Source organism: Phocoena sinus, chromosome 6 (assembly GCF_008692025.1).
Source record: "Phocoena sinus isolate mPhoSin1 chromosome 6, mPhoSin1.pri, whole genome shotgun sequence".
In the NCBI taxonomy this organism is placed as follows: Eukaryota; Metazoa; Chordata; class Mammalia; order Artiodactyla; family Phocoenidae; genus Phocoena; species Phocoena sinus.
Genome location: NC_045768.1, coordinates 93,628,436 through 93,914,999, shown reverse-complemented (window position 1 = coordinate 93,914,999; position 286,564 = coordinate 93,628,436). Strand labels below are relative to the sequence as shown.

The following is a 286,564-nucleotide window of genomic DNA, read 5'->3' as shown; positions in this document are numbered from 1 at the left end:
CTACCAACTGCATGGACCCTGGAAGGCGGTACAGTGCCCAGCACATCTCCATGTGGCCATGGGCAAACCAGACCTGCTCACAGGGAGACCTCAGGCCGCCCACATGCACACACAGGATCCAGTGTCAAATGAGAGTGAGGGGGGCTTCCCTGGTGGCACAGTGGTTAAGAATACTCCTGCCAATGCAGGGGACACGGGTTCAAGCCCTGGTCTGGGAAGATGTCACATGCCACGGAGCAACTAAGCCCGTGTGCCACAACTACTGAGCCTGCGCTCTAGAACCCGTGAACCACAACTACTGAGCCTGCACTCTGGAGCTCACGAGCCACAACTACTGAGCCTGCGCTCTAGAACCCACGTGCCACAACTACTGAGCCCATGTGCCACAACTCCTGAAGCCCACGCACCTAGAGCCTGTGCTCCACAACAAGAGAAGCCACCGCAATGAGAAGCCGCGCACCACAACAAAGAGTAGCCCCCGCTCGACGCAACTAAAGAAAGCCCACACGCAGCAACAAAGACCCAATGCAGCCAATAATTAATTAATTAATTTTTTTTTTTTTTAAATGAGAGTAAGGGGCCCTGCTCAAGGATGTTCAGAACTGCAGGGCAATGATGACAGAGCATCAAGCCAAGCACAGGGTCAGAGTGACTGCATAGGTTGCAGGCTGGTCTTGGACCTCAGTTTCTCCCCATCTTCCTCACTTTCAGTTCTTCACTCTAAAGAATCTGAATTTAGAAAAGAAAAAGAAATCTGTCCCCTGATTTAAGCTGCCCTGTATGTGGCACTGAGATGAATTGTGATGGACCTAAAAAGAAACTTTCAGAAGCACGGAACTGGCTGGCCTTGCAGCTATATTTACTTCACTGAGCTTGTTAACAGCACCACGGCTCAGCAGGGGCACAGCCAGAGAGCCTGGCGGTGGGCGACGCTTATGACTTATGACGGAGAAAATGTGGTGGCAAAGGGCAGCCCAGTGGCCCCTGCTTGGAGGTATGGGGCCACACACAGCATGTCGTCAGCTGGGTCCCTCACACTGAGCTGAGCTGCAGCCGAACAGTTAAGAGGCGCATACTAGCAAAAAGCCTTGTACTGCCTAACGGTGAGTAAGAAAACCTGTGCTGAGCCAAAGGAGTAGACAGAAAAGTTAATGCTTTGTTTTAAGCTAAAACAATGCTAATTATTGACAACCCTTAAAAAGGTCAATTTATTATCCCATTGCTATGTGCCACATTTCAACAACACCGAAAATGCCCAGTGAAGGGACAAAACCACCTAAAATGCATGGTGCTCAGGGTTCCACTGACTGGCAAGGCCAGCATCATCCCAGGAAGCACTGAGTCAACCCAGGCACAAGGGTGGAGGCCCCGTCTCCCTGACGCCCCTCAGTCCAGCTCCCACAGCCTGGACAACCCATGGCCACCTCATGCACAGGGCTCCTTTACCTGCAGACTTGGCTGCTGTCATGATCACTTGGCCTTCTCAGAGCAATGACCAAGGTGTTGATTATGAAGTAAGCTATCGCTGTCTGATTTGAACGGGCCCATCTCTGCACACCTGGATGTCTGGTGGAGGTGGCCACCTGCCTGCTGATCCTGCAGCATCCACAGTGCTGTTCCCAGCTGGTCCGAGATCATCCCCTCCCCCGCAAACCACAGCTGCTGGTGGACAAGACAGACCCTCAGCTCCCCGAGGGTAGGAAGTAGCTGACAACCTCAGAGCCCCACACTGCCCAGCCCAGTCTGTCGCCTAGAAGGAGAGCTCCCAAAACATCTGCAGGGTGACCACACCCACCTCTGCCCCTGTCAGGGATCCCCAGGAGAGAAGTCTGTGTTGTCCTTGAGAGAAAACAAGCCCCAAGGAGAGCTGCAGCGAAGCCAGGGAGCCTCATCTCTTCACTCCAAAACATTCCACGGGAGCTAAGGGGAAACAAGCTCTCCATGCAGGGGCTTTGACCTAACCACTGTAAACGTGCGCACTGGCCCAGCAGAACCTCCGGGAAACAGGTCCCATCCATGCCATCTCTCCCTTTCGTAGCCCTCCTTCCAACTCCTCTTAAATTCTTCCATCAAATATACCGGGTGGGGGGTGGCCTCAGATTCATCCCTTTTCAGCCTGTGAAACATCCCAGAATGGTCCATGAAACAAAAAGATAGAATGAGATTTCTGCACTGTCTACTTGGGTTTTGTCATAGTTAGTAGTTTGTCTCCAGAACTACCTGAGGTCAGCTCATCCGTGCTGGGCTCTGCATGAACCGACACAGAGAACGCACAGCTCCTGTCCATGGGGTTCACGACCCTGGTCAAAGACATGCTGAGGGGGGCCATCTAGAACCACATTATAACACCCACTAGCGGGTGTGGGGCTCACTCTCTCTTTAAGGACCTGTGGAAATGATGGAAAATCAGAGATGAGCCGCAGAGGCGCTGGAGACGTGGATCCTAGGCTGGTAGAGATTAGGACTAAGGGAGCTCTGAGCTTCCCTCCAAATCCCAAATCCCGCTTCCCAGGAGCCCCGCCCCTGGAGCTGCCCCCTCTCACCTGTTGTGCGTTGAGCTTCAGTTCTCTTGAGCGAGGCACCCAGGGACAAACTGAGCCCCACAGCTTTTCTTCACGCTGCTGAGCTGGCCTCCAAGGCAGGTCAAAAGGAGGCCCTCTGAGCATCCCCCCGGCACGTCAGCTTCTCCCATTGGCCCTCCCGAACAAGCAAATGCCCTCTGGTAACTCATGGCCCTGGCAGGGTGGTGGCCACAAGACCAAGCAGCCAGCCAAGGAACCACCACCTGCTGGGGGCGCCCTCTCCCCCGTCTTTGGAGGGTGGCAGGGTGCTGGTTGGCAGGGCTGCCCTTAAAGCTGCCACAGGCTGCAAGTCACACTTTGTTCAGAAGTAATAACAGCTCTTAGGCTGCATAATTGACCCAAAGAGGCAAGTCTTCGCTGCGAGAAACAAAGGACGCTCAGTACTGCCTGGCTGCAAACCAGCTGGCCGTGGGGTGTCGAGGGCCTCTCACATGGGCAGCAGTTTCCCTGGCCCACGAGGTGGGGGGTGGTTGTTTCTGATCCTTTCCTCCTGGACGGCCTGTGCATGGAACACGCTCATATGACCCAGGACTGAGCAAACTAACCAGGCAGGGCCCTGGCGAGCCACTCTGAAGGGACATAGCCTGACAGCGGCCGGGAGCCTACAGGACCCACCTGCTTTTCCTGCACTTTCTCAGCACAGCCCACTGCTGGAGGGGGATCCTGCTGGCAACCTCCTGCCCTCCTGTTGCTACCCCAGGCCTGCCAGAAAGATTGGAAAAGCAGGCAGGTGTGTGTCTTCAGTGCCAAGAAAGAAGGCAGGAAGGGAAGATGGCAAGCTGTGTTGATGGGGAACCAGAATAATAAAGGTAAAGTACCACTTAACACAAAGATAAAGATATCAGCAGTACACGAGGTCCTGCCAGCAGAAGGCTACAGGGCAGTGTGAGGACAAGGGCAGGTCATCCCAAGTCACCGAGAGAGTTGGCTCCGGTTCCCCCCTCCTTCTCACTCAGATTATTTCCCTCCCTCTCATCTGGCTCCTTGATTTCAGCAGATATCCAAGAAGTCCAGTTGTGATACACAATTCCTGGACCAGCTTGAGAAGGGCCACAAAGCTGAGCCCCGGGAACCTTGCTTCGATGATCTTTCAACAACAGCAAATGTGGACATATGTGTAATTTCAGTTGCTCTCTGGCTTATGACACAGTAGCTCTGCAAGGCCGCTGGGGACTGCAGAGCCATTCCATCCCCATGTCTGGTGGCCTTCACTCTCTGCCAGAAAGATGGTGTGACACACCAAGGCTACCGGGAAACCCTCTCTCCTTTCGTTTTCCAATAAAACAGAAATGCCACCTCACCATGTACCACAAGTACTTTAATCCCTTTCATGTTCAGCTGGGCTGCCCGTGGCCCAGCTTCCTCACCCTCCAGAGTACGTGTTTCTCCTGGTGGCTTCTCTGTCTCCTGAGTTCATTTGCTGTTGTCCCCAGCAACCCCAGTAGATCCTCCTTCCACGAAACCTCCCATGGTGGCCGTGTTGAGAAATACACATTTCCCTGATGGTGAATGATGAGACACAGACAGTCCTACTGAACAGCTTCCCAGAGCCCCCATGCGTTCCCTGAGAAGTGAGCCCTGGGGTGGTCAGGATGCTTTAATGGGAAAGGTTGACCAAGGCGAGGCTGCCCCCGGGGGTCAGCCTGATGGTCATGCAGACATAATTACCCCAGGGTCAGGTTGTGGGGTGGGGAGTCCCTAGGTGAAGCTGCAGCCTCACATTCAACATGCGGTAGAAAAGCAGCATTGCTCACGTTCCAGGTAGGAGAGAGGGATCCAACCTTTACAGGGCGTCCACTATGGACAGGGTCACACGGGGCACCTTCACGTCTTTACTCAGTCGGCTTCAGCAGTGGCCCCACGAGAGACGTCTGAGTGGGCTCAATGGGCGGAAGAGGAGACGGAGCGGCTGGGGGCCAGGATCAGATAGTGGGGCCAGCCCTGGGCAGGGGCAGCTTCACTTGCTAGGAATCTGCCTTCCCACAGGTTTGACCTGGAGCAGACCCCAGCCCGAGAGTTTTCTTCCTGCCCTGCCCACCAGAAAGCTTTATCTGGGGAGTCTCTGCTCCCTGAAGATATGCAAACGGCAGCTTCCCTCTTGCTGAGGTGAGTTTGTCAGCCAGGCACACAAGCAGCACAAGCAGTGCAGGCAGGGCCGGCTCTGGAATCCACTCTCTGCGCCAGAACCTGGCCCGGGGCAAAGGAGACAGGCTCCCAGGGAACCCTGAGAGCTCAAGTTCTCCTCACTGACTGCTAACCTGTGCAAGGCCAAGCATGAGAATGAAAGCCACCAACTTGCAGCTCAGAACAGAACATTCTGTGCACCGGCTGTCTATCTATCACCTTACCCTGGTATTCCAGAAGTCGCAATGTTCCCATAGTTTAATCATTTAGTGGAAACCAAGCGTTCCAGCCATTACTTTTTACGTACTAGCTTGTTTATTTGAAGTAATTTGCAGCCCTGAGAAAAACAATAATAAGGCAAGTGCTGTGGACAGAGAATGCTTGTAGGAAAGAGTTGCGATGAATAGTTACCCTGTGGGAAAGGCAGAGACCTTTTGGATCCGTCAGCTCTGAAATAGGGTTGCCTCCCTGCATTTTTTGAGACAGATGTCAGCCTCCACGGATAGGAGCAAAAGCAAGGAAAAAGGGCTGAAAGCACTGAGATTTTGTGCAGCTCGTGGCTTGGTGACAGTCAGAGGAAGACAAGGGTGAGAGAGTACATCTCAGAAAGTGCAGCCTGGGAGAGTGAGATAAAATCCAGAGAAGCACCGTCTGTTGTTTTCCAGCGCTCACAATTTTAAAAACAAACTGCCAGGCATGTTTGAAAGGCTCTCGCAGGACACGGCCATGCCATTGAGCCTGGGGTTCTTGTCTTTCTCAGGGCGCCTTCACCCTCTGAAAGGGAGCTTCCCTTTTATTCATGCATCCTTGGCCGTCTGAAGTCGGTAAAGCAAAGCCTGCTGACTTCATTTCATAGCTGCAGGTCCAGCAAGGTTGAGAGATTGGGCCTCACAACAGAGGACTATGGAGATGTGTGTGTGTGTGTGTGTGTGTGTGTGTGTGTGTGTGTGTGTGTGTGTTTGAGTGAGTGTGTGGATGTGTTGGAGGAAGCTGCTAATAGAACAGATTTTTGTGGGACCGTAGAAAGTTGGAATCTTATAACTGTGAGACTTGAAGAGCTCATGGACTTCAATGCTTTGTTTAAGAGCAAAAAGGCCTCTAGCTTGTTCCTAGAGGCACTGAGTGACTGAGGCAGGGACTGACAACAACCCAACCAGACCTCAGGTCCGGAATCAATAGGTGCATTAGGTACCTCTGAGCCCACAGGTACTGTGCGAGGTCAGAGTTCTTGAAAATATGGACATCAACACTCAGAGAGGTTCCAAGAATCCTGAGGTCACAGCTGGAAAGTGGTCCATGGTCAGGAATTCAAATGCAGGCCCCCAACTCCCCCACTCTCCAGGCTCCTAACACAGAGCCTGGCCTCATGCCTAATAGGGGCAGGGGCCTGGAACCAGCTCCTGCCTCATCAGGTGGCTGGCACCTCTCTTCTTCTCCATGGCTACCTCTACAGGGTCCAATCCACAGGGTGGGGCAGACCCCTTTCCTGCCAGGGGTCAGCCAGAACTAGTGCGCTGTGGGCCGTAGTGTGTTAAATGAAAGCAGAAACTCCCATTCAGGGTAACTTTAGGGTTAGCCCCCCCGAACCTAAGGGGTGCAGGGGAGAGCCTCTGTGCCCTCAGAGCTCACAGCATGATCCAGGGACCTGCAGCTGCAGCACTGCCCGGGACTTGATGGGAAGGAGAAGTCTCCAGGGCCCCAGATGCTGTACAAAACCCCAGGAGATGGGCAGACGCTTGTGGGCTGCTCTCCCCAGGGCCAAGAAGAGCCACCAGACAGAATCTGGTGGAAGCCGGCAAGAGTGACCCCTGGAACCCTGCTCGGGGTCCCTGGCCTTCCTCTCAGGCACATTTCTCCCCAGCCCCCAAAGGCAGCCCTGGAAGATCCCCTGCCCCCTCTGCCTCACTGGCCACGGCCTGTCCCTCGCCACACGTGAGCAAAGAGGCCTGTGCCACAGTGGACAGCAGGACCTGGAGCCACGCCTGCAGGTGGCCTGAGCCTTGGGGCTGAGCGACTTTTTGAGCTTGTCATTTAGTGCCCAACTGTCCTCCTGTCAGCAGAGAAAAGTGCATAGGAGGGATGCACAATGTCTCCAGTTCTGTTGCTTTGTAAAAATGGGGGACCTCCCTAGTCTTTAAAACCACCAAACAAGCTGAGGTGGCTCTAGCCATGTCCTCTGCAGGCCTCGTCCTGCAGGCTTGCTTCCAGGCCCTTTGCATGCATTTGCCCCTCTGCATCCTCACACCACCTGTGAGGTGGTCCTGCCTTTCAGATGACCCAGCCAGTAAGCAGGGGCATTCCTCCCCAGACCCTAGAGGCCTCAGTTCAAGTGACTGACGGGGTGCTTTTGGGAGAGGGGTCATGAGGAGGCTGGAGAGCATTGGGGGGCCTCTGCCTGACTCCCTCCTGAGAGCACCACGTGAGTCCCACATGGATGCCATGGAGTGGCCTTTCGCACCTCCTTTGTCTGAGGTCTTCCGCTGAGTCTGAGGAGAGGCAGCCTGCCCTGGCTGAAGGCACCCTGTGGCCAAGGGCGATTCTGCAGAGCAAGAGTGGCTGGTGCACCTGCTGGCAAAGGGGGTCCGAGTGGATGCCACCGATAGTTAGGTCTCAGCGTTGGCCCTTCCATGCAGGTACGTGTCGGGTGTGCGGCTTTCTGATTTAGGCACAGTCGCAGACCTTGCTTTGGCCAATGACAGGGGAGAGGAGGGTCAGGTATGCTGGGCTCAAGGCCAGGTGTTCTCAGGGAGGGTGGTCAGCCCAGAGCACATGGGGAGGAGCTTCTGACATAGGTGCGATGCAGGGGGCGGGGCACTGCCAGGGACAGGGCTCCAAAGCAGGAGGGAGAGGGAAGAAACACCGACCTCTCCCCCCGACCCTCCGGTTAGCCAAGTCCAAGGAGAAGCCCTGGGGCAGAGCCTGGGCAATGCCCTCTTCCAGGCACCGACCAGAGGGGGCCCAGGGATCCTGTGCTGGAGAGTACCAAGCACAATTGCACCTCGACTCGATTCCAGATTTTAGCATATCGTACTAGTTGATAGTTTTAGTACTCAAACCTAAATCATTGTATGAAATTACCTTATTTTTTCCCACCAAAAAGGGAAGAACAGTGAGTTAACAGAGGTCTGGATTAGAACTGAAACCCCTTCCTCACTGCACCCGGAGGCGCACGTCCAGCCCCGGCTGACTCCCAGTGCGTGAGGGTCTCTCGGCCCCTGCTGAACGGCTCCTCTTTGCACAATCTGATGGCCTCCCCATCACTGAACCCACTCACTGTCTAACAGATGCTCAGACCACCCAGATGTTTCAGATAAAGGATCCATCTTTCAGAAATGTGAAGCCATACTCTACATGGGGGAACATCTGAGGGGACCTGGGTCAGGGTGGAGGTGCAGGGAAGCCAAGTCCTGGGGCTTTGCTTGGGGGGGGCGGGGTGGCAGGGTCTGGCCGGGGAAGGCTATGGGGAGGTGGGGTGGGGCTGATACCACATCTGCAAGGCTGGAGGGCGCAAAGCCTGGCACCCTCAGTCAGGTACCAGTAAATTGTCCATGTGGACCACAACACACCCTCATGCCAACTTGCTGAATAACCATGCACTGAGCTGAGGAGGGGATGTGTCTTCTGTGGAATTTACCTAAGAATTTTTAGTGTTTGTAAACATCCTTTAAAGAAGACTTTTCTTAGCAAAGAGCAGCAGCGCACACCAACTAAAAGTTTACGGATGATTACATTCTGTACTTTGATGTTGTTCTTCCCTCAGAGTGGGTTATATCATTTAAATACACCTCCGAGGGACTCACTAGCTCAAACCTGACTCAGAAACAGGACTCCAAGCTACTCTCCAAGAGGGCACTCCGGGACCACCATCCCAGGAATCACACTCCCGTACTTAAGGCAGGCCTGTGGCTCCAGTGAACCAACAGAATCCAGCAGGGATGGCACCACGCCTATGTAGGATGCTCAGGGGGAGGCCGCATGGGGAGGGAGAGCCGCTCAGACATCCTGGCACCTTGGCCAAGTCCAGTCTTCCACCAGGCCCTCCAGGTACCATCTCAGGCAGCTCCAGGTGGAGCAAAAGGATTGCAGAGCCCAAGCGAGCCAATCATGAGAGACAGTTTGGGGATGGTTTGTTCTGCAGGGAAACTGAGACAATTGCCAAAGTCCTCAAGCTGCTGAGGGACCCCTGGGCCTACCTTCACTTCAACACTTGCTGGTGCCAGGTCTCCCCAGGCCCTAGGAGTATCAGACACACTGGAACCTTCAGAAGCCATCCTGTCCCCCCAGGAACACCCCACACCCAGGTCAGTCCTCAGTGGCTGACTGCTGTTCCCATCCCCATGAGGCCCCATCCTGCTTCTAAGCAGGATGCGCTACGGTTTCCTGCTTTCTGCAGAAGAGAGCCAAGACCCTCCCACTGTGTAGTCCGTGTTCACAATTTCACTGCCTGCTCCCTGCTCTTCCTCTTTCATCCTTCTTGAAGTGAGTGCTTCTCACTGTTTGTCTTCCTATTGATTTTTTAAAAATTGGTGTTGCTTCTTGTAAAGTTTAACATCCTCAAATTGTCTAGGATCTATATTCCGATACCAGATGGGCACTCGGCAAATGTGCTTGGTGATGATGGTGACCATGGTGATCAAATGATGACGATGATGATGAAAGATTAAATCCTACCCCAGCTCCTACGACAGACACCAAACCAACGTTCCTGCTTACATGGTTCTACTTCTCCCTCTCTCATTAAGCATTCAAAGTGCAGTTGTTATAGACTACATGGCAGGATGTAAGGATGATGTGCGTCCATCCTCCAAAGAACACAGCTTCCTTCCACCCAGTGAGACCGTAGAGTGAGCCTGTCCCAAGTACCATGATGGAGTCAAGGTATTTCAGGTGAAACCCTCTCCCTCTCTGTGAGGAACACTCAGGCTTGTAAACAGATCTCCACCATATATAAGAGGAGACTTCAGAGGGTAGAGGAGGAGGCCCGTGTAGAAGTGGGAGGAGATGCGCCTGATGTTTGGAGCAGGGCAGGGCAGTGAAGCAACAGGGATCTGTTGGTCCCAATAGTCTCCAGGGAAAGGGGGTAACACGATGACACCGGTGTCATGAGAAGGTAATTGACTGCCAGCAATGTGGGAGGTGGGGATGACAACAGGGGGGCAGACAGGCAGCTCAAGACCAGCACAGAGGGGCTGGAGAGTCTAGATCTGAGAAGAGGAGACCCTGCACCAAAGGTGTGGAGGAGAGAGACAGGTATGGAGGAGAGGAAACGGTGGGGAGGGAGGGACAGGTGGGGAGGGAGGCACAGGTAGGGAGATAAAGAGATGTTTCTGCAGCAGGAAGGGCAGGTCCAACTACAGGGGCACTGCTGGCGGCTGGTGACCAGAGAGGGAGCGAACAAGGTCTAGCCCAGGCCTTGGCCCATCGACCAGGCTGTCATGGGAGCTGAGAGGTGCAATAGTCCCCTTATCCTGGAATAGGCTGCCGGAATTGGGTGGACAGCTTCTTCTCCAACAGCATAATCAGGATTGGTGCAGGACAAGGGCTTCTGCTTGGGCAGAGGAGTCCCTGACGGCCAAGGCTGGGTGGCCCAGCAAAGGCACAGGGCTTCACCCCCGGCCCACATTTCCCTCTGGCTTCCTCAGCTGCACCTGGGTGGGTAGTGGTTTCTCCGCAGTGTTCTCTGTGCTTTTGGAGAACCTGGGGGCCCAGGGGCCTGGAGACCACATGGAGGGAGACTGCCTGGTAGTCCTGGCCCTGACTGCACGGGGAATGGGAGCATGGGCTCTGAGGCTGCCCAGTAGGACCCCAATCCCCCGGCTAGCCAAGCTGAGCATGTGATGACTATGGGCCAACCAACCCATCTGTGGGCTTTATCTCATCATTGTTTTGGGCCCACAGAATCAGAACTTGAGTGATTTGCAGAAATCCAAGGACAGAAAATGAATGCACAATGGTTTTTAATGGGTCTCCCGATAGCTGTGCCTAATCCACCATCAGTGTCCTCCTTCCTGGAATTTTAGCATCGAATTCCTCTCCATGCAAAGAGTTCCAGGAATCACTTTGCTGCTGTGAATCACTCTACAGAACTTTGATCTTGCTGAGAAAGAGGATGCTTTCTCCAGTCTGTTTCTTTTCTTTCCATTTTGCTATTTATTGCTATAATAATGTTGCTGCTTACAATTCTATTCACCTGTACTTTATCATAATAAAAATCCAACAAATTTGAAATCATCCTCCAGAATTACTCCTACTCAGGAAAGACATGATGTAAGTGAATGTCACCTAGGCCACCATCACAAAGTTGGGGGATAACTGCAGAGACCACAAAAAAAGCTGAATCACTTCAACCACCAACCTGCATAACCAAAGAGCTTGCAAACTTCAACCCAAAGCAAACCCCAAACACTGAAGAAAAAGAATCATGAAAACCGGCAGCAGATCCCACCTCCCCTTGAGGTGAGAAAGTAAAACCACATCAGTCACTTGGTATGAGATACAGAAATGCTCAGCGGTTATAGGATTAGAGCCCATTTGGAGGGAAAAAAGCTTCTAGGTCTTTTGAACAATGTTCCCATGACTGATTTTACTGTCTCCACTGAGGTTTTCAGACCACAAGAAACATGCCTGCTTTCCTGTATTTCACTGATCTGCAGTCCCCACATCCAGAAGCTGGAGAGAGACAAATGCATCTATTCTGTGCAACAGGAAGCCACAGCAGCAATAAGAAAGAGAACTTGGCTTTGACCAAAATATTACATTACCAGACAATTAGGCCAGGTTCCAAACGTCACGGGCAGGTAGACCCCACGTTCTGATCACATACTCCCAGCCGCCCTGGAAGCAGCCCCAAGGTGCCAGACAGCCCTTGGCCAGCCTTGAAAACAAGGATCCAATGGGTGTGGGACACAGCTGGACGCCCCCCGCCCCTACCCAAACACTTACCTGCAACAAGCCACTCGGGTCCACAAGAACCCGTCAGGAGTCCACACCTAGAACTGTGCTCCAAACAGTAATTGCCAACTGAACGAATGAAGGAACCAATGGACGAATGAATGAGGGAATGAATGAATGAGTAGCCCATCTCCCACCCCCAAACCCAGTAGCCAAGGGCCGTGCCCACCTCCCCACCATGAGGTGGAGAAGCAGCAGCCCCTCCCAGGCCCAGCTCACAGAGGCTCTAAAGGTCTTTGCTGCCTCTTGGGCTGGAATCTTGCAGCCCTGGGGGTGTTTCCAGCAGCTTCCAGCAGGAAATCCACCTCCTGGAATCCAGACTCTTACAAGCAGCCCTCACCCCTCACAGATGACTGCTGGCCACACCCTCCTCGCCGCCTGGAAGAGAGAACATAAATCAGGAGCTCTTCATGTGCACACCTTATTTGCCAAGAGAAGAGAAATATCTCCTGGAAGATAAAGAATGAAAGTTTGAGCTAGATTTAAAAACAAGGCTGCTTCCAAAGACCAAGTATAACTTTGCCCTACAACAGAAATCGAAGGCTCCTCAAGGGTCCAGGCATACCCCCGTCCCCAGCTGGTCTCTCCACACAGGATCACACCTCACTGCCCCAGTTAGGCTGTCAAGTGTCTTCTCAGTGGCTGGGGAAGGACAGTTTCCTTTTGACCTCTGGGGGGACACACCCCATGAGGAGTGTACGGGCTGATAGCTTGGAGAAGCCTACAGAAAAGCTCAAGAACTCTGAAAAGAAGGGAAAATAAATATCTGCTCCCTGAACTGACCTCACAGCCTTGCTTTGTTTGCCGACATCCTTGCTTTGCTTCCAAAAAACTCTATCGCTGTTTTTAAATGGCTCTCTGTGAGCCTCGAGAGCGATACCCATCGTGCCACTGAGGCTAATGTTTTCATTAAATGTATAATACCTAGAATGACAGCCTTTAAAATTAAAACAAATCTTGGCAATCATTTTGTCCTCTTGTCTTACCAAAGAGAGAATGGAAGCCCCAGCTCCTTGTGTGTATGAGGGTTGCCTGACCCCCAGAGCTACTCCCTCTTTCATTTCTGTATTCGTTTCATCTTTACAACAGCGTTTCTGCCAGTGCAATTTTTTATAGCCATGATCAGATGCAAACAATTTTGTCTGAACTAAAAGATGAGCGTGATTGACACTCATTGCCCTGGGGTGGGCACAGCCTTGCTTCGGGCCTACAAACAGCTGGCATCTGTCTTGCTTGGTGAAGCCTGTGGGGTAAATAGGGCTCCCTAACCAGTGTGCACTGTCACTCCTGTGCTGGAGCCTGCTGCAGCGCTGAAGACCCTGACCCCCAAGGTCACTGAGTGACATGGGGGCATGCAACAGAATGTCAAGGAAAAGAAGCAGGAGACAACCAAATGCAGGGGAAGATGAGCTTCTTAAAAAATGTTGCATGTGGTTTTGTATATTGCATGGTATGTACGCCTCAGAGATGTAGAAAATGCAAGAAGGAAATACACCAAAATGTGGAGACGGCCCATTACAGCACTTTTTTCTTTCCTGTTTTTGTGTTTTACAAGTTTTCTGCAATGAATACATAAAACTTTTATAAACATGTAAAGTTATGAAAGTAAGTCTTCCTTCCCAGATGTGTGGCACAGCAAGTAGTGTTGGGCCCTGGAACCAGACATCCTGGTCCAAGTCCACCAGTCCACTTGATTTCTATGATCTTTAACAGACTCTTTCATCATAAATACAGTATTACTGTCATTAACATTCATCCAGTGTTTTCTAGATGCAGGGCATCGTGCTAAACAGTCTGCATGGATCACCTCACTGTGCATGCGATAATTAGTTTATCTAAGCATTACCACTTAGAGTTGTTGGAAGTATGAATACGATAATGTGTTTATAAGCACCGTGCATTTTATTACCTATCCTATGGAGTATTTCATTTTAATAGCATTAAATGCTTGTTCACACCTCCCACAAAAAAGTTAAGCACAAGCTTTGGGGCTGGCACTATGTCCAAGCATGCATTTTTTTTTCCCTGTAAATTTTCCTAGCCCCTGGGGTTCCAACAGGTGCCCCTACTGTAAATTCTAGTCCAAGAAAGCCAAGTTTCTTAAGGTCTGCCAAGTGACTATTCTACAAGGTTCAGTGGGCCAGCAGGAGGGTCTGCCGCCTGCTCTATGCAATGCTCTGCTACATTTACTCATTGAAGGGTACATTTTAAAGTAATTATGCCCCATTTGTGTTTACTATAGCATGCTGTGGCAAATGGTCATTAGGCCAGAATGCAGACTGCTGTAGAGACCCACCCTGCAAGGCTCCACTTCAACCAGGAAAACTCAAGGTTTTGAGCAGCCGCAGGTGAAATAGGAATGAAACTTGGGCACAAACACAGCTGAATTATTTCACTGGGCCTCTGTCAAGGGGGATTTTAAGAGCTGATGAATGTGAAACGAGACGTTTTCCTTACAGTAGAAATAATTAAGTTTGTACAGTCCTGTTCTGTTAATTCTTTCACGATTTGGAGAGAACTTAAAAAGTGGCACCCAATCAGCTACCTGGGACTGCTGAAAAATCGGTAGAATTTTCTTCTTAGAAAAATAGCACACTACCCCTCCTTTGCCTAGAAGGCTCAATGGACCCCTGGGCAGCTTGCTAACAGCAATCTAGCCCCGTGTATATTTCCCCTGCCAAAAGCAGTGTAGTCAGGCACCAGCGTGAAATCAAAACATTGGTCTAATAAAAAAGATTGATTTGCTCAGTACATTCCCCCCTAGATCCTCCTTAAGGAAAGTCTTTGCCAAAACAGATTTCAATTATTTTTCTCCTATAAGTCTTTCAAAGCTGCTGTGAATAGCAGCAGTCCTCATAACTCTGATGTGGGCAGAGAACACTCAAAATAGTAGATAGCAGATGCCGGCCCCACTCAGAATTGCTCACACCTATTTGTGTAGATGCTGCCTTCCCATTTTTGCTCAGATCTTCTGAGTTCTATCACAGCCATGACAAAATGATGACTCACACTTAAATGCAGTCATCATGTCATATGCGATATTAATACCTTGGTGACATTGCTGTAAAGTGCCATTCCTTTAAGAGGAAAAGGTTCCTGAGAGAAGTCTGCCACCATCCTCAGGGACTACAAAGGGCAGCGCCTGCAGAAGGCAAAGCTCATTGTGCAGGAAGGCGCTGGCTGCATCCTGCAAGCTGTTCTGATAAGCAGCTGTTGGAAAGGAGGGGTCAGAGGAGAGAGAGGGGCAGGGGAGGGAAAGGCCTCTGTTATCAGGTTGGATGGCCAGCTGCTGCACTGATGTCTTATCCCAAGTATGCTCCTGTCTTGAGAGTTTAAAATTTTTCCTAAAGGGAGAGAAATAGGAGCAGGGCTCAAGTTCTGCCCTAACACCCAGCTGGCGTCCCCTCCCCCACTTCCAGCACCCCAGGAGCCTGTAATTCAGCCCCAACAGGAAGATGGAAAAAGTGCCATCGAGTTCGTGAATTTCAGAAGTCAACAGCCCTGCAAGCCACCTCCCCGCAGACAAAGATCCCCTGCCTTCAATAAAGAGAATAAGTTTGTTTCAGTACGTTTATTGTAAAACTCAAAGCTGCAGCAGCATAATCCTTCAGAAAATGAAGCATCACCCGTGTCCGTTTTGAAACCGCACTGCATACTGCTAAATCCGTCAGAGCTCCTGTAACTGTTGTACAAGTCCAGGCCGCCTGGCCTTGCCTTTCTCCTCCTTTCTGCCGGGAGTACAGGCTGCTGAGTCACTCCTGCCCGGCCAGTCCGTCCTTCTCGGCCGCGCGGCCAAGGTCCCGCCTCCGGCCTTCCTGGGCGAGCAGCCGCTCCCCACACTTGTAGAGTCCTGGGCTGGGGCCAGCCTGCCCCTGCCGCCGCCGGGTCCCTCCTCGGGAGGGAGCCGCACCTCCTCGCCGCTCTCCACGCGTCCCCGCCTGCCAGTCTCCACGCCGCACTCCGGCGCCCTCGGAGGGCGCATCCACAGAGCCAGCCCCGCGCTAGGCGCCCCGGGGCGTCACCACGTCGATCAGACCAAGGATACCCGCGGGGCTGTCACTCGGGGAGGGTGATATTGGGCACCCAGTCGTTGACGCTGCGACTCTCCTCGCAGAACAGGCTGAGTTTCTCCAAAGCGGGGTCCTTCCATGCATCCTCGTTGGGGTTCTGCGGGGAGAGCGCAGAGGTCAGCCTGGCTGGCCACTGGCCGATGACGGGGGCGGGGACGACATCGAGACGAAGGCGACACTCACCGAAATGAGGATGCAGTGCAGGTCCCCCGGCGCACCCGCCTCGTCGCCGGTACCCACGATCGCCGCCAGCCTCTGCACGTCGCCCACGCGCACGATGTCTATGTCGTTCTCACAGCAAAACGCCTGGATCAAAGTGAAGTGGATCTGCAGCGCGATGTCACCCTCGTCCTCCTCGTCGGCGGCCAGCACGCAGAAAGTCACGTTGTCGGGGTCCCTGCGCGGGCGAGCAGGAGGTGGTGAGGTCGGGTCGGGGAACCCGGGGTGACCCTCGCCGCCATCTCCCCGGTCTCCCTGCCGCTCCTCCCGCCCCGCTCGCCTTGCCCGGGCCGCGTCTATACTCACACGTTCAGAACTTTGGCTGACTCGTAGACGCCGGCGGTGAGGCAACCCTGGCGTTGCGCAGACAGCAGCAGCTCGTGCAGCGCTTTCCCGGCGCCCTGCATCCTGCGGACGAGCCAGCGCCGTGAGCGGGGACTAGCAGGAGGGTGCACCGGGATCCTCAGGCCCGGGGACGCACCCCCAGCGCCCAAGTCCGGCGCGCCAGTTCAGTGCCGTACCCCCGGCCCAGCCGGCACACTCGCGCCCGGCTCCCACCCAGCGGGGTCCCACCCCAGCGGGCCCGAAGACTGACGCCCAACCAGCCACGGCCAGGGCAGGATCAGGATCCCCGAGCCCAAAGACGTCCGACGCTCGGCGCCGAGCTACCTGGCAGTGCTTTCGGGAACCGTGTCCTGGCCGCGAACTTCTTCCAGAGTCATGTTGCGATTGGCGAGCAGCAAATTATCCACAAGAGGAGAGGGCGGAGCGGACGCGAGCGAAGACAAGAAGGTCTACTGCCCAAACCGGCGCGCCTACCACCAGCTAGTTAGACTCGGCGCCGCCGCGCGCCCTTATATAGGCTGGGCCCTTGGCACAGCCAGCTGGCGCGAGCCTGCGCGCCCATTGGCCCGCGCCCGCTTTCTGATGCAAATGAGGCGGCGGCCGGAGGCTCGTGCCAGAAGGCCACGTGGGGAGGGGTGCGGGGGATGACAATGCCTCAAATCTGCCGCTTTTGTCGGGGTGTTACCAGGCAGACTGGAGCCTGCAGATTTCATCTCGCCTTTTTGTTTTTCTTAAGTCCTTAAAAGGAAAAAGTTTTAAAAAAAGAAAGGAAAAAAAAAACCTTGCTGACTAATAGTACGCTGCAATTTGTGAAACGCACCTTTGGGAAATCTAATGAATTTTTTTTTGCATTTATTTTTGTTGCTACCTTTCTATTTTTTTCTTTCCTTTAAATTTGGAGTCTATGAGACCATTGCTTTTAAACCGGAACCTAAAGTAAAAACACGCAGCGCTGGCTTTAAGCTTGCAAAAGGCCTGAGTGCAGCCCCCTCCAGCTGACACTACGGCCCAGAGCGCGAGGTTCTCCTAGCACAAACAAGGCCCCTACCCCGGCGAGCTGAAAGGTCCTAGCCAACCTCCCCGCCCGCTGCAGAGCGCTGCGGGGCGCCCGGGCGCGCGAGCAGATTGCGGCCGGCGCACGCGGCTCGTTTGCATTTCTATGGAGGGTGCATAATAGCGGAGATCTGGCGTGTGGCGGTTTGTAGGAGGGACAATCGAGGCTTTCTCTTCATAGCGACACTGTCCACCTGCCGCTGGGTGGGGTAGGAAGGGCCCGCCGCGCGTGGAGGTCGCCAGGCTGCTCGGCGCGTGGGGGTCGCGGCCGCGTGCCGCTCCTGTGCCCCTCGATGCGCGCCCCCTACACGGGCCCTGCTGAACGTTTGCATGTAATGCCGCCCACCCAGTTCTAGCACAAGTGCGGAGCAGCAGTGGGAGTTGGAAGGGACACCTGGCTGCTGCACCGTCTTCACAGACGGGTGCGTTCCGCCCGGACCTCTAGGCTCCAGGCCCCAAGAGCTTGGGGAACGCGGCTCGGAATCCCTTTCCCGGGGCGCCATCTACAGGCCGGCCGGAAAGACCCTGACCATCTCCCTCCTCCACACTTTCATTGACCTCTAGGGACTTGGCCTCCGGCCCTCTGGTTGAGAAACGGCCCTGGTAGGGTCGGCTGAGCCCGGTCCAAGCTGCACATTAATGAAGGCAGAGTAAGGACTGTAAAACCCACCCAGGGAGGAGGTGGGGACGAAAGGAGACCCCAACCCTGTCCTGACAGAGGAAGCGCCCATAATTCTTAGTCTATTTCGAAATGTTTTATTGACTTAAGTATGCATATATTAAAAGCTCGTATTCCAGTAATAGAAGAATAAAACTAAACGAGAGCTTGAGAGCGTTTAATAGACATTGCTTGGCTGTGACCATTAAGGACCTATAAGCCTGCACCTTCAGACGGTTCACTCACTGAGCTTATCACTTTTGGTGTCTGCATCTCTCTGCGCTACACTGAAATGCGCGGTGGGGTGCATTCCATTGCACCTCCCCCCTTTTCTAGATGAGGCCTTTGAGACTGGACAGGACAGTTGGAGGACGGAGCGGGTTGATTCGCTGGGAGCCCAGACTGCTTCAAGACAGAGGAAATAACAGGTAAGGAGAACAACCGAGTGTGCTGTCATCTTGCGCCCTCCGGTGACCAGCTGGCACAGGACAACCGCAAAAGCAGGCCTCTTCCTAGATGCCAAGAATTGGGTGTTTGCTCACCTAACATCCCTGAAATCCGAGGTGTCTTTTTTTTGGGGGGGGGAATATAGCTGATTTACAATGTTGTGTTACTTTCTGCTGTACAGCACAGTGAATCAGTTATACATATACATACATCCACTATTTTTTAGGCTCTTTTCCCATACAGGTCATTACAGAGTATTGAGTTCCCTGTGCTATATCTACAGTAGGTCCTTATTAGTTATCTATTTTATAAATATATAGTAGTGTGTATATGTCCATCCCTATCTCCAGTTTATCCCTCCCCCCCTTTCCCCTGGTAACCATAAGACTGTTTTCTAATCACAGGAGCCAGGCAGCACCATGTGGCATTTATTTGCTACCGTTTCCTTTCTTTCTTTGTTGGTGGTATATAAAATAATGGTGTGCCTTGATTGGATAAAATGTATTTATTTTTAAATGATTGAGACATAGGTATTGCTCTTTTTAAAGTATTAAACATTTCTTAAAACGCGTTACTTCCAGGTCCGTGGGAAATGTTGCAAAAATGAGACTTATCTGACATCTTAGTGCTTACCCTCCCCGCCCCCCATTTAAACACCAGAAATCTCTCCACACACCAGCCTCAGCCCCTTCTCCCAGAGGAAGGCCACTGAGGAGCGGGGACAGGAGACAGCATTTCCAGTTGGCACTGAGCCAACCTGGAAGAAGAGGGCTGATTGACAACCCCCTGAGGCTATTCAACTTCACTCACATTTTTAAGGTATTCAGTTTCAGGAAAACTGCCTTTCTGACACAGGATATGGCTTCACATGGGTTTATCAGGTCAGTCTGAATGGCCTGAAAGCCCTCATCTCAATTAGGAAGGAAACATTTTGTCTGAAGACTAAGTTGGTGCTCCACCAGACCCCCACCCCACCCCACTCCTGCAGTTTAGACAAGTACAGAGGCTGTTGGGTCTGGGACAGCCCATATCCAGTTTGCTGGTCAGACTATAGGAGAGGGGTGGGCAAAGCTGGCACCCCAGTCCAGGTACCTTCAGACGCCCTCCTGGCCCACCCTGAGATAGAAGACAATTGATAGCAAATGCCCACCTGTCTCCCTCTGTTGCCACCATGCCCCCAAACTGCATTCAACGCATGTGTCAGCCTGCTGCAGATCCCAACCCTAGGAGCCGGTGATGTCACCCAAGCACCCCTAAATCTTCCTCTGAACCTTAATCGTGAAGGGGATGGTGACTTCATTAACAGGACATCCTCAGAGATGCTCTGTTTTAAAAGCCCTTTGGAAATGTTTAGATTTAGCTGTTTTTATGAACACTTCTCAGTCACTCTCATGGCCTGACTAAAATGTTGGTGGAGATCACCGTTCATTTGGGTATGGAAAGTAGTAGGTTTTAAGTAAGCAGTAAACTTATGAGACAGTCCCTCTTGCAATTTCTGAAATTATTTGCTTTTGGAACATGCACAAGCCCTGTCATTAAACTGCAGGTTCGTTCCCTTCATGAGGACCGGCCCCACAGAGGCTGCAGGGCACAGACGGGTTGCTCAGAGCTCTGTGCTGCCTGCAGGTAAGGTTCCTTTAGCCTATAGGATGTCTTAGGAAATGTCCAAGTCATTGCCCCCTTTCAAAAACCAGCAACTCTCATGTAAAATCTGGATATATCCAGCTTCTCTTGGAAAAGATGAAGATTTGGCCACCGTGTGCCTGCAGCCAACACCCCCACCCCCACCACCCCGGTAACCACAAGGTGGAGGGGGCACTGAGACCCCCAGACTGAGCACTGCTGTTCAGTTCAGCAGAGGCCCCCCCATGCCCCTGCAAAGACACCCAGATGTTTTGTTCATGTATGTTACCTGCTTGTCCCCTTTGCATTTGCAATCTCTGAGAAGAAACTGAAGTTTGAACAGCAAAATATAGGGGCCAGGCTCTTAAAAGATGAGCTCAAATGGAGTGTGCACTGTTTGTGTCCCCAATTCTGCAGGCCGTGTCTCTGATGTTGGCCCAGGGCCGTTGGAGCGATCTGCGTTGGCCCCTTTCCACGTGGTCCAGACCTTGCTCTCACTCCCCCGACCCCCACCCCATCCAACCCCTTCTCTAGGCCTTCTTGAGTTTTAAGAAGAGTGTTAGGTTTTTTTTCCCCAAAACTCATGGGTGGTGGGGTGAACAGCAATAACTCAGTGACAATACTACATTAACTCAGTGAAGAAAGCAAATCTTGGTGCAAGACACAAACCTATTGCTTAAAACCCAACAGCGTCATGGCAAATGCATCCCAAAATCTAACAGGAAAGGTACGGTGCCGCCACCCCTGCGCCCACCCACTGCCACGCCCTGGTAGCGGTGCAGGCCCCCCCAACCCCAGGTGAAATTTGAGGGCTGTAGATGTGGAGGCTTCAGATGACAGCTGGGACAGCAAGCAGGAAACGGAAAAAAGGGAAATCCCCACATAGCACAAGCCGCACATCTGTGGTCAGTCCCCATGTGGAGAGGGCTTTCTGGAAGGAGCAGTTATTCTTGAGTGAGCAATTGCATAGCGTGTGCGAGAGTCACATTAGCCCACTGAAATCCTTGAAATAACTGGGAGAGGGGCGATCATTCATAGATTTGGTACTTTGTCTATCATGAGTAGGAAATGATCTGTGATACATGTCACAGCCATAGTCAGTGACACTAGCTGAGAACCCTGACAAGCCACGTATGTGCTGTCCTTCCAGGATTAGCCATGTGCCCAAGTCTTCTGAACCACAGTTTCGCCCCCTATGAAATGAAGATCTGCCCTTTGCCCTTCGTGAACCTCAAAGGGTGTTTCTAAAGGTCACAACTGGTCACCATTTGGCTCACATTTGGGTTTTGTTTGGTGGGCAGTGTTCTAAAACGACTCACAAATTCAGGTCTGACTTGTTTGTTTGTGTAGGTGGGAGTGGATGGCATGCACTTTCCATATCACTGTAGACATCTCCCAAATATCACATTAGGCCTGCTGACACATTTAGTCCCTGCCTGGCTCCAGTAGGCATTTGAGTTTGGGGTAAACTTTCACCAATATACAGATAGCTGGAATGCTGTGGTCATCTTTCTGAAAACATTAACATATAGCATATTATAGATTACTAGAGCCACCGAACTTCCTAACTGAAAGCCCTCCTTTATGTTCTGAAAGACAATTTAAAGTGCCTAAATACCCAGAAAGGACAGTAAGATGTTGGAGGCTGCAGTTAGCAGAACAGAACTCAAAGCCAGTTTTTGCTGCTTACTTTACTTTACTTTGACCTTAAGCAAAAAGTTAGTGAATGGTTTAAAGTGTTCATGCTTGTCAACTCATTACATCTACTTTTCTTAAGTTCTCCTAAAGAATTGCATTCAAAAGTGTATATTAGGGACTTCCCTGGTGGTCCAGTGGTAAAGAATCCGCCTTCCGATGCAAGGGACGTGGGTCCAATCCCTAGTCAGAGAACTAAGATCCCACATGACGAGGGGCAACTAGCCCCTTGTGCCACAACTACCGAGCTTGCACGCCTCAACTAGAGAGCCCACGAGTGGCAAACTACAGAGCCCACATGCTCTGGAGCCCACGCGCCACAACTAGAGAAGAGAAAACCCGCACGCCACAATTAGAGAGAAACCCAAGTGCCACAATGAAGAGCCCGTGTGCTACAATGAAAAGATTCTGCATGCCTCAGTGAAGATCCCGTGTGCCTGCAACTAAGACCCGACACAACCAAAATAAATAAATAAATAAATAATTTTTTTAGAAAGTGTTTATGACAAGGAAATGTTTATTGCAGTATTTCTTTTAATGGTGCAACTCAGGAGCCACAATAGAGGCTGAGTGTTAATTCATGGTGTAGGCGTAGAGGAAACATTACAAGACCATAAATAAATTTTTTTGTTTGTTTCTTTTTGTGGTACGCAGGCCTCTCACTGTTGTGGCCTCTCCCGTTGCGGAGCACAGGCTCCGGACGAGCAGGCTCAGCGGCCATGGCTCACGGGCCCAGCCGCTCCACGGCATGTGGGATCTTCCCGGACCGGGGCATGAACCCGGGTCCCCTGCATCGACAGGCGGACTCTCAACCACTGCGCCACCAGGGAAGCCCTAAATAAATGTTTTGAAGAGTATTTCATGACATGATAAAGCCTCAGATGGAACTGGGAAAAGCAAGATTCAGATTTGTGTGTTTCTGATTGTGCAAAAACATTTAGTGCACATGACTATCATTGTACAAAGAAATCAAAATAGAAATGGTGGTTATATCTCAAAGTAGTGATATTATAGATCATTTTTTTTTCCCTCATGATGGTATTCTGCAATTCAGTTTTATGTAATACAAATTGAAACTTCTCACGGATAATAACCTCATCAACCCAACTCCTGCTTCGGGCATTATTCCGAGCGATTTTTGACCATATGGTAACAGATCAAGAAGCCAGCCGTCTGCGGGGCTGTGCTTCTAGGGAGGGAGAGGCAAGAGCAAGACATTTGACTCCTGAGCTACTCATCTTGCCGTTTGATGCAGGTCTGTTCCCAGCTGAGGGAAAATGGTGATATTGCACTCAGAGGTTAACTCTGGAATGACTGGGATGGAGTTTCAGGCCACACACCGGAGGCACGCAGGAGCGCCCAGCAGGCAAATACCTGGGCAGGTGCCTTTCTGCAGACAAGCTGTTCACCAAGGTGTGCATCTTAGCAAGTAGCAATGGATAAAGTTCTTTCACTCCTTCTTTGGCAAAAAAATTCTACTTTCCAGAAAGGAATTACAGCAATAAATTAGGAAAATATTGTTTACATAATATATCAGGAATTCCAGAAGTTCAAAATATTTAAGTATCCTCAACCTATTTTGGACTCTTGTAGGTACAATTTGATTATTAGGTGTTAAATGTCATTTATTTGAAAAGAGTGGGGCAACTCTTGAGTGTGTTCTTAGTAGTACTATTGGTATTAAGGTTTTATTTACCAGACCTTTATAGGACTTGCTATGTGCCAGGCACTATTCCAAGCACTTTGAAAACATCATTTAAAACTCACTGTGACCCTCTTAGGGAGGTACTTTTGTCAATATTGTTGGATGAAGAATACAGTGAGGTTAAGCCAGGAAGTGACAAAGACGGACTGTGAACCCAGAGGGGCTGGCTATGGAGTTCCTGCCCGTCACCAAGAGGGGTGAGACAAAATTCTCTGTAAAACCTTTTCTAGAGCCTTTGGGGAAAACCACTTGGTCCACGAAGGATAAGGATATCATCTAATGAAAAGATTTCAAAAAAATATTTGGTTCACCTTAGGCGCCCCTATGTGACGGTGCCTGTGGTGGATTTCATGATTGCAGGGTGCCATCTTGTGGTCAAGGAGAATATAGCTGGATGCCCTGAAAAGTAGCCTCTTTACACCTTGACCTAAAGCCTTTGTTTCTAGGGAGCCTGCAGACTCTGGTCACACACTTCTGTTAATTTGCAGAAGCAGCGGCCTCATCAATGTGCAGCCTCTGAGAAGTCAGGCAGGTCTAGAGGACGCTCCTGTAGGTTTTTCTACCAGTAGAGATGCAGGGCGTGAACATACAGAGACACACCAACAAATGGGAAATCAGAGCCAACCACTGGGAACATGGTGTCAGCTGTAATACTCCTGCCCACTTTACAGATGGTAAAACTGAGTTTCAGGGAGACTAATGGCATGCCCAAGATCATACAGCTAATCACAGAGCTGGGATTCTGACTGCCCGCTGCCAGACCTCATGCAAACCTCCTGTTTATGCCACTGCACTGTGGGTAGAACCTGGGCTCACCGCTAGACAGCTACTCTGAGACACAGCCCATATAGCACTTAGCCATGCAGGGGGGGGAAGCCCAGTGACTCATATACCTGTTTTCCATTCGAATTAAAAATGCTCTGAATCTCCCCAGGTCCTTTGGTGTTCTGAACTCCCCTCATCAGCCACATGAAGTGAAATATATGGATTACTTTTTTTTTCTTACCAACTCATAGGCAAATTTAAACTTGAAGGGACCTACAAGGTACCTTTCTCCAAAATAGTGCCAATTTTGAGCACAGACAGAACCCCACAAGATGTCCACCTCAGAAAAGGGTAGCTCCATGGGCTGGTGTGCTCCTGACTCATCCACCTCCATCTGTGATCATACTCTTGGCAGTAATAGCAGTGCCAGCTCCTTCATCTCCAAAGGACTCAGCTCCAACCCAGACCTGCAGCATCAGCTTCCCCCAAGGAGCTTGTCAGCAGTGCAGAGCCTCAGGCTGTGCCCAGCCCTCCAAACTGAGAATCCTCATCTTAGTAAGATCAGGGTGATGCCTGTGGCATGCAGGTGTGTGATGCGCTGCTGGAGACACTGGCCAAGGGTGATGGACGTGAACCAGGCCAAGAGACGGGGTAGGAGAGGGGACTTACCTGCCTTCCAGGTGGCAGGAACACCAGGAGGGCACTGTAAGGTGGACAGTGCAGCACAGGCTGAGGACAGAAAGGACAGCTAAAATCAAGGAGCCATTCCGGACTGTAATAGGTTTGGGATATTTGAGGCACCCAGCAGAGGCCACAGTGGAGCAGTGGTGGACGTGGGACATCTGAACTGGATTCACAGCCTCGAGACTCATCAAAGCCATGGCCATTTGCCAAATGACCTCTGAATTGGAGAAAGGGGAAGGTGGCGAGCAGCTAGTCCCCCCTCCCAAGTCCACTCCCCCTTATTCCACGGAATAAAGTTCCGCCTTTGCAGGGGGTCTCCCGGGTGGACGTTGCATTCCCGATCTCCGTTGTCACCAGACCCTGCTCTGGCCAACGGAGTATGAACTTGCATGTCACTTGCTCAAACAGGAATTGCTTTCTATCAACATCAGTTTTTTCCTCCCTGGGGTTGTGGTGCAAGAGGGGAGAGGGCAGCATAGGGACAGTCCTGGGTCCCCACCTGACCATGTAGACCCAGACTGTCATTGTGGAGAGAGACATAAGCTGTGTTCGGTCACTGTGTTTTGGAGATCTTTTTAAACTTTTTAAATGTTGATGAAACTTCAGACACAGAAAAGTTGCAAGCATAGCACGACAAAGCATTCCTGTGTATCCTTCAGCCAGTTCTCCCATGTCACTACATTTGTTTCATCCTTTTCTCTCTTCCTCAAATATACATATTTTTCTGAACCACTTGAGGGTAAGCCTCGGGCACGCTGCCTCTTCACCACTGTATATGTCAATATTTCCTACAAACAAGGATATTCTCCTGATTCCATAAACCATAGCAAAATAATCAAAACCAGAAAACTAACGTTGGCAGAGTTGAAGCTACCATCTACTATACAGACCACAGTGCGATTTTGTCGATTGTCCCAGTGATGTCCTTTACAGCAAAGGAAGCCCAGGATCACAGCACCGTCCATTGTCATGTCTCTTCAGTCTCGTTTAATCTGAAATAGCTCCTTAGTCTGTTTCGTGACATGGATCTTATTTGACATCAAGGTCTTAAGAGTTCAGCCCCTGATGTTGCAGACTGTCCCAGGACTTGGGTTTGTCTGCTGTTCCCTCATGATTTGATTCAGGGGATGCAGGTGGCAATGTCTTGTCCTCCTCCAGACAAGTATCATTACGTGCTTTCATAGGTCTGTTCTTATTCATGGTCCCATATTGGTGGTCGTTTGATCAAGGTGGAGTCTTCCATGTTTTCCCAGCATAAAGTCACCATTTTACCCTTTCCAATTCATGAGTGCTCTGCAGGGAGATGGAGGGGGTCATTTAGCAGTTTAGACAGCACAGTAACTACTGCAAATGCAGAGACTGCTGACTCAGCAACAAATCCAGGCTCCTTGGCCTGAGGAGAGTTGTTCGGAATCTTATACATTCACATCCCTCCCTTGATATTTTGGATAGGCAGGAAATTTTTCCTAGTTTCCCTGGACTCCCATTAAACTTTAATATTAATTTTTTAATAGCCCAGAAGGGAGCCTGGGTGGTATATTTCCATTTTGCCAGAGAAGTCCACAGCAGGACAGGCATAGTTTCTGGACAAGAGGACTGACAGCCGCTCTATCCCTTAGGATGCTTTCAGCCTCCACAACAGGTGATGCAACCCCGAGGGACTGAACGGGGCTGCCCCGCCCAGCTGCTCCCTTTGTCCTGAAACCCCATAGGGACTGACCCCTCTTTTCCAACAGTCCCACCTGGAGACTCAGCCCCAGTGGGAGCAACGTTCATGATGGCCCAGGAAGCGAGGACAAACGAGGAAGAGGCCAGCAATGTTATCGTATCAGGTGGCTAAAGACCAAACGCTGGCTCAGGGCCCAGGCTTCAGCCCCTGCTCCCCCACCATCCCCTCCCCACTCAGCTCCAGCAGCCCCTGCTGTTCCCCAACTCTCAGCACATTTTGAGGTCACCTTTGCTCCTGCTGTCCCCACCTCCCCCGTCCCACACCTCTCAGTGAGGCCTGGCACAGGCCAAGTCAGGACACTCTGCCCCAGGGGGAGGGGGTGTCCTGGCCTCTCTCCTTCCCTGATGGTAATGCCTCTATCATGATGATGATGTGCTTGGCCTTTGACTTTCACATGTCCCTGGATCACACCCCACACCTAGGCATCTCCTCCTGCAAAGCCATCCAGCCCAAGTCCTGGCTAGAAGGGAAAATCTAGTGTCCTGATCACCCTGGGGCACCCACACACACATGCCTTCCAGGGCACACCACCAGCCTGCGTGACCATGTGTGCCCGACATGGCTGTGTGTGTGTGTGTGTGTGTGTGTGCGTGTGTGTGAGAGAGAGAGAGAGAGACAGAGACAGAGACAGAGAGACAGAGATGATGCTTGCAACACAAAGCACATCAGCCCACCAGGAGGCTAGGCCACCCGCACTCAGTGCTCTGCCAAGCAGTCTGCAGGACACTGTTATCTTCTGAAGTGCAGCCCCATTTGCGACCCCCAATAACCCAGAAACCCTGGGGGTGGGTGCAGAGAAGGCCCCGTCCAGCAGCTGGGTGAGAGCAAGCCTCTGAGAAAGTTCGACTGTCCACCACATGGCTGCCGCCCTCCCCAGCACTCAGAAGCCAGTGTGGTCCAGGGCGCTGGTCAGTTCAGAGCCCGGAGGCCCTCCCTGTTTCTAGGGTGGGGGAGCACGGGCCCACAGAGTCTCCACGGGCTGAACTCTGCAGGGTCAGAAAGCATTTCCTAAGGAAGATCCATGTGTCCCAGAACAATCCTCACTGGTCCTCCCCAGAGGCCAGCTCTGCTTTAACCCAGAGGACAGGAGCAGGCAGGCAGTCCTGCCCACCTTGGCCATAATCATTAGTTGAGCACATACTACGCTCAAGGCAGTGAGCTGGGGCTGAGGTTGGGCAGGACACAGGCTCTGACTGCAGGAAGTCCACGCCCAGCACCCTGATCCCTGCTGATCATCACCGCTTCCCTCTTCTTGCAACCCCTGACAGAAGCTACCCAAAGCCAAGGAGGCAGGCATGGAAGGGGGTAAGGAAGAGGCTGAAAGAGGCCTTTCAGCCTCTTTGACAATCTCTAGGTCCATCTATGTTGCTGCAAATGGCATTATTTCATTCTTTTTATATTTATTATCTTACAGTTCTGTGGAGTAGAAGTCTGACACAGATCTCACTGGGCTGAAATCAAGGTGTGGGCAGGGCTGGCTCCTTCTGGAAACTCTTGGGGAGAATCATTTCCTTGCCTTTTCCAGCTTCTAGAAGCTGCCCACATTCCTCAGCTCACCGCCCCTTCCTCCATCTTCAAAGCCAGCAACTGTGGCCCAGTCCCTCTCACCCCATCACTCTGACCTCCTCCTTGCCAATTTCTTCCCTTATCAGGACGCTTGTGGTTACACTGGGTCCACCTGTGTAATCCAGAGTAATCTCTTGAAGTCACTGGTTAGCAACCTCAATTCCATCCACAAACTTAATTGCCCTAGGTCATGTCAGCTAATTCATTCACAGATTTAAGGATTAGAACATGGACATTCTAATGCCATGATTCTGCCTACCACAGAGGTCCTTGAGAGAAAACTAAATAAAAGACATATAGATTGGAAAGGAAAAAATAAAACCAGCTTTATCCACAAAGACATGAGACTCTATGTAGAGAAATCTAAGGAATCTACAAAAAAGCTGCTAAAATTAACACGTGAGTGTAATGAGGTTGTAGGATACAAGGTCAATATACAAAAATCCATTGTATTCATATATACTAGAAGTACAATGTATTGGAAATTTTTGTATGCTAGAAATACAGTGAAAAATTGGAAAATTAAAAAATTTTAAATCCCATTTACGATGATATCAAAGAATATGAAATACTTATTTCATATAAGTGTTTATATGAATTTATATAAGTTTATTATTAAATTAAAAGATGCACAAACTATAAAACAAACCTGAGAAAAATTAAAGAAAATTCAAATAAATGGAGAGATATAGCATGCTCATGACTTGCTATTGTTATGCTGTCAAGTCTCCCCAAATTGATGGGTAGATTTGGTGCAATCCCAGGCAAAATCTCAGGAGTCTTTTTTGTAGAAATTGAGCTAATTATAAAATGTATGTGAAAATGAGAAGGACCTAGAATGGCCAACCCAATTTTGAAAAAGAAAAGCAGGGTTTAGGACTCACACTCTTGATTTTAAGATGTACTAGAAATGAACAATTACCCAGACAACATGGTGATAAGGTCTACGGGAAATAAACATATAGATCAATAGAAAAAAAAAAATAGTTCAGAAATGGACCCACTCATACAAGGTCAATTAATTTTTGGCAAAGGTGCCAAGGCAATTCAATGGAAAAACTATAATCTTTTCAACAAAAGGTGCTAAAACAATTGGTTATCCCCGTGTAAAAACAAAACAAAACGATTAAACTCAACCCCTACTTCACACTATATAGAAAGACTAATTTGAAATGACTCATAGATCTAAATGTAAAAGCTAAAACTATGAAACTTTTAGAAGAAAACAGAAGAAAATCTTGGTCTCCTGGGGTTAGGCAAAGATTTCTTAAATTGGACCCCTGAAGCATGAACCATATATTTTAAAACTTAGTAAAATAGACTTCAAAATTGAGAATGTTTGCTCTTCAAAAGATACCATTAAGCTAAATAAAAAGGCAAACCATAGACTATGAGAAAATATTTACAAAACATATAAAAGATTTCTAGATTTCAGAATATATGAAAAACTGTTACAATTCAATAATAAGGAGATAACCCACTTTTTTAAAAGGGCCCAAACAATTTGGACAGTTCACCAAAGAGTATCAGATGGCCAAGAAGCCCATGAAAAGATGATCAACAACCTTAGACATTCGGGAAATGTGATGTAAAACCACAATGAAATATAACTATATACCCACCAGAATTTTAAAAACTGATGATGCCAAGTGTTGGTGAAGATGTGGAGAGAGAGACTGGAACTCTCATGCACTGCTGGGGGGAATGTAAAATGGTACAGCCACTTTGGAAAAACCATTTGGAAGCAGCATCTTACCAAATTAAACATATATGAATTATCTGACTCAGCAATTCCTCTGCTATGTATTCATTAGAGAAAGGTGAAAGTATATGTCAACACAAAGACTTGTACGTGAAAGTTTATAGCCGTTTTATTCATAATATCCAAAAGCTAGAAACAACCCAAACGTTCATCAAATGGTGAATGGATAAATAAATTGTCGTATATCCGTACAATGAAATGCTATTCTCCAATATAAAGGAACAAATTACAGAATCACGTGACAACATGAATGAACCCTAAAAGCACGATGCTACAGAAAAGAGGCCAGACACAACAGATCACACATTGTGTGCGTGAAACTACAGAAAAGGCAACCACTGATAAAAGCAGATCAGTGGTTTCCAGGGGCTGGTCAGGGAAGAGGGCTGTCTCCAAAAACATATGAGGGAACTTATCAGGGTAATGGAAATGTTCTAAATATCAACTGTGGGGTGGTTACAAGACTCTATGTATTTGTTAGGACTCTGGATTGTGGACTGGATTGTATGTAAATTATACCCCCCATAAAACTGACCAAATAAAGGGGGGGAAAGGTTTAAAAAATATTCTTAATTTAGGGTCAGTTTGGAGAAAGTTGAAAGGACACTCATTTGAGGATCACATTAAATTCAAAGGTTTAAACTTTAACAACAAATCAGTAATGTTAGAGCATCAGAAAAATTGGGGGCACAGCACCATCTAATGGTAGAACTGCGCATTTAAAATATAATCTGTTGAAAGATGTTAATGTTATACGTTGACATGAAAAGGTTCTAATTTAAAATGTTTCACTTAATGCCCCAAAGTAAATTTTATACCATTTAACATCTACTAGTAGTAAAAAGTTGAGAAATCTAAAAATCTAATTTTGAGCGGCAACCGGTATCATACTTCAAAGAAATTCTCATTTTAGTTAGAAGCAAAACAAAATTGCCTGTTATCACTATTATTTAACATTTTTCTGGAAGTTTCAGCCGATGCAGAAGATTAAAAAATAAAACAGGAAGAAGACATACAATTATTTAAAAGGAGAAAATAAAAGTATTACAATTAGAAGATAATGGAGTAACGTACTGAAAACTAAGAGAATCATCTTGAAATTCTTATAATGTATGAAGTGATAATATATAAGAATAAAGAATAAAAAATTAATATCTTTTCTATAACACAACAATCACAGGATATAATTTATAATGGAGAAAGATTCCATTAATAGTAGCAGAAGTAACAGCAACAAAAATAGAGAAAATACCTATAGATAATCCTAAAAGAAGTGTATAGTGCCTAAGGAAGAAAACTATCAATATTTACAGAATAGAATACAAAAAAGGTTTGTATGGTGAGACATATATTATTTCTTGATGGAGAAACTTAGTAGAATATATATGTCCCTTCTCTTCAATTTATCTTATATGTTTTATAGGACTTCAGTCAAAATCATCACCATATTGTTTTTGGAACTTGTTCACATAGTTAAAGTTAATCCAAATACTACATATATACATATCCACAAACAACGGACCACAGTGTATTGCATGTTTTTTTTCTTTGTATATTTGGCATCATATGGAATGCAACTTTTTGCAACTTGCTGTCCTGAGCACGTAATTACCACTTTGAGATACATTTATGTCATTGTATGTGGTGTTCTATCACAGGCATGTACCCCAGTTTATTCATGCTCCTGTGGGTGGACATTTACATTTACATGCACATGTACACACATCTGAGAGCAGACTTGCCAGGTCACAGGCATGTGCCCATTTAGCCTCAGAGAGATGAGGAACTGCTCTCCAAAGGGGTAGTGTCCTGCCACCCCCAGCCATAGAATTATCTCCTCTTTAAAGTCTAGATATGCTCTATGGACTGAATTGTGTCTCCCAAAATTCATATGTTTGAAGTCCAATGGGATGGTTCTGTAGGTGGAGCCTTTTGGAGGTGATTAGGCTTAGGTGATGTAATGAGGATGGAGTCCCATGATGGGATTAGTGTCCTTATAAGAAGAAACACCAGACAGCTTGCTTCCTCTCTCCTTTCCATGTGAGGACACAGGAAGAAGGCAGCCATCTGCAGCCTGGGAGAGGGCTCTCACCAAGAACTGAATCTGCCAACACCTTGATCTCAGACTTCCAGCATCCAGGACTGTAAGACAGTTAGTTTCTGTTGTTTAAACCACTCAGTATTTCTTTATGGCAGACTGAGAAGACTAATACAATATATCTCAGCTATGTAACTATGCATTTTGTTGGTAATGACTAAAATATTACTGCTTTAATTAATAAATTTTCCCAAAAATTGTTTTCTTATTTCAGTCAGATACATAGTTTGCAAAATGTTGATTCCATAAATTTTAGATTGCAATGACATACCCATATCAATATTATTATTTTTTAAATTCCATTAACTATATCATGTCTGAAAATGTTCAATTATTTTTAACTATGCAGTCAAAACTATTGCAGATTTTTAGGACAGGAATAAAGACGCAGACGTAGAGAATGGACTTGAGGACACGAGGAGGGAGAGGGGTAAGCTGGGACGAAGTGAGAGAGTGGCATGGACATATATACACTACCAAATGTAAAATAGATAGCTAGTGGGAAACAGCTGCATAGCACAGGGAGATCAGCTCGGTGCTTTGTGACCGCCTACAGGGGTGGGATAGGGAGGGTGGGAGGGAGACGCAAGAGGGAGGAGATATGGGGATATATGTATATGTATAGCTGACTTACTTTGTTATAAAGCAGAAACTAACACACCATTGTAAAGCAATTATACTCCACTAAAGATGCTAAAAGAAATATTGCAGATTTTTTATAATATTTACTAAATATTTTTCATTTGCATTATCAATATCCTTCCATAATTTTTGTCCTCGAGTATATGTCAAATGTTTTATTGTGTGTAACCAATTCATAATGTGCCTTTATGTTTTTGCATTGATGACTACAAATTTTCTTTCTTTGAACCATGAACGTACGTTACCAGTACGTTACTGCCAATTCTGATAAAAATGTGTTTGATCATTTCAACTTTGGTGACTTTCAAGCAACAGATGCAGCCAACATTTATGACATTAAAAACAAAAATAAGCCACTCATTTTTTTTAAATTAGCAAGCATTTCATGCCACAAAAAGATATTGTTTGTTTCACTGTAAGGTATTGCAGGCTATTACATTTTTTGTACCAATTACAAATTTATTCCAAAATCCTTCACCAGAAATATGAATCTCTTCTCAATGCATCCAGAAACATCAAGTATTCCACCAGCTGCATTTTTTTTTCTTGGAAGGAGTCTTTCTAGAACCTTCCTCCTGCTGCTGCTCCCTCAGGGTGCTCACTCTGCAGCCTTGGTCCACAAGACCCTCAGGGCACCTCAGGTAACAGGTCATTGTGAACATTCCTTTACCTCTCTCTTACTTGCTAGACCTCCTGTTTTTCTCTTTCTTGACTTGTTCCCTCATTTTGCTGGAGCATATTCTCTAGTAGCTTCCTGAGAAAGGGTATCTGCAGAGCAAGTTTCCTCAAGAACTTGCAGGACTGAAATGTCATTTTTCCGTCCTCCTCCTGACTGCTTGCCCTTCTGGGTCTAGGGTCTCTGCTGGCCATCATTTCCCTGCAATCTCTGGAAGGCACTCCTTCACTGCCTGTGAGCCCCTGCCATATTGTTGGGCTTGGGTCCCATTCCTCCCCCTCACTGTAAGGTGTTAGGATTGTTCTGGATCTCAGTGTTTGCGTTTTGACATTCCAAGTTTTGTGCTTTGAGGAGAGTCTTTTTTCTTCCATTTTGCAGGGCACTCAGTGGATCCTTTCAAACTGGAAACCCAAGTCCTTCTGTTCTAGGAACTTTAAGTGATTTCTTTGATAAATTCCTCTCTCTTTTCTCTCACCTCCACTAGTGGGGTTCCTTTGTTCAGATGTCAGATCTCCTGGAGTACTCTTCTAATATTCTTCATTTTTCTCTCCCGTCTTCTTCCTAATTTTCTTTTCAAGTCTATTTTCTTGGAGATATCCCCTAGTCTCCTTCCATCACCTCCACTAAAACTCTTCGTTTCTATGTTTATATCTTTTTAGTTTCCAAGACCTGTTTTCATGCTATGAACATTCCTTTTTGGTTTTTAACCTGCTTTGATTTCTTAGGAGCAATATCTTCCTTTATTTCTTTAAGAATACAAATCATAGTTCTCAGGAAATTTTATTTTTACATTGTTTGTCTTTTCTCCCAATTTTTCCAGCCCCCACCAACACCACCCTGTGCTCTTTCTATTTACTTTGGTTTCTGTTTCTTTTGTTGGAAACTTTCTGTCTTCAAATGTCTGACTCATGGCCCTCTGACCTTAGAACAAGGTACAAAAACACTCACTGCAAAGTCAGGAGTAGGTGCAGGGACACTTACTCAGCTGGTGGGCTTTTTGTGACTTTCAATCACCTGGGCTATTTCATCATCTTTTTTCTTGGGCTGGTGGATTTTTCTGGAGAAGGTCATGGGGTCTCCTGCCTGAAGGGTATACCTCTGGCTGCCAATGTTCTTGTACTCTTGTGGAGAAAGGGGGCAGGTGAGATGACATTTCAGTATCAACCCCCCTCAGCGATGCTTGCGTCTGAGTCCAGCCTCCCTCACCTGGTCCTCTGCAGGGAGCAAACTTTCAGACATTTTCAGAGCCAGGGAGGGCGATCAAGGAGCAGCAGGGCAGGAGGACAGGACTAGAGGATTTAAATGGCTCCCCATGCAAACTTTCTAACAACCCTGCTTCCCACTGCACCCACTTCCCCACGTCAGCGGGGTCTGATGCCTCTGATTCCTAGTCCTTTCTGCATTCCAGTGTATGAATTAGACCCGCTTCTCAGCTGGCTCCACATTGCTGAGCAAGAATTCAGCTTTCTCTGCACTTCAGTTACCCCTTGTCCATCTTATCACCAGCATCCAAGATGCAGTAACTGCCATTTGCCTGCTTGTCTCTGTGTTCCTCAGGGTGATGCCTTCTGTCTAACCCTTTACAGTCTTTTCTTTTGGTCACGCCGTGCAGCTGTGGGATCCTAGTTCCCTGACCAGGGATTGAACCCATGCCCTCAGCAGTGAAAGCGCAGAGTCCTAACCGCTGGACTGCCAGGGAATTCCCCTTTACAGTCTTTCTTAATTCTGGGGAGAAAACAGAGGTAAAAGTAAGTCCATCATCTTGTTTTCATACTTTGGATAACTTGCAGTACCTTGTCATGAAATACTTTGTTTTTCCTGAAATGGAAAGATATAGCTTGCTAATTTCAAGAAAAACAAGTGGCTTACTTTTGTTGTTGTGATACAGTTGTTGGATGAAATGTTACTCAAAAGTTATATGGCTAAAGGTGGAAAGTGTTAAACATTTACTTTATCAGAATGGGCAGTGAGAAATCTCCCAGTTCAGAGAGACAATTTGTAACCATCGATGAGAAAACATGTAATAACATTATAAGTTACATATAATAAAGCATTTGGGGAAAAGCTAATCAAATAATATTCATAACTCATATTAACCTTTAACAACCACCATCACAATTTAAAAGTTTTGCTGTGTAGTTAAAAAATAATTTGGCACTTTTAGACACAATACATTTAATAAGACAAAAGATCATATTGATATGGGCATATCACTGCAATCTAAATTTATGGAATCAATTTGCTGCAGAATATATATCTGACTGAAAAAAGAAAACAATTTGGGGGAAAATATATAAATCAAAACTGTAAAATTTCAATTATAACCAATAAAACTTCAACCTTTTGGCAAAAAATAGTCATTTTAATAATTTACTTAAAGTGTAAAATCTAAGATTTTCATGGTAAATAAATGGTTTTGTGACACTGTAAGATATCTGAAACAATATATCAAACTTTATTGTCAGTGCTCATAAAATATGGTCTCAGAGTGAAGTATTTACATCCATGTCTATTTGATCCTGTCTAGGCGGTGGAGTGCAGTATTGCAGGAAAAATATGGAGTTCCAACCAGCAGATAGAAAATACTAGGATAGTTTGATCTGACATCAGCCATAATGCTGCATTCATCTCTGAAAAATAAAATTTAAAAATACTATAAATCAACTAATTGTCTTTAACTTTTCTCAATAAGCTTTATATTTACTACCATATAGCAAGGAAACCTTGCTACATGAGGATTAAATAACATATGTAGAAAAAGGGAGTTAAAATAATGGGAAATGGAAAACAATGTTGGGGTCTCCAGACTGACACTGCAAAGATAGTTTGGTGGCCCTCTCCAGCCTTTTGGATTCCCTCCTACAGGAATTGTGAAGTTGCAGTCATTAACCATCAGAACAGGAAATCTTCTCTAGAGATGTGGCTGTACTGGAAGAAGTTCCAGTTGTTAGAACAAATGGATCAACCTGAGGAATGCTCAATATGATCAAACATACAAAGCAAAATATATTCGTGAAAACACAGCACAATCTATCAGAGCACTGAAGGACCATGATATTCCAATCAAAACAAAGCAAAATGAAATATTATTTCAAAGAGAAAAACCATCTGGTGGTCTGAATACATTACACAAAAATGTATGTATTGTGTTATAACAGAAGTGAAAAGTACGCTGAATCAAAAGTTCTTCCAAGTTATTGAGTCATAAGAGGTGACCAAATGACAGACTGTGGGCTGAGGGTGAAGGAAAATTGATAAAATTAAGCCAACTAAATAAACCTTTCATTCCAATAAGCAATTCTCACTGATGTATTTGGTCGTTTCTAAAGAGCAGTATTAGAGCTAAGCCTTATTGAATGTCACCGCAGTTAATTCAGCAGAATTTGAGCAAAGTCCTATCCCAGGATCAATGCTGTGATGTCAGAAGATTCTCGGTGAGTGTGCCCTCGGGTACCCAAATGACTGTGAAGGTAGGTGACGGTCCTTAGAAGACTGTGCAGCTAATCAATCCAACAAGGCGCAGACGTAGGACAGGTAGTGACAGCCAGGGAAAACCAAAGACGGCACCAGTCATTTCAAAACTTCATTGGATTATGTGAACATAATTAGAATCTTTTGCTAAATGCTTTGCACTACTGATTTTATCACTCCATAAACAATATATATATTGCTTAACCTTTATAGAGTTCAGTTTATTTAAAAGGGTAAAGACAGAATATTTTTAATTTTGAGTGTCTACCTTGATTTATCCATCCTTCTGCATTGCAGTGTCAGACATCGTGAACACCTGACTTCTCCAGCCCTGAGTCCGCCAGCTCCCTTTGCAGGTTGTTCCGGCCACCTGGACTTGTCTCCTCTCTTCACAACATGCGCTCTCCCTGGCCCTTGGACTCTGCGGTGCTGATTTCTCTCTCCGGCACACTTTACTGATTCTCACTCAACCTCCAGGTGTGATTTAGAAATCCGTCCCCTGCTGAGTCTTCCCTGACCCCGGGTCTGGGGCAGACTGAGAGTTCACACCATGCTCTTCTATCAGAGCTCAGTTGTGCTGGGTTTTCTTTCATATTGTCCATCTCTCCATCTGTTTGTCCTGGTTATGAATGAGTCACCTGGATGGCCAGGTGGGAACTCAATAAAGATTAACCAGTGTCTGTAGGTCTGTGCTGCTCAGTCAAGACACTGCCAGCCTGGGCATGGGACTAGCTGTGGAGGGACCCCTCTCCCTCCGCCAGGTCCCTGAGGTCTTTCTGAACAAGCTCCATCCCATCCAGAATCCCGGAAATGGTGCCAACTCTACCTCCAAGGACTGCTTCCTTCATCCTTCCAACTCAGGAATACTGGCCCTCTCATATCCCTTTGTTCCCTCTAGATACCCAAGCCTGACTTAGGGGTTCTTCTAGAAACTCCCATCTTCCTCACTGACCAGCTATGTTTGACTACCCAAGTCCAGTATGTGTCACTGCCCACATCTCTCCTGTCCCTCTGTCTTAATCTGCTCAGGCTGTTCTAACAACATATCATAGACTGGGTGGCTTAAACAACAGAAATATATTTCTCACCATCCTGGAGTTTGTAAGTTTGAGATCAGGGGGAAGAGGGGGTGAGAAAACTCCCTGGGGTCTCTTTTCTAAGGGCACTAATCCCATTCATGAGGGCTCCATCCTCATGACCTAATCACCTCCCAAAGGCCCCACCTCCTAATACCATTACACTGGGCATTAAGTTTCAACATATGAATTTGGGGGGACACAAAGTTTGAGACCATAACACCCTCCCTTTCTGCTATCCTTCCTCACTTCTCGGGGATGTGTGTAATTCCCATGGGCACCTTCTGCCTCTCCCAACTTGCTGCAGGATTCACTCTGGTGCTGAGTTACCTCCAAATGCTACAAATCTGGTCAGGTCATGTGCTTGATTGTACTCTAGCTGACTAGGTCAGGCTGAGAGTGGTGTCCCCAGCATTCCCTTCCTTGTGGTTGCAGGCTAGTGTTCTTCACTGACTCCCTGAAAATCTGTGTGATCAGATAAGGTAATGAAGAGACTTGGAAGTACCAGAAAGTTCCAGCTTGCCCTCCCTCTCCTCTGTTGCTGCTGATCACCAGACGCTTCACGGCAAACCCACGTAGGAGCCACAGAGAGAAAGTGGCATTGCATCTTCCTCTGTGGGGTCCTCTTCAAGGTCCCACTTTGGAATTGCCTGCAAGCTCCAACTTGTCTACCCATGCACACCCTCCAACAACCCCAGACTGTGTAAGGGCTCATTCCCTGTTCCATAACTTGCATAGTGGGTTTGCATTCCTGACTCATTCTTGGCTAACACAGGTCATTCTCCTAACCACATGACAGCCAGTCCAGAATATTTGAGGTTCCCTGAAGCACTTGTGCTTATAAGTATGCTTTCCTTGCTAACTGGAATTCTCAACCCCACCCCCTTGTAACTGACTAACTCCTGCTTACCTCCAAAACCCATCTTGAGAGCCATTGTCTCCTTGATATTTCCTCTGGGAGAAAATACTGTTGACCAAGAAGAGAATATCAATATGGCCCGTTGGTTGCAAGCAACAGCAATTGAATCCAACGTACTTAAAACAAACCAAAACTATTGGAAGACCATTTGGCAGATCATAGTCATGGAAAAGCTGGGCAGCCAGGACTTGGGAAGCCTGGGGTGGTCAGTAGAAGCCACATAAGCCAGCTCTTTGGGACATTCTACAGGACGACTCAGCTCTAACGCTTCCCCACTGTGTGTTAGCTCAAGATGCAAACTTCTGAGAGGCAGTCTGACTGGCTATCTTGGGTCCTGTGTTCACCCTGTAATTAGGAGGATCAGTGTGTCTGCCCCTGTGGAGGGGACAGGGTGCTTCCCCGGCCCAAGGAAGGGTGGAAGAGATCATCAAATGTTTACCATAAAGAGAATGGCTTTGGAGGAGCTTCCTGAATTGATATTCCAACTCTGCCACATCTACCCCAAGAGAGCTTAGGTGAGCCCTTTTGCATTTCTGAGTTTCCTTTTCTGTTTAATACGTGTGCAATGCCTGCCATGTGGAGTTAATGAGAGAAGCAGAGGACGGTGTTACTTCTGCTTCTTGTGGTGGCCAGTGTGGTGCTCCATGGGCTGCAGCTCAAGCTTGCCTTCCCATCAGCAGAGGGATGACTAATTAAGACAGCACTGCAGATGGGACTTCCCAGGTGGCCCAGTGGTAAAGAATCCGCCTTCCAATGCAGGGGACGCGGGTTTGATCCCTGGTCGGGGAACAAAGATCTCACATGCCACAGGGAAATTAAGCCCACACGCGCCACAACTATTGAGCTCTTGCGACACAACTACAGAGCCCACACAACCTGGAGCCCCTGCACCACAACTAGAGAGAGAAAACCCACACGCCGGAACAACAACAACAACAAAAGATCCCACATGCCTCAACGAAGATCCTGCAGTGCCGCAAATAAGACCCGATGCAGCCAAAAAACAACAATTTTTTTTTAAAGAAAAAAATGACAGCACTGCAGAAAACTCAACCAGTAAAGAGAAGACCTGAGATTCATTTCCATATGCAAGAGAAGAGCTGGGGAAACATGAGAAAATGGGTGGATATGAAAATAATGGTTTCTATGTCAACCATTAATTAATTATAATTTGCTTAGCAATGTTATATGGTGTAAGAGATTTGATTTTATTGTATTGAATGGCTTGTCTCAGAATTATTTAGTAATCTGTTCTCACCACTCCTATGCAATGTCTCTTGTTCCATCAGAGATGTTTTTAGCCACGTGTAACAGAAAACCAGAGCCAATGGGCCTAAACTAAGAGCAAGAACACACTGCTTCTCTGCACACAAAAGCCCAGGGCAGAGAGGCTTCAGGCCCGTGTGACGGGAGCTCTGCCCCACCTCCCTGGGACATCGTGGCCCTGCCTCTCTCCATGGGTTACCTTCCTTCTCTAGATGCTGCCTCATTGGAGCAAAAAATATGGCAGTTCTGTTACCAGAGTCACAACCTCACATCAACCATCCAGAAGAAACAGGTCTGTGTCACAGAATTTCCAAAACTCCCTGAGCTCCACGCAGGGAACAGGGACCATGTCCACTTGTGAACAGTCACTGTGGTCCCTGGCACAAGATGAAATATTGACCTTGCCAAGAAGCAAGATGATAGTGGAATTAGCTTCCCCAGAATCACATGGATTGATGGTGGAAGGAGGGAGGGATGAATAGATGCTAAGGAAACAAGAAGTAGATGTTCACAAACACTCGGCTTCTCAGGTGAAATCTTGGAACCAGTAGCCATGACCTCACCTGGGAGCTTGTTAAAATGTACCCCAGACCTGCTGACTCATAATCTGCATTTGACAGGATGCCCAGACAGTGAGAGTGCAGCCCGGCCCTGGAGGGGACAGGAAGGTGCAGAGGTAGACCAGTTGATTGACATGAGAGTAGAAAGTCAGTCTTAACAGTACTAATTTGTAACAGGGGTGAAGGCAAGGTCATCAACCAAGAAAGATGTAAAGAAAAAAGAGTAGGACCCTGGAGGAAAGTAGAATGGCTTAGAAAGCACTGCAGGAGCAGGACAGACAGCTGGCCAGGGCCACAGACGTGGAGGACTCATCTGTACTAAGGACACATGGCAGTGAGGACTGTGATTTTGTCCCCAATCCATGAAGCTGGAGATTTCATCAAGCAACGCACACCATCTTAATTCCAGAAGTAGAAGCGGGGTTATTGGATGCAAGTTTGGGAAGGTTGCAGAGGAAAGGCAACACAGGCCTTAATTATGCTGGCAAACCATGGTTAAAATTATGCATCAATTCTGCAGGGAAAGAACTCACCAAGAACTCACAAACTAGAAGGGCCATTAGACCAAAGGGCTCAGCTATGTCGAGTGAGGATCTTCCAGTTCCAAGGAAATGAGAGTGCTAGAAGAGCAGGGGTGACACAAGACATGGTGCATTGGATCTCACAGCTCAGAGAGGAAGCAGCTGTAGGCAATGAGGTTCAGCAGTTCAAGGGTATTGTTGGGGTGAATAAAGGTTTTCAGAATTAGGGAAGCCAAGGAACATTGAGGCCTGGGACTGGTCCTCAGCATCAGAGATGCAAAAACATCAGAGGAGATGCACTTTCAGGGATGGGCCTCCATTGACCAAGACTGAATGTTTCAGATGCTGGATGCAAAGTGGTGACCATGACAGCCCAGGTCCCTGACTTTGAGCAAGTCATTCAGCTTATGACTAGTAGCCTGGGTGGTACAGATAGTGACCTGATCTAGGGTTTATCTTTCACGGTGGAAAAGCTGTCCCCTTCCGAGTTCTCACATCATGGGACAATGCCACGAGAACGGCCCATTCAGGGCTCACACTTTGCACAGGTGTGTGTGTGTGTTTTGTGTGTGTTGTGTGTGTTGTGTGTGCGTGTGTGCTAGCCCACACACTTAAGCATGTGTGTGTATAAAAGAAAGAGAATGAGTGGGCACGGTGTGTTATGGGTGGGTAGGGGACGAGGTACTGCTACTGGGATAGGCCATCCCACCTGCTGTCTTCAAAGCTTGCTCCTAACTTCGCCTTCTGCATCGAGATGTAATATGGCATACATTAAATCAGGGCTGAACAATATCAAAAGAAAACAAGTTCACTAGTGGAAAACAAGAAAGCGCACTGGTTGGGGGAGATGATGCCAGCCTGGGCATCGGTGCCCCTGGGGCCCACCCGCCTCCCTCCCTTCCCACGGTTTAGCTCTGTGGACCGCAAATCTGTCTTGTGCCTACACTCATGCCTGTGGAGTTCCAACACTCCCAACCAAATGGGCATGGCTTCTACACAAGTTACAAGAACAATAAACTGTCCCCTGCCTTATTTCAACATTGGGTAACATTGTGTCAGCCATGGATCTGGTGTTAAATAGAATCTGATGTTAAATAAGGGAGCTCTCTGTACACTGACTGTTTTGGTTTTGGTTTTGGGTTTTGCTGCTAAATGTTGTTTCTCATTTAATGGTATGCCTTTCCAGAATCATGCTGTGTTATCTATGCCAATTTTGATATAGTATTTGTAAGAGGTTAATATAAATACAATCACACACACAAAACTCAACAGAAAATGTTTCAGACTCAGGCTAACTTGAAAACTGTGGTCAGTGTGAAGGTATCCAAGAGAAATAACTGCCCCCAAATTAAATGACAATGTTGTTTACTATCATTTTCCTGAATTCTATGTATTGTAAGAGACAGCTAAGTATTCTTAAAATTAAGTTTATCAAAGAAAAACTTAAACTGCCCATATTCCCATCTTGGCACCAATGGTGTTTTCCTTAGGTTTTATACATCAGTTTTTCATGCGTGTAATCACGGTGTGCTTATCATTTCACTGGAGCTATGAGGGCATTTTGCCATGTTTGCCATGTTTTCATGGCCTTTGAAACTACCCTCTTTACTGTTCTCCAATACACTTGGGCTGCCCCCATTGTTGACCTTGCCAGCCAATTGAAATTGTTTCCCTGTCATAGAGAACGCCACAAAGAGCGTCTTCCTGCAGTTATTTTTTTCTTTCAGTTGTTTCTTTGGGATAACTTCCCAGGCACCACACTACTGGGTCAAACACTGTGAATGATTTCCATGGTCTAGATAAGAGGCTTTCAAGCTGCCATGCCAACCATGGCCCGGCCAAGCGTGAGAATGAGAAATTGGAGGTGAATCAAGTGCCCACAATGGAGAAGCAGCCAGATGAAATCTGGCAGAGCCACACCCAGACCCCAGTGAAACTCCTGAAAGAACACTGGAGTGGACTCTCTCATTAAGTGCAGGTGTGCCCACTAGCAAGTCAAGGTTCTTATTTTGTTTTGTCTTTTTTTAAGAGCATCAAATGGGACTCCTACACCTGATTACAACTGAGTGAGTGAGGATGATGGTGTGTAAGCCCATTGACAGCACTGAATAGGAATCCAGGGAATAGAAAGAAAGTTTGGATTTTACAAGGCACTTTTTTTTTTTTTTTTTGTGGTACACGGGTCTCTCACTGCTGTGGCCTCTCCCGTTGCGGAGCACAGGCTCTGGATGTGCAGGCTCAGCGGCCATGGCTCACAGGCACAGCCACTCCGTGGCATGTGGGATCTTCCCGGACCGGGGAACGAACCCGTGTGCCCTGCATCGGCAGGCGGACTCTCAACCACTGCGCCACCAGGGAAGCCCCAAGGCACTTTTGTTTTTTATGTTCAGGTTGTCTTTCTACACTGATGCATCTGAGCCTCCTTTTCAGTTTCCTAGAAATTTCGGTAGCCTGAGCCTTTCCTTGGAACCCCACAGCTGCATACCTGGGCAGCCCCACTCTGCAAGGGGACAGAGATTTCCCCCACCTCATCCTCCTGAGGTCAGCAGCCTAAAAGGAGCTGCTTAGCCAGCGGGCCATGTCTCCCCTAATTCCCAAATATTCTTAAATCCATCCATTTCTCTCCAACTGCACTGCACACCCCAGGTCAGGAAACCATTATTTATCCCCTGGATAACTGGGGCAACATGTCTACTGGTGTTTACATGCTCACATTGGAGCCAGAGTGACAAATAACAAATAACAGACACAGATCTGATTGTGGCATCTGCCTGCTCTAAATTCTTGATCAGCTATGCAGGGTGATCAGATATAAGGGATGGGGGGACTCTCTCTAAACTTACTTAGCAGGGTTCTTGCTAAAATTGGGCTAGAAAGGTCAAGGACAGAGCAGGGTAAGGCCCAGAGGAGCCTATCTAAAGTTTACTCAAGGAGACAATCTGTCACAGATCAGCCAGAAGTCCCCTGAAGGTTCTGAGAAAGACAGGGCTGCGGGAGGTGGAGGGTCCCTGGCCCCCGGCTACTTGCCATCCTCTCTGGGTCCCATGGTCTCCGGTGTCCACGGGCCTGAGAAGCTATCTGATGTTCTGCCCTAGCTCTGAAAGTCAGACCCAGATCCAAGACATTTCAGCAGGAAGTTGTTTCTCCAGTCTCCTTCAGCATCAACTCCAGGATGTGGGCGTCTGTTTGGCAAACTGGGTTTTGTTCAGTAAGTGTGTCACGGGGGAGAATTGGTTTCCCAAGGCACGTGGACCCCTTCAGGAAGAATTCAGGGGCATTTGGGTGGACCCGCTTGCTCCCCTTTCTCCAAGCTCCTCCCATAGACACAATACCTCTCCTATGAGAAACGTCCCAAGTCCAGGTTCTTCAAAAAAAAAAAAAAAAAAAAAACTGCCTGTTTACCACACTTTGTCCCTTCTCAGGGCATTTAAAATAGCAACTCCCCGTGCCTGCACCTCTTCTGTTGCTATTTTTCTCCTTGACCCTCGTTGCCTTCTATCGCTTTCCATAACATCATTACAACTATGATTTTTAAAGTGTAGCTTGTAAAATTCCCTGACACACTGTAACATGTTGTGAGGCCAGGCCAGAGTTACTGGGTCCTCCCCTGAAGTTAGATGTATGATGTCACCTAGGTCCCACTTATAAATGGCAGGAGCAGTCAGTGAGTCCATTCTCCTGCTGCTACTACAACCCAGAGTATAGCCTGAATCCTGTCCTCACTAGAAGACAAAGGGCTGGGTGAGAGCTTGCGTGATGCATGGCGACCTCAACTAGTGGCTGAGCTGGGCTGAAACACAGCCCTCTGCAGGGTCAGAACACCAGCACCAGGCCAGCCGCCCCTTCCTGCATCCGGATGACAACCCCGCCTCCACCTGCCTTTCTGCTCACCAACCAGTGGGCTAAAAGCCACTGAACTTCCTTGGGGCTGGGGTGCAGACTGTGAGCCCTGGACTGCCCTTAGTCCCATATGTAAATCCATCCATCCTTCCAGAACCACCCCCTCCAGAAAGTAGACCCCAGGCCATCTCTTGTGTGACTGGTCCACACAGCATACAAGCTCCCTCTGAATAGCACCCATCCTGCAGGTTGCTTGTTTCCTTGGTCCTGTTTTCCAAAGTAACATTAACTGAGTTCTTCTTATGTCCCAGACTCTAACGAAACATATCAAGTGTACTTTCTTGTTTAATCTTCTCATACCTATGATACAGGCACTAGGGTCCTTACCTTACAGATGGGGAAACTGAGGCCTGGAGAGGAGAGAGATATGCCCCATCCTCTCACTGTTTAGTCAAGATTCAAACCCAAATCAGGACAGGAGGAGGAGAAGGAATCTCGAGAATAGGGGCGAGTGTTATGGGTCAGTGCTCAACACACAAAGAGATGGCTATGGGCACACCTGGAGGTGTGAATCTATACAACAAAACAAAAAACAGCGTTAAGAAATTTAAATAAGGCCTAAGTAAATGGAGGGATATCCCATGTTTATGGACTGAAATTTTCAATATTGTAAAGATGTCAATTCTTTTAAAATTGATCTATAAATTCAATGTGATTCCAATCACATTTCCAACATTTGCGCGTGTATGAAACTTGACAAGCTGATTCTAAAATTCATGGCAACGGAGCAGCCATGAAACTTGAAGGTGGAAAGACTTGTTCTACTGGACCTTGTTCTACTGAGATTTATTATAAAGGCTTGGGAATTAAGCCAGTGTGATATTAGCACAAGGATTAAAAGAAAACAGGCTGATGGAACAGACTAGAAATCTCAGAATGACATCATACAAGAATGACCCTTGATTTCTGAGGACAGTGGTACTGCAGCTCAGTGGAATCTTTCCAGTGAGTCGTATGGAGGCATTGGGATCAAATGTGAGCCCTGGTCTCTGCCTCACACGGTTGGGGGCGGATGGCTGAGAAGCTCTGTGTAAAAGGTCAAACAATGGAGCTTTACGAAGTAATACGGGCGGCCTTCAAGACCTCTGGTCAGCAGAGCCTTCTTAAACTGGACATAAAAAGCACTGGCCATCAAAGAAAATACTGAACAACCTGGACTGTGTTGAAATTTAGAACTTTTGTTCATCAAAAAAGACCATTAAACAAACAAAACAGGCAAGACTAAACGATAGTGTTTGAAGATGGTGCTGAGAGGGTAAGGAAGTAATTATTATGAACATCTGAGCAGCCTGCAGGGTGAATAAGGAGATGGTGGTGGGCAGGGAGCCGGGGTGGGGAAGTGGGGGGCCCTCAGAGGCAGGCCACGTGCAGTTTCTTGAACTGGGTGATGTTCATGGGGTTTGGTTTTTCATAATTAATGACCGCATGGCTCATAAGTTTTCTGAACTTTTCTGAACGTGTATCATTTCACAATAGAAATATACAAAAACACATATGTAATATCTCGCTGTTTTAAAAATTCCACTAGCATAGATGAAGTGGTTTATTTTTTGAAATACATGGTAATGGTATGTGAGCTGTATTTTTAAAAGGAGAACGTTCTTCATAGTCTATAAAATTCTTCCCCAAAGTATCCCAATGTCCCCCGCAGGAAGCTCTGGAAGGAAGGTGCTGTCACAGGCACAATCCTCAGAGAAATGCTGAGTGCAGGGCAATTGGGTTGGAGCACCCATGGTGAAACACCTCTTGCCCCATTTACATCCATCTGCCTGGTCTCCACAAGGACTTTGCAGAAATGAAGATCCGCTGATGAAATTAATCATGCCCGTTCATGACTGCTCCACCCTGCACTCTGCAAGACTGCAGTGAGACAACTAAGAGTCCTGGAGACGCCACTCAGCAAGAAACAGTGACCAAGGGACAGTCACCCATGCAGGGGATTCTTCAGCCTTGTGCCTAATTCTTCTGGTCAGCTGGCACATAGTCTGTGGAGGAGGAACAACACAGAACAAAAAGTTCTAGTCCACACTGGAGAAACCCAGTGTTTTCAAGGACACTGTGACCGAGCACAGGCAAGGCATGCCCAGCAGGTGCAAAGAGCCGGCTGCAAGCTGGGTACACCCAGCTCAGCAGGCAGGCAGGGCGTCCCGGATCTCTGCATGGACACAGGCCTTCCAGGTCCTGTTCGAACAGCCCACAGTTTTCTGGGGGCAGCGCCAAACCTGGGGTAAAGATCACAGAGCAAAGTACTGAATGAAGAACCCCTCCACACACCCCAACTGATTAACAAGGAGAAAAGCCTTGCTCTGGCCCCAATGTCCAAAAGGACTTTAAGACTAGGAAACTTTCATGGTGTTTTCATCATCTCCAAAGCCCAAAGAAGTAAGCTCAAAGCCAAAATTTACTTGGCTCTGAATTCAAAATTTGCTTAGGAGTTGGAGAGGGGATGAGAAATAATTTATATATATATATATACATATATATATATATATATATATATAGTTTAGGGGAATTGAACTTTCGTGGGTGTTACTATGACCTGAGATAAGAATGTATTAAGTAGGGAAGCGGCAGTCTGCATTCCCCTCACTATGGAAGGAAATTAAAACATAGTTACTCTTAAAGCATAACCTGAAAAAGACTGACAACTATACCAATTTAAAATAGAAAAAACAAACAAATATAAATGTTTTAAAAGGCATGCAGGAACAAGTGCTGATAGGGATGTAGAGCATCTGGGACCCTCATATACCACTGACGGGAAAGTAAAATGGCACAGACACTTTGGAAAACAGCTTGGCAGTTTCTTTAAGAAGTTAAACATCAACTTACCATATGACCCAGTAAGTTCACTCCTAAGAACCTACCCCAGAGATATGAAAACGTTCGTCCACACAAAGATTTGTATGTCGATGGTCAGAGCAGCTAAATTCACGATAGCCAAAAGGTAGAAACAGCCCAAATGTCCATCAACTGATGAATGGACAAATAAAATCTGATATGTTCACACCATGGAGTATTATGCCATGACTAAAAGGAACAAACTAATGATTCATGCTACAATACAGATGAACCTAAAAACCATCATGCTACATGAAAGAAGCCAGGTGCAAAAGACTACACAGTGTATGATAGCACTAATATGAAATGTCAGATCCCTAGAAACAGATGGTAGATCCACGGTTGACTAGGGGAGCAGTGGCAGTGAGGTCTGACTGCAAATGGGCACAAGGGATGTTTTGGGAGTGTTGGAGATGTTCCATTATGGGGATGACGGCATAACTCTACAGAACACTAAAATGTATTGAATCATACACTTAAAGTGGGTGAATTTTATGGTATATAAATTATGCCTCAATCAAGCTATCTTTCTGAGAAAAGAAGTAAAGTATACCAATGAAAATGGAATGGATTATTCAACAAATACTGAGGGGATATTGGTTAAGTAGTTAAGGAAAAGAAAACAACTTACATTTTGACTTGTATTGCACGCACCAAAAGACACCTAGTTTTATATTAGCCAAACCATAAAAGCAATTAGGTGAAAAAAAATGATTAATAGGTAACAAATTTCAATGTGAGAAAAAGCTCACTAGGTAGAAAGGCAATGGAAAAATCCATGAAGGACGAGAAATACTGTAGTTGACTGTGGAAAAGGTTTATGCTTTTATGTAGACAAAAATATATCAAATGAAGTTGGGAGACAAATGACAAACCAAAAAGATATTTTTGCTACAAATATGACAGACTTCATTTCTCTAACATTTAAAAATAGGAATCAGTAAGAAAAATACTGACCATTCCAAGAAGAAAGTACCCCATCGTCAGCACACCTCCTCCACCCAGCATGTCCTGTGCTTCCGGCACAAACATTTGTTCAAAACCAGCCTCAGAAGAACATGGAGCTCCTGGTCACTGAGGGCTCTGACCACACCAAAGGCTGGGAGTGGGGACAGCGGGGTGACCTGTGTCACCGAGCTCTGAGTCAGCCATGATGCCCCATGCTCTCCCCGAAGACCCCCCTGGCCCTGGGTATTAAGGGCTCTGTACCACGAACATACAGGAACCACCTCGTGGTAAGGAGGCACGTACCAAAAAGTGTAAGGTTTCAGGGCTTCCCTGGTGGCGCAGTAGTTGAGAGTCCACCTGCCGATGCAGGGGACACGGGTTCATGCCCCGGTCCGGGAAGATCCCACATGCCGCCCAGCAGCTGGGCCCGTGAGCCATGACCACTAAGCCTGCGCATCTGGAGCCTGTGCTCCGCAATGGGAGAGGCCACAACAGTGAGAGGCCCGCATACCAAAAAAAAAAAAAATAAGTGTAAGGTTTCAAGCCTTATTGGTGTTTTCGCTTTAGCTTAAGTTGTATAATATTCTGTCTAAAGACAGAGAAACAGATGGGAGGGACAGATTCAACGTGCTGGGTATTCATCTGGGATAATACATTTGGGGAAAGAAGCGAGGATTAGAACATGCAGCGGAGGAAGGCAAGGACCCTGGGAAACTAACCGAAGCTGGTATGAAAGTCTTCACCACACTTTCAACTGTGTGCAAGAAAGCTCACGTTTCTTTATTTTCTCCAGACCCACTCAAATCTGGCTGTGAGCTATCATTCCATGGGCGATAAAAAATTCAGTCTCCCTCCCCTCAGCCACTCTCCCTCCCTCCCCCTACACTGGGTGTGCCAAGGTCTCAGGGACTTACAGGCATGGATGTCCCTTCCCAGCATGCACGCAGCCTGGGATGCAGGCCAGCATCACCCTTTGGTGAAGATGGAAGCCATGTCTGCCTGGGCCACCATACCATTTTCCTCAGAGACTTTGTCACTCTGCAGGGTGCCGTTAGGACCTGGGGCATGGGTCTACACTAAATCATGGCCCCAAAACCCTCCCTGCCCTCTTTCTTCTCCTGGACTCTCCCTCCTCCCATCAGTCCACCCAGCATCAGCTGTTCAATGAGGGAAGGATTTAAAACACATATGCATATACACTGCCCCACTCAACACACACACATGCTCTAAGCCACTAACTCTAAGTAGTGCCCAGTTTCCCCCTTGCAAAAGGTGATAAGGCAACATTAGGACTTGATGTTTTGCTTAGAACAGGGGCAAGGAAAATGGAAAGGGAAAAAGTAAAAATCAGTACCTGATGGACGATCCTAGCATTGGCACTGCCTGAACTCCATGGCAGATTTCAATCCCAGAACCCCTATCCCCAAACCTAGGAAGGAAACAGCTATTATTTGGTCTTCATCCTGCACTTTATAAAAGGAAAAAATGTGTGAGGCTCAGAGGAGAACCAAGGGTTTGATGAGAAAAGCTCCAGTAAGAGCATAGATAGACTCCTTAATGTCCAAGAGGCTTAGTGTTGAGAGAAATGTCCGCTACCTTTGGTGTTTTATCTAATATACAATTTACTTTCCTTAAGGGGTTAACAATCCCTGTAGAGCAATGGTTCTCAAACATGAGCATGCATCGGGACCCCTTGGGGGGTTCATTAAAACACACTTGCTGCCCACCCTCAGAGTTCCTGAGAATTTGGAGACCAGACTTTGAGAACAACTTCTCTAAACAAGCACGACTCTCACAGCTGGTAAACAACACGTTCTAAGTTAAATCAGATGTCCTAAAATTTGATTGCAAACTCAAACTCTCCTAAACATTTAATTAAAATCACAAGGCGACAGTATCAGTTGCTCTTGAATGTTTTAAACAAACAGCAGGTGAAACATTTCCACACGCATGACGATGATTACAAATATAATCAGCACATGTAAATATTTACAGAAGTGGCAAATCCGTGGATCTCAATTGGCCTTTTCATGCTCTCTATTCCAATTCTGATTTCCATTTCTATTATTTCTATTCTCACTTCCTCCCAGGGGCACAATTTGACTCTGCCCACTGGAGAGATGGGCTGCAGTTTCAGAGCCTGAAGCTGCAGTTGCCTCCTGAAATTCAGTGACTCAGGACAAGAGAGGTAAGCGCTGGATGCATCTTCCCAAACAGTCCTCACTGAGCTGTTCATTACCTGGCTAGACAGGCCCCTTGGTGTAGTTATAGTTAGTGTGCTACAGCAGAAACACCCCTGACCAGTTGGATTGGCATTGAATTGTGTGCCCTGGTCTTTCCTCCTGTATCAGTTTCTTCCCAGCGTCTTAAGCAGCAGGGTGCTGAAGCCAGCTCCTACAGATCCCATGAGCCAGTGGCTGGATTTGCAGCTGTCTCATGAGCTGGTTGTTAAATACAGCCATCGTGAAGAATGAGGTTATATAAACTTATAATTGAATTATATTAAAAACAAAGGTAATGGGACTTCCCTGGTGGCACAGTAGTTAAGCATCCACCTGCCAGTGCAGGGGACATGGGTTTGAGCCCTGGTCCGGGAAGATCCCACATGACACAGAGGAACTAAGCCCGTGTGCCACAGCTACTGAGCCTGCACTCTAGAGCCTGCGAGCCACAACTGCTGAAGCCTGAGTGCCTAGAGCCCGTGCTCCGCAACAAGAGAAGCCACTGCAGTGAGAAGCCCACGTACAGCAAGGAAGAGTAGCCCCAGCTCGCTGCAACTAGAGAAAGCCCACACTCAGCAACGAAGACTCAACACAGCCATTAATTAATTGATTAATTTGAGAAAAACAAAGGTAATAAACACTCAAAACCCACCACTTCTATGTTTTCTAGTACCTATGCTCCTGAGGACACATGTCTATTGTGTCTGTGTGATAGAGATAATATACAATAGTAAGCTACTCTCCCCAACTCTGCCTCAGTGATACCATGTTGGTAGCTTGAAATCAGCCACAGAGGAGCTATTTACATGACAGAAATCCACGTGCTCTGTAAGTCAGCTGGCACCTCCACCTGCCCAAGAAATTATTAAACATTTATCAGTACAACACTGATCCTACGGTCACAGAAGACTATGACAATAAGTCTACTTTAAAACTCTATGTTCTGAGAGTCTTCTTTACAAAGTATAGACAAGTATCAAGCCTTTTTTTCAAATGCTGGCTCTGGGGGGATCAATTTGTTTCCCTGAAATGTTTCTTCCTCATCAACCATAAAAACCCATGGGGTCCAAAGACTCAGCCCTCCATCCTCCTTCCCGACCTAGCAGGCAGGAAGCCCTGAGATCAGTCCCTTCATATTTAGAAACTTCAGTTCTCTCATCTGTAAAATTAAGATCGTGACACTTATCTCACAGTGTGTATGTCAAGTCCAAGTGAGAGAAGGAATAAACGAAGTATAGGATGCTATTTTAAGAGATTGTTGTCTATTAAAATCTATCTTCCAACAAAGATACAGATATGGAAAAGGAAACTGATTAGAAATGAAATGATGCTGAAGAAGGAGGTGCTACCTAAGTGCGAATAGCAAAATCATACTTGGGAATACTGAAATCTGATTTATAAAACCAGATAGGAAATACAATGGAGTTAAATCAAATAAGCACCAATTCACCTGGGGGAAAACAGTCTGAAAGCCAATATTCTGTGTAAATACCTGGAAACCTGCCTGGCCAGTGAAGTTCTTGAGATGCAGCAGCTGTGGTAACATTATGGCTGAGACGACCATGGAGGAAAGAAGAGTAAGACTGAAATATGAAGAAGAAAAAGATGAGAGAGAAAGAAAGGAAAGGAAAAAAAGAAAATGCCTCAGTCAGCTCAGGCTGCTATAACAATGTCTCACAGATGGGCAGCTTAAATAACAGACATCCGTTTCTCACAGTCCTGGAGGCTGGAAGTTCAAGATCAGGGTGCCAACATGGTTGGGTTTTGGTGAGGACCCTCTTCTTGGCTTGCAGATGGCTGTCTTCTGGCTGTGTCCTCACATGACAAAGAGAGAGAGCTCTGGTATCTCTTCTTATAAAGGCACTGAACCCATTATAGGGGCTCCACCCTCAGGACCTCATCTAACCCTAATCACCTCCCAAAGGCCCCACCTCCAAATACCATCTCATTGGGGATTAGGGCTTCAACATGTAGATTTGGTGGGGGGACATAAACATTCAGTCCACAACAGAAAGAAAGAAAGAAAGAAAGAGAGAGAGAAAGAAAGAAAGAAAGAAAGAAAGAAAGAAAGAAAGGAAGGAAGAAAGAAAGAAAGAAAGAGAAAGAAAGAAAGAGAGGAGAAATAGAAAGGGAAAGAGAAAAAGGAAAATTAAATAAACCCTTTGCAGAAGCCTTCAACTTTTGGTAGAAATAAAACACATGGTTGCAGTAGCACAAGAGAGAGCAGGGTCAATGGAATTACTCTCAGTTAAGTTTCTTGCATCTTGTGTGAAGCGACACACTGCTCATCGTATGGAGACTGTCTCCAGGCTGCCCTGTCCAGGTGGAAAAAGGCCTGGACTGAAGTTAAGGATGCATTTTCTAATCAAATTCTAATCTCTGGATCCCCTGTGGGGCTATTGTTTGTTCTTTTTGCTTATTCTTATTAATCGTGTCTCCTATCACTTCGGGCTAAATTTGATGGTTTACTAGACACTGTATTTGAAAATTACTTCTAGAAATAGTTTGAGACCCACAGGATTTTCATTACTCCCTTGAGGCTCCTGGCTGACTAGCAATCTGGCATTACATAACTGTCTTCAAAAATTGAGACTCTCTAAGCCCCTAGATGTCTCAGCCTGAGACTACAGCCTGGTGAATGCTGTCTTTTGCCTTTCTTTTCTTTTCTTTTTCACTTTCCCTGTGATTCAGTGTTACTCCCAGAGTGCAGACTTTAGAGCTCCAACCTAAGTATAGGAGGTGACCACGGGCATCCTGACGCCCCAGCATTGCTCCACCCACACCTCCCTCCAGCATGGCAAATGCACTGCTAAGCTCTTCAACCACCTCAGGGCAAAAGTGACCAGATCCAGGCCCACGTCTCTGAACTGCTGTCTTCTCCTGAACCTCAGTCTTGTTGTTCTTTATTCCTGGCTAGTTCTCTGATGCCCCAGTCAAAAACTTAAAAATTATTTGGCCAGCTTTTCTGCTTGTCTTCAACCCAAGGATTGGCTTGGATGACCAAGTCTAACATGGCCAGAAATTCCCCAAATCAAATCTTACTATTCTGAACATTGGGGAGCTCTCGGTGATGTCGCAGGAACTGACGGAAGCTCAGATGCCAGGTGGTCCCATCAAGGTGCTGTTCTGAGGGTTTTTAGGGGCACAGCTATTGCCCTTAACAGTGACCCTTGACTTTTCTCGTCCTGAAGATGTCTTCCAGTGTTAACAGACTATAGCGGTTTCTTCTGGTCATCTCTGCAGATGAGAGCAAAGGTCATGTGATTGCCAAGGAGTCGGGAAGAAGGGTTCCCAGTCCATGGGGAATTCTAGGGGCCAGTTGACTGACCTAGATGTTCCTTCACACCCCAGAGCCCAGCTAGGAGCGTATCCTCCTGTGAACCCAGCAGGCCCACAGCCCACACCTTGCCCAGGGCTGCAGCACATGCCCTCTCCTCCAGGGAGCCTCCCCACCCCTGCCCCTGCTGTGCCTGTGTGCTGACAAATATTCTCTCTGAAAACCCTCTCATTCATAGACACACCCAGAGGCTGAGGACAATACCACCTTCCTGCAGCGAGGATGTCTGTGCTTCCCTGGCCTCAGTTCAGTGTCAAGGATGTTCTGGGGATGAACTGGAAGCTGGGCTGCAGGTATGCACGGGCTACTTGACTTCCCAGGGTGCAACCCTTTGGGGTCCTAACCTGAAGTATGGGCCATGCCATCCCCCACCCACCTTTGCCCGCCCTGTGTAGGCTGACTCAGGAAGTTGCACAGCCCGGTGGCGGAAAAGCAAAACCCAGCACTGCGTGCAGCCTCCTGGGTCCCAAGCCTCTTCCAGGGCCTCACCGACTTGTTGGCTTCCTGCTGCCCCCAGCACCGCCTTTTACATCGTGTCAGCTTTTCTGGTTGTTCTTGTAAGACAGATGATCAAAAGTACCCGGTCCACCAATATCAGAGGCAAAAGCTATCTTCTTTATGGAGAAGTTTTCAAATCATATGAAGTGTACACAGTTAAAGTGAAAATTGACCCTTCAAAGTCACAGCTGCTGCCACCAAGCCCATTTCTGCAGGTGACGGCTGTTGGCAATTTGACGGACATTGTTTCACAACCTGTTTGTGCGTGTACATACATAAGTAGGCTTTTATTCATCAACTACACCTACTACTCTGCAACCTGACTTTTTTTCTCGTAATATTAAAACACAGGGGTATTTCCACATCAGCTGTAAAGCCTTCTTTCAGCTGCACACTGCTCATAATGTACACGTTTCATAATTCATTTAACTAGTCCTCTGTGGGGGGCAGCTAATTCCTCTTGTTTTTTTGCTTTATGAAAGATGAACACTGTATGTACGTTACTGGCAAATGTGCTGGTATTTCTTTTGAAAGTTATTCTAGAAATAAAATTCCTAGATGGATGTGTATATGCATTTCGAAGTTTGAAAGATACTTAGCGCCTAAAAGTGGTACCAATTACGTTGCCTTCAGCAGAATATGGAGTTCCATTTCCCCACATCTTCACTATCTCTATTAAACAACATCTTTCAAATTTGGTTAATCTGATGGATTAAACACTAAATAGTCTTGCGCTGGTTTGCTTTTCATGGCTCTAGTGAAGTTGTGCTCCTTTTATAGAATGTCTATTGGCCATTTGGATTTGCTGTTGTTGGTTTTAGTTGTTGCTCATATCCTCTGCCCATTTTTTAACGGGCGTTTCAGGCTTTATTGATTTTAAGTGCTCTGGGTGTCTTATGGCTGCTCACTTCTGTAACGTAAAGTTAGTCTCACTGACTGCTTCTCAAGGAGGTTGATTCAACGACGGGATGACAAAAACTATCAGCTGCTGAATTGATAGATATTTCCCCTTACGTTTTTGCCCATCCAGAGATCCCAAATTTTATTTCTGGGATAGTTTCCAGCGCCAGAAGATGAAGCAAGATTGGTTGAAGCTGGGCTTCCCTGGTGGCGCAGTGGTTAAGAATCCGCCTGCCAATGCAGGGGACACGGTTCAAGCCCTGGTCCAGGAACATCCCACATGTCACAGAGCAACTAAGCCCGTGAGCCACAGCTACTGAGCCCGTGTTCCACAACTATTCAAGCCCACAACTACAAGAGAAGCCACCGCAATGAGAAGCCCGTGCACCACAACACAGAGTAGACCCCGCACCACAACACAGAGTAGACCCCGCTCGCCGCAACTAGAGAAAAGCCCTTGTGCAGCAATGAAGACCCAAAGCAGCCATAAATAAATAAAAAAATTTTTTTAAAAATCAGTAGCCTCGAAAAAGGTATTAAAAGAAAAGAAAAAAAAAAAGATTGGTTAAAGCCCATGAGGTCACATCAATGCCTTACAAATGTGGAGAAGGAGTGGGGGACCGGGGTCCTGTTTCTGGCCCATGAGTTGGGAGGTGGGAGGCCTTGGAGAAGACCTCCTTCACCAGCCTCCTTTCCATTCAGGAGGGGATTCCATGTGCAACTCAGAGGGAAACTGGGTGTGGGGAAAGTGATGGGCTAGAAAGAGCAGTGTCCTTGATCACCACCGAGCACAGCACCAAGCCCTGGGATCACCATCTTCAGGGCTTCTTCTGGCAGAAACTGAGTCAATTCCCTGAAGTGGAGATTGTTGTCACATTGTAGATGGAAGGGTGAAGGATTTGGGGGCCTGGGGATCCAGGAGCTGGGGCAGGGGAAGGAGGCAGACACAGCAGGGAGAAGGACAGGGAAGGAGGAACTGTGTACTGGGTGGGATGTTGCAAGTTGAGAGCTGGGTGCATGCAGCATGGGCTGGGAACCCCCAGTCTGTTTCTGGATGTGTGCCCAGAAAACCCACATTGCTCACACAGGCAAGTGGCCCCCAAGGGCACTGGGGCTGGAGGACCCTGTGGGTGTGCACAGGGGTGCAGACATCTGTGTTAGTGCACAGTGAAAAACAGAAGCCTCTCAGGGACACACAGCCTGGTTGGAAGAGGCAGTGGTCTTTCTCCCTGTGAGAAGTGTCTGACACCTCCCAGCCCAGGTCCTTTCCTCCAAGACATGTGGGGAAGACACACAGCTGCAATAGGAAGACATCCTTCTCTTTTGCTCAGATCACTTAATAAATGCAGCTGATAAGCACTTGCCGTGGAGAAAACACACAGGTTGGGGAGTGTAGTCCAGCAGGCTTGCTATTGGGGTACTGAATGCTCACACTAAAATGGAATTGTCGTTTCACTTAGGGTGGGTTTGTGCCCATTTCTTCCTCATCATCAAATGAGCTGGGAGCACACACATCAGACCAGACCAGTCAAGTCTTCTGTTACATTTTAACCGTATTATTATTATTACTATTACTAAACACAAGTTCAGGTACTCAACACACAATGAGGCCAAACAAACCAAGACGCTGGAGTTTGGAGCAGAAAAAGGTTTATTGCAGGGTTGAGTAAAGCAAATGGGGGTGAGGTGGGGGGGGATGGCTTGTGCTCAGAATACCCCAAGTTCCCTGAAGGTTTTCTTGTCTTATTTATTTATTTATTTACTTTTGGCTGCACCGGGTCTTTGTTGCAGCATGCGGGATCTTTAGCTGTGGGATGCAGTCTTCTTAGTTGTGGCATGCGGGCTTCTTAGTTGCAGCATTCATGCGGGATCTAGTTCCCCGACCAGGTATCAATCCTGGGTCCCCGGCATTGGGAGCATGGAGTCTTACCCATTGGACCACCAGGGAAACCCCTCCCTGAAGGTTTTCAGCATAGCATGTTTTAAAATTTTCATTTTATATTGGAGTTTAGTTGATTTACAATGTTGTGTTAGTTTCAGGTACAGCAAAGTGATTCAATTATATATAAATGTATATCTATTATTTTTCAGATTCTCAGCAAAACATTTTTAAAGGCCAGGTGAGGGAAGGGAGGTGACAGAGTATGCGATCAGCTCATGCGCAGTTCTCTGACCGGTTGATGGTAAGGTAACAGAGCAGTGTCACAGGGGTTAACATGATCAATCCTTAGGCACCAGAAGGTCTGGGGGCTACGTGATCATGGTCATCAAGTAGTTAATTTCTTCCATTTGGTGGTGGTTTTTAGCATCTGAAAAACTCGGGAAATATGCATCAGATACTACTATCTAGGTACTTCAGAGAGGAGCTAAAGCAGAGGATATGGGAGAGGGGTCTGTCCCCAGGAAGGCCCCATGGGGTCCTGCTCGGTAACATCACCACCATCATCATTATTATTATTCAGCACAGTCACACACATACATCCACACATCTTTACAGATGCTGGGGAAGCAATAGTCATATGTAGCTATAATTTGGGAGAAGGACACCAAAACACGAGTCCAAGGTTTTCTTCATATCACATCATGACATATTATATGTTACATATACTTCGTGAACTCCCTGAATCCTTCCTGGAAAGAAGGAGGTATCATAGTCTGTGTTCCTCCGAAAGCAGGGCCTGAGACCTAGCCTTGAATGCATGCAGTCTTTTTGGAATGTGAGTCCAGGAAGCCCAGGGGGGAAATGAGCCTGGGAAGGGAGAACAGCCACCAAAGACCCATTCATGGGCAGATCACCATCGTGGGTTATGGTGCTCGGTCCCACTGGGGACCCTCTGAGAAACTGTGTGGAGAGCACCCAGGATTGTCCTGTGTGTGTGATGAAGTGGATTGTTCCAGGGTCACTAACGTCCCTGCACTTCCGCATCCCACCTGCCTTCAGGGGACATTCCCCCGGATGCTGGGAATGCTCTCATCCAAGGAGGAGAGGGACATGTGCTGGAGACAGGACACTGCCCACCTGCTGTGGCTGCAGAACTCAGGTGGACCATGGGGATTCGGGGTGAGGCACCGACAGCATCAGCACTGGGTTATATAAAAACCAACGAGGCACCAAATCAGTGGTCCTTGGAAACGGGCTGTTTTAAGGATGTAAATAATCAATCCCAGCCTTCTCTCATTGCCACAGTAAGCCATTCCAGAACTATCTGCTCACATTAATCTACCTGGTAGGAAGCGGGCAAAGCTTGTCTCAGGCAGCGTCTGCTGCACAAGCAGGGCGTCTTCAGGCTGTCTGGGGAGATGAACTCCAAAGGCAAAGTTAGCAGCAATCCTCTGCAGAGTGAAAAATAGAAAAGTTGACCTTCTCCAAGAGAAAAAAGGCAACAACAAAAACAAAAAAGTTGCAGGCTCTCCCACCTACTGTCTCAAGGTTGAGAGATGTGAAGCATAGTTTCACAGTCTTAGAGAGTTAAGACAGACTTCAGTTAAACAGGGTAGGATCATAATCAGCTACCTCCCTGGACACCCCTAAAATGACCAATAAGGTCAGGAAGATATAAACCTACATACACCGAACCAAGGACTTGTGTCCACATATACAAAGGATTCTGATAAGCCAATAAGAAAAGAGCAGACAGGGCTTCCCTGGTGGTGCAGTGGTTGAGAGTCCGCCTGCCAATGCAGGGGACACGGGTTCGTGCCCCGGTCCAGAAGGATCCCACATGCCGCAGAGCGGCTGGGCCTGTGAGCCATGGCTGCTGAGCCTGCGCGTCCGGAGCAGACAACACAACAGAAAAAAGGGGAAAAAATTTGCGTAGGCTCATAAAACAGGATAACTCAATGACCAGTAAGCAGTGAGGATTTAGAGCAACTAGAATGGTCTTGTGTTCCTGATGGGAATGTAAATTGGTTCGACCACTTTGGAAACCCCCGGGCATATCTACTGAAGATGAACATATGCACACTTTATGACACGTCCATTCCACTCTGGTGAATACTCAGAGACGTGATCATAGTCACCCAAAGACTTGTCCAGCGCAACACTATTCATAATAGCTAAAATAATCCTGTGTTTTATATTTGAAAGTTCCTAAGAGAGTAGAGCTTAAAAGTCCTCATCACAAGGAAAAAAAACCTTGTAACTATGTGTGGTGATGAGTGTTTAAACTTACGTGGTAATCATTTCACAATATATCCATACATCAAATTATGACGTTGCACACCTAAAACTGACACAATGCTTTATGTCAATTGTATCTCGATAAAAACAATAACTAAAAACTGAAACAATTCAAGTGTGAATCAACAGTAGAATGGCATATATATAATTCAGTATGATAATACACTAGATCAATTATGTCATAAATTATTTATAAACCATAAATAAGATTTATGCACAATAAATAATATAAATTATATATCACATGGTATATATAGTATATTCATTTATTATATAGCTGATATCATATTATGTAATCATACACACAAATATATTTTATACAATATATAATTTTTGTACAAGTATATTATACTTATTTATATATTTAAGTGATATTTGCATTATGCATCCAGCACAGTCACACAACGGAATGCTTTGCAGCGATAAGAATGGGTAGACCCAGCTGTTCGTATAACCACCTGGGGGAATCACACATGATGTTGAGTGAGAGGATCCAGACCCAGGGACACACTGGGATTCCAGGGACAGGCCACACTAAGCTCTGTGACCACGTTCTCTTGCTGGGGGTGACGTAAGGCTCCTTCTCAGGAGAAATGAAACCAGAGAAATGAGGCAGAGGATTCTGGTCCTCCTTCCAAGTCTGTGGCTCTTAAAACTCTGTGCATCTCTCACCTTGGTAAAAATAAACATTAACTTTTAAAACACTGTGAACAAATCAGCTCAGGCAGTCAGCAACGACTGTGGGATGCCAAAAGCAGGCGGCCTGAGTGGCCAGCAAGACCCAGGAGAACTCCGGCGGTCCCTGCACCACAGGAGGCCAAGGCGAAGGCAGCCCTGGTGGCCGGACGCTGGGGTAGGACATTCTCCCAGCATGATGCTGCAGCGCTTGCGGCTCGGATGCTGCTCACCACCCGCATGGGGGGAGTGTTTCTGTCCTGTCCACTCAACCTCATTTCAAAGACCATGTGTAAACATCTGACCAAGACATACAGAGAGATGCACTTGTGAGCAAAGGTGGCACCTTAGGGTTTGAGGACACAAGGTGTATGTATACACAAGAGAAGGAGGAGCATCTAGCTCTCCCCAACGCACACGTTCACATAATGCATGCACAAGTACATGCGCACACAGGCATTCACCCACATACACACAGGCACACACTCACACATAAACAACGCACACATATATATGCACACGCACACACACAGAGGCATGCACACACATGCGTGCAAACACATAACACATGTAGCTGCACACAGACACACGTGCACACACACATGCACGTTTGCATGCATACACAAGCACATGTTCACACATAACACACATGTGCATGTACACACAACAGCACGCACGTGACACAGGTATGCAGGCACATACACATATACACACTCCCCAGCTGCACCGTGCATGTGGTCTAGTAAGGGTTTACAGTCACACATGGCAGACCTAGGAGCAGGGCTGACACACAGGTAGACCCCAGAACCCACGCTGTAGCACTGACCTTTTTTCAAAGACATCATCCTCCCCAGTTCACTGAGGGACTAGCCAAGGCTCCTGGAAGTGACACGCTCAGATCTAACAGCTGTGAGGGGCAAGGGACCAGTATAGCTTTGTCCTTGGCCTTCTCTCCTCCCGCTGTCTCCCTGGCCTCAGGTTCCAAGTCAAAGCCAGCCCTGTGGCCCATGCAAGGGGAGTGGGGAGCCAGCGAAGCCTCAGCAGGAGGCGAAGGTAATGAGGGCAAGCAGCCTGCGGGCATCACACCGTCCGGCCTCTCACTCCCTGGGGGTGTGCGTCTCCCTCGAGCGCACCAGCTTCCCTGAAAATCAGAAAGGCTGACCCTGCCTGTGAGAGGAGCTTGTCACTACCAAGTCCCTCCCTCTGCTGATGAGCTGCAGACAGCAGATCCTTACACCTTCCCGGCTCACCCCTCCCACACCCAGGGCCCACCTCTAAACATCTCGGCACACCTGTGAACATGCAGATGTTCGTGGAACCAAAGCCAAAATGGTCTCCTGCCCAGTCCCTCAGCTATCTCTCGCTGACCTGCAGCAACCCTGCCCCTGCAGGGTCTCAGCTCTGCTCTCTGTGGAAGGTTGAAGGAGAGTCTGTACCACACACCCACTGGCCGTCCCTTTTGGAAGGGACCTCACTGCCCAGCCCGACCGCCTTGCAGCAAATACAGCATCATGGCTATCTCCTGGAAAATGGTAGAGGTTCAGAAATTTGCCAAAAGACTGAAAAGGAGAGTGGTGCCCAACTCTGCCTGCTAAGCCCACAGTTAATCCCCGGGGACAGGGAAAGGGGCACAACAGGCTGTGACAGCATCTAGAGGTCTTGGCTGGGCTTCTTGTAAAGGATATGGCTTTGCCTCAATTTAGAGATGAACCTCTGCTCCCTACATTAATACAACATAAATGCTTTGTAAGAGTATTAAGCTAGGAGAGAGCCCTGTGCCTGCAGCCTGGGCCCACCCAAGAGTGTGCACCTCTACATGGAGCGGGCATGGTTTTGCAGTTCTAAAAGAGCAGGCGCACAGAGTGAGCAGCGAAAGCTGCGCATTGTCAACAGTGGCAAAGACTACTTCTGTGTACCTACTATGTTCAAGAAAGTGCTGGGCCCTGTGGGTGAGACAGGAAAACACGATCCCTGCTCCTGTGAGCTCAAAGTCTGGGAGAGAAAAGGCAGTTCCCTGAAGTGTAAGACCACAGTGGAAGCACGTGACTAATGGCCCAAATCATGCAGTCACAGTTATTTGACGTGTCTTGCCTCCTTGGGGCTCCCACCAGCTGCAGGACAGGAGGTCAGTCCTGTCGGGGTCCCTGCAGCTACTTGCACAAGAGCCCTGTGTATTAATGCCTGCTGTTGTCTGAATTTAATAAGAAAGGCTTATTTTCTTCCAATTGGCCCCATCTCTTTTAATGACCACTCTTCAGAGGGCTCTGAGACTTTACTATGAACTATGGAATTTATAGTTGAAGGGAAAAAAATAGGTGTCCATGTGGAACACTCAGCCTGTGGCTTATGAGTCAGTTTTTGTCTTGGACACAACCCACTGCTATTCTAGGTAACAGGCAAAATTGTGTGTCTGAACTTCCTGTCCTCTTGTGGGTTATAAATGGCATGAGGGCACTGAAACACACTTGTGTATTTTTGGAAGAGCGGGAATTGCATTTTATTTTCCTCAATATGATGAACGCCGTAACAAAGAGGAAACGGCCCAGAGTACCAGCCAGGGGAATTCTGTCATCGCGCATAACCCAACACCACTGTCTTTCCCATCGTGATCACAAATGGTATCTGTTTATAACAAAAAGACCTGGGCTTTCCTTTTGCTTTGAAGACAGGAAGCAAGAGGAACATCTGGATTATAGATGAACACCCCACAGAGGTTTGTCTGCCATCTGCAAAGGGAGGTCTTTTCCAAGGCTTTTTCCTGGTTTGGGGTCCCACTGTGGACAGTCACTGAATGTCCCTCTAACAGTCCAGACAGAGGGCCTGGCGCCATTCTCAGGGTGAAGCCTGAGCTCTGTGTCAAGAACCTCAGCTCTCTCTGCACAGAAAGCCTACCCGGCTCGGCCTGATTGTCTCTTCAGATTGTCTCTTGGGAAGCCCGAATGGGCAGGCACAGCCTGCAGGGTACTAGGCTTCCAGACAAGCCAGGACATATGGCAGTCAGAGCTCAGAAATGACCACAAAACTGAGATGAGCTCTCCCTGCCCTGAAGGCTACAGAGGCCAGTATGCCAGGCCAGGGGCCCAGCACTGATTAGCTAGCTGTCCTGAGACGCCTGCACCCACCCACCGATGAGAAGAGGTACAGATATTTCAGGGGGTTGTTACATGAGAAAACAGAGACAGCCCTAGGACTGGGCCTGGCCTAAGTCAGAGTGCAGTAGGTGTCTCCCAAACTCCTTTTCTTAAATTGCTTTACTTATTTAAAACATAGAGAAACATATGTAGAGAGGTGTTACATACATATATATATATATAATATATATATATATGTTCATTTTTTAAAAAGAAAAGCTAAAGTTAAATACAGATAAGCTGACATTAAAAAATAAAAAAGAAAGACAAGAGAAAAAGAAAAATGTGAAAGAAGAGAGAAAAAGAAAATTCTTGTGTTTTCACCTCCCACATCTATTATTTCTAGCAATTTTGTCTACTTTCTTCCTGTCTTTACATGTAGACACACCTATATGTGTGAGGGGTGTGTGTGTGTGTGTTTGTTTCTGTGTGTGTGTTTTACCTTCTGTATTTTCACATAAGGTCATGGATATCTTTTGATGCCATTACATTATATTCTTCAATGTTACTTTAAATGCCTATGTAACCCCACCTAATATGGATGTGTCATAATTTATCCAACTAAGCCCAATTCTGGTATTCCCTCTTCTTTTCCTATTGGTCCACTTTGAAACCATCTTTTCTATAAACTTTTATTTTATATTGGGGTATGATTGATTAACAATGTTGTATTAATTTCAGGTGTACAGCAAAGTGATTCAGTCATACATATACAAGTATCTATTCTTTTTCAAATTCTTTTCCCATTTAGGTTATTACAGAGTATTGAACAGAGTTCCCTGTGCTCTACAGTAGGTCCTTGTTGGTTATCTATTTTAAATATAGCAGTGTGTACATGACAATCACAAACTCCCAGTCGATCCCTTCCCCCACCCTTCCCACTGGTAACCATAAATTCATTCTCTAAGTCTGTGAGTCTGTTTCTATTTTGTAAATAAGTTCATTTGTATCATTTTTTTAGATTCCACATATAAGCAATATCATACGATGTCTGTCTTTGTCTGACTTACTTCACTTAGTATGATAAGAAACCATGTTTTTAAATCATCCTTTATCTGATGAAATCAAAGTCTTCCCTTATGCTTTTATCCAGAGTTCCTTGCTTTGTTTGCTTAGGACTTTTTGTTCATTCTACTATAATACCAAGTGAGCTAAGTAATCATCTACAAATCCCTCCATAAAGGGTGATGCGGGCCGGCATCCCTCTACTTACTGCACACTCACCAAGGCCTGTTTCGTAGGCACTTGGTGCATTTCTTAGAGCTCCTCACTCACCATCCTCTCCTCTCTGCCCCACACTTGCCTGGACTTCTCTCCACCGCAGGTGTTCCCCGCCCCCTCGGGTCTCAGACCTCCTCAAAAGCCTACATTTGAGTTCTTTGAAGTCACTTTATGACATCCTGGCAGCCACTGTCAGGACTTCCTTCCTGATGTGCTGAGGGACACCTGGTGTCTCTTCCGATTCGCTAGTCATTTGAGGCCATCCTTGGCATTAAGCGTGGGCATCCACGGGGCTGCTTTCACTTTTCCCTCTGCAGACTCAGAATTTGGGGTCCCCGGGGGCTCAGGGGCTGCTGCCTGGAACAGGAGCTCCTGGCTGCCATGAGGCACCGAGAATACATCTTCTGCCCACAAGCCTCACCTGAGCGCAACTTTCCAGGAACAAAAATGTGCCTGTTAGAAATGGAACAACTGTCAATAACGTGTCGAGATCACAGTGTGAAGACTGTAATTTTTATCTAAAATGAAAATTAAAACTATCACCCTCTTGGGACTTCCCTGGTCGTGTAGTGGTTGAGAGTCCGCCTGCCGATGCAGGGGACATGGGTTCGTGCCCCCGTCCGGGAAGATCCCACATGCCGCGGAGCGGCTAGGCCCGTGAGCCATGGCCGCTGAGCCTGCGCGTCCAGAGCCTGTGCTCCGCAATGGGAGAGGCCACAACGGTGAGAGGCCCGCATAACGCAAAAAAAAAAACAAACTATCACCCTCTTGATTAACTATTCTGCATTTATTTCCACCCTGAAACCCAATAAAACTCAGACATATACAGAGTCCTATATACAAACACACACACACACACACACACACACACACACACACCCCTACACACACAGACGCACACACCCATTGTGCTCATTCCAGGCCCTGCAGGAATGCACCTCACACGGTGTGAGCAATAGTGTAGACAGCACTATCTCGGCAACAGCCCTGACTCTCAGGAAATGGGGCTCCTCGGGCCCAACAAGCTGGAGGCTTCCTGGAGGAGGGGACGGGGCTGGCCTTGAGGGGGTAGGGAGAGAGTCACCATGTGCCACCCAGAGAGGAGGGCAGTGGACACCAGGAACAGCATGAGACACTGGCCTGACAGAGGGGCGGCTCCCGGTGAGATCTGGGCAAAACGGAGCCCTAGATATGTTTAAGCAGGAGTGTGCCGGGCAGATGGCAATGTTTTCAATTTCCAATATTGTTTTTGGTATTGTCCATTTTAACTATCATAAATCATAAACCGAGCAAACATGTGCAAAATTAAGTTAACATATGTCCATGTATGTCATTTGAGAACTGGAAACACACACACACACACACACACACACACACACACACGCACAGTGCTCACTGTCTACATGAGCAGGGCTTTGCTCTCACACCATTTTCATTAGCATCCCTTCCCTATTCCAAGCAAATAGCTTAATTATTCATGACAGGAACTTCCCAAAAGACCCATCTTTGATAGAGAACATCCACAGACAGTTTGCACACTGAGATTCTGGGAATCCTTCACCTTGCTGCCCCATGAATCCCAGACCCAATCCTAATGGAGCCTACCGTAAATCAGGCGTCCAATTCTCATTAGATCCCTCCCTTGCCACCCCTGGGCAATGCCCATGAAGCTCTGGGAGTGTGGACCTCCTTCCCCTCAGCAAGAAATCCAACTCTTCTCACCCACAGCTGGTGGCGGGGCCATGTGGGGGGGTCTGACATCCAACCCCTGCATGGAGATCGTGACTGGGATTATTTCTTTACAAATTGCTAGTTAATAAACATTACTTTTCAAATAATAACATAGATTAAACATTATTTTATTAATCATCAAACGTCCCCAAATGAGAATAAGGCAAGAAAAAGAGGAGATTGGGTTCTAGAAACCGTTAAAGAACAGAGCTAAAAATGAAAACCAATATAGCAAAGTCACCAAAAATAAGGAAAAAGGAGACCCAGTTAACTGGTAGAAAGCATTTCTTATCATTATCTCCCAAGGTATAAAGTGCAAGTGAGCTGGAGACTGCTGTTAAGAATCCCTGGATTGAATCATTTCAAAGTCCTCGCTCTGCCTAAGTCTATTTCTCAATTTCCTATCCATTGTCAGCTGTGTGGATTTTTCATTAAAACAATAGCTTCTGTTCATGGATGACCTGTTCTGTGCCATAATAACATCAACATGCAATTGCAGAGGTGGAGCTGTCACCTGGGCCATGGAATCCTTTCCACCCCCCACCCTTCCAGGTACGAAACTATAGACACTCACCACATTAGAACCCAGTCTTGAGCATGCTGTATCCATGACAGCACCAGATGCCACGTCTTGTCAACCATCTGAGGTATTGCCACTATTTTTTCTGTCACTATGGCAACAGGAGAGCCCTGGAAGCAGCCTTGAGGTATCTCCCTATATGAACACTCAATCTCCCAAGCAGCAGAGGTGCCTCAGGCTACCTAGGCCAGCCAAGGGTTTGCAGGGCTTGGGATGCCACCGGCAGGCTGTGGAGCCATGGGTGAGTTCCCTGGCCTGGCCGGACCCCCGGTAATGAAGATGAGACAGTGTCACTTACATCTTGAGCAAGGAAAGTGCCTGACTGGGGCCAACTTCAGTAGACGTCAGTGTCACCATCCAGGACTGCTGGGCATGGAGCTTCTTGGGGCCGACATAAAGGGGACCCATCTCCACCCTCGTGCAGTGCACTGAGGAAGGGGGCCACCGAGGTGATGGAGCAGCTCTGATGTGGTAACTTTTGACTGACACTCTCAGGCCCTTTCACATCAGGTGGCCAATGGTGGCGCTGATAAAGGGAACATACCCAGCACTAAGAGGGGGCCTGTTGTGTGCTGCACAGAAGATCCCGGTCAGGAATTCTGATTGTAAATGGCCACCTTTGTTACCAGTATTAAGGCAAGCCATCCAGCACCATCTCACTTCTTCTCCCTGACCACTGAGATGGGTTACTGCCCCAGATAGCCCAGCACTCAGCTAGAAGGCTCTCACACACGTCAGAGGGGAGGTGTTGTCATTTGCATTTTACAGACTACAGAACTGAATCTCAGGGAGGTCAGACAGCTCTCAGTCGAGCTGTGTGTGCCGGCACCTCAGGCTGTCTGCACCCCCGGGGAGGACAGGTCAAAGCTCCAGGCAGAGGCCGTGAGCCAGCCAGAAAACGGCCACCAGATACTGGCGTCCCTGTGCACAATGGCTACGAGCATCCCAGATCTGGGAGTGAAGCAGGCTGACTCCTGACAGAGGGGAGGGTGCTATCCCCAGAGCTAATTAGAAAATGATTCCTCTGACTAGAGATGGTCCAGGCACATCAGACACCTAGGCCTGCCTCATTCGGCTGGAAGCACAGCCCCCAAAGACGAGCTGGACTGAACGCCTGGCATTGCGTGCATCCATTCTTACCTTTCTAACCCTGACCATAGAAGCCAGGACGCATGGGGCAAGGATAGCTCCTGTCCAGGAACTTGCAGAGAGGCCAGAGGCTCCAGGAGTAGCTTTCCTGTGCATGAATTCCTGACAGTTCCATTCCTAGCAAGAGAAAGTTCCTCATTGTCAGCGAACCCAGTCTAGGATGACCCCTGGTCACCCCATTCCCACAGAGACACCGCAACCAGAGATGAGCAGATTAAAGTCAGATGCTCCACGGGCAACCTATTCAGTGCAGAAAAGAGCCGGGACCTGGCTTGCAGGTCCCAGTGTCGGAAAGTGGCCTCACTGGCTGAGCTTTAGCCCCCTGGGAGCCTGGCGACCCTCTACATATGTTCTGGAGGTGATGAAGGGTAGCTGCCTTGAGGGCAGTGATCTGACTAGTCATCCAACCTAACACTTGGAGACGGAATATTCACCCTGATAGAGCATCTCCAGTGAGGACCTGCAGACCACAGACAGGGTGCTGCTTTGGATTTAGGGTGCAGGGAGATGTAAGAGAGCTCCCTATTTATAGTAACAATGGACAGAGGCTGGGACTGGAGCTCATGTGGGGACACTGGACATTTTCTGCCCATCCTCAGAATCTGACACTGAAATGCCTGGCAAGTCATCATACAAGGCTCCAAACAGTTCTGCCTGCCCCAGGTGGGGGTGAGAAGGACTGGTGATAGGATGGGCTGGAGGGCTAGTGTCAGCTGACCTCAGGCCACCAGCCACCCTGAAGGCCAACAGAACCCCTGCTGCAACTTTCACCCTGAGCCCCATCCTGCCAGGCTGGAGGAAGTCAGGACAGTGTCACAGGGATGAGGGGCTAGCTAGAGGTGTTGGGCCTCAGTGTCTGCCGTTTGGATGCGCTCCTGGAGATCCACCAAATGATTTGACCAACTTAGAACAAGATGGGATACAGGGGAAAGAATGGTCCTCGCAGATGGTGATGGGGTGCAGAGGACACCAGGGGTGAGCCTGAGGTTGATGGGGGTGCCCCAGGAGCAGAGCAAGTCCCACAGACAGGGTGGCATTAACAGCAAGCAGGGGTGCTGCCTGGGGCTCACAGAGCTGTGCAGGCAGTGATGCTCTTCAACGTGGTGCAGCCGTGGGCCAGACCCAGACAAGGGCTTCTTCCCTCCTCGTCTCCCAACCTGGGCCTGAGCCTGGCCTCCTCACGCTGCTGACTGGGTCAGAGCCCTACAATTGCCCAACCTCAGAAGCAGGACTTGCATGGGGAGGGGATGACCAGAGAATCAGCCCAAGACAGAGTGGGTTCCCTGTCTGCCAAGGGTGGTGGCCGAGTGGGACACCCTAGGGTGGAAGGCTGGCCCTGCCTGCTGGGGGTGGAGAGTAGAGGTGGGAGGAGACAGGAAGAATGGTCCCCACATTTTCTGATCATTCAGCACTGTCAGTGAAAGGATGAGAGCATAGATATGTGTGTATATTATTACATGTAACTGCTGTATTTGTGTTTTACATACATTACAACACACACAAAGCCCTTTAATGGATGAAACAAAGCTGAAAAAATATTTTTGAATGTTCTGCTAAAAATGTTGGTCTTAACCACACTGGTTAGTACTCAGTTGACAATACACCTGTAGGGTAGTGTTTGCAGTAGTGACTCCAGGTTTAAATCCCTCTTTTACATAATTCTTGCTACTGTGATTTTGGGAGAGGCGTCCTGTGAGATCTAACATGGATGTTTTCACGCTGTCAGCTGCCTTCTCTTACCCTGAAAAATCCTTAGTATAATTTTCACTCTGCAGTTTGGAGCCATCTGTCCCTTAGTAGGGGTGGGTGCAGTTGGATGAGATGATGAAGTCCTGGATCCCACTTAACTGGGCACCAGCGCCAGGGTGGGCACACACTCCCAGCGTCTGCACCAGGCAAGATTTTTAGTCTGTAGATAAAAAATGGAAATGGAAGCGGAAAGTTTTCCGTGTGAACCTCCCACTTTGGAGAACCTGGACACAGCAGAAAGCAGCCACCCCTACATCTCCTGGGCCTGGGGGGTGGAGGCAGCAGATGTGGAGTACAAATTGCTTGCAGCCTCCTTCTCACTTCATGGGAACGCTGGACAGTGAGCCCCCAAGGACTCCCACTGCAGACACGCCCCGATTTCAGCTCCAGCTCCCATGAGATGAAGAGAGCATCAGTTCCCAAATCACTCAGCGGGCTGAGGGCTGATGTCTGCATGGTCGTCTGTGCCCAGGCTTCTGCTTCTGCAAAGCCATCTCTGTCTTCACTGAGCCCTCGGAGCTCACCACATGGTGTGTCCCCCTACCCACCCCGCAGGGTGCTGCCCTCTGCTTGCACCCGCCCCCCATTCATGCTCTTCTCCCTGTGCCCCTGCTCTCATCAGGAACAGCTTAGCCTTTCCATTTATTGTATTGGTTTGTGTATTTTGTTTAAACTCCTCAGGCTTCCATGCCCTGCCCCAAGGATCTCATCAAGGTATTCTCTTTTGGTTCCTCCCATGGTTAGCTATTCCCCAGGATGGTCCCACTGGTTCTCATCTCCTGGTCCTCATGCTCTGTGCAGCACTGACCTGTGTCACCAGTAAGACACTGCAGATGTGACTGTGTGTGACCTCCAAAGCTAGGTCATGAAAGACATTGTCTCTGCCTGGTAGCCTTTGGGATCCCTTGCTCTAGGGGAAGCCAGGCACAAACCATGAATATGTTCAAACAGCCCTATGGAGAGGCCCATGCAGAGAGAAACGGATGCCTCCAGAAAGCAGCCAGCACCCACAGCCCAGCCATGTAGGGATCCACTTTGGAAGTGGGTCCTCCAGCCACAGTCATACCTTCAGATGAGACCACAGCCTGAACCACCCAGCTAACTACTCCCAAATTCCTGACCCACAGAAACCAGAAGAGATTAAAAATGTTTATTGTTTTATGATTCAATGTCTTGGAGTAGTTTGTTTTACAGCAATAGACCAGCTGGGGGATTCTACCTACCTGATTAAGAGAAGGAAAATTACATATTGTTACATACATACATATCTACATACATGCATATAGAGGTTTTTTTAATGGGATCATATTTCACCATATGTATTACTTAAGGTCTTAAATAAGTCTTGAAATCTGCACAGTTAAACAAGATAAAAATGTATTTCATGGGCACATCACCATCCATATGGGTGCTATTGTTTGGGGATTCTCCTCCGAACACAGGTTCATGGACTCAAGCCCTCGCCCTTGGTGACTCCATGTCTTCAACACAACTCCAACTCAATGGGCAGATGAGGAGAGAGAAAACAGGGGAGGTCACATCCATTTCTTAACCCTGTGGACCAGAAGTGATACGTGTTGCATCCACTCACGTTCCATTGGTGAGAACTAGCCACTTGGCTAGATAGAAGTGGGTGCTGAGGAATGATGTCTTGGCTGGAAGCCCCTTCCCAGCAATAGCTCGATTCCATAGAATCTTTGTGGTCAGCTATCTGTCTCTGCTGTGTTCCTTTTCTCTTGTTTGTGGCAGACAGACTTTGAGATGACCTCCAGTGATCCCTGCCCACCTCCTAATATTCACATGCAATCCCTTCCTCTGGAATGTGGGGAGGATCTATGACTTGCTTCTAACCAACAAAATATGGCAAAAGTGATGAAATGTACATGATTATGTCACATTAGGTTATAACATCAGTTTTACCAGGAAACACTCCCTAGCTGGCTTCAAGGAAGCAAGTGGCCATGTGGGGAAGATGGAGAATGGGAGCCCCTCAGTCTGACAATACAGAAGGAACTGAATGTTGCCAACAACCATGTGAGTGAGGCGGGAGGTCCTTCCTCAATGGAGCCTCAGATGAGACGGCAGCCCCAGCTGACACCTTGATTTCAGAGCACCAGCTAAACTGTGCCCAGACTCCTGACCCATAGAAGCTGTGAAATAATAAATGTGTCTTGTTTCAAGCTACTAAGTTTGCAGTATATTGCTATGTAGCAATAGATTGCTAATGTAGGCATCTTCCTGTGTCTGGGCATATTTACACCCTTTTAAAGTTGTGTGTAACCCAGGGCAGTGGTGCTATACTGCATTTAACTTGTCCCTGCACATAGAGATGAGCTCCATTATTTTCTGCCCTTGCACACAACATGCAGGGAATATTCTCCTGTGGATCCTTGCAGCCCTGTGTGTGTGTGTTTGTGTGTTTGTGTGTGTGTCTGTGTGTGCGTGTGTGAATGACTCTTAGAAAGCTTCAATAATGGGTCTTCTTGGACAATTTTGGTTCATAAATGGCCAAATTGCCTCCGCAAAGGGGCATGATGGTGATGGAAAGAGTTTCAAAAATGAAGCTGCCAAGGAGAATGTTTCAGTTGGAGGGACTTGGCGAGGCCAGGGGGCACATGGGGAGAGCCAGCATACCTCTAGAGAAATAACACTACCTCTGAGAGAATGAAGGAGAGGGGCCCAAAACTGCAGGTGCAGCCAAGTTTGATTCCGCAGCTCTTGAGCACAGACTAAGAAATTGGAAAATAAGACTGGAGGCTGTGAGGGATTCATGAAAGATTTCATCAAAGTTGGAAAATTAAAAGTTGACGGTTTTCCCTCTGTATCATCCTGCGTTCAGATCCACATTCCTGGAGTATTTTTTCCTCCTCAGGGGAAAAACCAATGAACAGAACTTTTGACTTGATTTACCTTCATGTTCTCTTTGGAGGGATAATCTGGATGGATGAAAAGAAAATTATTGGGTGAAAATTCACAAAAGATTTAAGTAGGACATCCATACAGATGCATACGGGAATTTCATGGAAGCCTTTTGGAACAGCAAAATTCCAGTCTTCTCTTCTTGGTTAAATCTTTCAGATGTTACGTGAGTGAAGTCAGCCCGTCCTGAGTCAAGGATTTCGAAACCCAAGACAGACTGGTCAACTCAGCTTTGCCCCTGTCCCTGGCAGGTGAGCTCCTGGAGGTTTGCAGGCCTGTGCTGGTGGGATGTCTCCCTATTACTGTTCCACGTGCTGCCCCCCGACAGGCTCTAAACCGTTATCCCTTCTCTTCCTCCACCTCCCCTCCCTCCTCCTATTAGTCGTGAAAGCTGAGAAATGGAAGAAATGGTTAAACCTTTGGAACCAATCGCTTCCACTTACGTCTTCAGCTTCATTGGAAATTACAAATAATAAATCATTAATGATAATGTGTGGGTCAAAGGAAACACCCGATGAAAGACTACACAGGCTGTTGGTATGAATCATCAATAATAATCACAGTGTCTGGAGTTTCAGGGCCTGGAGCTGGGTCCTCTGAAACCAATGTGTTTAATGGCCCCACTCTCCATAAATGTTCACTCCCAAGCTTAGAAGGCACCACTCCATCAGGACAGATGGTGAGAACCCCTCTCCCATCCCATGTGCAGCCTGCAGAGGAGACCAGGCTGCAAAGAGAATCAGCTGAGGAGAGACAGGTTCCAAAACCACAGGGGGTCCAACTTGTGCTCCGGCAGCGTTTCTACTCTCATGGAATGACACCCACTATCCCGCCGTCTTTTTTATTTCTCACTGTCTCTCATTCCTCTCTCTCTGTCTTTCTTTCTCTCTGTCCTTAACCTTCTTTTGAGTATTCCTACAGCAGTAAAACTTGAGCCAGCAGTTCAGGCTGAGATAAAGTGGATGGGATACAGCACACTCACTGAATTTCAGGAGATTCGGGCTTTTTCTCCTCGATGCAAAATGATTATCTAGCTCCCTGGATTCATCCTGACTTTTTGCTGACATTAAGTGGACTGTTTAAATCTTTATTATTTTAAAATGACAAGTGTTGGAGAGGATACGTAGAAAAGGGAACCCTCGTTCGCTGTTGATGAGAATGTAAACTGGTGCAGACACTGTGGAAAATAGCATGAATGTTCCTTAAAAAACTAAAAAATAGAGTACCATATGATCCCGCAATTCCACTTCTGAGTATTTATCCAAAGGAAGTGAAATCAGTACCTAGAAGAGATATCGGCACCTGCATGTTCATTTCCCATTATTCATAATGACCTAGACATGGAAACAACCTGAGTCTCCATCAAATATGTGATGTAAACACATACACAATGGAATGTTACTCAGCCGTAATAAAGAAGGAGATCCTGCCATTTGCAACCACATGGATGGACCTGGAGGACTTTATGCTAAGTAAAATAAGCCAGACACAGGGGAAAAAACAAAACAAAACAAAAAAAACTGCAGGAACTCATATGTGGAATCTAAAAAAGTTAAGTAAACAGCAGCAAAGAGTAGAATGGTGGTTACCAGGGGCTGGAGGCGGGGGAGGCGGGGTGGGGGGAGATGTGGTCAAAGGGTATGAAGCTGCAGTTATATAGGATAAGTCTGGAGATCTAACGTGCAACATGATGACCACAGTTAATAATAGCATTTGAACACTGGAACTTTGCTACGAGAGTGGGTTTTGCACCCAAAACAGTAACTGTGTGAGATGTGTTAATTAGCTTGACTGTACTACTCATTCCACAGTGTATATGTACATCAAATCATCTTAAATATATACAATTTTTGTTGGTATACACCTTAAATATATAGTTTTATTACAACTTTTGTTTAATTTTTTGTTGTTGTTGTTGTTGTACACGGGCCTCTCACTGTTGTGGCCTCTCCCGTTGCAGAGCACAGGCTCCGGACACGCAGGCTCAGCGGCCATGGCTCACGGCCCAGCCGCTCCGTGGCATGTGGGATCTTCCCAGACCGGGGCATGAACCCATGTCCCCTGCATCAGCAGGCAGACTCTCAGCCACTGCGCCACCAGGGAAGCCCTTTTCTTTAATTTTAAAAGTAAAATAAAATGTCTTTAGTTCATGTGGAGATTTCAGGGGCATAATGCAAAGCCCAAATGTAAGGTATGTGAGAATTGTGTCACTAACATACACGTCTATACATAAAACAGCCTAGAGATTAAATCTCGTACAAAACAGTGTTCCTGTCTGCCCTCCAGGGGCTCCAGGTAACCAGGATGGTGTCGGTAAGCAGAAGAGGTAGGCTCTTCACCTCCCAGGATGAATCCCACAGTGCCCGAGCCTCTGCCCCGCCGGGCTGGGGGTAGGGCATAAGGAAGTGGCAGGATGACTCAAGTCCGTCTGTCCTGGAGACCCCTCCTGCAGTGGATCAAGTGCGGCCATGTCCCCATCCTGATGTGTGCTGCTCTCACCACTCATCTCCACTCATATGAGGCGGCCAGGATGATGCTCCGTGAGAAGTCTGCTTCCCGGGACCACCACTGCGTTGGGAAGGTTGGGAACAGACCCCAAGGAGAGAGGGCCTAGGGGACTTCCTGACTCATGGGGGAGCCCCTGGGACACCCACGCAGTGCCTGCCTGAGCCCAGGGGAATATCAGGAGGGTACCCACCCAGCCACACACAGAATCAAGAAAAATAAGAAATGACTGCTGTGTTCATCCAGGTATTTAGGTTTGTTTGTGACACAGCAATGAATGACACAAAGTCCAGTCCAGCGACTTAAGTTTGTCTGGCTTGAAAGTACAGATCCTTCCAAGAGTTTCTCTGCCAGCCCTGCCCTCTCCAAAGTGTCTTCTAGATGCTGGAAGGGCGGGCTGTGGGACGAGGGGCCGGGTGCTCTGGCATCTGGAGATGGTTCTGTTTGCCCAGCTCGGTGAGGCTCAGGGTTACCCCACCCCCTACCCCTGACAGCCCGAGGTATCTTCTCTGCCCCGCAGCAGCCCCAGTGAGCCCCCTGCTTCACCCCCGCTACGTCCTGTCCCTGTGAGATGGCCTGAGAACGCTGGCTGGGGCCGGCTCTCATCCCTTCCGGTTGTCTGGTGCACACAGCAAACCTCCCAGTTGCCTAGGTCAGCAGGGTCGTCCCTGTTACTCAGCTGGTGTCCCAGCCCAGGGCCTCTCCTGTGGGGCAGCCAAGACCACGACTGGAGCGGTGCCTCTCACTTACACACTGGGCCCTGGCTGGGCGTGTGGACATCCTCTCTCTCTATTTCTGTTTCTCTGTGTCTCTCTGACTCCCTGTCTTTGTCTATCTCTCTCTGTCGCTCTGCCTGTCTCTCTTTTTCCTCTCTCTAGGTGTCTCTGTCTTTGTCAATCTCTTTCTCTCTCTCTGTTTCTCTCTGTCTATCTCTCCGTGTGGTTTCTCGGCTTGGCGCCCTCAAAACCCATACTTCTGACTTGGAGGCTCCCAGAGCGAGGGTTCCGAGAGAAGCAGGCACAGCTGCCTGACCTCTTCCATCAGAGCCTCAGAAGTCACCCGAGGCCACAGATGCTCATGCAGCATCAAGGGGAAGGAGCATAGACCCCACTTCTTGGCTGGAGGATTGTCAAAGAATTTGCAGGCATGTTTTAAAACCACCAGGCTGCCACCCTTCCAGACGCCCCAGGGAGTCATGGTGGCCCCCAGGAAGAGGAATCTCCATGAGACCCAAGATGCTGATGGTCCAAAAGCCCCACACATCTCCCACCCTTGGCCAGTGCAGCAGGATCCTCACCCCAGGACGGAGCTGGACCTGAGAGGGCAAAACAAGTTTCAACAGATCCTCTCCTGCCTGCACACGGCCTCCATGATCTGCGGGGCAGCTTCCAACCTCCTCTTCTGTTGGGAGGTGACATCCTCCAGCTCCCCTCCCCACCCCACTCTGCTGACAAACAAGATTTGCAGAGAGAGAAGTGAAAGCCACCTCAGTTTAAGTTAGTTGAAAAGGAACAAACATGTCTGTGTAAAGTAACACTTACTCAGGCTGAAATTTTGTAAAAATATTTCCCAAAAAGTGTTTTTTGCTACAAATATGAGAAAGGTCCATCTCAGAGAGGCTGAAACAATAGTGGCATTTAGTGGTGTCACAGAAGAAAAAGCCAGAGCTGGTGCCCTAGCTCAATGACACCATCCGAGCCAGACACGTCCTGTCCTTCCATTTCATTCCCAGCACAATGGCTTTTAATCCTCATGCTGGTCACCTAGTTACAAAGTAGCTCTCAGAGCTCCAGGCATTGCACCAGCATCCCAAACTAGAAGGAAGGGACAGGAGAAAACCCCTAATGAGACTCCAACTGATTTCTTTTTACCTCTCATCATGCAGAACATGTTCCTGTGCACCCCTTAGAACAATCAGTGGCAAAGGAAACAGGTATTGCTGTGACTAGTTTAGACCAAAGGGGCGTGGGAAACCTAGCTTCTCTGAGATCAAGGTCTCTCTGTCTGCTACATAGATAAAAGTTTGGGTTCTTCTGGTGGGAAAGGAAATGAGGAAGAGACACTGAGAAGGAAAAGTGTCTTCTATGGGGGTTCCCAGATATTTCAATGCTTCCTATTTCAGGCAGGGTATATGTTTGGAGTTCTCAAATAAGGTCAAATCTCGATTGTCTTTGGAATTAGAGAAGGAAGAACACGAGTAGGTAAGAGTAGCCCAACATTTGAATCCCTCAACTAACATATTCTTTTTGAGATCTAACAACATGAAGAAAGATGAGGCAATGAGTTCCTACCCAGTCACCACACCACAGAACCGTGCTGATGCATTGCTATCTTCCCAGCCCCTCTCCAGCAGGTAAGATGAGTGCCAGGTGAATGGAGACAGGGCCACAGCAGGAGGAGAAGGAGGAGAAATGGCCCGGGGGACCGACCAGCTGCAAGAAGATATGCAACAGTTGAGAGCGTGTGGAATTACTGGTCTCTAAAGCTGGTCAAAGCTATCACTCACTGAGTCCTTGAGTTTCATAGCATTGGATTCCGTTTGACCTTGAGGAGAGTTTCACATCACATGGAGGTCATAAGTCCCTCCAGGATCTCTCCTCCTTCTTCAGAACCCAGTCTCACTCGACTGCCCGGCAAAGCCTGGCTGGTCTCCCCTTGGGCCCCATAGCCTGTTGTTGGTACCTCCCTTCTGGTACTGAGCCCCTGAGAAAGGGCCTCTATCTCATCAGCAAGATCACCCACCAGGCACTTGGGAATGTGGTCACCTCTCTAAAGATTCACAGTGCACTGGCCCAAAGTGTCCAGGCCTTGCCCTGGAGCCACTGGGTTTACCCCAGTTCAAGGTATCTGGACAGGGCAGACGTTCTCACAGCACCTGCTCTTCTGCCAGGAGAAAGCATCTACGCAAGGCAAAGCCAAACCACCTCCTGCAGGCAGATTCTCATCCTCCATGGTGCAGCCACAAATGGGGTGCCAAGTCACCCACAAACTTGCCAAGTCCAAAAGCCCTCCTGCTCCCGTCCTGTTAATGCCCCACCATTCCTGCTCCTCTGCTCTCTGACCCTCCACCCTTGGGGAGTGGTCAGCCAACACAGACAACACTGAGCGCCTCATGTGTGCAGGCACCAACTCAGCACAATGCAGGACACAAACGCAGGTTAGTGACACCGGCTTCTTCTCCCAGCTCATCTTACTGAGGATGGAGGTATCACCTGGGGATAGTCCTCAGCCACCTGTTCTCTGAAAATGTGGGGGGTTTTCCCTCAGATCTTGCTTTGATCTGTTCATTCCCAGCAGCCACAATCATGGTACATCTTTCAGCTAGAATATTGGACATCTTAGCAGCATATCCAGAATCTCTACTTTTCTTTTTTATAATTTTTCTCTCTTTATTGATATTCTTTATTTGGTGAGACATCCTTCTCATACTCCCCTTTCAGTCTTTAGACATAGCTTCCTTTAGTTCCTTAAGCATATTTTAAATAGCCAGCTTAAAATATCTGTCTAATAAGTTCAATGTCTGGGCTTCCTAACGAATAATTTCTATTGTTGGCCTTGTGTATGAGCCTTCTTTTCTTGTTTCTTTGCATGCTTCCTGTTTTGTTGTTGTTGTAGTTGTTGCTGTTGAAAAAGCATTTTAAATAATCTAATGTGGCAACTCTGGAACTCTGATTCTCCTCCCCTCCCTAGGGCTCATGTTGCCATTTGTTTGGTGACTTTTCTGAATTTTCTGTAAAAACTGTATTCTTTGTCATATGTGGCCACAAGGTCTCTGTTCCATTAGTTTCTCTTAGTCAGCTGATGACAGGACAGAGATTTCTTTAAACACCTAGAATCAATAAGCCCCCCAGTCTTTGCCAAGGGGCTACACACTTGAGGGCCAGCCTTCAACCCTCAGCTGGGCAACTTACAACTTTGCCTTAGCCTTCACTTCCTGCTGGCACAGGGCCTCAGAGTCAGCCATAGGTGAGAGCTGAGGGCCTCTCAGGTCATTTCTGAGCATGCACGCAGCCCCAGGCATGTGCAACAACCTTGCGTATGCATAACAAACTACCCAATCTAGTTTAAAACAATACCAGTTTGTCTACTGTATTTCACAATTTCCTGGGTCAGGAATTTGGGAGGACTCAGCTGGTAAGTATCAGATGGGGTGTTTCCTGAGGTTATAGGAAGATGTCAGCTGGGGCTGGAGTCATCTGCAGGTTCGACTGGGCCAGATGTCCCCATGACTCCTCCACCTGGCTGGCTGTTGATGCTGGCTGCCAGCTGGGCGCTCAGCAGGGCTGCTGAGTCAAGCTCCTCCGTGTGGCCTCTCCCTGTGGCTTGGGTCTCCAGAGCATGGACACCTCAGAGGGCCCTGACTTCTTATTTGGGAGCTCGGAGCCCAAGAATGAGGGCTTCCACAAAAGTGGAATGAACGCTTGGCTTTTTATGACTAGCCTGGGAAGTCACAGAGCACCGCTACAGCCAATCTCTATCCATTAAAGTAGGCAGGAACCTGCCCGGATCCAAGGGGAGGGGACAGAGACACCCACCCTCCATGATGGGAGGCCTGCCAACAACTTGGTGCTATGTCTTCAAACTGCCCTGCATGGCAGACGCCTCCCATCCTCGAGTTTCTGTGTTAGTGTTACCTGCCCAGAAAGGTCATCTCTGGATAGATTCCAGTCTATTATTCTCTGTCTCCTTCCTGGTTTATTTCCATACTGAAGCATGGCATCACTACATTCTCTTGCTTGCATCTGTTCACTTCTAGTTTTCTCCCTTATCATTTTTTCGTGGGGAGGAAGAGGTAGGACAGGGATCTTGTCTGCTTGTTCAGCCTTGTCCTCCCAGCCAGGAGCACGGTCGTTGCTCAGTTAAAATACGCAGAAGGCACGGAGGCCTATGTCCCCACATATTGTGGTGTGGTATGATAATCCATTGAGGACACTTCTGAACTCAAGTCTGGCCCACTTGTAGCCCCCCCTGAGGATTTCCCTGTCCATATGTGGAATCACTAAAGGTAATTGTGCAAATCCCAGCATAGGGATTGAGGCAGGCCAGATATGCCTCACCCCTTATTATGCAGGCTCTTCACTCAGTGTAGGCTTGAATAGCAGGATTTGTCTTATGTTTTACACAGAAAATAACCTAGTATCCTGTTTTTACCCTCCTGCCAATCCCATCCTCTCTGTCCCATTTTAGACCTCATATATGATGTCCCTGCTTTGGGAAAGGTATTTCCCCAGGTCTAGGGCCATCTGTTCCATCACATCCCCTGCTTCCAGGGCAAGAGTCCCTCCCAGTTGGTCTGAAAACTTCCTCCCCCTTCTCACACAGTCCAGGGAGCTCTCCTGGGAAGCATATGGGTGCATGAGGACTGGAGCTGTGACCATCCACTGGTGAAGAAATGAGATTCACACCCAGAGGACAGGGATCTTCTAGAGGCAGGACATAGAAAATAATTTTCTTCCAGACCAGCTGCAGACCACAGAGCCAAGATGACCTAGTTCTGGCAAAGGGGATAAAATCCATCCCTTTCCAATTTCCTGTTCAGCACCATGCTTCCCTGCTTCCCTGCTCCCCTGAGTTCAATGTTTCCGAGAAGACCAATTGCTTCCGAAACTGAGCCCAAGACCAGTTTTCACCCCCAAGTGGATTCAATTATTTCTGAACATCTGATGATCTTGGGGACCCCTCCCCTACCCCCACCCAGATGGAACTTGGGTTAAGCTTCACTGAGACTCAACAAAGCACAAAAAGGAGGTGATTTCTCCACGAAAGGGTTCACTCCATGCCCAGGTCATGCCATCCAAGCCTAACGTTGTGTACGGCCAGTTTGAGGTACAGCCACACCTCCCCCTGGAGACAGATGTGCCAGAGTCTTTTTCCATATGGTCACTGTTTTCCTTTGTGGTATCCTCCATCTGAGACTCACAGTCTCTTTCAAGAGGCCAACATTTTGTCACCACAAAGATCAAAGATCCATCACCATCTGGTCAGGAACAGGCAGCATTTTAGTGCTGTCAAGGGAAGGAAGACGTGTCCACAATTAGACAGTCATCAATGCCAACTCCCGAGGGCTGGCATCTCCACAGAGAAAGTGCATCCATCCTTCTAATCTCCAGAGTTTCAAAATTGCCCATGATGGATGGTGTCTTTGAGGCTAAACCTGTGAGCAAGCTGACAAAGAGAAGCCCCGGTTTGCACAGTCATGCACAGTGACATCCAAAAGCCACCGATGATGGTGCAGAGATCAGGTTCTTGGGGGTGGGGCTGAGCTGCATGGGAGCCTGGGGGTCATGGGCTTGGAGTGACGGCTCCCTCTGAGGGCCTGGGAGGTAGGTTCTCAGCAGCCAGCCAGCCCTTAGTTTTCTTCCTAAAGATGCTTCAGCCTTCCAGTGACACAGCTAAGGCCCAGGGGAGGGTGTGAGGGGAAGTGTCTGTCTCTCCAAGGGGCTAGACAGGGCTTTACAACAAGTTATTCTTCCATCTGAGATGATTCTCAACTTTGGGAAGATCTGCTGGAGATGCTACTGGAGAAGCGTTTGATGGCCAAGTCATGGGCGGACATGGGTGAGGATGGGGGAGATTCTCTCTGGGTCGGATATGCCTTGGGTCCAGGCCACGTGGGGAAGCTTAGGTGATTTGCTATGCAGCCAAGCCCTTTCCTTGGGGGCAATCCCCCAACAAGGGGAGGATGGGCTGTGACTACAGCGACCTGCCTGCAGCCCATGCCCCGAGGCCGGCAGAGAACAACCCTCATGGTGGCAGTCCCTGCATGCAGACACTCCTGCCCATGAGAAGGGTCAGCCTCTCTGGGACCTCCCTCAAACAGGGCAGCAGCCTGCACACAAGACTTCTGGCAAGTCTTGATCAGAACCCTGTACCAGAGCACCTCAGATTCAGCTCCACCCTTCAGCAGGGTTTCCCAGGCTGGCATGGTTCCTCCGCTGGAATTATGAGATCTCCTGTAGCCAAATGTGTTTGGGAAATGCTGGGAGTATCCCATTAGGCTTCACGCCCCAGAATGGTTGAAACTGGAGCAGCTGACAGCATGAGCACTGGCCAGGGCGGGGCAACGGAAACCGTGTATTGATGTGAAAGTGGTCTGGCCTCCCTGGAAAGCATCTGGCAGATTCTTAAGAAAGGAAGCACTCACTTCACCTGTGAACAACAACCCCCCTGCCCCACCCCCCACCCCCAAGGAATTCAACCAGGATAAATGAAAATACAGGTAGCATGGGATGAATTCATATTGAAGATGAAATCCCCTGCAGAGCCCACTTTCTTCCTCTCATTCCACAAGTGAGAGGAAAGATGCCAAAATTGCAAAAAGGTTGTAAAGAGATGGTTCCCCGCATCTCTGGCCAGAGCTCCCCCTTCTCCTGGTGCTCCTAGGATGCCCATCATCCCAGAGCCTTCTCAGACCTGGATGAAACCTGCTGTCAGAGAGAGGTGGTAAGATTCCAGCACACAGGCTCTTAGCCCTGAGGACATGAGCTCCTCATGGTGGGTGCTGGCACCATCCCAGGGAGGAGGCCTTCTTGCCTCCCTAAAGCTCACTCCTGAGAAGCTGGAGTCCTCAGTGAGACGGAGGGCCATTCCCTGGGCCCCTGGGCTCAGGCTATCTGGGCAGAATGGCCCCCAGCAGGCCCAGTCTTTCTCAGCATTGATGAAAGGAGGACAAGGAAGAATGTTCCAGTGAAGGGAATCTTGCTTCAGGAACGAGAAGAAGCAAGTCACAAGTAGCAGGAGCAGCAAACCCTCTGAAAGGCAGCACCTGGTGGGATTGCCATTCATTCCCTCATTTCACAAACAGGACGTTCCCTTGGATATAAAAATGGGGCAGGGCAGGAAGAAAAGAGGGAACCTGATTCCAACTCGGGCTAGCTGCAGTTTCACACAATTAAATGAAAGCAAGAGTTGGTAATTGTGCAATGAATATAAACATGTAAAACATCTATGCCCCAAAAGTGTGCTTTTCACAGACCACAGGATGAATATTTTCTGCTCTGAACGAAGAATACATCACTACAAGTTGACATTTATAAAGGGGAACAACACTGCATGTGGTCCCATCGTGGGGATCCTCTTGGCTTCCAGGACTATTTGGGGGTGGGGACCAACAGGGACTGCTCTCCAAAAGAGAATGGGCATCCTAGGGGTGGGGCAGGTACCTGAGCCCTACATCTCTCCTGGAAAATACATTTAGACTGATTGCTTCCTCCTCTCTGCACTGGATTTGTTCCAGAGCAAACTTTTGCTTCGCTCCTAATCTGTACAATGAACAGAGATGCTGCTTTCCGCATCCGCACTAAAAATCGTTGTGACTCTGGCCCTCTCAGCCCTCAGTCCATTAACACATCCACAGGGCGGCTTTGCAAACCACTTTACTTAATGAGAAAGGAAAACAGTTTTCTGCCTCATAGGAGTAGCTCCACACCGGAATGAGCCCACTCACTGCCCATTTCTCATGAAATACATCCAAGAACAGGGATTCTTCCTTCAAATCCAGGTGTGTGGCATTTATAGCCTGTGAAAGGTAATATAAGTACTTCAATGTTCTGTCTGAACTAAGAATATTTGTGGTTGAAGAGGAAAAGGCTACAGATGGGAAGGTTCTTTATTAAATATTATTGTATTAGAGGGGAAGAATATTTTGAGGATGCTGCAATTTAATCCTGCTTGAGTCTCACTCACCACTTTCGTGTTACTCACTACAGGCATTGGAGGAAATAGCAATTTTTCTGAACTCGACATTATATACCAAGAACCCCAATACAGTATTGTATACCGAAACCCAGTCCATGATGTCTGGCGGAAGCAAATTCATTTCAGAAAACTCTTGGAATGTGACAGTTTGAACAGATTGTGGTAACAGATGGAAGAAATCACCATCTGATTTTGACTTGATGTGGGGAAATAGAATTTGATGAACAATAATTAGAGAAGCCACATACAGCCAGAGAAGACTAGGTTTAAACAGTGAGTTCACTGTAAGTCTGAAAAGGCTTAAGCATGGAATGGGGGAGAAACCTCTGAGAGGGCAGGGAAATGAATTCTGAAATAGAAAAGAACTATTGCAAAGGCTCACTGTCTTTCTAGAAGACTGTGTGCTAACGTGCAACATTTCACACCTGGTATCTTCTAAGGTTCTCAGAATCCCCGAGCTCGACACATGAACTGTTTCTCTAAAGTTTAAAAGTCACCAAAGGATGCACAGTGTGCCTCGGGGTACATAGCTGAAGGGGATACAGAAGGGGGCGTCTCCATATTGGTAGCCTTTTTGTCCTTCAGGTGGGTGTTCTTTTTCAGTGCTTTCTGTATGCTTGAAATATGTCGTGGTAAAATTTAAATATTCGAATATGGAGTTCATCCCAGTGCATGGCCCACACATGTGCTCAGTTGAAACAATGCCATTAGTCATTATTAGGTTTGTACATTTGTTTTGGCCATGCAGCTTGTGAGATCTTAGTTCCCTGACCAGGGATTGATCCAAGGCCCTCGGCAGTGAGACCGCAGAGACCTAATCACTGGACTGCCAGGGAATTCCCTAGGTTTGTACATTTAGGTGATTGTCCTGGTAACACAACTGAACTCTTGCAGACTCTCAGGAAAATCCTTTGTTTGGGTGTTTGTGGCTCCAGAATCTGTACAGAGCCCAGAGGAGGAGGAAAGGAGCAAAGATGCACCCAGTGCAGCGTGGAAGCACATGAGTGAGGCATGACGGGAGGTGATGCTTCTCTGGACTAGTAGGAGCTCGGAGCCTGAGATTTCTGAAAGTATGATGGAGGGTTGCAGCTAAATAAACAAAGCCCCAGTTTCACCTGGCAGGCAAATGCCTTGAGTCATTAAGTAGTATTAGGTACATTTAATTTATTTAATTACAAACACATGCGGCATGAGACCATCCATATTATACCTAAAGAGCACATGGAAACCAAAAACATAAATACGAGTATCCTTGTAAACATGAGTTTAAATTTTCTAGGTGATCAAATTGCTGGGGGGGTGCACATGGGGGCGGGTGTAGGGATTCCGTCAGGAACACAGAACCATGGGGGTGACGTGTGCCACGATTTCACCTTTCGCTGTGCAAGCTGAGAGTCTGAGGAAGGCCACTGTCTCAGAAGCCCAGGGAGGGGCAGGCCCTGGGAAGGACAGATGGATGTGAAGGGGAAGAGTGCAGACAAGCTGGAACCCAGATCCCAGTATTGATCCACATGCTGCCCTTTCTGTCTCCAAGATGCCAGACTCACCAATGTGGGTCATCTCAGAGCAAATCATGCACCCAGCCCAGGGGATGGAGAAGCCGAGGGAGGATCTGGCTGTTGCTGGAGCAGCTGCAGGCCTGACCACTCCCCACCGCCACCCCATCCCAGCAGCCACACTAGCATCTGGTTGGCCCTGCCCCACTCCCCTTCAAGCATACGATGTCTCCATGATTTACTTTCTACTTCCAAACAGTGTGGCCCACGCTAACCCTGCCCAATGTGGGGAAGCTTAGCTAAGGGGACTCCATAGCTGTCCATCACGTCACCCTATCCCACAGCCCGGTGGAGCCCAGCCTAAGAGCCATGTCCCAGGCTCATGCCACACCCACAGCTCTTGACCCACACGATGCTCCCACACACAATTAGCTCCAGGAATCTTTCCCTGTGGGTAAAACAGACCTGCACCTTCAAAGGCAGAGGAAGGCCAAGCCAGCCGCCTAAATCAGTCAGTCCAGTCCTCATTCTTACAGATGAACAGACAACCAAGAATTACTGGGCACCTGGGAAAACCCACAGTAATGAGAGACAGGAACTGACTGACTGTGGAGAAACCCTGATAACTCAAGAACGGAAGAGAGTGTCACAGAAATTCTAAGTAGATTCCTCAGACGTTGGAGAATCTACTGAAATCATAAAAAGGAACAAACTGCTATTGAAATAATTAGGTATTTAGGAGAAGTGTAGTGGTGTCTGCAATTAGAAATGCATGTTTCAAAATGAGACGGATTAATGGCTGGATACCCAGATGAATGGATGTGTGGACACAGAGTGGTCACATGTCAGTGGTGGAATTTGTGGTAGGTATTCATGTGTTCACCATCCAGTTCTTGAAACTTCTCTGTCTGTTTGGTAGTTTTCATATGAAAGTGTTGGGGAAGAAATGAGCAACCAGGAGCCTGGGAGAAGAGGTAATAATAGTTGAAAGGTGTCAGTAATTTTGGAACCTTGAAAATGGATGGATGAGTAGTGGTACCAACTTAACAGAGAGAGTAGGTCAAGACAGTTTTGGCATAGAACCCAGGAAAGTCTTGGGAATCAGAGACCTCTGAACGTGGAAGTGACCAATAACTGGAGAATCGGGTGAAAATCTAAGAAGCAGTGAGACTCCCACATCCACTCCCCATTCTGTTACCTTCTGTCCTCTGCGATGCCAGGGACAGGGGAAGGCAGGGTCACAGAAGTAGAAATCTACTGTGGGGGACAAGAAAACCCTCCGGCCCTTCTCTGCCCCAGCCTGAGGACGGGGAGCGGGCTTATCCCCACCCTGTCCAGGCAGGAGATCAGAGGGTTCTTTCCCAAGGAAGTGAACAGCCAGAGAGAAACAATTTCTTGGCACAGAAAACCAGGGTCCCAGAGAAGTGAGTGGTGCCTGCCCAAGTACTCTGCAGTGAAGTTCTCAAAGGGCAGTCAGGAATCCCTGGGCTGAAAGAAAGAAATAAACCAACACATGTAGGAAAAGGAACTTGGAGGAAATAGAGACAATCACGTAGCATTCAAAAGTTCCCCCCCCAAAACTAAAATTAAGACCTTCAGAGAAAAGATGATAGTGTATCCATGAAATAAAAACAAGATACTATAAAAAAAAGGAAACTTCAACAGTAAGAATGACTTCTTGGAAATTAAAATTCACATAGCCAAAATGAAAAAGGTAACAGAAGGGTTTGAAGAAAAAGTGGAGGGAATCTAAAAGTAAAACAAAAGGCAGAAGGATGGATAGTAGAAGGAAGAAGTTAAGAAAATTAGAGAATCAATTCATGAAGATTAATATCTGAATAATGGGAGTTATAGAAAGAGGAAAATCAGAGGAAAAGAAATTAGTTAAGAATTAATTCATAGAGTTTTTCCGGAGTGACAAAACATGAAAAACACCCACATCTAGGCATGTCATGAAATTTCAGAGAACCAGGGACAGAGAGCAGATTGTATCCAGTTCCAGAGAGAAACAGGCCATGACAGAGTTCTGAGAATCAGGATGGCCATCATCCATGGTACCAGGAGCTGCCATAGAAGAAAGAAAGGCCTTTCAAATGTCCAACCTAGAATTCTGCTCTGACCACGCATCTCACTAAGGCCACTGGTGGGTAGGGGGATGCTCCAGCAAAAGGAAGGAGCCAGCTAAGAAAGCAAGATGTGGGCCAACTGAATAGGGGAGCCAATCTGGGGGAGAGGCAGTCTGGACCAGCGACAGGAGGACCCGGGCCTGCTTCATGCCAAGATTGGGACAGACGGCAGCCGGCTCTGAGAAGCACATCTCCGGGAAGAAACGGGGTCACAAGAAATGAGCAGCATCTACTGGAACAGAAAATCTCTGTTATGCTGGAGGCAGGTGCTCAGAAGGAAAAAGCATCAGAAATTCTGAGAAAACAGCAAGCTGAACAGTGGCATGAATTGGAGGAACAAGTAAAGGGCAAGGACAGGGTCTGCGCCTCCTGGCCTCGGGGACAGGTCCCTTCGAGGTCAAGCCAGTGGCCCAGGACATTTCCCTCCCCGGAATGGTTCTGTCCATCACTCATTCTTCGGGGAATAACAGCTACAGACTTGTGATACATGTTTCTTCTGGTTATTCTGTTTTTTCAATCAACCTATATAGATCCCAATACAGAAAATTCAAAATGTAAAAAATAACCCCATGACAAGTGGTTGGGGAAAAGAGAAGGTGGAATAGTGGGAGGAGTGGGATGGGCATTTATTTCTTATTTCAATCAAATGAAACAGCTTAAAATGAGTGAGAAAAATAAACACTCAAGCCCAGCATTTGACAATAAACAGAAAACTGATAGAAGACCTCAAATAGCACACATATTTTTTAAATTTAGGGGGCAACAAGAGACATGGGGGTAAGTGGGTGCAAAGTCATCTCTCATCCCAAGAAGCCATTAGCTACTGTCTAACACTGATAAATCAGGAAACAGAAACGTAGCACCTTCCGTTAGAGTTCACAGAGGTAATTAAGAGAATCCAAAAATGGTTTCTCTGGGACTTGAAATAGGAGGCAGGGTGAGAATTTTCTTTAAAATGTACTTCTATGTGGTTGGATTAAACTGTTTTTACCCTGTCCATGTGTTACTTTGACAGCGGTTTACAATGAGTTTTAAAAGAATGAAGTAGGGCTGTATGTGTGCACATTGAAGGGTGTCCATGAGTGAATTGCAGAATGAAATTTAATTGTACAGTCCCATTTACAAATAAATAGCAGAAAGCAAGAGAGATAAATTCATACCAGAACTTTTAAAAGAATATGTGCATATTTACATGTTTGTTTGAGGGGGAACAAGGCCTGGAAGAAAAAGCACCAAAATGCTAAAACGATTGTGCTACAAAATGGGGGAAAAGGAGGGTTGTCATCTCTTGTTTTGTTTACTTCTATTTAATTTGACTCCTTTTGAGATGTTTGCATAATAACTTTAAAGGATAAATGATGCAGTTCTACACTGTAGAGGGCTTTCTGTTGAAACTAGGTTTCACTAGCATCTCCTTCTAAATGTCTCATTTACTCTTGCATTTTGCCTCAATAATAGAGAATTTCGCCTTGATTTTGGTTAAAACTCAATCTTTGCAAACATACTCTCTTTCAAGATGATTTTGTTTCTGTCAAATAAAACACCACTGAGCACTTTGCAAGCAGGCATGAAATGCTGGCGTTGGGGAGGACTGTCCTGTCTCTGGAGGGGAGCATGTGGACAGCCGGATGGCGGGGGCCAGGACGGTGGAGGGTTTGATGCTCTCATAATGCTTAGACAACGGCCTGATTTGAAAACAGTTTTTATGTCTGTAATAAAAATGAAAATTCTTTTGATTTCTGCTAGCAATTCCGGAGTTCTTAGAGAAGGATCTTTCAGTTCAGCTTCTTCATATAATCTTTCAAAACTGGATCATAGCAGGTAGGTTATTGTCATTTGTGGGCATGTGGTATTTTCATTCAGAGTGGACTATTTCCTCTAACCTGCTGGGGAAATAAACAACACAGTATGCTCAGCGTTCAGTGAGTGCCTCCAACAGATACGATGAAAGTGAAGCTTGGAGATGCTGTGAGAGGAATGCTGTCAATCTCCAGAAGGCCTAAGTAAACAGTCGTAGACAGAGAAACCACGGGGATAGAACAATGGCAATGAAGTCCTCGACTTTTCTCTTCGTAGACTAATTCTTTGTACCTTCTAAATCCCTGATTAATCAGAGGGGAGTCTGGATCACAGAGTTCCCTGCCCCCAGGGTAGTCAAGGTGGGCATGAGATTGAGGGGCTGCCTGCAGTTCTCGGGGCAGGCGGCTTACCCATCATGTGGTCTGATCAGTGCCTGGTTTCGCACAAAACCTTCTGACACATCTGTGTGTAGAGAGGCACCACCAGGAAGTCCCAACACCAGGGTCCAAATCCTGCCTTAGAAGAACATAACCAGTGAAGAACGAATGAAACCGACCTGACCCGGTTTCCTGTCTGACAAACGAGGCCAGCATACCCTGCCTGCACATTTGTATTGGGAAGCCCGAGCCCTGGGGTATCAGGAACACAACTCCACCTGCCGGTGCCTCTGCCCATCAGGAATGCTCCAGTGGGGGTGGGACGCTCGCCCAACCCTCTAGCAAGAGCTGAGTGCACCACCATTTTTAACTACATAACACTTTTCTTCCTTTTTCGTATTTTGTATTTTTGATTGAAGTATAACTTATGAACATAAAAGTACAGAAGTCCTCAGGGCAGAACTCAATGAATTTTGGCATATGTATATACTTGGCTGACCACCACCCTGGTCCAGATAGCGAATAGGGATGGGCAGGAGACCCAACAAAGCCAACCAAAGTCCTTCCATGGGACGCGTAGTCTGGTGAGAAAGAATCTTTGTCATCATTTTGAACTGAGGCTGCCAGTGGCCTTGTGGCAGGAGAGTGAAACCAATACCCAAGCAGAACCAGAGTCCATCAGAGAGAAGAAGGAAAGGAGTCAGTGAAAGGACGAAGGCCACCAATGGTATCTCAGCCCCTGGATCTAAGTGTACCTGCAGTACATTTAAATGTAAGTGAGCCTAGAGTTTGAGCTGAACTTGTGTCACTTGCAACCAAGAGTCCTGTCTCCTTCATTAATGCAATAAACATGTTTGAGGGCAATTTCATAGAAGCATTGTGCTAGATGCAGGGGCTCCAAAAATCCCTTCCCTTTAAAATGGTAATTCTTAATCTGGATAGACTTTGGAGGGTCCACACGGATGGAATCCACGGGAAAAAAAGAACTACGTTGCCTCCCCACCCCACTAATCTCTAACTGACATTAACCAATTGTATTCAAATATCAATGCAGGCAACAGAATGCAGTCATGTTAGCTAAATGTGCAACCTGCGCCCAGCAGAAATCACAGATATTTTCACGTCACATCTCAAAATACTGGGCAGCTTTGTCACGACTTCAGAATTACTAGTTATCAGGCTTGCTGCTAGAGTGTGCTACTCAGTGGGTAACTAATGAAGCAAATGGATCACATTTTGAGATATTTTGATAACCGGATTTCAGTATAATAGGTTTCCCTTCTAATCCTGTATTTTACTTTATGCATTTCAAAGCATATTCCGAAAAGAGGTCAAGAGTTCACTAAGCTCTAGGAGCTCAAAATGAAGACCAGACTAAAAGAGAAACACAGCAAGAAACAATTGTAGCGAAGCCTGGTGCAGGTGGTGATTGAGAGCCATGCAAGGTGACATCACAGCAGGAGGGGAGGCTCTGCTCTGCCCAGGGTGTGGGTTGGGAGGGTGGGGCTGGAGAAATGATGTTCCAGCTGTAATGCCTGATGGGCCTCTGCCAGAGGCCGGATGTCACAGGGAAGTGCTGTGGCTTGAGCAGCTGGTGGCATAGGTGGCCCTTGGGGGTCGGGAAGGCGTTGCTGTTGCAGGTCAACTGAGGACACCAGCTCTGGTTAAAGTTAATGGTCAGCCAGGGCAGCAGGCCAGCATCCTGTTCTGCGTCCCCGATTTCCACTCTCCCTTGTTCCAACTGGGGTAGCACTCAGCGGCTTTCACCAGCCCTGCTCTCAGGAATATTTACACTCCATGAATAAGGCAAAGGAAGCCTTGATAAACCATGCTTTCCATTTAGCAACAGGGAAAGTGCTGGGGAAGAGTGTGCATGAGGCCTAGATTACACCCCTTAACCAGACCGAGTTAGTACTTAGTGATCTGACAGCTAAAATACTGCTCGAGGCACACAGAACAATGAGGACAGCTCCAAGCCTTCATTTATATGCTGCTGCTGGAATGCAGCTTTCAAGAGACGAATGCTCCATGTTCCGTGGGGGTCCCAGGACAGCAATGGCACCGGAGAGTACTGGGGGCCCTGACCATTCCCTCTCCAGCTGAAGAAGGTGCTCTGATAATGAGGTGCCCAGTGGGGACCCGTGAGGACCCTTCATCTTACAGAGGCTGCCAGGAAATGGGCCTTCTCTGGAGTGGGGGAAGGAACGGTGAGGGGTGGGGTGACAGCCATGCCATCAGCTGCCACACACGCTAACAGCGGAGGCCTGGTCCCATGCATCCCAGGAGCACTTTTCGGTCACATTCAAAAGGTGGGAATGTAAGTTGGTGCAGCCATTATGGAAAACAGTATGGAGGGTCCTCAGAAAACTAAAAATAGAGTTACCGTAGGATCCAGCAATCCCACTCCTGGGCATTTATCCAGACGAAACTCTAATTCAAAAAGATACACATACCCCTATGTTCATAGCAGCACTATTTACAATAGCCAAGACATGGAAACAACCTAAATATCCATCAGCAAAAGAATGAATAAAGAAGATGTAGTATATATACGATAGAATACTACTCAGCCATAAAAAAGGATGAAATAATGCCATTTGCAGCATCATGGATGCAACTAGAGGTTATCATACTAAGTGAAGTAAGTCAGAAAGAGAAAGACAAATACTGTATGATATCACTTATATGCAGAATCTAAAATATGGCACAAATGAACCTATCTCTGAAACAGAAACACACTCATGGACATAGAGAACAGACCTATGGTTGCCAAGGGGGAGGAGGGTGGGGGGGATGGAGTGGGAGGTTGGGATTAGCAGATGTAAGCTCTTTATATATAGGATGGATAAGCAACAGGGTCCTACTGTACAGCACAGGGAAATATATTCAATATCCTGTGATAAACCATAATGGAAAAGAATATAAAAAGGAACGTTTGTATATATATATATATATATATATATATATATATATATACTATAAAACTGAATCACTTTGTGGTACAGCAGAAATTAACCCTACATTGTAAATCAACTACACCTCAATAAAAAAAAAATAGTTCAGATATGCGAAGGGATAAAAGGACATAAATGTTTAAGAGAGATTACTCCTTGGTGGTAAAACTGAAAAAGTAAATAAGTAAATAACTTTTGGTTTTTAAAAAAAAACAAAACAAAAGACATTTCCCTGGACCTGGAAGCAAGTGGGCAGAGGTTACCCAGACATCACCTCAACCCCCAGGGCCCGTTTCTCCCGGGGCCACAGCCCTTTGCTTTGGCAGCCCACGTGCTAAGCCCTTGTTCACAGGCTTGGGCTCTGGGGCTGTACCCTTAGCTGCAGGTGAAATGCATAGGGCCAGCTCTTCTAGAAAACATTTCCTCCTTTGCTCAAATACTCACCGTGTTGGCGGTCTTTAAAACTGCTCCCAACCAACCACACACAAGTTCCACTGCCCACGGAGGAGCAGAGGTGGAGAAATGGGTGTTTCTCCTCATGTCCCTTGGGCCATGGTGGAAGCCCAGTGTAGTGGTGCCCTGTAAACTGACACAGAGTTTCTTCTCATGTGGGATTTAAATATCATCTAGGCAGTCACTGTGCTCATCCACACAGAGATGCATCAAGGTTCTGACAGGAAATGTAGAGAGACTTCACAGAACATGACCTAAGTATCCAAACATTTGGCATTTCTGGGGAAGCTGGAAGACAAATTGGTGGAGAGGATGTCTTTGATGTGTTTCAGTTTAGTGTTGGAGGGGGGCAGGGAGTGGGTCAAAAGTGACACAAGATTACCATCCCTGTCCACAGGGTTCCTTTGGTTATTCTTCTGAAGGAGTTTAAAATGTCCCATAATAGAATGTAAAATATCAACAAGAACGAAAAGACAAACTGGGTCAGTTTGTGTGATCTGGATGAGTCCCTCCCAGGTGCTGGGTGGTGGGAAAGTGCTGTCATCTCATTGAATCCACCCCTATCTCCTTTATCCAAATGAGGAAACAGGCCAAAAGAGGTTTATTTTGATTGTCGAAGGTGCTGAAGCCGGAAGCATGGGCTCCGTGTCAGGCGTGCTCAGTCTCTTCTTTGCCTGGCCAACCTTTGCTTTGTCTGCAGAGGGAGCAGGCAGGGGTGCAGCTGCCTTATTAAAGACAGCGTGGCATGGTCTAACAGCTGGGAGAGGTTCCAGGGGTCAGCCCTTCTGCAGGTCCCCTCCAGCAGTTTACCGTGGTGGTCCCAGAACCTGTCTAGACGCTGGCCCTGCAGGACATGCTCCTCTGGCAGGCAGATCTGCCAGGAAGCACTCACAAGTGGGAGGAAATCGACTCTCTAATCTAATTTCCACCCATCTGTCCTCGTTCTGCCCTTCATAACCCCGCAGGGTAATCCTTCTTCCCGGACAGCTTTGCAAATATTTGGATTCTACCATCTTGTGCTCCACACATGGATCTTCCAGACTGAAGGCTCCCCATGTGTCAACTAATTCCATCTGTATTACCAACAACTCCTACAGCCTGCTGGCGGCCGTCCTTAGACCCCAAGCAAGGGCACCGTGTTCTGGATGAGTCACACTAGTGAAGAGCACAGGAGAGTACCCCCACCCCGCCCCAGCTCTGCAATACTGGCTTTTACCGATCCAAAGAACGGGTCCCTTCTTGGGGCCTAGGATGCTGTTAAAACAGCCCTGCCCTAATCTCTTCCCATCAAGTTTTACTCCAAATTAGATGGTGAACACAGATTCACAGACTTCTCCCACTGGAAGACAGCTTGGAAGGGACATCTCCCCCATGTCTTTCTCATAAGAGTAGCCAACGATGAATGTGGGCCACGTGCTCCTGGAGGCTTTACCCAAGATTCCCTCCTCTGTGCTCAGCAACCCTTGGAGAAATCCTCACCTTGGGAAGGGCGGGACAGGGCTCACAGGGTCACCCTGGAAGCATCAGAGCCAGGACTCAAACCGGAGTCTATCAGATTCCAGATTCCAGTTCATGATCTCTACCTACAGAGGGTAAGGGTGTGAGCTCCTGGCAACCCCTACCTGCACCCTTGGCACTAGCTTCACCATCTTAGTTTTGCTGGCCCTGCGTCAGTGTACTGGCCCTAAGGCCTGCCTCTTGGACTGTCAGCATGGAAAGGCAACTGGCCCCTGAAGGGAGTGAGGCTCTCGGGCCTACTACTGATCATTTAGGAATGGCTTCATTTTAAAACTCCCACCCTGGCTCTCAGTGGCTTGTAGGTATCAGGAAAGCGGCCTCAGGTGCCCTGGGAGTAGGCCTGCAGCCTGGAGATCTATGGCCAGGCCTTGCGACAGAGCTCCCTGACTCCTACTCATGGGGAAGTCCTGGCTCGTTCATTGGGAACTGTACCCCCTTCTCTGGACAGCATCCCTCAGCAGGCCTCCTGGCCAGGCCAGCCACAGTCCAGGCCTGTCACTTCTTTCTCCAGGGCAGAAAGGTTTGGAGCAGTCTTCGGAGGGTACCTAGGTCCTCAGACCTGTGGGTTAGTATAAATGTGTGTCACCAGGGTGTATAGCAAATGTTGAACACGAAACAAACAGTTGGCATGGGGGCAAACAGAAGGGTTGCAGCAAATCCTAGATTGGTACCAGCCTGCTTCACCCTGGAAAAATAGCAGGAGATTTGGTTTGGAGTATTCTTATACAAATCAGATTTGCTTGGAAGCAAAGGAGCAAGTGCCCTGGGAGCCCACGTGCTTTGTCCACACAGTGTGCAGGTCCCCAACACAGCTGCACCAGGCCCTGCGGGAGAAACCTTGGAGATTTGGCAGGGCCTGGAAAGGGTGGGGTCAGGTCAGGCTCCCAGATGGGGCAAGCTGCTCCATTAGCAGGTGGTGAGGAGGGGGTAACTGGGCACTTCACCATAACCTGTGTTGGACCCAGCAGCGAACTGGCCAAGGCAGGGGTTAGCCTCTGGGAGCCTGGGGGATAGGAGACGAAGGTGGGAGATGGGGAGGGAAGAGGACAGAGGGAAAGTGTGGAGGTGGGAGGTGGTACGGGCCAGCGGGGGAGGAGGGCGGGGAGGAGTAGAGGAAGGTGAAGAAAGGGGAGGGAAAAGGGGAGGGACGGAGAGGCTAGGGTAGAGAGGAAGAGGGAGGAGAGCCGGGCGGGGAGTAGGAGGAGGCAGGGGAGAGGGGGAGGGACGAGAGAGGAGGCGGGAAGGGGAGGAGGGGAGCAGAGGAGGGGCCTGCGCACCACCCCATGCCCTCCCTCCCGCGCCGGCCTCCGCGCCCTCGCGCGCCGCAGCATCCCCGCGCAGCCTGGCCGCGCCGCCCCTACGCGCCGGGCGTGAGAGCCGGCCGCCTCCGCCGCCGCCGCCGCCGCCGCCGCCATTCCTACGCCCGCGCTCTCTGGGCCGGGCACCTCTGGTCCGCGCGGCCAGGACGCACCGCGCCAGGTAAGGGCCGGCGGGCAGAGGGAGGGCGCGGGCCGGGCAGGTGCGTGGGGGCGGCGAGACCCTCCCCGGGCCGGTCCCCAGAGCCCTCCCGGAGCCCCCGACCCGAAGCCCCGTGACTCCTCCCCGGACCCCCGGACCCTCACGGAGTCCCGTTCCCGGAGCTCCCTGACTCCTCCCCGGACCCTTCCCTGAGTCTCCACCCTGGACCCCCAGGACCCCTCCCCTGCTCGGCTCCCTCCCTGCCCCGGCGCGCAGGTGGCTCGGCGGCTTTGGGGCGGCGCTGGGGGCTCGGGGCGCGTGGCCAACCCTGCCCAGGGGCGGGGGCGGTGCGTTCGGCCAGGCCCGCCGATCCTGTCCACCGGCCCCCGCCCCACTCTGGCCATTCGGGCCTGGCCAGGCCCCGCGGCTTCTATTTCTGTCTCCGAGGCCGCGGATCCCGGGCGCTGGACCCGGAGCCGCGCACTCAGACAGGTGGGGCAGGTCGGGGCCCTGGTGATGAATGCTGCAGGCCTCGGCTTCCTTTAGGGTTTTGGCTGCGTGATTCTAGAACAGCCAAGGAGAATCATCAGCCTTAGCTCAGGGCTGCACCTGTTGCAGCCGCTTGGTGAGCTGCAGGAGGCTGAATCCACTGGGGTTTTGCCAATACAAACATGGAAAGGAGAGTTGGGTCGTGGTGATCCTCTTCGTTTATTTGATTTAGTATTGGAGGTGGGGTGCATGGGAGTCTGGAGGTGAGCAGTTCACCGAAAATGAGGCCTAGGCCTCATTGTCAAGGGCAGGGACCTGCTTTCTGGAGCGTTTGCCATGCGAAGTTGTTCTGCTTTTGATTTGAAAACCTCCCTTTATGTTAAGCACATCTAGGACTTGGTGACTGTGGCCAAGTGCCTGGCTCGCCTGTTCTGAGTCTATTCAAATCCACTAGGCGCCACTGAGCGGAAGTTTCCTTTCCAAGGGGTAAAGTGACATCGGTGACCTGTCACCTCATATCTGCCCCAGGCCTGCGGCCTGCCTTCTGGCTGCCTGGGGGCCGTTATTTGGGAATGTTTACTGTGTCCCAGAAACAGACTGCCTCGGCCAGTGCTGAGGCCAGGATTCTGGTAGAGATAATGCCCCGATTGTCACTTGAACCGTTGCTGTCTGTGCATAACGTCTGCAAGAATAAAGAAGAATAAAGCAGGCCTGCTCTGAGTACTCCAGGCACCAGGGATAAAACCTACAAGAATGAGGGGATGGTGAGGGACACGCTGGGGTATTTCTGTGGACAAGGACTGTCCCCCCCAAGAGGCTGGACCTTCAGATTGAACAAAAAAGTGTTTGTAATACAACCAGCAGGTAAACCAAATAAAGAAATAAAAACTAATTGCTGGCACTGAGAGGCAGCCCTGCCCAGTTCCACTCTTTCACCGTGTTACAGGACCCCGAGCTGACATGGGAACTGGCTCCCTTTGATTGTTGGAAAATGCAACCTTTCAGAGACCCTCCACTGGTCACCGGGGTGCTCTGGCAGGCTTGCTCAGGGTCCCGGCAGATGGTGCATCCACCCCGGCTCAGGAGTAGGGGGCAACGCCACACCACACAGCTGTCCAGTGGGTCTGGGGGCAGGGAGATGACCTTAATGACTCCTTAATGATTCACTCGTGGTCTGTTCCCTGTGGGTCAGCCAAGGCGGGTTTCATCTCAAGTGCCTTCCCCACACCAGGCAGGGATGTCTAGGCCAGTGCTTGGGAGTGCACACTAATGGCTGGCTCTGTGTGAGGGGGGAGGACCATCCACTGGTGCCAGCACATAGCAAAATCAATAATGTGTTGCAGAGATCAATGGTTTTCTTGCTGGTCCTCTGTGCTTCTAGAGGGAGCCTGCCTCTCCCACACCGAGCATGGACAGGCCCAGGCTTCCCTCCCCTCCCTCTGGGTTCCATTTCTGGTCTGGGGAGGGGGGGTTCGGCCGGGATGGTGGCCAGGAGCCTCTTCCTAACCCCTTGTTCTGTCTGATGAGCCTGGGGCCAGAGCTCTTGGGTTGGCAGTTTGGACCCATGTTCCCTCCCCACCAGCAGGAGTCCCCAGTGTCCCTGGGTTAGGCCCCTGCTGCTGTGTAAATGAATTGGCTTTCTGATTGTTCCATAATTAACAGCAACCTTCCCCTCATGCTAAGAATTTGTTTGATCAAAAGAACTCCTAGGAAGGTGATGTGGCAGGTAGTGCTTCCCAGTGCCCCCAGTCCCCCATCCCCAGGCTCTTCTGAGAGTGATAGCAGCGGCCAGTTAACTGTCCAGGCCTGCAGGGTGCTGTGGGGTGAAGCTGGCCATGTAAAAATATACAAATGAACTTGCCATCAGTTGACTGTTGAGGGTGGTTGCTGGAAGAAAGACTACCGTCCTTCCTGGGGCTTGGCAGGTGCAGCTTCCCCAGCTCCACCCATGCCACTGGGGCCCGTGGCCACTTGAGGATGTGTCGGGGCATCACCCAAGAGCAGGCTGGTTGGGCAGGCTCCTCTGCACTGGAGACTCACTCAGCACAACTCATGGCCATTTCAGTCTGCCTGCTGTCAAGAGGTGATGTGGGGAAGTGGAGGTTTATTAAGAGGAAATAACTTGATTCAGTCAAGTGGAGACAGTGTGTAAGTGGGCCTCGCCTGGAGCTGGGATGGTGTTTTTCGGTACGTCAACTAAGGTGACCACCTTTGGGATAGGGAAATTGGCTCATCCCAATTCCTTGGAGTGGCTCACTTTCCAGCTGCCTGACCCTTCCCGAGTGCATGAACGTTTACCTGGCAGGGTAGTAGTACCTGGGCCAGGCATCACAGCAGCCCAGGTGTCGTTCCCCCATAACTGCCTTCCAGCGTGCCCTGTGATCCTCCAGTGGGACAGGGTCCCTTATTTGCTGTGATAGTCTCAAGATGCTGTCTATGAAAGTAGAGACTGCGTGAAAGTGATTCTTGACCCAAGAATCACTCCTTTCAAAAATTATGGTATTTATGAGACAGTTGGACATTTGTTGAGTGAATGATGATTTTAAAGGATAATTATATTCCTTAGAAACAGCATTGAGGTTACGTTGAAGCAATCTTTAGCCTTTAATGATAGATACTGGAGTTATTTTCAGAGGAAATGATACAGCATTTGAGATCTGTTTCAGATCTCAGCACAGGTGGGGGTGGGGTGGGGTGGTGGAGGGGCAGGATTGTCCATGGTTGGATGGTTGTTGGCTCTGGGTGACCATACCTGAGAGTTCATTATTCTGTTCAGGCCACTTCTGTGTAGTTTTGAAATTCTTTACCATAAAAAAGTTAATAATCTAAGAATCCCATTCCCCCCCCCCCACAGAATGCCATAGGATCCTTCACTTCATGAAATAGTTGAGGGTTACTTTAAAAGAAGTGCCTGTGTATTAAGTGAAAACACTGCTCCTTAGTGTAGACTGTATGGAATGACTTCTTTTATGCATGTGTAGGTAATGAGGTGTAGAAGCATCTGGAAGGACAGACGCTGTGTATTGAACAGATGATGATGGAGTGCCACTGTGGATGAGTGGGACAGGCACTGCTCCAGGCTCTAAGGACATAGCTCCAAGCAAGAGTGACTGTCCAGCTAGCAACAGGGGTGGGAGGGGAGGATGTGTGTGTGCATGTGAGTGTGTGTGCTTGTGTGTTGAGGGAGGGCTGAGAAGGGGGAGGGTGGGAGGAGCAAGGGGAGCCTGTCCTTTCAACCCCATGTACTTCTGTGTGGTTTGTTTCTTTTACAGAGAGATTATTTTTGTAATGATAAAATGTATTTTTAAGAAGGGGTCTCCATTAAGGAATAGAATAGCCTATTTTAAATATTAAATTTCTAAATCTAAATTCTAAATGGATTTGACTTGTAGGAATTCATGTTCCTACACAACTTAATAACGGATGATGTGGCTTAAATGAGGCATTCAATGAATCGATAGTCACTGATGCTCTGAGTATGTGATCTGTGGGCCATGAAAAAGAGACATTGATACCCTGACCTCAGCAATAGCGGAGACAAGACCCAAACCCTGAAAATTAAACAGCAACTTCATCTCTCAATGGGGGCAGTAAGCTGAGGGACCATCTTGGTCCTGGGCCGTGGGATGGGGAAAGCCCTCAGCTCAGACCCACGATAGTCCTGTTTTAAATGGAGAACCACCTTCCCTTCCATGGGACTTGGCCCAGAAACAAAAGCAAAGATGGTCCAGGGCCTTCGTGGGTGGATTTCCACTGCTAGTTGGATGACCTGCCACTGTGGGGCTGTCCCACACATTTTTAGCAGTTGCTGTTTTTTCTTTTAGTAGAGGGTATGTTAAGTCACTTTAATCTTATACCAACAAAAAAGCATAAAAATCGTATATCCACAAAGTAAAAAAGTACAAGTTTTCTGGGATCCTAAGTTGTTTTTTTTTTTTCTATTTTCCTGTCCTAGTGCAAGAAATTTGAGTTGCTTAAGCACCAGAATATAATCTGCTTTGATCTAGCATTTGGGTGTTGTTTGGCTCTAATGCGTGTTTTGATTTTGTTTGCAAGGACACTACGTTCCCGGGGGCCTGCCCTGAATAAGGGCCTCAGCTGGACCCCACTTTGTTCTCACCGTGTGTTTGGGAGTTTTGTTTGTTGTTGTTGTTTACTAGTATTTTCCGTGGCTGTGGGAGGGCACAGCCAGGCCTGCAGCAGGGTGGCTCTGCTCTGAGCCTGGGGTCTTGTCTGTGTGGCCGTGAGCCGCCTGCCATCAGAACGGGCTGTAAATACACAGCCCATTTTCCCATTGAGATCAGATGTGTTCCTTGCATCTTAGTGCTTCCCAGAGGCCTTAGGGATCCTGCCCAAGTAGAGCTGTGCTGTCTGGGCATTCAGGGCACACAGGAGGTCTGTGTCCTTTGTAGGTGAGGTCCCATCATTCATCTTTCTTGAGGTGAAGGAATTAGATACCTTTAAGCCCCCTTTCAACTCGCAGATTTGTCCACTTCATGGAGTCTCACCATTTCCCCCAGCAAATGTTTATTGAGCTCCAATTGCAGCAAGAAACCAAGAGACAGAAGGCTCTGCCAACTTGGCACTTATGGTCAAGTAGCGGGTGATGGAAGGCTAAGGAGAAGAAATAAGTCAGAATGTCATGCATTGGGGCCATAGTGCTATTGTGGGGTCCAGGTGCTCAAAGAAGACAGCAGTTTGGGGGAGTTTGAGATTTGAAATTAGGTGGCTTGGTGGGCTGATGGAGGAGGTGAGGAGTGACCCAGGGGGACATCCCAGCACACTGTAGCAAGACCAGGGGGCGGGTGAGGCTGGAGCGCAGGAGCAGCCCCATACAGGTGGTGGGTTTGGCTAGATTCTGGTATGTTGTGAAGATGGAGCCAACAGGATGATTGGAGCAATAGAGGAGTCCAAGGTGACCTCGAGATTCTTGGCTCAGGCAACCTGAAGGATGGAGTGAGCATCATCCTGAGATGGACTCTCTGTGGGCAGAGCAGTTGTGGGGAATTCGGGAGGGTTGCTGGCTCTCCAGATAGTACCTGTGAGCTCCGTTGCTGTCCATGTGCTGGTGGTGAGGGGCTTTTCAGGCAAGTGAGGCTGGAGTTTGGGCGAGTGGCCTGGGCCCGGCAATCAACCTGGCTACTGCCGGCACACAGGTGTGATTTTTAAAGCTAAGTCAGCACAAGATGGCAAGAGAGTTGGATGGATGGAGGAGAGGAGAGGTCCAAAGTCAAGGGACCAAGAAGGAGTACCATCAGGGCAGGAGAAAGCCAGAGGTGTCAGGGGCATCCAGGGCCATGGGCAGATCATTCATGGGGAGGAGTGGCTGCCTGGCCAAGGAGTCCAGTTAGGCGAGGACTGAGAATTATCCTTGGAGAATTGACCTTAGCAACATGGAGGTTATCAGTGTCCTGATGAGAGGTATAGGGGAGCGGTGGGCCAGGAAAGGGGGAGAAGGAGAGCTCAGGACAGCAGGAGTCAGTAACTTTTTCGAGAATTTTGCTGTGAAGGGGGCGCTGACAAATGGGGAGGAGCTGATGGGCATAAGGATTTGAGAGGAGGCTTATGTTTCAGGTTTCTGTCCTGAAGGGAAGGACGGAGTAGAGGGGAAGAGTGATGAAGAAACTGGGGTGGGGCCCTTGCCCAAGTCGTCTGATAGGGACAGATGGGAGGCCAGCTGTTCCCCCACAAGCAAACTTTCATTGGCTCTAGTGTGCACTGCCCCTCTGCTTGGCCCTGAGGTATGCAGACAGGGGAGAGGAGCCAGGGCCTCAGAGAATGGTTATGGAAGCTTGTGACAGCAGAGTCTCTGAGTACCGCAGTGGGTGCCCAGGGGCGATGGAGCGCTCTTGGGTGGTGAGCACAGAAGGTCTGGAGAGCTGAGTTTGCTAGGCTCCTGGGCAAGGGGTGGATGCCCTCCTGGCTGAGAGGACACCTGTGCGGGGCAGGAGAAGGGCGAAGGGGGGCCAGGTCCACTGGCCTGATGGGCCTGGCCAGAAACAGAGGCTGAAAGTGGGGCTGTGTCCTCACAGCCAGAATGTGAGCATTTCCCTCCTGATGTTAGCCTGGCATTTCCTATATATAGGCCCCATCCACTAGCGAGGACCTGTGTGTTATCTGCAACACTGCCTTAATTCCATATCCACTGAACGCTACGTGAATGAGAGAGAGAACCCATCTGCAGGAGTGGTTCCTATGCCAGCGGCATCACATCCCCTGAACTTGCCACAAGTGCAGGTTTTCACCTCTACCCCAGACCCCCTGAATCAGAAGCTCTGGTTTTAATAGGCCACCCAAGGCTGGGCTAAGCACAGCCTGCCCTTGTGGGCTGAACTCTGGAGGGCAGACAGGAGGACAGAGGCAGGGCTGTGGGCCTTACTCTGGATGTCCATTAGACTTGGGGTGTTTGCCTGTAGAAACAATGTTTCGTTAACCAGTATTATTGAGGCATAATTTACGTACAGTAAAAGGTACTGTTTTAAGTACCCTGTTCAGTGAGTTTTGACAAAGGTACACAGTTATGCAACCGCCAGGAGTGGGTGAACTCTGGCCTGCAGGTCAAGTGCACCTCACACATTCATGCACCCACACCATCCCTGGCCACTGTCAGCTGGAGTTGAGCAGTTGCAACAGAGATTGTTTAGCTTGTGAGCCCTCCCCAAATTTCCTGTTGCCTCTTTGCAATCAGCCCTCCACCCAAGCAATCACTGATCTGCTGAAATTAGACTATTGTGAGATTTGTTTCTTTAAGAGTTTCAAAATGGAAGCATGTATAGTAGACTCTGTGTCTAGCTTCTTTCCCTTGGCATGTTTGTGAAATTTGGTACACATGGGTGTACCATGGTTTATTAGTTAATTCACCTGTTGGTGGATGTTTGGATTGCTTCCTGTTCGAGGTTGTTGTGAATAAAAGTGCTGTGAGCTACAACTCAACACAAAAGGAAAAACAACCAGTTGAAACATGAGCGAATGTATTATATCTCCAAAGAAGGTAGACAAATGACAAATAAGCACATGAAAAGATGCTCAGCGTCATTAGTCACTAGGGAAGTGCAAATCCAAACCTCAGTGAGATACCACTTCCGTCTCACCAGAATGGTTTTTATCAAAAAAAAAGGGAAATAATTAGTGTCGGTGAGCATATGGAGAAATTATAAATTTCATACATTGCTTTGAGAATGTAAAATGGTAGAGCAACTTTGGAAAACAGAGATTCCTCCAAAAGTTAAATATAGAACTGTCATATGACCCAGCAATTCTACTCCTGGGTAAATACCCAAAAGAATTGAAAATAGATATTCAAACAAAAACTTGTTTACCACTGTTCATAGCAGCACTGTTCACAATTTGGGAACCAACCCAAATGCCTATTAGTGGATGAATGAATAAATAAATGTGGTCCCTCCAGACAATGGAATATTACTTAGCTGGAAAATGAATGAAGTACTGACACGTGCTGCAACATGGATGACCCTTGAAAACATTATGCTAAGTAAAAATAGTCAGACGTAAAAGTGCACATGTTGCATGATTCCATTTATACAAAATATCCAGAATAGGCAAATCTACAGAGTCAGAAAGCAGATTAGTGGTTGCCAGGGCCTGGGGCAGGGGAGAATGGGAGCGACTGCTTAATATGTACAGGCTTTCCTTTGGAGCTGATGAAAATGCTCTGGAACTGGATAGTGGTGATGGTTGCATACCCTTTAAAATGGTTAAAGTAGTAAATTTTATGTTATGTGTATTTTACCACTATAAAAAAGATATAGGGCTTCCCTGGTGGCGCAGTGGTTGGGAGTCCGCCTGCCGATGCAGGGGACGCGGGTTTGTGCCTCGGGCCGGGAAGATCCCACATGCCGCGGAGCGGCTGGGCCCGTGAGCCATGGCCCTGAGCCTGCGCTTCCGGAGCCTGTGCTCCGCAACGGGAGAGGCCACAGCCGTGAGAGGCCCGCGTACCGCAAAAAAAAATAAATAAATAAAATAAAAAATGCTATGTTCATTCGTATGCACATCTGGGTGCAGACAGGTGTTTTCATATCTCTTGAGTAACTACTTAACAGTAGAATTGTGGGGTTGCGTGGTAAGTGTATCTTTAACTTCATAAGAAACTGGCAAACCGTTTTCCAAAGTGGCTGTATCATTTTACATCCCTACTGCTAATGTGCGAGCACAGTTATTTCACATCCTTGCCAACACTTGCTGTTGTCAGTCTTTTTAATTTTAGCTATTCTAGTGGGAGTTGTTGTGCTGGATCATGGACATTCTAGTTGAGTATCTTTTCCTGTATTTAGTAGCTATTTGTATTTATTATTTTACGGTTTTGTTCAAATCTGCTGACTTTTTTTTTTTTCTAAAGAGATGCTCAGGACTTACCCTGACTCTTAGTTGAAACCAACTAACTTACCAGATTAACTAACTACCTACCAGACTCTTAGTTGAAAGGCCTGGCGGGCTATGATGTAGAAACAGGGGCTGTTTTGTTTTTTTTTTTTTAATTAATTAATTAATTTATGGCTGTGTTGGGTCTTTGTTTCTGTGCGAGGGCTTTCTCTAGTTGTGGCAAGCGGGGGCCACTCTTCATCGCGGTGCGTGGGCCTCTGACTATCGCGGCCTCTCTTGTTGTGGAGCACAAGCTCCAGACGTGCAGGCTCAGCAGCCATGGCTCACGGGCCCAGTTGCTCCGCGGCATGTGGGATCTTCCCAGACCAGAGCTCAAACCCGCGTCCCCTGCATTGGCAGGCAGATTCTCAACCACTGTGCCACCAGGGAGGCCCCAAATCTGCTGGCTTTTAAATTGGGTTATTTGTCTTCATATATTTGAGTTCTAAGAGTTCTTTACATATTCTGGATTCAAGTTCTTTGTTAGATATTTGTATTGCAAATACTTTCTCTCAGTCTGTGGCTTACCTTTTTACTTTATTAACGATATCTCCTCGGGACTTCCCTGGTGGTCCAGTGGTTAAGAATCCGCCTTCCAATGCAGGGGACACAGGTTCTATCCCTGGTCAGGGAGGTAAGATCCCACATGCTGTGGGGCAGCTAAGCCCACGTGCCACAGCTACAGAGCCCACACACTCTGGAGCCCGCAATACCACTAGAGAGAGGCCCGCATGCTGCAACGAAAGATCCTGCACATTGCAACTAAGACCCGACGCAGCCAAAAATTAAATAAGTAAATAAATATTAAAAAATGGTAGCTCTCAAAGGGCATACATTTTTAGTTTTAAGTCCAGTTATATCAATTATTTTTAGTAGAGGCTTTTTGTGTCCTATATAAGAAACTTTGCCTCGCCCATAAAGATTTTCTCCTGTGTTTTCTTCTGAAAACATTATGGTTTTAGCCTTTATGTTTAGATCTGTTATCTATATTGAGTTACCTGTTAACTGGAAAGAGCTAAGAATAGAGGTTTATTGTTTTGAGTGTGGATAGCCAGTTGTCCCAGTGCCATTTGTTAAAGAAACTGTCCTTTCTCCACAGAATTATTGGCATCATGTTTGAAAAGTAATTGAGAATCTGTGTGACTTTGTTTCAGGCTCAATTCTGGTCTGTTTTGGCTTATTCACCATTGACCCTAGAACCACTCTGTATTCATGACTTGCTGTATAGTAATTCCTGAAGTCAGATAGTGAGACTTCCAATTGTACTTCCTTTTCAAAATTGTGTTGTCTAGCCTTTGCATTTCCATATAAATTTAAAATCAGCTTACCAGTCCTTCTACAAAAAAGCCTGCTTCGATTTTGACCGGGGTTGCATTAACTCCTTAGATCAACTTGGGTAATGTAGAAATTTTAACAATATTGAGCCTCAGTCAGCGATCATGGACTACCTTTCCGTCTGTGTTTGCCTTTCTTCATTTTTCTCAGCAGTGATTTGTAGTAGTCACTGTAGGTCTTATACATATTTAATCAAATTTATTCATAAGTATTTTATGGTTTTGAATGTTATAAGTGGATTTAAACATTTTTTATTTTCTAATTGTTTATTATACTATAAAGAAATACAATGGATTTTTATATTGTTTATTCTGTCACCTTTCTAAATTTACTTATTTGTTTGAGTAGCTTTTCTGTAGTCCTTCAAGATTTTTGCACAAAGATAATGACAGTTACAAATAGGGACCATTTTACTTCTGTCTTTCCAGTTAAAATGCTTTTTATTTCTTTTTCTTTTATTCCATTGTCTAGGATGTTTAACAGAAGTGGTGACAGTGGGCATTCTTACCTGTTCCCAATCTTAGGAAGAAAGAACTTGTCTTTTCATTAAATATGATGTTAGGTGAAGATTTTATATAGATGCCTTTTCTTTTTATTTATTTATTTATTTATGGCTGTGTTGGGTCTTCATTACTGCATGCGGGCTTTCTCTAGTTGCGGCCAGCGGGGGCTATTCTTCGTTGTGGTGTGTGGTTTTCTCATTGCGGTGGCTTCTCTTGTTGTGGAGCACGGGCTCTAGGTGCACGGGCTTCAGTAGTTGTGGCAGGCGGGCTCAGTAGTTGTGGCACATGGGCTTAGTTGCTCTGCGGCATGTGGGATCTTTCTGGACCAGGGCTCAAGCCTGTGTCCCCTGCATTGGCAGGTGGATTCTTAACCACTGCGCCACCAGGGAAGTCCAATGCCTTTTTATTTTGAGGTTAAGGAGGTTTTCTAGTTTGCGTGGAGTTTTTATCAGGAGTGGATGTTGAATTTTGTTATATGCTTTTTTTCTGTATCTGTTCAGATAATCATATGGTTTTTCCTCTTTTTTTCTTATTAAATATGCTGAATTACATGAGTTAATTTTTGAATGTTAAACAACCTTGCACTCCTGGCACAAACCCCAATTGGTCATGATGTATAATCCTTTTTATGTATTGCTGTATTCAATTTGCTACAATTCTGTTAAGGTTTACTTATAACTATATTCATGAGGGATATTGTATTCTTTTCCTGTAACACCTCTGTCTGGTTTCTGTATCAGGGTAATGTTGGCCCCACACAATGATTTGGGAAGTGTTCCCTCTTCATTTATTATTATTTTAAGAGTTTGTGGGCTTTCCTGGTGGTGCAGTGGTTAAGAATCCGCCTGTCAATGCAGGAGACACGGGTTCGAGCCCTGGTCCGGGAAGATCCTACATGCCGCGGAGCAGCTAAGCCCATGCGCCACAGCTACTGAGCCTGCGCTCTACAGCTCGCGAACCACAACTACTGAAGCCCGTGTGCCACAACTACTGAAGCCCGCGCGCCTAGAGCCCATGCTCCGCCACAGGAGAAGCCACTGCAATGAGAAGCCCGTGCACCGCAATGAAGAGTAGCGCCTGCTTGCCGCAACTAGAGAAAGCCCGCGCGCAGCAGTGAAGACCCAATGCGGCCAAAAATAATAAATAAATAAAATAAATAAATTTATTTTAAAAAAAGAGTTTGTGTAGGATTGGCATTGTTTCTTCCTTAAATATTTGATCGAATTTATTAGTGAAGCTATCCTGGATTTTCTTTATGGGGAGGGTTTTTAATTATGAATTCAGTTTATTGATATAGGGCTATTAAGACTTTCTAATTCTTCTTTTTTATAAATTTATTTATTTATTTTTGGCTGTGTTGGATCTTCATTGCTGCAGGCGAGTGGGGGCTACTCTCCGTCGCGCGGTCTTCTCGTTGCGGTGGCTTCTCTTGTTGTGGAGCACGGGCTCTAGGAGCTTCAGTAGTTGTGGCACGTGGGCTCAGTAGTTGTGGTGCATAGGCTTAGTTGCTCCGCAGCATGTGGGATATTCCCGGACGAGGGCTCGAATCCGTGTCTCCTGCATCGACAGGTGGATTCTTAACCATTGCGCCCCCAGGGAAGTCCCTCTATTTCTTTTTGAGTCAGTCCTGGTGATTTGTGTGTTTCAAGGAATCTGCTCGTTTCTCCTAAGTTGTCAAAGTTGTTGGCATAAAATTGTTTATAATATTCCTTTATTATCCTTTTAACGTCTCTGGATTTGCATGATGTTCCCTCTTTCATTTCTGAGCCTGGGATTCTTTAAGAAAAAAAAAAAAAAAACAGAGTGAAACAAAACCCCAGTGTCTGTCCCCACACCTGCCCAGTTACATCAGAATCTTTTGGGGTGGGAGGGAGGGCATGGATCCATGGTTTTGACAACTGCTCAGGTAATTCTTGTGCAGCCAGAATTGAGAACCTTTGACGCAGAGGAAGGAGGGATTAATCTTTACTTACTGGTAGTCCAGGCAGGCCTCCCAGAAGCGGGAGAAGGAGGATCTGAGAGAGCAGAGGAGGATTTGGGTCCTGGAGTCTGAACACAGGGTTTGTTTGGAGAACAGCAGGCCAGCAGCCTTGGCCGGGGCTTTAGGTTTGGTGTGGACCCTGGTTGGGCCTGCAGGTGCAGAGGGCATTCTGTATGTGCCAGATCTTGGAGTAAGCAAGAAATGGGAAGGAAAGCAGCTGGCCAGGAGACAAGGCCTGGAACACCAGACCACGCGGCTTAGACTTCCTTCTCTGCAGGGTTGTTGTTTGTTTTTAAGTGAGATCTCCTGAGGTACAATTTGTGATCAGGAAAGTTCACCCATTTTAATGTCCTGTTCTATGAGTTTCAAAACATAGTCATGTAACGACCACCAAATGGAAATATGGAAAACTTCCATAATTCCACAGATTTCCTTGTGTCTCTCTGGAGTCAGGTCCTTCCCCCACCTCCCTGCCCCAGCATTCACAGATCTGTTTTCCGTCCTTATAGACTCTTCCAGAATGTTGTATAAGTGGAGTCATACAGTGAGCAGCCTTTGAGTCCAGCTTCTTTCACTCTGCCTAATTGTCCAAGGGTTTGAGCAGTAACTAATGCGATCAGATCCCTGGTTAGAGGTGACTCTGGCACCTCTGGCTTATGAGTTGGAAAGGCGAGTTTGGAGACAGGGAGGCTGTTATGGGAAAGGGTGACCTAGTGATATTTATGGTAAATGACCTGCCAAATGCCTTCTATACCTGTCTCATGGAATCCTGACCACAGCCCTATCAGCCCTGTCAGGACAGTTCTTCCCTCTTTTACAAGTGAGGACGTTGAGAATGGAGAGAATAAGAAATTTATGCACGGGGTCACTCAGCCAAGAGGTGGTGGGACCAAGATGTGAGCAAGGGGGCGGGGGCCTGAAGCCTTCAGGGAGGTGCACTCTGCATACACAGCTCCTAATGCACTCACCGAGGGGTGGCCATTGGTCGAGGTATTTGAAAAATTTTAAAGATGTGTGTACCCTCGGCCATGGCGGTTCAGTGTCTAGAAGTTTATCCTAAGGAATCATGGATGTAAAGAATCATTTATTAGAAAGGGTGCCGGGTATTGATAAACAGAAAACCCAGATACCAGCTGAAAGCCCCTGACAGATGGTCAGGGATGAGGAGATACAGTTAGGCTAGCCCATCTCTAAAAATAGTAGTGTAAAATATGACTAATTTGATGGGGGATCAACATATCACATCAGGTGCTGAGAACCATTCCTAAAGCAGTACGTACAGCGAGGACCTATAATTTGTCTAGAAAGCACTGGATAGACTGTGTCCAGAACAGGAGTCACATGGTTAGTTGATGATGTGGCTTTTGTTTCCTCCTTGGTGCTTGTCTGCATGTCTCCAGTTTTCTGCAGCAATAAAGGAAAAATACAAAGAAAAATGGAAAAACACAACTTCATATCACATGTGTGGGTACACACACATATGCCTTGCGAGTCTGACACGCTTTTCTTAGACTTCTTATACCTGCCTTGTTTAAAAAGCAGGTGGGAGTTCTGTTTGTTGTACTTTTAAATGAAAAACATACTGTGGGAAACAGACCAGCCACGCCGGCCTCTCCAGACAGGGAGAGAGTAGCTGCTTGGGTGGGAGTGCGTAGCTGCCCTGAACCACGCACAAGGGGTGGGCCCGCCACTCTCCTCCAAGCCCGGCTCCAGCGAGAGCCCATTCTGACGGTCGGCATGGGGTTGGCCGCGAGGTCCTGCCTAGGCCCTGTGTGTGGTGTGTGTGGCCTCAGCAAGGCCTGATCCGTTCGTGAGTGGGGTTGGCAGCACCGGTTCCTGGGGACTGTGGGATTACAAAATGAGGTGACAAGTGAAAGTCTTGGCAGACTTTGCACCGGGATGCACATGGAATTCAGTGTCATATTTAAAACCAAGCTTCAGAGAGGTTTCGGTGCTTGTCTAACGTTGCTGAAAACATTTTATTAGAATATTAAAACCTCATGGCAATCAGGGAGCCTGGTTGCTTTCAGACCCTGAGGGCGGCTCACGGTAAGACATGTATTTGTACTGTGAGGCAGCATACTTGCATACGTGTGTGTGCACACGTGCATACATGCGTGCGTGCACACACACGCATGCCCCGCTAAAACCAAAGTTTTCCTCAGCATGGCACTCACCCCTGACCACGTACAATGCTCTCTGATATTTTGTTTAGTTGCATTGTATTGAAAACTGTTTTCACCCCCACATGGAAAAATATGAAACCCCATTTTGTCATCTGGCCCTACGTGTGGCTGCATGGACATTTTAAAATTTTGGCATTAAGCCAAATGTGCAGGCTACATATTATTTTATTTCCCACATCAACCAGTGGCTATGGTGCCCTCATCCTTGGTTTCTGTGAGTCTGGGGCTGAGTGCAGGTTGGAGCCTGGAGTAGAGGAGGTGCCCCCGCCTCTGCAACAGCTGCCATGGGGCCACACACGGGTGCCAGGAAACTGGGTCAGAGCAGAGCTCCTGATCCACAGAAGTGGATCCTTGGCGGGGTCTTTGAAGGCTGACGGAGTGGCTTGGGTTTCAAATGTGAGATCCCTCGGGCCTCCCTGGAAGCAGGGCGGCCTCCGTTATGTTTATGTCCCTTCCCACTTGACGGACAAGACCACCAAGGGAGCAGGGCTTGGTTTTCCCTGGCAAACTGGGGAGGGGGTGGGAACACAGTTTTTAAAATAGATGCTCAGTGCTTAGGGTCTGGAGATGCAGGTCCTCTCTGGTCTGTACTGATGGCTCTGAAGCCTCCTGAACCGGTGGGCATGGACTTTCTGTCTGGGGAAGAAGGTACCACTTACAGTGAGCAGAAGGGACAGACGTCCGCTTCAAAAACAAGCGAGACCCAGGACGCACTCGCTTTCCTCTCTCCCTGGGAGAGGAAGCAGCATGTGTGCACACCAGCCCTTTCCCAAGGCCCAGACTTCTGCTGAGATGTTTTATATCAGGACTATTTTCAGGCCTTGACTAGCATTTCTGTTGCAGTCCCTAAAGACAGGAAAACACTTAGTCCAAACACAGCCCCTTTTGTTAACCACATCAGGTGTCAGACTCTGCAGACCGCTGGCTGGGGGCTTGGGGAGCAGTGGCGTGGCTTCTGCCACCAGGGTGATTTTCATGAGCTTGGCAGCAGCTGTTAGCTGCACCGGCTGAGAATGGCTGGGCACTTCCCGGAGCAACCAGAGCCAGCAGGGTGCTTGTACCAGCCTGGCCTGTGCTTCTCTTTGCACTTTGTGCAATGCCTGTCTGTTGAGAGCTGAAGGAGGATGGGTCTGTTGGAAAGAAGTGTGCTCCTAAGGCTGTGGTGTCACAGTTGTCTTCTGCCCAGCACAGTGACCTCTGTGTGGCTCTGGGCCGGCCCTCCTGTCCTGGGGCACCTTCTCTCCAGGAGAGCAGCCCAAACAGCAGCAGCTGATAGACAGTGGCACTCACTCTCTGAATTCCAGGGTCAGGGTGAGCTTGTCGGGGTCAGGTCCCACCTGGGAAAGGCCACCTGCCTTCTGGCTGCCCTCTTTTCATGGCCGCCCATCACTGGCTGCTTGGCAGTGGGTTCCCTTGCCCAGCTCGGTGTGGCCTCTCTTCCTTTCCCACCTTAAAATGCAAGGGAAGGTCACCAACAAAACAGAAGCAGCAGCAGAACCGTCCGGCCTGCCCCTGCTTCTGTTTTCATCTTCCCATTTTCCTTCTTCCTTCTTCAGTGAGATGTTTGCAGACTTCACAGTGATGCACACATGACCTTGCTTTGCTCACAGATGGAGCCCAGCTGTGTGGTGCCCAGAGCACCAGCAGCCCCGCAGCCCTTGGGCCCTTGCGACACTCCTCCCCGAGGGTACTGTCCCCACTGATTGCAACAGAGGTGCATTCTGGCTGGGTTTGGTTTTGCATACACTGGGTTCTGGAGCACACCCATGGATGTCCCTCAGCTCCTGTGTGTGGCCGGCCTCGGGCCCTGCTGCACACCCAGGGTTCTTTCTTCTTCCCCACCGTCCACCATTCCATGGGGGCCGTGCACCACAGTTCATGTGCCTGCGATGCTGTTGGCTTGGTTTCTGGCTTGGGCCGTTATGAATGTAGCTTGTGAACATTCTTGTCCCTTTATTCTCCGTTCAGGATGCCCCTGCTGCCATCTGGCCCCTTGGGGTCTCTCCTTGCCACCCTCTGCCTCTCCCCAGCAAGGCTGGGTGGAAACCTCCCTGGTCATTGTAACACGGTGGTCCTTCTCTGTTCCACAGTTCTGTCTCCTGCACTGTGCCCTCTCACTCTGCCGTGCTGCTGTTCATGCCTTCGGTGAGCAGGTGACGTGCTCTGCGTGTCCCAGGCGCTGTGTTTGCAGGAGGGGAGGGGGATGTGGAGGGAGAGCACATAGGATGTGGTGCCTCCAGCTGGATGACAGCACATAGGCACACTGACGGGGGATGTGTGCCACCAGGGAGGGAAGCTTGCGGGTGGGTGTTGACCACCAAGGTTGGGCTTGAGGTCTCTAAGGTCGGGAATGCTGAGTCGGAACTCAAGAACAGCAGGAAGCAGCCGAAGCTGAGTAGGGAGAAAAGCTGTGGCAGTTTAAATAAAGCACATGGCTGTAAATCTGTTAGCATTGCTGTCGCTGAGTTGCTGTGTCTGTCTTCCCTGTGGGTGGCCTCTTGACTGCTTGGATCTTGGAGCCCTGAGATGACAAGTAAGGGTCTGGTGGCCCTGCGGCTGCCATGCTGTGAGGAAGCCCAACCCCCAAAGGCCACGTAGCACTGGGACTGCAGTGGGCAGTCCTGGTCTCTGCACCCTCATTGCTAGGACCCTGATGTGTGAGGGGATCGGCCATCACGTGATCGCAGCCCTTGGCCATCAGGACTCCAGCCGGGGCCTCAGACGTTGGAGCACAGACAAGAGTCCCTGCTGGGGCCCGTTGGGACTCCTGGCTCACAGAACCGTTGAGCGTGGGGAAGTGTCTTGGGCCACTGAGTCCAGGGTGGTTTGTTACACTCTAGTGGTGGCTGGAACAGAGTGGTGGCTCCCCAGGAAGCGGGCAGGGCCTGCGGGTCAGGTGGGGTTAGCCCGGGACACAGGTGCTGGGTCGGAACCATAACGGGTACAGTAATGGTAATTACTTGAATTTCATCCTGCGGTTTTTCATTGTCTTTGTAGCAAGGAGGCCTTTTGCCTTTTCCATAAACTGACTGTGAAGGAAAACATGCTTACACTTCATAGAATCACAGTGTGCATGCATGTTTCCTAGGGTCACCATAAGAAAGCTTCACAAAATGGGTGGCTTAGACAACAGGAATTTATCTTCTCCTAGTCCTGGTGGCCAGGAGTCCAAAATCAAGGTGTTGGCAGGGCTGTGCTCCTTCTGAAAGCTCTAGGATAGGACGCTTCCTGCCTCTTCCAGCTTCTCTTGGCTCCACGTGTCCCTTGGCTTGTGGCCACATCACTCCAAAATGTCTCCATCTTCACGTGGCCTTCGTCCTTGTGTCTCTCGTCCATGTATCTCTTATAAGGACCTTTGCCAGTGGATTTAGGGCCCACCTAGGTGACCCAGGATGATCTCGTCTTAACTCCATGATCTGAATTATTGATATGTCTGCAAATATTTTTCCAAATAATGTCACATTCACAGGCTCTGAGTCAACGTTCTTTGCAAGCTACTGGAGCACATGAGAAGGCAAGAGAAGTACTGAGTGGGGCTGGAAGGAGGCGGGTGGCCCTGGTGGGGTGGGGACTGGCCTGGTGGCTGGGTGCAGAGGGAGGGGGTGTGGACTGGGGCTGGCAGGCATTCACCTTCTCCAGGATATAGTTCAGCGAGGCTTTATCAGCAGGAAAATGGAAACTGCGGCTGCTTTCTGCATTCGTGGGAAGTTATAGAAATGAGAGTGTGGTGGAAACTTGCTGCTTTGTTAAATAATTTTGCATTGACTCAGAGGGGAAACAGGAAAGGGCCTTCTATCTTTTTATGTGGGTTTTTATCTCTGCTGCTGGAACCTTTTCTTTTAAGTAGCTTTTCTACAAAAATACCCGTTGAATCTTTAGTGTGAACAGGAAGTCAGATATGCTGACTAACTTTTCCTTTATTTTAATGGCGTTTTTATTGTTTTGAAAATGAAGAAAGAAAGCAAAGAGTAAAAGCGACCTCCTCGTGCCCAGGGTATATGCCACTGCCAGCTGCATTTCTGAGGTCTTCTCTGTGCCATTTACATACACACATATGTGTGTGCACACACATGTACACACGCATATAGATGGTGGTTTCCCAAAGATGTGGTCACACCTTAGAGGGTTTTGCAACTCACTTTTTTCACTCAGCACTGTGGCATTGACGCACGTGCTCTGCATTGCACCATGAAGCTGTGCACGAGTCTCTGAGGACAGTGTACCCTGTGTCCCTTACCCCATGGTGGAAATTTGGGTGTCTCTCTAGTCGGCCACATCCATGACAATTTTTCTTGGTGTACTCCAGTGAGTATTTGAATAGGAGTCTTAGAATGGAAATATTTGAGTCAAAGGGTGTATGCATTTTTAATTTTGACCAGAGTGGCTGGGCTGTCTGCCAGGACAGCACTGTGCCCCCGAAGCTCACAAGAGTCTCTCTTCCCCCTCACCTCCCCGCCCCGGAGCATTACCAGTGTGTTTAGTCCTCACCAATGTGATCAGGAGAAGGGAAGGTCATGGGTCTCTGACCCCATTGCTTGTTTGTGGTTTATTAGTTGTTTGCGTTTTCTCCTTGAAGCACCTGACCTTGGTCTTTATCCACTTTATTATTCACTTTAATAGAAATTGAGCTGTTGCTCTTTCACTGATTTTATTGACTTGGGGAATTTCTTTCATTTTAGAGTATTCTGGAAAAGAAAAGCCTATTTACAAGCATTTCATCCATAAGCTTTTTAACAGATACAAATGAACTTTGCTTGGAGACCCGTGAGACCATCACCTGCTTCTGTGGTTCGTCTGGGGGATGGGAGTGGCCTGAGGGGTCTGAGCCTTTCATGTCCATTGCTCTGGGACAGGCATGGGTCTGCTTTGGCTATGCCAGCCTGGCCGCCTGCCTGCAGGACATGCAATGGCCCCCATGAATGTTGGGGCCCAAAAAAGAAATTGCTGATATTTGGAATTGGCTGTGTGTGTGTTTGTGTGCATGTGTGCCTGTGTGTGTGCATGTATTCCTGAAAAAGAGTGCACAGCAGAACTGGAGGATTGCATTCCAAAAGGTTTTCATGGATTTAGGAGTGTCTGCTCACTAGGAGGCTTATAGAACTAGTTTTATATATATCATTTTGATTTTATTTTTAGCCAGATGATAAAACTCACCTCCCCACACCCCTTCCACACTTCTTGCTTGTTTAGAATGACAATGCACAAGTGAAAATTCATCAAAATGTCATAAGTAATGCAGCATGTTTTCCTGGGAGGCAGTTATGTGCCCCAGATAGATGTTGGGCAGTGTGTCCTGTTCGCACACATGGCTTTTCACTGAACCCTTCATAGGGTGCTGTGTGCTCATAGAGGATTTCTCTCCACGGTAATGTTCTGCTCCAGAGCGGGGGTGGCCCAGGCTGGGTGGCATCTCGGAAGCTGTGGCCCTGATTGTATCAGTCAAGGTTCTCCAGAGAAACAGAACTAGTGGGGTGTGTGTGTGTGTGTGTGTGTGTGTGTGTGTGTGTGTGTGTACATAAAGAGAGAGGTTTATTCTAAGGACTTGGCTTTTGTGACTGGGGAGGCTGGCAAGTCTGAAACCTGCAGGGAAGGCTGGAGACTCAGGCTGCCTGGAGTCAGAATCCCTCTTTCTTGGCGGAAGATCAGTGGTTTTTGTACTAAGACCTTCAGCAGATTGGATGAGGCCCACCCAGATTATGGAGGGTAGTCTGCTTTACTCAAAAGTCTACCAATTTAAATGGTGATGCCATTCAAAAAATACCTTCACAGAAGCCTCTGGAATAATTTGGCCAAGTATCTGGGCATTGTGGCCCAGCCAGGTTGACATGTAAAATTAACCGTCCTGATCAACACCCCCAAGGGCCTCAACCCCATGGTGGGTTATAGATTAGGTACATGAGCTTGTTTAGGGTGTACAAGGACAAGGGGTGGCCTGCTCCCTGAGCAGACAGGGGCTTGTGGCTCGTCCCCAGGGGCCATGGGGCCCAGTGCCAATGTGGAGGAAGGTAGCGTTTCTTGCATTCTGATGGTGCTGGGAGCACAGCTCTGGCCTGGTGTAGGCTGAGCCCCATACTTGCTGCCTTGGGGCCTCATTGGGACTGCTCCTTCATTCCGTCACCTCTGGCCCCATGTTTAGGCCTGAGTGACTCCCTAGGTGCCTCTGGGGAGGATACTTGTCATCCTCTTTCTATAAAATGCTTCATTTCCTGACATGGACACGGTGGAAGTGTTTATTATCTGAAAGGCTTGGTGCTCCACATCCTGGTATTTTCTTTTTCCAGCAGAAACCCTTGTTCGGGTCATGGTCTGGCTGTCCTTTCCTGTCCTCCATGCCGCTGAAGTTGACCTGTCCACCTGGCATGTTCTTATCAGGCCTCTTGGCTGTGCTGTTTTTGTTTTTTTTTTTGCGATACGCAGGCCTCTCACTGTTGTGGCCTCTCCCGTTGCGGAGCACAGGCTCCGGGCGCGCAGGCTCAGCAGCCATGGCTCACGGGCCCAGCCACTCCACGGCACGTGGGATCCTCCCGGACTGGCCACGAACCTGCGTCCCCTGCATCAGCAGGCGGACTCCCAACCACTGCGCCACCAGGGAAGCTCTTGGCTGTGCTGTTAATTGGACGATAAATAATCACAGTGAAACAGAAGAAAAGCAGTGTGGTATCTCCAGGCAGGCTTGGCCTGGTCCTCCAGTTTCTGTAGGCTTGGAAATGACCTGCTTGGTGGATAAGGGAAGGGAGACAGAGCAACAGGAGCTCTGCAGGGTTCCCCAAATTGACGAAGGAAGATGGCTCTTCTCATTCTTTTCAATCGGGTGCGCTGTTTGAGGCTAATGAATGAATGCGTGGATGGGAGAGTGGGCTGGTCCCAGAGGTGGAAGGGCTTAGGGTGGCAGGCCGGAGCCCGAGGGGCATGGGTGCCAGGGCTGTGACCCAGGGTTGGGCAGCAGGAGGGAACGTCAGTTCTGGCCCTGGCACTCGGTGTGTCTGGTGGCTTCTCACACACCTCTGAGCTGGCTGAGGCTCATAGAGGGACGTCACTAGGTTCCCGGGGACCCGCAACCTCTCCTTGCCTCTGGGTGTGTGGGGCACAGTGCGGGCACAGCTGCCCCCAGGCCTCTGAAGCTTCCCGCGAAGCCCCTTGTCTCGCTATTTGTTAGAAAAGTGCGGCCCACCTTGGCAGCCAGGGGCATGCCTGAGCGTGCGGCTCTCCTGGTGCTCAGGGGCTGTCGGGCCTCTGTGGTGCCCAAGCCTGACCCTCTGCCAACCCGGGAGGCCAGCTGGGATGCCAGTTGGGATGCCAGAGAGCTGGCACTGGAGACGCCTGGTGACAGCGGTGAGTGCCAGAGCAGTGTAGCAGCTCTGCCTCCCCCTGCCCCCAGGTCCTAAAGCACCAGCTGTTCCTCTCAGAAGCGCCTTCTGGAACTTCTTAGGGTGGCCCGGTGGGGCGTCCGGGGGCTCCCCAGTGACAGACCTGAGACCAGTTCTCTGGTCTTGACACCCTGTGGAAAGGTTAGCCAGAAGGGATGTGTCAGTGAACAAACATTCTTTCTGCCTTTTTTCTCTTCTTTGAGGGACATAGGTCTGCTGGTAGGGGCTTGGGAAACCAGCGGCTTGATCGTTTTTCATTTTTCAGCCCTGTCCTCAGTCAGGATGTTCTGGGAATCAAACTGGAAATAGATGACGAAGTGTATGTAGTTTTTCAAAAATGGTCCATGTCTGCTGAAGCTTGTGTTCTGCAGGGAAGATTAACGGTTAGAGGCCTAACCACAGAGAAGGAAAGAGAAGCTAATTTAAACAGTTTACAGAGATTATTGACTTGGCTCTCTCATCTGTGTACACAAAGGAATATTGCTAGAAACTAAGAACTTGGAAACACTCAGATAGGTTTTTATTTTGTTTGTCTAGCATAATCTTTGTGGTGTTCTTATCTGGATCAAAATGCCAATGATTTCTTGACTCAACCACCAACATGGAGTTTAAATGAGGGTTAATTACCATTCAGAAGCTTGTGATGCAAGCTTGTGAGCTGGGCGAATGAGTCAGGTTGTGTTTGTTTTTGGTGTTTACTGATGCCAGGTATCTAGAAGCTGCAGTTTGCATTTGGACATCATTGGGGTTCAGTCTGTTGGCAGCCAGTGGGAGTGGTGGGAGGACCCTGCCCAGAAGCTGCAAAGTGGCTAGAACTTTTCTGAATCAGGAGCATGGGTCACACAGTGCAGCTTCCGGGACCCAGAAATACTGCCATGGGGGTGTAGCCCCCCTTCTTTCTCTGCCCTCTTCCCTTCGTGATCTCAAGGAGGAGATGAGGAACAGGGTCCAAACTTGTCACTGACTGATTGGGCCAGAGTCTCCATTGCCCTTTGTCTACATGCAGGTCTGTTTAAGGTTCTGGTCAGCTCAGGTATGGCTAAAAGTGCAAAATGCTTCTTCAGACGATCGATGTATTTTACCGACTTTTTGGTTGCCTCTCGTGGGAAGCAAAAGCATGATTCTTTGAAAGTCCAAAGGATTGGACAAGTTGACTCAGGATCTCTGTCTGGTTTGTGATCACAGTATGAACAGACCCTGTCCCACGTGTAACGGAGCCTGCGTGCACGGTTCACGCAGGGAAAGTCTGGAAGCCGCACTCCAAACCAAGCAGCACAAGTCTGCAGAGAGTGATCCGCAGTTAAAGCTTTAACTTCCTGCTTTTAGAACTCCCTTTTATTGTTTTATTTTCATACAAGTACACTTTTGTAAATCTACTTTTCTGATAAAGTTGTTTTAAAATAGAATTTACCATTTTAACCACCCTTAAGTGTGCAGTTCAGTGGCATTAAGTACAGCCACGCTGTTGTGCAGCCATCACCACCGTCCACTTCACAACTTTTTCATCTTCCCAAATGGAAACGCTGCACAAATTCATTAAACGCCAACTCCCTAGTCCCCCTCCCCCAGCTCCTGGTACCCACCATTCTACTTTCTGTCGCTATGAATTTTGCTACTCTAGGGACCTCAGACAAATAGAATTATGGAGTATTGTCCTTTTGTGTCTGGCTAAAAGTGAAGTGTTTTTAAAAACATTTGAATCAAATTAATGTAGTCCTTTTACTCTTTTTTCCTTCATATTTAAAATTATTTTATAGTAAAAGTGATTATTTTGGTGTACAGTTCTGTGAGTTTTAATACATGTATATTTATGTAACCACTTCCACGATCAGGATTCAGAATAGTTCCATCCCCCCAAATTCTCCCCTGTACAGGCAGACCTCAGAGATATTGCAAGTTCCGTTCCAGATCACTGCAATAAAACGTATATTCCAGTAGAACAAGTCACGTGAAATTTTTGCTTTCCAGGTACATAAAGTTATGTTTACACCATACTGTAGTCTATTAAGTGTACAATCTCATTATGTCTAAAAAAAACCCAATGTATATGTACCTTAATTTAAAAATACTTTATTTGTATCATCTTTTTAGATTCTGCATATAAGCAATATCATATGATATTTGTCCTTCTCTGTCTGACTTACTTCACTTAGTATGATAATATCCAGGTCCATCCACGTTGCTGCAAATGTCATTATTTCAATCTTTTTAATGACTGAGTAATATTCCATTGTACATATATACCACATCTTCTTTATCCATTCATCTGTCGATGGACATTTAAGTTGCTTCCATGTCTTGGCTATTGTAAACAGCACTGCAATGAACATTGGGGTGCATATATCCTTTCAAACCATGTTTTCCTCTGGATATATGCCCAGGAGTGGGATTGCTGGATCATACCGTAGCTCTATTTTTAGTTTCTTAAGGAACCTCAATATGGTTCTCGATAGTGGCTGTACCAATTTACATTCCCACCAACAGTGTAGGAGGGCTCCCTTTCTTCCACACCCTTTCCAGCATTTATTGTTTGTAGATTTTTTGATGATGGCCATTCTGATGGGTGTGAGGTGATACCTCATTGTAGTTTTGATTTGCATTTCTCTAATAATTAGTGATGTTGAGCATCTTTTCATGTGTCTCTTGGCCATCTGTATGCCTTCTTTGGAGAAATGTCTATTTAGGTCTTCTGTCTAACAAATGAACTTATTTACAAAACAGAAACAGACTTATTGACTTCGAGAACGAACTTATGGTTACTGGGGGGAAGGGTGAGGAAAAGGAATCGATTGGGAATTTGGGATTGACATGTACACACTGCTATATTTAAAATAGATAACCAACAAGGACCTACTGTATAGCACAGGGAACTCTGCTCAATATTCTGTAATAACCTAAATGGGAAAAGAATTTGGAAAAGAATAGATACATATATATGTAGAACTGAATCACTTTGCTGTTCACCTGAAACTAACACAACATTGTTAATCAACTATACTCCAATATAAAATAAAAATTAAATTAAAAAAATTTTTAAAGGCAAAAAAAATACTTTACTGCTAAAAAATTTTAACCATCATCTGAGCCTTCAGTGAGTTGTAGTAGTAACATCAGAGATCACTGATCATAGATCACCGTAACAAATATAATAATAATGGAAAAGTTTAAAATATTGTGAGAATTACCAAAATGTAACATAGAGACACAAAGTGAGCAAGTGCTGTTGGAAAAATGGTGCCAGTATACTTGGGTCAATGCAGGGTTGCCACAAACCTTCAATTTGTAGAAAACACAGTATCTGCCAAGGGCAGTACCGGTAAAATGAGGTATGCCTGTATTATCCTTTATATTCACACCCTCCCATCACCCCTGACCACATAGAACTACTGACCTAGACTGTCCCTCTGGTTTACCTGTTCGTGAACTTCCTATAAATGGAGCCATAGAGTAGGTAGCCTTTTGAGGTTGGCTTCCTTCCTAAGCATAACACCTTTGAGGCTCATTCAAGTTGTTGTGTGATCGACAGTTGATTTTTTTCTTGTCACTGAGTAGTAGTCCATTGTACGCTTGAATAGAGCTGCCATAAACATTCATGTGAGGGCTTTTCTGTGAGTGTATGGTTTCATTTAGTTAGGATAAATACCCAAGAGTGGGATTTCTGGGCCATAGGGTAAGTGTGTGTTTAACTTTATAAAAACTACCAAAATATTTTATGGAGTGTCTGTCCTGTTTTACATTCTCACCAACAACCTGTAAGAATTTTAGTTGCTCCACATTCTCACCCATACTTGGTTTTGTTAGTAGGTTTTTTTTAATTGAAGTATAGTTGATGTACAATATTATATAAGTTACAGGTGTACAGTATAGAGATTGACAATTTTTTTTTTTTTTTTTTTGCGTGGTGTGTGGGCCTCTCACTGTTGTGGCCTCTCCCGTTGCAGGGCAGGCTCAGCAGCCACGTCTCACGGGCCCAGCCGCTCTGAGGCATGTGGGATCTTCCCAGACCGGGGCACGAACCTGTGTCCCCTGCATCAGCAGGCGGACTCTCAACCACTGCGCCACCAGGGAAGCCCGAGATTGACAATTTTTAAAGGTTATACTCCATTTATAGTTCTTATAAAATATTGGCTATATTCCCTGTGTTGTACAATATATCCTTGCAGCTTATTTTACACTTGATAGTTTGTACCTCTTAATCCCCTTTGTCTGTATTGCCCCTCCCCCCAACCCTTTCCCCACGGGTGACCACTAATTTGTTCTCTATATCTGTGAGTCTGTTTCTTTTTTGTTATAGTCACTAGTTTGTTGTATTTTTAGATTCTACGTGTAAGTGATATCACACAATATCTGTTTTTCTCTGACTTATTTCACTTAGCATAATGCCTTCCAAGTCTATTTATGTTGCTGCAAATGGCAAAATTTCATTCTTTTTATGACTGAGTAGTATTCTGTTGTGTGTGTGTGAGTGTGTGTGTGTATATATATATATATATTTATACCACATCTTCTTTTTCCGTTCATCTGTTGATGGACACTTAGGTTGCTTCCATAGCTTGGCTGTTGTAAATAATGCTGCTATGAATATTGGGGTGCATGTATCTTTTCAACTTAGCAATTTTGGTTTTTTTTAGATATATACCCAGGAGCGGAATTGCCAGGTCATATGGTAGTTCTGTTTTTTAGTTTTTTGAGAAACTTCCATGCTGTTTTCCACAGTGGCTGCACCACCATTTTTTTAGTCATTCTAATTTGCATACACTGTGTCTCCTTGTGGTTTTACTTTGCATTTCCTAGTGACTAATGGCATTAAACATTTTCTCACGTGCTTATTTGCCATCTCTATATCCTCCCTGGTGAAGTGTCTCTTATTTTATTGGGTAGGTTTTTTCTTCCTGTTGAGTTTTGGGAATTTTTCCTATGTTCTGAACACAAGTTCTTTGTCAGGTTCGGGGTTTTCAAATATTTTCTTCCAGTCTGTAACTTGTCTTTTTTTTTTTTTTTGCGGTACGCGGGCTTCTCACTGTTGTGGCCTCTCCCGTTGCGGAGCACAGGCTCCGGACGCACAGGCTGAGCGGCCATGGCTCACGGGCCCAGCCGCTCCGTGGCATGTGGGATCTTCCCGGACTGGGCACGAACCCGTGTCTCCTGCGTCGGCAGGCGGACTCTCAACCACTGCGCCACCAGGGAAGCCCCGTAACTTGTCTTTTAATTCTTGTAACAAAATCTTTCACAGAACAAAACGTTTTAATTGTGATGAAGTTCAACTTACCAGTTTACCGTCATTCATAGGGAGTACATGGAAAGATGATTCATTTTCTGTTACTGACCTCGTATCCTGTGATTTTGCTCACCTCACTTGTTAGTCCTGAGAGCTTTTTTGTTGTTGTTGTAGAGTCTTTGGAATTTTCTGCAGAGGCAATCATGCTGTCTGTGAAAAGGCCGTTTTATTTCTTCCTTGCTAATCTGTATGCCTTTTATATCTTTTTCTCGCCTCATTCACTAGCCAGGCCTCCAGTGCACTGTTGAATAGAGGCAGTGAGAGGGGCCATCTGCCTTGTCCCTGGTCTTAGGGGAAAGCGTTCAGTCTTCCATCACTGAGTATCATGTTAGCTATAGGTTTCTTCACAGATGTCTGTTAGTAGACTGTTGAGGTTCCCTTCTATTTCTAGTTTGCTGAGAATTATCATGATTGGATGCTGATTTTTTTCAGATACTTTTTCTACATAAATTCATATGCTTGTGTGTTTTTTCTTCTGTAGACTGTTAATATGGTAGATTACATTGATCGATTTTATATACTGAACCAGCCTTGCATTCTGGGATAAACTCCATTTGGTTGTGGTGTACCATATATATATATATATATATATATATATATATATATATATATGTATCTGGATTAAATTTGCTAATAATTTTTGAGGATTTTTGCATCTGTGTTCATGTTGGTTTACAATTTTCATGTGCTGTTTTTGTCTGGTTTTGTTATCAGGGTAATGCTGGCCTCATTTAAGTTGGGAAGTGTTTTTTCTTCTGTGTTCTGGAATAGCTTATGTAGAATTGATGTTCTTTCTTAAATGTTTGGCAGAATTTGCTGGTAAAACCATCTGGGTCTGGAGGTGTCTTTCTCAGAAGAGTTTTAAAGTATGAATTCTATTTCTTAAGTATTGTTCAGGTTACCTATTTCATCATGATGCATTGTGGTAATTTGTGGTGGTTGAGAGATTGGATTATTCCCTTTAAGTTGTTGACTTTACTTGCAGAGTTGTTCGTGGTATTCCCTTATTATCCGTTACTGTCCGTGAGGTCTGCAGCGATCACACCTCTCTCTCCTGGTACTGGGATTTGGGAATGTATTAGACCTAGTGTCTGAAATGTAGCCTTTGTTTGGAATGGGGCCAGCATCCTAGCTGAAGGCATTGCCCCGTCTCCCTAGGCTGGATTCCCTGGGTTTCCATGGTATCTTTAGGGAGTAGCAAATGAGGTGTGTTCGGAGGAAGTTTAAGGCTTTTGGCCAGCATTTGTTGCCCAGGGGTGGAAAGTTAATACACGGCACCCCAGTGACCTGCATGTCATGTCTTCTTGTGTTTCCAGAAGCATCAGTTTGCTGCCAGGGAGCAATTTCACACAGTGGGGGAGGGGGGTGGGGGTGTGTGGAATCTCACTAAAGGGTGGAAGAGATTCCCCCTTTGTTCATGGTGTTTAAGGGGATTGTTCCAAGTGGTGTGTGTGTAGTATTGACTAATTTATGTTTCATGTATTTCTAATCAAGGCCACAAACTGGGTTCGTTTTTTTTTTTTTTTTTTGGCTGCGTTGGGTCCTTGTTGCGGTTCATGGGCTCTAGGCGTGCAAGCTCAGTAGTTGTGGCTCGCAGGCTCTAGAGCACAGGCTTGGTAGCTGTGGCGCACGGGTGCACGGGCTTAGTTGCTCTGTGGCATGTGGGATCTTCCTGGACCAGGGTTCGAACCCATGTCCCTTGCATTGGCAGGCAGATTCTTAACCACTGTGCCACCAGGGAAGCCCCTGGGTTGCTTTTAAAACCCTGGTAAATTAAAACCAGTGTAGTGGTATGTTTTAGTTAGAGGTTTAAGTGGAGATTGTTTAGTAGTGGTCGTTTATTTGATGGGGATGGAAGATAGTTGATAACATGTCCTTCTGTATGATACTTTGTCTTCCTTCATCAGGAATCCTAAAGTAAACATTTTTAGAATGAGGAAAGCTGTGGGGTTTGGGCTGCTGTTACAAAATACCACAGACTGGGTGGCTTATAAGCAACTGGCGTTTATTTCTCACAGCTCTGGAGGCTAGACATTTGAGATCAGGGTGCTGATGTGGTCGGTCGGGTAGGGCCTGGGTTCAGGTCTTGGACTTCTCACTGTGTCGTCCCAAGGTAAAATGGGCGAGGGAGCATGCTGGGGTCTCTCTTATAAGGACACGAATCCCATTCATGAGGGCTCCACTTTCATGTCCTACTCACCTCCCAGAGGCCCCCCTCCTAATACCATCATGCTGGGGGTGGGGGTAGGATTTAACATGTGAATTTGGCGTGGGGGGAAATGTAAACATTCAGACCGTAACAATTTCTGATCCTGATATTGTGACATCTTCCTAAGTGAGAGAGAAAGGGTCATAGTTGTTTAGTAATTTGTCAAGCAAGATTAATTTTGCTTCATTTAATTAAAAAAAAAAAAACTGTGTCACACTGGGCTTTAGAATAAGAGAGGCATTTATGAGCAATAGAAAGAAAATAGGTTTTTGCAAAAGCAGAAGGGTTTGGAAACCTGTGCAGGCCCTGGTGAGGTTAGGGACACAGAGTTTCCTAAATGATTGCAAGTCATTTGGAGGACCAGGCCTGGCACAGTGACCGCCCTGCTTTAGTCACTGTATCACAGTCCTGTGGCAACTCAGTCTGTCCTTCTGCTGCTTGCCTGCTGCAGGCTGGTCAGGAAGTTCCAGGTGAGGGGCTGTGGCTTGGATACTAGCCACCTGGACAGCTTAGGTCTTTGGAGGGCTGTTTCCAAAAGTGGGGTGGGGAGCCTTTCAAGAATTGTAATTCTTCTAGGCGTAATTTTCCCCCTTACTACAAAAGTAGCACATGTACTGTAGGATGTACAGAAAGGAGGGGAATTAAAATCAGCCCCTCCTCCAATAGAGTTTGGGTGTAAATCCTTTTAGCCCCTGCAGCCCTAGTCTCCTTTGGGGCTAAATTGTGGGCACCACATGCTGGCGTGGTGCCTTGGGGGGCGTCCCACGTGAGATCCCAAGACCATCTAGTTCTGAGGTCTCAGAAGATGGGCAGCTAGGCTGCGAGGGCATGAAAGTACGTGGAGGCACGCTCTTCCACCCGTTCCCCGTGTCCTGTGTCCTTGTCCGCACGTGGCCGCCAGGAGGGAGGCCGGCGCCAGGGCACAGGTGGAGGCATGGTGGGGAAGGAATGCCCACTCCTTTTCACGGAGAGTGTTCAGCTTTGAGAGCTGAGAGGGGGAGCCCCTGTTAATTCTTACCTGTACGATTAGCTCTGCAGATTAATCATTCTGTTTCTTTCCAGGAGTTTGGTGACATTTTAGTTTCTGTTCTGATTGCTTGTAAAAGAGTAACAAAACCCTCTTTGGGCCATGTCTTCTGGAGCTTGTGGCTTAGAACCTCATAGTTATATAGTAAGGAGAGGGCAGTGGAAGTGGAGCAGCATCCTTGCAGAAGGTTCCGGTAACGGACGTGGTGTTCCTGTGTCATCGTCATGTGAACGGCAGTTACGTCCTTTGGTGTCACATGAGAACTCACCTGAAAACACCGACCATCGGGACTGCAGACGTTGCCATGTGCTGTCCAGGGACTGGATATGAGGGTGTTGATCAGTGCGCACAAATTACAGTGCAAAGAGCACAGTTTGCCTGTCACCGAGGAGCTCATGCATGCATGTGACCAACTTAGACTTGAGACGGATGTTTCTCAAGCGTGGCCTTGTGCAGACGGAAGCACACGCCCTCTCGACATGACATGGCATGTGTTCTATACAGAAGGAACCTCACTAACTCCCTGGGCGGCCTCTCAAGGAAGCGTGTGCCCCAAGAACGGTCTCTCCTCTGACCTCCAAGGAATGGTCTGCTTGGTATCAGCGTGTGTGAGCAGGTGTGTGCAGGCTGGAAGGGGTCTGGGGGTGGGCAGACCTGGGATAAATGTGTGTGGCTTCCTAGAACAGTGATTCTTTTCAAAGAAAGAGAAGGTCCCAGGTGCCCCCCTCTCTCTGATGTTAGGGATTCTTAGAGATGTTCGAGGAACCCTGGAAAGAATTCTAGTTTGGCAGAAAGAAAAGGCATTTCTGAAAGTGAATTGGCGTCCCTGTTCTTTATTTTCAAGGCTGTGTGAGCACAGACCTAAGTGATCAGCATGTTTTTTTATTTGAGTAAGGGAGGATCTTTCATTCATATCATTCAGCAATTTATGTGTCATCTCCATTGGCACATGCCCCAGCTGGCTGCAGTTCCTTGCTGGGAATGTCCCACAGCCTGGGAGGGGCTGCTGGGACACTGCTGGGCCTCTCACTGGACAGTGATGCTCCAGGACCTGCGTCCCTTATGCTGTCGGGGCAAACCTCCTCCCTGCTCCCAGCTCCCCAGCTCTCCTCATCCCCCACTCCCCTCTAGAAATGCAGGAGTCCTTCTTGGTACCACTTCCCCTTTCACCTCACTGTGTACCATTGCCGGGTCCTGAGCCCCCTTCCCTCCCAAACCTCACAGTTCTCCCTCCCTTCTGTCCACCATGGACTTTGGAATGAGCATCCTTTGCATGGAGCATTGGAGCCTGTGGGGTTTGTCTGGCTTGGTACAGCTCTGTACGTGGTACGTAATGCAGACAGTCCTCGCCTGTAGACAGGCAAATGAATTCTGTCCAGTGTCAGGGCAGTTGACTTCCTCCCACGGAAAAATCCAGTTTTGTGCCTGTTGGAAGTTCATTTCTATATTTCTTTATTTTATATATATATATATATATATGTATGTATGTATTTTAATTGAGCTGAAGTGCACATAACATAAAATTAACCACGTTACAGTGAACAGCTCAGTGGTATTTAGGACATTCACAATGTGTGTAACCACTGCCTGTATCTAGTTCTAAGACCTTTTCATCACCCCCTGCGTGATGAAAGTGGTACTTCACTGCTGCGTACCACTAAGCAGTCACCCCCTTTCCTCCTCCCTCGGCCTCCATATAATCTTGTGCTTTCTTTGAAGGCACTGTAATGTCTCATTAGTTCCTCATGAATAATGAGTTAAATAACATTTTTAACATGTGGTCTTTTTTTTTTGTGTGTGTGTGTGTGTGTGTGTGTGTGGTACGCGGGCCTCTCACTGTTGTGGCCTCTCCCGTTGCGGAGCACAGGCTCCGGACGCGCAGGCTCTGCGGCCATGGCTCACGGGCCCATCCGCGCCGCGGCATGTGGGATCTTCCCGGACCGGGGCACGAACCCGTGTCCCCTGCATCAACAGGCGGACTCTCAAACACTGTACCACCAGGGAAGCCCAAATGTGGTCATTTTTTAAAATGACATTTTAACAACCATCCCGCCCTTGGCTGAGCTGCCAGCCCTTCTCACTGGGTGGTGCTGGTTTTCAGTCCTCCAGCGCCTCCTGTACTACCTCCGTGGCATGTGGTGGGCTGGGGATTTTTTTTTTTAGAATGAGAATCTTGTCATGGAGGGTAGGTGAGCACTTCACGTGTGGACTTTCCTGGTCTTGTCTGGGGCTCTTGGGTGGTATTTTGAAAAGACGTCATCTTCCTGGGCTGGTGCTCTGTGCCCTGCCAGGTCAGTCAGCATGTATTGATTAATTATCACAAGGCCAGTGCTGTGTTGAGCAATCCAGATGTTTACAGTTGTGGAGAGGGCATAATGCCAAGAACAGAAATCCCATGCAGTCGGAGCCAGTGGGCTTGCGTGCTAGGTGTCGTCATCAGCTGAGCAGAGAGCAGGACCCTCACCCCCTGAGCTCTCTGGGCCCCGTGGTAATGGCCACGAGTTGGCCCAGCCTGTCCCTCAGGGGCTGAGGACTCCCTGGCACCCCATGTTCCCAGCAGACCTAAAGCACAACCTCCATGTGTGAAGGTTGAACCCCCTAACTGGCCCGAGTCTCAGTCAGTCTTCCTCGTGGGGCCCTCACTCTGGTGCGACCTCAGGTTTGAACTCGGCCCTCAGTGACCCTGGCTTTTCCCAGTCCCTTGGCCATGTGGGGAGGGACCTTTCCCTGCTGTCCAAAACCAACTGCAATAAGCAGGTGGTTGTGACCTTGAGCAGAAAGAGAAAGGTCAAGCCTTGATTGTGGGAACCCCCAGAATAGTCCTGTTGAACAGAGACAAACCCCTGTCTGCAGAAGGGACTGGATTGTTGGACAGAAGATGGCTGGTGTGAGCTCAAGATTTTCACCTCAGGAGGGCTGTTGGTGCTTTTGTAAACGGCCAAGGACAGCTTTCAGTTCAAGGTGTCCTTGGCTTGTTTTTGCTTTAAGTGATAGGCATTTGTTAGCGTCTCCACATCCTATCCGACGGCTGCTTGTTGTCGCTCACATCAGTGTTGTCATGAGGGGAGAGCTTGGGTCCCCTTCCCTTGGAGTCCCCACTTCTCTCCTGAAACCAGCTTTGCGGGTTTTCCGTAAATAACACATGGCTAACGACCTTCATTTCTGTGAGGAGTTGTGGCACCATACCAAAGTTTTGGAGAGAAGTTAGTGAAATGTCCCAACATCTGTATTCATAAGAAATCAAGTTTCAAGTATTTACCGCACAGTGGTGCGGAGCGATTTCTAAGCATTTCCCTTTGGCTACGCAGAGAATGTCGCAGCCAGGGTGGCGTGTGCGTGTGTGATTTCAGCACCTCGCTCTGCATTTTGGGTCTTAGTAGAGCCTGAGGGTTTCCCTTCCTAACCCAAACCAAGTTTAATCAGCTGCTAGGAAAAGCGGTTTGCTAAAACCCATCCTACCCTTCTGTTAAATCTGATCCGTTAATTCATTTGTTACTACAGACACATGTTGATCCCAGGACTTTCTCCAGGGTTTGTACACTGTGGTTTTCTATCCTTATGCCATTCTCCAGTGTAGGAGAAAAACTCAGGTGGATGCAATTTCTAGAGGTTTATTTTGATGGTTTTCCTCATGTGTCAACACACCTCAGGTAGGGCGGTGGGTGTCACCATTACCTCCTTGGTTGGCTGAGGAGGTTTGACTCAAAATCGCAGCAATCTGCTTAAGGTCATGTGTCCAGAAAGACACGTACGCACACTCTGGTGCCAGTCTGGTCCTGTATATACTCTCATTTATTTAATCCTCTCTTTGGGGATGTTTTCAGTTTTTTGCTATCGAGAGGCTCCTGGGTGAGAACTTTTGTGCGTGAGTATCTGTCCCTGGTTCTTATCATTACCCGTAGCTAGCATTGACTTTTCTAAGGTTCCGGATGTTGCTTCTTGAAGAGGCTTCCTGTTGACGTTGGGGAGGGACTCATACCTCCTCACCACCATTGAGCCTTATCAGTTTTTCTTTGTTAATTCTGTAAGGGGAGAATGGCATCTTGTGTTAATTTGTATTATTCTGATTACCAGTGAGATGAACATTTCATTTCACACATTTAGTTGCAGCATGTTTAGAAGAGAATCTTTTGTGTTCAGGAGAGCAGTGACCAGTTCAGCAGTGACCGCCCCCCGCCCAGAGCATGAGGGCAAGCATTTGTTGGTGGTGGGAGTATTCCCGCCGGGAACTTCTCTCCCTGCAGGGGCCTGGAGAGCAGGAGTCCTGGATACACTGTGTGTCATGCTTTGGATGGCCCCATGGAGCCCTGCCCACCTCCTGGAGGGGTGTCAGCTTAAGCAAAAGGTCCCGTGTGCTGTGTTTGATGTTTCCAAGGAAAGGCTGAGTTTTCCACAGCGAGTGGGACACTGGGTGTGCGTGAGTGGTGTGATTTTCCTTTGATGTTGCTTCCCCCTGTTTCTCTGGCCTGCCAGCCCCCAGGAGCAGCTGTGACTTGAGGTCTCAGACACGCCCCTGAGTTGATTCCTGAACCAGTCCCTGTTTGTACCGTGACCCTGAACTGGTGGGACGTTATGGAACCCTATGAGTCTTCAGGAAGGTGGAAGTCAGAGGTCTCACCTGTCCATCAGACCCGTGTGTTTTGGGCTTCAAGTAATTTGTAATCAGTTGTCACATGGAAAACAAAGCCATACGTAGTAATAAGAGGATTTATTAGGAAGAATTATTATGGGGGAACCAGGGAGGCAGCTGTTGCAGTGGAGAGATGTCAGCGTTCAGCAAACTGGGTTTTTCCTTGGTAGGGGGGTGTAGACAAGGCTATAAGGACCCGGGTGTGGGGATGAAGAGTGATGGGGTGGTAGATTGGGAGATGTGTCCTCCAAGGCCGGCCTGTTCTCAGGGGCGCCATCCGAGTGCTCAGCCTCACGGTGGGTCGAGGGAGGCCTGGGGGAAGGAGAGAAGCTGAACCAGAGTCGGGTAACAAGTGTTTTGTTCCGATTTATCTGTAGGGATGAGCTGTTCAGCCAAGGCACAGAGTGGAATTCGGGGGCCCGTGTCTCACCTTGCCCTAGGTGAAGGGGGCCCCCCGTCTTATCTGAGTCATGCACAGTGAGCCCTTCCTGGATCACAGAGGGATGGCGCGGTCTACCTGCCGATCGCAGGGCCAGGTGCAATCAAGACTGTCAGGCTGAGCTCTGCAGGGAGTGGGTCTGTCGTGGCGGCGGACAGGTGGCTGCCTGGACTGCGTGCTTCAGCCCCCTGGGCGCTGAAACCTCAGTGAGGCCACCCTGCCCCGCCCAGGCCTTTCCCATGGGGACCTGCTTCCAGGGGAGGCACATGTGAGCTGGGCTGTGATGGATGGGAAGGACCTGCCGCACGCAGGAGTGGCTCTGGGGACAGAGGGCCGTGCGAGGGGGCGCTGGCCATCTACAATGTCGTGCCCTTGAGCTGCTCGGTGGGGCTTGGTCAGGGGGTTGGGGTGCCTCCTGAGGGAGGCCAGGAGCCCTGTGGAAGGAAGGAGCCCCGGCAAAGGGCTTCCTCAGCATCGTGCTCCTCCTAGGCTCTGGTTGGGGGACATTTAGTAGGCCCGCCCTGATTACAGGGTTATTAAAAACTCTCACAGATTCCACGACATTTTTGGTTTCTTCCTTTCTTTTTTCTTGCTTTGACTCTCCCCCTCTTCCTCCCCCCTTTTCTCTTTTTCTGATTTTGGTTTTTACGTTCATAATTCACTTTAAAACTTAAACATTGTTGAGATACTAAGCTTGAGCACCAGCAGTTTCTTACCACGTGATTGTGAATTAGGGGCCAGTTTGGGAGCTTTGTTGTCACTCACACCATTGCTAGCGAGGCCTGACCCGCCCCCACTCCTGCACCTCCCGGAGCTCATGCTCAGTGTTCACTGGGCCAAGGGGAGTGGCATGAACGGAATCAGGGTGCAAATGATGCTCTTTGCTCCCAGTTCATGCAGATGCTGCATCTGGTCTCTCCTGGCCAGGGGAACTGCACCCCATGACTGAGTCCCAGGGGCCTGTTGCATGGCTGGGGCATTTAGTCTGCGTGTAGGATAGGGGGTAAGGGGTTCTGGCTCACGGTTTGCCCTGCTCACGTGTCCCCTTTTCTCACTCTGTCTCAGACTCTGCCATCCCAGACGGTAGTAGGAAGCCGCGTCCCAGTTGCTAAAATGTTTGATGACACCGATCATCAGGTAGGGGATGAAATCCGCCTGCAGAGTGCAGTTCTTTTTAGAGGCGGCTCCTGAGCAGGTCTTGCCGTAGGTGTTCCTCCATCAGTGAGCAGCTTCATCTGTTTGTTACGCTCCTGGCACCAGCTGGGGACTGGAGAGGCAGAGGAGTCAGAAAGCAAAGGCAGTTCTGCTGGAAGGTTCACAGTCTGTCTGGGAGCTGCGGCTGCAGAGGCCAGGACAGGAGAAGGGCTGCTCGAGGCCATGCTGTGGGAGCAGGTCCAGGAGTGGGGTGTCTGTGGTCAGCGCCAGCTTCTCTGGGCAGGAGGGGAAGGGCCGGGACTGCAGAATGGGGTTGCCGCCCAGCGCTGGCATGAATGCTAGCTCCGAGCCTCTTCACGCTCCATCCATCGCTGCCTTTGATGCTGCTCCTCCCCTGCGGGGGCGTTGGCAACCTGGGACCTCCAGTCTCACATCCTGGCAGTCAGATCTAAACTGGATTTGAAGCTTTGGCCCCCGCTGTGGCCCTGGAGGGCCGTCTTCAGCTCAGGGTCCGCCTTGGGCACTTCTTGAGCTTTTGTTTCGTTACATTTACTTGCTCTGATTAAGCCAGGAGAGAAGAGAGCTTCTGAGGGAGCGATTCTGTTGGTTTGGGCTGGGAGCCAGCAGCCTAAGAATCAGCTTCCAGAAGAGCTAACAAAGTGAGCAGGATCCATGCTGGCAGCTCTGGACATGGCAGTGGAGGAGGGTGGTGGAAATGTCAGGTGCCAGTCGCATCAGTCACACCCCGAGCTAGCGGGGCCACGGCCACTTCAGATCCGCAGACATCTGTGCGTGTCCCGGAGAGAGACCTGGGTTAAAAGTCTTCCAGACATGCTTGCGTTAGAGGGAGCCAGGAGTGACTTTTATTTTCAGTGTGTACACAAGACATTTAAGTACCACGTCCTCTCCAGATGCCCGTCCTGCTGATGGAATTGTTCTTGGAGGGAGCGTTCGGTGTTTGCTGCCCAGGCTCCTGGCCCTGCCCTGATTCCCCGGTCCTGGGAACTGCCCCACCCCCATGTTAGGAATCTCCCCTTGGCTTTACCTGTCACGTTGTAAATAGACAGCTTACAAAAGATAATTGAAAAGGAAAGGCTTAGGAAGATTAAAAAATACTCTAGAACTTGTGTTGAAGTGAAGAAAACAACTCATTTCCAGGATCAACTTTGCCACTTTGAAGGGGTTCATATGGAAACGTCGTGCGGGTGGGTTCTCTGTGTGAGGGTGGAGCAGGTATGTCCTTGTGTTGCTGCTGCGGGCCCGTCTGTCTCTGTGACGAGAGTCCTGGGGACGTGCGGTGATCCAAGGTCAGCCTCTGCGAGGAGCTGACCTCTGGGATTGTGTGTCTTCCCATGAGAACGGGGACCAGGTGGTCTTGGAGGCCTGGCTTCAAGGCGTGGATCTGTTGGCAGTGCTGGGACGCCTACCTTGGGGATGTCACCTGCCTGTGGGCTTCCCCGAAGCACGGAACAGGAGGGTCCGTGAGGGGCTCTGCGGCCTCCCAGGATAGGGTTCCTGTGGATGTCTGTGGGGTACAGTTTTATGTCTCATCTGTCAGTTTTTCCCTTTTGACTCAAACTCTTAAAGCCTGGTGGTCCTGCTTATGGTGAGAACTTGAGTGCAGGTAGTGAATTACTCTGAGTGTTTTTGTTTTGGTGCTGCCTGGTCGTTAATCCCACAGTTTTATTCTTACCAAGAGTGCGCTGTGCGTGCTGCCTGGGTACCAGGGTGGCCCCCAGAGGCAGGGGGCTCCATGGACATGAGATAGAGCACCTGCCCATCAGAGGTGTGCTTTATTTTTAGCAAATGGCATTTAGCGTCTTGCAGAGCTGAGAGCAGGACGACTGTAGATGTAATTAAGTGACTCTGAAATGGGAGTTAATTACTTCTGCCTGTGTCAGAAGGCCAGGGAGGGTGTCTCTGGTCCTCTGGCTGCAGCCCTGTGAGGCTGTCACCTGGACAAGCTCCCAGGACCACCCCTCGAGGGCATCCAGGGTCCTGTGGGTGCTGCTCTAACTAATGGTGAGTGGCCTGAGGAGCTGGAAGTTCATGACTCTTTAATGTAAAAATTATATACAAGGAGCTTTATCCTAACGCTGATCTGTGCATGGTATTAGCCCAAATGTGTCCTCTCAAGGCGTACGGAACAATTATATTACAGGAGCAACAGGTCACTGACAAGAAGGCATGTATGTATAACGCGGTGTGTTCAAAAGCTGCCAGCCCAGCTCAGGGGCTGCCCTGGTCAGTGTCTAGTGAGAGAGCACCCGTGGGTGCTGGTGCTCTGTCCATCCTGCTAAGGACAGGGCTCCAAGGAACCAGGACCAGGGTGGACAGAGGGCTGCGTCTAGGACCTCCCTCCATAGCTGTCCCCAACTCTGATCTTGTTGGGTCCATTCATAGTGACTGGAAGCTTCCACACCTGGGCCCATGCTGTCCAGTGCTGTGGCCGACACCACACGGTGTGAGAAGCGCTCCACTTCTCCACACCCCGGTGTGGCCGGTCAGAGCCGAGCAGCGCTGTGGCTGTGGAGACCTAGACTCAGAAGCAACAGTAGGATATCCTGTCCACGACCCTATTAATTATGTGTTGAAGCGATTGGGCTTTTGATGTGTATTGGGCCAAATAAAATATATTATTAAAACTAACTTCACCGATTTGTTTTTACTCTCAATGTGACTTGTAGGCACACCTGAAATCATGCACGTGGTCACGTGTGCGGCCCGCCTGAGATCTGTGGGGGGCACAGATCTCAGCTGTTCTCTGATACCCTCCGTGTTTGAGTTCCCCCTTCTGTCAAGGCCCAGCCCATAGGCTGGGGGGCACAGATTAGGAACAGGTAGGTACATCAGGCTTTGAGAATACCTTGAAACCAGCTCTAAGTGCTATTGTTTTTGCATTTCTGCAGACAATTACACATAGCCTGCTGGGCCTCATCCAAGAAATGGGTTCTGTGCTCAGATGGTGTTTCTCTTGCATGGGGAACCGAGCATTTGGCCTTGGTGAGCACGCTGCTCCCCTGAAAGGCTATCCCAGCTCCCTGTCATTCAGGCTGCGCTTTATCCGGACTCCCTGTTTTCCGGGCTCCCCGTTGTCTGGGCTTTTGTCTCCCTGATTTCCATGGATGAAGAAACGTGCAGTGCATCTGGCCTGATCTTCCACTTACAGCTGTGGCCTGCGCGTGCTGGTTGGCATGCCAAGCCTGTGTGTCAGCGATGGCTTTGATGAACTCCTGCCACTGATCTGGTGGGAGGAGGGACCACCGTTTAACCCTCTTCCGCCCCTGGAAGCCCCGCTGACAAGCTGGTGAATGTGGGCTGCTGTTTGAGTAGCTGCAGGGCACGTGGCCCGAGTCCTGGGAGAGACCCATAGGCCTTCCCACATCTGGCTGGGCTATTTATATCCCACAAAAGCCTGTTTTTCTCTGAAAAGAGTGAACATGTGGTGATGCTGTCATGTGCATGGGTGAAGCCAGTGAAACAGCCTTTCAGTAAACTCCTTTCTGGTGCATCCGACACGTTTTCATGGCATGCACAGGCTTCCGGGTTCCACATCTGCCCTGCCCTGTGGTGTTCGTGCACACTTGGAGTGCGGGCAAGCTGTGGCCCCCAGGGCGGCCCCGCTCCCATGGCGGGAGAGCATGGCTAGCCCAGGGTGTGGAGCCCCAGCTCTCCCTGCTAGCCGGGGAGGGACAGGTCCCTCTGGGGCCCATCACTCGAACAGCATACTGAGCTCCTGAGCTGTGCCCCACATGCTCTAGGCACCGGGCTTTCCACAGTGGAGAGAGCTTTCTCGTGTTGGGGAGGACGGGCCACAAAGGGGATCAGTAAGTCAGATGTGGGGGGGGTGAGATGGTGGTGGGTGCAAAGAAGAGAAGTCAAGCGGAGAAGGGGCAGTTTGTTGAGAAAAGACAGGAGCTGGGCCTGGGTTTGGGGAGGAGTGTTCCAAGCAAAGGGGACAGCAGCTGCAAAGGTCCTGAGGCAGGAGTGTGCAGGAGGGACAGGTGAAAGGAGAAGAGGTAGGTAGATGGTGAGTTTATCTGTGCTCAGGGATGCTGAGATGGGAGCCCTGGGAGCCAAGGGTTTGGACAGGACCACAGGCCTCTAGGAAGAATGGACCCTGGAAGGTAGAACAGGGCACCCTGTTAGGAGGCTGTGAGGTGATCCAGGGAGAGACGTGGTGGCTTGGGCCAGAGTATAGCAGTAGGGGTGGGAGGATGGCCCGATTGGGCATTTATTTGGAGGTGGAACTGAGACGACTTGCTGCCAGGTTGGATCGGGGATGGGGTGGGGGCCGAGGGTGCACCGAGGTTTTTGGCTGAGCAGCTGGAAGGATGGAGGGTCCACTTTACAGGCCAGCTCCACCCGGGCTGTCTAGGAGGCATCCCAGCCTTGGGAGTTGGGGAGTGTGGCTTGGGGACACATGAAGTTTGGAGGGGAGGAGACCCTAGGAGCCTACGCTTGGAGTTGGGGAGATGTCCAAGGAGTGGCCCCGAGGGGTAGTTCCCAGCTGGAGCTCAGCAGCAAGTTCTCCCAGAGAGCAGGCAGCCTTGCCTGGAGATGTCCCTCAAGCATGCGTCCATCAGTGAGGCTGGCCTGTGGGGGACACGAGGATGGGCCTCTGGGGTGAGATAGCCCTTGATGGGAGACTCAGACAGGTGGCTGTACGGGAAGGAAGAGGGTGTGAGTGGCGGAGCCTGAAGCTGTCTGGAGGTGGGGAGAGAGCAGCAGGAATGTGGGTGAGGCAGAGCCCCTCCCCCGTCCCTGGCATGGCTGGCTTTGAGGACTCTGCCCAGCTTGGTTTGGGGAGCAGAAGGTGGGTTTGGAAAGGGGGTGCCTCCATCCTTCTATGTAAGCCCTGTACGGATACTCTTCATGCCTTCATTGCCTTGTTTTGCTGCCTCGTTGGAAAGACATGGCTCTCCAGGGTCTTGGATGGCCCATGCCTTTGAGTCAAAGGGGGCACTCATTTTTGCAGGAAAATGCCATGGGCAGCAAAAGTGTCCTCACTAGAACCTGAGAGAGGCCCAGCTGTGTTCATTATGGAGACAAGATCGTGTGTCTTTGTCTTCTTGGCCATCTTTGAGGGTGGGGGGGGTGGGGGGTTAATTACCGACTGGTCAGTGTTCATTATGAACTTGGACCAGGCCCCACTTGGAGCCACTCACTCAGGCTCCAAGATTGCTTTTTTTGGTTCTCTATAGTAGGATGAAGAATAGCCCCCAAAGAAGTCAGATTCTAATCCCTGGAACTTCTGCATGTTACCTTTTCTAGTGATGGGATCTTTGCAGATGTGACTCAGTTAAGAATCTTGCATGAGGAGGTGATCCTGGCTTATCTAAATGCCATCACACATGTCCTTATGAGAGGGCGGCAGGGGAGATGTGAAAGACGGGGAGAAGGTGATGAGAAGATGGAAGCAGAGAGTAAGAGTGATGTGGGTGTGATGGCTGATTCTGTGTGTCAGCTTGACTGTGCCATGGGTGCCCAGATAGTAGTCAGACCTGATCCTGGGCGTGTCTGGGTGGGATTAGCACTTGGATCTGTAGACAGACTAAAGCAGATTTTCCTCCCCCATGTGGGAGGGCCTCATCCAATCAGTTGAGGGCCTGAATAGAGGAGAAAGGCGGAGTAAGAGAGAATCCCTCTCTCTGCCAGGCTCTCTTTGAGCTGGGACATTGGTCTTATCCTGTCTTCAGATATGAACCAGAAATGGAACTTGTCCCCTCGGCTCTCCTGGGTCCAGCTTGCTGACTGTAGATCTCAGGGCTCTCCAGCCTCCATGGTCATGTGATCAGATTCATTATAATAAATCTCTTTCTCTCTATATACACATCCTATTGATTCTGTTTCTCTGAGGACTCTGACGAATACAGTGGCCACAAACGAAGGAATGCCACAAGCCACCAAAAGCTGGGCGAGGCAAGGAAGGATTCTCCCTCAGAGTCTCCAGAGGGAGCGCGGCCCTGCTGACACCATGATTTCAGCCCAGTGAAACTGATTGCAGACTTCTGGCCTCCAAAACTGTGAGAGAATAGATTTCTGTTGTTCTAAGCCACCCGGTTTATGGTCATTTGTTAGAGCTGCCACAGGAAAAGAACACAGCCAGTGTAAACAGTGCTACCGTAAATACCCCAGCCACACGCATGGGGCTGTTATTCAGGCATGGATTTCAGGGAGTGGCACTGCTGGGGCAGGGTGTGTGTCTCTTTGTTTCATAGATCATGCCAGATAACTTTTCAAAAAGATCTAGCAGCTCGTCTCTTCCCTGCATGGATGAGTGTGTGCCCTGATCCTGCATGCTCTCTCAGCCGTGGACATGAGCAGTCTTTTCGACTTTGTCAGTCTGAGAGGGGCAGAGCTGCAGCTTTGTTCCTTGACATGTGTCTCTTTGAATCTGGTGAGTTTAGGGTCTTTGCTCAAAAGATCCCTCCGTCTGTGAAATGCCTGTTTGTGTTCTTTGCCCGTGTTTCTCTCAGGGTGTTTTCCCCTCCCTTATCCATTTGTAGGGGCTGTTTATTTGTTACAAATGTTGTTGATTTTCTGCCTTGAAAACATTTATTCCCAGTTCTGTTGTTTGCTAATTACTTTTATTAACGTGTCATTTGCCATCAAGATGAAATCATTTTATTGTCGAACATGTCTTTCTTTCCTCGTATGACTTCTAGGTACCCATGTTTGTTAGGAAGATTCCACAGGCTGTCTCTTGATTTCCTGGCAGGTGTTTTATTGTTTTGTGTACAAATTCTGCTCTTGAGTGTGTCTAAAATGCTTTTGCGTAATATGGAGTAAGATGCTTGAGGGAGGGGAGTCCGGTTTTATTTCCTTCCAGTGTACCAGCACTAATTATTCAGTAATCCATCCTTTGATCAATGAACTGAACTTCAGCTCTGTGGTATAGTATGGTCTCATGTAAACTGGTTACCTTCAGGGATTCTCCATTCCATACCACTGGCCTGTTTGTCTTCCATTTTCCAACTTTACATTGGTAGCGGCTGTATGTACAGTGTGTTTCGATAGCGGATGAAGGAACCCCACCCCCTTGCTGAGCTCTGTGTTCACAATGAGATGTTACAGGACTGTTCTTATATATGCACTCATGACTGCGTGTCCGCATTTACATGTGTCTCATGGGCAGAGGAAGATTTGGGTGGACACCCGGTGTCTGTGCTGGCAGGGGCAGTGGGCACAAAGGTATGGTGGAGGTTGGAGGGAGGGCCAGGTAGAAAGGGACACAATGACCATCGCATTGCATAAAATTACCCCTCTGCACGTGCAGAATTTTTAAAGATCATTAAACAAGTGAAATAGTAGTGTCCAAGGGAAAAGGCACTAAACAGAGAACAAGTTTATCATGGGGGGAGTGAAAAGGTAATACATTGCACTGGCTCCACCATTGTGTCGGGGACTTGCCATGGTGTGGCTTTTCTCTGGGTGTGGGTGCTAGTACTCTGCACTTGGTGGGGCGTGTGTGTACGTGGTGGGGTGCATGTGCCGTTGGCGTGTGTGAATGCGGCTGTTCCCAGGTACCCGGTGTCTGACGGCTGCCCTTAGGAGCTCACACCTGAGCACTGACTCGGGCCCTCTGAGCAGCAGTGCTCTGTTTCCCCACATGTCCTCTGTGTCCCCCAAACACCCTCTGTGCCCAAGCTCCTACTGTGCTGCCCAAGCTGGCCTGGCTGCACCTACACTGGGAGCCTGGTGTGGTCAGGGCCTGTGCTGACCCTCTTGTGGCCCTAGCCCCGCCCACAGTGCAGGTGGAGGTGTGAGCTGCATACACCTCACCCCACACAGGATTACAACAAACTCACAGAAGGAAGCTGGGCTCAGCAGAAGAGGGGGTGGTGTGGGGCGGGGGTAGGGTGTAGGTGCTGCAGGCCTAGGGCTGTCCTGTCACTCTGCCTTGCGAAGGTCCTCCTTTGGCAGCTGCTGGTGGCCCAGCCTGCTTCTCGGGTGGCAGCCACGGGTGGGTAGGGTGCAGGAACAACTGGACTGTGCACACCTGCTGTGCAGTCAGTGGAAGGTGAACCAGGTGCCTTCCTGTGGGTGGAGGGCAGGCCCCGTGGGAAGGAAGGAGGAGGGTGGGGGGCAGTTGGCGCTGCTGCAGGGGTGGTGTCTGCCCGCTGTTAGGCGTGCTCCTCCTGGGTGACTCGGGTCCTCTAGACTCGGGCTTGGCCGCTTGTGACAGGGTTTGCAGACAGTCCTGGCACACCGAGGGGTGGGTGTTTGCCTGGTGCACTTGAACCAGGTCCCAGGGCTGATCCAGGGTCTGTGCCTGGTGGTCTGTCTGCTTCCTTACTGGGAAGGGGTGAGGAGGGCGGGCCAAGGACCCCGGCCATGCCGGGCAGTGTCTAGTGCTGACCCCTCCAGGCCTGCATGGCTCTTACTCCCCCACGAGTGGGTTTTGACACAAGAGCTCGAGGTGGGGAGGGTGTGTGGTGCTGATTCTTTGCCAGCTGTCGGGTGCCTGCAGAAGTGAAACTCATCTGCCTTTCCAAATTTCACCTTGGACTCCGTACTTCCAGCCAGCAGAGGAGGTGGCCCTGGCCGGGTAGTTTCTTCTGATGTTTCAGCTCGCGGTGACACTTGCCTCTCCTTGCTGCAAGCCCCCCGCTCCTGAGATTCTGCAGGCACTTGGCTTCCTTATAATTCCTCCTGTGCTGCCGTGACCAAGTGAGAAGTTCAGCGCTCCTTGTAGAGCTTTTTATATTTAATAGACACTGGGGAGCTTGAGAACATGCAGCCACTCCTTCTGCGCCTGTGGGGCTGTGGCTGGGTGCCGGGCAGCTCCTTGGCCTCTGTCGCACACAGCCGCTCCCACTGCTGTGGCACTGACCATGACCCAGGCCGCACAGGGGAAGTAAACCTAGTTGGGGCCCAGAGGCTGTGGCCGGCAGGGATGGGAAGGACGTGTGACGCACTCCCGGTGGCCTGGCCGGGGAGGGGGCATTAGTAACATGCGAGCTCGCCAGCCTCGCCTGTGACAGTCAGCGAGTCCGTACCTGCACGATTCGGGCATGTGCACGTCGAGCTGCGTGTCCAGTGGGGAGGAGAGACGTTTAAACCCAGCTGTGGAGCGTGTGCCGTGGGAGGCGCTGTCGGTCCCCCACGTCTGCCTCCTCCCTGCCCTGCTGGGTGATAGCCCCCTGCGTGAGGAGGTCACCCTACTGCCAGCCCCCAGCCCTTTGTCCCAGCGGTGGAGCCTGTTGCTGCGTGGCTGATCAGAGGCCACAGTTTAATGGGATTTTAGTGCAGGTCCAGGTAGGAAAGCTGGAAACAGAAAGCACTGGCCTGGTGTGGAGGTGGAAATGGTGAGAGCGACCCAGGAGTTATGCCCGCAGGAAGCAGCCTTGATGGCAGGTGGACTGAGGGGGCCAGGCGTTTGGGACCCTACAGCCCTGAGAAGGAAGCCCTAGTTCTGGGCGGGAGGTGATTTGTGCCCTCTCACTCTTCCTGCCTCTGGGCTCCCTTTGCCCCCTTCTCGTGGTGGGGGCATCCTGACACAGACTGGCCCCAGGCCAGAGCCCAGGGTCACCCTTACGGTATCAGCATTCTGGCCACATCTCTCTTCTGGCTCTGGCCCTGATATACTGGGCTCTCGCCTCAGCACCTTTGGGTTGTCTGCCTAGAAACGCTTGTTTCCCCCAACTGGATGATGGCTCATCCACCACTTATACCCCCGAAAGTCCCCAGGGTGGCCTGTCCATTGAACAGACCCTCCTGAGAGTACCCAAGGTGGCATGTCCACCAGGCAGACCCCCTGAGAGCCCCCATGATGGTCTGTCCATCGTGGCCTCCTTTTTTTCTGTAAAATCAGGGACACGTTACCCAGAGGGTATTGGGCCACATTTGAAGGGTGTGGAGGATGCCCCGAGTGGCTGATATGTGGAAGGTGCCTGAGCAGAGGACAGGGCCAAAGGGGTCAGCGTGGCTGGGAACAGCAGTGTGTAGGGTGTGTACAGGTGAGGGGCTATAGGAGAGAAGCTCCATGTCCTGGGTGACCCACACAGGGAGGATCAGGTCAGAGGGCAGGTGATGACCACTGGGCCTCCATTGTCTGTCTGGACTGTTCTTGGTGAGACTGAAGGCAGGCTGGTTTGTCCCTGGTGCTTTTGCTCACCCTAGCTGGCTCTTGGCAGCTGTGACCAAGGCCATGCACTGACTGCAGAATTATTATACGGAGCATTCTTGAGCCAAATAAGGTTGTATTCATGCTTAAAATTGATGCTGAGATGTGGTGAGCTTGAACGTGGGTCAGCTGGTTTTCATTTGACCTAAGTTTGTGCATTTGGTTCTTTGCTAACTTTTTGTAAAGGTGCAAGTACCTGTAAATAGGTTTATAAAAATAGACACTTCTCTGGCTGTTTACCATAAATTGAATCGACCCATTGATACACTCTGGGGACTGAGGTCTGCGGTGGGCTGCAGAGATCTTGAGATTGGTCTGCTGAGCTAGTGCTGATCAGAGGAGCACCTTTTCAGTGGAAGCGGAATTAAATTTTGCATCTCGTTATTTGCGGAAGGCAAAGGCTACTGTTTGAAACCCTTAGCCTCTTGTTTGGTACCTTAATTTTTTTGTGAACTCTTTAATCACAGAAGAAAAGTGTTTCCACAAGTGTTTCCTTTTTTTTAAGACACAGATTTTATTTTTTTTAATTTTTAAAAATTAATTAATTAATTTCTTTTGGCTGTGTTGGGTCTTCGTTGCTGCATGCGGGCTTTCTCTAGTTGCAGGGAGCAGGGGCTACTCTTCATTGTGGTGCGCAGCCTTCTCATTGCGGTGGCTTCTCTTGTTACCGAGCGCAGTCTATAGGACACGCGGACTTCAGTAGTTGCGGTGCACGGGCTCAGTAGTTGTGGCTCATGGGCTGTAGAGCGCAGGCTCAGTAGTTGTGGCACTCGGGCTTAGTTGCTCTGTGGCATGTGCAATCTTCCCGGACCAGGGATCGAACCCGTGTCTCCTGCATTGGCAGGCGGATTCTTAACCACTGTGCCACCAGGGAAGCCCCCAAGTGTTTCTTTTAATGTTACTGCTACTTTAAGAAAATTGCCTTCAGAGCTAATCATCTTCGTAGGCAATTTACAGACCAGAGTGGTTTTGACTCGCAGCAAGCAGACCTTAAAGGATTCAAAGAAACTCCGTTTTTTAAAACAGATAGCTCATATAAGTCTATGAAAATATTCTAAAATTGTAAAGCATGTTGCAGACTACAATACATAAGTTATTTATAATTCTAGTCAATGAGTATAAAGAATATTTCAGTCCATTGCCTCAAAATATCTTTAAAGCCAGAAACGTTCGTGTTTCTCATGAACAAAATAAAGTGTTTTCATAATGCTGGTTTGACTGGAGCAGCTTTTAACTCATGATGGGATAGATTAATATTTTCCCGAATTTCATGAGCCCAGCTCTGTCACTAGCTGAGGGTCACAGTCACCTGGCTCCATCGACCAAGTCACGGAGCATGTCTTCTTGGACTTTTGATGGGAACCATCACAAGGCCCTGGGAGGCTCTGGAAGTCGACCCCAAGCCATCCCAGGGCGTGGTGTTCCCAGAGCCCACCCCAGCTGTGGCCCTCCTGCTTCTCCTGCATCTTGTCTCCAAGCCTGCAGCTCAGGGCATTGTCACCAAAGGCTCTGAGGGAGAGGAAGGTGTGAGAGGTCACGGGACAGGTGCCTGGGTCAGGTGGGGCTGCTCCCTGCAGAGTCTGCATCACCGCCCCTTGTCACAGTCTTACTGCATCTAGTGCAGACTGACCCCCTCCCACTGCCTCTGTGGCTCATTAGGAACCATCCAGTTAGAAAGGGCAGAGGCCATTGTGCTGGTAGCTGCCTGGGCGCTGTTTGTTTCAGCAGGTGGGATGGACCTGGTTGCTGTGTTTAAGGGATTTTAGAGTTGAGGTCTGGGACAGAGCAAGTTACTGTCCTGCCGGGGCAGGGCGTGGACCTCTCATACAGTGTAGCTCCGTCCGTCAGATGGGTGCGGCCAGTCCCAATCCAGCTTATGACTGAGGCTCAGACACCCAGTGTGTGTGGCAATCATCTGTGTCTGCCCACATCACAACCCAGCTTCCTTCAGCCCAGGACTTGTCAGCCAGTCCTCTGTCCTGGTGGCTGCATAACCAGAGGTAGACACCAGAGTCTGTGCCTGTGGCAGGCAGCACGTGTGGGTCGGCGCCTGCTGTCACCAGATACTGCTGTGTCCCAGGCCCGTGTCCTCCCCTCATGGAGCCCAGAGTTGCTCATGGCAGCAGCAGAGGTGCAGGTGCTGCATTTTGGGGAAGGGGGAGGTTGGTGTGGTGCTGGGTGCCGGTTGGAAGCCGTGTCTGGGAGGCTGAGCCTGCGGTGTCTGCCCATCTCCTCGTGTTTGTTCACGACCATGTGTGGGCACCACCATCCCCACGCTGTGCCCCCTTCCAGCCCCCGTGGGGGACGGCCAGTGCCACACTGGTGCTCGTGTGCCCCTGCCCAGCCAACCCCACAGACGGTGTGGCGGTCCTAGGCCCGCTCATGGGAGATGTGCCGATGGGCAGTGGTCAGGAGACAGAAGAGGCGCTCCTTTACCAGCACTTCTTCCCGCGTTGGTTTTTGGCCAGCGGTGCAGAGGTGCTCTGCACATACCACGTCCCCATTCACCCTTGTTGCCACCTTGCAGCCACCACATGACCAGATGCCACGACTCTCCCTGTTTTCAAGGCTGGACACTGACTCTTGGAGGGGCTGAGGGGCTTGCCCGGGGCCCTGCGGGGGAGCCAGGAAGAAGGCCAGCTTCCCATTCTCGGCCCGGAGCCCAGAGGCCCTCGGTGACTGCGTGGCCAGGCCTGTGTGATCCCTGGGCACCGAGGGGCGTGCCCTCGGCAGGACCCCTCCCCCCTCCCTGCAGGGCTCTAAGGGCCTTTCTTCTTGGGGACAGGAGCTCCTGCCTCCTCCTCCCTCTGCCTGGGCTGGCCCTGCCTGCCCTCCTGAATGAGCCCACACAGGAGAACAATCGGGCCCACATCGATGGAGCACAGCCGGCCATTGAAAGGGACAAGAATGGGGCAAGCGTGTTCCATGGCCCAAGGGAGGCTCACTGCGGGGCCTTGTCCCGCTGTTGAACGACGCCTTGTCGTGGCCCCAGTGGGCCCAGCTGCCCGTGGCCCATCCCTGTGGCCCCACCCGGGCTGCACCCTGGAGACCCAGGTGTCAGGACAGACGCCCTGGGCAGCAGAGCTCCCGGTGAGGATGGGGCGGCCGGGCCAGACCGCATCCTGAGTGCCATCCTGCCCGTGGCCAGGGTGGGGTCAGGGAGCCGGCGGCAAGTGTGGCCCCGGGAGAGGGGAGGCTGCCGGGCCTGGCGGCAGGGTCTTGGCTCTTTAGGGTTTGCTGCCAAGAGGCTCAGCATCTTCTTTTCTTCCTTTCTTTTTTCCAGATGGTATGATTTGTTATTTCCTACTAGAAGAATCCAGAAGGATCTATAAACTACCGGGTAGAATGTATAAAAATCAGAGTTTGGTTTTTTAGTTCTGAGTGCCTGACATGTGGCACCTTGTTTAATCCTCTCAATAATTGGGATGCGTTCCAGTCATCCCCATTTCATTGACGAGGAGATGTGTACAGTAAGGCTGAGTACTTAGTGCATCCCAGCATCTTCTTACTATTTGTGCCGATGGGGTTTTGTTTTCCCACTTCTCACGGCTCAGTTAAATGGGAGCGGGCTGAGTAAGCAGGCAGGTGTCCTTCTATCCCCCCACCCGAGTGACCAGGGCCTGAATGACCAGTCACTCTTCTAGAGGACTGGAGGAGTTTGTCTGTGAGAAGTCCATCTGTCCATGCATTAGGTCAGCAGGTGTCCAGGGCTGAGGCTGTGATGCAGAGCAGGTGCTTTGCTGGCCAGGAGAGGCTCCTGGGTCCTTTACCTGGGCAGCTGATTCAGGTCCCTGTGGATGTGTCACAGCAGATGTGGATATGGGGCAGGGAGTCGTTTGTCACCTCCCTTTATTGTTTGGATTGCTTAGGTCTCTTGGTTTCTCCCTTTCATATGTGCTTGGTAAGAAGCCGATGAAGGCCACGGGCCTTGAGTCCAGTCGGACTCAAGTGTGTGAAAGTCCGAGAACTGGGGAGGGCTCTGTCCCTGGGGGTCCAGAACGGGGTGGGGTGGCCAGAGACACACCAGAAACTCCGCCGTGCCAGCTTGAAAAAGCTGCCTGTGCTTAAGGGCCTCATAAAAAGAGACAGTGGCGGGAAAGTGCCCAAGCTGGGAACTGTGGAGGGAGAGTTCTGAGATTAGAATTAACATAGGAATAGGGCTGTGAATGGGGGTGTTTGTAATCCTTCCAAAATTGGGATAAAATTTGCATGTGAATGACTCATCAAGTCAAGATTACCTTGGAATGTGTGGTTTCCTTCTTATTTTCTAGTTCCTATTAACAATCATTTGCATTTTTATTCAACCAGCATTCTTAAAATACATGCTACTTTACAATTGCCCTCATCCTGACTTTTCCTAGCCTGGGTTTCTGTGTTGGCATCTCCAACGCTGTCTGACCTCATGGAGGGTGTGCAGGAGTGGCATTCTCCCCTCTCAGCGACCCCCATCCAACACGGCACCTACGTGGACTCTTAGCTCTCAGGCCAGCTGGCTAACTCAGCCCTCAAAGGCAGATGGGTCTTGTTTGGACTTCCCAGTATTAAAAAAGTAAATCTTAATTACTTTTCAGTATCAAGAAATTGGGAGACCACCTAAAAACCTTATTTTTTTCTGGGAGAAAAATTAGGAGTTGTGCCCTTGTAGGGCCACATTACTGAATGGCAGTAGGGCTCTGCTAGGGGGTCTGCAGGTCCCTAGACACGTCCACATTCTAGTCCCTGGAGTGACTGTGTTGCCTTACACAGTAAAGGGACTTTGCAGATATGATTTAAGTTAAGGATCTGGAGATAGGGAGATTATCCTGGTTTATCTGGGTAGGCCCTCAATGTAATCACAGGATCGTAATAAGAGAGTCAGAAGGGCAGAGAAGAGAGAAGATGCTGTGCTGCTGGCATAGGGGAGGAAGAACTTTTCCTCTGGTCTTAGGTTTGGTGATTGGGGCCTGTGAATTAAACTGACAGCGGATTAAAGGGGTGAAAGGCATACAAAATTTAATATTGTTATATGCACAGGGACTTCACACAAAAGAAGTAAAAACCCAAAGAAGCAGTTAAACTTGGGTCTTATATATTACTTTAACAAAGGGCAATAAATTTTGAAGTGACAAGACGAAGGAAAGGGGGGTTGGGTCCCTAGGGAGAGTAAATTGTGGGAAGGTGACTAGGAAGCATATGGTAGATAAAGGATGTTTAGTAAGGTTAATTATGCAGACTCATCTCAGTGTCATCTCCAGTACACTTTTACAGAGAGAATTTATGTCCTGCTTTTAGGCAAATGGGGGAGGGCAGGGAGCTTTTCTTGTATCTGCTGTTCTCAGTTGCCTTCAGCTCAAAATAATCCTTATGCTCAAGCGGGCTCTTTGGCCTGTGCTCTTCACTAGCTTTAAGGTAGAGGAATGGGCCACCAGCCAAGGAATGCAGGAGGCCTTTGGAAGCTGTAAAAGGCAAGGTGACAATTCTTCACAGAACCTCCAGAAGGAATGCAGCCAGCTCTTGAATTCTAGCCCAGTGAGTCCCATGTCAGACTTCTGACCTCCAGAACAGTTGGGATAATAAATTTATGCTGTTTTAAGTCACCAAGTTTGTGGTATTATTTTACAGCAGCCATAGGAAACCAACGTAGGTCCGTTAAGATGCGGTTTTGTGCTAAGAGGAGCTTCACAATCACTTATGGAGACAAGATAAATGAAACCATTACTGACCAGCAAAGAAAATGTAAAATCTAGTGTGAAATTGTGTCATGTAGACCAGTGGTATTCAAACTTTAGGTAAGAAGTACCTAGAGGGCTTAAGCAGACATAGCTTGTGCAAACTTGGAATGCTGTTGGGGAGCCGTGAATGTGCCCGTGGACTCCGCTGCTGCTACTGCTGGCCTGGCATGGAGCTTTGCATCACCTTCTAGACTGCAGGTGCTGCAGGGGTTTAGAGCAGCTCAGAAGCAGCTGGAAGTCCTGCTGGCTTGCAAAGGGCAGTAGGATTTAACAACAAGAGGGAAGGAGGAGGTGGTGTGTCTTGGGGGACTTGGACAGTGGGAGCAGGAAGTGTGCTGGCACTCTGCCCTGACCTCAGCTGCACTGAGAAGGAGCCCCCTGCTCGGGGGCAGGATCAGTCATCCCTGGTCCAGCGTCTCTTCCTGCCCAGGGACCTGACAGAGCGTGCACTGTACATGAGGCACTCATGCGTTCAGGGCCAGGCGAGCAGCCATGGGCCCCAGGCATGCAGTACGGAGAGGACAGAGGACAGTGTGAACAGGGCAGGAGGAGTGCCTTCCCAGGTGCCCAGCAGGAGAAGTGAGCAGGGCCCCGCAGCCAAACCCCTCCTCGGTGCTGTCCGGGCTGCTGCTGGTTTAAGGTGCAGGGCCCAGCAGCCTGGCTCTGGGTGCCTTGGTGCCCCCGGCCCTGCCTCTGGTTGGATTATGCCCTCTTACAGACCTTCTTTGTGTCCTCTCCAGTGACACAGTTTAGCTTATGTGACTTTTTTTTTTTTTGCCGTACGCGGGCCTCTCACTGTTGTGACCTCTCCCGTTGCGGAGCACAGGCTCCAGACACGCAGGCTCAGCGGCCGTGGCTCACGGGCCCAGCTGCTCCACGGCATGTGGGATCTTCCCAGACCGGGGTACGAACCCATGTTCCCTGCATCGGCAGGCGGACTCTCAACCACTGCGCCACGAGAGAAGCCCTATGCGACCTTTTAATTCAACAAACTACCCCAGTTGGACTTTAGATTCAAGCCCCTTCTTCTGCTGTGGCTTGGGACCTGGGACGCATCTTTTCCAGCTTATATGTTTCTGTGGGATTTAGTGTCTTAGCCCCTCAATAGGGCTACTGGTTTCGAGAAGCATCTGTGTGGCTCTAGATTAGCTTTGTGCCAGCCAGGCCAGTGGATTCATTTCCTTTATGGCTGTTTTTGGCTTGTTCTGTATAATTTCCTGAAAGTTAGAAGGTCTGAGTATTACGCCAGCACCCCCCTCCCTACCCTACCAGTTCTTGCTGGGTTGGGTGTGCAGGATGCCGTACCCCTGGACTCTGTGAACTTGGGTTTTGGTGGGAGTGCCCTCTCTGGGGTGGGATTTGGCTGTGCTCTCGGCTGTGTGTGAGGGGGAGGTGGGTTTAATGCAGGAACAAGCTTGTTGATATCATCCCCTTTCAGGTAAAGACTGTATCAGAAACTTTTCCCAGACCCTACCGAGGCAAAGTCTCTTTCCCAACAAACCATGAGAGCCAGTGCAGGTGTCTGAGGCACCTGGAGCTGTGGGCACTGCTCCCGCTGTCCCCGTGTGAGCCTCACTCTGGTGCGCCGGCAAGGCCAGGGGATGCCTCTCCTGGCCTTGGCTTTCACAGGTTGCCCAAGTGCCCTCCTCCCTTCCGCGGGTCTTCTTACTCTTTCTGCTGTGGAGTATGAATGTTAGGTCACTGCATGAGGCAGCTGTTCTCGTCAGCAACACCTGTCCCAAGATGTCCTCTGGTAAGCAGGTGCCACCCTTCAGGGTGACATCTTTTAGGACAGGACATGAGAGTCACAGGCTGAGATCAGTGCTGCTTGGAGGTGTGCAGAAGAGGTGGATTTCCTCAGACGCCAAGGACAAAGCTCCTTCCCTCTCTGATCAGTTTCTTTGGGGAAAAGTTGTTGTCGAAAGAGCAAAACATGAAACTTGGCAGAGTTGGTGTGTGTGTTTTGTTTTTTTTTTAAATTTATTTATTTTTGGCTGCGTTGGGTCTGCGTTGCTGCGTGCGGGCTTTCTCCAGTTGCGGCGAGCGGGGGCTACTACTCTTTGTTGCAGTCCGAGGGCTTATCATTGCAGCGGCTTCTCTTGTTGCGGAGCACGGGCTCTAGGCGCACGGGCTTCAGTAGTTGTGGCGTACAGGCTTAGTTGCTCCGAGGCATGTGGGATCTTCCTGGATCAGGGATCAAACCCGTGTCCCCTGCATTAGCAGGTGGAGTCTTATCCACTGTGCAACCAGGGAAGTCCTGGCAGAATTGGTTTTTTATGGCTGCTGCCCTTAGCAGGATTCGGCAGCTACAGTGTGATGATCTTGTTAAAGGCTTAGCAAACGGCCCAGGCCATTCTGTGGTAGATTTTAATATCATCTGTGACATTAGTGGTTACCGTCTATCGTGCCAAGTGGTGTCATAATAACCCACGTACTTTTTGAGGCCAGCTCTGTCTTACAGCTCAGAATCCGAGGGGTTGAGGGGTTAAATAGCTGGCCTGTGTCACACAGCTAGTAAGGGGACCCAGAGCTCAAACCCAGGCAGCTGGGCCCAGCACCTGGACTAATTTACGTCTCTCTTGTTGGGTAAATGGACGGGTCAGACTTGATGGGGCAGGACAGCACAGATGCAGAGGGGAATGTGGTGTGACTGGGACATGGAGACACGGGTAACTAGAGTCGTGCTGGGGATTTGAAAGTGCAGATTCTGGTCTGGCTGAGGACTGGAAGTACTCGAATGCGGCTGTGAGGATGGCAGGACTGCACTGTTGTGGGGACTCGGGGCCACCTTCCCCTTCGCTGTAGGGTGGCCTAGGGGCAACAAGACTGAAAGAATCTGGAGAAGCTGCTGTTGTTTGGAAATGACATGATTGTTTTGTAAGAAAAGTACTGAAAAATGCATTTCCTAATGTAAAAAAATGAGAAGATACAGAAAAGTCTATAGAAAATATTTAAAGATGCCCCAGAAGCCCCCTGCCCAGAACTGAGCACCTCCCGCACCTGCCCCCTCTCCGCCTCCGACAGGCGATCATGGCCAGCTTGCCTGGTGCCCTGGGCTCCAAGATCAGGTGCACTTGGCCCCAGAGAGCTCCCCTGCAAAGGCAGGTAATGCTGCCCTGTTGGGATCAGGGACTGAGCTCCAGTGAGCGCTTGGAACAGTGATGCCCACACCCTTCTGGGCGTGAGCTTTCCTGGCTATTTTTTTACATGAATAAGCTTACATTTAAGTGCTGTTTTATCGTCTCCTCTTTGCATTTAATAATGTATTGTGTTCATCCGTGTTTGTCAACAAGCATTAACTTGATGGCAGAGCGTGCTATAATATTATTATTTATTTAGCCAGTTCCTGATGAGTGTACATTTAGATTATAAATTTTTATTTTCGTTAAAGTGACATGGAGGTAAAGATTCCTGGGCTGGCATCCTTTTGAACTTGTAGGATTGCTGAGTCCGAGGAAAGAAGCGTGGCAGAGCTTGTTAGACTCCTCCAGAAAGCCAGGCCCAGCTCCGCCCTCACCAGTGAGCAATAACTGTTGCAGGTCCCCTTGGCCTGGAAAGACGTGGTCCACGGGCTGTGCTGCTGGCCAGGTGCCAGCTCCTGCCAGGGTCGGGGTGTTGGGGGAGGCTTGGCAGCCTGGCAGCAGGCACCTCCAGGAAGGCAGTGAGTTGTTTCACACTGAAGACTGAGGGGCTTGTAATCCACTGACGGTGGGTTCCGTGCATGAGCAGGAGGGAGGGAGGGGGGTTACCCAGCGCGGCTCTCCTGGTTTTTGGAGAGAGCAGAGAGATGCCCCAGGGACCTCACAGGGTAGGGGGCCGGGGCGCCAGGGATGGGCTGGGCAAGCTGGAGCAGAAGCTTCAAGTTTCTGGTCTGCAAGTTGGGAGAGCCTTGTTATGTATGTCCTCGCCTCTGAGTAATCCCCTCCCTGTGGCTGAAATGTTTCTAGAAACTTCTGTCACCTGTGGATGCTTTGGGTGTGGTTGCCATCCCAAGCCTGAAGGCTGTCCTGGGCAGCCTCCTGCAGAGCCACCCACTGGGTGCCCCCCTCTGACCACAGGTCAGGGTGAAGCAGCAACTTCGGAAATGTCTTTTCCAAAGTGTTGTAGTTATGGAGTTGTTTTTTTTGTTGTTGTTGTTGTTGACATAGTTCTTATTTATTTTTTTTTTAATTAATTTTTATTGGAGTATAGCTGTTTTACAATGTTGTTAGTTTCTACCGTACAGCAAAGTGAATCACCTATACGTATACATATATCCCCTCTTTTTTGGATTTCCTTCCCATTCAGGTCACCACAGAGCACTGAGTAGAGTTCCCTGTGCTATGCAGTAGGTTCTCATTAGTTATCTATTTTATACATACTATGAATAGTGTATACATGTCAATCCCCGTTTCCCAATTCCTCCCGTCTCCCTCTCCCCTTTGGTTGTAGCTATAGAATTTTTAATGAGGTTGTATTGTCAGTTGAGTTTGTCCCGTCTAGCAGAATGTCCCATCTGAAACAGCTTGACATTGAACAGAAACCCCATTCTGAGCGTGAAAGTAGTCCCTCTTCATTCGCTGTGCAGGCTGCAGTTCGTATGAATTATTTCATTTCACTCTTACGCCTTTTTTTTAAACTAGCAAGAAACGATGGGTAGTGTGCACTCCTGCCTGACCTAGTTAGCGAAGTGCATTTATTTGGAAAGGGCGTGCTTCCCGGACTGCCCTGGGGAAAGGCATCTCTTGGAGGTGGAGACATGTGGATGGCCTGGAGATTGAGATGCAGCCGCCGTCCTTGGCCAGAACCGTCCTTTACAAAGTGTCCGCTGGGCTCCTAACTTGGAACAAGTTGAGATTTTGATGAGAAACTGGATTTAAATAAGCCCAGTTAGGCAGATGTGTTTACTGACGTGATGTGATCCACCTAGGTCAGGGTCTCCGACGTGGGAGTGGGGAAATTTCTGCTTTCCAGCCCTGAGGAGTGGCGAGGTGACGTGGGGAGCAGGCCTGGGGTGAGACAGTGGGTTTCAGACGCTTGACCCCACTGCTTGACACCGATGTGGCTTCTGAAAGTTTCCAGCCCTTTGTACTCTTATCTGCGAATATCTGATGATGATCACAGTTGCTGGAAGGAAGAATCCCTGTGAGACAGCAGTGTATTCCTGCAGTCATAGGTGGCCTGACTCACTCCCTTCCTGGCCCCGCCCTGGGAAGGCTGTGGCAGTGATAATGGGGAAGTCATCGCTACCCCTTGCATCTGCTTGGCTTCTCTCAGGTGACGAGTGACGCTAAGACTAGAGGTAACCAGGGGGAGATGGTGTGGCTGCTGGCTGCGGGGCCCCTGGTGGGTAGGGGGAGCTGCCTCCAGACCTGCGTCAGGTGGTCAGGTGCCTGGTGACCATTGCTGCGGAAGGAGCTGGGGCCACCTTGGCTGTCGGTGCCCTGGCTTGCGCTGCTTCCTGGGCCTGAGATGAATGACTTCTACCCAGGGGCCCCTCCCTGCCCCTCCTTATCAATTTCCAGACCCAGGGCTTTGGGGGGCTGTGAGGCACCCAGAGGCTGAGAAGGACGCCAGGGGGCTGATGGAAAGTAGGCAGGGCCGGGCCAAGCCAGCCCTGAGGAAAGCCCCATTGGCCGCTGACAAGGTCAAAGATCAGGACGAGAATTCTGCTTTTCCTGGTATCCCCACAGCCAGCCCAGGGTTGGAGCTCATTTTATGCTCTTCTGGGAGCACTTCCTCCCTGGGGGCGCCCATCACCCCACACCTAGAGGAAGGGCTGGTGTGAGTGCTGTCAGGGTCCCAGTGCAGGGGAGAGCGCCGTCCTGGTAGAGGTGGAGGGCCGGGCAGGGCTGAGAGCTGTCTGTGTCTCAGTTTCCTCCTGTCTGAAATGAAGGGCCAAGTCCTCCGGGGCTCTGAGGATTTACCGGATTGACATGCGTGCAGCTCTGAGAGGCGTGCCTGGGGTCTGGCCCAGGATTCCCACTGTCTGCCCTGCTGCCCAGCGCCCACCTGGGTGGCTGCAGGTATTCCCGGCCCCCATATCTGTGCCTGGACTTGGCCCTCAGCAGGTGCTCACAGGCCTGCCTGAGTCCCTTGCTGTGTCCAACATGCAGTGACTCAGATGTCCCCAGCAGGGACCTGACTGGTGGCACCGAGTGTAGAGCCCAGAGGGAAGCTGTGGCAGTGGGGGTGGCAGTGTCCTGAATCCGTGACCGCTGGGAGCATAAGGAAGTACCTTCATGGGAAGTGGTGCCCACACTACCCAGGAGGATCTGTCTAGACCACGTCCTTCTCTGTGGTCACAGGGAAAGCAGAAGTGCCTGGGTGAGGCCTGGCCCACAGCCAGCTTTGCAGACAAGGGAAGCACCTATTCCCAGGACCGGGGACCAAGCCACTTTTGTCTGAGGCCACACCACCAGGCGCACACTCCCACCCCAGGGGGCAGCAGCCCACCCCGAGGGACCCAACGGACCCACCTGCCAGACCCTCCACAGGTGGACGTTTGCCCCCTATGATTTCCTGCTCCATGTCCCATGACATGAGGATAGCAGGAGTCAGGTGGACCTCCTTGGACGCGGCGGTCATCAGGGACCCACTGGATGAGGAAGGCCTGACCCTGTGTCTCTCGTGGGACTACATGCTCAAGAGGAGGCCCGGCACCTTGCCCAGGCCTCGGGTTGGTCTTAGCAGGGGGCGCCCAAGGAGGAGTGGTTGTTCCTGGGGCAGATGGCCCAGCCAGATGGCCGTGCTCCAGGTCCAGCTCAGCAGGAAGCGAGGCCTCCAAGCTTTGGCATCCTCAACAGAATGGGGATGTTTGATGTGTGCACACACCCCTATTTTCTATCAGCTGAGTAAGTCCGATGGTCAGAAAAGAGATTAGAGCAGCACAATTATTCACATTTACTCAGCCTTTAAAACCATGTGCATCTTACCAAAAAGGGTCCTGAGATGTTAGAAAACCAAGTCCTTTCCTCCGGTTGGCGCTGTTCTAGAACCACATTTGGGGTCCCCTGTATTCCATCCCTACATCCCATCCCCGTGTCCTTTGTTGCTGGATGAGGGTGCCCAGCATGTGCCAGGTGGCGAATGTGTGCAGCGCTCAGAGGCCTTTCCCTGGCCGGGCACCTGGTGTAACTGCGGCCGATGCTGAGGAAGGTGCCTTGCCTCTGTGCCCAGTCATTCTGGGCCCAGTCATTCTGGGCCGGGATACCATCCTCCACAGGGACAGGTTGGCACGACCCTAGTGGGGGAGTGGAGCTGGTGGCCTCGTGTATGTGGTTTAAGAATGTTCAGAATGTCATGTAGATTTTTCAGTTAATTTTGGTTCCCATGGGTGGGGAGGATAGACCTCCTGGCTAGAGACCCCTCTCTCTGCCTCTGTTCCTGCTTCATTCCTAACCCCCTCCCTAGCAGTGGTCCCAGAGCGGAGGTGCCTCCCGGGCACGGCAGGAGACAGGGCGAGGCTAGTTAACCCCTCAGCTGGAGTTTTCCACCTGGAAGATGACAGTGTGATGGTGATGCTCCAGCTGCCACTTTTCCGTGTCTCACGTTCTGAATCATCTGGAAAGTGACACAGGGCTCAGAAAGGGAATGCCCTGTCTGCTGTGGAATTCCATCTGTTGAAAGGACAGGGCCTTTGCGGGCCCTGGGGCCATTAGGCTGGGCTCCGGGCAGGTTGCAGGTTAATAGGACCCGGGTCCGGCCAGCAGTGGCTTGTGAAACGTGGGTGGTCTCTTCCGTGTGTGGCGACTTCAGAGTTAATTCCCGGACTGTGGGGTGTGTGTAGTTACTTCAGATGCCTCACTGTGACTTGGGCTTCGCTTCACACTGGGAATTCTAGCAGAGGTGACTCGCAGGCACCTTCCTGCCATCTGGAGGGATACAGGCATTTGATTTTTCCAATATGGCCGTCTCACTGGACTGTGTGCCCTTCTGACCTTCCTGGCGGCTTCCACAGCACCTTGGGGTCAGACAGACAGAGGCCCCTTGGTCCACCGTTGACTAGGTGGGGGCTGGTGTGGTTTGACCACGGTACAGAAGCAGCAGGGTCTCAAAGTAACAGGCTTTGCTGCAAGGTGCTCAGCCGAGTCCAGGGCTGAGTTGGCATTCCTGAAGTCCCCTTGAAGGGATGTGGAAGCTGGCGAGTCAGACTCAGAGGTTTGTGCGAGTGGTATGTGCACAGTAGAGAACAGTTGGAAGTCTAAAATCAATACTGAGGAGAAATTGGGCCCGAGATGATGGGACATGGCTGTTCCTTTGTGTCTTGCCAGGGTGAGGCGACCTGGGCCTTCACGGCACTTTTGCCGGAGCATGTGGATTCCCTAATGGGTTTTGCCAAGCTGGGAGGGAAGGCCACGTCCGGGGAGGGAGGCAGGATTGAAAGAAGAGGGCCTCGTGTTGGCTCTGGCCTTTGCCGACTAGAGCTGGATGATGGCCTGTGGTTGAGCTGGCCTGACTTTGTACTTCTGCTGTGTATTTTTAAGGAATCACTAGATATGAAGGGAAAGAGAGTGGCATTTTGTGGTTTGGACTTAAAAAAGAAATCCCCGCTTGGGTCTGGGCTTGGTGAGGCTCCCAGGCCTGTCCCTCCCGCCTTGGCCGAGAGAGACTTTCTTGTCCTTCTGCAGCCGGGCTGGGTCTGGGGGCCCTGTGCAGGGCAAGAGGAGTCTGCTCCCCTGGTGCAACCACACGTGCTTCCCGGAGGACACTCGGAGGGGGCCGTGAGCACCTGGGGGTGCAGGATACTGCCCCAGGCAGCCCAGAGTGCAGTCCTCTGCCAGCTCCAGATTCCAGATGGTTCTTTCTGGGCAGATTCTGTGACGTCTTCACCAAATGGTGAAGAGAAGAAACCACTGTTTCTGAAGTGCCAGCCATGTAGCAGGGACGCCCCTCATCTCTCCCCTGAGTTCCTGGAGAAGGAGGGGTGGGAGCTGCCGGCTCCAGGGCAGAAGGAGCATCAGCTCAAACTGGAGACACGAGGCTTCCCCAGAGAGCGGTTTCTGTCCTGCTCACTGTGACGTGCCCGCCCCACCCCCAGTGTGACGGGCAGTCCTGAGCTGTCAGGTGCTGACAAGGCCTCCGGGTAATGCGAGACCCTGGAGGGAGGGAGTCCCAGCTCTGATCTTGGCTCCAGGCCAGTTGTTGCATTTTCTGAGTCTCTTTCTCTGCATCAGCAGCACATGAAACCCACCTCCTCAGGGCTCTGAAGGATCCGGAGGTTGCTGGGGAGTGGAAGTTACTGCTGCTCCCAGAGGCAGCAGGGGTCCGCACGGCTGCTGCCCCGTTATCGGTGCCAAGTCTCTTGGCCCACACCGAGGGCTCCTTCAGGTGTCCAGTGTTTATGGTCAGGCATGTGCACACCCCAGAGAGTTGCACACGAAGGACGTGAGTGACCTCCTGTCTCATGATACTGTACGTGCCCTGGGTCACTCAGAGTGCAAGGGGTAAGTACAGCAAAGCGTGGTAGAAACCTCCGTCATGAGTGATGCTGTTGGAGTCCGGCAGGAGTGCCTGCTTTGCTCTTGTGAACAGTCACTTTCTCACCTTTACCTTCTGGTGGGATGTTCATTATTCTTCTCGCTTATAACTTTTCACAGGACCCAGTAAGCAAAGCTCGGTCAAGTCCAGGCATCCATTCTGAGGGCAGTTTTCAGGCTGCCCTGGCCCGTGAGCCAAGCTGTAGTGACAGCCAGGATTTCGGGAGGTGGGTATGATGGAGATGTACCCAGCAGGGCACAGCCAGGGTGTGTGGAGCAGGAAGGCAGCGTCACCCAGGGAAAGGCAGGCAGTGCAGTGGCACTTCTGCTGGTTCTCAGCCCCTGAAATCACACGGACTCCGGGTGCACAGGGGGCTCCAACCAGGACGTCTGTAGGTGAGTCTGGACCGTGTGCTCTCAAAGCCCTGCAGGAGGGTGGACAGCAGGGGTGGAAGGGGGTGCGGCCTGAGGGGGAGTCCGGGGGTGGTGCCGACACACAGTTTGGGAAGAGAGGGCAGAGGTTGCTCTGAGGCAGCCCAGTCAGGCTCTCAAAGAAAGGGCTTGATTGAGTTTGGAGTCAGATGGACCCAGAGTTTAGACGTTTTCAGGTTCATGGAGCAGGGGTGGTAGTAAAAGCTGACGTCGTGGCCGTGCGTTTTAGAAAAAAAGCTTTAAATCTAGGCAAAATCGCAGTTAGAGCTACCACGGGGATTGGTGTTGGCTTGAAAACACCTGCTTCTCCCCAACACTTGTTTCTGCTATGATGTGGCTGAGTGTGGCCGTGAGGTCTGGTGGACCTTCCCCAGCACTGGGGAGTGTCCCCACTGTATCACAACAGCGCAGTGTCACTTGTGTTGTGTTAACATTGATTCAGTGTGCACTCCTGTAGTATGTATATGTGCTTTACGACTCCTCGTTCATGCCGCTTCCTCCACAGAGAGTAGCTGAGGAGGTGGAGGGGCTGAGGGAGTAGCTGGGGAGGAGGTGGAGGGGCTGAGGGAGTAGCTGGGGAGGAGGTGGAGGGGCTGAGGGAGTAGCTGGGGAGGAGGTGGAGGGGCTGGGGGATTAGCGGGGGAGGAGGTGGAGGGGCTGAGGGAGTAGCTGGGGAGGAGGTGGAGGGGCTGGGGGAGTAGCTGGGGAGGAGGTGGAGGGGCTGAGGGAGTAGCTGGGGAGGAGGTGGAGGGGCTGGGGGAGTAGCTGGGGAGGAGGTGGAGGGCCTGGGGGAGCAGCTTGGGGAGAGTGGGTAGTGACCTGTTGTAGGTCATACAGCTGAGAAGTGGCAGCGCCAGACCTGATCCTGGGGAGACTGGCCTCAGAGTCCATGCTCTGGCCACGCACTCTGGCCACCACACTTTGCTGCCTTCCCCATTAGGGGAGAATAAACATGGACTGAATTAAGGCACCTAAATTGCTTGAAAGAAATATAAAAAATGTTTTAGATGTTGACTGTGTAATATCATAGAAAATATGCCTTTTCAAAATACCTCAACTCATAGAAAACTGAGAAGTGAGTCAAATCAATATTTTACGGAAGTTATGTGCAATATTTCCCAGCAGAAGGAAGCAAACCCATGAGCATGATGAAGTAAGTGTGTCCTGGCTCCCACCTATGTAAGCGGGGAGCCTTATGATGACCCTCTCACGGTGTCTTCTCTGTGCCACCCGACCTCGGCAAATAGGCTCTGCATTCTAGAAAGGGGTTTCTAGCTCAAGTTTTGCTGGTTGTTAAAATCAGTCTTTAAAAATGAATTTTAAGTAGGAAATTGACAACAATCTGAACGTGCAACATGATCATATTTAGCTATACAACATTGCATAGTCACAAGTTGGTGCTGGGGAACCCTGGATCACGTGGGATGGGGCCAAATGCAGAGACTCATGGGGCACAGTTCACGCTGGGGCCCTCACTTCCTCTCCCCGCTCCCTGACTCAGCAGCCCACAGGCTGCAGGTGCTTTCTTCTTTCTTGAGTTCCAGGTCTCTGTTCCTCTTGCTGCATGGCTGTGAGCCTGCCTCTCCCACTTCGGGGTCTGCGGCACTCACCTGCACCAAAATGCTTTCCTCTGTGTCTGAGTTTTCTTAGGATAAATAAGTCCAATAAAACGTCGGAACTGCTGGAAATGATGTAAAGTCTGTTTGCTGTTCTTGAAAACTTCCATTTTGATGAAATGCGTTTAGTAAATTTCAAAAAGGGAATCATGTTTTAATAGTTATAGTAACCTGTCTTTTGAAATTGCCAGAAATGTTTTCTTCTCTGACCTTTTATTTTCTAAGTTTTTTACATTTAATATGTTTTACTTATAATATCAGATTTAAAGTATTTTAATTAGGAAACTGCATGCTTAAGATAAGAATTCAAATAGTACTAAAGAATACACATAGTAAAAAATGAAATACACCCCTACTCCAGACCAAAGCCACTGTCTAGTCGCTCACTGCCAGCAGATCCTCGATGAAGTGCTGATCTAATCAAGTAGTTTTGAGTAAATTATGTGCACATACAAATGGTTACATACCCTGTGTCTACACAACTGAGAACATATTATAACAGTGGGGAACCTTAATTTTTACTGAACTAAGTATCTTGGACATGCTTTCATCTCAGTGACCACTTTATTTTTTTTAACAGCTGTGTAGTATTCCATCCTATAGATGTGCCACAGCTCATACACAAATCAGCTTACACATATGCAGTATATATACATGTGTGTATACACACAAACACACACACATATATGTGCCCACATGCACATGAACTGATGGACTTCTAGGTGTTTCCAGAGTTTTCCTATCAGCAGCCTCATACCGTACTTGGGCATCTTGTACACATGGGGGTGTGTCCAGCTGAATTCCTGGTGGAGAACTGCTGGGTCAGAGGGTCTGGACATGGCATCTTGGCATGTGTCACCCTGTAGCCCCCAGAGAAGTTGCCCCAGTGCATGTGAATGCTGCCTCTGGCCCCTAATCACCGTACATTTTAGCCAGCCTGTCTCGTTGCTGCCGTTCTCAGAGGTGGGAAATGGTGTCTTGCACTAATGTGCAAACCCACCCCAGACAGGGCATGTGGGTGGAGTGCTGATTGAATCTCCCCATTTCACACTGCCCAGACACCTCCAGTGTGGGCTTCTGGGCTGAAGTGAGGAATTTCAGCAGATGAGGCTCGAGGCCGCTTCTCCATCCACGACCGCAGAAGCAGGGACCCTGCTCCCAGGAGATTGTGGATGTGACCCCAGGCAGACCAAGGCTCTGAGCTCTGAATTCCCTGTGAGAGGAGGAGGCTGGTAGAGCCTTGGTCATGGGGAATGGGGCATGTGCTTACGCATGCCGAATGCTGATATGTATGTCTCTCAAGGTAGGTAATTAACAAGTCAGGTATAACTGGCTCCGCTTCACGGGTAGGAAGAGTCATAGTTGATAGTTATGCAGTGCTGGGAAGCTGCCAGACACTGTTTTAAGCTCTTCACATAAGTTACTCATGGATCTTTACAGCAACCAAATGAGGTAGGTACTATTATTATGCCCACTTTCTGGATGAGGAGTCAGAGGCACAGAAAAGCCCAGTAACTTCCCCAAGGACACACGGCTGGAAAATGGAGAAACCAAGCCTGGAACCCAGGTCGTTCTGACCCAACAGAGTCCCATGCCTGGCCCCATCCCACTTGTGCCTTCTCCACGCACTAAAGAGAACACCGGGTTACTGCTGAGGCAAGGGGCCTTCGTAAGGTGAGGTCACATTGGCAGAATGTAGGCAAGGTGCCTGCAAGATGAAGACCCCCTTTACTTGGGCTCTGCACTTTTGTCATAAATGGTCATGAGACCGCTGCCATCAGGGCATGGGCCTCGGGGCTCCCATGCTCTCCTGCAGGATTGGGGGTGTGGTGGGAGGTAAAGGCCAGGTTTCTCCTGTGTGTACCAGAGGAAAACACTTATCTCTCTTCTGATTGATTCCATTCCTTTCTTTTGCAAATGGACTGTACATTATGTGCATTATAAGCAGGTTTGCATAGTCAGAGGAGATGCATAGTCAGAATGATATGGTTAGTAGTTGCGTACAGAGCATGTCTTTTGCATTCTTCAGTATGATGATAACTAATTATAGCCTGTGGGTTTTTATGTTGGGAAAGGAGAAAACTTGCTGTGGTAAAGGGTGCAGACAACTGGGGGCCCTCAGGGCCTCTCGGTTGACTGAGCCAGAAGCAAGTATTTTCACTCAGGAACCTGGGGGCTAGAAGCTCTTTGATGGAGGGTAGATACGGAGGCTTGGCTTGAAGGCAGAAAATGAGGACACCAGTGTCCAAGTGCATTGTGTGAGGTGCTGAAGACACACACACAGGAACCCTAGCCTGCTGTCACTTTTTGCTCAAAACCATGAAATTAGGGTGAATATGATACGCACCTTGTCCAACCACAGAACAAGCAGCTCTGGGCTTTTATTTATTAAAGTGACAAAGACTTATTGAATCTCTAGAAGAGAGAATTTTTTTGTTTTTAAAATTCTTAGTATTCACATTATTTATCTAAATCTCTTATTTATGGGTGACTCACTTTCTTTTTTCCTTAAGAGCTCTCAGCAGTCCCCAGTGGCTGCTGGGCCCCGCCTGCCCATGTGCTAGGAAAGCCCCGTGTGAACGGGTAAATGCCATAGTTCATTGGGTTTGCCCATTGCCTGTCCATCAGTTGTGTCAGCTGCTTGCCCAGAAGAGCATTTAAACAGAAGAGATAGGTTCTGTGTCTTGCGTGGATATAACTTTTTCTAGGACACTTACTTGCTTGCTCATCTAAAGATATTTTTGCTTATAAATTGGCCATCAGAAGCAGTCGCTTCTGTGGGAAAGACCCAGACCCAGTCTTAGGCAGTACATCACAGTGAGGCTGGGTGAATCCTAACCATTTCTGCCTGTCACTTTGAGGTTTCATCTGCTGACTTGAGTTGTTGGGCACTGAGGGGCCCTGGGTGGCCCTGGAAACTGTGTGCTTGGGTGGACATGTAAGAGTGGGGTACAAACTGGTGTCTGGGCTGCATGCATGATGGTCCCACTCCCCGGGGTGTGGGGGCACTGTGTGGGAGAGATGGGGCATCAACAGCGTTTCCAAGGAGCATCTCCTACTTCTCAGCTGTCTTCAGAAAAATGGCAATAATTGTATAAACCCTTGAAGCAAAAGAAAAAAATAATTCCAACCACAAAAAAATGCTAGAGCTTTATTCTGAGGTTTAAAAAATATGTTGGATCATTTGCAGCTGTAGAGGCGTCAGTGTCCATTTAACCAGCCTCTAAACCTTCATTAATCCTGCACTGTGACCTCTGATTTTGCAATTCTGATTCTCTGTCTGATAGTTTGTGATCTTACTGGACTTGGGGATTCCTATTTTGAGGGCTCTATCCTGCACTGGGAAGGGGTAACAAATACAATATAGGAACTTGCTATACCACTGTGGAAATTCTTCTGTTTGGCTTATAAACAATAATCAAAAACAAAGAAAAAGGGAATTAAATGGGATTTTTAGGAAATCATTTTCTCGTGAATATGTTATCTGTATCTCTTTTTCCTTCATCGCCTGGTGCCTTTGGATTTCAATGAAGATGAATTCTAAAGTATACATATCTGAAGTCAATAGCCAGTAGATGATACTTTTTTTTTTTTTTTTTTTTGCGGTATGCGGGCCTCTCCCATTGCGGAGCACAGGCTCTGGACGCACAGGCTCAGCGGCCATGGCTCACGGGCCCAGCTGCTCCGCAGCATGTGAGATCTTCCTGGACCGGGCACGAACCCGTGTCCCCTGCATCGGCAGGCGGACTCTCAACCACTGTGCCACCAGGGAAGCCCAGGTGATACTTTTTTGATTGATGGACTCACAGCTGACAGTGACTCTGGCTTGTATTTGAATGGCTTGTTCTGCAGGGAAGTGGTGGTGGTCAGTGGTTGGGGACCAGCTCCGGCACCTGGGTGACCAACAGGTTTCACTTCCTTTGTTCCTGGGTGAGCAGTTGCACACTCCCTACCTCCTCCTGTTTGCACAAGTGAACAAGTGCCAAGCCATCCTGGGTCAGAGAGTCAGCTGTGGGGCTCCAGAAGTGAAGGCAGGAGTTTGTTCTCAGGGCCTTTCCAGAAGTGATGCTGAGTTTACGTGGACAGTTTAACTGTTTAAATATTCTCATTTCCCATTATTTTCAGAGCCAAGATTTCTGAAGACTCCTTCCTAGAAACAATTGGGAAGTATCGAGAGGCACAAGATACAGGTAAAATCCCTTTGTTTCTCAGTCTATCTCGCAGATTAGCAAAGATGACACCTTGTAGAAGCCTCAGTGGGATCCAGCCGAAGGTTGGTCCTTGGTCCCTGTGCTGTCTTAGGGGCAAAGATCTGGACTTGGCTGCTGCCCCTTGGGGCTGGCTTGAGGGAAGCCTACAGGGCAGTAGGGGCACTGCCTGTTTGTTTTTCTTCCCCCACTGCCTTTCTGCCCCGTGCTCCTCCCCCTGCCCCCTTTCTGGGCTGCAGGCCCCTGCTCTAGGCACTGAAATGCTCCATCTTCTCTTTTGGGGATGGGGGTGGTCATCAGTGATGTCTGGTGTAAAAAGATGGCTGTCCACGTCATCTGCCCTGAAGCTGAGTCATTTTGTGATTAATCTTAATTTTGGTCAATTAATACGTGGTCAACCGTGTATTTCCAGTTTTAGAGGAAAGAGAAATGCCAGTTTAATTTGTAAAAACAAAAAGTAAGCCCTTACCTCCCCTTCATCCTTTTATGCTACTCATGTATTGTGGATTAGCTGGCGGGGTTGTCATTTCTGCTAGCTTCTCCACACACCTGCTGCCAGTGTAATCTTTGGTGTCTGCCATGCGTGGCAGTCACGAGGACTTGTTATGCCAGTTTTGGGGTGGGGGGTGGTTTTAATGAACACAGCTTCACTTCTAGGGATACTTAGCACTTTCTGTGTTTATTGGCTGGTTATATACATAACATTTTTAATTACCTGCTTTGTTTGGCCAGGGCTCTGTAGTTTATTAGGTCTTTTCTTTCTGTAGTTTATTAGATCACTGCACTTATTAGGAATTCCAGTCCCTGGCATTTATGTTACAAGTGTTTTTTTCCTAGTTTTTTTCCCCTAGATCATGTCTTTGGATTTTGTTTGCTGAACACTTTATTTTAAAGAAATATTTTGGAATCTTTGGACATAAGGTAATTGAAAACAAGGGTGGTTTCTTCTGTTCAGTACTATATTGAGTTGTTAGAGAATTCCAATGTAAAAGTCTAAGAGGGTGGACTCTCACTTTTACCTTGCGGTCATAAAAAGCATGAAGTATATGCAGGAAAAGAAGCCACTTCTCATTTTTATGTAAATGCAAAAAGGGCAAAGAAATGGCAAGAATAGACTTCTGTTACTTTTACCTTGTGGTCATAAAAAGCAGGCAGGAGAAGAAGCCCCTTCTCATTTCTGTGTAAGTGCAAAAGGGCAAAAAAATAAAATGGCAAGAATAGACACCAAGAAATGGGCTGGGTTGTGGAACATTACATACCAGTGCACAGGTTGATGTGCTGGATGTAATATTTGTTCACTGACTTGAGTCTAGTGTAGAGGAGACATACATTTTTAATGTATTAATTTTTTACAAAGCATTATAAACATTATTCACTGTTTTAAAAACAAACATTAAAAAGTGAGTTCCCTGGCTGTTCTCCCTCCCCAGAGATAATCACTGTTAACAGTTGGATGTATGTCTGTGTCCATGTGTGTCTATATGTGCGCCTGTGTGTCTCTGTGTGTGTGTCCATGTGTGTCTGTATCCATGTGTGTCTGTGTCCATGTGTGCATCTGTGTGTGTGTGTGCGTATGTGTATGTGGACTGGCACCTCCTCCCTGGACACACATGGGTCATCTTGGCCTGCTGTTCTGCCCTTGCCCTTCCATGTGGTCAGGGTGCTGTGTGCTTCCTGGTGGTTCCTGCCTAGCTTCTTCAGTGTCTTGCACATGTCTGCTAACTAGGCCCGCCGGTGGAGGCACATCCCTCCAGGTGCCCTCGTGGGCTGTCCTCGTCCACATGGCTCTGCACACTGGGCTGGTCCATAGGATAGCTGCCCAAGACTAGCTAGGAAGTAGGAGCCATTTGGAAATTCAGAATCGCCTTCAGAAATCCTCCAACCCTTCACCAGCACCCCTAGCAGCAATCTTAAATTTCTCTGTCTCGTGGGGGATAATTAGGTATTTTATTTTAATTTACATTTCTTTATTACTTTATTTCTTTATTAAGCACCCTTGGAGTTACTTTGGAAGGTAGGAGAGTTTTATAAGGTAAGGAGAAAATTAAGAATGCAAATAGGGCTTTGCTGGTTGCGCAGTGGTTGAGAGTCCGCCTGCCGATGCAGGGGACACGGATTCGTGACCCGGTCTGGGAAGATCCCACATGCCGCAGAGCGGCTGGGCCCGTGAGCCATGGCCGCTGAGCCTGTGCGTCTGGAGCCTGTGCTCCACAATGGGAGAGGCCACAGCAGTGAGACGCCCGCATACCGCAAAAAAAAAAAAAAAAAAAAAGAATGCAAATAAATTCCAGTTAAGGCAGAACTTTTCAACAGTATCATTTATCTAAGTTTGCTCTCTGTACAGGTCAAACTGGGGATTGAAGCACCAGTTTTAGTGACATTTAAAATATCTCCTGGTGCACACGGTGTCCTCCAGCCCTTGGGAAACAAGCCTGGGGGCACATCTGGAGCTGAGCTCCCTACTACGCCAGCAACCCCTGGACAACAGATATTCCTCCCTGGGGGTGGGCCGACAGGAAGAATCAGGCCAAGGGAGGAAGGTTATTTTGTATTCCTTGGTGCTAAGCTGTCCGGGCTCAGAGACACATGCACACGCTATGCGAGGGTGCCACATGCCCTCCAAAGAGACAGTGTGACTGTGAAGGGTAGAATGATGTCACACAAGGTGGTGTGATCCCTCCCTCCTCTGGCCTTTGTGCTTCAGGGTCCCCGCTGCCCTGCACCTGCCCTGCGTATGCCCTTCTCAGCATCATCACTGCTGATTAATTGGTTGGTATGTACATCTGTCACCCTGCCGCCCTTTTTCTCCTTCCTGGCTTCCATCGGCACATTTGTGACACACACGTGCCTGGGTTTAGGTGAGAGAACGAGGGTTAAGGTGTGTCGGGACATCCTGACCAGCTTGTTTGCCCCTGCGGGGCGGCTGGAGAGGAAAGCCGGTGTCCTGAACGCTTTTCCATTGGGGCAGCAGGGAGCGTCCAGCTGGACTCAGCTCTAAGGCTGAGCCTGGCTCCTGGGATCCATTCTAAGTCCTGGGGAAACTGAAGTTGAAACAAAAAACTGTTTTTTTTTTTTCATTTTAACATCTGTATTGGAGTATAATTGCTTTACAATGGTATGTTAGTTTCAGCTTCACAACAAAATGAATCAGTTATACATATACATATGTTCCCATATCTCTTCCCGCTTGCGTCTCCCTCCCTCCCACCCTCCCTATCCCACCCCTCCAGGCGATCATAAAGCACCGAGCTGATCTCCCTGTGCTATGCAGCTGCTTCCCACTAGCTATCTACCTTACGTTTGGTAGTGTATATATGTCCATGCCTCTCTCTTGCTTTGTCACAGTTTACCCTTCCCCCTCCCCATAGCCTCAAGTCCATTCTCTAGTAAGTCTGTGTCTTTATTCCTGTTTCATCCCTAGGTTTTTCATGACATTTTTTTTTTCTTAAATTCCATATATATGTGTTAGCATATGGTATTTGTCTCTCTCTTTCTGACTTACTTCACTCTGTATGACAGACTCTAGGTCTATCCACCTCATTACAAATAGCTCAATTTCGTTTCTTTTTATGGCTGAGTAATATTCCATTGTATATATGTGCCACATCTTCTTTATCCATTCATCCAATGATGGGCATTTAGGTTGTTTCCTTCTCTGGGCTATTGTAAATAGAGCTACAATGAACATTTTGGTACATGACTCTTTTTGAATTATGGTTTTCTCAGGGTATATGCCCAGTAGTGGGATTGCTGGGTCATATGGTAGTTCTATTTGTAGTTTTTTAAGGAACCTCCATACTGTTCTCCACAGTGGCTGTATCAATTTACATTCCCACCAACAGTGTAAGAGGGTTCCCTTTTCTCCACACCCTCTCCAGCATTTATTGTTTCTAGATTTTTTGATGATGGCCATTCTGACTGGTATGAGATGATATCTCATTGTAGTTTTGATTTGCATTTCTCTAATGATTAATGATGTTGAGCATCTTTCATGTGTTTGTTGGCAGTCTGTATATCTTCTTTGGAGAAATGTCTATTTAGGTCTTCTGCCCATTTTTGGATTGGGTTGTTTGTTTTTTTGTTATTAAGCTGCATGAGCTGCTTATAAATTTTGGAGATTAATCCTTTGTCAGTTGCTTCATTTGCAAATATTTTCTCCCATTCTGAGGGTTGTCTTTTGGTCTTCTTTATGGTTTCCTTTGCTGCGCAAAAGCTTTTAAGTTTCATTAGGTCCCATTTGTTTATTTTTGTTTTTATTTCCATTTCTCTAGGAGGTGGGTCAAAAAGGACCTTGCTGTGATTTATGTCATAGAGTGTCCTGCCTATGTTTTCCTCTAAGAGTTTGATAGTTTCTGGCCTTACATTTAGGTCTTTAATCCATTTTGAGCTTATTTTTGTGTATGGTGTTAGGGAGTGATCTAATCTCATACTTTTACATGTAGCTGTCCAGTTTGCCCAGCACCACCAAAAAACTGTTTGTTGTGTGTGTGACACAGAGAGCTTCTGAAACCTGTTCCTGATTCCTGAGAGGGCAAGGCCATTTGGCAAGGTGGTGACATCAGCACCACAGCCAGGGGTGGGGGAGGAGAGCACTGAGGGTGGGGAGGGGAGTGGGGGGGGAGCACAACCTGGGGCTGGGGCTGGGGGATTGTGTAGGGAGAGGAGCTGAGGGTGGGGTGCAGCCTGGGGGCAGGGCTGATGACTGGGGTAGGGTAGGGGAGCCTAGGGTGGGGGACAGCCTGGGGATGGGGACACTGGGCCTGGCACCAGCACTGGCAGGGCATGGTCTTAGGGTGGCTCTCGTGTTCTCTGCTCCTGGCTGGGAAGGGAAGGTATATTTAGCTGTGTGTCTTCCGCTGTCCTGGCCACAGGGCCTAGAGGGTAAGTGGGGCTTCACCTGCCCTGTCTGGGCAAACCCCATAGACAAGAAGCGTCAACAGGCTCCCCCAGTAGTTGTCCACAGCTGTCACCTGAGCTCCCCTTTCATGGGTTTCCAGGGGATGCCAGTGGAGACACTTTGAACATTGGTTTAGCATCCTGTTGTTGATGCCAGCATTGATGCCTTACATGGGGTAGTGAGTGGTGTCCCCTCTGTGACCCTACAGACAGCTGGTCCCAGAAAGGGAAGCCAAGGAGGTGTGGGTAGGCGTGACAGACCCCAGACAGTACCCTCGGCCCATGGTTCCTGCCTTAAAGGACCCTAGCCTTTCGTCACCGGTCACATCTAGGAATGCAGTGCTAGATCGGGATTTCTGTGCTGCCACAGAGAGCACACACACTGCATGGGCATGCACATACACACATGTACACATACACACAGGCAAGCATGAACAGACACAGATGCACATGCACACACCTATAGGTGTGTGCATGCATGGATGAACACGCATATACATAGATACATGTATACAAATGACACGTGTACACATACATGCATGAATGCACGCATATACAGGTCACGCAGCGATGCATACGTGCACACATATACTCCGATATACACTTAAAGGTGCACACGTATACGTGTGTACGTGCACAGGTACACAATACACGTATGTATACACACAAGCGTACATACACAGATGTGTGTACGGTTTCATAAAATAGCCCTTACCCTGTTTTCTCTGCCCCAACCCCCTGACTTGATTCAGGGTTGCTTGGGTGGGAAGCTGCCGCATGACAGGCACTGACAGGCCCCTGAGTGCCGGGTTCAGAGACCCCTCTGGGTTCCATTCTCCTGACATTTAAAGTGGGGTCATGCACTCCTCCTGAACCAGCACAATTACGTGTAGGTAACGAGTGTGACATTGTATGACCCTGTCTTTCTAATGGGCTCCTGTCTCACTGTGACACTTTCATATGGGGGAGGCCAAATGCACACTCCTGACACTTGGCTCCCAGCAGAAGTGCCCATGAAAGCCAGAGGGTGGGCGCTTTGTCCAGTTGTTTCCATTTGAACATTTAAGGCTTCGATTCTTAATGCAACAGCGATCGCCGAGCCAGTGTTCCCGGTTGAGTGCACCGTGGCTGTGTGTCTGTGTGAGTGTGCTGTGTGCTTTGCTTAGCACTTTTAAATTATACGGAACTATGCATGCTTATTGAAAAAGGACAAACATCAAACCCTTCCAATGTCATAAAGCAAAACATGCATCCCTCACACCCCTTCCCCAGAGAGGAGTCGACTGTGTGTGGCATGGACCCTCCTGACCTTTGGCTATTCTTGTGGATTTTTTTAAAGACCATCTGGGGACGAGACGCAGGATATCATTGAGGCCATCGGGAGTCTGGCGCCTGCTGATGAGGTAAAGACAGTTGAGAGCTGGATGAGGGAAGTCCATGCTGGGAAACTTCTGCAGAAAGAACTCGTACCCGTCCTCAGGCCGCCGTGGGCAGGGTGGGCCTGGGAATGGCTGGGAGTGAGTGGCCCCCTGGCTAGTTCAGCACCCGCCCTGCTCCGTAACGACAGTGTCTGGGTTGGTACAGGCTCAAGGCAATTAAGAAGAATGTTTTCCCTTCTCACCTAAACCAGTGTGAGCAGCCCGTGTGCACAGTGGTCATTCCTGCAGGTCCCGGAAGGAGAGAGACTGGCCCTTCCACCCGCCTCCGCTGAAATTCACTGGGCCCATTTGTTTGTCCATCTTTTTTTTTTTTTCGGTACGTGGGCCTCTCACTGTTGTGGCCTCTCCCGTTGCGGAGCACAGGCTCCGGACGCGCAGGCTCAGCGGCCATGGCTCACGGGCCTAGCCACTCCATGGCATGTGGGATCTTCCCAGACCAGGGCACGAACCCGTGTCCCCTGCATCGGCAGGCGGACTCTCAACCACTGCGCCACCAGGGAAGCCTCACTGGGCCCATTTGTTAAGGCAGCTCAGCCTGTCCTGGAGCTGTGAATCCGTTCTAAATTTCTGTTCATTCTGGCTATGATGTGTGCGAAACTTTCTGCCACTGGGGCCTCACCTTGGTTCTCTCCAGCTCTGGCCTTAGTCTTCTAACTGAGATGTTTGTATTTCCTCTGGTTCTGCCGGCCCTAGAAGGGACCACATCGTTGAGCATTAAGTCCCTACTCCTGCTATGAAGAAAATAAAGCAGGAGGAGGATGGAGGTGGCCTTGGGGCCAGGGTGCATGTGGGAAGGAGCCAGCCACCAGGAACTCCTGGGTGGGGAAGCGGGGCGGGGGGTGTCGCAGAATGTTCTGGAGGAGGGAGCAGCAAATGCAGAGAGTGGGGTTGGGGGGTGATCTGTGGCGAGTGAAGGGACGGGAGGCCAGGTCCCGTTGCTGGGCACTGTCGAAGCTTCATTTTACACTAACTCCTGTTCTGCTGCTCAGGGCACTTCTGCCGCTTGGTGAATAATCCTATTTCTGCAAAAATGTATGAACCCCAGTGTGGCTGCATAAGCACATCTTGCTCTGCCTGGTCCTTGGGACGGCTGCCTGCAGGGGGCCGTGTCCCCTGCTTCTCCACCCACTGAACTGCTGTCTTCCAGGCTACAAAGAATCAAAGCATTGATTTCTTTAAAAAAATTTAATTAGCTTTTATCAGAGCAATTAATGCGCATGATTTTAACTTGAAATAATTACTATACAGCTTATGAGAGAAAACAGGAGCTCCGGTCTTGTCGCTTTGTCCCTGAGACAGTGAGCTGCGACTGTTTTAGCCATTTTGGGTAATATTCCTTCAAAGTGCTTGTACAGATATTTCCTGCATTTGCTCTTTTAGATCCTGTATTACCATGGAAGGTGAGGATGGGGGCTCTCTGACGTCCTCCTTCACTCACTGTTCCCCCACCCTCCCAGTGACATTGCTCCACGGTTTTTGTTACTGGTGCCATGTCAGTATTGCTCAAAGCTGGGCCATAATAAGTATGCTTTGATCACATTTCCTTTCAAGTTTCACTTTTGCTTTCTCTGGGGTTAGTAACTGCTTCATTTTGAGTGTGTGTGCTTCATTTTTTATCTATGAATGTGTTACTCATCCTCAGGCTCCCCTCATATTTCAGTGCACAAACGCACGGTAACTCTGCACGAACTTTCCTGCACCCTCTCGGCCTCTGTCTCCTGCCCCCTGCACCCCTTCTCCACAGAGCACACCTTGTCTCTTGTCCCCCAGCTCTTCTTCCTTCTCAGGAAGACCAGGGATACAGCTCCCTTGTTTTGGTGGCGTGAGTCCTTCAGTAGCTTTCTGAGAAAGGATGTAAGGGAGGTGGAAGTTCTAAGAACTTTCATGCTTGGGACATGTTTCTGTGCTACACTCAGGTGACTGATAATTGGGTTTGATTTGAGAGTCTGCATGAGCAGTCCTCCTTCTTTGAGACTTTAAAGGCATTGTGCTGCCTCCTAGCTGTTGGCGTGGCTCTTGAGAGGTCAGTGTCTGGAGCCCGTTTTCTCTCTGGAAGCTTTCAGAATCTCCCCCTTTGTCTCCCAGGGCTCTATTGCAGCCTTTCTTCATTCACTGCACTGCTGGGCTCTTCCATTCTATAAACCTGTGGGGTTTTTATTTTGGACATTTTCTTGTTATTATTTCTCTGGTAACTTCTTGTATTCTCACTCTTTTCTGGAACTCCTGTCAGTTAGACATGGGTCTCCTGAATCCATCTTCTAGCTTTCTTCTCTTTTCTCTCCCTTTGTTTTTCTCTGTCACATTGTTCAACTATTAGGAAACCTCCTCAATTTTATCTGCCAATCCTTCAGCTGAACATTTTGTTGCCTTAATCGAGATTTTAATTTCTAAGGTCACTTTCATTTTCTCAGGTTTCTTTGTGACTTCTCCTCTCACAGCCTCCAGTTTCAGCTCTGTTTGTCCACAACGGCAATTAATTACTAGCAGCGGTGTGCTACTGAACACAGCCATTATCAAACACTAAATTATGTGGACTTAAATAAATTGTATTAAAAATACAAGTGAAGGTAAACATACTCAAAACCCACTGCTTGCCGTGCATTGTACTATTTCCTGTACTATTACCTGCTCTTGAGGCCACACGCCTGTTGTATCTGTGTGGTGGAATTACCGTGCACTGGTGTGCTACCGTGCATCTCGTCCTGCCTCTGTGTTCAGTGACATCATGTTGGAAGCTTGAAAGCAGCATTTGCACCCCAGGGATCGGCATACACTACGAAGCAGGGCACCCTGCCCCCTTGGAGAGCCAGTTGTTAAGGTTTGCCAGTACACCACTGCTTTTGCTCACCTGTTTTCTTTCTAGTTTCTCAGGTTTGTTAACGTCCGCATGGGCTATCACCCTCTCCCCATTTTTATCCGTATGGGTTTATGTCCTTTTAGGGTGTCAGAATTTTACTGGGTATGAGGAGGGAGTTGAGATAAATCTCTGTGTTCTGGGCATCAGTTTCCAAAGAGGGATTCTCCCATCTCCCACATCTGGGTTCTAAGCCTGGTTGCAGTGCGTGTCATGGGATGTCCCAGAGGAGTGACTTCTGTCAGTGACTGAAGTAGGAATTTGTTCTTGCCATTGGATCCTTGCAAACCATTTCCCTCCAACAGAGACTGGGCTCCATGCTGATGTTTGAGGGGAAATGAAACATCCCAGTGGGCCTCACATCTGTGCCCCGCAGCCAGAAGGGCACCCCAGGCTGTGGGCACACTGGGACAGGGCCTCACACGTGCTCCTTTTGTGCTCAGGAAAGACCTCTCTGTGCTGGTGTGTGGTGGGGTTTTTTAAATAAACTTTCTATTTGAGAGCAGTTTTAGAGTCATAGTGACATTGAGCAGAAAGTACATAGAGTTTCCATATATCTTGTCCCCTCCTCCACATCAACGTCTCACTCCAGAGTGGTAGAAATCCTCTGAGCTCTGCCTGTTCACCCCTCACTCCGCTCTGACCCCGGCAGCCACTGAGCTTCTCCCTGCCCTGATTTGGAGCATTCCTAGAAACCTTACCTGTTTGGGAGCTCGGAGCAGAGAAGCTTTGGGGAGGCACTGCCAGTCACTGATCAATCATACAGAGAGAAAGTCTTCTTTGGTAAATTAATAAGACTGTGCCGTGGGATTTACACACATGATCTCTGGTACAGACACATTTGGAAATGTTCTGAATTGCTTTGCCAAGCAGTGGGAAGACAGCCTAGCAGATGGGCCAGGCTCCGCACGTCCAGAAATGGCTGGGACAGAAAGGTGGAGGGAACATGAAACAGGAGAGGCTGGATAGAAGGTCAACCAAGGTTGTGTGCTTGGGTTTAATCTGAGTGAGAAATGTTTCACATAGGGAAATGATATGCTCTGATTTACATTAAAAACATTATTCTGTCTGCTGCTGCTGTTTGGTAAATGTGTCACTGGGAGGTTGTATTTGTTTGGAATTGTATCTGATTGCTGGTAACAAAGATCTGAAAAAAACAGTAATTTAAAGAGATTAATAATTTATTATCAAGTCTAGGCAGAAGAAAGCAGGTGTAAAGTCTCCAGTATGTTGTGAGGGTCCCCAGTTCTTCTGGATTTCCACTTGGCTGTTCTCAGAATGAGACTCTTATCTTCATGTTCACAAGGTGGCTGGCAGAGCTCCAGCCATCAAATTTGAGTTCCAGGCAGCAAAAGGAGGAAAGGCTGAAGACAAAAAAAAAAAAAAATGCCAACACTAGCTGAGTCAGCCTCCTTTAGAGAGCTTTCCTGGAATTCCTACCTAATAACTTCTGTCCACAGTTTGTTTTTATTTATTTATTTTTTTTTTTTTGCCGTACGCGGGCCTCTCACTGTTGTGGCCTCTCCCGTTGTGGAGCACAGGCTGTGGACGCGCAAGCTCAGCGGCCATGGCTCATGGGCCTAGCCGCTCCGTGCCATGTGGGATCTTCCCGGACCAGGGCGCGAACCCGTGTCCTCTGCATCGGCAGGCAGACTCTCAACCACTGCGCCACCAGGGAAGCCCTGTCCACAGTTCTTTGGCCAGAACTGCTGCCAGGTGAGCTGGGAGACATGGTTAGCTGGCCACACTGCCATCCTAGGTAAAATCAAGATTCTGTTAGTGAGAATAAAGGGATGTGGATGCTGAGACAGGAAGCCAGCAGTCTCTACCCCAGGCGGCAAGAACGGAAGCAGGGTAAAGGGGTGGGAGGCTGTGGAGAGGTCAGGATGGGGGTGGGGTGGGGTGGGCACGGCTTCGATTAGACTGGTAGTGGCGGAAATGGACCCGGGAACGAGCTAGGCGGGTGTCTCGTGCACCCCGAGCCAGTAACATCATCCACGCAAAGAGCCCTCACCAGGGCCTGGGCATCCTGTGGCTGTGTAGGATTGCTGTGGTGTATTTAGTGTTCACTGGACACTCCGGGGTTGCTTGCTGAGTGGGTCACATCGGGAACACCTCGCCTGGCCTGGGCTTCTGGAACTACCTTGTACCTCACTTCCCTGCTAAGGGCAGGAGAGCAGAGTCCCCACCAGGGCCCCAGCTGAGGGTGACTTTGACCCACACGGTGGGTGCCTCTAAGAGCTGGCTCCACAGAGGGTGAGCACTCACGGCTACCCCATGAGGCAGCTCTCTCTCTTCTTCCCCTCCCGGCCTCCTTGGCCTCCTGGTGCATCCGGTGTTGTGTTTAGCATGGATCGTGCCTTTGCCACTGGGTGTCTGGGCTGGCCGTCCCCCTGGGCCCCCAGCGCAGGGCTTGGCCTGCAGCCCAGTGCCCATCCTGTAAATAGTTACGTTGGCAAACGGCCATGCTCATCCATTCACACGTCATCTGTGGTTGCTTTTGAGCTACCATGCTGGGCTCGAGTCGCTGGGACAGAGGCTCTAGGAATCAAAAAGCTGAAAATAATGCCCATCCGGCCCTTTGTCGAAAAGAGGTGCCAGTCTCCACCCAGGATGGGCCAATCCCTGGAGGAAAAGATGGACTCAGTGTGCTCCCTGACTTCATGGGCCAATAGGCATGTTGGGATGGAGAACAGATCCTGGGTGGATGGGGAGCCCCGCCAGGCAGCCTTCGGCTGGGGGGAGGAGGTGCAGAGTGGGTGCCTGAGCAGGGAAGGTGGGCGGGCAGATGAGGCTTGGCCCCTGGTGTCTGGCCCTTGCCCAGCATCTCCCCAGTGGCAAGTGCTCACCGTGAAAGTCCCCCATGAGTCCTTCCTTTGTGAAGGGGAGCGGGCGTGGTAGTGGCCCGTACGCACATAAAAAATATGTGGCCTGTACGCACATAAAAAAATAAATAAAATAAAAGGACCCCAGAGCACTGTGGAGGGTGAGCCGTGCTCCCTGCTAGGCTTTGGGGGCCAGAGAAGGACACCAGGGTGTGAGAGGTGACTTCCCAGGCAGAATAGAAAGGAGCACGGAGGGCTCCCTGGAGGCAGTGACTTAACCAGGTAAACAGGAAGCCGGACCTTCTCCCCAGACCCTCTTGGGAGGTTTGGTTTGGACTGATGTGTCAGAGGGCAGCAGGGCAGGTGGCTGCACAGGTGCTGCCCTGTGGCAAATTGTGGGGTCCCCAGGGAGATGGAGCCGGGAGAGGACGGCTGGAGAGGGAGTTAAGGGAGCTGGCTGCCCCTCAGGCGTCCTGAGGGATGGTGGTCAGGATGCTGACCTGGTGGTGGGTGCAGGGGAAGGTTCTAGAGAGGGAGGGCCCGGGGGTGTCAGTAGGACTGGTAGACCTGGAGGGGGGTTGGCTTGGTGGGAGTGGAAGGCAGAGGAGGACGTGAGCATGGCTGACTCCCAGGGCCTGTGGGGGTGGGGAGAGGGGTGTCGGGGAGGCAGCTGCTTCACCATTTTGCAGCAGATACTCAGTTGAGGAGCAGGTTGCATGCCCTTGGATTCCGTGTGGGCCCCACAGGGCAGCACATCTGCAAAGTGCAGTGGTTCTGCTGTAGCTTAATTGTATTCCCCAGATGTGGTTGGCAAGCGTCCTGCCTCTGTTCAGGCCGACGTTTTGCTTTAACCTCCCCCAGAGAAGGCGGGAACGAGCCCATCTCACAGTCTCACTGGGATCCTGGTGGGGCCTTGGGTCAGGGGCAAACCCTAATCGCCCCAATTCACTGATGTGGAGCAGGGCTGCCCTGCAGCTCCCCGCAGGGACTCTTGCAGATGGTGCACGGGGCTGAGCAGGCGGGAGGCTGGGACTCCAGGCAGTCGTGGGGCAGGGGCAGAGCGTGGGTGCCAGGAGATCTGAGGACCCCCAGCCCCACAGTTTCTCTGTTCAGCACAGGCCTGTTCTTTCCATGAGGTGCTTCGTCTCAGTGACAGATCAGAGGCCGTGACCAGTTTCCATGACATGCCGACTTTTGCGGTGAGGCTGGAGGAGCGAGGCCATTGGGGTGGCCCTGTCCCCTGCAGGAGGTCAGCTCCTCCTGCACGACCAGGACATGTGTGCGTGCATGTGTATGTGTCTGTATGCATGTGCGTCTGTAGGCATGCATATCTGTATGCGTACATACGTGTGTGCTTGCACATACGCCTGTGTGTGTGTGTCTGTGTGTGTACTCTCACATTTCAGCCTCCGTGCAGCTCTCCGGTCTTTAGTTCTGGCTGTCGTCCTCGATGAGTATTACAGGAATTGGGAAGCCAGAGTCTCTGAGGGAAACTGAAACCCCGGTTCTGTTCCCTACCTTCCCATCGCATTACCAGCTGGACACAGTACCCGCACAGGGAGGAAGCTGGGCAGCCAGGCAGGCATTTGTCTCCCTGGTCTGGGTCCCTGTGTCTGTCCTGCGTTCCGGACCCACCTGAGGACCAGGAAGCCCTGACTCCTGTAACTCTGGGATACGGTGTCTGTGTGGGGCTGTCCCCACAGGAAGCCCTCTGTGTCTCCACCACTCTCTTCTCCTCAGCAGACAGAGTCCGTGTCTGGGGATGTGGTGAGAGCAGAGCCGTGGGGAGATATTGAGCAAACAGAAAGCAGGCGTTATTACGACACATCCTGACTCGTAACCCTTCATTTTCACTTTCTTCCAGGATTTCTTCGGAGGGCTGTAGAGAAGCACGCTGTTTAAGAACCAGGTGGCCTTTGACATTTGCAGTGGTGAGAGCAGCTCGACCTCACCCAGAGTGCTGAGAAATGCGGGGCCTCGGGGCTTGCGCCGCCCACCAGCTCCAGGCTGCCCTGCAGCTCTGAGCAGCGACCACCCTGACACCCACTGTGGGCTCGCCTGCCCGCGGGCATTTGCTGCTGAAGTCCCCACTGTGGCCCCAGCCGATGAGGATGTGCGCCCCCGTCGGGGGGCTGCTCACCGCCCTCGCAGTGGTGTTTGGGACAGCGGTGGCGTTTGCACCCATACCTAGGATCACCTGGGAGCACAGAGGTGAGGGCAGAACCGTGTCAGGCGCTGGTGGCATCTGAAGGGAATGGCCACCCTGCTCCCTGCTCGTGGTGTTGAGATGCACAGGTGCCCTTTGCTCTGCTGGATCTGGCCTCCTGGCACTTGCGTGTGGGCAGACAGCCTGCACCGCCGCTTCTGGGGAGATGGTCCGATAACTGGAAACACTCGCAGGGCTTGTTCTTGGCCTGCTGATTTGGCTTCTAAATCGGGGCGGGGTGGGGGGGGGGCCCTGGAAGGATGTTTATCTTCCTTGTGCCTGATGATGTTTGGTGTGCACTGCCTGAGCACAAACCACACCAAGTAGTATCAATATTTTGAGGATGTTTAATTATGTGTAGCTGAGCTTCAGGCCAGTTGTTTTCATTTGCTATTTATTAGTTTCTCTTTTGTTTATTTCCTCGTTTGGGAGCTGTGTCTTAGGAACCGTCCGCTCCAGTCTCTCAGGCTCAGTGGTCCTGAGCGAGGTGTGCTTGCAGGGCTGGAGCTGTCTTGTGCAGAATTCCAGGCAGTGTGTGTGCTGGGAGAGCCTCTATCCTGTGTGCATCTTTCTTCAACAGTGGGAAATTAGAAGAGCAGAAGTGTGACCACCTAACCCTTCTATAAAATCAGAGCTTGGTGACAGATGGAAAGCCAAGTTTAAAATTGACTCTGGGATGTTCAAAAGGAAGAAATGGCTCCTTAAGAAATAGTGTCAATACATGTATATTACTCCTAAATAGCTCATCCTTAAATTCCTCATATTCCTAAATAGCTTTTGATGCAATTACCAAATAAGTGAAAAAGTCATTTGTTTCTCTGCTTTTTAAGTTTGTGGTGGTTATATCCTTGGAAAATGCTTGGGTTAAGGGGTGTAATCACTGAAATAGATTTTTTTAAAGGCTTTGAGGTAAATGATTTTTTTCTGAATAAGAAAATCCTACATAGTTATATTCTCTATAAACCTCACTTGTGGATGATTAAATACACATAGACAAGAGTTTGATGGGAGGGAGAGGGAACCACAGTGGTCAGCAGTTTGAGGTGTCTGGCTTGCAGTCTCCTTGGAGGTCACAAGGTTACACTGCGAAGAGGTCACGCTGCCTGAAGGTCATGTTCCTAGGAGGTCACGCTGCCGGGTTTGGAACTCAGCTGGGCTGGAGGGAGCAGAGCAGGACGGAAGTCAGGGCACAGCACTGGTAGAGCACAGTGGCTCTGGGGCCTCACACTTGGTGGCAGCCTCCACCCAAAGGTGCCTGAGTTCTGGCCTCGGCTGGGGCCTGTCCAACTGTGGCAGCAGACCCATGCATGGCCCCAGTGAGACAGCCACGCACTAAAAGGAGACCAGATGCTCAGGGTGTGTCCAAGCTCAGAAATACCTAATACGTTCTCCCCCCACCCCGCCCTCCCCAGAGGTGCAGCTGGTGCAGTTTCACGAGCCGGGCATCTTCAACTACTCGGCCTTGCTGCTGAGTGAGGACAAGGACACCTTGTACGTGGGCGCCCGGGAAGCCGTGTTTGCCTTGAACGCACACAATATCTCCAAGAAGCAACATGAGGTATGGTGTGGGCTCCTCACTCCCCTGCTGTCTGGGCCACACACCCTTTCCAGTGTTTTCTCCTCAGATCCACACACCGGCCTCCTCCTGGGATGTCGGGCCCTCTCTTGGCTGTGGAGCCTGCTTACCCCAGTGGCCAGCCCCACGGACGTCCTGTGTGTCTAGCGAGCAGCCTTCCTGTCCACCAGGGCTGAGGGCCCTGTCATCCTGAAGCTTCTTTCCCGCCCTGTGTCTACCAAGCCCCATCTCAGGGTGTCCCCTGGCAGCCTCCGTCCTCCCCAGGCTGGCAGTTCACCCAGGGGTCACCCTCTTTTTATCTTGGATTTTTGAACATTTTATTACGGAAAATCTCAGGCACACACGGGAGCAGAGGGAGTGATATGATGAACCCTGTACCCGTCGAGGCTCCTGCAGGCCGGGGCTTCACCCCCATCCTCCCATCCACGTCTTCCTCCTCTGCTCCCTCTGGGAGGCTTTGCAAATCCCAAACACATGTTCTTCATCTGCACATGTTTCCCTGATCATCTCCTAAAGGAAGGGACTCCTTTTTTCAAAATAACCAAACTATCGTTATTGCATCCCCCAAATTAATTTCATCAAATAGTGTTCAAATTTCACGGACTCTCTCATAAATGATGTTTGACTATTCAGTTTGATCGGGTTGAACTCAGGCCGTCTGTGTGGCCAGGCACTCTGTCTGTCGTGGAGTCTCCATTCCTAGGAGCCGCCCTGGGTCTACTTGGCTGGGAGAGCCACTCACGATCCTGTCTGGCCCCCAGCCCCAGTCTGGCTCCTGTGAGAGGCCGGACCCTCCACCCAGGCGGGCGTCCTCCTCCTGGCCCTTGACCATCGCAGTCTGGAGCACGTCAAGGGTTGCAGAATGGGACGTCCCGCCTCTACCTTTCCTTCTCCATCTGTGAGCTGGAATACTGTCTGTGACGGGGAAATGCCCGTTGCCAGCCATTCACATCTCCCGAGGCCAGTTCCTTTGGACATGGCAGGATCAGTGCTTGAAATCTTTGCCTTTATTTACTAGTTTTCCAAATAATGAGTAAGTTCTCCCCAAAGGGAGACAGTGGGTTTTTGGACTGTTTTTGGTTTTTTAGTATGACCATGACTCGTGGATTTAAACGTGTTTGAAGTGCCTCAAGCCATTGTAACCAATGCTCAGACTGTCCCCTCCTGGCCTCTGGCAGCCTCTCCTCTGCTCCTGAATCCTTAGACACCACCCTAGTGGTTGGTGTAATTTTCTGGTTCTCTGGAATCAAGCCAGCCCATGCTCACCTTGTGCCTTTTCTGCCCCAGATCTCTTATTTTTTTGTTTCATTTTGTGTTAGTCTCCAGAGTCAGGCATAGTACTTAATTTCTGTTTCATGTAAACGAGATTCTGGTTATTACCCCGTGAAAATAAAGTGTTTGGAACAGTAGGCACTTAGAGCAGAGGGTTGCCAAGGGCCTGCCCTGCTCAGCCCCTAGTCCCTGTGTTCATTGAATCCCCTTCCTCTGAGCCTTACTCTCCTTTCCAACAACTCAGGCTAACACTGCCTTTCAGAATCTCGTCTTGGAGCATCGTGGTTCCACCGTGTGCTTGTGCCGACCCTGCAGGCGCTCAGTCAGAGCCCCCGTTGCTCTGTTAATGCCATCACTGTGGGTAACCGAGAGGCTTTAGGCTCTGTAGACGTAAAAGAGGGGGAAAAAGTGAAAGGACTACAGCCAAGCTTCAGTGAAAACGCCATGATCAAGGGCCTGTCAGAGTTCGTGCTCCTGTGTCCTTATGCACTGCCTGTAGATAATGATGCAATTGTCTACATTTTAATTTCTAAAGGAAGTTGCTATTGGAAATGGGACTTTGTTCTGCTTTCACGTGTCCTGATTAGCACTTCCATTTCTCTGAAAACACATTGCTAGGGGATTCACTTCACTGCCATGGAGAAGCACCGTGTACTTCCTGACCTCTGAGTGCCCGACGGCCAGCTTTGATTCTCTGGGAGGAAATATATTTTGGCATCAATCCTGGAATATCACACGGGCAGATGGGGCATCTTGGGGACAGTGAGGCAGGAGCGTGGGAGCCTTCTGTGATGCAGCGCTGTTGCTCCCTGTCCTCTGGAGGGTGCGGGGCTGAGGCATCTGCCAGCCTGGCTCGTCCACCTGGTGTGGAAGAAGCAGGAGCACAGATCTCATCGGGAAGACATCTGACCTGAGGGAGCCCCGTGGCTTCATCGCTTTCACCTGCTACCGTCACATAAAATTTAAAGCATCATAACCCTGCTGTTCCACTGATAAAGTAAACGTCAAGACATTTTACTAGACTCAAGAATCAGTTTTGAAGGGATGAGAAAACCCACTTGATGTTTGAAAATGCCTGCAGTTTAGGGAATTCCCTGGCAGTGCAGTGGTTAGGATTCTGCGCTTCCACTGCAGGGGGCACGGGTTCAATCCCTAGTCAGGGAACTAAAGTTCCACATGCCACGCAGTGCGACCAAAAAAAAAAAAAAAGAAAAGAAAATGCCTGCAGTTTATTTTTTTGATAAATAATTGAATCCTCCCCACTTTCAGTCATTTAATTTATGCAGTTTTTTTCAGTGAATAGCAGTCATCTGGGAGCCGCCTTCCAGGCCCCCTGGCTGCAGCATGAGGATCACAGAACTTTCATGAAGCCCCGTTGCTCACGGGTCCCAGCGTCTGCTCTCTGAGCCTCACTTTGCAATCTGAGATATTAATGTCTTGGGAAATACCTGTGCTCTAAACACCACCATGTGCTTTGTAAACTGTATGTTTTTTATACCAGTATCTCCTTCTAAAGGGGGAACATGCACTGAAATGGACTCTCGTTTTTCCTCACAGGCATATTGGAAGGTCTCGGAAGATAAAAAAGCAAAATGCGCGGAAAAGGGGAAATCAAAACAGGTAATTTCTTTTGCAAGCTTCAGAGCCCACCCAGGCCTGTCTTACTTGTTTGACTCTCCCGAACGCCCCGACTTCTGTGGTGCAGCCCAGGCAGGTTGCCCCGCCCTCAGGATGCTGCCAGGCTTGCTCACGTCATCGCGACTCATCCTGCAGGTTACCTCCCTGTTCCCAAGTGGCGAGCCTGGGGCTCTCAGTGCAAGTGCCAAACATACTAGGCTTTAGAAAATTACTTTAAAGTTTATCTGAATTGAATTTATTCAAATGGCCTGAAACTTTGACTACAGAAAACGATGTCTGGTGCCTGCTGGCCTAAAGGTGTACAGTGCAGGGTTCATGCCTTCCCTGAGCCCCAGTGGCCTGGAGGGGTTGCTGTAGGATTTCTGGATTGTTGGCAGCATCTGTGCCTTGAGATACTGCTCCTTCGCTAGGAGATACTGGGCATCTCAGCGTGGTGGCCATCCGGGAAGCGCTGGGCTGAGTGTCCATCCATCTCCCTCCAGAGCTCTAGGTTATGGCTACCACCCACTTAGGCTACCCTGCCCCTAAATGGTGCTGGGCCGATTTTGGAGTCTTGGAATACAAGCGCCCCGTCTTCCTTGGTAGTTGGTTAAGACAGCTGAGTTATAGTCAATTTCAGTAGTTGTTGGCTAATTTCAAAGCAATTAAAATAAAATAAAAAAAAAAACAGAAAAAATGTTTTGGCTAAACTTTTTTAGCAAAGTACTAAACACTTTCACCAAAGTCACTAAATTCGAAATGAGGGAAAATGCAGGCATTGGGTTGTAATAACAGGTGTCGCAGGGAGTTGTCTTAGAGCTAAATTAGAACAGGCACTTTGGCCAGCCCCACGTGGAGGCCATACAGCGGACAAGGGTCCCTCCCAGTTCTTTCAGGGACGATGAATTACTTCCAACCAGTTTCAAAACAATCGCGGCAAAAAAAAAAAAAAAAAAAAAAACCTTTCCCAAGTGGAGATAATTTCAGATGCTAGCACATATAATCCAAGTACATTTCAGCCTAAAATAGTGGGTGGGTTCTTCAGTGGCATCTGGTTTTCCTGCAGGGCCTTTCTGATGTAGAGCCGGCTCAGAGCCCCTCATTAGTCCTGCCTCTCCCCTGAGCTAGGCGGGCCGGACACACCCCTCTCCTGAGAAGCACTGCTTCCAGTTGCGCACATTGGGGCGTCGAGGGTGGGGTCCCCCAGAGAAAGGGAAGGTGGAGGGAACTCTGCACAGCACACACCCCCTCAGGCCTGCCAACACAATGAATGGTCTGTGTGTTCAGTGAGAGTGAATGCGTGTTTCCCTGTGCCAGGTGTCCAGTAAGGTTTGAGGTCAGCTTTCATTGCTTTTTGGCTGATACACTTTTGCCGAGTATAAATCAGTGACTGAGGTGAAATCTGTTTGGCACTTGACAGCGGCCTGTGGACCCTGCAGAGGCAGAAGCAGTCTGGCCAGCTGCAGACTTAGGTTTGTGCAGGGGTGGAGCCAGGTCTCTGGGAGCCTGCTCCCACCGTGCCAGGCAGGGCAGGGCTAGCCTGTGCAGATGGATGGCACCTGAGGCCCGAGGTGGAAGGGTGGCAGCGAATTCACAGTCGGATTGGTCATCAGTGAGCTGTGAGGAGCTGCTGTCGGGCGTGTACTTGGCTGGTTTGTGCTCTGCAGCGAGCAGGTTGGACAGCTGGGATCATGGAGGGCGTCCGGTGGAGCCTGCACGGTAGCTGACCCGTGCGTTTCTCTTCCTTGTAGACAGAATGCCTTAACTACATCCGAGTGCTGCAGCCCCTCAGCGCCAGTGCCCTTTACGTGTGCGGGACCAACGCGTTCCAGCCAGCCTGTGACCACCTGGTAAGGCCGCGCAGGTCCCCTGGTCAGTAGTTAAAGCAGCGTGTGGGGCTCAAGGCAGCAGCAAGTGGTCTCCACTCTGCAGTTTGGGAGGATTTTCTCCTGCCAGCTGTGTGGGGATGGGGGTGGCCCATGGCTCCGCAGAAGGCCTCTGCCCACTCACCGGCCTCCTTTAAGCCTTCCAGTCTGTAAACCGCCATGATTGAGGGCATGGCTGGGTGCAGGACTTACAGGACCGCTGGCCCATAGTGCAGAGCGGGCAGTGGGGGGACCTTCTGGGAAGGCCAGTGTTGACAGAGAGGAAGCATCAATGTGCCCTGATCTTGCCTATTTCTCCTTGTCACATTCTGTATTTTGCGAGGGAGCCCTGGCTATGACATGGGCCCTGGTCAAGTAGAAAACTCAGGACTTCTGCTCTTGGATCCCTTGTTCTTGGTTCATATATGTTACGGACTAAGTGTTTGTGTCTCCCCAAATTCCATATGTTGAAGCCCTAATTCTCCAAATGTGATGGTATTTGGAGATGCAGCCCATGAGGAGGTAATTAAGGTTAAACGAGGTCATGAAGCCGGGGTCCTGATAGGATGATGACCTTATAAGAAGAGGAAGAGACACCAGAGCTCTCGAGCTCTCTCCCTCTGTCACGTGAGGTCACAGCAAGAAGGTGGCTGTCCGCAAGCCAGGAAGAGGTTTCTCACCAGGAACTAGCCATGCTGGCACCCTGATCTCGGACTTCCAGCCCCCAGAACCATGAGGCAGGAACATGTGTGGTTGCAGCTCCCCCGACCCCTGTCTGTGGTCGTCATGGCAGCCCGGGCTCACTACAACGGTGTCTGCTGCTCTGGTCTTGGGGCATCACGTTCAGTGTTGGCTGTTGGAGTACGAGTTGCCCACTGATAGACAGTTCTGGAATTCTTCCCTCTGAGGAGTGACAACACAGTGCCAGTTTGCTGAGCGGTTAGAGAAGCAGGACCCATCTCCGTCACCTGCATCATGTCCTTGACTCTCCTTGAGCCTCGTCAGTAGGGTCCTTTGGAGAGGGCCCCCCACTCTTACACCGCCCTCCCACCACTCCTGATTCCCTTGCTGACGGTAGCCGGAAGGAGAGAGCGGATTAGACAGCAGCATCTCTCTGGGAGATACTCTTTTTATTCAGATAATCTGATGAGCCATTTATAACAACCACAAAGAGGGAGGAGTGTTTTAAATGCACTTGAGGATCGATAATGAAGTACATTTCCTCGTGTTTGTCCCTATTTAGTGAGTAACTGTCAAGTGTGAAGTATGCTAAAATGGAAAGCTTAGTTTGCTAGAACCCTAAATTCATTGGAATTAAAAAAATGTTTTCCAAGCTTGAGTCGGAGATACATGACAGGACAAAGTATGGGCGAAGTAAGGACCTGCTTCGAAAACCTTGTATCCGCACACAGACCCCTGGGGTGGGGTCCATACATAGGGTGGGTCTGCCGGGCTGTCTGTGTCCACAGACTCTGGTGACAGAGGTTGGGATCGGGGTAGGGGGTGCATCTTGGTGTTGAGATCTTCAGTCCTCATAGACTTAGTTTCTTTTTCCTTAGGTCACATTAGTCATATTAGAAACATTTTGCACGTGAAAGGATTTCCTGGCTAAACTCTATAGTTAGAAGCTTAAGGTATGGAATTTAAACTTAAATTCCATGGGCATGTCAGTTGTTGAGGTAAGGGAATCATATGTTTCATTTCAATCTAGACCTATATTTTTTCCCAATATTTAAAAAAAATTTCAAGCCGACAGAAAAGTTGATCACACACACATGTTCTAACTACACAGATTGCATGGTTGGGAGCGTCCGTATGTGTGCACAGGTGTGAGCACACCCATGACCCCTAAATGCTGTCACATGCCTCAGAATAATGACATTTTCCTACAATAATGCCAGGTTTGTCATTATATCTAAAGAGATATCATTAGAGATATGATATCTCTAATGTCATCTAACCTCCAGCCCCTGTTCAGATTTCCCCAAACATCTTCTTGAAATGCAGTCAGTGAATCACATCAAGTGGGGTGCACTCCCAGTTCATACCTCCTAACCTACGAGGTGAAAAGTCTGTATATTGTTTCTACCAGCCTGTTAGAAATGTAACTGCATCTTTCCCGTGCCCCTGAGCCCTCTCTGCTCCGTCTGTGACATGTTTCCCTCGCTCTGACAGACAGCAGGGCTGCCCACCCACCCATCACAGTTTGGGTGTCCGTCTTCTTAAGCTTCGCCGGGCTTTCAGGTGGAAAATGGTACCGCACTTTCATTGCCTTGTGCTTCCTGGGTTGCTGGCAGCTCAGGCATCCTTTCTTGTCTGTGCTGCCGGATAGGTTTCTTCTTCTCTAACTTGCTGTGCTTTGACTGTTTTCCTCCTGGAAATGCTTTATTACTCATTTGTACAAGCTTCTTGTATATTCAGGGATGGAAATGCCTCATCTGTCATTTTGCAGGCATTTCCCCCGCTTTGTCACTGTCGATTTCTGTCTCATTCTTCTGTGGACAGACGCTTCCCAGTGCTTTGTGTACTGGATCTGTCCATTTTTTCCCTTACTTGGCTTTGGGCTGTCTTGTCAGGTGAGGAGAGATTATCCCAAGACTGAAATTGTCACCCATACTTTCTGTTAGTGCAGCACGGTTCCGTTTTTAATATTTAGATCATCGATCCACCTGGAGTGTGTTTCGATGGGTGGAATGAGGCAGAGATTCTGTTCCTTTTTTCCTGTTATCTGTTTATTGGATAGCCTGGTCCCCCGCTGCTTTGAAGGCGTCTTTGTTGATATTAAAGTTCTGCACGTGGCCTTCCAGTCCCTTCCGGAGCACATCCTGTGTTTGGTTCTCCCTGGCTGTTCTACGACCCTAGAGCCATCAGCATTGCCGTCTCTGTCCTATAGGAGAGTCAACTGAGGCTCCAAGATCTGGAAGCGCTCTCGAGGGTGTCAGAGGGTGCCAAGGCACCAGTGTCCAGACCTGGGACCAGGTGGTAGACCGTGCATGTGCTCTCTCCTCTGTCCCCCCATAAGAGTGAGTCTGTAAATTAAATGGTCCCACAAAGACATATTATGACTACAGAAGTTCAGACATTTTATGGCACTCTTTCTTTTCATTCAATTATAGAACTTAACATCCTTTAAATTTCTGGGCAAAAATGAAGATGGCAAAGGAAGGTGTCCCTTTGACCCAGCACAAAGCTACACGTCCGTCATGGTTGGTGAGTCCTGCTCTCAGGGTCTGTCCCTGGCTTAGCTCTGCTGGACCCCCAGGAGGTCCCGTTCCTCCTCCTCCACAGGGGTCTCCCTCTGCTTCGTTCCCATATTCAGTATCCTCACAGAAGGTACAGGAGCCTCTGCACAGACCCGCTGATACAAGCTTTTGAATTCATTGTTCAGTAGGATAACCAGCCACCTCCACAGTCCTCAGGTTAGATTTGTAGGAAGAGATTATCTTATATCTGTCATTTGTGCAAATCATCTGGATTACTCGGCCACGCTGAGTTAACGCTCCTGTTCGAGGAACGTTTGTGACTGAGCCATGACCTGCCTTGGAACGGCCTTGTACACCCAAGGCGAGCAGGCCAGGAGCCTTATGTGCACCCACTGTTGTGTTTGTTATTTTACTGGATGCAGGAGTTACTTGCGTTGTGTTACTTATTGCCCCTGACAGTTTAACATGGAGCCTAAAATTACCCATGTCAAAGAAACAAAACAGAAGACTCAGGAAGCAGAAACATGCGCCCAGAAGCAGGGCGATAGTCTCTCCGCTTCCTGGGAGGACTTGTGTTAGCTTGGGAGGAGAATGTGGTGCTGAGCGTCTGTCCCCAACACGAGTGTTGATTCCCTTTTCCTCTTTCCGCCCAAAGATGGAGAGCTTTATTCTGGGACGTCATATAACTTTTTGGGAAGCGAACCCATCATCTCCCGAAATTCTTCCCACAGTCCTCTGAGAACAGAGTATGCAATTCCTTGGCTTAACGGTAAGAAGCAGGTGGCATCATGGAAGGTGTGTTTCTGCTCGGGGTGGCTTCCTCGCCGGCAGAGCCCTCACTCCAGTTCTCCTTTTGCCGGCTCCCAGCCTCACAGGAGGGCATCTGCGGCTCACCCTCCTCCATCCCGGGGCTCACGTCAGCCCCAGTGCAGGAGGGGCGCTTCTGGAACTGCTGGGGGCTCCACAGCCAGCATCCACGGGCTTCTTTGCTTTCTTCTCTGCTAAGAGAGCGCTATTTCAAGCCTGCCTTTACCCCGTCTAGAAAACGGATCTGGGAGGCTCAGAATGGCAAGCTCAGGCTCGTTACATCAGCATGTGATATTATACCATTATCTCTGGACATCATGTGTCCATGTTGGATTCACGGTCCAGATGGCTCACAGAGATGCTCACAGGGGACTTTTCTCGTGGGCATCGGCCAGCCAGCCAGAGCCTTGGGGCACCTGGATCTGGTGGTCAGCAGTTTGTCTCTTTCAGGCACGTGCTGTTTAAACTGGCAAATGCATATCTTCCAGTGGGTCTCCAGGCTATGGTGGGATCAAGCTCCCTGGGGCCCCCAGGCTGCCTGCCAGTTGGGAGGCCCAGCCCTCAGTTGTTGGGCTGGACCGGGAGGCTGTGCTTCAGAACCCCCATCTCGGGCATCTCCTTAGGCCAAGGACGGCAAGATGGGCACCGTCACCATTCCCGGGCCCTGGCATTTGTTTGGGGTGTGGTGTGGACACCCTCCCACATCCTCAATAGGGGGTGCCCAGGCCCTCGGTGCGCACAGGCATAACCAGAGCGTCTGTTCCCTGCAGAGCCCAGCTTCGTGTTTGCTGACGTGATAGGAGAGAGCCCGGAGGGCGGGGACGGCGGGGATGACAAGGTCTACTTCTTCTTCACGGAGGTGTCTGTGGAGTACGAGTTCGTCTTCAAGCTGATGATCCCACGGGTAGCGAGGGTCTGCAAGGTGAGCCCAGCACCCCCTCTTCTCTTTGGTCCCAGCCCTCAGTGAGAGCGTGTCGCCTAGGCCCCACACTTCCTCCGAGATGTCCATTTCCCGATCACTTTATTCTTCCACGCTACAGATGTCAGTGTGGACAGGCCGAGGGCTCGGGCCTCTGTCCTCCCTGCGGGCCTCCCTGGAGACCACAGGGGCGCCCGCCCCGTGTGTGACGATGACTGTCCTCAGGGCTCTGATCTTAACACACCTCCCTCAAACCTCCCCCAGTTTAAAAAAGTTAGTTTTTCTATACTGTGTTAACCAAATTCTGTTGGAATTGGGGTTTTTCCATTCCAACGTAAAGATGAGGAGGGGTGCATTTTCACTGTGTCCAGAATAAGTGAGGATACGTCGATTTCATATTCTGCATCCAATTGTAAGAGTTTTGGTATTTCTCTCCAGACCAAGTCATGTCAGGGGTGTTTCACGATTGCTGCTTGGTGGGCAGTTCACTGAAAAGTGTTTTGGAGGACCTGGCAGGACCAGAGCACCTCAGCAGATAACTTGGGGGCTGGAAGGAAGTGAAGATTTGACCTCCCACAAGGAGCGCCTTTTGGGGGAGACCACGCCTACACACATTGGCTTGAGACAGATTGGGGAGCCTGTGCGTCCACCAGCCCCTGTCTCTGCCAGTCACTCGTGGACGGGTCGTGAGTCTGGAGATGCACATGAGCCAAAGGGCCAAAGCAGTGAACATGTGTAAGGATGGCGGGGGTCTGCTGCATGACACAGAGTGTGGGCAGAGTCGAACAGTTGTTCTAGCTGCAGTTGGGAGACTGGTCGTCGAGAGGGTTTTGTTCGTTTGGTTTTGTGCTTCAATCGATGACCCGAGCTGGCATGAAGGGAGTTGCTGGCGTCACTAGTAGTCTGCAGCCAGCTTTCCTTTTCAGCCTTGGCTTCCTTTCATTCAAGCAGAGCTGCTCTGGGCCCAAGCACATCACTTATCACCTGCTCACGGGGGAAGTCTGCCCTCCTCCTACCACGCGTGTCTTTGGGGTTACAGGGGGATCAGGGCGGCCTGAGGACCTTACAGAAGAAGTGGACCTCCTTCCTGAAGGCCAGGCTGATCTGCTCCCGGCCGGACAGCAACCTCGTCTTCAACGTGCTGCGAGACATCTTTGTCCTCAGGTCTCCCGGCCTGAAGGAGCCCATGTTCTATGGGGTCTTCACCCCACAGCTGTGAGTGCCCGGGTGGGTAGGTTGGGGGTGTTTTCACTGCGCTCCCCGATTCAGGGCAGTCACGTCGCCCCCTCCTCCCCAGGAACAACGTGGGGCTCTCGGCCGTGTGCGCCTACAACCTGTCCACAGCCGAGGCAGTCTTCTCCCGTGGGAAGTACATGCAGAGCGCCACGGTGGAGCAGTCGCACACCAAGTGGGTGCGCTACAACGGGGCCGTGCCCACACCGCGGCCCGGGGCGGTAAGTGGACCGGGCTCTCTCCACGGGGAACGGGCGTCCACCCGGGACTGGGAAGGGCCGTGGGCACACTCTCCTTTTCCTGGCTTCTTCTCATCGGTGTGTTGTGTAACAGCTGTGGCTACAAACTGCCCGAACAAGAAAGCTCTTCTGGCTGGCACCAGCTGTTCTGTGGGATTAACGTTGCGTAATAAAATTAGAGCGTTTTCATTTTCTGTTTCTTGCAGAGAAACACACGATTTCTTAGCAAAGGGATGAGCGATACTCTCCATTTGTTAATATGAGTCACATTTTTTTTTCTCCTAAAAGTAGTGAATTTTATGTAGAAAACAGTGTGGGTGTCTAGGCCAATGCGGCTGCATCCGTTTATTACGTGACTGGTGAGCTGGGCCGTGTACATGGCCCATGGTGGGGTTGTGACCTGGGAGAGTGGCCTGGTGCTTGGAGCTCACTCCCCCAGGATGGTCCCCCTCTCTGGGGTACGTCTCTGCTAACACAGGTCAGTTCCTTTCATGCATATCTTTAAGCAAAAGGTGTTCACCTGTGGTTGTGAATTTTGGTTTACGCACATCAAGAACTAGGACGGAAAAAAGAATCCTTTGTGCTCTTGACCTTTATGCTATTTATATTTAGAATTGGACTATTTTTAGCCATTTTTCGAGGCTTCTCTTCTGGGAGAGATGTGGAATGATAAGTGTGTATTTTTCAATTTCAGAAGTGTGATATGCTTTTTTCATTTATGAATGGATGAAAATTACTTCATTGACTATGTATCATGAGACACAGTTGTGTCTTGTGGACAAAAAGACAGTTGCATTTCCTCCCTGCTTTATAACTGTGTCTTCAGATTCCTGGGTAAAGATCACCTCAGTGTTTCCATTTTTTCAAGAAATCCACTGTGTAGTCCTAAGTTCGTCACCTCGGGGAAGCCTCCCCTCTTGTGCGGAGCACGCGCCATGTGCCCGTGCACCCCGCAGTAACGGGTGGTCTGCTCCCTTCAGTGCATCAACCGGGAGGCGCGTGCAGCCAACTTCTCCAGCTCCCTCAACCTACCAGACAAGACTCTGCAGTTTGTCAAAGACCACCCTCTGATGGATGACTCCGTGACCCCGATAGACAATAGGCCCCGGCTGATCAAGAGTGACGTGAACTACACGCAGATCGTGGTGGACAGGACCCGGGCCCTGGATGGGACGGTCCATGACGTCATGTTTGTCAGCACAGGTGGGTCCTGGGCCCTGGGTAAGAACGTGGGTGAGTCCAGCTAATTTCTGCCGCCCGGAGCCAGCATCTCCCCCAGGTGCCTGAGTGGTTTGTTAGGGCGTGGAAGCGTTTCTGAGAAGTCACCACACCTGGATGGCTTCAGATCTCTGTGACCATCAGAACACCTGGGGCGCTGGTTAAAAATGTGAGTCCTGGCCCAGATCTAGAAATTCAGGTGTGGTGGGTCTGGGCGGTGCAAAGGGAGGCTGCTGAGAGCCGGCACATGGGCACGTCCTGCTTCCCTGCCTGACACCTGTCCTGACCTGCCGTGGGAGACACACCTTTCCTGGTGGTCCGTAGACTCCGACACAAGTCTTCTGGAATGGTCTTGGTAGCCAGGCACAGCAGCAGCTGGCGGGCTCTGTGGTCAGCTCTGGGTGCTGCCCAGCCACCAGCCTCCCCTGCCTGGGGCTCCTGGCACAAGGATGGCACCCTCAGAGGCCAGTGCAGCCCAAGAACCATGTTACGTTTGTTTGGAGGACACAGTGTCGACTACTCTGATGAGGGGTATTGAAGTCAACAAAGGGCTGTTTATTTTTCAGATAAAAATGGGATAACCCATGTCAGTCCAGTTGTTTATTTTGCTGATGGCTTTTCCTTTTCCGTGTCTAATGCAAAAACATCTGTTTCTAAGCCTCCCACTGGGGAAAGGAGTGGGAGGCAGAAGGGTGACCGTTGGCTGCGTGGCTGACAGTGCCAGCACCGTCCTCTCCTCCTGGGGAGTAACCTGCAGCTTTGAACTTGCAGACCGGGGTGCCCTGCACAAAGCCATCAGCCTTGAGAACAACGTCCACATCATCGAGGAGACACAGCTCTTCCAGGACTTTGAGCCTGTCCAGACCCTGCTGCTGTCCTCCAAGAAGGTAAAGTGACTGGGTGGCCGGCTGGATGGCCCCACGTCTCGGTGCCCACAGGCTGGGTCGGGCTGCACCAGGCAGGCCCCGTCGTCCATCTGGCCTAGAGGAGCCGACCTTCAGGCTCTTATAGAAAGTCCTTCCATGAGCTGTGGGGTATGGGGTGGAGGGAAGGCAAACTGTGTCCTAAAAGTTGCAGAACCTCACTGAGTTGTTGGGACCAATGTACGATGCTGTCCGGGGGGGCTCACTGGCCTGTGAAAACACTTCTTGTGCCGGAACTTGGTGAGGGTAAGACCCAGTTGGCGGGGGTGCCCTCCGTGCACCTTCCTCATCTGCACAGAAAAGCGTCCTCTGAGTAACGACACGCTGTGTCTGTAAAGCCCCGTTTCGTGAGGCGCTGTCTCTTTCACCAGGGCCGGCCTGCTTTGTCCGTAAAGGGCCAAGAGTGAATGTTGTAGGCTCTGATGCCCGTGCTATTGCAGTTTGAGAGCAGCTGTGGGCAGTCCGGAAGCAAGTGAGCCCTGTTATGTTCTACCAAATCCTCATTTACAGGCACTGAGCTTTGCAGTTCGTGGAATTTTCATGTCACAAAATATTATTATTTTGATTTTTCTTCAACCGTTTGAAAATGTGAGACCCGCTATTAGTTGATGAGCTGTATAGAAACAGCCAGCAGGCTGGATTTGCCCTGTGGTCCACAGGCTGTCCCCTGCTGTACATCCAAAGTGGCCTTTGGGAAGTGTGCCACCCGGTTTACAGCCGGGGTGGGGAGTGAAGAGCAGAGCTCAGGCCGGGCACCGGGTGACCTCGTCCACGTCCTGGCTCCAGATGCGTGACTGTGAGCCTGGGTGGACCAGTCCTGCCTCGGTTTCCTCATCTATACGGTGAGGGACGGCAGACCCTGGGACTGTCCCAGCCCTGCCCTGTGACTCCCCATGCTGTGACCCCTGGGCTGACAGGCTCTGGTCAGCATCAGAAATTGGTAGCCTGGCCATACATCGAATTCCCCTCCACTGCAGGCCCACCCATCGCTTGGCCTCTCCCACCTGCACCCTGTTTGCAAAGCCTTGCTTGGGAGCACCAAGCCAGGCTGTCCTTGCTTCGTATGGCGTCACCCTGTTGCTGAGATTTTCCCTTTTGACCCGTGACACTCCTGCGCCGTCCTCTCTTCACGTTGAAAAGAGGTTGTTCCTCCAGCCCCTCAGAGCATCCTCCCTGCCCTGGCTCCGGGTAGGGGCCTCCACCTGGCTCGTGGGGCCCAGGCTCACTCCTCCCTGGGCTGTGGGCAGTAGGAAGGGGGTCCCGATAGCCAGGCAAGCAAGAAAAGAAGGCAACCTCTTGGTCAGATGCGTATTTGCAAACTCCACACACGGTCCTTCGTCCTCTCCCCGGCTTCATGAGCTTGAGGAGTTGGATCTGGTTTTCAGACTCCTGTAGCAGGGTCACTTCCCCTCTTGGCCGCCGCAGTGTGTGTTTTCTCGCTCCAGTTCTAAAAGGGAAGGAAGACGAAGTAGCCTAATGGGGTTAGGCTACCAGACATCTGTACCTCTCGGGTGGGTGCTTTTGGCCCCCTTTCCCCCAGGCCCACCTGCATCATTGTTGAAACAGGGAAACCCAGGAGCCCTTCTGGCCGCTGCCATGTTGCTCAGGTGCTTCAGCCCGGCTGGGGCAAGCACCCTCAAAGCCTCCAGATGGCCTAGTACTCATCAGAACCAAGGCCAGGCCCCCAGTGCAGACAGGGCTCGGCTCTGCTCCACGACATCATTCACAGCCCCAGCTGGCCCTGCCATCCTGAACCCAAGTCTTCCAGGGCATGTGGGTGCTGATCCCATGGCAGGGATGGGGGAGGGAGAAGGGAGGGAGGGGGCAGTACCACCTGTGGGAAGTCTGACAGGTGAGTCCTGTGCTCACCTGCCTGAGGTCAGGATTGGTCATGTGGCCGGGGGCTAGCCATGCAGGGAGTGAGTTGCGTGTTCCCACAGGAGCCTCCACTGTGCTGGGATGTGGTTCAGGTGCCCATGGGGTCCCACACCTTCTCCTGGGCTAGTGGGCTCAGGGTGGCTTCAGAATGCTGTCCGTGGTGCCGTGGCAGCAGGAAGCGGCTGTTCGGGGTAAAAAGACACCTGCTCCCCGCTCCCCATTCCCCACCAGCAGCCTCTTCTGGGTCGATCATGCCTGGCTCTCAATGCAGAAAACTGATGAGCAGCTGCCACAGGGCTGGGGGAGCACAGGAAGTGCTACCAGGGAGGGGGGTCCCTGGTCACTACCTGCTCTCCCCTGACAAGTGCATTTGTTTTTTGTTTTTATTGTGGTAAGTGTACATCATATAGATTGTACCACGTTAATTATTTTTGAGTGTACACTTTAGCACCATTAAGTACATTCACATAGCGCAACCCTCATCCTCACCCATCTCCAGCACTTCATCTTACAAAACTGAAACCCCAAACCCATTAAACACTGACTCCCCGCTTCCTCCCATTCCCCAGCCCCTGGCACCCACCATTCCCCTTCCCGTCTGTGTGTGTTTGACTACTCTAAGAACCTCATGTTGATACAAGTGGAATCCTACAACATTTGTCCTTTTGTGAGTAGCTTATTTCACTCAGCATAATGTCTTAAAGATTCATCCATGTCTGTCCTTCCTTTTCAGGGCTGAATAGTATTCCATCCCACGCATCCACCACGTCTGGTTTATTCACCCACTGGTGGACACTTGGGTTGCCTCTCCCCCTGCTGCATGAACAGCCGTGTTCTCCAGTCTCTTGTGCGTACATGGCAGGCATGCTCTGGGCCCATGGAGCAGGCTGAGTGTGGTTTTCCCGGGGACACTCTTTGATGGTCAGGTGCCACCTGTACAGCAAAGGTGGGAGCTCCTCCAGCTCTGGCCATGTCCACCCACAATCACCCACCTGTGTGCACAGAGACCCAGATGTGGCTGAGAGAGCCTGGTGCTGCAGCTGAGGGCACAGTCACCCAGAGGGTGGGGACCCGCAAGGGGCCAGCAGGAGGGCACCTGGGCACGTGCGTGCTCAGCAGATCTCACAGGTGCTGGATGGTAGCCGGCCGCCTTGTTTTCTCTCACGGAAGAGCTGGGGTGAATAGTACAGGGGTCCTGTGGCCCTTCCCCAGCGCGCCTGCCTAACCGAGGAGGCCCGCTGGCACAGCGCCTGCACTCACCTCCACACGCCCAATCCCCACGTTCCCACGACCTGCTTTTTGACTCCAGGGCCCCCCGTGGCCTCCCTCGGTGTCTGTCTGATGGCTCCCGTCTGCCCTCATCTTGGTGACCTTCACACATCTGGAGAGAACTGATCGGCGTTTTGTGGGACGCCCCTCGGTTTGGGCATATCTGATGTTTTCTCACGTTGAAATTGGGGTTGAGCATTTGGGGAGATGACCACTGTCTCGGGGACACGGATTCAATGACTTCTCAGAGTTACTCGGTTTCTCCTTCCACGTTGTCCCCACACCCTGTGGTCAGTGGATCCAGTCCACCTGGTGGGGGGGGTCGGCGGGGAGCTAAGCCCCAGCTCCTGGAAGGAGGAGTTGAAGAGTTTGGGGGCCGTGTTCAGCCCCCACGGTGGCTGACACTTACTTGTGGGTGACCTTGAGGCTACTCAGACACCCGGCTGCCTCTCGCCCACTGACTTGCATGTCCACCATGGGCCTTGCCTGCAGTGCTTGCTGCTGTGGGATATCAAGCCACTTTTCTGTTCCCTTCCTGTCCACATTCGTTGGAATTGGGGAGGCCCTGCCCTGTTGGGGAGCGAGGGCTGGAGGCTGAGCAGGCTGTGGTGTGAGGAGGGTGCATGAGTGTCTGAGCCCTCTCCAGGGCCCCTCCGTAGGACCCCACTGAAGTTGCCCACTTGGCCGGTCTCCCCAGGAAATTTTTCCTCACCTCTGAGCCACATGATCCCAACTGTGATACAGGGTGTCGTCCTGATTCCTTCTTACGAATATGGGCTCACCTGACCTCGTCTGCCCGGGTCTCTGCCGACATGGACAGGCCGGCACTGGGCTTGACTCTCTCTGCCACCTGCCATCACAGTTGGACTCTTTTGCACAGGGGACTGCCCCCTCTTGGCTGTGCTCACACACGGTGGCTCTGTGACCCCTGGGCCTTCAAGGCATCACAGGCCAGGAGATCTGATGTAACGCCAGGGCCTTTGCACTCCAGCCAGACTCTGAAATTAATTCAGAACATGTCCTCAGAGGATAGAGGCTGTGTTTTAAATACTAAGCTCTGTGGAAACTTGGGAATCTTTTGACATTAACCAACGGTTTTTCTAGAGCGTCAGGGTGAGACACAGGCTTATCAGCAAAGGAGAGAGAAAATGCCGTATGTGAATTGCCAGCCCTGGGTCTGCTTCTGGGCTTCAGGTGGACTCCTTGGGGGAGCCCTCGTTCTAGCTGAGTCCCGTGAGAAAATCAGCCTGCCCCAACTGCCCGTGCGCCAGGCTCCCTACCAGTGCTGCGGGCGCCGGCGGCATCAGCCTGAGGGTGGAGACGTCCCAGGCCCAGCATTCCAGAACACGGAGGAGCCTGCTTTGCTCTCTGCTTCTGAGTGTGGCTGTCCATTTCCCCAGCCGCGTTCATTTCTCGTAAATGTAGATGCGTGAGAAATGAATGCCTCCTCACTCATTTACTAGAGCTCTGTTCACTCTCCACCTGTGTTCACTGCAGCCCCGCTGGATTCACACACTGACACGGGCCGTCTGTGTGCTGGTGCTCACGTGTTGCACGAGATGGGCTTTGGAGGCTGTGCCCTTTGGCCTCTGGTCTAGTGACGCTGGGAGGGCAGTCGGGAGTGTCAGGCTAGTGGGTCGTCTTGCACACAGAGGAGGCAGAGGAGGTGCAGAGATGCACTGCTGGTGGGTAGGATGAAGGTGGGTGCTCAGATGGGGGAGGGGAGGGATTTGGACCAAGGCCCAGCACACTCTGAGTTAGCCCGTGGATTCCGTCCGAAATCCACCCGTCTGTCACGATGCTGCAGTGCAGATTTGTCTTGGATCTAATCTGGCCTCGTTCCGCTTCCTCCTCCAGAAGCTCGGGATGAAGCTTTGTCATCACTCCCCATGAGCTAGAGAAGCACCTGGCGCGTTGAGGGCTGCCCCCACCCAGTGCCCACCGTTCTCATCTGTTTCACACCCACAGGGCGGAAGGTTTGTCTATGCCGGTTCCAACTCGGGCGTGGTGCAGGCCCCCGTGGCCTTCTGCGGAAAACATGGCACCTGCGAGGACTGCGTGCTGGCCCGGGATCCCTACTGCGCCTGGAGCCCGGCCGCGGCCGCCTGCGTTGCCGTGTACCAGACCGATGGCCCCAGCAGGTACCAGCCCCACTCCATGCAGGCGCTCCACCCAGCCCCATGGCGTCAAGCGCATGCACTGTGTAACCTGTGCCCGGTTGTCTTGCAGGAGTTTGATTCAGGAAATGAGTGGGGATGCGTCCGCTTGCCCCGGTAAGTTGCTCGTCCTCGCTGCCTTCTCTTCAGGGACGGCCAGGTCACGTAACCATTTCATGATGCTTTGCTGGTGTGGCATTTCGTACATTTTGTTTTTCTTTCTCTACTCGGAACAGAGGTCAAGTAATCTCGTGGCAGACCCCGTGATGTTTCTCTGTCCCTTTTATCACAGAACAGGATGTTGAAGCCACGCAGAGTGTATTTGTTTACTGGAAGGCACTCTCCATCCCAAACTGTGACGTCTGCTCTTGGGATGCATCCTCTCTCTTCTGCTTAGCTTGAGGCGCGTTAAACAAAACCTACACCTCTTGTGAACAGGAGGGAGGAACTCATGAGAGATTAGTCCCCGTTCCCCTCGGGGGATCCCACCCCTGCCAGGAGGTCAGGCATGTCCCAGCTGAAGGCAGGCGTGCCCTGGGCCCCTGCCCTCCCATCCCTAACCCGCTCGCTAGCTGTCATCAGTTAAGACAAGTTTAGGAGGAGGGCACCAAGGCCCACCGATCGGCTAGCACACCCGGCAGCCGTTAGCAGAAGCCCGTTGTTTGATTCAGCACTGCCACCAGAAGGCACAGCTGACCGCTGCCCAGCCTCCCCGGCCTGGGGAGTTTTCTCCTGGGAAATCAGGGTGCAAAACAGGATTTCTTCTGCTCAGAGTTGGCTTCAATTTCTTTGTCCCCAAGGGCTGCCATTGGGGTCTTAATCTTTGCTTTTCTGTCACGCATGTCTTTATCTCCTTGCTGTTCTGGAAGATTCCATGTTGCTCCACAGGGTGAAACTCTTGTGTCCTCTTGTGCGTGTTAACCTAGTTTTGAAAGAAGTATCGAGCAGGGTTGTTGACGCTGTGCACGTTTATTTTGATGTTCCAGATAAAATTAAAGAAAGTTACCTGCAGCATTTTTTCAAGCATGGTGGCACAGCAGAACTCAAATGCTCTCAAAAGTCCAACCTGGCCCGGGTGGTGTGGAAGTTCCAGAATGGCGTGCTCAAGGCTGAAAGCCCCAAGTACAGCCTGGTGGGCAGGAAGAACTTGCTCATCTTCAACCTGTCAGAAGGAGACAGTGGGGTGTACCAGTGCCTGTCTGAGGAGAGGGTCAAGAACAAGACAGTCCTGCAGGTGGTGGCCAAGCACGTTCTGGAGGTCAAGGTAGTCCCTCGAACTCCGGTGGCCTCCACCTCGCCGGTCACACGGACAGAAGGTAGTAGGATCACCTCCAAAGTGTCAGCGGGGCCCACCCAAGGCTCCTTTCCCCAGACCCCAGCCTTGCAGGTCACCACTCCCAGTGCCATCGCCCTGCCCTCCAGCCCCGAGGGGCCCACCAGCATGTCCTGTGAACCAAAGATTGTCATCAACACGGTCCCCCAGGTCCACTCGGAGAAGACAATGTATCTCAAGTCCAGTGACAACCGTCTCCTCATGTTTCTCTTCCTCTTCTTCTTCGTCCTCTTCCTCTGCCTCTTCACCTACAACTGCTATAAGGGCTACTTGCCCGGACAGTGTTTGAAGTTCCGCTCGGCCATGCTCCTCGGGAAGAAGCAGCCCACATCGGACTTCTCGGATTGCGAGCAGAGTGTGAAGGAGACGCTGGTGGAGCAGGGCAGCTTCTCCCAGCAGAACGGGGGGCAGCCCAAGCCAGCCCTGGACACTGGCTATGAGACAGAGCAGGACACCATGGCCAGCAGGCTGCCCACTGACCGAGAGGACTCGCAGAAGATCGACGAGCTCCCGGTCAGAGACCGGCCATTCGACGTCAAGTGCGAGCTGAAGTTCGCCGACTCGGACGCGGACGGGGACTGAGGCGCCCGCTGCTCCCCGGGAGGTCTTTGTGTTGCCAGTTCAGTCCCCCGTCCAGTGCTGCGTAGGTAGCCGTTGTCAGCAAACCTCAGTCTTCTGTGTCTTTTCTCTTGGGTCGCACTTGCGACTTGGTTTCTCTTTGTCCTTTCGGAAAACGGCGAGCATCGCGGCCGGCCTGCTGGTCGGTGGGGCCCTTGGAGTCATGCCTGCAAGCTTGCCCGAGGGCACTCTGCGGCGGGAAGACGGCCGGGCTGCCACTGGCCCGGGAAGAGTTGGGCCGTGAGCGTCCCCTCCTTGTAGCAGCCACTGAAAGAGAATTTAATTCCAGATTGGAAATGACGTTTTAGTTTATCAGATTGGTAACTTATCGCTTGTTGTCCAGGTTGGCACGAACCTTTTCTTCCACATAATTACTTTTTGGAGTTTTGCTTTAATTATGTTGGCGTGTTGGGTCGTTTATGTTTTAAATTACTAAAGCAGGTGTTTTAATATTTGGAAGATGTACATCTTCTGAATTTTGTTGTATATTAGGGTAAAGGTATGGCTTATGTTGCTTAAGATTCTCAGGGATAATCTTACTTTTGCTAAATGCATTCTTTTCTGCTTTTAGAAATGTAGACAAAACCATGTCTTGAGCACATGTCCTTTTTTTTTTTTTTTTTTTTTTTAATTTTGTTCCTTAAGGGAAGCATTGTTTTCAGAGAGACTTTTTTTCTGTACCTTTTTTTTTAACTCTAGTTTTAACTCTTTTGAGGAGAAGGCTGTGGAGGACTGTCCCAAAACACCGGGCAGGGTTTGGACGGAGGGATGTGGCCCCCAGCGTGCTCTGGGTGGAGCCGGGCCGGCTCAGAGTTGAGGGGACGAGTGAGTTACAATCCAGTGCCCACGGCCACTGGTCAAAACCTCCTGCCCAGACAGAACGTTCAACCGGGACGTCTTGGTCATCTGAACATCTCCTTTTTCTTTTTGCTTCCATCTCATGCCCTCTGCCCGCCCAGACTCTCCACTTGGCCTAACCGGGCTGTCCACAACTGGAAGAGAGCAGGGCGGCCAGGGACAGCCAGGCTGGTGAGCACAGCACCCCTCCCACAGATGCCGCCGCCACGGACCTGCCAGGCCTGGCGCCCTCTTTCAAGGTGCAAGTGGGCGGCACAGTCTAACCATCACCGACGTCACGCTCCATTTCCTGCTTTCCAGACACCCACATAGAGGAGCCTTTCTTTCCGTGGCAAAGAGCAATAAACTCTGGGTGTGTGTGTGGCCTGTGTGGACAGTGTCATCTTCCAGCATGATAGGATTCGACCGTTTTGGTGTAAACATTTGTGTTTTATAAGATTTACTTTGTTTTTATTTTTCTACTTTGAATTGTATACGTTCGGAAAGTAACCGAATAAACAGAAGCTTATATCCTTGACGCGGGCGCGTGGTTCCCTGTGGCTCTCCCGCCGCCTCCCCGCGCGGCCTGGGCCCCTGTCTTTCTTGCACTTTGTTCCTCTTCTCTGGCATGCGGTGTGTTCCTGACGACTTCTGCCTCAGAGCCCTCTCTCTTTTCTGTCCTCTGTCTCGCAGCCTCATCTCCTCTGCCCTTTCCTCCTCCGGGGTCCTCTTCCCTGTCCTGTCTGGTCCCTGACTCATCTTCCTCTCCCCGAAGCCCCTGGCCGGCCTCGGGCCCGGGGCCTGACAGCCGCCTGCAGGTCACCTTGCTGCCGCCCTTCCTCAGCGACCAGGCCCAGCACGTGCATGCCCTGGGGACCTTCCACCTCTTCTGCCATGCCACAGGTGAGCGGGGCACCTGTCCAGGTGGGGGGCGGGCAGTGGGGGCCTCCTCCACGAGCACGGCCTTCCTGGCTGCACCTCTCCGGTGGTCCCCAGCAACGCTAAACTGTTACCCCGAGGCTGTTCCTGTGGACAGCAGGGCCCGACCAGTGTTTTCCTCAAAGGGCCAAACTCTTCGACTTCTCCAGCCATGGTTTCTGTTGCAGCTACTCAGCTGTTGCCTTGTAGCTTGAAAGCTGCCACTGCGCGGGCACCAAAGTTCATTTACAAACGGCAGCTTGCCAATTGCTGGTATATAGGGTTACTTCTTTGTCGGCTAACAATTTGGGTTTGATGTATGTGGCATTTGGAGATTTAAAACATTAACCGTAGAGCCTCCAGAATGGGAATTGTTTTAACAACTTGCTTCAAGATGTTTAAACGCAGAAAAGATTGGGAGTCTAGCATGCCGCCTCGGATGTAGGAGGCGTTGGCACTGTGTTGGATGGTATTGGGATGGGGCGTCAGCCAAACCCACGTTCCGAGTGCGTCCTGGGCTTTGGGCAGCGCCCGGGGGCCCGGTCTCCCCAGGGTGCCGTCTTCTAACTCATCAGTAGCCGTGGAAGGAAAGCACGTGGCACGTTCCGGGCCTGGCGGCTTGTTCTGTTTGCTCAGAGCGAGGAATGAAGTTAGTGAGGAGGACAAGCAAATCTCATTGTTTTCCTTTTTCTGAGAATTTAAGCAAGCTGTGAGAAGCTGCTGGGTGTTACGCTGCTGCCTGATCCCTGTGGAGTTGGCTCACAGGCCTTTGAGTGGCTCTGTCCACTTGTGACCCCGCATGTGTGGCCACTGGTGACTCCTGCCTGGGCCTCGGGCAGTGGGCAGGGAAGTTGCCAGTGAAGGGGACTTTTGCAGACAGACCTGCAAGGGGCGGGTCCGTGTGGCCCCGGGTCACCTGGGTGCTGCTCTCAGCCCCTTGACTCCCTTGGGACAGGGGCCCGGGAACTGCTTCAGGCCCCCAGGCCCGTCCCACAGTGGCAGGGTCCTCCACAGTCACACTGGGGAACCTCCTTGGTGGTGGGAAGGCGGAGAGGCTCAGTGCTGGGGACACCAGGGTCCCTTGCTGGCAGACACAGGCCCTCAGGGGCCCCATAGCTGGGCCTGCGGGGACCCGCCCCTCAACAGAGCGGTTTCATGTCTGCGCTCGGGGGACCTACTCTTCCCGAGGGCAGCCTGCTGTTGAGGGGCAGAGTGGACGACAGCATGTCCCTTCTGTCTGAGGCCCCACGCAGGCCTTGTCCCCAGGCTCATCCTGCCGCATGTCACCGGGTTGGGTGTCCCCAGTGACACGTCCAGATCTAGGCAGGCGCTGCCCTCTTCCTCTAAACCTAGCCCAATAGCCAAAGCCGGTTCCCTGTGCAATGTGGGTGTTCAAGTGCACAGTTTAAAAAGGCAGTGTCTCTGGCAATCCCCTCCCCTGAGTCCCAGAAGGCACCAGAACTAAAGACCACGTTTCTTGTCAGGCTGCGGCTCTGCAGAAATGTTGGCTCCTGCCTCTGCCTGCAGGCACCTCCCTGTCCAGGTTGCTCCCACGTGGCCTCGGGCTGTCACTGCAGAGCTGGGCTTAGGGAACCATCTCACAGTGGCTCAAGCTCTGGTCCAGCTAAGGCCAGGTCGGCTTCTCACGGTGGGCATGGCCTCGCAGCTGGGTGACTCGGAGGGGCTTCTCAGCTTACCGTCTTCTCTGCATCTCCAGATCATGCTGGTGGAGTGTGTGTGTGCACCTGTGTGTCTGTATGTTGATGTGTGTATGTGTGTATGTGTGTGTACATGGGTATGTGTGTGTGCTTTGCTGACATATCTGTACACACGTGTGTGCATGTATGTCCTTGTGTGGACATGTATGCACACATCCGTGTGTGTGTGTGTGTGTGTTTCTTTTTGGTCCAAGGCACCCTGCATGATGTGCCTTGTGGCCATGCTTCCATTCACAGGCCCTGAGTCTTGAGTGTAAGGAGGACAAATTCCTAACTGCTGGCTGTCTTCCGTTTGAAAGCGATGTATGTGCACAGTGGGGAGTTAGGAAAATACTGACAAATACAGAAAAGGGGTTCTGAGCTGGAGAAATTACGAAGGCATGTAGTCATGTTTCACTTTTCTGAAGTAATCCATGCTCCTTGTGGGAAAATTAGAATAGTACAGATAAGCAAAGAAATCTCCCACTGCGTGCACATGAGCACATTTACCTTTATTTTGGCTGAAAATACAGATAAAACATACAGGCACATCTCAGAGATGTTGTGAGTTCAGTTTCAGACCCCGCAATAAAGTGACTATTGCAATAAAGCGAGTTGCACAATTTTTTTGATTTCCCAATGCCTCTAGAAGTTACGTTTACACTATACTGTAGTCTATTAAGTATGCAATGACATTATGTAACCTAATTTAGAAGGACTTTATTGCTAAAAAATGCTAATCATCAAGCAAGCCTTCAGCAAGCTGAAATAGTAACATCAAAGTTCACCAACCACAGTCACCATAAAATTATAATAATAATGAAAAAGTTTAAAATGTTGTGAGAATTACCAAAATGTGACACAGAGACACTGAGCAAATGCTGTTGGAGAAATGGCGCCGATAGACTTGCCCGATGCAGGGTTGCCACACACCTTCAATTTGTAAAACACATAGTGTCTGCAAAGTGCAGTAAAGCAAGGCACAGTAAAACAAGGCAGGCCTGTACGTGTACCAGCGATTGATAATGCGTCCATGTGCACGTCTGTGCAAAGCATGTGTCTGCACATGCACCTTGCGCATATATACAGACAGAAATAGATCTGTATAATTTTTTAACAAACGTAGAACTTCTCTATACCCTAACGGCCCTGCCCTCATTCCTGATACAACTATTTTTCTATGTCAGAGTTAGACCTGTTTTGTTTTTAAAGCTAAGAATGGATCCTCTCTACTCTGGGTGACATTTGCATATTCAGGTTTCAGATGGCCTTTCATGTTTTAACTACAATGTTAGAAATCAGAGCCCTTTAAGCCACCGGGGTCAGAGGGGCAGAAGCGGCCTGGGCCTCGGAGCTCCTGCAGCGAACCCGTGAAGCTGGCAGCCGTGCAGCCATCTCCCTCTCCTTCCGACATGGCCCACAATATTGTCTGTAAAGCGCCTTTTGCCACATGCGGTCCCAGGGTTTAGGATCTGGATATTTTGGGGGTCACTCTTCAGCTGACCACAGGGCCCCAGCACCTGTGTGATGGGCTTGAGACACTTTGAGGAGGAAAGCTGATGACCTTGGGGTGGTGGAGACCTGGGAGAGCCCCTTTCCTCTCCCGGGCAGGTTCTCTTGGTTTCTGTACAGATGTGAACTCTGGGCCACGCCGGGGAATCTGGAGTGAGTGTCCTTGGTGTGTGCAGCCTCTGGGTGCTCGGAGAAGAGGCCCCCTGCCCCCCACAGGGGTGCACCCGGCGCCCAGTAGCTGGCAGGACCCAGGGCGTGAGTATGGGCTGTGGATTGGCCCCAGGGCAACGGGCCTGGGGGTCAGAGTTGACCACACGGAGGATGCCTGGAGGAAGGTTTGGCTGCCTGGAGCTGCACCGAAGGCAGTGGGGCAGCTGTCAGGACGTGGCCTGAGGACTTAGGGTGGATCCCATCAAAACCCCCTCCAGCTGGGGACTCTCAGGCCCTCCGCCTCTAGGATGGGCTGGCTTCCCTTGGAGAGAGGCCATTTCTCGGAGGGATGCTAGTTTTGTCACACAGTAGAGTCAACTCTACACCAGTGGGTTTCCTTAGACGGTGTGGGTCGAGGTGCGGGCAGGATGGAGCCAACAGTCCCGCAATCCTGAGGTGGGCTGCGACCCAAGACTCCTGGTGGCCCCGAATTTCCGAGGAGCAGGTCCCTGTGGGACAGGTGGGTTTGGCCTGCTGCCCCGGGTCTCCACTGATGTCATGTGGTGGCCCTGCTGACCGGTTTTAACTGTCGCTTTCCCTCTCTCTTTAATCTCCTCTGCATTCAGAATGAGTTGGATAGTTTTAAAAAAGAATAAATGGAACGTAAGTACTTTAACATATGTAATGTTTTACTACCGTTAAATACACATTTAGAGAACGTTTACCGGTGCTTGACGCTGTCCTCACCATGGAGATACATGTGGTTTCTGTCCTTGTTTGTGCCCTGGCCACTGTGGGTGGAAGGAGAATTTGGCTCCTGAGAGGTCCTGGCCCAAGTGGTTTGGGGTGATGAATCATCCCCAGCTCAGGCCACCCGGGTTCTTTGTCCCAGTGTCAGTCATGAGAACCTTCCAGAGGCTCCTGTGACCCATGTTCGTGGCCCCCATCCTGGGGGGCTCGGTGCAGCATGGCACCACTGAGCTGGGCAAGGGGATGAGAACCGACTTCAGTATCTGAAATTCAGAGACAAGTCTCGCATTCTTAATCAATAATGCCTCGGGCATATCAACTTTTAACGTTAGACTCCACCAAGGTGCCTGCTGGCCAGGGAATGACTAAATGGAACATGGTGTCACCAAGTGCATTCAGTTAAAGGGAGGAAGTACCTCTGCCCGACTAACAGGTACCCAGGCAGATGCACACAGACGTGGGGCTGTGTACATGTGCGTGTGCCTATATGTACAAGTATGTACATCAGAATGTATACGGAGAGTATGTATAGAGTTGTCTATGGGTAGAGTACAAAACGCTTTGTTTTGTACATTATACAAGTTTATATTATGCAAAATTATAGTGATAGAACAAAACACCAGAAATCCTGCCCAGAAAACAACTAAACAGACCCCTGAGGACTCGTCCACTGGGCCAGGAAGGCTGGGGGCTGCTGTGTAAAACGCTTCTAAACGCTTTCAGGATTCCCTCCAGAGCCTGTGTAACGTGTCTTTCTTCCAAATAGCATTTTATTTTTATCATAAAATCAGTATTTGTTTGTTGTGGTGAATTTGGAAACTTCAGGAAAGTATGAAGAACAAAAACCTAGTCACCCCCAAATGTAACCAGCTGCAGCCCCACTGGCACAATGGCCACTTTTAGGCCTTTTCTCACGTGCATGTGTCCACACACATGTACATACATACACAATGTACTTACATATTGTCTTGATTTAATATAATGTTATTACATTTTCGTGTTATTAAATCTTAAACGTGATTCCTGATCAGTGACAACACGGGTGGTTGCCACAGCATTCAGGGGACCCCCCTGTGGGACATTTCCTAATTTCCAATAGAAACGGCTTCAGTGGGTTCTGATCATTGTCTCGGATTCATTCCTAGGATTGTCTGGTTCAAGGGTCTCACCTTCCCTTGGGAGGAAGGTTCTTTGAGGATCCTGAACGTGGTGGGTCACTGATGCAGGGACTGCACAAAGGTGAATAGGTCCCAAGTTGGTCACACGGGGACCTTACTGGCGACGAATCCATCAAAAGTAATCATATCTAAACTAGAAGTCTCTCCCCCTTCTAAAAAGCCCAGCACGTGACAGAAATGTCTGCCCACCACCGTTCCCACCTGGCCGTTCCCACAGGCGCATGCAGGCACACCCCGATGCCAGTTGTTCTCGTGCTGGTTTTTAATCCTTTGGCTCTATCGTTTGTTTTTCCTGCTCAGTGAACTCCAGCCACAGGCAGATGTATTCCTTGTACTGCTGACCATCCTGCATAAAATCACATTTTATGTGATTTCCCAGGTTGGCGGGCATCTGAGATGGAATCTAGCTTTTAAAAGCTGATTCTCAGGCAGGATTGTGATCAGGTCTGGGTCAGGGTCAGCCTCACGGCATGCCTGTCCAGGGCGGTGCTGTCCACGCGGAACAGCACGCACTTGTCAGGGAGCTGGGTCCCTGGGCAAGGAGGCCAGAGGGCCCCCTCGTCCACATTGTTGGGGTGCCTGCCTGGCAGAGGCAGTTAGGGTAGCAGCAGGGCCTGGCCCAGCACCGCACCATCCACCCCCCCGCCCCACCCCGTTACTGGGAACAGCGGGAACGGAGGGCCTGTGCGTCCCCTGGAGCCCACAGGGAGTAGGGCCTGCACCCCACTCCTGCCCAGCTCTGAGCCACCTGGGTGCTCAGGGCAGGCGGCGGCTGCTTTGGTCTAGGGCCTGGCCTGGCCTTTGCTCTGTCCCAGCTCAGCTCAGCTGGGGGTCTGCACATACCCCAGAAAGGAGCCTAGTTGTGCCAGCTGGGTGTTTTAATCTGACCTTGTCCTGTCTTCAGCCACTTTTTTGAGTGGAAGCCAGCGTGTGAGCAGATCACGGTGAAGGCGGCCTGGCTTGTTGGTTCTGAAGCAGGGACAGGAGTCAGGCCCGTCTCAGCACAGCCCTTGGGGCCCAGGGTGAAGCCTGAAGCCCCAGGCTCATCCAGCTGCACTTTATGGGAGGGGAAGGTGGCCCCATCAAGGAGGTCATTTGCTGAGGCTGTTTCCAGTGTTGGGACCAGAGCCCAGTCTTGCCCCAGGTTTTCCACAGAGTGGTCTCCACAGCCCACCACCCCAGCCACTGTGGAATGAGTACGGGATCTGCGGGTGGCTCGTGTACAGGACCCTGCCATGCTTTGGGAAGGGGGCTTCTGCCTGGGCCCTTCCCCTCCTCCGGTCCACTCTCCTCCAAGCCTTTATTTTGTAAGACAGGCCCTCAGCCCTTCTCAGCACCCTGACACGCCTGGCCAGGCCCCACTGGGGTAAGAGGGAGTGGCCCAGCAGAGGCAGAGCTTCAGGCTGAAGGTGGTGGCAGCGGGGCCAGGTGGGCAGATGAAGTTCCCAGGCCCAGACCCTCTGTGCCAAACAGACATCCGCCCCAGAGCTCGGCCACCAGGCACTCCAACGGGGGTGCACAGCCCGGCGAGAAAGGGAGAGGGGGTGCCCCCCAATGGCCTAGAGTGTGTCATGGGGACGTGGCTACGCAGGTGTGCTTTGAAAAAGGCACCTGAGCAAGGTCAGGGAGCCACAGGGCATAAGGCACTAAGGAGTCTGTACCCCTTTGCTCCCAAGGGTCACTGGGGACCACAGTGGGGAACCACCTCCAGGCCTCCTCCAGGGGAAGGACAGGGACTTACGGGAAAACTGCACTGTCACTTTGAGTCCAGCTGGGACGAGGCCCCTAATCTGGGAAGCCCCCATCTCCCGTGCCAGGATAGTTCCCATGGTTCCCATGACCCCTAGTGGGAGTCCTGGTGGTGAAGATGGTCTGTGTGCCCCCAGGTCCTGCGGACGTTCACTTTCTCTGGGAGAAGAACGGGCGAGAGCTGGAGGTGTGTGTCCCTGCGCAAACCCACGCACTGCCTGATGGCAGGGCCCATGTGCTCAGCTGGCTGCGAGATGCCCTCCGGGAAAGCGCCGAGTATCGCTGCTCCGCGCTCGCCACGGCGGGGAACAAGACCTCCAAGGTGCGGGTCATCGTGACCAGACTCGGTAAGTGCGCTCTCCTAGCCTCGACTCTTCACTATTTACCCTTGTCCCTCGAGCAGCAGACTTGCATGGGAACATTTCAGTCTGGGGATTACCTGTAGGGTTTCACGAACATGGATGAGTTAGCTTTTCACTGTCTGCCTCATTGGTGCATGCGTGTGTGTATGCACACACACCTGTACCCGTGTGCACACATGAATGCATGCTGGCTGCCAATCCCCCGTCCTCCCAATAGAAGACTCAATCTTTTTTTTTTTTTCTTTTTTTTGGCTGCATGGCTTGTGGAATCTTAGTTCCCCGACCAGGGATTGAACCCAGGCCCTGGGCAGTGAGAGTGCGGAGTCCTAACCACTGGACCGCCAGGGAATTCCCTGTGTTGACATTATTAGGTTGGCCGACCCCCTCCTGTACTTTTGTTTCCCACGTAGGTAACCACTGTGCCGATTCCTACTTGCTTGGTTCATACTTGTCATTAATTCCACATCAGACCCTGCAGTTCAGTCCCCAGTCAGTACAGACATACTGGTGTCCTGTTGTCAGCATCCCCAGAACCTCTGCATCAGGAGCCAAGTGCCTCCCTGGGACTGGCTCTCCCGCTGAAGCTAGAGATTCCATTCCTCTGATGTTGGATCTCGTGATGTGTTTCCCGGCGTGCCTTCCTTTCTTTGATTTCATTCTTCTGTGAAGTGTCTCTTCTGGCACACCCAGGGTGTATGGGGGGAGTCAGTGTTTTGAGAGCCTATGTCTTTTCTCCATCTTCACACTTAGAGAGTCCAGCAGGGTAGAGAGTTCTGGCCTGAAAATCATTCCCTAGTGTGTGAGGCTGGCCCCGTCTTCTGGCTCCTGAGAGCCTGCCACTGACCCTGTGTGACCACTGTCTTTCTGAGCGCTGTGCAAGTGCGTGCCTGGCTGGGTCCCATCACACGTGGAAGCCCCCGCCTTCAACTCTCGGAAGCGTTCAACACTTATTCACTTTTCTCCACTTCATTTCCTGTTCTTTCTGGAACTATTTTCCAAGATGTTGGGCTACTTGGGGTGGTCCATCTTCTCTTTCCTGTCACCTCTGCTTCTGTTAGCTTTTCTCAACTTTATCTTGCACACCTGTTAGTTTTCATCCCACTCTCACACTTTATTACTCGGAGGTTTTCATTTTGTTCTGTCATGAGTGCATTCTCTTCTTGTCTTGTGGATGCGGTGTCTTCTCCCCTCTCTGAGGGTTATTGAGAGGATTTTCCAGTTTTCTTTTCCCTCCCAGTTGCCCTTTTTTGGTGGTTTTGTCTGTTTCCCTCAGAAGTCTTGGGACCCTTGATTGTTGGTTACATTTGAGAGGGGCACAAAGATCCCTCCTACGAGGCCCTTTCTCCCCAAGGTGCAGTCTTTGGACAGGCAGCATTCCTACCACTTGGGAGTTCGTTAGAAATGCACAGCGACTCAGAAGTCCCGGGAGCACCTTGTGTTAACTTCTCCAGGAGATTCCTACGTGCACTAGTGAGGAGGCTGGTCTGCCCCGCACCCGTCCACTGTCGTGCGGAGGGCCTCCGGCTACAGCCCACACTTGGAGCAGCAGGCCATCCAGGGCTTAGGTTGGGCCATCAGTGAGGACTTAGGTTGGCAAGAGGCTGGGGCCTCATCATTCAGTACATAAAGCCCACCATCCTGTCTGCCTTCAGTGCGGGTGCTGCCCAGGTCACCCGTCCTGTGCTCTCCAAGAACACAGTCTCTTGGGGAGCAGAGGCAGGGCAGCTCCCCGGCTGTGCAGAGAGGCTAGGGTCCTTGGGACCACGTGCTTCTGCTTCTGCACAGCCTTTGAAGCAGCCTGCGCGCCAACTCCCTGTTGCCCAAGCTCCTGAGTGTCTCCCCGCTGCTGGCCTAGGACCCTGTGTGCTTGGGTCTGCTGATTCTGCCGGGGGCCGTTTGCACTGGTCCCTCTGCTTCTCAACTTCAGGTTTTCACTGTTTCCTCTCCTATTCTTTGTCCTTTTTCAAGAGTTTATATGTAAATGTACATATTTTAAAAGGTCCTTTGTCCTTTAAGTGGGGGTTACAGAGAAAAGGAAGTTACAAATATTCGCTCCCACCTAGAACCTCCGTTCCTGTCGTTTCTGTAGAATGCCCTTGCCTGTTGCTGTCAAGGTAAAATGAATGATCTCGTCATAAGTGTGCCTTACAAATTGTGACCTCTTATCCAGAAGTCAAGTGAATGGTATTATCAGCAAGTAGCTAAGTAGGAGTAGCCAGAGAAGCAACTAGGCAGTTGGGGCCATTACTGCTTGACCTCATCTAACTCAGCTGCCTTATAAGGAAAGTGCAGCTCACAGATGATGAAGGTTAAGTGACTCATCCAAGGTCACACAGCTCACTAGCCAGTAAGGAGCAGGGCTTGACTCTGATGGCAAGAAAATTTATACCTGGGTCACTCTGTGGACAGTAGACCCAAAATCCAGGAGAGGGCATGAGCACAGTTAAGACAGCTCAGTATTTTCTATCTCCCCACAGACCCCACCATGTTTACTGAAGGTACGGGCGGTGGTGGGTGAGGATGTGTTAGAAGATGAAATGATTCTTTTGGGATTTGGATTCGCACGTGTTGAGTCAGGAGCCCCTGCAGGGCCCCTGTAGTGAAGGGCCACTAAGGGCCCTCCTCCAGAACTCTGGGTGCCTCCCACTGTCGTCCTGGGATGGGGCAGCTCCAGCCGAGGGCTGGTTGTGTGGGTACCGTCACCACTGGGCCTGCTCAGCTCTGCTCAGGGTATGAGTTCGACTTACTGTCTGAAGGACTCAGGTCGTTGGAACCCATTTCTTTCTTGCTTTTTTAAAAAAATTTATTTTGGCTGCGGCGGGTCTTAGTTGTAGCACGCAGCATCTTTAGTTGCGGCATGCATGCAGGATCTAGTTCCCCAACTAGGGATCGAACCCGGGCCGCCTGCAATGGGAGCCCGGAGTCTTCCCACTGGACCACCAGGGAAGTCCCTGGAACCCATTTCTGAAATTAGTCACGTGAGCTATAGTTGAAAGCAATGACGGGGTGCATTTTTATGTTTACAAAGAAAAGCTATGGCTCTCAGACTCATGCCACCCTGACAACCCCTACAAGTAACTCATTTTCAAAATTCAGGATCAAACACAAAAGGAGGGCAGTGTGGGGCAAGTAGCACATGACGTAAGGGGACGCCAGACCTCATTACCGAGCAGGTTTCTGAACCTCAGCTCCCGCCTCACTCGAGGGAGGCAGCAGCAGCCCCTGCCCCACCCCCCGAGCCCCAGAGTATCTGCATCGCTCGTGAGGTGTGGGGAGTTAGCCCCTCTCCTGGCTACACAGAAAGGGCCAGTGAGATGTGCGGTTGGGGCCACTGTGACCTTGGGGAGCAGCTGCTGTGGGAGTTGGTGGCCCGGGGAAGGGCAGGCAGGGGGCACTGACTATGGAAGCCCCTGCAGCCAGGAAGGCGAGGCCCGAGGGGTAAACGCCTCACCCCTGCCCACTTGGCTGCCTCGGCCTGGCTCGGCCCTACAGAGGGGCATCACCTAGCTCACAGCACAGCCTCGGTGCGTGGAGGGCCCCCGGGGGACCGTGAAGGCCAGCAAGCTGAGACCTGGAGCCCCCCCTCTGTCTTGCAGAGGCAACCCAGCAGGAGAGGTGGACCAGAGAGCTCGCCACCTGGAGGGCCGTGGTCGGGGAACACGACCGCATGATGCACAGCTGGAGGAAGGAGTGGGTATGTGGCCGGGCCTGAGGGAGGGCAGGGGTCTGGGGGGCCCGTGCTGCCAGTGGGCCCCACGTGCTTCCTGCTGGCCCACTGAGCAGTTCTGCTTTCTGAAACCTGCACCCCTGCCACCCGCAGCCATCCAGCCTGGAGCCAATCCCCGGAAGGGAGTCAGCACAGGGTGGGGCCCTTACAGGAAACCGAAATCAGGCAGGGCCAGTTGGTTCTGGCGAGAAGCCCCCATGGCCACCGCGACCCCCAGACACAGCTTAGCACACCAGGCTTCCCTCCCGCGGGACCCTAGACCCCACAGGGAGCACACGGGAAGGGGACTCGAGGCCCTCCTGTTCTGCCAGGAACTCGAAGTCCACGTTGTTCTTTCAGGAACGCTGTAACCAGGACACGTAGCCACCAGGAGGCAGTGCTGACTCCAACCCCAAGCCGACCTTGCCGTCACCTGCCACGCAGCCCTGGATGCCCCAGGACAGTGAGCTGCCTCCCCGCTGCTGGACGAGGCCATCAGGGCTGCTCAGTGGAGAACACAGAGCCCTGAGTGAACCTGCGACAGTAGCCGAAACCTCTTTTAATTAGGTGCTTAGATGGGACAGAATGGCCTGACAGAAACAGGAAACCAAAAAGGTGTTAACAGACAGAAACCCTGGTTAAGACGGCAGTGTGCATGACGGTTCCTCCCCCAGAAGCACTGTTGTTACGCTCCACAGGTCACTCCTCACCATCTGACTGATTTCATGGCATGCAAAGGGGCCGCCCCCTGCCCCCTAAACAGCCCAGTGTTAGCTCAGTCCCCTCTTAACTGCTGGTTTTACTGCTGTGGAGCCACCTTCATACTTAGCCACTCGACTCTAAAGGACAGGGAAGGGCAAGGCTTCAAATGACAAGAATTTGCCTTAAACCTTGAGTGCTGAGGTCCCAACTCAGGAGCTAACAAACATGGATTGAAGAGACTCTGTTATTCCTCACTAATATCAGAGCTTCAGCCTGTTTTCTAAAGCTCCCAGTGTGCACCTGTGCACTGGCAGCCACGGCCTGGGCACCGAGCTTGTATGAGGCGGAAAAGCCAGCAGGTCAGCTGTGTGCCTCTCCCGGGGCACAGTCACTGTTCTCACAGCGGTGCAGGTCTGATGAGGCTACTCTGTACATGTGCTTCTGGGTCCCTAGTTGTTCACGCTGCACCTGGAGACTCTGCTGTGTGTGTGTGTATAAATGTGAAGGCCAAGGCTGCTCAGCCTGTAACCTTACAGATACTTTTTGTTTGTGGAATGACGTTTTTTTAATGGAATGCCAGTCTATCATAAAACCAAAACCTCTGTTAAGTTATACTTCTCCTGTGACCCTAGCAAATGGATGTCTCCTCAGCCTCGTGACCACAGCTGTTGTTTCCAGACCCCCTTGTCCTGAAGCTGGGTACCTTCGTACAAGAGCAGAACACATTTCCAGCCAGTCACCTAGAGGATCCGTTCTGAACAAGGCTTCTGAGGACGGCTGGCTTTGGGGTTAAAGTTGTCCCGTTTGCCCACCCAGCTGCTGGCCCACCTTGCCAGCAGACGCCGAGCTGGCTCACGGACCGCCACGCACTGTGACAGGGTTTTTGGTGAAACACCCATCGGCCCTCGCTGTGGTTCTAGTGCGGGTAGGCTCCAGCCACCACAGCTGCGGAGTGGACAGCTCCAAGACTGGGGCCCTTTCCTTGGTGCTATGATTCTTCCTCAAGTTTGGATACAGTCAGAGCACTTTCATGCCCAACAAAACAAAACAGACACTTGCAGTTATCACAACATCAACACGCAGGGTCCTGGTGGGAAATGGGATTATGAGGATGAGTTTTCCCTGAACTGTTGGAAGAAAATAAAGAGTTCTTTCTACATTTGCTCCGTGAAGCGTGTTTGTATTTGGGGAGCCTGCCTGCTTTCTGTGGTACCATCAGTACAGAGTAGGTCACTGTGTCACCTGCAGCAGTGGCCTCTGTCAGCAAAGTGACACCATGACCAGGGCAACTCAGCATTAAGTCACACAAGTGAACTCTCTCAGGAGCTGAATGAATGTGATGTTAAAAACCCAACATACTTTGTTCAGCTAATCTGAACAAATACTACAGACCCAGAGGCCTTGGGGGCTCTGGACAAACAACGTGCATCTCTAGCAGAGATTTCTTAATGATTTTTTGATTTGTCAGTTTTATAATTCTAGACTGCTGAATGCAGCTGACAAGCTATTTAACTTTCTCCCTATAAGTTCATTTGGAACCTTTACTTTTCAAACCTACTATAGTTGACACGGGGTGGGGTCCTCCCTGCTATTCCTCCTGGTGGCCCTGAGGGAGAAACCTGTGACAGGATGGAGGGCTTGGTGGACCAGATTGCATGTCCCTCATTTAAACAGCTCAGAAAGTGTATGGAAAAGCAGGGCACACACCGGGAAGAACAGATGAGAAGATAGACTGGTGCTTCCCACAGACGACCTCCACCTCGCCGCCAGCCCTGGCCACGCAGCGGGCCATTTCCGACTCCTTATTCCACTTTTATTTGCTTGTCACAGGCCACTCACTCTCAGAGGTACATTTGGCATGACTGAATTCAACTAACAGTATTTTCAAGCCCACATGATACCTTGCTTGCTTGACAAGTGCAAAGCAGTGAAACTCGTTCCTGCCACTTCCCATGACCAGCACGCCAGCAGGCTGGACCAAGGCGGGTCCAGCAACAGTCTCTAAGGGTTAGTCTCTACTTCGAGACCCAAGAGGCCTGAGCGCAGCAAACCTCTCCCTGCTCAGTCCCCTTCAGTTCAAAGAAGAGTGCCCAAAAGACACGTATCAGGACGCAGGACGACTGATTAGACCAAGATGACTGGAGTCTCCAGTGAAATTAAATAATCACTCTTTATTCAAAATAAATAAGCCCTCTTACTTACAGGAAAATATGAAAGTAAACTTCTATCCTTCTGGCCTCTAAGATAGAAACCACATTCAAAATATGTTCACTTACAAAAGAAAGAAAATATTTGCAGATTTGCAGAAAACTGAAATTTAGGAACTTCAATATACATTTGTTTCTTTGCGAAATAAAGAATAAAAGGAATAATTCATGTCAAAAGGTCACAGGTTAGAGAACCGGTTTTCCTCCTGAGGCTCATTTTAGCAAACCCTCCAAGTACCCCCAAATCTTCTGGCCAAAAAGCCACAACCTGAGAAAGGAACCCCTCCCCACCCCACCGCTCCTGCACTAACACTGGCTACCACAGCGCCCGTCCAGCGGCTTCTGCAGGGCTGTGCTGGGTCACCGGGACCGGGAACATCAGGCTGGCACCCCGCTGCCTCCCAGCCACATCACCTCAGCCCCCCGCTGCTTTTCACAAACTAACTTGGCTCAGCTGCTCTGCAATGGAGAGACGTTCCCTTAGCAGCAGAGTACTCCAAGTACCACCTTTTCCAGCATTTTCCAGACTCATATTGCACTCAGAGGGCCAAGGCTGCATCCCGAGGCTTTGTGAAAAGGTTCCCGCCACCATACCAAGTGCCCGTCCATGGGACTCGCAGCTTTTTGGATGCCTACAAACACCACTGGTTAACTTCCCAATTAAACAGTCATACAAAACACACACTAGGTCAACGAAGAACTGAGAAGAAGAAAAAGACCCCGAAGTCTTTCAGCCCCCGCCCCCTTACCCCAAATACACAAACACACAGGAAAGAACTTTTATAAATTCAAGTTCATCATCTGAGAAGTCGAAGCCTCCAGCGATTCCTCCAGTTCCAGGGCACGTTGAGTGTATGCTTCCAGATGGTTTCTCCAGATTTCAACTGGAAACAAGAAAGGGAACAGCTGATGAACGGCAGGGACAGTCAGGGAAGTCTCTTGGAAAGCAAGCAGCATGTGGCCTGCCCAGCGAACCAGCTCCCTAGATGGGGCCCAGCAAGGACTCAAGCCCAAGTCCCCAACTGCAACCCCCTCGTGAGCAGCACCAAACACCTTGGCGCACGCCGGCCTCGACAACCGCCCACCAGGGATACAGCTGTCCTCAAGGATGCCCTCTGTTTGGGTGCCATCTGACCCGAGGTCTGTCTGAGACATCCACTGACCAGCCCTCCCAAGTCTGAGACCACTTCTTAAACAAGGGCCGGGTCTTAACGGGGCCTTCTGCAGCCGGTCCTGCCACAGTGGCCATGCTGCTCTCCTGGGCACCCTTTTTAATCAGTGTCGATGAAGACTAGAGGAGGCTCAACCCCAAATCCATTCCCCCAGCACTCACTGTAGTGTGGCTCCTCTTTTCCGGCAGGGGCCAGGGGTCTGTTCTCTGCAGAGCAGCTGGGGCCCTGCGTGGGCGGGCTAGCGGGTGCAAGGGGCCCAGGCTCTCCCGGCAGCTCCCAGTGCGCATTCTCCAGCATGGTCCTGTACGCCTGCCGGGCCGCCATCGTCAGCTCGACCATCTTGTGGAACTGGTCCTTGGGCAGAAACGAGAGCACAGGTGACATCCCCTGCAAACTGGGGATGGCGCCCTCCACAGGGAAGCAGGGTGATGCCCGCCTGCGGTGCTGACCTCAGGCCTGTTTAAGGCTCCTCTGCGGCAGCAGTGAGCCCAGACCTAAATTCGGAATCACACTTCCATGCTTTTAAGGAAAGAAGGCCACCAACGCTGCTGCCTTCAACACTGGGGCCCCTGAGGCTCAGGGCTGCTGTGCTGTGGAAGTGCAGACAACCACCATCCCTCCCGACTCCCTCTCACAAGCAAGATAGGCCGGCGCCCCCTCACCATCTCACCTGGGCCCCGTCGTAGCTAAAGATCCCCACCACGCTGACAGGAACAGCCTTGTTCAGACTGCGCCCCAGAGCTTTGCGGTTGAGAGCAAACACAAAGGGGATGTTCTGCTCACAGGCGTAGTCAATGATGGTGTGCAGGGTGTCGTCCAGCCCACCTGGTCAAAGGACAATGAAAATGACAAGGAAGTGCATGACACGAGCATGCTGGTGACACTGGCCGCCAAGGGCTTTTCCTGACAGTGACACTCCTGGCTATTTCCTTACTCAAGCCAGTGTGCCAGGCCAGGTTTCACCAGGAGAGAGCCAGTCACTGTGGTGCAAGTACACTATTACTCTAGGCCACATGGAAGAAATCAACTCTCCAAGAGAGACACTTCTAAAAGCAATAAAACATGATAAAACATGTCCACGTCAAGTCAACCTCTGGTGCTGGTGCTGTGCGTAATGGAAAAATGAAGGCTTGGTTAAGTATCTGCTGAATACCGCGTGCCACTCTCGGTCTAATGGCCTCGTGTGGACTGGCTCCTATATCCTCACAAAACCCTGAGGGGGAGGCTGCACCCCACTTAAGAGATGGAAATCCAGAGCCCAGAGAGGTCACTGAGTACCAGCGAAGCAGCAGCCAGGCAGGAGTGGGGCAGGGGTGGCACTGAGAGCAGAGACGGTGAAGGGAGCCCTGCATGCGGGTGACATGCCTGTGAAGCCAGAAACCCAGCAGCACTGATGAGTTACCACCAACAGGAGGATCACATCTGGACGTCTGTGCACAAGTAGTGCAGAAACCAGTATGCACACACGCATCAGCCAGCTAGAACATAAAACGGAAGAAATGACTTTATACATGACAGCAACCAAACACTACAACAGGTAGGGATAAATGTGGCAAGAAACGTGAGAGATTTATAGAGCAACTTCAACATGCTAGTGAAACACAATAGAAAATCTAAACAAAAGGCACCTATGCTCTTGGATGGAATGATCCAATATGATCACATGTCAATTTTATGTTAACGTAAAACTTTTTATACTGTAACTTACTCTAAGTGGGATTTTTTTGAGAAATAAAAAAATATTGGGTTGGCCAAAAGGTTCATTCTTTTTTTCCGTAAGATGTCTCTAGTAGCACTTAGATGTCTTTAACGTCATTCGAAACAATTTTGTTAGATTGTATTGTGACAGCTGTCATATCAGCATGCATTTAAAAAAACATCAAAATTGGTGAATTTTTGTGTAGCCATTTTAATATTGAAGATGGAAGAAAAAAAAGCAACATTTTCGGCATATTATGCTTTATTATTTCAAGAAAGGTGGAAACGCAAAAGAAAGATTTGTGCAGTGTACGGAGAAGGTGCTGTGACTGATCAAATGTGTCAAAAGTGATTTGCAAAGTTTCGTGCTGGAGATTTCTCGCTGGCTGATGCTCCACGGTCGGGCAGACCAGTTGAAGTTGATAGCGACCAAATCAAGACATTAACTGAGAACAATCAACGTTATACCACACTCAGGAGACAGCCGACATACTCAAAATATCCAAATCAAGCACTGAAAATCATTTGCACCAGCTTGGTTACGTTAATCGCTTTGATGTTTGTGTTCCACATAAGCAAAAAAACCTTCTTGACTGTATTTCATTATGCGATTCTCTACTGAAACGTAACGAAAATGTTCCGTTTTTAAAACAAATTGTGATGGGTGATGAAAAGTGGATACTGTACAATAATGTGAAATGGAAGAGATCCTGGGGCAAGCAAAACGAACCACCACCAACCACACCAAAGGCTGGTCTTCATCCAAAGAAGGTGATGGTGTATATACAGTGGGATTGGAAGGGAGTTCTCTATCATGAGCTCCTTCTGGAAAACCAAACGATTAATTCCAACAAGTACTGCTCCCAGTTAGACGAAATGAAAGCAGCACTTGAGAAACATCCAGAATTAGTCAAAAGAAAATGCATAATCTTCCATCAGGATGACGCAAGACTGCATGTTTCTTTGATAACCAGGCAAAAACTGCTACAGCTTGGCTGGGCTGGGAAGTTCTGATTCATCCGTCGTATTCACCAGACATTGCACCTTCAGATTTCCATTTATTTCAGTCTTTACAAAAATCTCTTGACTGAAAAAATTTCCATTTCCGGGAAGACTGTAAAAGGCACCCGGGACAGTTCTTTGCTCAAAAAGTTTTGGGAAGATGGAATTATGAAGCTGCCTGAAAAATGGCAGAAGGTAGTGGAACAAAAGGGTGAATACGTTGTTCAATAAAGTTCTTGGTGAAAATGAAAAATGTGTCTTTTATTTTTACTTAAAAATCAAAGAAACTTTTTGGCCAACCCAATACATAATATGAGAACAGCCTTTTGAAAAAGGAAATGTCAGGCTAGCATCGCCAGGTATTAAAGCTTGCTATAAAACTACAAGAACGTAAACGAGGGGATGAAGAGCAACAGAATGGAAGGTCCAGAAACGACCCAAATGCGTGGCGCTTGAGCAGGTCTGCAAAAGCACTCTGAAGCACCGGAGAAGGTGCAGAAGGGACAGCGAGCAGGTCAGCCTCTGCAAAGATCCATCTTAGACTAAAATGCATTCAACCTAAACAAAAATGAAAACATGGAAGAACCAGGAAAAAAACAGAATTAAGAAAAAAAATCTTTAATAATCCTGGAGTAGGAAGGTTGATGAATGACAAAACCTAGATGCAATAAAAACAAGAATAAAAAATACCAGTATGTACACACCTGAAGTCTCTGAATGGCCAAAAAAGGTTTAAAGAAAAACAGACACATGACAAAACAAAAATATTTACAACTCTTACCCAAAGGGGCTCTTATTTATTAAAAAAAGGTACACATAAATATAAAAAAGACTGACATCCTAAAAGACAAATGGGTAAAGAATCAACAATTTACAGAAAATGCCAAGCCCTTAAACAAGTGGAAAGGTGCTCAACCTCCCTTCACAAGAAAATGCTAACAGAATCTTCCCAAGAGGGTGGGGAGGCCAGGAGGAAGCAGCAGCCCGGCTTCAGGGGCTGCAGTGTCCCCGGGGGGCAGCGTGGCATGTGCGTTAACCTGGTAAGTGCACAGGCCGTTTCACTCTAGGAATGTACCTACGGAGATGTTCAGTAAGAAATGAGTGTGTGGACTTCCCTGGTGGTTCAGTGGTTAAGACTGCACTTCCACTGCAGGGGGTGTGGGCTCGATCCCTGGTTGGGGAACTAAGATACTGCCTGCCGCACAGCGTGGCCAGAAAAAAAAAGAAAAAAGAAAAGAACTACAGTATGAAAGGTGCATCCTTGTTTACGGCTACAGAAATCTGAATGCAACTGAAGTGACCATCAGCCCGGGACTGCGCAGCCAGAAGAATGGGAGTGTCCCGAGCCAGACTGTGATACTAAAAAGAGCAAGGCACAAATGGGATCCAGGACACCAGATCTCTCTCTCTCTCTCTCTCACACACACACACACACACACACACACACACACACACACACACACACACACGGACTAACAAGGACACATCAAAATATGGCAATGGTGGTTGCCTCTGGGTGGTGGGAAGTATCTGGGGGGACTTACTCCCAAAGGAAAGTAACAAGCACTGAATCCTGCCCTCTTGCATGGTGAGCTGTTTGAACCTACCATCTGAAAGGAGGTTACAGCATGGCATTGCCCCGGTTCCTCTGGAAACTGACCAATTCCTGAGCGAACACACAACGTCTGCATGGAAGGAAAAATTTCCCAAGATCTCCTGTCACCTGGTATCTAATTACATATGATTACCTAATCTTCTTTCAAGAAGAACTTCTCAAATGCACATCCTACTGCTCTGAGGGAACTGGGAACTCATTCTGCAGCTGGTTTGACTGGGGATTAATGGTTAAGCCCCATATCCCTGAAATCTGCCCACCCCCCTGCCCCAGATCTACCTGAAGAGTATCAAAGATGATGAGGATGAAATCTCTGGGGATATAAACTTTAAAGAAAAAACATTTCTGGGCAGGTGGTGAAAAGGGGGAGACAGGACCAGAGGTGAGGCGATGGCTGTGTTCCTTACAGTGAGATATTTTCAGCTTACCATGGGAGGCTGACGGAGTCTCTTCAACATCAGCCCCATGGCCTCTCACTCAAGGGTCTGTCTCTGCCTTGTGTCCACCCCAACCCAGGAGCTGGTCACAAAGGCTGTTACAGCAGTGTGCAGAAAAGAGCTATAACGTGACCGGCCCAACAGCTGCCATCCATAAAAAGGCCAACTTACTTGGCTGACCCTTCCAGTCCCTGAATTTCGGCTTTGGGAGGACCCCTGTCACCCCAACTAGGAAGAGTGGCTACTGTACCCAAAATGCATATGAGGATTACACTGAACACCAGCTTTCCTTCTGTGAGTCTGGAATGTGGGGACATGCCAGGCAGAGGGTGCCCATGTGACCAGCCCCAAGGAGCCTCCCTGGTAGATGACATCACACTTCACACGTGTTGTCACATCTCATTTTGAGGGAATTCAGCGCGTCCTCTCTGACTGCCCTGGGAGAGGACACTGGAAGCATGCCCTGCTTTCCCCGACACAGCAGCCAAGTCAAGATGGTTTTGCTCAGCCCAGCTCCCAGGCGACGTTACTAGTGAGAGCTGAAAGCATCTCCAAGTGCCGACTTCTCAAAGTTCTACAGGAAGACAACTTAAAACAAGCAAATGCTCAATCAGGTAAACAATTTCCATTTAAAATTTAAGTTCAGAATTATCAGGAAAATGCCACTCGGAGCAAATACAGTATTTTAACATAATCCCAAGCTGTAATACTAAATTTTACATGTAAAATGACGACAATCTATTGGCTATCTTTTCCAAGGAATAAACATTCCTAAAACACATAATCGAGTTCTTTATGCTTCAAAGCAAAAAAAAAAAAAAAACAATGTAGGGACGGATGATTAAACAACGTATTTTAAATGCGTAACAAATCCTTGAGATGCCCATCAGTACATTCTTAGCTCCATTCTCTGCCACAGTCAGAGGAGTGGAGGCTTAAAGAAAGAGCAAGGTGGACTGCCAACTGAATACACACATTCCCATTTTTTGGTTTGTCTTTTTAAATTTATTATTATAATTTAAAAATTTATTTTTGGCTGCTTTGGGTCTTTGTTGCTGCATGTGGGCTTTCTCTAGTTGCGGCGAGCGGGGGGCTGCTCTTCGTTGAGGTGCGCGGGCTTCTCACTGGGATGGCTTCTCTTGTTGTGGAACACGGGCTCTAGGCACGTGGGCTTCAGTAGCTGCAGCACACGGGCTCAGCAGTTGTGGTTCTCGGGCTCTAGAGCGCAGGCTCAGTAGTTGTGGCACATGGGCTTAGTTGCTCTGTGGCATGTGGGATCTTCCTGGACCAGGGCTCAAACCCGCGTCCCCTGCATTGGCAGGCAGATTCTTAACCACTGTGCCACCAGGGAAGTCCCTGGTTTGTCTTTTAAAGGTGAAAATCCACAGGAGAATGCAAGATAAGAACAAAAAAGTTTTGGAAGCTGAAACGCAAACAGTTGACTCAGCTGACCTAAGCCAACAATGGGAAAACCCCCTAGACCCAGCCATTTACACCCTAGAATTCAATCCCCAGAGCTTGGCAGCTAACAGGCAGCACCGGGCACTTCAGAGACAGGGTGAAGTTCAGATGAGGTGACAGCAAGTTGGTGTCCAGATCCACTTCACCCAGCCGACATGCCAGTGCCAGACCTCTGGTAAGGCAGATGGGCAGGTCTGTGGGACACTGGGACCCACACTTCTAACCGTGGGCGTAAGGACAAGGTCACAGACTCCCAGCAGGAGGTAAGAGAGTTCTTCCCCAGGGAATATGGAGTCAGAGAGACAGAGCGGCAGCCCAGCTGTCATCCTACAGCAGAGGTTCTAGCTTGGCATCCACAGCAGCAACTAAGAACTTACTAGAAATGCAAATTTTGGGGCCTGCTGGACCTGCTCAGGAAGAAACTCTGGAATCTGTGTCTTCACCAGCCTCCTGGGTGACTCTGATGCTCACTACAGTTTGAGAACCACTGCCCTCAAATGCAGCTCAAAGCCTTTAAATGCCAGCCCCACCCCCAGATTTCTAGTCAGCTATAATAGATGTTAAGGACAAACAGAGGACTTCCCTGGCGGTCCAGTGGTTAAGACTCCATGCTCCCAATGCAGGGGGCACGGGTTTGATCCCTGGTTGGGGAACTAAGATCCCACATGCTGCACGGTGTGGCCAAAAAAATTTAATAATTAAAAAAAAAAAGACAAACAGATAGCAGACACCGGTATCTGCAGAAACCTCCACCATGAGATCAAAACAGCAAACCACCTGGGAAGGGAGGCTATGCAGGGAGAAGGAAACCTCACATCACTATTATTGTCAGGGAGGAAACACATCCACAGAGGAACGGCAGCTGCAACACACAAAGAAACTTCAGAAAACAATAAAAGTAGCTCCCAGAAATTAAAAATAATAGCAGAAATAAAAACCTCTACAGAAAGATTGAGACATAGCTGAAGAATCCTTATGGAAAACAGAACCAAACGAAAGAGGTGAAAGGAAGAGGAAAAGTCACAGGAGGACAGCAGTGCAGGAGGCCCAGCATCTGAGCAACATGGTTCCAGGAAGAGCCTAGAGAGGACCGACTGTAGGGAGATTCAGAGCACAAACCCAACAGCACATCCGAGAACTGAGGGCACTGCCTGCAAACTGCCCCACCTCCCGGAACCCTGCGCACAAGGAATTTCCCACAAGCTTCCAGAGATAAGGGAGAACAAAGGGGAAAAGGTCAGAAACCAGAAAGCCTAGATTTCAAGCACCATCTTCTAAATGTGCTGCCATGTACCCTTTCTCTCATAAGTCACTGGGGGATGTGCACACCCCGAGACAAAGGAGTGCACGAGAGCCACTAAACACCACACCCCAACAGGAGATGGGGGAGGCCGTCCCCAGGACGACAGCTGCACAGGAAGCACAGAGCCTGGAACGATTCCAGGAGAGAAGCTGCAGAATGCCCGATGCACCCATTGCCTTAAGAGGTTCAGGCAGCCAGGTAAGAGCTTGAGGAGTGATTCATTTCAAGTTCAGCGCCTGCCATGGGACTGTGGTGGGGACACTGCCAGCACACAACCGAACAGGCAGGTCCCGAGACCCCTTTCTGATGGCTGGGACTGGACCTGCCCTGAACTAGGACGGGGACAAGCCCACTGGGCTGGCAATGAGCAGGTCCAGCTGCTGCCCTAGTGACCCTGGGTGCTGCAAGCAAGTCAGGAAACCTCAAGTCTTCAGACTGGAACAGCAACCAGAAAAGCTCAGGGCTAGGATCTGGACTGGATCCCTCAAAGTCCAGTTCCAGCCGAGTGAAAGTTTACACTGAAGGAGAGAGGAACAGGACCAGAGAAGGACTCCGAACACTTACACGAAGATGGAGGACCAGTGTCTAAGTGACGGCATTCTGCTCTTAACTGACAACCCCTCTACTGCGCAGCCTGAGGAGGACACAAAATGGACCACCCAAGGGCCAATGGGAGGTGTCACAGACGTCCATCTGTCGGTCACCTCGCCCAGCATATCACATCACAAAAAACGGAACCAACCTTCCAGCATCAGTAAGATGGCCAAGTGCTTGGACAAACCCATCTTTTTTTTTTGTTGTTCTTTTTATTTATTTATTTATTTATTTATTTTTGGCTGTGTTGGGTCTTCGTTTCTGTGCAAGAGCTTTCTCTAGTTGTGGCAAGCAGGGGCCACTCTTCATTGCGGTGCGCGGGCCTCTCACTGTCGTGGCCTCTCTTGTTGTGGAGCACAGGCTCCAGACACGCAGGCTCAGTAGCTGTGGCTCACGGGCCCAGTTGCTCCGTGGCCTGTGGGATCTCCCCAGACCAGGGCTCGAACCCGTGTCCCCTGCACTGGCAGGCAGATTCTCAACCACTGTGCCACCAGGGAAGCCCAACAAACCCATCTTTAATCAGTGGACAGATGAGTTAGTCACAGACTGAGCAAGCACATTTAAAACGGACAAAAGCCCAATGCAGGGACCGCCTAGCTGCCAGTCACAAAGCCTCTGTGGTGTGAGTGACCAGTAACCACGAGAGGCCTGCGCAGGCCAGCTGAGCCACACTCTGAAGACCACAGCCTGCCTCACAGAGGAATGCACTGGCTGATCCCATAAACTCTGGAAACAAATTATTCAATTAAGAGAAAATGAAACAAACTGAGGTGCCGAGGCCTCGGTGCCCCTTAGCTGCTGACGGGTGTGTGGTAGCCAGAGGGTGTGTACTGCAGGGGGCCACACGCCAGGGACGCCACAGCGCCCTTACCTTTCGACTGTATCTTCTCACAGTTGGGGGAGATGATGACGCATTTCAACTTTTTGAGCTTCAGATGTTTGAGAACTTCCCTCAGCCCCAACACAAGTCGGCGTTTGGTCTTAGCCTTGACTGGATCTTTCTGGTACATACGATCTTGGAAACGAACCAGCTCTTTCAGCAGGTCCGTAACACAAGCGTCAACTTCTTTACTGAGCATCTGGCTGCAGTAGCTGAAAGAAACATTAGACACGGTCACGTTCCCAGTGGCTGCGACACTCCAGCGCACTGCTCCTGGCATACCTCAGATGAGGGGGACAGCATGCCACTTTCAAGAAATCATGCTTTGATGAGCAATACTAGTCAAAAAGGTGGAACTCCTGATAGGATTTTATGAAAGGTATGGATGGAGGCATCCTCTCCAGCCCTAACTACAAGGGACAAAAGACCTCTGGGCCCCATGTCCCCAGGGCAGCCACTCCCGGGCACCTCTCCTCATGAAAAAAAATGTTTGGAGAGTCTATCCTGAAGAAAAGTGGGAGGGAAGGAAGCGGAGTGCCCTAAGAAATTACATACAGAAATTACACAAGATGGAACCCAGATGCAACGGGCTGTCACCTCACTACCCGTTCCCCCAACCACAGCTTGGATTCAAGGGCACCTCTGGCATCACGGCACTAGGACCTCTCGGGAGATTAGGTAGCCCTGGCATGTGTTACAACCAGGTCCTAGCTACCTTCCACCGGGAGGATGCAAACACCGGGGCCCAGACGAGCCAGTGGGCGAAGAACTCAACGCCCAGTGTCAGAGTGAGCACAGTGCCCCAGGCCCCACTGCAGGCACAGCTGCCAGGCTCACTCACTCCCTGAACCGCCGGCTGTGGATCTTGGGGCAGGCCTCCACCTCCTTCTGGGGCTCAGCTCCCAGCTGGTCTTCCGACTTGCTCTCTGCCACAGAAGCACAGGACACCAACTCTTCTGTTCCCCCTGGAGTTTTAGAGAAAGAAGTCACAGCATGGCCCCTCCAGGGCTCCACACACAGACTGCGGGAACTGAGGCAGGGAATGCTCAACAGCGGCAGTGTCGCCAGAGCAGCCAGATTCGGCGGCACACACCCGCCACATCCAGACACTGCCACCGAGTGTCACAGCAGGCAGAGGAGTGATGGGAATGGCTTGGGAAATCAGAAGAACCAGGCGACTCTCTGCACTGCCTAGTGGTACCTCCCCGCCCCTTATTTAGTTATTTCTTATTTTTATTGTGGCAAATATTTGCAAAATTTACCATTTTAACTGTTTTTGGCTTTTTTGGCCACACCGCGCAGCATGAAGGATATTAGTTCCCCAACCAGGGATGGAACCTGAGCCCCTGGCAGTGAGAGCGTGGAGTCCTAAACACTGGACCACCAGGGAATTCCCTAACCATTTTTAAATGTGCGGTTTCAGTGGCCAAATTTATTTTTTAATTTTGAAATTTAACCTGAAGTTCTTATCAATAAGTTTTAAAAGCAGGTTTACTAGTTCTCAATTTTTTTGCAAATGCTTGAAACCATTCCTTTATCAAATAACCCTTAAAAGAGAAGCTGAACATCTAAACTGGGAAAGCCACAATAGGTGTGTTTAAATCCATCAGACAGGACTCAATAACAGCTTACAACACTCAAATGGTTACTTCTAGACACTTCCAAAGTGCAAGTGCAGTAACATCACCAGAGGAAGGAGTTCACCCACCAGGAAAGACAATGTCCCGTGGCTGGCCTCTCCACCACCCATAGGCGTAGCTTGTAAAACCCCTGGCAGCCTGTATGGCAGGAGCCTCTAGGCTGGGTGGCAGTGGACCCAACCCCAAGATCCACCCCGGGGAAATGCCAGCAGGAGGGGTGCTCACATCCCCTATATACATCCCACGCTGCCACAGCACCTCTGCTTCTAATAGCCCCAAAGTGGAAACGCCCACAACACTCACATGCCACCTAGCACATTTGTACACCTGGATGCTATGCAGCAATGACAATCTGGTACTACCTCTACAGGCCACAGATATACTGCTGGCCAGAGGGGCACACACTACAAGATTCCACTGGAACAAAGCCTGAAAGCTCACAGGTAGGGCTGCAGACAGGGCTGAGGCCTTGAGCGGGAATCATGGGGACTGTGGGGCTGATACATTTCTGAACTTGGTAAAAAGTCCTCAAGCTATATGCTTCTGATTTGTGTACTGTTCTGAATGTATAATTCACTAAAATGCTTACTTAACCCATTTTTTGTATGACACCATGTCTCACACACTTGTGGGCAAGCAGCTCTGCAGTTAATGGTGTTAATTCTCATGGCACTTCAAATTGCAAGGACCATCCAATGTCACACAGATCGAACTCAGGGGCCTCACCCCTCTGTCCCTCTCACCCCTGAGAAGCAGAGGCACCAGAAGCTCCACCTGCCCATAGGGACGTCCTCTTACTGTCAAGTTAGGAGACTGAAAACTTCTGCATTCCCGAGGCCCAACGCCCACGTGCTTTTACCACACAGGGACAAGGGCTGGGCAAAGCCCAGACAGTTGGCTGTGCATACGGCCGCCCCTGCTGAAGGATTCTTTAAGAAGCAAACCAACAGAACTCGGTACCTGAGGGGTCAGCCTGCCCGAGGGCCTGGTCGTCACCACCGCTCTCTCCATCTTGCACATCGTCACTGGCAAAAGCTGGGCTCACAGCACTTTCTTGGAGACGCTGTTGCTTTCTCTCTTGCCGCTCTTTCAAAATAATCTTTAAAATTAAATAAACGATCAAAACACCTAAATACTTGTACTTAAAAATAAGCTCTTCTGCAAAATAAGCCACCCAAGTTAAGCTGGTTGGCACTGTGCCTGTTTGTGCCCTTACTCCCCACCCACCCCCATGGGTGGGCCCAACCCTCTCACCCACAGCCCAGGAGCAGCATGTTCCCCCTGGGTGCACAGAGCAGGGCATGTGAGAACTGGGCTCTGATGCAACTGTGCAGCTCAACTGTTACCTGGCCCCAGGCAAGACATGCCTTCCTCCATCTGAGACCCACCACACTCCACAGGCTGCTTTGAAAATTAAATCAAAGAACGTGTGCCAGGAAGTGTCCAATATTTACCAAATCTGAGCACTAGACAGATTGCCTTGGGTAGAATGAGGGTAAAAAATGTGAATGAGAACATACTCCCCCATTTCTGGTTTTCTGTCCATGTCATTCCAAAACATTAAAATAAATAAATAAATAAGGCCTCCCCCTTCAGCAGCTAAGGCACCCTGCTTCACTTGCTCTAGCACACCATGTGGGAAGAGCAAGGGATCATCTTTCAGAGAATCGTGTACCCATCTTGACAAGAGCAGTTTCAAATGAGAGTGAAGGTTAAAATCTAAAAATGTAAGAGTCAAAAGGAGTAACACAGATACAGGAGAGTCTGTAGGTTTTCTCGCGCCCAATTTCAAACAAAATACCACACACCTTCTTCAACGAGGTTGGCTTCTTGGCCTTGGGGACCTCCCTCTGCTTCCCCTTCTTCATCAGGGGGGCGCTGGAGTCTAAGGGGTTGTGCGGGGTCTTCACCTGGCCAAAGCGGTGGCCCTTCTTCCCTGACATGGAGTCTTTGGAGAGGACGGGCACTGCCCCGACTACAACACAGTAGGGACACATGGCTCAGGCTGCTGCCCGCCACCTGCCTGGCTCCAGAGGGCAGGCTCGCTGCAGATCTGTCTCAGGGGCTCCTTATGCTGCCCGCCCATCCCCACAACCTTCCTCATCCTCATCAAATTGTCCCTTAGAGAATCAGCTTCCTATCCCTGTAATCAAATCTCCTATGTTTTAATCAAATCTCCTATGTTGTAATCAAATCTGTAATCAAATCTCCTATGTTGCTCAGTAAAATCTGATGATGTGTGGGTCTCATTTTTTGATTAAGAATTTTTCCGGGTAGCTTGTACTTAAGATTTAAGATGCCTTTTACTCCACCATTTTCAGTTGACACTGCCTTTGCAGGAGTTGGCCACTGGCTTCCCTATGCATACCTTCTACCTCACTACCTTATAAGATCCTAGTAATATTTCAAGTTGATTCTCTTGAGTTTTCTAGACATAAACATACTTTCCTAAATTCCCTGCACAGTGTAAATACATGACCACAATCACTACTCAGTACACTTCAACTGCATACTATGGTTCTGTTCTACTTCCCACCTTGTTCCTGTTCCCAAGGAAATAGTTAACTTGTTCATACTTTCCCCCTACTTTTTAATTAGGAAAATTTCTAAACACATACCAAAGAAAAAGAGAATGTATAACAACAAACTCACGTACTCACTGTCCAGCTTCAACAACCATCAGTATTTTTCCAAATATATTTTACCCACCCTCCTTAATTTTGGAATATGTTTTAAAAGTGCTGTGTAGACACAGGGGCGACTCCTGGAAAGGCAAGCCAAAAACAAAATAAAAACAAACAAAAAAAATAACTGAGCAGAGACATCAACAACCACACACTGTGAGGAAGACAGCCACCAAATTCAGACCAAGGCAGTTCCTTACACAAAACAAAAAAACCCCAGCACAATCACTACTCTCAGAAGGAAAAAATCAAATCCAGAGTTGCTACAATATATTAACTGAAATATTCAGTATTCAACAAAAAATTTTTCAAACTTCCAAAGAAACAAGGAAGTGTGACCCATACTAAAGAAAAAAGGAAGTTAACAGAAACTGTCTTTGAGTGCTCCCAGCTGTGGGACACAGATGACCAAGACTTCAAGGCAACTATGAGAATAGATGAAAACACAGGATTTCATTAAATACAAATAACAAAGGAAAAAGACTCAGTAGCAGATTTGAGATGGTAGAAAAATCAGTGAACATGAAGATAAATCAATAGAAACTATTCAATTTAAAGAAAAATTTTAAAGATTTTACAAGATTGAAAAAATGAAGACAGCCTCAAGAGACCTGTGGAGCAACAACAAACATACCACTATACATATAATGGGAGTGCCAGGAGAGGAAAGAGAAAAGACAAAAAATATTCTGAAGAAATAATGGCCCTAAATTTCCCAAATTTGATGAACACTTTAATCTACAAAGCCAAAATAGGATAAACATTACCCAACCAAAGGTAGGATAAATATAGAGATTCCCACCTAGACATATCATAGTCAAACTGTTGAAGGTGGAAACAAAGAAAAACTATGCAAAGTAGCAAGGGAAAAACAACTCACCACAGAAAGTGGAACAACAAGACAAGTAATATCTGACGTCTCACTGGCAACAATGGAGGCAAGAGGGCAATGGAATGCCATTCAAAGTATCGGGAGAAAAAAAAGTCAACCAAAAATTCTATACCCGGCAAAACTATCCTTCAAAAACTGAATGTAAAATATAGATGTTCCTAGATAAACAATGACAGAATTCATTGCTTAATTTACTTATTTATAAGCAACCACTTTATTTTTAAGAAAATAGTATTTTTAAAGTAAAGGGAAAAATCAACAAAGGAATCAAAATGGTACTCTATATTTGTTTAACATAAAATAAAGCAGTTAAGGATGAACAGAAGAATAAATAAGAATCAGAAAAAAATAGCAACAGCAGTAAATCCAACCAAAGTAACAATTACATTAAACATGAATGAGTAAAACACCCCACTCAACAGGCAGAGATTGTTGGCCTGGATAAAAAAGAAAGCTCTGACTATATGCTGTCTACAAGAAACATATCTTAAACACACTGTCTGCTAGGTGGCCAGGGCTACTCTTCCCTATGCTGCTGGTAAAAGCATTCACCTCCTCTTTAATCTGACCAGCCAGTTGGGAAGGCCTGACTTGGGCTCCAGAATAGACATAAGCCTCCAAAGGCCTTTGACTTAAGTTGTGTTCTGGCAAGAAAGCCCCACATAGGGGTACTTGGTACTGGCTCATCTAAAATAAAGAGGAACCCTGAATTCCTCTTACCTAATTTTTACTTTTTCTGCAAAGAATGGTTCCATTACTGATGTCAAAAAGGAAGGTGATGGACATGTCAGTATTTGGGTATTCCTGGGATCTCTGACCAAAATGTCCTTTCAATACTACCAAAATCCCAACCTTACAATCTGACAACCTCAAATACTTAAAAATATCATCTGATTGAAGGCTCCCATTCCTTGCAAAACTGTTTATGTACACAACTGCATCTAAAAGGTCCAACTTGAACCTAGTTGCAAAATAGCCACCTCATGTAGCCTCAGAGGTAGTTCCCTCACTTTTCCTGCTTTTACCTTTGACTGGAGATCTAGAATGCTCAGTCAGTAGTTTACACACTTCCCTGCAGGCTCCCCAAGAAGCTACATTCTTCAGAATCAGCAGCTGGCCAAGCACTTTGCAGATTTCTCTGGAAAGGCCAACACTGCAGGCCTTTACCAAACAGAAGATGAGCTGAGAAAAGCAACTTTGAGGAATATCTAAGAAGGCAGTGGTCCCAAGTTTTGATATATGTAAGAATTACTCACACATGTGATGTATAAAACTGTGGATCCTGAAATGAATAAAATTACCAAAATCATTGAGACAAAGAAATTTAAATTCAGACTGGATACAAGATGCTAGCAAGAAATAATCATCAATATTATTAGACGGGAGGATGGCAGAGTGGTTCAATTAAAAATAAAATCACCATCAATTAGAGATACTGATGTATTTACAGGTTAAATGACCTGATGTCTACAAGTACTTCAGAAAAAAAAAGTAGAGTTCCAGATGCAACAAGACTGGCAAAATGTTGTTAACTGATGGAGCTGGGTAATGGGCACATGGTGGCAGTATTCATCATATTCTCTCTACTTTTGATTATGTTTCAAATTTTCCACCACAAAAAAGTGAAAAACAAAGACAAAACAAAACAAAAAATCCCACTGTGTGCTTGTTAAAAACACCTACTGCCCTTCCCATACCAAGTGGTTCTAGTGTACCACTTCTGAGGTGTTCCTGGAACCTGCACTTTCAGCTCGCTCCCAGGCAGTGCCATTGTTGGCAATCCTGGGGATACTGTGTGAAAAAGAAACACTGGGTTCAGGGACACACTGTCGACTGGTGCCTCAGCCACACTGTACATGGGCTAAATTAACTGTATTCAGACATTTTAAATTTGTACTCTGGGCTTTTAATAAAGGTCACTATGAAACTCACTAAAACTTACTTCTGCTGTAGCCATGAGAACGCTGTTTAGGAAACTGCTGACTATATCATTCAGCAGCCCATATAAAATCATCTGCCAGATAGTGTTCAGAATTTTCAGCTTCAAAATAATCCCACCTCCACCCCCATCAGAATGGCTAAAATTAAGACCAACAACATCAAATGTTGATGAGGATGTGGAACCAGGAGAACATTCATACATTACTGGTGAGTGTAATATGGTACACAGGCAGTTTGGAAAACAGTCTGGCAATTTATAAACTAAATACCACGTGGCCCAGCAATTCCACTCTCCCAAGAGAATTAAAAACAGACACTCAAATACTTGTACATGAATAGTCACAGCAGTATTATCCACAACAGACAAAAGGTGGAAAGAGCCTAAATGTCCATCAATAGATAAAGAAATTGTGGTCAACAGAGTATGATTCGATCACAAACACTGGTGAAATAAGATACATGAATATGGATGAACATCAAAGACATTAAGCTAAGTGAAAGCAGACTGACAGAAAAGGTCACAAACTATATGTTTCCATTTATATAAAATGTCAGAATAGGCAGATCCATAGGTAGTTGCCAGGGGCTGGGGAAAGGAGGAAAATGGGGAGCTTAATGGGTAGGGGTTTCCTTTTGGGGTGATAAAAGTATTAGGAACTAGACAGAGGTGATGGTTACACAACACTGTGGATGTACTAAACGCCACTAAATTGTACAGTGTAAAATGGTTAATTTTATGCTACATTAATTTCATCTCAATAAAAAACAAAAAGAACTACTGACATACATCTACAGTGTAAGTAAGTCACAAAAATATTGTGTCGAGTGAAAGAAACCTTACACAAAGAAGCATATACTAAGATTCCACTTACATGAAGTTCTAGAACAAGGACAAACTAGTCTATGGCAGAAAAAAAATCAGAACCATGGTTGCCTGCGGGTAGCAGCAGGGAATGACTGGAATGGGAAGGGGCTGAGGAAAATTTCAAGGGTGCTGACGATGTTCTACATAGCCACGAGTCTACGTTACACAGTTATACATTTGCCAAAAGGCTTCAAATGGTGCACTTAAGATCTGTGCATGTCACTAAATGCATATTTTACCTCCAAAGGAAAAGAAGAGCCATAAATAAATACTGAACTCTAGTAAATGATATGCATGCTGTAACACTTGGGGGTAAAATACAGTGGTGTCTGCAACCTACCTTAAATGCAGCAAAAATAAAAAACAACATATTGATGAATGGATAAATCGGGGTCAGCAAACTTTTCCTTAAAGGGCCAGAGAGCAAATATTTTAGGCTAATGAGCATACGCGTACTGCAATGCTCAACTGCCATTATAACTCAAAAGCAGCCACAGATAATACTTAAATGAACAAGTGTTGGCTGTGTTCTAATAAAACTTTACAGCCAGCAGCCAGCAGGTCATAGTTCGCTGACCTATGGAAAAATTACGAGATTGAAAAAAATTAGAATCTAGATGGTGAGTACATAGGTGGTCACTGCATGATTTTATTCGGCTTTTCCAGATGTTTGAAAATTTTCAAAAGAAAAAAAATGCTACCTCCCTCCACTGAAGAGACAAATCATGTTTATCCTTTCTGGGATTAATGCCATAATAAAATCACCATCAGTTAGAGATGCAGATTGAGGTATTTATAAGTAAAATGACATGATGTCCACAAATTGCTTTAAACTGCTTCAGAAACCAAAAAAAGTAAGCTTCTTTACCATTTCCTTGGATACCTATTCTTCACTTTTAAAATAAATAAACTGCCTCAGAGGGAAACATATTTAAAAGACTATGGTGGCAAATGTGCATTATTTCTCTGTATAACATATTGCCAATTTTAACTATCTTGGCTCTAAGAGGTGTTTCAGAGGAGAGAATGACTGCATCACTACCAAGCCAACACTGCCACCCGCTGTGTTCCCATGAACAGGCAGGTAATTCATTTCAATCTGGTGAAGCTTTATAACCTGTACAGGGCACTTACGTAAGACTTTTAGGTACACCAAGTCGTCACATCAAGTGGAAAACCCACAAACCCATGTTGTTGTTGTTTTTAATGTTTATCTATCTATTTTTTGCTGCATCGGGTCTTAGTTGCGGCATGTGGGATCTTTTGCTGCAGTGTGCAGGGTTCTCTATAGTTGTGGTGCGCGGGTTTTCTCTTCTCTAGTTGTGGCGCGCAGACTCCAGGGTGCGTGGGCTCTGTAGTTTGTGACACATGGGCTTTCTAGCTGAGATGCTTGAGCTCAGGAGTTTTGGCATACGGGCTTAGCTGCCCTGTGGCCTGTGGGAACCTAGTTCCCTGACCAGGGATTGAACCTGCATCCCCTGCATTGGAAGGTGGATTCTTTACCACTGCACCACCAGAGAAGTCCCCAAAACCCACCTTTTAATAAGACCTATTTCTTAAAATCATCGTACTTAAATAACTTTAAAAATTTTGTGATAAAATACATATAACATAGAAACTACTATTTTAACCGTTCTTCACTTCACAATTCAGTGGCATCAATTACGTTCACAACGATGTTGGAAACATCACCACTACCCATATCCAAAACTTTTTCATGCCCCGAAATAAAAATCTATCCCCATTAAACAATAACTCCTCATTCCCCACTCCCCTCAACCCCTGGTAACCGCTAATCTACTTTCTATGACAGAATTTCCTTCCTTTTTAAGGCTGAATATTCCATTGTGTGTATATACCACCTTTTGTTTACCCATTCATCTGTTGATATACATTTGGGGTGTTTCCATCTTTGGGCTACTACGAATAATGCTGCTATGAACACTGGTGTACAAGTGTCTGAGTCTCTGTTTTCAATTCTTTTGGATACATTCAGAGGAGTGGAATTGCCAAGTCACATGACAACTCTCTATTTGGCATTCTGAAGAACCATGGGACTGTTTTCCAAAGTAAGTGCACCATTTAACATTTCCATCAGCAACGGTTCCAATTTCTCCAAATCCCCACAAACACTTGTTATTTTCCATGTTTCTGATTAGAGCTATCATAGTAGGTTTCAAGAACTGCCTCAGTGTGGTTTTAAGTTGCATTTCTCTAATGACTACCAATGTTGAGCATCTTTTCACATGTTATTGACAGTACATATACCTTCTCACGGAGAAATGTCTTTTCAAGAGCTCTGCCCATTTTTTAAATGAGTGTTACTGAATTGTAAGAGTTCTTATATATTTGGATATTAAATCCTTATACGATTTTCAAATATTTTCTCCCATTCTATAAGCTGTCTTCTCATTTTCTTGATAATGTCATTTGGTACACAAAAGTTTTTAATTTTGATGAAATCCAATTTATCTATTTTTGCTTTTGTTGCTTGTGCTTTTGGTGTCCTTTCTAAAAATTCATCACCTAATCCAAGGTCATGAAGATTTACCTCTGTTTTCTTCTAAGAGTTTCAAGTTTTAGCTCTTATTATTTAAGTTGTTGATCCATTTTGAGTTAATTTTTGTATATGGTGTGAGGTTGGGGGTCCAACTTCATTGTTAAGCATGTGGAAATCCAGTTGCCCCAGGACCATTTTTTAAATGATTGTTCTTGGTCCTTTTAATGAACTCAACAACCCTGTTAAAAATTCACTGGCCATAGATATGTGTGTTTATTTCTGGATTCTCAATTCTATTCTACTGGTCTATAACTATCCTTATTCCAGAACCACATTATTTTGATCGTATATAAACAACTTTTGATTACAAGAAAAAACAGTCACAAAATAGTCTACTGAAAAAGGCTTCAATCATTTGTCTGAAATGAAAAGACTCTTTTACCTGAGAACACCACTGGTTTGGAGGACTGCTTTGCATTCTGGGAGTGCTGCTTCTTTTCCAATGCGGTTAGCATTCCTCCCAAATCCAACTGTACTGGAATTTGGCTCTTCTTTCCACTACTTTTAAAATTATTCTAAAAAGTTCAAAAATCAGAAGTTTATTTATAATACTATATTTTACAAATTGTGCTTTTCATTTTATGATTAAAAAATCATATAATTAATAAGATAAAACAGATAAAGGGACTATAAAAATCTTAAAATTAAAAAAAATTAAAGTAATTAAAAACCCAGTCAATTCCAAATTATCTGCCAATATTACCACCAAGGTTGTTTATTTCCTCCTCCTCCTTTCATAACACTGGTTTAATTAAACCACTTACACGTCTGCATCTCCATTGTGAATAACAGCATACATCTACAGATAAGGAACCGAGACTTGTATAAAGTCCTTGGCTACAAAAGTTTATGTGTGGGGCTAGTTGGTTGGTACTACTGCCTCATTAACACCATTCGTTCTCCAATTGCCTAAGTGAGCCAACCAAGTGCCATGAAACCATGGAGGCATGACCAAAAATTTATACAAGTCCAAAACACACCCAGCAGGTGAGTATTATATTTAGGCGCAAAGTCAGATACACTCTAAACAAATGTTATTTCTGAAATCATTCTGATTTGGGTTTTGAGACTGTATAAGGCTGTACGGACGTGTTGTCTCTTGTGCTTTAACACCTCCACTCCTGCCCCACGCCACTGTTCTCTTCCCTGATGCCAAATTCACGCTGGGTGAGGGCTCATGGCAATGGGTGAGTGCTAAGCACAGCACAGGCAGCCACAGAGACCTCTGCAGGGATGGAAGATAACCAAATTACAACATAGGAATGCAAAGATACATGGGTTTAGAATTTTACTTTTCACAAATGTGAAAACAATCACCCCACTTTGAAAGGCAAAATGACAATGAACATGCCCAAAGTATGCAAGTTCTCCATCTAGATTATGGACTACAAGTTCATTCCTGAATCCACAGTGGGGCTGAGGCAAGAGAAGAATCATTTCTTCCTCTGATCCTGACTACCTGAGTGAAATGCTGGTGGCTCTCTTTTTTCCTTCTGTCAGACATTACTGCCTCACAAAGAGATTCTTCTGTTTCCTGAATAAACTAAGTCAAAGTTTTTTCTTTAAATCCAAGTTAGGCAGTTTGTGTTCCCCCTTTCTGATACAGCAATGGCAGTTACCCATAGCCTAATTTCAAAAGTGATAAAGCAGTTTTAGCTTAAGAGCAACTTTGTTTCAACATACTGGATGTGGTTCCCCAATGAAGGAATGAATCAAAACAAAACCACCTGTCCCCATACACAAAGAAGCCTGGAAAGCAGTTTTTCTCAGTTTAGTTTAGCAAGAAAAGTTAAGCCAAAAGCAATTGTGGTTTCAATCTAAAAATTACCTGTGGCTGCTGTTTAGACTGAAATTTCGGTGACTCTACTCTGTCTCTTCTTTCAGATGCAACTGCCAGATTGGGAAACTCCTCGGCATCCTAAGTAAACCACACACCCTTTAGCTCTTCGCAAATCACAATTATCAAATAAGCCCAACTACAACCTTTTCCTTGCTCTTATTTTCTTTCCATAAAAATATCCTTATAAAAGTGCTCAAAGGTGTTATAAAACAGTCAAAACAAAAACAAAAAACTAATGTAAGTGCTTCGGCTTTATTTCACTCTTAGAACAAAGTTAAGGACCACAGTTTGAATCTCTCTGCTCCAGAGAGAGAGAGCAGGGGCCTCAAGGATGTGGGTTCACCAAGCAGTCTACGAACTGCCCCAAGCACCCTGGCACAAGAGTGTTCAAGCACCCATCCTTCAACTATGCTTTTCTTTAGGAAAACCATCAATCTGGACTTCAGGGGATGTAAGCATCTTGTCACATGTGCTGATCCTAGACTAGAAAAAAGAAACAAAGGAACAGGTCTCTAAACAATGTTTAAATCATTTTAAAATGTCTTATGTGCTTCTGTCAACGTTTTAGGGACCCTGGAGAAATTATGTGAAAAATGTGGGCAGAAATAATGAGTTATTTGTTGGCCCAAACGATAATGCTCTACCGCAGTCATAGGTTTTCAAACATGCAACCCCATTACTCTCAAGGGAATGTCAAAAAGCCCCGGGAGTCCCTCGAGTTTGTGGGAACACCTCGGGCTTGACCCTAAGCTGGCTGCCTGGGAGTACTGCTGAGAGACCCTTCTGCCAGCACCAGGAGCCAGGCTGCTGAGTCTGGTACTGCAGACCCATGAGAAACATAATCAGGATCCAGGATGGCTCCTTGGGGAACAGAGACATTCTTGGAGTATCACTGGACAACAATTTAAAGAGCACTTTCGGAAGTTCATGATATTCTCTTCTTGACCAGGGTCCACGACAGATCTACAGTATTCTAAGTTTCTCTCAATAGTGGAGCATATTATACCAAAACATCTAGATAGAAAAGGAGGCCCTGCAGAAGCCAGCATGCCAAAGCAAAGAAAAAAACAGACCAGAAGATACTGAGGGGTATATATTAGTAGTAGGGCATACACACCATTAAATTTCAATACAAGTAGTTTTTTCTCTAGGCCATTCATTTGTTTACTGAGAACCTGCTATGAGATGGGCACTGCACTGGGGACACCAAAATGAAGAACTGAAGAAAATGGGTGACAACTACTTTCTTTAGCACTACAATTTTTTTTTTTTTTTTTTTTTTTTTTGCAGTACACGGGCCTCTCACCGCTGTGGCCTCTCCCATTGCGGAGCACAGGCTCAGCAGCCATGGCTCACGGGCCCAGCCGCTCCGCGGCACGTGGGATCTTCCCGGACCGGGGCACGAACCCGCGTCCCCTGCATTGGCAGGCGGACTCTCAACCACTGCACCACCAGGGAAGCCCAGTACTACAATTATTAAAGAAAATGTTGGAGAATTTTTACTTCAGCAACCAGTATGAACCCATTTCTATTAAGGAAGACCCATTTATTATATCAAACAAGGTGAGTAATAAATGTAAATATACTTCAATCCTTGGTGGCTCTTGAACTGTCAGGACTTCATACTTTGATTTAGACTTTTCTTTCTTTTTCTTATTCTTCCTTGAGGCTTCATTTTGCTCAGTATCGTCACCTTGTGATGCTCTGGACTAGAACAACAACAACAAAAAAAGCAAAAATCATGGGTTTTTAGGACCATTTTTAAAGTCTTTATTGAATTTGTTAAAATATTGCTTCTGTTTTATGGGTTTTTTTGGTTTTTTGGCCACAAGACATGTGGAATCTTAACTATCCAACCAGGGATCGAATCTGCACCCCCTATACTGGAAGGCAAAGTCTTAATCATTGGACCTCCAGAGAAGTCCCCCCATTTCTGTTTTAAAAAAAAAAAAAACTTAAAATAAACATACTTATTTATTTATGTTTTCAGGAGCCCTGAGGTAAAACAGACAGCAAGTTGTTAATGGAGGCTCCTAGAGGGGTGGGGACCAAAGGGCTATGGGAAAAGGACCTTTTCCATAATTAGATCCTTGTAATATTACAGGTGCTATTTCAGTAATAAAAATTCACAATACAGAAAGTTTTAGAGGGGGAAAAAAAAAAAACATTATGACCACAATGCAAAGCCATCTGGGTCATAGGATTACAGGAGATCCTCATTCTCTCATCTTTATTTTGGGACTTCTCAAAAATAAACTTTTCTTACACCTCTAATTAAAAAATAATTTTTAAAAAGATGCTGGGAAAATAAAATAAAATCTGTTAACTCTTAAGAGTGTCAAAAACTCATTTAGATGGTGACTTGGTGGCCTACTGTGCAGCCTGCGCCCCGACACCAGCGGGGCCTTGGAGCTGGCCAGTCTCCATGTGTACTTGGAGGGGCCTCACAGCCGCCTCCTGTGTTTCACAAGTATGTGCATAAAGCTGTAGGGAACAGGCACACAGGTCTGACTTCACCATTAATTGTCACCAGCAGAGATTTCTCAATCAACCAAGCATAAACACACAGCTCCTGTTTGTGTGGGATGGTCTAAGACACTTTCGATATCAAAAAGTATTCTAACACTCAAAAAGATAGGAAACCAGCACTAAACAAATATGACCATATTTCAACTTAAAATAATGTTATCAGTACACAATGAAAATCAAACCCAAACTCTAGCCCAGTAAAAAAGGCTCTTTCTGGGCTTCCCTGGTGGCGCAGTGGTTGAGAGTACGCCTGCCAATGCAGGGGACACGGGTTCGTGCCCCGGTCCGGGAAGATCCCACATGCCACTGAGTGGCTGGGCCCGTGAGCCATGGCCGCTGAACCTGTGTGTCCGGAGCCTGTGCTCCACAACGGGAGAGGCCACAACAGTGAGAGGCCCGCGTACCACAAAAAAAAAAAAAAAAAAAAGGCTCTTTCAAGAAAGAAATCTAGGGATTGAAAAATAACAACTTAAAATTATTTGAATTGAAAGGAAAAAATGGATTCTGAAATGCTATTTTATAGTAAGTAGCTGCAATTAACCAAGAATCAATTAACATACATGATGATCGCAAAATGTGGCACACAATTATTTGCTACCAGTACCTGGTAGGTAAAAGCAATGTAAAATCAACAGACAAAAGACTGCAGTATTTTATATACCAGAGCATAAGCTACTGCCAGCATCTCTCTTGTAAAGAATTCAAAATGGTCCACAGATATTTTAAGACCATAGGTCTAACATGCACATCCTTACTTGTGTATAAAAGCTACCACTTATGTCCCTAGACTGTATTCAATTCAAGTACTGAATACAACCAACTCAGATTAGTGCCTACAGTACCGAATGAAACACTTTCAGTTAGGATTTGAGAAAAAAAGACAATCCAGTGGTACAGAAGAGCAACATAATCAAACTGTGACACGTACCTTTTTAGTAGGATGGACAACATGTTTCTCTTTGTACGAAGGCTCCGAAGATAAAACTTCAGAAGATGACATACTACCATTTCTAGGATCTGCTGATGAAGCAACCATCTTTAGGTTTATCATGGAAGTAACATTTTTAGGGGCTGGTGACAGTTCTGTAGATAATGTCTGCCGAACAACATAACCCATTGGTGTCCAAGATAATTCTGCTCAAAGATAACCAAAATTGTTGAACAATCCCAACAGTAAAAAGAAATTCCAAGCATGCATTACATGAAGTACTCAAGAGCATAGTTAAATTAAGGTGTTGTCAAGAACATTCTCTTGGAAACTACAGTATCCACTAAATTTGTTTTTCTTCTTGGAACATGCATGCTGAATTAACTCGTAAGGGGAACTGACTTTCCTAGGAACTGTTCTTTTAACTTAGAGGTGCAGGTGGTAAACAAAAAAGTTTCCATTAAAAAACAATAATCCAGGGCTTCCCTGGTGGCGCAGTGGTTGAGAGTCTGCCTGCCAATGCAGGGGACACGGGTTCGTGCCCTGGTCCGGGAAGATCCCACATGCCGCAGAGCGGCTGGACCCTTGAGCCATGGCCGCTGAGCCTGCGCGTCTGGAGCCTGTGCTCTGCAACGGGAGAGGCCACAGCAGTGAGAGGCCCACGTACCGCAAAAAAAAAAAAAAAAAAAAAAAAACAATAATCCACAAATACATCCACGTGGCAAACACACAGAAATGAGCTAAAGAGCAAACTGTAGCCCTACTAACCACAGCAAACTGTGGCCCTGATGTGTACCTTTAACATCAGAAATCAAAGATCACTAAACTTCAGCTATCGCAATAACTGTTAATTTATTTCTTTCTAGAACATAGGCATAAGTATGGCAACACTACTCCGTAGGTGCCCATGAAACTCTATATACAGACAAAACAAAGGACATCCTTCAGGACACGGGCAGGTCATGTCAGCAGCCTGTGACTACCCCACAGTGGGGAGACAGGCTGTTCTTGTCACCACAGAGCTATGCATCTTCACAGCAGTTGCTAAAGTGAAGGTCTTTTATTGAACCACGTACATACCAAACATGCTAACGCAATAGAAAACACACCTGTGAATAAATCTAGAATAATTTTGTAAAAAGGGCTTCTGTTAGGACAAGCTACTCACAAAAACTTCAAAAGCAGAATCTACTGAACTCTCTCTGAATATCTCACTTCTGGGCCAGGTCAGGACAGACCAGCAGTTCTCAAAGTTCTGAGACTCCTAGGACCCTTTCAGGGGTCCACAGTCAAAATTGTTTTCCTGGTAACAGGAATGTGCCATCTGCCTATCCCACTTTCACTCTCCCATGAGCGTAGTACAGTGGGGTTTTCCAGAGGCTGTACAACAGAGAACAGTGAAACAGGTGAATGCCGAAGCAGATCTCCTGAGCCAGACGTTAAAGAGCTGCTAAAACGTAAAGGCTGCTCTCCTCTCCTGACTAGTTTTTTAACTTTGGAAAATAGTTATTTTTTTAAATTAAAATGTGCTGTGTTAACCTGTAATGGGTTTATTGTTACTTTTAAAGTGAATTAATAAGTATTTTGTATTTCTCAGTTTTAATTTCAGATATTATAAATATTGACAGTTATCCAAATAAACAGAAATTCTTTGGGGTTCTTTTAAAGGGTATTAAGGAGGTCCTGAGACCAAAAACTATGAGAACCACTGATATAGGTAATGCTTAAGAAAGTAATCATTTCTGAGTTCATAAAATGTCTCACTTAACCGAACAAACATTTCATTTAGAATGCTTTACTTGTATGTAGTTTACACTCCTTGTGCATGGATGTGGGATCTCGTTTGCTTACTTCAGTCTTCTAACAATGATGCCAGTTTATCAACCCATCAGCTGCCTTAAAGAAGGCTTTAAAACAAAAACATTTCAGTTGCACTAGACTGAAAATGAACTAAGAAAACAGACAACAATAGACAATTTTTATATTTTAAAATAATATTTGGTAGCCCACTCTTACCTCTTGTACATGAAGAGGGACTGGTAGCAGCATTATCAGTTACAGATTCGGTCCGATTATTATTCTTCACCACTATTTCACCCTAAAAAACAAACCAGTTCTTTTCTTACTATTTCAAAATAAAAGTAATCATTATTTTTGAAATATATAGTTTCCTTCGCCATTCTTAAAACCTGCAAAACATACACTAATTAAAAATTCCAAACACATAAGTACATAATGTGAAAAATTAAATTACTTTCTTCTGCCAAATCTCATTCCCTAAAGGAAAAACCATCCACCGTCTACAGCTTAGCTAGCATCCTTCCATTTCTTTGCTTAGGACATAAACATTTGTATATCATTTTAAATGGATCTCCATAATGGGATCACACCACACGCAGTAGCATGTAACTTAGGAAAAAAAAACCAACATACAACCAACAATTTCCAAATCAGCACAGATGTACCTACGCGATTCTTAGAGCCGAAGTGTCCACTGTGAATGCAAAAGCTGTCGTTCACCACACCCCCACACCAAGGCTCAAAAAATCCCTGAACATACCCACAAAAACAAATGCAGGCCTTCTAATACGTACTCCCTTTCACAGACAGAAAGCTGCCACATGCATGGAACAAGAGGCACCAAACGACACTTGGGGACAAGTGAGTACATTAAGAGAGACCTCAAAATGACCAGCAGCCAAAGTGAAAGGAAAATGATAAATTCACACTGAATGGATTTAAAATAAATTCTGGAGTTCATATGTTTCATAAACTTATCCATTTTACCATTCCATTACATCTAAGCCTAGTTAAAAAAAAAAAAAGAATTGTTCAGTGGCCAAAATAGCTGATTGCTGAATATGCCTTGTGCCACTTCTCTGCCTGGATAGTAGAAGCCTGTTAACCTCCAAGAGCTGTTTCAGAACAATGGAAAGAACATGTTCCTTAACTAGGACAGAAAGCCTCCATTTTCATTACAAATAGAAATGAAGCAAAATCCTCCATGTGGCATCCGCTGATTCCTGGCCCCGTGGTAGAGCTCACTAAGGGCCTGGAAATAGCTACTTCACCCTGGGCCTTCCTGCCCCAGGGCCTCCCCAGAGGACCCACCACTTCCCTACAGACATCAGGCAGGGCTCTCTGGGCAGGCAGGTGTCACTTGCTAACCTGCAAATTCCAAATTACTGCCTGACAGATGCACACCATACAAATCTTGCAGGAGATGCCGCCTAGAGCACCCACCCCATCCCAGGAGTGCGGAGCTGTCTGCTTCAATCCACTGCAGGACTGAGGCCCAACCTCTGAACAGAATCTCGATAATTTCATTTCGCTATTACCAAATGGATGCAAAACAAGAGTGACTGGGGAAGTGAATTTTTATTTTTAATGAAACATTTCTGGAAACTCCAAAGGCATGGGGAGGTTGGGAGTCTGGCAAAGAGAAAGATGCCATTCTCCCTTCTATTAGCACCTTTCTCAGCTTCCAAAACACTGGGCTAGTCCTGGAGGAGGTGATGTGGCATCAGCATGGCTCTGTGGAAGTGACTGCACACTGAGAAACAAATTCTCTTCCGGCCCCATCCTATAGGCTGCTGTGTTCTCTATGGGGCTCCAGATAGACACAGTATGTAAAGGCAATTATGTTAACTAAAAAAAAATAAATTCATCAAAGGAGAAAATAAAATAACATAAATGATTAAAACACAGCCTGTTCTTTGAGTAAACGTAACTTTTATGCTCACCAAAGCCAATGAAACACTAGAAATGGCTTACCTATTCTAGAATGGTTAAATTATATATATCAATACCAAAGATTCAATGCAACAGTTATATTTTCAAAAAATATTTTATGACATGGAAAAACTACCACAAGTTTTGAAAAATTCAAACACAAGCTTGTATCATACATGTGTATCCTAAATTGAAAGGAATGCCCCTCAATTCCCACAATGTACCATTAAAAAAAGAGTAAGTGTCAAACATGGTTTTCTCTTGGTTGTACAGCTTCAGACAATTTTTTTTTTCCTGAATATTTTTCTCATGTTGAAAGATGTTACTAATACCATCAGGAAAAAAAAGGTTTCTTTTAGAGGGAAAATGGGAAAAAAACAAAAAAATACTCCACACATAATTCAAGAGTGTGAATATATAAAGCAATGAGTATGTACATCTCCCCACATAGCATGATATGCCTTACTTCTTGTCCACATATGCAGTACTCATATGTAACAAGTGACCATGACATAAAGTGTCAGTCATGCTTCCACTCACCCTGGACCCGCTGTACTCTGTCCTACTTCTGTACAGTGCTCACAGGTTTGGAATTATCCACTGACCACCCATGATGAAAGCATGGAGCCCCTCGACTACTCAGCTATTCCATACACCCAGCCAGGGCCCAGAAAGCAGTCACAAAGCTGCCTAATGAAACTGTGGTTCTTCTATATCAGTCAATTGGCCTTACTTATCACCACTGTGTAAAAGGAAAACACCAAGGTATAATAATCTAAGGGCCAACATGTGGGGAATGATTTATTTTCTGCACATTATAACACCAAGGTATAATAGTCTAAGGGTCAACATGGGGGGAATGATTTATTTTCTGCACATTATAAGCCACTACCATCAAGTCTTCAGAGGGTTTAGTATCCAGGCACCCAAGAGAAGTGCTAGGACAGGAAATGGAAATCCTTTCTCCATTCAAGAGCTAAATGAACTGGTAAGCTCTGTTTTCTTCATTGTTTCTTCTTTCTCCTTACCTCCATACTGGGATGGGCCCCAATTTGTCACAAGCCATTTTAGGGACTACTAACCCAATAAGGTTTTTTCCTGGAAGTCTCAAAATCAATCTGTTTGAGAGGAAAAATGCATCAATTTGATGGAGTAAAACTTTGAGATCAAATGGTGAATACAGTGCAATTTAAGATTATTAGGCACTGAGTGCACTTATTGCAATGACATTTTCCGTATCATTGACAAGACTGAGGTGCAGATAAAAACCTGGAAAAATCAGAAGTTACACTACACAGTTTTAACATTACTATTTGATTTAAAAAAATCTCTTTCCCTGTATTGGAAAAAGTGCTACCAGAATGCAATGGTAGAAACAACATTTTCACAATGTGCTGTGGAAGCAGGAACCCGTGCTACAATCTTCTCCTCCTGAGACACTGCAATGCTTTCTAGCCACCAGATATGAAGACACTTGCTAAGTGATTCTCTGGAAAGAATAGCCACACCAGGTGTTACAGCTGACTATAAACAGTTCAAACAACAGAGAAAGTCACCTAAGCGAACTGAGAGGCCCCTCCCACACCAAGATGTGAAGTGTAGTATTTGAAGTGATGTCCTTGCATCACTACCCATCACTGAGGAGAAAGGAAGAAAGAAGGGAACAAAAAGAGCAGGAGGCTGCACTCACCTCTGCTAACACTGCAGCAGGTTTCCCCACTTCTCTTAGAAGAGAAACATCAGTAGAGGCAGAGCGTAAAGGCCCCCACTTGAGCTGCTTTTGTATCTCTGGTATCTCACTGTTCTCTCGACCCTGCAGTTCAGGAAAATCCAACCTGGTAAATTCAAACTCAGGTTTGGAGGCAGATCCACTTTTTTCAATGATTCTGGATTTCCTGTCTGTTCGTTTATAATAACCATCTGTATTTACAGAATTAAAAGTAGGGGTAAAAATTTAGATGTTGTCTAATGACCTGTACTCACACTTAAATTGCAGAGTAGAAAGTCTATTGCTATTGATGCAACACGTTATTGTCCAAACAGCCTAATTTTTTGTAGTGTTGTTAACCTTCTCTGTAACAGTGGAAAACATAAATGACCATGGGGGCCACCAAGCAGAAAAACGAAAACACACTGCAAATTTTAGGAGTAATTCTAAAGTGGATGAAATGGCTACCTTAACCTGACTGTGCAGCTGGGCATTTCAATTATTCTTAATACACACTTTAGAGATTTGTGAGATTAAGGGGACTCTTACAAATTTTCTTTAAATAATAAAATTTCCATGTTTTAGTTTGCTGGAAGAAACTGGAGAGAAGTAAAATGAAACTTATAAGCTCTTTCCCATCTTTCTCCTTCAAATGCAAATGAATGATGCTACAGGTTACAATGCCATAAAGCCCCAGCATTTTTTAAATTATTTAATTGTAAGGCTAGAGTTATTACAGTTAACTGTTCAAATTTTCTTTCACATTACCACGTACCAGATGGTTTATGAGTGAAGTCAACACCAAGAGAAAAAGTTACATATCAAGTAACAATAAATTACACATGTAAATAAAATGACAGACCATTCCCAGTAAGTACGCTATTACAAAGGTTTTAAGTTATTATATAAACAGATGATGGCTGTGATCAACGTGCAATAGTAAGTAATTTACACGAAAAAAACAAGACATCATGTATAATCACTAACTTTCAGCCAGAGACTGGAACAGCAGTTTTCAAGACCAGAGCAGACATGTCCTCTGAATGACTGTCCTGCCCCAGGTTTGGTATTGTTTAGGATGGGATTTAAACCAGTCAACTCTCCCACGTATTAAAAAGTGTCCCAACAGAATACCAGAGAAGCTATTTCAGGGATGAACATGATCAAATATAGTACAAGGGATGTGACTGTAATTCACTTTTATTTAACAACTGTTTTGAGGCGGGTGATTATCACCTACTTGCTATGTGACTTAACAGAAGTTCTTGCACAAAACAAGGTAATAACATGTTAAGGACACATCATAGAGCCCACACAAACAAGTTCCCTCCCCGGGAGGAAAGGCCCCCAGGATCCCACAGGAAACCTGATGGCCTCAGTTTTTCATGATGAGTAAGTCCACAAAAATAGTTCAAAGAACAGAGACGTTTCTGGGGGTAGACAAGGTAGGAAGACATAACATACAGAGCATGTTATTTTTACCTGATTTCAAACTATTCTCAGCATGAATGGACATACGAGGTGAACTTTTAACTGATTTTAAATCAGATGATATAGGTCCATCAGTCTTCTTAGTGTCAAACTTCTGCTCATCACAGGTTTTCTTCTGCGGGAAACATTAAAAAGTAAACATAATTGAAAAGTAACATATTAAAAATTAACATAAATTCACTATAAAAAAGGCTCAAATTTGCAAATTCATAAGTACAACTCAACCATTTTTTAGAAAGGTTAGACCATATCAAATTTTAAATATCTCAAAATTTAAATACCTTAAATAACAGTTCTTTATGTTTTAAATGCTAAAGTGATCAACAAAACCAAAACATTTACAGACCTTAAACAGAGCTTTTGTGTCTTGCGGGAGAGGGCACACGTGCTCGTTTCGTGGCTTCACGGTTTGAAAACCTCCGAAACAACCGGGTTGGTTGTAATCATACTGGGAGCCAGGCACTGGGCAAACATTTTGTGACGACTCCAGGGTGTAAGGAGAATAGGCATATGGATGAAGAGGGATCTCAGGAGATAAATATTGAGGTGGAAAAGTTGAAGCTCCAAAAGCCATATCTTCGGCATACAGTTTCTGTCTAAATAAAACATGTAAATTTTAGTTGCAGATTTCATACCACAAACCAAGGAGCTTAATATTTTGTAATAAACAAATTTAAACTTTTTACTATTTTTGAGTTCATTTATTCTAGCAATACCTCAAATTAAAAACCAAATAAAACCTCTGAGCACTTTTTCTTAACCTGCAAAGAAAGATGCTGACCTAGTTCTGTTTTTCTCATTACTTATCTGGAACCTCCATGAAAGGACCCTATTATAAGGAACATTAGAAAAGCCCAAGGATGCTCCAGCAGCTTTCCACTCTCACGCTGTCAAACATTTGGAAAAGCCTCTCTCAGCAACCCTGGCCAAAAGAGCTATCCAGACCATTCTCTCAGTAGAGGGAGTTTTTTTACTGCCCATCCAACCTCTACCCCGACAACCTGCAGGGCCTGCCTCCTGAGGCCCCAGGTGCCCGCAGACAGCCTGCCCAGCCCCTTCCCTGCTCCAAGCCCACTGCCACATCCTGTGCTCTACTGACTCTTGGGGCTGGAGTTGCAATGGGGACACTACGCACGAGGTAGTCCAGGAACTACACACACTGCTAACAAGATGGAACCATCTGTGAACACTGCTACTGCCTCAACTTTCTCAAGCTGCTAGGCTAAACTGAAATATAATTTAACATTGATTTTTATTTTTTTAGCAAATTTGGTATATGGCCAGAGGTTTCAACCATTTTGCAATGAAAGTTGATACAATGACAAAATGCTAAGCAGCTGAGTTAAATACAAATCACTATCTTCTCATTCCCACAAATAAGCACCAGCAGATGTTTCTGTGACTTTCCAGAGCTCCAAATTATCTTGTAGCAAATCAATGAAATCCCAAAGTGTACTGGTCCACTGAAAGGCAGGAAGAGCCAAAGCTAATGATGAGACATCCCATATGATCTTCCAACTGTTCAACTGTCAGGAGATATGGGCGTAGGCACCACTTACTAGAAGTCGTGTTTCTACTCTGCTCCAAGTAAGAGTCTGCACTGAGGAAGGAAAGGAGTCACTATCTACAGGCTAGACCTGTTAACACACTGATAAGAATGTTCACTGCTTTCGCTTCCATGCAGCACTGAACTGCCTGGAATCACCGTCTATTAATTCATGACATTTTATAACAAGTTTAAATCTTATAAGATCTTTTTCTTGTAAGCAATTGATTCTAGTAATGAAATATTCCTGATTAAAACCTCAACGAACCCTTTTACTGACCATTTTCTGCCCCACAGAACACCTGGCCTAGTACTGCTCTTTGCCGAGAAGAGAAAGATTCAAAGTTTCATCCTGCTCCCCAGATGCTAACCCTAGATGTGAATCTGTTTTATTTTGTTTGATGCTCAGAAAATCTAAGGGAGGGCAGATTAAGGTGAAGAACCTGTTCTCCACAAAAGAAGACAGGCAAAGAAGATGGGCTGATAGCAAAAAAAAAAAAAAAAAAAGTTAAAATTACTAGCCCAAGTCTGAAAAATGGATAAATGAACAAACCAATGAAATTCAGGTAAAGAAGGAAAGGGAGGTGGGAGGAGGCAGGATCCAGTAGTGGTTTTGAAGGCTGCTGTCACCCAGAACATTTTTCTCCTGTGAATCAGGAGACCTCGGTTTGGGTCACAATCTGGTTTTCCCCTTTGGATAAGTCACTTGGGTTTCTATCCCCTCACTGATCCTTCTTCCTCTGGAAAGTTGATATTTTTTCTTTCCATCCCAGGTAAATATAGTTACATGCAGAGAGCAACATACAACACAAAACTTCAAAGAGATAACCCACAGCATCTGCAGTTGGGGCTTCAAATGGCTTGCCTCTAAAGTTCCAGTTGCCACAAATCACTCAGATGGCCCTTAACATAGTAACACGCTTCCTCTATGCCCCACCGTCTCATCTGCCCCCCTCCTTTTGCTATTAGCAGCCCCTAACCTCCCCTGCTAATCTCTCAGCCCCACTTCCCCTTACCCCATCACTACCGACGACCACCAAGTCTCCCAGGACCCTCCTTCCTGCCAAGCTCAGTAGCCTCTATTGCATGGTGTCTACCTCTATCACATCACTTGAAAAGCTCCACTAGCCTGCACTTGGCAGCCTCTGCCCTCTCCTTGCTCTCACCCATTTTCCAAAGGTTTCTCCATGTCGTGGCCTCCCCTACACTCTCCCTATCTCATCTGGCGGACTCACTCTGAGTCAGAATTTCTCCTCATTCTGCTCAGGACTTCACTTACATACTTCAATTCCAACACTTTCACCATCTCCAGGCCTCTATCTCCAACTTACAGGTCATTTCCACTTAATAGTTCACTTTAGCACATATAGCTCCAAAACATAACAACTGGTCCCCAAACCAGCCCCACTGCCAACTTATGCTCTCACGAATAATCCCAAATCTTTCCATGTATTCAACTGGAAACTGCTATAGCGTCTTTTCCACCAAAACCCATATGGACAACCACTGAACCCTTTTCTCTTGCAGCAGGTCTCCAGGTATTTTCTTCTCTATTTCCAGTGCCTAGAACCCAATCAAAACCTTTAAGCCCCTTTCCCTTAAGTTGAGCCAGAAACCAGGAGTGATTATCATGACCCCAACCAAAACAGCCCCAAGAGCTCTCTATTTCCTACCCAACAAACCTAACTTTTCAGCTGTACCATGTAGGCCAATTGACTAGTGGCTTCCCCCAACAATGGGGCTGTACTCCTCTACTGTCTCCCAAACATATCTTGCATCTGGTCCCCTCTAACCAGGCCAGAACCTGTCAGGAATCCAGTCACTCCTCCACCCACCCACCTGACGTGAGCCACACTCTGTGGAGAACTGCTAATTCTCACAGATGAGAGGTTTAACTTAAAAGCATCCATTGGCACTGTGATTTTTACAGTATACTACAAGATACTGAAAAAGCTCAACTTTACCGACAGCAATAGCAGCTTTGGGGAATACAATGAACTCAGGTCAGAAGAACTGAATGCTAATTCTGGTCCTGGTGCTACATCTCTGAGGAACTTTGGACAAGCATTTCTAGTCTCAGTTTCTCCTGTGTAAAATAACACTACACCTCCCTGCCAACCTCATGGATTGTGGCAAGCATGAAAGAAATGAACATATTCAGTAATTCCCAAACAAAACACACATGTCCTCATGCATGTGTTACACAGGATTTGTCACAAAGCAGGTACTATGACAATCAACAAAGCCATCGTCCAGGGATGATGACTGGGAACAGTGAATTTACTTTGTTTGCATAACCTCTATTTGTTCATTACACCAGTAAATACTCACTACTTCCCAAACATGGCCAATTCTATATACCAGAATACTTCTATTGATATTTGTCTTGTCTATAACATAAACCTGGAGGAGATTGGTAGTTCGTGTTCTTCCATCTCCACCAGTTCAAATCTATATATAAGACAAAAACAGGAGCATAGCTCATGAGACAGTCTTCTCCCGCTTAGGAACTAGTGCTTTTCCATATAACAGCCTTTCACTAATGAACTCCAAATGAATAAATGAAGTCCCTTGGCAAGCACTGCTAGAGGTACTAGAGATGGATATTCTGTTAAAGGTCACTCCTTTAAGGACATACAGAATTAGGTTGCTATACTGGAATAAGTAGGAAAGAGGACATATGTTTGTTACAGAAAATTCTACTCCTTTTTTCAAGGCAGCAAGAGATCTCCATTTAAACAAAATCTGACTATAGCAATGCAAGTCTTAACTTACATTAGAACTGACTAGATAATCACTTCTCTACTGTGTAAAGTCTCACCATTTCATCTCCACTTTAAAGGCACTCATTCTTTCTAAACTTGCCCTTTGGTTTCATGCCTCCTTTGTCTTTAATTGTTTTCTTGCCAGGCAGGAATACTGTCAGTGAACCTTTTCAGTGGTTATAAACAATTAAAAAAAAAAATCAAAGCTATAAAGGGATAAGGGGTTAAGAAACATAATTTTAAAATTCAGCATTTAGCATCCTTGAGCCTCTGATTAATCTCAATTCATGTTACTACCAGAATGCTGCTTTAGCTATACAAATATTTTCCACCTTTATATTGGGTCACTAGAATGTCACCCAGCAGATGACTTAAGAGTTCTTGTCACTGAGAGCGATACATCTTGTATTTTATTATGTGAGCCACTCAAGGTAGGAAATGACTCAAAAGAGACCCATGCCAACCTCCCTTTTACAAAGGATGAAATTACAATGGAAAACTTCGTATTCCTACCAAAGACCTTCAGCACATTCAGGCAGGACTTCAACTTTTGTCAAAAAATATAACTTTCCGGGCTTCCCTGGTGGCGCAGTGGTTGAGAGTCCACCTGCCAATGCAGGGGACACTGGTTCGTGCCCCGGTGCGGGAAGATCCCACATGCCGCGGAGCGGCTGGGCCTGTGAGCCATGGCCGCTGAGCCTGCGTGTCCGGAGCCTGTGCTCCGCAACGGGAGAGGCCACAACAGTGAGAGGCTCGCATACAGCAAAAAAATATATATATATATAACTTTCCTTATTTCCTAAATATACCAGACAACCCAATGATTTTCTTATTCATTCCAACTTTCATTCTCGTGAATACAGTTCTAGAATTTGTATGAAGTATAAACTATTTTCAATTACACCATGTAGGTATGGGGAAAAAAAGGAAACAAGTCTGACCCAACAAAGGAACATAAAAACAAGAATTTTTACATAAGCATAAAGGTGATTCATGTCTTAAAAATAAACCTACAAGTAATCCACACAATTATGTGCAAGGCTTAACATTTATTTTTCTAAATTCAGCTAATAAATGGAAACCATTTTGTAAATACCTAGAGAATAAATCCTGAGAAGGAAAAAGAACATTTAAAGGACAATATAAGCCTTCTTTCAAGTCAAATCTAGAATTTATAACCAAAATTTGTAGAATCCATCTCCATAGGACATGTATAAAGCAAAACAGGTAAAAGCAAAACCCACTCATTCCTCATGTTTATTTATTTGGGCGTGTCTTTGCCCAATTTCCTCTCGCCCACTCATTCCTGCCATTTCGTCTCCCATTAGATACATGATACACTTATAAACTGTATGCACAAATGAACTGCATTTCCCACTAATAAATGCAATGCAGTCTCCACTTTCTGTGCCAAAAATAATCAAATGAATATGGAGAAAGAAAAGGAGAGCTGGAGCTTCAGTTTTTGGTGTGGGACACAGTTAAGTTGTGCTACTGGCTCAGACGCTTGGCTGAGGAGCATCTTCTCCAGTTGCTCTGAAAACGTTAATGTGTTAGCTGCTGCATATTTCAAGTCTAATCACCATTAAAATCAAGCAAAAAAGTCCCCAGGTAAGGCAAGACATTCAGAAGGATACATACTCAGGCACTGCTAGTTCCTGGACACATGGATAGTATGTCGTGGCTGCACAGCTGGGAAAAACGCGTGCTTCTGAAGACTCTGACCATGTCACACTGAGCCCAGCAAATTTAGGGACAAATGGTTTGACATCTGCTGACAACTTGATGCCCTGAGGAAAAAAAGGGGGTTTTGGCTACCTTCTGAGATCAACCAAGTGGGGGGGAAAAAATAAAGAAAGGGAGAGTCCCTCCCTTCTCGAAGCCCCAGAAATGCTAATGTTGTTGTCCAAATAATTCTACCTAGCAAGGACAAGAATTTGTTTGCTAACAATTTCTCCGCAAACACTTTTTCACTAGAAAAAACAGTCTACCAAATATTAAAAATGAAGAATAAGGACAACCAATTAAAGTGAGAGTAAAAGTCAACCCAGACTGTATAGTTAGAACCACAAGTGACGTTTCCTTAGCTTTAACGTAGAATATGGTAGTTTACCTCTCTCAGCTGAGTTAGGGACAATCGAGACTGTCAAACTTAACTGTAGCGCTCAAAACACACTGCGGAAGTTTATTTCTATTAAATTTCCCAAAGAACTTAAAACTGTTGCTTTTCACTCAGCGAAGCACTAAAAGTTGTTTTGTTGAAACGCAAAAGTAAGCGTTGCTAGAAAATCTTTCTATCGCCATGAGCCCTTGGAATACGAATATAATAAAACTTGTTGGGCTTTTATTCTTTCCGTTTTTACATCTGTATTGAGAGATTTACTTCCACTAACAACTTATAATCATGGTTTTTAATTTGTGTGAAAGCCGATTTATGCGATTGCCAGGGCTCCATTCTAGAGGTACTCTAAGCACGTCGAGCAGACTTCCGCTTCAGAAAACGTTACTAACAAGCTGCTTTAAACACTCGGCTCCCAATCAGCAGTGCGGTGAGCCGGCACGGTAGCGCAACCCCTCCGCAGCCTCAGGACGTAAGGCGGTTTCCCGTCGACAGCGTCCTTTCTCACCGCGTTTAACGGCGGGCCGTGTGGGCGCGCCCGGGGTCTGGGGACCGCGGCCGCCCACCCCGACGCCCCCGGCCCTGTCCCCAACAAGCCTCCGGGCCACGCTAATCCAGCACCCACCCCGTCCGCGCAAGACCATCATTTTGGGGCGCCCAGGGCCGCCATCCTCACCTCTCCCGCGGGCTCCCGTGGTCCCTCCGACGCCATGGCGGGTGACTAGGAAGAAGCCTGGCCAGCTAGGCCAGTAGCCCGACGGCAGGCGGAACGGAAGCGCGACACTCCTCCTCCCCGCTTTTCCACCTTTGGAGAGAACTCCAGGAACTGCGTCACAAAAACGCGCCCCGGCCCCGCCCTGCTTCCGGCCGGAAGTGTGCGCGGTGACAGTTTTGGGCTTGCGCTAGGTGCCCGGTGGGGTGACCCTCTGGGCCTCTAAAGCCAAGCGCGTGTGGAGTGTGGAGTTAACAGGAAACTGTCTCCGCAAAGACAGCGGACAACCCCCGGTCGGCCAGGGCTGGACGAGGGGACGGTGCACAGGGTGGCGGGCACCTGGAGCGGGACAGGAGTCTGTGGGGAGGCTGGGGACTTAAGGGAACCGCATACCCTGTACTCCTACGAAGAGAGAAAGACAACAAGATTTGGCGTCTTAAATTTCCAGGAACCTAAAGCAGTTTGGAAGTAACCGCGGAAAAGAATTTCAAAACTACTCAGTTCAACAAACAGCTATTGACCACTAGGGAATGTGCTGGGAAAGGTAGAGATGGAAAAGTAGGGTGGAAGTAAGCAGTCTCCAGGGCAGGAGACTTTAGGTAGGATGGGAAGTGGGAGACAAGGAGTGAGGAAGTGGGGAGGGAGGGACGGTGCAGAGTCAAGAACTCTTGCTTACTTGGTGAAGAGTGCAAGCTGTTTGACAGCGGTTAATTAGGTTGAAAATCTTAAACTGGAGGCTGATTGTAGGTTTCCTCTGTTGAGTGACTACCAGGTATTTCAAGCAGTAAATGCAGGCAGCTCCAGCTCATCTCCTGGTGTCCTGTGCAGATCCCACAGGGCGAGTAAACATACTTAGACACACCCAAACCTCCAGAGTGGGGAGAGGTTGAGCATTATGCAGTATACTGGTCTGTACTAAATACAATAGTTTACTTTAACAATTCTGGCATCCTTCTGTTGTCCTAACCTGGGACCTCTCGCCAATGGGTGGATCCCTGGGGATGAAATAAGTTCTAGGCTCCTGCCCATCACCACCTTCAGTATTTATTTTGCTCATTGTGTAAAGGCACCACCCTTTTCTAAAGAGAGGGGCATAGAGGACCACCACACTGGGGTCTGGGGTCTTACGCTTACTGGCAGCTCACCTAAAAGGTTTCTCCAGCATAAAGCAATGAAGATAAAAAGCCTCTGTTTATTCACTCTATTTTCCTAGCAGCTAAAAAAGCAATTTAACAGACACGAAATGCACTCCGAAAGAAGGGTGCTTTTTACAGTGCTTTCGAAGTTTTTAAAATGCTGATATTTTATAGAAAACTGTATCCCCATTTGGCACATGGAAAAGAGAAATGGGGTTAAATGGTTTCTCCCAAGGTAACTAGGTATGGCAGTATTTACATAAGTGGAGGTAGCCCAGAGTATTAAGTTGGGTTTCTTTTTGTTCAGTTGGAGATTCTCGACAATTCTTTAGGAATTAAATTAATGACAGAGCTATAAAATCTACCTTGGCTCTATTAAACTTATCCCTAGTTCTTAGTGTCTTCATAAGTGAATTTAAATGGTACCCCCTTAGGATTTCCCTGGTGGCGCAGTGGTTGGGAATCTGCCTGACAATGCAGGGGACACGGGTGCGATACCTGGTCCGGGAAGATTCCACATACCACGGAGCAGCTGAGCCCGTGCGCCACAACTTCTGAGCCTGCGCTCTAGAGCCCGTGTGCCGCAACTACCGAGCCCATGTGCTACAACTACTGAAGCCTGCACACTTAGAGCCCATGCTGCACAACAAGAAGCCACTGCAATGAGAAGCCCGCATAATGCAACGAAGAGTAGCCCCACCTGCCACAACTAGAGAAAGCCCATGCGCAGTAACAAAGACCCAACACAGCCAAAAATTTTAAATAAATTAAAAAATGGTACCCTCAATCACACCAAGCTAATGGGTTTAAACCCACCTAACATTTTATTTCTATAAAGTGAATTTATTTCCTCAGGACTAAAATTATAAAACTGAAATCATCCAACATCCTCAATAGTCACAAATTAACCTTAAGAAAACAAACCTCAGTAACTTCAAACAGTGATAAATGCAACATATAAACTTTATTTAACAAAAGTAACAGGTAAAGTCAAACAGGCACTTACATTAAAAGAAAAACTGACTAGAAATTTTAAACACCTTACAGTAACCTACTTGCAGTTGCACTTAACTGAGCTTTGTTGCTGTGAAGAATACAGCTCATGCACAGGAATGGATGAACACTTTGTACATTTTTCAAGTATTCACTGAATACTACCTTATATACACATATACATTAAATTTGAAAAAGATTTAATTGATGATCCCCAGATATACTTCATTTTTGTTGATCTTTTGGTAGAGGTCGTCTAAAGAGAAGAATGTGTGGTTCTGTAGAAAGAAAATGTTTTATATTATTTTAATATTATATGGTTAATTTTCATTCATTCAACATAAATTCAAAGAATTCTCAGTTGAACCAAAATAAAGTAAAATAAATCTATGGTCAATTAATGTTACTTATTGAGGTATCTGAAATAAATTTTGCTCCATGTCACTGTAAACAGTAAACAGAAGAAAACAACCTAACAATATTCCCCCAGTTTTTACACACCCTGGAGAAAAGGGCTGTTAAGTAAAGATGCAATTTGAGAAGGAGAATGGTTTCTATCTTTAGAATCTCAATTCCAGTGAAAAGAAAAAGGTCTTCTCTTCTTTGGAAAAGACACAACACCTCATTCAAAATATGCAGGTCCTAGGGGCCCATCCCTGTAGATTCTGTTTCTGCAGGTGGAGGACTGACTATGAACCTATAGGTAAGATCCTCAGCTGCATTGTATTATCTGGAGAAACACCTTTTTAATATAATTATATGCTCCAATCCCAAGAAAGTTACAAGTCTTAGAGTTTTTGCTGCTGCTGCTGCTTTTAACAAAAGCAGAAAGCAAGATAGCTTTAGTTTTACCTAATTCAGCTTCTAAGACTTAAAATTTTGTTCAAAGCAGTTTAAGTCCTTTAGTTAGATTTACTGATAACCCAAAAACACAGTTTAACACCACAAAGTTTCTTAGTCTGGTTTACTAATAGTTACTAACAGTAATCTGGAAAACTCTCTGGTAAATACCACATAATAGCATAAGCACTCAAGTATAACACAGGCAGCACATTTGAATTCACTAGCTATGCTATCTCATTTCATCTTAATGTGGTAGATACTAATTGTCTAAAGGAAAAAACAAATCACTTCAAATTGCATCGATTTCTATACACAGGACACTCAGTTGTCTTACATTAAGTTCTTAGTTTTCAAAGAGATACCAGAATTCTAAATATATTTATGGCAAAATACTTCAAGATACTACTAGCAATGACACGCATTTTAAAATAAAACAATATCCTTTTCTTTTTTCTTAACTAGTTTATTTTTGCAGTTTAGAAGAATGCATTATTTTCACTCATGGTATTTTATTTACTATAAAATTGGAACCCTCTCTAGGGAGATATCAGTCATTCAAAAATAGTCAAGCTTATCAGAGTTACTTTGGGATACCACTGAAACGTCAATATTACTAAAAAAATTTTAACAACCACTACTGTTTTAATTCAATTAGTGCTTCCCTAATAGCAAAACTTACCTGGCTCATGAATCATGTAATGAACCCAGCCTAGACTCTGTTGGACACCAAGTCTCCTCCACTCCTCTTCAGACATCAGATGGGTTTTGGGTACTTGTTTGGAAAGTTCTCTGGGTAACATGACATGCCTGTTAAAAAATACAGCGAAATATTAGTGCTCTAAGTGAATATGCCTTTCCTACAATTATGGTCACTTTATACATGCATCTTTAGGATACTTAAAATTTGAGTTCTTTGCGCTTAAAGTTCTTTAAAGCAACCCTGTTACATTACCATTAGCATCAATCTTAAAGACTACTCTCTACTACCTTTAATTCTGATCTTGATGGCCTGTGTTCAAATTAGAGATTAGAATATGCAGTCCAAAAGTAGAAGGCATTTTATTTATGATTAACTTTTTTTCCCTAATAGAGACTGCTTGCTAATTGTCTCAATCTTCTTCAGGAATAGAACCTCAAAAACTAAGTGGGACACATGGTTATCCAAGACATCCCAGCCTCCCTTGCAGCTACCTCTGGTCACATGTGACTAAATCCTGCCCAACGGGATATAAGCAGAAATTATGCAACTTATGGAAAGTATCCTCGAAAGAAAAGAACATGCCCAATTCTCTTTTTTCTCCTTCCTGTTAGTTATGAAGCAGATTGATATGATCAGGGAGCTAGAGAAACCATCTAAGACCACAGAAGTGATTATAAATTAAGAATGGTCCCTGATTTTAAGAAGTGTCATACTAGCCCCAGGTAGCAGGGCTGGGGGAATCTAGCTTGTTACAGTTAATTTGGGTTTCCTATTACTCTATAGATCTGTAGTAGACACAAGTCCTTGTACATAACTCCAGAAGTTGCTTTATACTTTGTTCGAAATTAAAAGCAAAAAACACTAAATGCACATATACATGTACCTGCTACCTAAAACAGACATTCAGTTTTCCAATAAGTTACTGGCCTATATCCAAAACTTTAATCAATTTTTAAAGAAGGCACGCAATATTCTTCAATGTCAAACCATCAAGAATAGGTACAATTGGAGATTTGAAAAATTCTTAGAAAACAAATATGCACCCCAACCGACTTCTTATTTAATTACAATTGAAAGGATCTTTATAAAAATCAAAATTCCCAGGCTCATTTTTAATCACTTCCAGGAGCAGTAGTTTTATACCGTCATCCATTACCACCAACCAAATTTTTTGACCAGTATTAGATATATGCCTGCGAATTTGTTGGCTGGGGAAAGAAAGGAGCAGTCAGGTCACAGGAAAACTGAACCTATACCCATAATAAGCACTAAACTGTCACCAACTTAAGTTCTAGTCTGTGAGTGGTTGGTTAAGTACCAATTTCCTATAATTTGCATAACAAAATCAAGCCTTAGAACTGTTGTGTTATGTAGCTTGCTGGCCACAAGGCCACCAAGTCAAATTATGCTTACTATCATAGTTGGTAAAAATTTTACCAATTCCAGTGAACTACATGATGATTCTTAGCAATACTTACCAGCTAGCTCATTGACTCTTGAAATACTGCTTTAACATCTACTTTTAAGGCTCTGCAAATAGCCCGTTACCTTATTTCTATCTTCTACATAATTGTTGATTAGTCTCAAGAGAAATGTAAAACGCAAACTAGCCTTTGTACTCATATTACGTATGCCGTACAAAATGTTCCAATTTATGTCTAGATATAAGTCATATACCCTACCTTCTCCATAAACCATGGAGACAGGCTAACTTCATCAGGATTTGATTACGAGGGAAAAATGTGTAAGTAGCTTCAAACTCAGATGGGAAGTCTACCTGTATTTTTTTCTGCATGGATATAACTCCTCTATGTATTTCTAACTACATGTAAGGAGAACTGTTTCCAAAAACCTAACATTTATTTCAGTACCAAGGGCTCATCATGGAGGGTGAAGAGGGGGTAAAAAAAAAAAAAAAAAAAGGCCATAGCAGTACAAACAACAAAGGAGCTACTAAGATAACACTGCAAGATACAATTAAATTTCCCTTCTCTGGACATTACTGTCCTGTTTGATAAAGGCAAGTGGCTTGGTCAAGAAAGACCAGGTTTCATTAATATTGGATTAGATATTAATTAGATTAATACTGGATTAGATAGTAATTAGATTAAAACTGGATTAGAATATATCATTTCAGATATGACAGGATTTTCTTCTATTCATTACTACACATAAACCACTTAGTCTATTAGGCTAAAATCTTGATAGCATAGACTAGTTTACTTCGTGCTCATCAATGATTATGCTAGTATACTGAAACTAGAAAATGGAACTACTGCCAGGAAAAGTCCTGAAAAGTACTACTCGGAGCCAGACATGTTTCACAATTAATATTTTCCCAGATTTTTAGAAAGATTGTGGTTTTACATTCTGTCCATTATTGGATAACCCCTGCTGGACAATGCAGGTATTACTAACCTGCAAAGCTGCCCAGAGAAATCCTCCGTTTTTCTCCAGAGAAAGATTTACAAGATACTAAGAAAGAATTACAAGATACTAAGGGGAGGGAAAAAAAGAGGCCACCCACTGTTATATCCTTTCTAACTCAAATAGCATTCTTGGAAATCTAACGTAAAAGGATAGGAGGCAGAAAATAAGGTCACTATTTGGCCCCTCCTACAAGTTGGTAGTTTCCCAGAATGCAGCGTCCTAGTCACCACCCAGGAGAACTGGGTGGCGCTGGTCTTTGAAGCCACACCCCAGCTGAATCTCCTGCATACATTAAAGCTAATGTTAAGTGTTTCTTCCCTCACACAATCCAATTTGCTAATCTTACACATTTAGCAACTATGCTCTAGTGCATCACATAATGATGCAGAAACCAGAAATCCCTCAAAGCCAAAAATTTTGCCGATACACACTAGCAGGAAAAAATGCCCCAAATCCATTCGAGTTCTCAATTTTGTCTCAAAAGGAAGCCCCTTTAATAATAACCCAAGAGAATTAACACGCACCAGCCTCTGCCGAAGTCGCCATACCCAAGACACATTTCGAATCCCAAGGAAGCTCATTTTAGGGGGACTCCCCTACAAGCTACTTTTTAGGGCCATTAACTTCAAATGAGAGAAAAAGAGAAGTGTTTCTCTGGCGACGTTACCTGAGCAAAATTACCCTTCCGACAGCCCTTCGCCCGCTGTGACTGGGAGGGGGACGTTTGCCTAAATGCGAACTAGGCCTAAGTTCTTAGGAACCGCTGCGATTCGGGCTCTCGGCGTTGCACTTCAGCTACGCCGGGTCCGCTCAGGCCCTCGGCCCCTTCCCCTTAAGGTAACAATTCTGTACCAGAAGCGGCCCCATCCCCGCCCCAGCCTCGTCCTCTTCACAGACAGGAACAAAGGGCGGAAGCCAGCCGGGCCGGCCCGTCAGGCGAGGAGAAGCGCAAGCTCCCGGCCGGGCGGCCCGACCCCAACACAACCGCGACTCCCGGCAGGCCCTCGGGCTCGACCCTGACCCTACCTCCGGCCCCCGGCCCGAGCTCCGACCCAAACCTCAGCCCGACTCGCTTCGACCCCGATTCCCGGTCCTGGCCCCTGGTACCCGGCCCGAGTTCCAGCTCAGGCTCGGCCGGGGCCGCGGCTGAGTTAGGCCGTCCGGTCCGCTCACCGGTATTCGTAGTGCTCATCGAAGTACTTGTCCGAGTAGTAGATCTGCTTATGGGCCATCCTTCGGGAGGGCGGTGGGCAGCAAGGGACCGGAGCGACGAGGCGCGAAGAACGGGCGCAAGCGAGCAACACGCCCTTGACAAATGAAGGCAACGACTCGACTGAGACCAACCGACCGTAAGCCAAACGAGTCCGGTTTGAATCCGACAGCCCGCCGCTGATTGGACGACGGTGTTGACCAATCACCTTCCACGCACTCTGCGTATACGCCGGGACCGGCTCCCAGCCTATCGTCGCCGCCCCTCCGCGGCGTTCGCACCCAGATCAGCCAATAAAAGGCCTGTTGCGAGGTAGGCCTAGGAAAGAAGTGGATGATTGGCGTGGCGTGAGGGTGGGGATCTCCCTGACGAAAAGGGGAGCGGCCAGGGAAGGGCGGAGCCGGGACGTTAAGGGCCGTAGAGCGCGTGCGCAGGGGTTTAGAAAGTTCCAGGTCCGCGGAGCCGTTGGGGCAGCGACCCTGCGGGAGGGGTAAGGTATCTCGGGGTTTGGCGAGGGCGGGGGGTGGGGGCTGCCCGACGAACGGCACTCTGTGCGCAGGCGCACCTTCCCCAGACCCGGCTCCGCGTCTTAAGTCAGTGGGAGGTGAGAAAAGCCAGCCCGTGGTCCTAGACTGTGGGAAACCCAGGCGTGGGAAGCGTAAGGGGAGGAGTAGCACCACGGGCGCCCAAGGCCGGTTTGTGGGAGTAAGGACGGGGAGAAGCAGAAGTTGTGCCCAGACATGAGGAAGACGTCCAGATGTCTCACCGCGGCGATGCGCGCCGCCAGGATGAGTGGGACGTTCCGGAACTTCGCCACGGAGTGCTGCGTAGATGGCGGTGGGGCCATGGCCCAGAGACCTATGTTAGGTGAAAACTGCCTTCCCATGCCGTTTGCGCACTCCGACAACTGTGTAGATATGCGTGTGTGCGTGTATGTGGGAAAATAAAAAGATTACTAAAATAATGATGTTTAGTAGAGGACAATGGGATTAAAAGTGGTTAGCAAAAATTCCTTTGGGGGCTTCCCTGGTGGCGCAGTGGTTGAGAGTCCGCCTGCCGATGCAGGGCACAGGGGTTCGTGTCCCGGTCCGGGAAGATCCCACGTGCCGTGGAGCGGCTGGGCCCGTGAGCCATGGCCGCTGAGCCTGCGCGTCCGGAGCCTGTGATCCGCAACGGGAGAGGCCACAACAGTGAGAGGCCCGCGTACCGCAAAAAAAAAAAAAAAAATCCTTTGGCTTCTTAGCATTGAATCCTATTTTAAAATACAGGTACGTGTAGGGAATTCCCTGTCGGTTCAGTGGTTAGAACTGGGCACTTTTACTGCCGTGGACGTGGGTTTGATCCCTGGTCAGGGAACTAAGATCCGGCATGACTCAGCCAAAAAAAGAAAAGATGTGAATAGCCCGTTAAGGGAGATGGGTAAGGAAGTCACTAACTTTTTGGTGGAACCTGGGAAAGGAAAGCTTACTAAGAGGTATATTTTTACAGAGACCATTGTGGAAAATCTCAAACACAGAAAAGTAGAATAGTAATATAATCACCTTCCATGTACCAGTTGCTCAGCTTCAGCCATTAACGTTTGGCCCATCTTGTTTTACCTATTCCCCCTATTTCCTAGATTTTTTTTTGTCCTTTGAGGTACGCGGGCCTCTCACTGCTGTGGCGTCTCCCTTGGTGTAGCACAGGCTCCGGACGCGCAGGCTCAGCGGCCATGGCTCACAGGCCCAGCCGCTCCGCGGCATGTGGGATCTTCCCAGACTGGGGCACGAACCCGTGTGCCCTGCATCGGCAGGCGGACTCTCAACCACTGCGCCACCAGGGAAGCCCTCCTAGAATATTTTTAAAGAGATCCCAAATATAATGTTATTTCACTCTGAGATAATACTTCTGTGTATGTCTCTGTACACGGTATACAATCTCAGGAAAAATTTTAAAAATACTTAGCGCCGTGTCATTACTACACTTAGATTCCTCGTTAGTCTCTGTTAGTTGTTTTCTATTTGGTCTCTCCGTCTTTCCTTCATCTGCTTCCCCTTGCTTGTCTTCCTCTACTGGCTCAAGAAGCCAGAGAAAGAATGAAGAGTCCTATATCAATTAACTTACAGCAGTAATTAAAAGTCCAACTCTGGTAGTGGCAGCATAACTTTGTGAATAGGAAAAAACAACTGTATACGTAAGGGTGAACCGTATGTACGGTATATGAATATTTCAATTAAAAACATAAATTAAAAATAAAGCTGTAGCCCCAAATGGCTTTACAGAAAAGTTTTACCAAGAGTTTATTTCTTAATTATAAACTCGTCTAGAGCAGAAGTTTATTCTATTAGGCAAGAATAATGTTGATTCAAAAAAACATGAGAAAGGAAAGTACCTGTACCTTCCACTCAAATAGATACATGTAAAAATCCTAAATAAAATGCTGGCCAACTGAATCCAATTGTATTTTTAAAAGGGTGATATACTATCTTCAAATGCAAGGATAGTTTAATATTAGAAAATCTGTTAATGTAATTCACCACATTAACAGTGGAAGTGAGAAAAAAATCCTCTCAATGGAAGCAGAAGAAAACATTTGCTAACATTCACCACTCTTATAATACAAACTGTAAACCCACCACTGACCAGTGATAACACTTAGTAATTAGGAGTAGGAGGAACTTTGTTAACCTTGTAAAGGTATCTATAAAAAACAATATAATTTTCATGAGGAAACATTGGGAGCATTCTCTTTAAAATGTTCTATTATCTCCAATTATATTGAACAATGTACAGAAGTCAGCCGTCACAATTAAGAGAAGTTTAAGGCAAATTATTTGGAAAGAGAAATAAAACTATCATTTGCAACTGATGTAATTATATGTCTAAGATTCATATCCAAAGTCTGTTGCATTCCTATATAGCAGAAACAACTAGAAAACCTATTCAAAAAGAAAGTATTAGCATCAAATTCACTTACCTAGGAATAAGCCTAACAAAGGATATACAAAGTGCCGATATGCAAAATTATGAAATTTTGAGAGACATAAATGAAGACTTGAATAAATGGACAAATATACTATGTTCATGCTTAGGAAGACTCAATATGGTCAAGATATAAATTATCTCCAAATTGATTGTCAAGTCAATCTAATTCCAATAAAAATACCACATTCAAAGGACTTATTTGACTATAATTATGGATGAGAAAAGGGCCAAGAATAGCAAAGACACTTTAATGGATTCTAGTAGATAGTGATTTATTAAGAACCTATAGTAATTAAGACAGTGTAGCAGTGGCTTATAAAAATTAAGATAACTTGATAGACAAACTGACTTTGGGATGTAATAACCAGCCCAGTATAATGTTCACTGCAGTTTTGTTGAAGTTTTAGCTACTCTGTCATTTTGAGGTTGTGTGTACTCTTTTCATTACTAATTTGCTAAATTTTTATCATAAATACACATTGTAGTTCACCACATACTTTAAAAGATTTTCTTTTTTACATTTGATTATTTCTTTGGAATTATGACTATAAGTTATAAATATCATAAGAGATTAAAGGATATTAGTAATTGCAGTCTTAAGGAAAGGTCAAATAGCAATATTATTGAAAACTAAATAGTTGAAATAAAATATTCAGTAGGTAAACTGAAAGTATTGTGGATACTAATGAAGAACAAATCAGTGAGCTAGAACACAGGGCTGAGTAACAGTCCCAGAAACCATCAGTTAGCGGTAGAGATGGAAAACATGAAGTAAAAAGACCTGGAGGCTAAAGGGAGAAGTGACAACATTAGATACAAGAGTCCCATTTGATACAAGGGAGAGAATAAACAGGAGAGGAAATACTATACAAATATAATGGCTGTGAATTTCCCAGTTTTAAGGAAAGATAAAAAAGACTTCAGATTGAAAGGGCTTATAGAGTGCCAGCGAGAGATTATAGTGCAATTTAAGAACATCAAAGAGAAAGGAAAGTTCTAAAAGCTTCCAGGGAGAAGTTGCCAATCACACCTACAAAGCAACAATAGACAGTAACAATCTCAAAAGCAACACTGAATTCAAGAAGAAAGTGTACTACTGTTCACAAAGTGTTGAAAGGAGTAGAATAAATTCAAGACAATTTAAAGTATATTGGAAATAAAGCAAAGTAAGTAACTTCGTACATTTATTGTCTAAAAAAGCAAAGTCTGAATTTACCTAATCATATTGTTACTATTGTTATTGAAATATTTTGTCACTTTTTCATAGGTGAAAAACTGGGTTCTGCTTAAGGTTTTTGTCATTTATTACTATGGAATCTTTTAAAGGTTGCCAGAGGATGTGAATGAATGAAGAGAATAAGCTGTGAAAGAAAACAGCTTTTAAGAGCAACGTTTCTCAAATTAGGTTCCACAGATGGGAAGGATCCTCAAGTTCCCTGCCAGACTGTTTAAACTTTGCGTTTTAAGTCCATGGACAAATTAATTCTACATCATCTATATGACTTCTTAATTTCAGAGCCCAAGCATGTTTTTTGTTCCTGTTAGTCTTCCTTAAATGTGTGGACCAATGAGAAACTAACAGAGTTAGAATATGTCAAAGGAAAACAAAAGGTACACTATAGAAAAGTTTTTGCAATTGTTAGAATAAAGTAATAAAGAATTTGTCTTCTGTTCCTGATCACAAATTCCTGAATGGTTGGGGCCGGTGCGGGGCGGGGGGAGGCTCCCCTTACCAACACCACCAAGCATTTCTCTGACACCAGCTGGGTATTCTGCAATTCATCTCAGTGCTGACACTATCTACCTGGAGATAGCCACAGGTTAAGGCTCAGTTGTACAAGACTGCCCCCCGGCCCCACCACACACACACAACTTCAGACACCAGTCTCAAGCCCAGTTTTGTTACCTGTGCTTCTGATCGACCGAATACAAACTGGAGGTTCCTACGACCACCTGCAACTCAGGATGCCAATTGCAAGTCCAGATTGTCACCTGAACTTCTGACCAACCAGCTATGGATCAGAGGTTCCCACAACTCCCTCCTCAGGTTTAATTAATTTGCTAGAGTGGCTCACAGAACTCAGAGAAACATCTTACTTCCTAGATTACTGGTTAATTATAAAAGGATTCAACTCAGGAGCATCCAGATGCAAGAGATGCACAGGGCAAGGCATGGGGAAAGGGGACAGAGCTTCCATGCCCTCCCTGAGCTCTCAACAAGCGTCCACACGTTCACCAACCAGAAGCTCTCCACACCCCGTCTTTTTTCTTTTTTGGGTTTTCATGGAGACCTCGGTACACAGGCCTGATTGACTAAATCATTGGCCATTGGTGACTGACTCAGCCTCCAGCCCCTCTCCCCTCCCCGGAGGTCAGGAGGTGGGACTGAAATTTACAACACGCCGGTGTTTGGTTACACTGGTAGCCAGCCCCCATTCTATTTTTTTTTTTTTTTTTTTGTGCGGTACGCGGGCCTCTCACCGCTGTGGCCTCTCCCGTTGCGGAGCACAGGCTCCGGAGGCTCCGGACGCGCAGGCTCAATGGCCATGCCTCACGGGCGCAGCCGCTCCGCAGCATGTGGGATCTTCCCGGACCGGGGCACGAACCCGTGTCCCCTGCACTGGCGGGCGGACTCTCAACCACTGAGCCACCAGGGAAGCCCCAGCCCCCATTCTTATGTGCATTCCGAAAGTCACCTCATTAACAAAGGAGGACACCTTTATTGCTCTCTGGTCTTTGTAAATTACTAGCATTTTAGGAGCTCTGTGCCAGAAACAGGGTCAAAGACCAAATAAGTATTGCTTTTATAAATCACAATATCACAATATGAAGTATCAAAAAGCCCAATAGGATTGGTAAGTCATGCTGGCCTCAAAAAAAAACCCGTCTTTAAGACTATCATAGTGTGTTGACGGTGATGATTGGTTTCAGCAAAACATCTATCACATTAAAGTCAATTTAATTTGTATTTAAACTGAAGTTAGTTTAGCTTGTATTTGACATTTTGATGTTTTGTTTAAAAGGTATAAGCCGTATTCTATTTTTGTACATTTAGGTATATAACGTTATAATAAAGATATGTGGGTTTTTTCCCCTAGTATAATGGATATAAGGTTTACACTGGTGATTGATTGGAGAGATTTACTTCCCTTCAAAAGTGATCTGTACACTTCTTACGTTTGAAAATCTCTACTAGAATGTGGGGATATCTCCCTCTGGTCGGCTGTGAGCCACAGCTCCTGGGATGCCCTTCACCTCGTGGTCTTGATGCTGAAAACTCAACCTCTGTGCACTGGTGCTGAATCAAATCTCAGAGATGGAGTTTGGGGTGAAGTGAAAAAGAATACCTGCATTGCTTTGCCAGGCAAAGGGGGACACAGCAGGCTTGTGCCCTGAAAAACTGTAGGTCCCAACCCAGGAAGATTAGTGAGGAGTTTTATAGCAATGGCTCAAGGGCAGCGTTGCTGATAAGGATCAGGGTGTGTGCAGAGCCTGCACTCCTTTAATCTGGCCTCAGGTGGTTTCCTCCCTTGTCTCTGCATCCCCTCCCTTCCCTGATTAGCAACTGTTCTAATCTGTCCTTTGGGACTCAGGGAAGGTAGTGGAGGTTGGAGTCTATTCCCTACAAATAAGAAATGGGGAAACAGGCTTCCGTGCCTGGGAGCCCCATAGGGTCCTGCTCATTTAAGTCTCTGTGGGATGGGAAGAGCCTCCTGGAGCTCAGCTGCGTGCAGACTACTAGGCTGTGTGCACAGGTACTAGCTGCATCCTGTGTTACCTCCTGCAAATCTTCCCTCAAGACAGAAAAATTTCACATAGAGTCCTAACAATCAGAGAGTTTTAGAAGAATGCAAACACTTGAGGACTGAGGAGTCACCTCAGTTAAATAGATTTTCCTACTAGTTCCCAGCTGAAACATTGCACAGTTGGAAGCGGTTTTGATTCGGAGGAGGGGAGGAGGAGGGAATAAATTATTTTCACCTGGAGAGGAGGGACAACTGCCCCAGGTAAACTTCATGGAGAAAGTGATTGCTGCTTCCAGAGGGAGGGGTGGGGATTTGCCAAACAGGAAGAATATTCTGGACCAACGTTCCCCTCAGAAAATACAAAAAGAACTAATAATCCTGGGGCCATGAACAACAGACCTCAGTCATGATACTGTGAAGGCCTTTAAAAGGAGGAGGGGGAGGACAGAGGTAATTGTTCATTTATCTGCGCTTTGCAAGGTGCTGGGCAGTGCAGAGAGCTGTAGAGCTTTGCCTCTGGGAATCCATGACCTGGATGCAGTGATGTCCCCATTTCTGAATCTGTTAAATATTCCAGGAAGTCATTTTGGTATGCCAAGTCATATGCAGAAAGTTTTTCTTTATCTTGTTCTGATAGTTTGGTAAAATGTGTGACAATTTTCCGCAGGAGTTACTTACTAATTACAAAGGGGAAAATCCTACTTACAAAGAGGAGAAACCGGACACCTTAACCAAGTGATCAAAGGCACATCACCCATAAGAGCAGATGGAAATCACATGCCTTCAGATGTGGGACTACCACCACTTAAGCCAAAAATGCGCAACCTAAATCTACCAGTGAGGAAACATCAAACGGAAGTGGAGTAGTCTTTAAAATAAATGAACAGCAGTATTAAAAATTGTTAATATGAAAGACAAAGGTTGAGGAACAGTTCCATATTAAAGGAAGCCAAAGGGATATGACAACTAAATGCAGTATGTGATCCTGTACCAGGAAAAAGAAAAAAGGCTACGAAAGACGTTTTTGAGACATTTAAAGGATGGTAGGTCATATAAAGTGTCGAAGTTAAGTTTTCTGAATTTGATATGTATACTGTGGTTAGGTAAATAATGTCCTCATTCTTAAGAAATACATACTTCAGTATTAAGGATATAGGAGCATGTCTGCAACCTACTCTCAAATGGTTCAAAATTAGACATGTACAGGGCTTCCCTGGTGGTCCAGTGGTTAAGACTCCGTGCTTCTACTGCAGGGGGCTCAGGCTCAATCCCTGGTTAGGAAAGTTCCTCATGCTGTGAGGTACGGCCAAAAAAAAAGGCATGTACTGTTTTACTATATACATTTACATATCTTACATACTATATATATTTTATATATATAAAACACTATAAGTATATACACACAAATACAGTCATTTCCTCAGAATGAGGACATTCTTTAATGTGTCTGTGAGTGTATGGAGAAAGAAAGACAGAGAGAGAAAATGGTAAAACAAATGTGATGAAATGTGAAAAATTGTGAATTGAGGTAATTTTGAAAAAAATGTGATTTGGGGGTAAAGGTTATATGGGAGTGTTTTGTATTATTCTTGCAATTTTCCTGTAAATTTGAAGTTATTCCAAAGTAAAACATTTTTAAAAATCAGCATGAATTATAAATTTAAGCATGGTTTTATAAAAAATAACAGTTACTATATGTGTTCCTAGAAGTTCCTAAAACTAGCATAGATTTTGGAGATTTAACATGGAAGCACTTGGCTAGTGGACCCCAGACAGGTTCTGTAGGCCCTGTATTCTGTACTCAATGGGAGCTGAAAAATTCTGCTGCACTTCTTCTCCGTTTCTGGTTTTTTTTTTTTTTTTTCGTTGGCTGCTCAGCATGTGGGATATTAGTTCCCCGACCAGGGATGGAACCCATGTCCCCTGCATTGGAAACGTGGAGTCTTAACCATTGAAACGTCAGGGAAGTCCCACCTCTCTGTTTTTATACTTGAAGGTAGAGCTCACAAAATCTCCCTGCTTCCTCAGAATACTTTAAATCTAAAAAGAAATGAGGAGGCCACAGGACAGAATGGTCTCAGGACCCCTCTGTGGACCCTTAGTGAACCCTACCCACCCAATGCCCTTTCCTTTAACTGGCGCTCTGACCCTGCCAGCAAGTGCCCAAGGGAGCTGTCAGAAGTGCCTGACCCAGGCCAGGTTAAGGGAGCATCAATGACCGTGAATGTCAAATCCATGTCCCCCATGCTGCTTGGGTCTACAGCCCACACCCATCCATGGGACATACTGATATGGTGAATGTGATTTTCCCCATAACTGGTTCTGATAGCTAGCTCAGGGCCGACTGGATTATTGCTCATGGCCCCAGGATTATTAATTTTTTTTAGTTTTTTGAGGGGTATGTTGGTCCAGAATTTCCTTCCTGTTTGGCAACTTCCCATTTCTCCCTCTACTCCAAGTGAAATCAGTGCAGTCCCTCCTTTCTGTTTCCATAGATCTTTCTACTTTCTACCACTAGCCCCGTCACAGACATCTTTCATTTGCGCTGTAGAACATGGGACCCTAACCCTCAACCGCCTGCAGAGCATGTGGCCCCATATGAGCAAGCTGTCATCTCTCCCGGAGTCTGGATGTTGAGAGGGACTGAACACAGCTGAAGTAAGTCATGCAGTGGCAGTTGTCCCCAAGTTGTGGGCTGGGTGTCCTTCCCCAAGCCCCCAGGCTGCCCCTCTCCTGCTTTCTGATCCTGTGAGTGACCTGGGGGTAATTCACTTTTATAGATTTAGCCTCCAAACAACCATAATGACTTAAAAAAAAAAAAAAAAAAAAAAAAAAGGCTTTCAGCAGAAGTGGGTTATAGGCCTGTGGGACGTTGGAAGTGTTAGCTGCCTGAGGGACGGCTGTGTCACCGATCCCTGTTCTGTGACAGACAGTGCACAGCGGACAGCTGGCCTGCTGAGCCATTGCCTGCGGCTCCCTGAGGCTCTAGGTCTTCTGACAGAGCTCGAGACCCCATAAAAGGAGAAGGGAACTGCCAAGATCACAGGGTTCCACGATTGTTTTGGACTCAGGAGCTGATTTAAAATGAGAAAAGAATGCCACAAATCTCAGTTCCCCTGTGAGGCAGGAGACAAATCTCAGGGTCTTTCCCTGACATCCTGAAAGCATCCCTGAAGCTTTGGCTTTAAGATCTCTGCAAAACCAAACCTCAGAGATGGATTTTACAGGTTCCTGAACTAGATTGCCAGTTGAATTCACTATCTCACCAGGTTTCTTCCTTGAAATTACAGCATTAATTTGGAAAGGATGGGTTCCCCAAATTGGTATTGGTGTCATTGGGGCAAGTTGGAAGACTCAGCTCCCAAGTCCTCTTAATTATCCCCTTCCCCTATGTTTCTCTAGCTCGACAAAGCTGCCTCTCCTGTAGAAAAACATTATCTTCCTGCTCTAAGCTTCCCAGGATTCATACTTAACCTGCCTGGGGTGTGGGTGCATTGTGTTGTGTGTGTGATTGGGTGTGGTATATGGTGTGTAGGTGGGGTGTGTGTGACTGAACCAGAGTAAGAAAGAGGAGGAACTGCAGGAATTTACTAATTTATACTTGAGGAAAGAAATTTTCTGAGCGTGGGAGGCTAAGAAGGGCAAAACCTAATTTTGGATAGGACGACATCACTTCTGTGGATGTCCTTATCAGAAGTTCTGCATTCAAGGTGCTGGCTTGCAGCTGGTTACAATTCCAACAGTTTCCTGGGTTGGCTAACACAACCTAGACCAAATCCTGGCTCAAACAAAGGAACATTACAGGGCCAGAAATCTTGGCATAAAATATATAGGAAGAAATTTAAAATGTCAGAATAGAGACATACAGATATGGACCTATTGTGGGGACAGAATTCCTCTATGATCATGGACCCCAGGGCTCCAAGCTTCCGTCCTGACTTGGGCTCCAGCTGATTCACCTGGCCATAAGGCAGTTGTACCCAGGAACATTTGTTGGTTTGCAAACTGGCCCCCTTACACAGGGGGCAAGGAAAGACCAAAGAAAGAGGCAGAACACTCCAGATTGGTAGGTGACAGTAATAATCAAGGGACCTTACATAGGAGTCTGTCTTGGGTGGCCGCAGACCAGTAGACCTTCACACCTGCCCACAAGAATCTTAAGAGTTTATAGAGAGGCCTTACCTGGGTTCAGTCACATATTCAGTCAAGATGGTCTCAACAACACATTGCTCTCTCAAGACTAAGTCTCTGAAACAGCTCCAGCTGTGGGAATGGGAGTGTACCTTCCAAGGACAGGGGAGTGGGTAAGGAACCTCTGATTGCCAGGATCCTGCTCTCACATCAACTAGAGGTCACGTCCTCTTGATGACCTCCTCCAACAACACTGAAGCATCACAGGAAGGTGGTCACTACTGAATTGGGCCTGGCAAGACGTGAAAACACAAGGAAGCTTCTGGAAGAAATGGGATTGCACTGTTCCCCTCCTAGGGTTCTTGTGTTTCCACTCTTTCATCATATGAAGCATATGGCCCTGTGACTGACTCACTGAGAATTACAAATAAAAAATAAAGGAGTTTGGTGTAAGAATATGGCTGCACTTAAGAGAAATACATATTTGAGGCACTGCGTCCTTTTTAGGTGGCTCTGATGGACAACAGAGCAGGAGAAATGTCTTCCAAGTAGGCATTGTTTGAGTAGAGCACCTCAATGTCCACTTCGCCTGCAAACCAAAATGGCCTGAGCTTCAGATCTGGACCTATTCCTCGTAAAAAGGAAAATGAGTTAAGAGACCAAACGAGGCTAAAGGCTTTCTTCAGCTGATGGGCACACAGTGAGCATCACCCCGCCCCGCAACTGGAGAAGGGTCAGCATATTTATAGGACAGGAGAAAGTTGAGTACACATCCTTGCAGTTTTAACATAGGCAGCATTTTCTGTTTTAACCAAAACTTGGTGGGGGGTGGTTTCCTATTTTCATGTCCTTTGTTTGGAGTTGTTGGTACAATCCTGATAACCATTTACCAGTTACTGCTTTTGCTAGCCTTGTGGTCCACTGGGTAGTCTAAGTTCATGGCACAAGGAAGGCAGGTAGTCAAAAAGAAAGCGGGCAAAGGGAGAAGGCAAGTGGGGAGTGGGACCCCTCTGTCATGCTTCTTTCAGTCCTTACATGGGTCCTGTCATCCGTCAGGTACTTGGAAGGACTGAAATTGGAGGTCTGCAGGCAACAGGACTCGGGGCAGGGACTTGAGACTGCTGCTTGAAGAGGCCCAGAACCTAAGAATACAATGCTCAGTTTGAATGCTAACCAAAGGGCCCTTTCTATGGGAGAGATTCTTAACAATTAGGGGGTCTGGATGAACAATTATTAAAGATTCTTCTGCTCCCTTGGACTCAAATATATGAACTTCTATTGATACAACTCACTTGGCCATAATCAAGTGTCCAATTTGCCAGCAAGATAATCCAATGTGTAGCCCCAACTGGGTACCATATCTTACTCTGGATGTGATCTCGGAAAGGCAGCAGTGAGCGGTGGCGTGAAGCGAGATCTTAATTCCCTGAACAAGAATTGAACCTGGGTAGCCAGGATGAAAACCAGGAATCCTAGCCACTAGACCACCAGAGGCTAGATGTCAGAAGCAAAGTTCCCTTGGCTCTTACCCCCATTGAAAGCAAGAGTGTTTCAAGGAGGCAAAAACTGTAAAAACAGGTACAAAGTTTATTATTAGAGACACAGCATAACATGTGGGAGAGCACACAGAGAAGCAGTTTGTTTACTTACGACAGAAGCAAGGAAGAAATACACACCTGGAGAGAAAGGGTGTGGGCGTCCTCCCTAATGAGGAAGAGCTTAGTAAAGAGGTGATTTAAATCCCTTGTATAGGACAGTTACCTTTCACCAATTATCTTGTTTCTTTCTTCACACTTCACTGGTCCTAGGACCCTCCCCAAGATGCATGAACAAATTTTTGCTAAGATGGATCCCACTGAAGAGGCCTGTGGGTACATGCCCACACTTATTATGGAGTGGTGCCGCCTCCCTTTTTAACCCCCAAGGAGCCTTCTTGTACATATGCAGACGGGGAAGCTTTCCTTGGCCTCAGGAGCAGTCATCTTATCTCTTTACTTCCGCAGAGCTCAGCTTCTGCCACTTGCTTTGTCCTTGGAGTATCTGGGTGAGAACAAAGCTTCAGTTCTACTCCACTTGACAAACACCAGCTGTCCAGCCCAGGAGCCCATCTTTCTCCTACCTCAGATGCAGTTGCTAAATGTCATTTACGGTTGTGTTCCATTTGGGGAGCAGGTGAGTGTGTTGGTGGCATTTGCAGAATGTTAGTCAGAGGCCTCTTGGTTAGGCAGAGATCTGTATGGAAAGGTGTGTCTATATGTGTGCTAGCAAGACAAGGCATCTCCCACTTCAGTCCTCACTCCAGGTGATTCTTGGTCTGCAATCTATAGGACTTTGTCCCCCTGACCACAAGAAGGGTTGGTAATGCATATTAGAATGACAACATCTTTTCTCTCAGGAAAGTGAATCTTGAGATGAGAGGCAATTAGAATGGCAGCAAACTTAGGTGACAGCATAGGAATTCTTGTTGCTGAGACCTTTGGGGTTGCTTTGGTTTCTGTCTCTCTTGGTTGATTGTCTAGACTGACCAATAATTATTTGAGTCACCAACACCGTTCCAGCAAATGCCATTTATGCTGAAGTTAGGTCAAATTTGGTACCTGTACTAATGTAATTGCTACTTTGTTTTCATTATATTAATCATTTGTGTGTTAGTCTAAACACAGAGACTGTATAACATGAGTGCAAGATCAGGACCTTATTTATTTTCGTCTCTCTGTTTCTGAAATTCGGCCTCTGTACACGGGTGCTGGATTAGATCTCAGAGACAGAGTTTTGGGTGAAGTATTAAAGAAAGGAATAGCTTTGCCAGGAAAAGGGGGCCAGAGGGGGCTAATGCCCTCCAGACTATATGCCCCGCCCTGGAAGGGGTAGTGAGGAGTCTTTTAGTGTTCAAAGAGGAGGGAGTGATCAGCTTGTGGGCATTCTTCTGATTGGTTGGTGGTGAGGCAATTGGGAGTCAGCACCATCAACCTTCTAGTTCTAAGCGGTCTGGGGTCTACATGCTTGTGGGCAGCATACAGATAACTTCTCCCACCTGGTGGGGGTTTCAGTATCTGCAAAACAGCTCAAAGCACATGGCTCAGAATATTACCTACAGTCCTTGAGGTAGAACTAAAAGTCCTTGACTTTGTTTAATGGCTAAAGTATTATTATTTTGTCTTGCTTGACTGTTTTCCTTTCTTTCTGCATTTTCTCACTTCTCTGATTAAAATTTTTCCTTGGCTAAAGTTTTTCTACAAAAGGCAGGCAGAGGACATGGCTGGGGGTCTATTCTGGGAAGACCTCATAGGATTCTGCTCAGTTACGTCTCCAGGGTCAACACAATGCCTGGTTTGTAGTAGGTACTGAGTATCTCCTGTTTTTATTTTGCCTCATCACTGGTAAATTCATGTATCTATTATTTAAACACTGACCTCCATCGCCATCTATACTTCTCCTTCTAATGCTACTTGTGATCAGAAATGGCCACATGAATCTAAGCGAGAATAGTCAGTGTGCCCTGTGGAAGGTTTTGAAGGATTCTGATGAGGTTAAGTACAAGGATTTCATGCTATTTATTTTCACTGTCCAGAACTTTTACTCTGAGTTTGTACCAGCATGCTGCTTAGTTGGGATTTGCAAGACTAGAACCTTCAGGGAGGGTGGAGAATTGCTAGGGCTGCTCTAGAAGTGGAGAGAGCTGTTTGGTGCCTGGATGTGTTGTACTGAGTAGCTGGGTGGGAGAGGTGCCATGTCGGGAGGACAGCCGTCTCCTTGGAGCGAACCTTGAAGATCAGTGCCCTTTGCCCAGGTGGTATCAATGGAAAATCAATTGTCCAAGAGTCGTGGAGGCAGGTGGGCAGACTTTGATATCAGCCGAGGGCCTTCTTCGATCCCAGGCAATGTTCATTGTTTTTTATTTATTTATTTATTTATGGCTGTGTTGGGTCTTCGTTTCTGTGCGAGGGCTTTCTCTGGTTGTGGCAAGCGGGGCCCACTCTTCATCGTGGTGCGCGGGCCTCTCACTATCGTGGCCTCTCGTTGCGGAGCACAGGCTCCAGACGCGCATGCTCAGTAGTTGTGGTTCATGGGCCCAGCTGCTCCGCGGCACGTGGGATCTTCCCAGACCAGGGCTCGAACCCGTGTCCCCTGCATTGGCAGGCAGATTCTCAACCACTGCGCCACCAGGGAAGCCCATTGTTCATTTTTTTATAGTTACAGTTCTTGGTTCTTTTCTGGTAGCAGCTGTAGCATTTAGAGATAGTCCAGAATGAGCTGGTCCAAAACTTGATTCTGATAACCAGGAAAAAGAGAAAGTAGGAACTATTTATAAAGACAACAACCTAATTCCTATTTGTAATCATTATATAGTATTTTAAATTACATATATTTTAAAATTTATTTGCACTTAGGCAATGCTTAAACTAAATCCATTTTTTTTGTGTTTTAGAGTGCACTGCTACATATTGATAATATTCCAACACATCTGGCATTATTTTGTGCTGTAGTTACATTTAATAAATTAGTTATTGCTAGCTTAGTTATGCTTTATTTTTATTTATTTATTTGGTTGAGAGTCTTAGTTGTGGAATGTGGGCTCTTCGTTGTGGCGTACAGGCTCTCTAGTTGTGGTGTGCAGGCTCCAGAGTCCGCAGGCTTAGTTGCCTGCGGCATGTGGGATCTTAGTTCCCTGAACAGGGATCAAACCCGCATCCCCTGCATTGAAGGTGGATTCTTAACCACTGGACCACCAAGGAAGTCCCCAGGTATGCTTTAATATTTACTTTTTCTGAGTGTCCAATGAAGCTTTACTTCTGAAAACACCTACCAGGATACTGCCGAATTGAAGAATGTCAGCAAGGGTGTGGGAACAGCACTGTCACAGGCAGCTTCGAGTCTAGCTTGTGGGTCCAGGGTTTGTGCAAGAAACAGGGATAGCCACACCTGCCAAGTGGCTCGCTGTCTGTCTGCCGGAGAAACAGGCTCAAGGACAGGCAAGCGTAAAGTTGGCCTCTTCAAGTCCAAGTGAAGCCCAAGTTCTGCAGAGAAGACCAACGTGTGCTATTTTATATGTGACGTTGACTTGGGAAACAGGCTATTCTTTTCAGGAGACCAAGTCAGGGAGGCACTTTTGTGTGCACTTAATTTCAGATCCTCAGGACCCATGGGTATTTCCCATAGAGAAGGATGTCGGGAAGGGAGCTCTCCATGGGCATGGCTGGGATGGTAGATGTCTTTTGGGGGAGGGGTTTATGAAAGTTATGCTCTGAAGATCAAGGGTCACCGAGACTCAACCCTAGTGTGCACCAGAACCATCGGAGGATGTGTTACAAATGCAGGTTCCTGGGGCCCCTCCCAGGGATTCTGATGCAGCAGAGCCCAGGAACCCGTATTCTTGAAAAGCTCTTTTGTGATTTTGGGATGTGGGTGTTCACTGGATCACACTGTAAGAAATGCCATGGGTGTGAACTAAGGCAGTGACTTTATGGATTTGTACTCAAGACTTTGTCTAGCAAGTCACTTGTTGGCCTTGGAATGTGATCAACAGTCAGTAGGGGAGGGACACGGGAGAGGCAGTTCCTTCTGCAAGGTCAACAGTCAACGTAGACTGGAAAAGCTTACAAGCTGCTTCTGTGCCCTCTCCCAACCTGCTGGCTCTTCATGATTTCAGAGGGCAGGTGGACAGCCTGATGAGGGTGAGAGCGAGGACTGGAAAGAGCAGGGTGGGTGTTGTTTATCCACTTCACTACCCGATGTCCTCTGTGGCCCTTGGCCTCGTGTCTCTCTTTGCCTGCCATCTCCTTGCCTACTGGATGATACAAACAACAGTCAGAAATATTTTGCTGGCCTCTAATACATTTTCAGCACACGTATGATAAAGATCACAGCTCTTCTGCACACTTTGGGTGGTCTCAGATTGCACGTGGTTGCTTTTTTTTTGCAGTACGCGGGCCTCTCACTGCCATGTTGCGGAGCACAGGCTCTGGACGCGAAGACTCAGTGGCCATGGCTCACTGGCCCAGCCGCTCCGCGGCATGTGGGATCCTCCCGGACCGGGGCACAAACCCGTGTCCCCTGCATCGGCAGGCGGACTCCCAACCACTGAGCCACCAGGGAAGCCCGACGTGGTTGCTTTTTAATTCACTAAATAGAGATTTTAAATTTATCTTTTGAAAAGTTTGGTGATTTCAGCAAGGCATTCTGATAAACATAAACAGAAAGCCAACTAATCCCTTCCCAGCTTAGATAACTTTGATAGCTTAGTCAATGTCCTTGGTGTGATTACTTCTCCTGACAGTGCTTTTCCCTTCAATTTCAAGGAGAAGTAGAAATGCTGAAGAATATTTTTTTCGAAAATTAAATGGGAAAAACGCAATATTTTGAGTTCTTATCAGGAAGATATAATGTAAAAGAAACACAGGAATAAACTTATTTTTAGGAATCTAAGTAACTTCGAGTGGGAAGTTTCAAGCCCTACCAGCAATGAGTCATGCATGCAGTGTTTGTAACACATTATTTTTTTTAAACAATATGGTGCATATATATTTTAAGTACTAAGGCAAATACAAATGAATACACTAAGATAGGTTAATTCATACGTGTGCTGAAAATGTATTAGAGGCCAGCAAAATATTTCTGACTGTTGTTTGTATCATCCAGTAGGCAAGGAGATGGCAGGCAAAGAGAGACACGAGGCCAAGGGCCACAGAGTATTAAAGGATAATCTGCAAGTTTAATTCTGTTTTCAGAGGAAGCTTTTATGTTAAAATATTTTACTGTCATTTAAGTTACTTTTCACAATCATTCCAGAAGGTAATTCTAGATAAGTACATAACCCAGTTAGAGGGTGACCAGAGCTGAGGGGTTGCCCAGGATGGGGACGTTCAATGCTAAAACAGGGACAACTCCAGGCAAACTGGGAGAGTTGGTTACCCTACACCCAGGTGGGAGGCTGGGTTGGTGCTGGGGTCCCAATTCCTTTGTGGACATCTGTTGCCTTCCTGATGCTAGAGGCCTGCCATGGGGGAAACACTGCGAGTGAGACAAAGACGTTATTCACACTGAGCTTCCAGCTTCCATTCTACTGAGCGGTCAGTTAGTTAAGCACAGAAACAATCAGTGTGATTCCAGGTAGAGACAGATGGAGGAAAACCAACCTGGTGATGTGACCAATGGACAGATGGTGGGTGTGCACTGATTTAGAACAGGTCCCCAGAAAAGACCCCACTGAAGAGTGGTCTTTGAGCAAACACCTGCTTAATGGGTAGGGGACAGTGCAGGGTGGAGGGGATGGGCAGGGAGGGTGGGAGCCAAGCACCAGAACTAGCAGGACGTACCTGACCCAGGGCCAAGGGGCTTGGCGAGGAGTTTGGGTTTTATTTTAGATACAGTGGGAAACCATTGTTGGGTGGCCTAGTGAGGTTTGTGTTTTATATGTCTGTTTGTTTTCCTCACATGGGTTCTCCGGACAGCTAAGGACACAGACAACTTCAGGGCACACCACCTTGCTGGGACAAGCCCACAGTAACCCACAGAAAATTTATGTTCTTAAAAAAAAAAATGTTGTAGGCCTTCTATACTAACACAAAGAAAAGCCTACTCTTCATAAGAAGGTAATTCCAGTTCTTGAGAAAGATATTTAAGTGACATCCTCAGGTGGTTTAAGGAAAGTCTGCTCAGAGATAGGTGACATTAAACTAAACCAACAGCACTCTCCCTCTAAAGCCTTATATAAAATGTGTTTGAGATGGAATCTTGATTGTGTCGCCTTCTCCCTGCATCCTCTGCAATTCTGGGAACAGTCACAAGAGGGTTTGCTGCTCCTCAGGTTTATAAGCAGTGGCTTCAGAGATACCCATTTCTTCCTTTTCTCCTTTTTCCCTTCCTTCCTTCTCTCTCTCTCTCTCCCCACTCCCTCCCTTCCTTCCTGTTTTTTGCTGTAGGTTTGTAGGCAGTGTGCACTAAGTAACTGTTAACAACCGGCTCTGGGGGTGGAGGAAGCCCTAGCAGCATTTGCCCCCATTTCCTCCGTGTAAATCCTCCCCCAGTACCAGATTTCAAGCTCCAACTGTTTAGCAACAGGCTCACAGGATTCCTAATAACTAACATTGGGTCAGTTGCAGCACGTGGCTGATTGTAGGGTGCAGGGAACGGGCTGGGGCTCAGGGAGAAGACTGGCCAGTCTCAGGACCCGGTAGCTGGAAAAGTGTTATCTTTAAATGTGGGCTTTTCTCATTAGTAACTTTTAAAGTAACAAATAAAATAAGAAAAAAAAAAAAGCTGACAGACAGCAGGAAAGGTAGAAAACAAGAGAATACCTTTTATTGACCCCAGTGTTAAAAAGATACTTACTGGGGGGAAAGATACCTACTTTCTTTCCCCAGGCGGGACTTCCCTGGTGGTCCAGTGGCTAAGACTCTGTGCTCCCAATGCAGGGGGCCAGGGTTCAATCCCTGGTCAGGGAACAAAATCCCACATGAATACCACAATTAGGAGTTCACATACTGCAGCTAAAGATTCTGCGTGCGACAACTAAAGATCTCGCATGTGGCAACAGAAATCCTGCATGCCGCAACTAAGACCCGGTGCAGCCTAAATAAATAAATATTAAAAAAAAAAAAAAAAAAAAAACTTACTGGGAATTCCCTGGCGGTCCAGTGGTTAGGACTCCACGCTTTCACTGCATGGGTTCAATCCCTCTGGTCAGAGAACTAAGATCCCGCAAGCCTCAAGTTATAGCCAAAAAAAGATACATTCTAAGAAATGAGACTTGTCCTGCTGAAACCGCACAGCTCAGATGGGAATTGAATCCATGAGCTGGGACTCAAACCAAGCCAAACCCAGATTAGGACTTGAAACCACAGGCTAGAACTCAAACCCAGCCAGAACCCACTGTCTTTTAATTGAGATCACACACCTGGTCTCAGGACTTAATGAACTCAGGTTCTTTTTGTCAGTGAGAGACAAAGTGATAGGTAAGAAGTGGATTTATTTAGAGAGAAACACACTCTACAGACAGAGTATGGGCCATCTTAAAAGGCAAGAGGCCCCAAAATATTGTGTGGTTAGTTTGTTTGTTTTTTTAAATATTTATATATTTATTTGGCTGCATTGGGTCTTAGTTGCAGCACACAGGATCTTCACTGCTGCATGCGGGATCTTTAGTTGTAGCATGAGAACTCCTAGTTGTGGCATGCATGTGGGATCTAGTTCCCTGACCAGGGGTCAAACCCAGGCCCCCTGCATTGGGAGCACAGAGTCTGAGCCGTTGGACAACCAGGGAGGTCCCATGTGGTTAGTTTTTATGTGCTAGGTAATTTCATAGGCTAATGAGTGGGGGGATTATTCCAACTATTTGGGGGAAGGGGGTGGAGATTTTCAGGGATTGGGCCACTGCCCACTTTTTGACCTTTTATGGTTGGCTTCAGAAGTGTCATGGTGCTTGTTTGTGTGTCATTTAGCATGCTGATGTATTACAATGAGTGTATAATGAGGCTCAAGGTCTACTGGAAGTCGAATCTTCCGCCATCTTGGACCTAGTTGGTTCTAACCAGTTTATGTCTATCCTCAAGGGCTATGTCATTCTTTCAAAGGCTGTGCCCTGCCCCCTTCCCTCCTGTTTCACTTCCTAGGAGTAAGCACTACTGTAAACCTCTATCGTGAGCACTTCATATGGACCTCTAATGAAGTACAACACTGTTTTAATTTGTCACAATTATGTTAGGGGAACCACTGACCAAAACCCCCCCAACCTGGCCAGGCCCGATAGTAACCACTTGCATGAGTTATCTTACAACGGGAGGTCCTGGTAAGGAATGTGGGACTAATGAGCTAATAACACAAATCGAAAGAATTCGGGAAAGGTTAAAAGGAGAGAGGAGACGCCAGTCCGTATGTTCTACCAACCTCCCAGAATCCTTATCACTGGAATCCATCTTGGCTGAGTGATGCCCACACCACCAGGAAGGACCCTGAGTCAGAATGAGAGGCCAGGGACAACCTGGAAACTAACCCCATTACTGTAAAATTTAAGAATGTGAGCCACGAGGCAGAGCAGTTCTCCTGCGTTCCCTTACCCTGCTGCTCTCTGCCTGGGTCCCCCTTACCAATAAAGTCTCTTGCTTGTCAGCGCATGTGTCTCCTCGGACAATTCATTTCTGAGTGTCAAACAAGAGCCCACTCTCGGGCCCTGAAATGCGTACCCCTTCCTGCAACAATTAGGCTTATTTCAGACTTGGTGTTGGTGGTTCAATAGGTAGCTGAAGCCAGAGAAGAAATTTAAGAACGGAATGTCTGTTTAATTTTGATATATTACATATATTTGTCATTGCCAAATAAATATAATGTCTTCAGTATGCTGGGTGAAAAGGAAAATATTTTAATTCTTTGATTTTCCAATGACTTTGTAAACTGGGTGCATGTGAAATTTAAACTAAAAAAAAAAATGAAAATGAAGGGAAGAATACTGGAACAAAAGGCAAAAGTTATTTTCATGTGTCACAAAATACCATACCTCTTTTGAAAGTGGAAGTCAGCCCTTGGTGGGACCTCACAGTGTGACCCAGCATAATAAAATAGTCAGACAAATAGAGAGGGTAGGGCAGACTGACTTCAGAATGAATGGTTCAAAGCACAGGTTCCCAGGGTGTGGCCCAGAGCAGCAGCAGCAGCCCCTGGGAACCTGTTAGAAATGCAGATTCTCAGGCTCACCCCAGACTTGTTGGATCAAAAACTCTGGGGTGGGCCCATCAACAAGTGTTTTAACAAACTCTCCTGGTGAGTCTGAGAATCACAGGGTCTCAGGGAATTTTTTTTCTCTCTCTCAGCTGCAACTTTTATTCTCTCCTCTAGGCTGGCCTGAGACCTTATGTTTTGAAAGGGAGGCTTTTTCCTCTACCTATTCTTTTTTTTATATATATACGATTTCATCGTGAAATAAACCTTAGATGCAAAAGACAATATTTACTGTATGTGTAAAATTAAAAGAAGAATGATAAAATCAACACTCACACTCCTAATGCTCAACTGAGGAGCTAGAATATTGGTAGCCAGAGTTTCCTGATGCATCTTGAAGCAGTTGCTTTTTGAGGTATTGGGCAG

At 48.2% G+C, this 286,564-nt stretch overlaps 4 protein-coding genes across 23 annotated transcripts; 1 reads left to right on the top strand and 3 right to left on the bottom strand.

The window, feature by feature from the left end:
• Window positions 1–15,213: 15,213 nt before the first annotated feature.
• On the bottom strand, window positions 15,214–16,790 carry GADD45G (growth arrest and DNA damage inducible gamma). Its single transcript, XM_032636408.1, has 4 exons — window positions 16,616–16,790; window positions 16,253–16,354; window positions 15,911–16,124; window positions 15,214–15,824 (listed from the first exon to the last, which is right to left on the bottom strand). Exons 1-4 carry the CDS (start codon window positions 16,666–16,668, stop codon window positions 15,714–15,716), a joined length of 480 nt encoding a protein of 159 aa, XP_032492299.1. The 5' UTR covers window positions 16,669–16,790; the 3' UTR covers window positions 15,214–15,713.
• Window positions 16,791–96,423: 79,633 nt separating this feature from the next.
• SEMA4D (semaphorin 4D) lies at window positions 96,424–202,825 on the top strand. Of its 4 annotated transcripts, none has more exons than XM_032634078.1 (16): window positions 96,424–96,593; window positions 165,022–165,086; window positions 178,983–179,329; window positions 180,737–180,882; window positions 183,730–183,792; window positions 185,541–185,639; window positions 188,771–188,864; window positions 189,513–189,626; window positions 190,435–190,586; window positions 191,623–191,798; window positions 191,881–192,037; window positions 193,036–193,258; window positions 194,045–194,160; window positions 199,312–199,484; window positions 199,573–199,616; window positions 200,486–202,825. In XM_032634078.1, exons 3-16 carry the CDS (start codon window positions 179,224–179,226, stop codon window positions 201,412–201,414), a joined length of 2,592 nt encoding a protein of 863 aa, XP_032489969.1. In that variant the 5' UTR covers window positions 96,424–96,593; window positions 165,022–165,086; window positions 178,983–179,223; the 3' UTR covers window positions 201,415–202,825. The 4 variants fall into 4 exon arrangements, with proteins under 4 accessions (XP_032489969.1, XP_032489972.1, XP_032489971.1 ...); XM_032634081.1 differs by lacking the exon at window positions 96,424–96,593 and adding an exon at window positions 127,501–127,942; XM_032634080.1 differs by lacking the exon at window positions 96,424–96,593 and adding an exon at window positions 155,373–155,395.
• A 14,336-nt stretch (window positions 202,826–217,161) lies between these two features.
• On the bottom strand, window positions 217,162–257,446 carry SECISBP2 (SECIS binding protein 2). Of its 17 annotated transcripts, none has more exons than XR_004350286.1 (17): window positions 257,297–257,446; window positions 256,143–256,291; window positions 250,537–250,786; window positions 250,182–250,305; window positions 248,682–248,911; window positions 245,276–245,357; window positions 243,260–243,465; window positions 241,389–241,511; window positions 239,791–239,880; window positions 238,345–238,477; window positions 230,829–230,995; window positions 229,981–230,119; window positions 228,222–228,345; window positions 227,372–227,592; window positions 219,061–223,730; window positions 218,552–218,744; window positions 217,162–218,102 (listed from the first exon to the last, which is right to left on the bottom strand). XR_004350286.1 is itself a non-coding variant. In XM_032634350.1 (17 exons), the coding sequence occupies exons 1-17, from the start codon at window positions 257,330–257,332 to the stop codon at window positions 217,999–218,001; spliced, it is 2,526 nt and encodes an 841-aa protein (XP_032490241.1). In that variant the 5' UTR covers window positions 257,333–257,446; the 3' UTR covers window positions 217,162–217,998. The 17 variants fall into 17 exon arrangements, 14 of the variants coding, with proteins under 14 accessions (XP_032490241.1, XP_032490243.1, XP_032490244.1 ...); XM_032634350.1 differs by having other exon boundaries at window positions 219,061–219,215; XM_032634352.1 differs by having other exon boundaries at window positions 219,061–219,215; window positions 243,260–243,351; window positions 257,297–257,430.
• Window positions 257,447–259,413: 1,967 nt separating this feature from the next.
• Window positions 259,414–264,785, bottom strand: CKS2 (CDC28 protein kinase regulatory subunit 2). The gene is made up of 3 exons (XM_032633932.1): window positions 264,608–264,785; window positions 260,984–261,111; window positions 259,414–259,739 (listed from the first exon to the last, which is right to left on the bottom strand). Exons 1-3 carry the CDS (start codon window positions 264,664–264,666, stop codon window positions 259,687–259,689), a joined length of 240 nt encoding a protein of 79 aa, XP_032489823.1. The 5' UTR covers window positions 264,667–264,785; the 3' UTR covers window positions 259,414–259,686.
• Between the last annotated feature and the right edge of the window lie 21,779 nt (window positions 264,786–286,564).

Excerpts from the sequence above, each read along its gene's own strand:
- SECISBP2 (XM_032634350.1), bottom strand. The coding sequence starts at position 257,332 with ATGGCGTCGGAGGGACCACGGGAGCCCGCGGGAGAG. Across the intron at positions 248,912-250,181 it reads TGAGAATAGTTTGAAATCAG|ATGGTTATTATAAACGAACA; the intron begins GTAAAAATAACA and ends CTGTAAATACAG. Across the intron at positions 218,103-218,551 it reads AAAAGAGGAGCCACACTACA|TTGAAATCTGGAGAAACCAT; the intron begins GTGAGTGCTGGG and ends TCTTGTTTCCAG.
- GADD45G (XM_032636408.1), bottom strand. The coding sequence starts at position 16,668 with ATGACTCTGGAAGAAGTTCGCGGCCAGGACACGGTTCCCGAAAGCACT. Across the intron at positions 16,125-16,252 it reads TCAGCCAAAGTTCTGAACGT|GGACCCCGACAACGTGACTT; the intron begins GTGAGTATAGAC and ends TCGCCCGCGCAG. Across the intron at positions 15,825-15,910 it reads TGCACTGCATCCTCATTTCG|AACCCCAACGAGGATGCATG; the intron begins GTGAGTGTCGCC and ends CTCTCCCCGCAG.
- SEMA4D (XM_032634078.1), top strand. The coding sequence starts at position 179,224 with ATGAGGATGTGCGCCCCCGTCGGGGGGCTGCTCACCGCCCTCGCAGTG. Across the intron at positions 190,587-191,622 it reads GGGTAGCGAGGGTCTGCAAG|GGGGATCAGGGCGGCCTGAG; the intron begins GTGAGCCCAGCA and ends TTGGGGTTACAG. Across the intron at positions 199,485-199,572 it reads CAGACCGATGGCCCCAGCAG|GAGTTTGATTCAGGAAATGA; the intron begins GTACCAGCCCCA and ends GTTGTCTTGCAG.
- CKS2 (XM_032633932.1), bottom strand. The coding sequence starts at position 264,666 with ATGGCCCATAAGCAGATCTACTACTCGGACAAGTACTTCGATGAGCAC. Across the intron at positions 261,112-264,607 it reads GATGAGCACTACGAATACCG|GCATGTCATGTTACCCAGAG; the intron begins GTGAGCGGACCG and ends ATTTTTTAACAG. Across the intron at positions 259,740-260,983 it reads TTACATGATTCATGAGCCAG|AACCACACATTCTTCTCTTT; the intron begins GTAAGTTTTGCT and ends TTCTTTCTACAG.